Source organism: Thermobia domestica, chromosome 8 (genome assembly GCF_964235325.1).
Source record: "Thermobia domestica chromosome 8, izTheDome1.hap1.1, whole genome shotgun sequence".
Taxonomy (NCBI): Eukaryota; Metazoa; Arthropoda; class Insecta; order Zygentoma; family Lepismatidae; genus Thermobia; species Thermobia domestica.
In genome coordinates this window covers 276085450-276373807 of record NC_137461.1, presented here as the reverse complement: position 1 = coordinate 276373807, position 288358 = coordinate 276085450, and the positions used below count along the sequence as shown (strand labels likewise).

Sequence of the window (288358 nt, the reverse complement as noted above, 5' to 3'; positions counted from 1 at the left end):
TATAACATCTAATGACCAAGTAGAAACAGTATCATCAGTGGAAAAAGTAGAAAAACATGCTAATCAGTTGTCTGTTGAATCTATCTACTCGACAAAATAGTCTGGGTCCAGAATCAGTTCCATAGCATATTTCTACGTATTGTGCATCGATATGTTGATTGGCCTTGTACTTTCTTTCCCTCAGACATTTGTCTGCCTTTATCTTTTTTTCTGCAGTTGTAGTATTATTGTTTCCAACAGTAATATGCCTCTGCCTAATGCGCGGTCATTTTGTACACTCAATTTAAATGCTATATCAAACTTCTCTAATCAATGCTTACTGCAACAATTTGTAACGCAAATTGATGCCGATTTTCTTCTGTTTCAAGAAGTGGCATTCTCCTCATTTTCCTTTTTGCCGGCATATACTGCTATTATTAATCAAGGTGAACATCAACGGGGAACCGCTATTTTGTACAAGAAAGGTATACAAGTGGACGATGTAAGATGTTTACCTTCCGGGCGGGCAATTCGTTGCCGCTCAGAGGGGTTCACAATTATTAACATTTATTCACCATCGGGGACGCAAAACCGCTTACGCAGAGAACAGTTTTATAATGAAGACATAGTGCCGTTGTTACCAGTAGTACCAGACAAACTTATCATGGCAGGAGACTGGAATGCGGTGGAATCACCATTAGACACGTCAGGACATTATATACCATGTAAGGCTATGCAAACTCTTATCTCACAGCTTCACCTACGCGACGTTTGGTTATTATGTCATGCAGAACGACAAATGACGTACCGCTCCGCCCGAGTACAATCACGTTTAGATAGGATCTATATATCAGACGTATGCCGGCTACATATTACAGAAGCGGCGTGGCGCATCCCCTCTTTTTCTGATCATGTAGCCGTCTACATTACCTGCAAGTTCCAACAAGCTGTGAGTCGATCTGTTGGTCGCTCATATTGGAAATTGCCATCTCGACTTTTAAACCGAGCTGATATTAAAAACTTGTTCTTTCGTAAGTGGCAGTATTGGTGTAAACAACAGCGCTATTACCACAGCCTTAATCAGTGGTGGGTAGCTTACGCAAAACATAAAATTCGTTCGTTTTTTCAATGGCAAGCTCGCGAAACAAAGACCGATCTTCTCCATACCCAGGAATATTATTACAAAATTCTGCATGACATATGGTCACAACCGAGCACACCGGAAAATTTTACTCTCACGAACCACATTAAAGCCAAATTACGTCAAGTGGAACATCAACTTTTTTCTCAGTTGTACAGCCGCACACATCTTGGTGAACAACTGGAAAGTGAACAACTTCTATCATTATATGCGCAATGTGTACCGTAATACCTCCAAATATATAGATTGTCTTAATGTAGGTGGGGAACAAACCCTCTACAATTTTGATGATATTCAAAATGAGTTTGTTCGTTATTATCAGCAAATGTATGACACACCTCAGGATACGTTGATGGACATACAAGACTTTATAGATTTTCCTTTACCGCATGCCCCTCCCGACGCCTTGGATTCCATCATGAACCCTTTTTTTGATCGAGGAATTGATGAGTGTTTTGAAGAAATCTCATAATATCTCCAGCCCTGGGCCTGATGGACTCCCGTACCTATTCTATAAGCAATATTGGGATATTGTGGGTCAGACAGTACTTGAAATAATGAATGAATTATTGCACGCCTCTAATATTCCACAGAATGATGGTATCTTGATACTCCTTCCTAAAAAATCCGGACGATTTTCTCTTGACGACTTTTGTCCCATTACGCTTCTGAATACCGATCTTAAAATATTGACCAAAATGATTGCTAGCCGCTTAAAACCCATCTGTAGCCAGCTCATCAGCCCCTATCAAGCTGCACTCAATCCTACGTATAATATGCAAGCAGCACTATCCAAACTGCGAGATATTATTTCATATTACCAGTTTAAACGTCTCCCAGCCTGTGTAGTCTCACTTGACTTCCGGAAAGGGTTTGACAGTATGACCCATCAATATATCTACGCGGTACTTAAGGCATATGCATTTCCTCCATCCTTCATCAGCCTCATTACTACGTTATATAACAATGCATCCTGCAAAATTCATTTAAATGGTCATTTGTCACCTGCTATAGACCTTAAACGTGGTATCAGACAAGGCTGCGCACTTTCGGTATATTTATTCAGTCTCGGACTTGACCCTCTACTACAAAAAATTGCGAGGGACCAAGATCCACTATTACATGATTTTCACAAGCTTAATATCCAAGCATACGCAGATGATGTTACACTACTCTGTACTGAATTTTCTCATCTTCAGAAAGCAATGCAACATATTGAGCGGTATTCTTTGCTCAGTGGACAAATGCTCGATACACATAAATCGAAGCAATTATTGTTTCATAACTGGCAATGTCCGGATTCCACGCCGAACCCTTGGAACGTGCAGTCGGTCTCCGTTCTTAAAATTCTTGGTATTACATTCACTAATGATGCCAAAAATCAACAGCAGCATATATGGAACCCGATCATAACCCAAATGCGTATACAAAGTCAAGCAGATAAACCACGCGCACTTCCCTTGTATCAACGGGTATGGTATGCTAACGCCTACCTTTGCTCCAAACTTTGGTATGTGGCACAAATTTTTCCTTTAACAGAAATGTATGAAAAGAAAATAGACTCCCTCATTGGGTGGTTTCTATGGAAAGGATGCCTTTTCTGAGTACGACGGTCGGTTCTGTCCCTCCCGTATGCTCACGGTGGTCTCAATTTGATTAATATTCGACAGAAAGCTAAAGCACTACTGTTAAAAAACATACATGTACAGTCTTTAAATGCACATTCACATACTGCACAGTGGTTAACGTGCTGGACAGCCAGCCTTCATGGAAATAACCCTCCTCACTTACGCCATGATAATCTTTGTCCATCCTATCTACGTGACCTCATCTTAAACTGGGCATATCTACCCACCTTGTCCCCAGAACAGGCCGGTAATACACGCATTTTATACACCATACTTCAACAACAGCACGACAATTCTGAAACTGCTTCTATAATCATGCACCATCCACACCACAACTGGTCCGCGATTTGGCAGAATTTGAATCATCATCTCCTCACCAGTGAAGTGAAAAGTCTGTGGTACCAAGCAATTCATAATCTGATTCCCACCAATGAACGCTTGTACGCTATTCATCGCAGTCATACTGACTTATGCCTTATTTGTGAACACAGAGATACCTTACACCATCGCCTTTCGGAATGTTTAGATGCTAGACCAATTTGGAACCAACTTATTACTTGGCTGGCACTCATCTGCCGTAAACCTAAGCAGTATTTTACGGCAAACATTTTTCTTTTCCCTGATTATCACTGGTTTCCGCCAACTCGGAACACAACCGTTACCTGGCTCCTCGGTACTACTCTTTATTACTTGCTTCACAATAGACCTCACTGTACAGCAATTGAATATTTTGATTATTTGCAACGTTCCCGGTGGAAACTACGGCGTCGGGTGGAGGAAAACAAATATTTCGCCAATTTTTTACGTCATATTTGATTAGTCGATTTTTTTTTAATTTTTTTTCCTAGTAGTGTGAACTTACGAGTACAACGTCTTGACTCTTTGTATTTATATATATTTCTCATGTATAGATTCCAGTTTCATAATTATGTACTGTTTTAACACCCATGGTTCTTATGTAGTGTTGTAACCTGGACTTTGTATTTCAGAACATCATGAATAAAAAAAAAGTGGCTAGCACGTGTGCCTAAGGTCTATTGGGTCCCGGGTTCCATTCCCGGTGGGGGAGTTTGGAACTTTAATTCTCTTAGATGTTTTTGAATTCTTGTTCCTCTCGTTCAAGATTAACGGAAAGCTCTTTTTTCACTTACAAGAAGGCAGACTTTGGTAAGTGAACTTCGGGGCCATTTTTTTGCGAGTTGGTAGTGTACATTTAAAGAATTAATATTGCAAACTGGGAGGGAGAGCGCAATGACCAAAAATAATGTAGAAAAACAGTCTTAAAGTTGTCTACTCGCTTCATATATTTTTCGACGCACACGTTTACTAAGTGTCGGTGTGGCAAAGTAAGGAAAATCTTGACTCTGCCTCTTAACTAAAGGGTTCCGGGTTCGGTTCCTGTTCGAGTCATAAATTTTTTTGCTTCAACCATTAAAGTAGCCATTTGTAACTATAAATAAAATAATAATTCACTATGTGTTTATCTATCTATATATATAAAAGAGAACGTACAAAATCCTTTGTCCGCTCATCACGCTAATACGGCTGAACCAATTTCTTTCATTTTTGGGGGGTTATTAGGATTTGGACCCTAGATGGTTTTTATCATATCACTTTAATTTTTAATTACCAGTGTCTTGAGATAATTGACCATTCAAGTGTCCATAACGTACAAATCCTTTGTTATTAGTTCATCATAGGTAAAAATAAACGTATTTATATGCAACCCGCATGACCGTGTCACTCGGCGGGTTAACATAAATGACAGGCGATATACAGCGGAAAATAGCTTGAATCTTCTGTTTAAAATTTTTTAATTGATTTGCTTATTTTTACAGACACTTTTACAATATGCCAGCACCGGGATGACCGCAGCGAAGCGGGGCGGGTTAACATAAATGACAGGCGATATAATGTTAAGATTTACTGCAATCTTCTATGGTTTTTATCATATCACTTGAAAGCGAAAAAGTAAAAATTATCTAAGTAACAAAGTTTATTGCGTTCCGGGGTGACCGCAGCGAAGCGGGGTGAACGCTGCTAGTAATGAATAAAACAATAGAAATTTTGAAATCATTTGTAAAATCTTTCAATGTTCCATGTTAACTACGGTAGGAACAAAATTTAATCTATTCTGTAAATATTATTGTTACCGCAGACCTTGCGTAAAAAATGTTCTTGACGCTTGGTGTCTACATCTGTAGACAGTGTGCGAATTACAAGGGGAATGAGGGGGAAATCTCCTTTGGTTATAGGAATATCCTGTATTAGCAAAGGGGATTTCCCCCTCTAGTCCTTTGTAATTCGCAAACTGTCAACAGATGTAGACACGAAGTGTCAAGAACATTTATTATACAACGACTGTCGTAACCAGTGTAGTGATACGCAGTGGGAATATTCCCGGTGGGAAGGAATTTAACAAATGGGAATACTCCCGGGTATTTTCCCTGACCTATAAATTCCCGGAAAGGAATATATTTCCATTTCTTTACTTTATCTTCTAAATTATAGGAACCACATGTCTAATTACTTATGATTTACTTCTAGGTTTTAAAGAATTTGGAGGTTAAAAAATTTAAAATTGTTTGACGGTACTTTATATAACTAATAATATGATTTTTAAAGTTCCATTTCCATTTGCACTAAAAAATAAAGTAATGGTTTAGTATTGGGGGAGGGGCAAAACTAGCAAAAGTAAGACGATTTACGGAAGAAATGTTCAAGTAGTCAATAATGTATCGGACACAATTTGTTTAGGGCAGTAGGGGATTTATACAAAACGGAAAGGTAAGTGGAAGTGATTTATGTGAGAAAAGAAAGTGAATTGTTGGTAACGAAGATAGAAAACAACGTGACACGCGGGACTCTAACTCGCCTTCACTTGCTAACGCTCGCTCTCTAATGCTGTCTGAATTTAATGTTGGTAACGTAATTTAACGTATGAAATCATAAAACAACCGCATCGGAATAGAATATCGCAAAAAAGTAGGTGCAAAATCTGGCCCCCAATGCTAAAGAACAGCCAAAATTAGCAAAGTACTAATTTACAAATGATGAACAGGAACCAATTGTAAAGTAATTTAAAATGATGTAGAAATAGAGATGAAGTACTATTAATAAACCCTGAACCACCGTTGGTAATTGACGTCGGTCTGTCTCCTCTCTCTGACTCGAATTTCTGAAGATGTAATTGGACTTCTTTATATGTGAATTAAGGCATGAAATTTCGAGAGAGGGCAGAAAGAAAGGTCGTGTCTGGCAATGTTACATGCAAAATTATAAAGATAAGAAAATGTCTTGCAAATATTGAGAACTAGTGCTCTCAAACGGGTCCGGTCGGGTCAACTCGGGTCGGGTTGTCGGGTCGGGTCAGTCGGGTCAGTTCATTTTAGTGAACTGAGTTTAGGATGAGCTTAAACTCGGCTGGAGTCGAAAGCTGCTGTTTTTCACTAGCTGCCTAAGTAAAAATAGCAATTTTCAATTGATTTTATAGAAGCCATAAATCTATTTTGAACACTTGCAGCTATTGTTTTTATGGTAAATGCTTCTTTTTGTACGTATTTTTGTAAATGTAGAAAAATTGATTTTACCAATCGACTGTAATATTAATATCTACGTCAATATGGAGTCCGGATTTAGAACAAAACTAGAAGTTGTTTAAGCAAGGCCAAATGAAAGATTGGATATGGACACCAAGTCCAAGCAGGGCTGCGGTAGCTCAGTGGTAGAGAATTCATCTCTGGTGCATGGTGTCCATGGTTCGATCCCAGCTTGTGCTAAGTGGGCTTTGTGGTGGAGAAACGCCGTTTAGTGGGTTTTCTTGAGGTTCTCCTGTTTCCTTCCACTTTCTTCATTCCACCATTGCATTCATTTCTCATGGTCACCTTATCCCTTAGCCTCGGTGCAGAACCGAGGACCTTAAACTGAATATTTAATTTTATTTCACCAAGCCCAAGAACATCGATACAAGAATAAGATAAAGATTGGATATGCAAGACTAAGTGCATAGTAATCTTGCTCTTGGCCCTTTTTTGGTGATCACGAAGTAGCGATGAGCATATTTTCTTGCTTTCCGTATAGTATGAAAGACCATAATCAAAATCACACTTGGTCTTCATTTGTACCGTTGAGGCGAGCATTGTTGGCTCTTGTATAGCATGAAAGACCACTAAGATTACGAAATGCAGGACCAAGATTTGACTGTGCAAGACAAAGAATAAGACGCAGTATTGATGACCAAGACCCAGGGTGCGAATTGTTTTAATTTCATTTGTTGGGCTGAAAGTGATGAAATAAAAAATTAGTACTTTATAATTAATTATCATACTGTATTTTTAAATTTGAAATTACAAAATTCATATTATGTATCTTCTTACTTGCAACTATATATACTGTAACATACGTTTTAATTACCGAGAAAGAAAAATCAAAGTGGTGCGGGTCCCGGAATCATAAGAATTTATTTTGGAATGAAAGTTGTAGTGCTGGAAAAAACCCACAGGTGTTCTCCCATTTCCTCAACCCTTATCATTGTAGTTAAACGATTTTCTTTTATCTCCGCCAAGGGACTCTTGCTACTGCTTTCTGAGAAGACTCCCTGCCGTCCGAGCAGGTGAGAACACTGACCTTGAATAAAAATTTCGTCACATAGAATTAAAGCAAAATAACAATAAATTTCTCCCACGTCGGACACTGGTATCAGTTATAAAAAGAAATAACCAAATTTCAAAAGTGCCAAATATTTATTAAGGTGCATATACAAATCCCCCGCTTGATCTAGCTAGTAGTTAACGTGTAAGACTTTGGTACACGTAGTCCGGGTTTAATTCCTAATGGGAGTGAATTTTGGCGTTCACCCAGTGTGTTCACCATAGTTCTCTCAAACGGATCGAGTCGTGTCAACTCGGGTCGGGTTGTCGGGTCAGGCTATTCGGGTCGAGTTGCCGGGTCAGGTCAATCGGATCGGATCACGGGTCGGGTCACTCGGGTCGTGTCGGGTCGGTCTTCAACCGGCCGGACCCGACCCGTTGAGAGCACTATTGAGAACATACATATTTATGCGCAATTGTTGACAAAATTGTTTATAACATTTAAAAATTTAATATGTTTATAATATCAGTAGTAGAGTCAAGTTTAGAAAAGTCACTTACATGTAAATTTAAACTGTTTAGAGGTTTAAAAGTATGTAGAATTACTATACCATTTTTGAAATATATTTACTTTCATAGGACCCTATTGTAAATAAATATCCATTTATGCGTACTCTCTAAATATAATGGAATATTAATAAAATAACATAACATCGTTCAGAATATAGATTTTAAAGACTCCCCTGGGAACAACAGTAATAACATACTGTGATTTAAAAACGAATTTATCTTTGAAATCATAATATAATAGAATGCAGTTTTCTTTGTGATTGTACATAAATTCCCGGAAAATTCCCATTTTTGGGAATCTTACCGGAAATATTCCCGAAAAATATCTTCCCGGGAATTTACCAATCACTATCTCTGTCTCTAATTTCTGAGGAGGTACTCCGACTTCTCTTACATGTGAATTAACGTATGGTATTTCGAGAAATAGGTAGAATGAAAGGTCGTATATGGCAATGTTACGTGCTAAAATATAAAGATAAGTAAGTACCTTGCAAATTTTGTGAACATAAATATGTATGCGCAAATGTTGAAAAATTGGTGCGACTTGTATCTTTTAGCATTTACCCAATCTAATTGGTTTATAACATTTATGAATTTAATGTGTTTATAATATAAGTAGTAAAGCCAAGTTTAGCAAATCCACTTAGAGATAAATTTAAACTCTTTAGCGGTTTAAAAGCATTAGGACTTACTATATAATTTTTTCACACATATTTACTTTCATAGAATATATTGTAAATAATTATACATTAATGCGTACTCTCTAAATATAATAAAGAGTTAATAAAGTAACATAGTATCGTTTAGAATATACATTTTAAAGAATCCTCTGTGGACAACAGTAATATTATGCCGTGATATAAAAATTAATTCAATTTTGAAATCATAATATAGCAATAGAATGCAATTTTCTTTCTGATTGTACATAAATTCCCCGATAAATTCCCATTTTGGGAATCTTCCCTCCCGAAAAATATCTTCCCTGGAATTTAACCATTACTAAATCAGTGGTGTATTTAAGGGGGGCTCTTCCGGGGTTAAGCCCTTCGGAATGTTATTTACTATATTAAAGTAAATGAAATATCTTGGAGAATTTTCACATTTTTAGGATTAAAATATGATAAATAATACTCAAAAAGTGATCTACTTACGTTATGCGTGCAGTTTTGCTACACGAATCCATAGTAATAGTAGTAATAGTAGTAGTAGTAACAACGGGTCAGAAGCCACGCAGGACTCGTTTTGTTCCAGCTTGACTGTCATGTTAATTTAACCTCACCTGCTTCTTCAATTTTCTCCTTCTTTAATTCCAACAAACTGGCAATTTTCTTCTATTACTATAATACACAATACATCCACTAGAAGGTTTGGACAATCGCAAACTGCAACCAACCAGAAAAGTGTATTTAGTTCGTATGGTTAGGGTCGAGAGTGAAATAAAAATATACTGTTCACAAGATATTACCTACAATGCAGTAAGTAGATGGGTCGCTAGATAAGAGTGTGTCGGTGGATCGCAGTGGAACATGGTGGGACGCAGTGGGTCATGGTGGGTGGTGTGTTTCAGTGGGTCACATGCTATTGACCGTCGACACAGTGATCCACTCAAAAAGCTCGGCCCACTGACCCACCGACCGACTCCAACTCTGATCTGAGGGTGGGATACTTGGTTCGTTCCCAAGGCAAGTAAGCTTACAGTGGACAACATCGTGCTCGTGGGTTTTCTCGGGACACTCCACTTTCCTCCCATTTTCTCCTTCCACTGATTTGCCCATCATAATTCACTTGCTTTAATCATGGTCTCCCTTAACCTAACAGGCATAATCGTGGGACATTAAACGCAAAGGTCACGAAATATTAGAAGTGCTAATAACAGTATGTCAAAAGTGCCTAAAAGATTCGTGAGAAAGTTGGAACGAAACTTTGTACAGGGACAATACGCAAAAAATAAACGAATAAATGTTTTCTTATTTTCTGCGGAAAAAAATTGTTTTAGTGGACAAAAGCTTCCACCCAACATTTTGAAATTTGACGTCCGAAAATCAAAACGTGTACCGAAGCGAATGAAATTGTGCGCAGATATTTAGACCCGAAATGAGGGAATATGTGTTTCATATTTTCCTTAAAAAAGAAAAAAGCTGGGTGGGCACGGATTCCGGAAAGCCTTTGATCATGAAATATCAAAACTCTTAATAACCGTCTGTCAGAAGTGCCTAAAAGTCATGAAGAGTTGCAACGAAACTTTGTGTAGGGACAATACGCAAAAATTAAACGATTTTTTTTATTTCCTGCGGAAAAACTGTTTTAGTGTACAGAAACCCCTACCCAAAATTGTGAAAGTTGAAACCCTAAAGGCAAGAAGTAGTGCACTGAAGTGAACGTAATTGTGCACAGATATTATATGCATAAAATGAGACAATATGTGTTTCGTATTTACCTAAAAAAATCGAAACCATTGACTACGAATCATCTAAAGTGTTAATAAGTATACGTCAGAAATGCCTAAAGAAATGAAGGATTGCAACGAAACTTTTGTAGGGACAATACTCAAAAAAATAAACAAACACGTGTTTTTAACTTGTGCGGAGAAACAGTGTTGGGGCCAAGGCCTCTTCCAGAAAAAGTAAATATTATCCTAGAAGTACGGGAAGGAGTGGGTCGAAGCAATTGAAATTGTTGTAGATATGGTATATGTAAAATAAGGCAATTCGTGAATACCAATTGTCCCCATGTAATCTATTTCGTAAATGTATTGATATCACGAGTTATATTATAGTTACCACAGACGTTGTGTAAAAATGTTCTTGACGCATCGTGCCTGCTTCTATTGACAGTGTGAAAATTACAAGGAGGATGAGAAGGAAATCCTCTTTGGTAATACTGGATGTTACTATAACCAAAGGAGATTACCCCTTATTCCCCTTCTATTAAGCGGCGAAAATCTGTCTCCAATATTGGGTAAGACCATTTCCATATTTTTTTAAAGCGATGTTCAAAATATTTATGATGTTGAAAAACAATACTGCGGAGGATCAGGGGTGCAGAATTGTCTTCAACATCGTGAGGAGGGCAGATTTGAGGCTTATTCTGGGGGATATCAATTTCATCTCATTTTCCTTTGTGGCAATCGGACACAATTCATCACATTTCTCCCCCTTCCCCCTCAAAAATCGGATTATTGGGGGCACAATCTCTCAGTTCCAAGATTGGAATGGACATGTCCCTTTCATTCCCCCGTGCCATTTGTGCCAGTGATTGTAGTACACACAGTGTCAACAGATGTAGACACGAAGCATAAGAACATTTTTTACAAAACGACTGTGGCAACGATAATATAACTCGTGATATCAATATAATTACGAATATTTTGTTGCCAGTTACCATGAAATATTGAAAGATGTTACAACTAATTTGAATAATTCTATTGTTTTAATTCATTATAAACATAGGTAGAAAAACAGTTTACTTGTAGCTAGAAGTGCCTACATTATTGGTTGAAGCAAAAAATAGAAAGAAAAGTTGACACCAGCGGGAACCGCACCCGTAATCCTTGGAACATGAGTCACAAACGTTTCTGACTCTGCCACGCAGTCACTTAATAAACTTCCGCAACGTACGACATATAGATACGGCCAGTCGAAAACTTTAAGACGCTTTTTCTATGCTATATTAGAACATTGCGCTCTCCCGGTTTGTGATATGAACACTTTAAATGTTCACAATGACGTTGCAAAAACTGGCCTGCATGTTAATTTACCAAAGTCTGCTTTCTCCTTGTAAGTGAAAAAGGAACTTCAGGCATTTTTGGATATTGATATCTGAAATTGCAATAATAGCAAGATACCGAGATAAGTCAGATAATCAGAAAAGAAAGTGGTCTGAGGCACTATATGTATATTTTTGTTTTTTAATTTAAATTTGAAGTCTCTCGACTATAGTATTTTATCATGACAGAAATCAGTGTTTCGTCGTTAACGTAAACTTGTGCAATTTGCTTCATAAACAAGTGTTTTTTGACTCTCATTTAACAAAGAATTCTTAGTGTAGTGGCGTGAGCATTCGTTTCGAAATTCAGGGGTCCCGGGTTCGGTTCTCGCTGTGGTAAGTTATTTTTGTGAACTAGAATATTCTTACTTCTGATGTGTAATAAAATGAAAAATACTCAATTTCTTTCGGTCTTACAAGTTAGAGTGGAGACGTATGTTTATAGTTATTTTGAACTAATTAAACTTGTTTGTATACCCCTCATTTTAGTTAATTATAAGATTAACTAAGTCCCCCGACTGTTATCTTCTCATCAGTGCCTCTGTTATCCGTATATTTTCTCAAGTGGCTGTGCATAGTTTTACGACGACCGGCTCGGGAGAGTAATGCTCCCGGAAGTACGTTTTTTTTGCGCGCTACTCTAGCCAGCTGTTTTACGCGCTGTCCTAACCAGTTATTTTAAGTTGGTCACAAAATTTATATCATAGAGTACAACGGGAACAAAACGAGCCCTGCGGGGCTTCGAAACCGTTCCATTTACTACTACTACTATTTATCTGCACAAAAGTAAGTAAATCAATTTTTTTAGGTGTTTTAAAAAGGTGTTATAAAAATGTAAGAAAAAACTTTGCTCGGGCCGGGTTTGAACTCACGCCAAAAGAGATTTTCGTTACTAGCATATAGCGGAAGCCCACTTGCCCACGAAGACCGACAACAACAGTACTTTGATTTCTGCTATTTGAATGCAACGTGACAAGAAATGGATAACGCCAACCAATCAGAACTGTGTTTTTTGTTCCTACTTCCGGGAGCATTACTCTCCTGAGCTAGTCCTGTTTTACGTGTGTATCATACAAACAAGAAGTACTGTGAGTACAAGTATCTATAGACTTCCTTTTCTCGTTTCGTCAGCCAGCGTTTCGCTGCACTTCGGCACGAAGTCACGCTTTACGGTTTGTGCTTTTAACAGTTGAGGGCAATTTCACGCTGCTGTGCTAGCTATTACCAGGCGTAATAAATCTTGAAGCAGGCGTTAGTTGGTTTACCTATCTTGCGGACTTTGTACATCAAGAATTTCTAATGACCACTATACACAATATTGTCATCCAGTAAAAAAATATTATCTTATTTGTATCTTGGAATGATACTTAATCTATTGTAAAACTATCAGTATTTGGAGTGTCCACATTTCCATGACAGTTTGTCGATCGTCTATTTTGGAAATTGTTCAGAAAATTATTATTACAAAGCAAATTTGGTACTATTTCATAATTTGAAGAATGTGAAATTGATTGGAATATTATACTTTACATCTCAAAAATTTGACTGCAAAATACTATGTTTGTCAAAAGGTACAGGCGATAAACATATACCACCTATTCCTCTACTCGACTTTTCGTTGAGGTTGTTACCCAAGTGTATGTGGCCTATAATGTATAGGTACGTGCTCCTAAAGTTTTGGCCCTTAAATCTGGTTCCATACAGAGAACGGAACCGTGTCAGAGGATTCAAATCTGTGTGTACTATCTTTGGATAATGTAAATGATAATTATGTAAGTAAATTTGTCTTCAGCACAGAGAAAATTCACAGACGAAATTATGTATTTTAAAAAACTAACATACTACAATGTATTCTGAGACATAAAATTACATAATCTTTAGGGGGCGCGGTGGCTCAGTCGTAGAGCGTTCACCTCCGCTGTTTGGGGTCCCTGGTTCGATCCCAGCTCGCGCAGTGTGGACTTTCTGGTGGACAAACATCACGCTTGTGGGTTTTCCCGGAGTTCTCCAGTTTCCTCCCACTTTCTTTATTCCACCATTTCATTCATTTCTCATCATCACCGTCTCCTTTAGACTAACCTGCATAACCGTGGGACGTAAAACCCAAAGATTTCATTTCATTTTTACGTAATATTTTATGTTTGTTCAGTTTTCCTATTGATATACAACACTAGCCTAAAATTGAAAACGATAATAAGAGCAATAAAATTTATGCTTTATTCATCTGTATATTATGCTTTATTTTTACTTACATTATTCTTATTATGCTTTCTCCTAAATTATGCCTTAATACGCTCTTCCTTGGTTCTACTTCATTTTTACCCAATTCTGTTTTTATTACACTAGCATTAAAAGTGTGTATGAAACTATTAATTTTTCCCTCTAAAAATACATTAATACAACATACATAGCATAACAACATACATAAGAATTCAAACAAATTGCACATAAAATGTCGACATAAATAGAGATTACAAATATTTAGAAACAAAAGTTTTATTTTTCTTGTGTTCAACCCTCTTCATGTTCGATATCGCTGATGGTGTCAGTGTTTCTGTTACCTCCCATGTCAAAAGTAAGCCGCAAGTTAGCGTCAAAATTTTTTTCCGTAAACTAAGATCTGCGTCGGTTTAAAATCGAGTTTAGAGCGGAGAAGCTCCTTTGGACTGAAGCACTAGGAGAAGACACGGTTAATGTATTTATGGCCAAGGTATTCAATTTTGCCATTTTATCCAAGTATTTCCTCTAAAAAGAAAATGGGAAACGGAAGAAAGTTCGTCTTGAAGAATTACACGATACATGCACAATTCTTCCAAAGGTATATCCGCTTGAGAGGAACGCTTGAATTTTGCCGGTTGGCCTTCTGCAAACCTATTTGATTTTGCGCGGGAGGGATCCAGACACTGAACATGTTTCCAAAATTTGGTCGCAGCTTTTTGCACTGCAGGACAGAAGTTCCAAGAATTTCTTGTACTGTTGAAAGAATAAATCATACTTGACTTGCATTGACACTATGGGCTTCTATAACTTTTATCTGCTTAAAGACGGCATCTGTAATTTTACCTATAGTAAAATTAGAGCTATAAATTACAGTTTTAAATTACAGCTATAGGCTAATTACCAGGGCCGCATTTCCCAATAGGCCCGGGCCTATGGGCGCAAGCTCCAAGGGGGCGCACGGCCGAGAGAAAAAGAATAAAAAAATATATAGAAATAAAAATAAATAGCCATAACTTAACATATTTTTTGAATTGATTTTTAAAAATCAGGCTAATAGAGCATTCTGATCTTGAAGTTCATTGGAGCCAATAATTGTTGGTAAAGTTAAACTATTTTTCAACATTATGCATGTATTTCGTTACAACATTGATCTCAAACACGGAAGAACTGGCTGTAATTTTTTAATAAAGGTTTTTAGGAACATAAAAATTTAACCAGACTAGGAGGCGGAAAAAATTATTGGGCCTAGGGGCGCCAAAATGCTAAATCCGGTCCTGCTAATTACATTATTTCTTAAGCTCAACTTAAGATATTGCTCTTCATTTCTAATTAGTTCCTTGAAATTTGCCACAGCAGATCTTTCTTCTTCATCTTCCTCTTCTAATCACTTCCCCAAATAGCTGTAACAATCATTGTTAACTTTTCTTTCCTGGAGCCAAGTCCCCCAAATTTGGATATGTAAAGTGATCAAAAACATAGATATGGTACCAACCATCAGTGTTGTCAGATTCAGAACAACAGACTTCCCGCCCAAGGCATTGAAATTTCCCGATCGCTTGCAAAATTTCCCGTCAAAAAAGATTATCAATCATTAATTAAAAATAATCCATCATTAATGATTAATTAATTAATCATTATATTAATGATTTCAAATTAAAATCAACTATGAACAATCAATCACAAGTACATCTTTTCCTGAGGAGAAATCTATTATAGGGCCATCCTTCTATTTTCTACCCAGAGTTTATTTGGTATAGAGAGAAATATACATTTTGTGTGTGTGTGAGTGTGCTACTTCCAAACACCTTTCCCTCATAACTCCTCTCTTCTCCCTAACATTCTGTGAATGACTGCCCGTAACAAATATAGTAAGTAAAGGGCCAAAAATCTCCCCTCCCTTCTTTCTTCTCGCAGAAAGTGGATATTGGCCCGATCAACAATTATTTCCATTTGGTTCGGTTATAAACTTTTGTTGTTGTTCTGGTTTTCTTTAAAGACGCTTCCAATTCATGTATTATTCCATGTACCCGAGAGATGATGACAAGAAGTGAGAAAGAGAAGACATGAACTGGAAGAAGTTTGACAGAATTTCCCACCAACTGGCAACACTGGGTAACATAGATAATAAATTATAGTTTGCTTTTACTGGTATTTATTGCGTATGGTTGCTCAAATGACAACCTGCTGTATCTTTCAGCACCTTTGGGAATTACCAAAGTAACTGCCACCAAAGTGCTCCCAAAAATAAAGAAAATTTATTTAGCCATTTATATTGTCCATCAGTTGGATATCCTCGTGTAGGAATTTAAGATTAATATTAATGTGATATACATAAAGTTCTGTTATTTCGCTCAAGGTTGTTATATAAATCTGCATATTATACCTCAATTTGATTAATGACCTGCTGAAAACTATATTTTAAGTAAAAATCTGTTAAAATCGTGTTAATTTCTTTAGAGATATCAAGATATTGCAAATAGATTTCTTCATACACTGTACTGCCATCTAGTAGTTTTATGCTATACTAAGTGTGTTAAAACAGCATTTTTTATTGAGGTAAACCTGAATAAAACGCACTAAAAGTACTTTCTCATACTGTAAGATTTATTTCCAAATTATTATATTTCTCCTCCTCCTCTAGTTTAACCTCACTGTTTAGAAATGTTGGCGGGAGAAAGCACTGCATGCTTGAAAATGTTCCGAAGATATGTAGGTAGGACATTCAAATTAGACATCAGCAATTAATTTAATTCGCCATTGACTTTCTTATTTATGAACAAACAAAGAAGTCCTTATTCCACGCTGTCACAACCTATTTTCGTATATCGAACGCACTTCCATTACATCCTCTTGCTGGTAATTCCTGTACCCGTAATAAATTAATTATTAATTTATGGTTTGTTATAAGCTTTTCAATAGTTTACAGATACGCAGGGTGAATGTGCCACTAGTCAGCCCTCACCGGTAGTCAGCCACTTACGCATTTTCGAAACAAAAATAAGAAAACGTTACGTTTTCATCTTTATCAACATCAAGCTTAACTTTTAGACATTCATCCTGTACACAGCCGATCACATGTCATACCGAAATGTCACCTAGTGTCGCAGCAATAGGTGAACAAAGAACACACTATGTTGTAATGCGTGGATCTGCTACGTAAGAAATAACAGACGAGACTTTTTGTTACAAGTGTGTATTTGTTATCAAATGTAAAAATAATAAATATTCTTTTTATTTTTTAATTGTATATATAAAGGAAAGGAAAACAGAAAAAATATTTTTCTAGATTCTGAGCAATTCGTTTGTATAGGGGGGGGGGGGCGAGTACTGGAATTGAAATGTGAGTGATTTTCTAATAGTCAACCCCCGGGGCTGAGTACTGGAATTATCGCATGTGTGTGCAATTTCGTCCATCACATGCCCAGACCAAGTATTCACTTCTCTTCTGTTAATAATATACAACATGACTCATAAATCTTTATTTTCCCAGTAGTCAGCCCCGGTAGAAATGCCAAGGCCGAGTACTGGTGCCTCGAAAGCCAAAAGTCAGCCCTGTTGGTAATTTTACTGCAATTTTAAATATCAATATCCAAATTTGTTAAGACCAGGTTCCCACTTACTCATTTCATGTAAGTAAATATAAATGAATGAAAAAGAAGAAAAATGGAAGTTCAGAAATGAAAACGATGGTCAATTCACCAGTACTTAGAAGAGTCTCTCTACAATGCACTGAGGGCTGTAGAAAATGGAATGACTACACGTGAAGCTAGCAGAATATTCAATGTTTCTCGCAACACACTGCAAGATAGGATCCATGGTCGAGTACATGAAAAGAAAAGGAAAATAGGACCAGATCCAGTGTTAACACTACCAGAAGAAAATAAGCTAGTTCAGTGTATTACTGAAATAGCCAAAGTTCAATTTGGGCAAAATAAAATGGATATATTGAATACAGGGGCATCATTTAGAGGGGCAGGGAGGGCCATTTTCACTCCCCGCCCCTGAAGTTTGAGATTTGTATAGATTTTATCAACAGAATAATAGTAAGTCAGTTAAAATCGCGAAATTTTACTTATATCAAGGGGTCATTTGCTCCCCGAAGCTAAATCTGAAATAACGCTACTGATTAAATACAATATTGTAAAAAGTGAAAATAGAAAGAAACCTTTCAAAGAGAGCTAACTAGGAGATAAATGGTATAAGTTGTTCTAACTAGGAAACCCAGAATTAGTTTGTAGAGTTCCCGAAGGCAAGAACAAAGGAAGGTGTAGATGTTGAAACAGTGCTAAGTGATATCGAGGAGGAAGCTTTGATTCATAATAATTCTATTGAAAGAATGGGGAGTTTATCAACTGTTAGTAACATCAAAGGAAAGCAGCGCCGAATTTCAACTCTGCTCATCTGCGAGTTGATTTCCTCGCAGATTCCTTCTCTTTCCTTGTCAAGCAGATCGTACTGAAATATTGGTCCATAATGTAATGGAAGATGGTACGATGTTTTGAAAGATGGTATATTACTTCAAGTTCAAAGCGCCAACGTTAATATTGAGAACACAGTCATAGATAAAGCTCCCAAAAAGAGTTCAAATAACAGTAGACAAGTCTCACTAAATTTTGAAAATATTTTGGCCAGGACCAATTGCGAAGACTTCAAAGAGGAAACGAACCAAAATAATTTACCAAGTGCCATATCGTCAGATGAATGGAGAAATATAATGATAGCCAATATCTTAGAACGGAAGAAAGCAATTGAAGCCAAACAAAAAAAGAAAAGAAAGAAAGAACAAAGAAGAAAATTCCAACTTCGTGCAATTTTTGCGAAGACAACTAATACAATTTTATTATAATTATTATTATTATTATTATTATTATTATTATTATTATTATTATTATTATTATTTGTGAGAAGTAAATGTTTTATTTGCGTTTTGTAACTTAATAAAGGTGTTCAAACAATAATGGTGATAAACTGATGGCTGTGACATATTTCTACTCTAGTTCTATGTGAAATATTACTAACTTCGTAGAATTTTTATGAAGACATAATTCATTTTTATTATTTTAATTTAATTTATTTATTTATTTATTTATTTATTTATATTTTTTTTGCGTTTTCCAACTTTTAACTAGAGTGATCAAATGATATTGTGATATACTGGTCATAAAATTTGGCTATGATCTAACAACTTTAGTTCTATTTGAAATGTTTTAGTTTCATGGTTGCTTATATTTTTACGAAGGGTCCGCTCAATACAATTTTGTTCCTGTTTTTTCGAGAAATAAATAATGTGATTTTTTGTTAGATAATTATGATGTAATCTGTTATATTTGTAGTGTCTTGTAGCAAAATAAAAAAACGCTCCATGATATTACATCTGTTTTTATCATTAGTTCAAAATTTTGTTGGCTGACTTTCGGTTCGTTAATGGCTGAGTTCTAGAATGTAGTGGCTGAGTACTAAAATTTTTCGGCATTTTTAGAAAATTTATAAATATTGTTAAAATCCTAAAAATTACATTTAAAAAAAATATTGAATACATATATCATGAAGAAGTCTCATTCTAATCAAAATTAAAATAAAAAATGACATTCAAACTTAAAATTTGAGTTAGGAGGCTGAGTACTGGCACATTCACTCCATATCAACTTTTCTTTGTGCGGTATATACACTTCTGTTTGAATATGAAGTATCTTACCATTTTCACTTATGTTATTGCAGTTGCTTTTTAACCGATTCTTATTTTATTCAGTATTATCTGCTACAGTCGAATCGCCTAACTTGGGAGCTTTCCACTTTAAGAGCTAAAATAATGAACAAATATATCGAAAGGGGAAAGACAGTCACACATGTTACCATCGTCGAACAACCATTGCAGAAGTTACCAGAAGATAAAATCTTACTGTCCCATGTTAGGGGATCCGACAAAAGTACGGAATGAATAAATATACGACTATCAAAAGAAGAAATTCCAAGTTATGTTTAAACTACTAGATCCCAATTGAGGAAGCGAATTACCGGGGGAGATGAGTGGGATTCAACCCTCTCAATCACATTTTGTTCTCCCCCAAAGAAGGCAGCTGAAGTATCCCCACTGGGAATGTTAAATTTCCCCTCCAAACAATGCTAAATCTCACTGATTTTTGTAATTTCTTGTACGTTTAATATTCTAGCTGTATTTCGAAATGAACGATGTAAACTATTCAGTTTTGATCATTTCTACCACTATTTACCCACTATTTTCAACGTGATTTAGTTGAACTATATTATTATGACTACGGTTGTTCCCTGCAACCGTACCTTTGTACCCTTCAGTTCATCGTTGGTGAATTTGAGTGTACTAATTGCGTACAACAATGTCACATATGGATTTATAAAAATGATCTTAGCGGTTGACCAAGAAGTTGCAAAGAAATAGCTTCATCCACCATACTTGGCGAATTTCGGACATGTCATATTCATCCTCTACATTTGTATCGATTATCCTCTTATTTTAATTTTGGTTATATTTCATTTTCCAGTGTATTCTTTGTTAGCACATGATCCTCATTCCCGAGTAGTTTGTGTGTATGCAATTCAAAAGTTGCATTTAATTTGTTGTAATTAACATAGTAATCACTGCCTTTTACAGTTTACGGAAATGAACTTTTGAAACTCTACTCAAAATCTGAGATATAGATATTCTCTCGTGGTATTCTATATAGGTATTCTATATATGTAAACGTACACGCTGGGGATGCGCCCGTAGTGAGGAGACATGTTAGTGAAGGTGAATAAGCGCATAACTGAAGATTTGTTACAGCATTTGTCAATATGACTGGTTCTCTGTGTCATTGTCCGTGACTGTATAAGCACTTCAACTGGAGCGGGCTTTTTAAAATTAACCCTTCATTCTTCCATCTTTCCTTTCGCTCTCCACTTTGCTGTCCACGCCAATAATGTTCTCTGATAAACTTCAACGTAAAGTTTTACTTTATTTGAATAACGTAGCACATAGTGAATCAACTCATCTGTAACCTAATAGTATAGTAATTGTAAGTGTTAACTTCCTGAGCTCCACCACGGAATCGATATTTGGAGAAAAAAGCGTGTAGAGAGCAGCTTTAAACGGGAGTAAAAGCACAAGCTCGAAATTTGAATTGAGGGGTTTTAAACATTTGGCCTTCGATTTGACCTTGATGGCAGAAATCGCAACCAGCAACAATCCATTTCTCGTAGATAAGCTAATACCTAGACTTTTTTTTTTAAAGTAAGTCCGGTGTAACTGATAATTATAGTGGTTTTCATAACACTGAAGAAGATTTTTTTTTACAAGCTGTGCGTAATAACGCGAAGTGGAAGATTTCAATATGAGTGAAAAATTAACATAAGCTTGTGATCATGGCTATCGCTCGGGCTGAATTAGTAAGTAAATAAGCCTTAGAGAGCTACCGGGACAAGAGTGAGTACAACATTTAAACACGTTCAGAAAGGTTAGGTAGGAAGTGTGTATGTCAGACAATATATACGTACATAGTTATTGTCGGTATATTTATTGAATTAATACATCCCTTATCTATTACAGATGTCATTTATATATGTGTGGGGGGAGGGGGGAGGCACTAATGTATCATTTTGAATTATGGCACTTTAGACTTCACGTCCTGTTCGCCTAATTTTATCTTTCTCCCCCAAATATAGATTATCTAATTCGCACACTGTCTCAATTACACTTATCTTTTACACCTCCGTTCGAGACTCCTAGGTTGAGAACCACCAAATATCGTGCGCTGTTTGTTGCTTCTTAAGATATTTAATAATATTTAGAGTATTATCATTATCGTTTCGTTTCTACTCTCAGTTTACTTTCCCGATTGCGTATACATTCCATCATCACATCACGTTTACAACAGACCAGCGAGCGTGATAGACCGTTCTGTTTGTGTACGGAAGGGAAGCATTGGTAGCTGAGGGGAGGAAATGCAATCTCCTGACGTTCAAATCAAGATTTTTGCTCGAGCAGCATTGACTGTTATTGTTGACTAATTTTCAGTACTGTGGCGCTTTAAACAGAATTAAAGAATGGACTTCTGTATTTTAAAACAGAAGAATATAGTAGTGTATAACTCATTCAATCAATCAGTTAGCCTACCTACATTTCCTTTTATCTCAATTTCTTGTAATGAATATAAACTAATGGAATAAACAAAACTAGGCTTTACGAGGTCGTATCGAGGGGAATGGGAGGTATCGAACCCTTCTCTAGAGAATCTTAAGTTAACGCGGAACAACATTAAATTTCAATTGATTTTCAAGATTAATTTTTAAATACGTACGTATAATCTCTGATTTTTCTTTGGGCTACAGTTTTCCTGCCTAAATAAACTAAATGTTTGTAAGAAAAGCGAATAGCTTATCAAAACATACTCTACTTGGCAACATTGCTAGAGCTGTTAAATTTTACCTTCTGTATTGTGGAAACCTGAAGCAAGTTTCGGAACTGATTTTTCTACTTCAACATTCATCTTTAATACATGCAAAATAACAAAAGATGAGTATTTTTATTTGCAATAACGTAAGTTCAGCTGTAACATTTCTAAAGAAAAGAGGAAAGGTTTTCTCTTGAGAGGGGACGAGAAGAGATTTGCTTTATGCGTAGAAACATTAGTCTCTGTGTGTGTTTCAAAGTAGCAAAGATGAAAAACGTGTTGTGTGGTGGTATACTGTTTGATTTATAAACGTATTAGCTAGTATTTATTATTTATTTTTCATAATTTCCATCCGCTATCAACTGCTAGAACTTTTGGTATATATGCGCTCCACCATTTTCAAAACTATAGCTTATATCCAACCCCAATATCTCTATTATATCTCTCAAATAAGTAAATATATGCTGAACTATAAAAAATAGGTAGATATATACCATATATTCTTGTATACCCTTCTCGATAGGTGTGTAGTGTTAGGTTTTCCTAAAATGCTTTCTCAATACTAGTGAATCTAATTACTGTTCGATATTGCAGCATTTCTCGTCAGATTTCTTGAAAGAAATATCTTATCATTACCCTATTTTGTAGAGGATTCTGTTGAGCGATTGTAAACTACTGTATATCTTTTAGTGCATCGATGGATTGTAAAAGTTTAGAAAGAAATTAGAACATAATCGACCATAATTAACTATCATCTGGAGGTGAATAAACTGTACCGAAATTTCAAAGTTGATTTAAAACACTAAATGGCTGATAGATTATAAGATGGAAATATCATTGTTTTGCTTTTCTCGTGTCTTGTGAAGGGAATTAGTAAGGGATCTGAATTTTGTAACATTTTTGCGGCATCTGATTGAAAAAGTAAACAAGTATAAGGATTGTAAGAAATACATTATAATTATGTTCAATTTAACCAGTATGATCACCAGGGGAGCACCGCATGGAGAATCTACAGGGGTTCGGATCCTCCCTCAAAACTTCTTAACTCAACATACGTTTATACACTTTCATAATAAAACTATAATTGTTAAGTAGAGAAATGACTGATGTAGCCTAAAGATCTGATGCTACACTTCATCTGTACTCTTTCTCTACTTAAAAAATCTAATTCTATATTTTTTCTTAGAATATAGATGTCAGAACTTAACGGTTAGATATCGGCTGTAGAATTACATTGGATCAATCGTACATAGATGTAGTGTCTCATAGATTGGACCCCTTTCCTAAACTTTGGACTCATCCAACAAACTTTTCTCGGTGAGCGCCTGGTAATCACGGCAAATATTCTATCACGATTCGTTCACATGGTCATTTCCATTAAGACATAATAATCTTGTAGAAAAGGGAGCCACAATCGTTCACTTTTTATTGATTGCATTTAGGGATGTACGTACTTTTCATCTCTCGTCTCGTCTCGCAGCCTCAAATGTTTGTCTGGTCTCGCGTCTCGTCTCGTCTCGCAAATGTGAAGTCTCGTCTCGCGTCTCGCATAAAATTTTGAGTCTCATCTTGCGTCTCGCACGAGACTTTCTCGCATGGTCTCGCAGTCTCGCAGATATTCTGTGTCAAAATTTTGCAATGTGTTATTCTATGATTGTTAATGAGTGACGATGTGATATTCTGTCCGAAGGTAGGTATTTGACCTAAAAGTCCCTTGGCAAGGTGAATCCACGGTGGTTTGCCATTGCTTTCCATGGGATAAATGTTCATAACATCCTATGGAGACGGAACCTGGAGTTCAACATGGTATCCATACTTGTGTCCCCTCCGCTCCAAATTAAAAGAAAAGTTGTGCTGAAATTTGATTGCTGGACCATTAATTTTCGTCAAATTAATAGCATAATTTACATCAAAACCAACATAAATTGTTGCTGGATCCAAGATTTTTTTCCAGCTTAGAGGTCTCCAGCAATATTTGGCTCATCTAAAATATCGTCGCCACTATCAACATTTACAAGTTTTGGCCGTTTCCTTGAAGAATTATTAAAAAAAAAATGTACCGCAAAAAGCGCTTGTAAACAACAAAAGAACTCACAACACAATAGGACCCAATTCTTTTGGTTCTTTCGCTGTTGTAGCAATGTTGCATTATCGCATTTTATCAACTTTCGTTTTCAACTTATATAGTGTTGCCAGATCTAGAAAATGAAATTACTGACAGATATAGGGCCATTCCTACCATCTCCCACCAAACCTATACGGCCATCCTACCAAACTAGTGTTTCAATTAAACTTCCTAACTAGAGGGGGACGTTTTTGATAAATATATAGAAAGAAAATACTTATACTATGTAAAAATATCATGTTATTTCTGCGAGTCGCGCCGGGGATAAACTTTGACGAGAGGGGATTTCCCCGCCATCCCCCAACATTAATCGCTAGTAGTAATGTGAAAAATACAGAAACAACAGAAATATCACATTTCGCAGCAATAGGAAGTCCTATTCGCTTTTCAGACCAAAAACAGAAGTTCATGTATTCGTGCGCGCCCGCGTGTATGTGTTTCTGTCGCAAAATAAATTCCTAAATCGGTGCTGTAATAAATTCCCAATTTACAAAGCTTTTCTTTTTTAGAAACTAAAGAAGGCTTTAATTCTGAAAAATTAACCTTGAATATAATAAATCTCATAAAATTTCTATTGCCCAATCACTTTTTTGTTCCTGGAGGCATTAACTCTCAACTTAGAAAACTCAATAAATGTAAAATCACTAAATATACAATTAAATGTAATTCATAAATGTTGCGAGACTGCGAGAAGTCTCGCGAGACTTAACGAGTCTCGTCTAGCGTCTCGTCTCGCGTGGTTTAATCTCGTCTCGTGTCTCGCATAAAATTTTCACTTTCGTCCCGTGTTTCGTCTCGCAAATGCGAGACGAGACGAGACTTCTCGTGTCTCGTGTGCATCCCTAATTGCATTAGATTTTGGGGTTTTTGAATATGGTGTCCTGTGAGTTTCTTTAAAGAATCAGAAGATTCTAGTAGATCTGGTGTTTTCCGTGGTTTGGTTAACTTCATGAAATGTCCTGTCCTCCTTATTTGTATAGTGACTAGTGTATGCCTTTGGTGGACACTCGCCGGGTTCAATTCCAGGTGGGAGAGCATCAAAGAAATTACAATTATGTATTATTTAAACTGTAAATCTCGTCTTATATAGCCTACCTCTTACAAAGAACTTAAATACAAAATAAACAGTCATGAAGTGTCTTTAGATAATAATTCAAAAATACTTGGACAAAGCGTTCATAATTAAAGATGACTCTGCAACTATCATAATAATTTGGTACATTGCATGTTTCGTGCATACTGTTAACACACGAATCCTGCAATTCAAATATACAAGATAGCGGACGTTAGCAGTCTAAAGGAGGTTCCGTTTTGTATATTGTCTTGAAATTGCTGGTGAGTCTGTAGAAAGAGAATGGCATACAAATAAATTAATGAAAATCATAGTAAGTAATCTGATGTTGACCTCAGAAACTGAAAGTTGTTTTTATCATATTAAAAAAGCTATATCATATAAAAACATTTAAAGGAGTGCAATAGCTCAAAATAGTCTCAGTCTATTAGCTATAGTATGAATATAGAAAAATGTAGAAATTAAACTTCAGAAGAGTCATTAAGTTGATTACCTAGAAGAAAATCAGAAGTAATTTCACATACGAATGAAATGGAACATTTGTTCATGAATGGCACTTGTTATGTATATATATTGTCAACTTTATATCGTGTCGTGCCTTTATAGCTGAGATGTAGTAAACTATTGACACGATATAAGGTGCTTCTGTCTATTATCCAGAATAGACAGGAATGCAATAATGATCATATCTCCACCAACCTACAATGTAGGATTTTATGCTTACCATGCGAAGGCAATAAAGTAATTAATATCTGAGCATTTAAACTTTAATTAGACATTTATTATCTGTAATTTATAGAGATAGGTGTATTATGATTGTGATGTTTAGTTAAGTGAAATTGCTCGATGACATTCGTCAAACTGTTGGTGATTCAATCAGTTGAGAGTAACCAGAGATGCATTACAACATACCTTTGATGTTTTACTGGAGTCGAACCCCTGGACTCGAAGTTCGTAGTCGATGACAACCACAGTGGATGGGTTTCCACTGAAACTCGGTGTTGGTCTCCTACAGACTGGTTTCCCAGAACTGATCTCCATGTACGGATCCATCGAACTGATCCTTCGCAACTCCTCCGTATTTAGTCCGACATAACCTTTTTATGTCAATTTGCTTCATGATGAATTTGTCGTTTCTTTTTACCAAATTTCGTAGTTGATACATCTCTGTGCTGAAACTGTAGTTTCTGCATTTTCTCTCAGTGACCAAATCTCCAGACAGTTTACGTCTGCGATTTTCACAATTTTACCTAATTCTTAGAATGTGTTGTTGTGAACATACATTATACAAAGGTTAACATTTTCGTCTTCCTTCAGTGTTTGTTTATACTGTTATGACACGTGCAGACTCGTGTCTGTTACTTAATTAAAACAACAATCATAAGCACTATGTAACATTATGTGATAATATGTCTGTCTGCAAGATTACTAATTTCTGACTGCAAGCCAATTCATAAACAATACTTTAATTTTCATATTTTAGCCAAATTAATCAAATAAATGAATTTTGATATTGAATTTTATCTCTGAATTTGGCGTACCGTGACAATATATATATATATATATATATATATATATATATATATATATATATATATATATATATATATATATATATGTGTGTGTGTGTGTGTGTGTGTGTGTGTGGTTACCTTAATTGATTTTTACGTTATTTTTCTTATTCATAATACTGAACGAATTCTAGAATTCAAAGATTCTAACGGCTGTGAACTACCAAAAAATTATGCAACGAGACGCCACTGAAGAGGTGCTATTTCTTTTAAATAATTTTTCAAAAACGGCTAATTGTAAATAAGAAATGAACTGTACCTGTTTCAAAGAGCATAACATTTCCTATCAAACAGTTTTTAGATTTCAATCTCAACTCAGCGTTTTCTAAAAAGACATGCTCAGTTTCTGGAAAAAGAATAAATAAAAAATTACCTCAAGATTTTTGCATCTACTGAAATGATGAAATGAAGCATTCTGGGTAGTAAGGGCAAACAGGTGCACTCTTAACTGTCGGAATAATCGCCCATTTATTTTCAAACTCTCTTTGCTAAGGAAAAAAAAACTTCCACTATAAGAACGAGAATTGGTTGCCGGAAACCAATTTGATACTACACGAACATCTCAAATGGAATCAGTGCTCTAGTGAAGTCCTTAAAGTTTCGCATAGCGTATGCTGTTTTGTGAACATCTACGATTAGCATGAAAGACACATATGGAAATACTGTATTCGATTATTTTTAATACAAAATATAATTAAAAGCATATGAGTCTATTCCTTCATTTTTATTAATTCTATTATTAATTCCTTCAAGATATAAAAGCTCTAAACCTTTCTCGAATTTTTGACGGTATAGGCTGTAAAAATTATTGCGAGCTTTCGGCAAATATAGATACACCGATCAATCAAGAAAGACGAGGGATCAAACTGTGGATCCAATCTGTACTCGTCTGTACGAAAGTGGTCCGTATAGAAATTCTTGTTCACTTTCGAACAGACAGATAGAGTACTGAACAGTATTCAGTTTCTAAGCTTTCAAAGAAAAGTAAAATGTACAAATTAAAAGACATTATTTGGAAAACCTCAATGGTGTCTCTTATTATAATTATTATACTATTTTCAAACTTTCGTAGCTATTTGAACTTTTGATGTGGCTGTGAACAAGGGCATTAAATAAAAGTGTTTTATATGGATTTACACAAAATACTTAGAGTGGAGTTTGAGTTTAACGTTCCTGTTTAGCAGCGAGGCTATATGAGACGTGGACCTACTGATTAACGTGGAATCCGAACCACATGAGCTCTCGTCGGGAATCGAACCCGGGCCTCCCACCCCAAAGGTGCGTACGCTAACCGCTTAGCCACGGAGGAGCTCACAAAGATAATTAGAGTTCTCAAAGATAATTAGAGTTAGCTCCAACCACTAGCCTCTAAAAAAAAAACCTTATAACATCTTTGTTCTAACATAGAAATCATATTTTAACTTGAGATAGCAATTATCCATTAATTGTATTTTTTTATCCCACCTCTTTTCAGTGACGGATCTAGTACGGGACCGGGGGGGTCTAAGTCCGCCAGTTTTTTGAGTGACAAAAATAATTGAAGCCTTTATTTATATATTTTTTAAAGTTTATAGTAAACTCATGATACATCTATCATAGCGTGGGGTCTAGTTGCCCCCCCCCATTTTTACCTTCTAGATCCGCCACTGCCTCTCTTGTTTTACTTCATCTTATCACGGCATTGTGAAGACAGTTTCTTCTTTGAAGACAAGCTTCATACAAGTATAAAAACAATGTAATACTACTACTTAACAAGAGAAATAACATTGATTTGTTTGTCCCATTTCTTTACTTCTTCCACATAAGAACTTTCATTCCTCATGCATTTCTCTCCTATACAACATTTTTTGGGGGGGGGTTAGAAAGCGTCCCCCTATTCCCTTTGCCAGAAGCGCCCTTGGCATAGAATATGTAAGCAACGACATTCTTGCAAAAAACATTACACCTGCATAAACAATACTAATCTTAATCAAAATATAACTACCTTTACATAAGAAAAATCTCGGTATATGAGAAATATTATATTTTCCGTTGCTGCCTTACGAACATGATGCAGTGTATCCCTATTGATAACCTAGGTCAGTGGTTCTCAACGCTTTTTTGGCTCATGGTACAATTTACTAAAGGCTCATGATCGCATGGCAGACACATGTTTGAATTTTCTATTAACCCCTTCAACTACGATATATTTACTGAATTCTGATAGCTGAAGTATAAGTTATAAAAGTATATTATAGATGGTTTATCATTATATAACCTTCAAAACATCAATATAGTAACCCAACGTTATGCTACAATAATTTAAATTTTATCACGAGTATTGCTCGTCATTGTGCGATTTGGCACCGGGAGACCATGACGAGCGAGACTCGTCATTTCAGTGCAAGGGGTTAATAATAACATAAATTGTAATAGTGTAAGACCATACGTTTGTATAAAATAGTGATTCTTTATAGAACTCAGCATTGTTGCAACTCCTAAAAGTTGCACTGCTACACTCTGATTCAGAATTGATTTTAATAAATGCTTCCTGATTTTTCAATTCTAAAATTTCCTGACACATACTATGGGACTGTGAGACACCAGTTGGGAACTATTGACTTAGGCAGTCAACGTGTTAAATGTTTCGGTAGATAAAATTAGTCCAACATTAATAAAAAGTAAATAACAGACACTTACCCAAACAAGATGGAGCAGGACGCAGTCAAAAATACTCCTGCGTTGTACGCATTTTTTTAGGCGAGGGAATAAAGGTATAACATATATATCTTTATTCACGAATTTTGAGCATAAATTTTACGGGAGAGACTTGCACTCCCAGCCATTGGAGGGTTACGCCCTCTCTTAGATATAGACGGTAAGACAAATTACTTGAATTTGAAAGGATTATAGTTGGTCTAAGTGCAGTTAGAACTAGACAGAAAATACAAAATATGTATTAATTCTGATGAGAAGTATAATTAGGAAACAAATAAGTGGTATAGTACATTCAAGGTGCTAAGGTGCTAGATGTTTGAAACATACGTAATTAACTACGATATATTCTGAAATGGTATATAAATATGATATGGTTATGGATAAATGAAATGAAGTGCGTTCACACCACAATCACAATGGGTAAGTTAGTTTAAACACATGAATGTTATATCTTCTGTCTCGGGGCGACACGAAATTGATGTAGACCGGATGGAAGCCCAATGTTAATGATGAATGAAAAACAAGTGCTAAGATGGTAGAATGTGAGGTAAATGTTTGTGAATCATATAAATGGTTGTACGCATTTTTTTAAACAAGAGTTTCATTCCCATCCAATGAAACCTTCTCCGTGGCCAGAGTACGCAAATTTGGGCCTAATATGTTTAACCGTAATAAAAGCAAATCATATAATGAGACTTAATTTTGAAAAGTATACATTAAATTCTATGTACTATTTTATTTATTTTACTTTTATTTTATTTATATATTATTTTATTTATATTTAACATGCCCAAAGCATAGTATGGTTTAAGATTGATAAGGCTAATTACCATTGCTGAGACGTGGACCGACAGCTAAATGTGAGATCCAAATCATATGATCTTCCATCAAGAATCGAACCCGTGTCTGCCATGCCAAAGGCAGCGTGTATTAACCATATAGCAAAGAGGGAGTTTCTTACATCAATGCGGTCCATAAGTTCCCGGATTAGCTCCATGGGAAGGAAAATAAAAGGCTGGTATATTTTTTGTTTGTTTATTTAAAATAGTTTCCATTTGAGCAATACACTGCTGAGCACGTATTTCGAAACTTTTTTATTTCCTTGGAAAACTTCTGCGGGAATCCTGTTCAGCTGGTTTGTCATAACTTTTCGAATCTCCTTGGCGGTATAATTTTTTTTCACCCTGCAGTTGCAGTTTCATTTTGGAAACAGAAAATAATCGAATGGAAATAGATTTGAAGAGTAAGCGGCATGGTGCAAGGTTATGATTTGTTTTTGAGCACGAAACTGGTTAATAAATCTTGCACATACTTTTCGTATTCTCAAGTCCTCGGTTACAATCCGTAAAACCAAAAGTTTCTTTTTTTTCTACCTTTTATCAAAATATATTTTCTGAATCATTTTCAGTGTGTCTGTTCCAGACATAGCGACTTTACAGCAGAATTTAATCTTTGCATGCTGTTTGTCCTTCTAATCCACTTCAAACTTTAACACAGACTAACAACTGCGATGTGAAACACTTGTCTTGTTTTTCGAACTACTACAACTACACTAACGCCAATTCGTATTCTTGTTCAGTAGGCCTAGTATTCGAGTATATTATGTAATTGAATCGCTGCCACACAAATAGTGTTGGAAGGATAGCGATAAAAAGGTCAGACCTGGAACTTATGGACCATACTACCTATCTATCTATCTATCTATATCTATCTATATATATATATATATATATATATATATATATATATATATATATATATATATATATATATATATATATATATATATAAAGAGAAAGACGAAAATAGCAAGAGGAATTGAAACTTGATTTTTTTTACATTTTATTTTTATTTATATATTTATTTATTGAACAAATTCCCAGATACAGCATAATTGTGCCATTTTACACAGGGAAATGTCAACAAACGGGGGGAAAAAGAAAAAAAGAAATAACAAAATAAACAATAACAGTAACATCAATAGTATTAACAAAGAGTGCACAAGTAATATTATTTACCCAGCATGCGTTTTATTGCTCTTTCAAACACCGGGTACCTCGAAAAAATGTCCACCTCTCTAGTGAAAAAGAGACCTCTGTATAATTGTCAACCTAGGGCTTGCAAGATGGAATAGGTGGGTATTCCGTGTTTTGCGGGAAGGGACATGTAAGGATAGTTGTTAAATTAGGGTTTCTGCTCTTAGGTTCCCATTTACAATCTTATGAAGAAACTTCAAATCAGAGTTATTTCTGCGTACTTCCGGCGTCTGGATATTAAGATATCGCAAAATTTCCTTCTTAGGTAATATTCGAAGTGCGGGAACACGAAAACGTACTATTGCAATAAAGAAATTGAGAACAGACTCAAGTCTAGAGAGATGTGTAGGTGCGGCCATAGCCCATATGGGAGAGGAGTATTCGATCTTGGGTGCTATTAGAGTTTTATAGAATGTTGTTAATGATGCCACAGTACGTAGTTCAGTGAATCGGTAAAGAAGCCTCAGCATACGCACTGATTTCTTAACTATTGAGGAGATGTGGTCAGAGAACGAGAGTTTCGTATCAAAGATGACACCAAGATCATTATGATTGGCAGAATGTGTTATAGGGGAATCGTTAATATGGTATTTGCAGGGAACAGGAGACTTTTTCAGAGTAATTGTAATACCGTCAAATTTTTTTACTGTTAAGATTCAATTGCCACATTTCACACCAGTCTACAAGATAATTTATGTCTTCCTGTAGGGCAATTGTGTCATGGAAACATGATATTTCTCCATATAATTTGCAATCGTCAGCAAAAAGCAAAAGGCCACTAGGATTAACTGATAGGTGAGAGTAGAGATCGTCCATATACAGGACAAATAGCAGGGGCCCTAGTACGCTTCCCTGAGGCACCCCCGAGATCACAGGTTGGGGATTAGAAGTCGCCCCTGAAAGAACAACTTTCTGTTTACGGCCCTTTAAATAGCTGGTGATTAAAGAGAAAAATTTACCATGTACATTAAACCTATTGGAAAGCTTGTGGAGAAGAAGAATGTGACTGACAGAATCAAAGGCCTTTGAGAGATCAAAATAAATGACATCTAATTGAGCATTTTTACTTATACATTGAACTGCACAGGAAAGAAGAGTACTTAAGTTTGTGAGATTTGAGCTTTTCGGTAGAAAGCCATGCTGAGAAGTGTGAATGTAAGGCGACGTGAATTTGAGAAGCCTGTCTTTGATTATTTTTTAGCAGATAATATATATTACAGAAAGAAGAGATATTGGCCTATAGGAGGATACTTGATCTTTAAGTCCTGATTTAAGTATTGGGGTCACATTAGCTAGTTTCTAGCTGGCGGAATAATATCCTTCTCTGAAGCATCTATTGAATACGATGGATAAAGGAACTGAAATAGCTGAAGCAGTTTTGTTAAGATAGAGAGAGCCAATGTTGTCGGGCCCAAGAGATCTATATGGAGAAAGCGACTGCTAGAGAACCAAAACCTCACCCGGAATGGTAGAGGTCTGATAAGGTGTTAGTACAAATGGGGAGGAGAGGGGGAAGATGGGTTGTAGGGGGAAAGGCGGTAAATGTTTTACATAAGTAGTTATTAAAAAGGTCGGGTCTCTGACCATCACTAGCTTCAAAATTCTCGTCATGAACTGTTGGTGGTATGCCGGGAGATTTCGATCGAGATTTAATTACAGTACAAAATAGTTTAGGGTTGCTAAGAGTAAAATCACCAACTGAATCCATGTATTCAAAGTACTTACGTCGCTGTACCTTCTTCGTAAAGTTTCTACTTTTAGCGGATTGTTTGTATGTGTAGTCACTTGGATGTGACTTCAATAGATACCAGGCAACCTTTTTGTTTTTAAGAAGATCACGCAGCTCATTGTCGAACCAGACCGGACACTTCTTCGATTTTGATGTTTTTACAGGGACAAAATCCTTTATAGTTGAGTGGACAACAGATGTGAATAGGTCCACCTCCTCGTCGACAGATCCTGCCTCCAACAAACACCAAGGAAAGAGTTCAATAGCCCGACAGATGTCACCCCAGGGAGCTTTCTTCCAAAGAAGTTGTGGCCTACTTTTAAGAGGCGGTTTGTAGTACTGGAGGGAAGAAATTGAATGAAACATCCAAGGAATCGTGGTGAGGGAAAGAGATTTCTGCACCGAACAATACGACGAGGTTCTAAGTTAGAGAGAACATAATCCAGATTGCTATTTTTGTGGGTATTATGCATATTGTGCTGACCCAGGGAAATATTTGAATGTGAAATCTCTGGGGAGCGTCGAAAAAATCAGTTTCGAAATATTGGAAAAGACAAATATGGATTAAACCAATATTAAGATGAGGAAAATAAACTGAAGGAAATTACATACCTTTTCTGGGGGAAATATTTGAAGAGAGCTGGCTCCAATGTTGTATATGTTGTGGTTGGGCTCACGTGACATGTACTGATAGCGATACTGTGACTTATTTTGTATGTGAACACTGCAAACCATAGTTTAAGACGGTCTTTCTTAACTAACTGAACTTGGTAGGTTTATCCTACTTGCTGTTGTTACACTGAGAATTATGTGTCCGGTACTAGTAACAGTGTTTTTTTGTTATTATCACTAAAGTTACTTTTGAAAATTCGTAAATAACTCAGGAAATAAAACATTCTTGAACTTCATTTTAGAGTATCTTATTATCTATATTATAAAATTGAAAATCACTATGTTTGTGATTTAATAACTCTTGAACCACCTCACCGATCTCAATTAAATTACCAACATAGATGAGTTTTGGTCCAAGGATGTTTTTTTATCTGATCACTTTGACGGTGCAACTTATAGGAGGGGAGATATTTTTTAAAAAAAATGAAAATAACAGATGTTTGTGTCGAATCAGTTTTAGGGCCACTGAGAAGAACAGTGACACTTTCGATGCTGTTTAAACTCAAATTCAGCCTTGTAACTTGGAGAGGAAGAGGAGAAAATATATAAATTATTCGAATTGACCTATATTAGTGTCAAATACATAGTTCTCGGGATCGCTGTGACGAACAGTGACACTTCCGATGCCATTTAAATGCATGCCACTAGAAACAAAAATAGCATGTTTCACGGGTACCAAATGCATGAGATAAGGAGTTATACATTAAAAAATATTTTAAGCCAGCGAAGCAGGTAAGCGATGCTAATTTATCCTATCCTTTATGTTGGCTGTAAGTTATATCTTTATTTACTGAGAGAATTTTGATAAATAATGAAACCTGCTTAGGTATCAGGCATTGGGGCAATCTCCTACACATATGTTGGACTCTCTATTGTAATTAGTATCCAATTGACATAGATCGGACTGTTCCACTTAAGATGACGCAATCATCTTTGCATCAATATCAGCAGATGAAAGTCAGAAGCGTCATTACAAATTTTTGTTTTGAAGAAAAAGAATTTCCAACAATATTATAAACTGAGCTCTACACTTTTCCATTAGTATCAGTGGCATCAGTGGTGTAACTAACGTTCCTGCAATGAGACAGAGTCCAGAGCAAAAAAGGGCCATTTAAGTTTCGAAAAGTAACTTTATGTTACTATGCCAAATTATGTGACGTTACAAATGTACTCTTGCAAGTATATCTCATCTTTTATCTGTGACGAAGGCAACATTTGAGTACATATTAAGTAAATTAGAAGTCAATAAAATATTCACTGACCAGTCGATACATTATCATCACTCGCTACTTTTTGAACGAAATTATTTAGGTGACGAAAAATGCTTATACGTTGAGTGCGATACATCAGGCTTTGACAGACTGGCCAGAGGACTGAATATTTCAGAAACATCTCGACTTCTCGGGTGTTCGCGATTTGTCGTGCTTAATATCTTCCAAGGTCTTAAAAGGATGGTGAAATCATTACCAAACCAAACCACAAGAAGTGGGGCGGCCACATCTTATTAAGAAAGTCGGACGTGGTAGACTTTAGTGGTTGGTACAACAGGATATGATAAAATATATGGTATAATTAATAGCAAACTTCAACAGTATGTGGAAGTGGACAAAGTACAAATGTGTCTGATCATGCTGTTTACCGTACGTTGTTAGAAATGGGCCTCCGCACCTGACTCCCTACACGTGTACCATATTAATCGCACGGCATAATTAATAACCACTGGAATGATTATGTGTCAATTGTTATTGGACCACAGAACAGTGGCCAACTTTAGATGGTCCGATGAATCACGATACTGCCATCATTACATTGATGGTTGGGACATAATCCGTTGTCTCGCAGGGACAGCTGCTCGAGGCGTGTAGAGCAAAGTGATGACAGGTTGGTGGTGGCTCACTTATGATTTCAGAAACCTTCACATGATCTCTCATGAGCCCAGTGGTGCGTGTGAAGTAACCCATAACAGCTCCTAACCATCAGTAGGTCACTGCTAATCACGTACACCCATTTATTTCCACGTATTTCCAGCTGGGAATAGAATCTCTCAACAAGACAACATTCCTTCTCAAAAGGCCATCGTTTTACAGTGGTTCGAGGGCCCTTGAATATCGAAGTTCAGAAATAGTAATTTATACATAGTATTCTTTAAATACTTCTTAACCATAAATATTATTTTATACTCAATATTATAAATAACACTTGAAATAAAATATGAAAGTGAGCACAAATGATACCTGAGCAAAGGACCTTGTGATAAGTGAAGATTACTTTTGAAGGTTAATAAGACTAAATATATATAATTAAATGAGGATTTTTTATGCCGGAATAGTACCTTATAACTTCCTTTTCCATCTACACATTTTTATAAAAAAATGAAAATGAAATGAAGTCTTTAAGTTTTACGTCCCACGCTTATGCCGGTTAGGCTAAAGGAGATGGTGATGATGAGAGATGAGTGAAATGGTGGAATGAAGAAATTGGGAGGAAACGGGAGAACCCCGAGAAAACTCACTAGCACGGTGTTTGTCCAGCACGAAGTCCACACGGTTATAAAAATAATTTATTTGTAATCAATTATGACTCATGTCGGACGTAGTTATTTTTCGTAACCCTACATCTTACCTGCTAAATCCAAAGTGATTGAAAATCGGTACGTAACGGTTAATTCCGGTTATAGTACCGTAATTGCCCACCAGATGGCAGCACACTTCAGACACAGGCTAGTATGTAACAGATTATCTCACTCTCCCTGCAGAGTTTTAATCATTGTACTCTTACAATATATATTTATGTATACATGAAAATAAATACAAATATGTTTATTGGGACTATTACGTTACATGATATATCCTACCTCTCTCTCTCTCAATTTCTAACTTTTATCTTCAAAAGGAATAGTCCGCAATAAATGAAAAGAAGAATTTTTGACCCGGATTAAATTTCTCTACTTACAGTTTTCCAGAATTTTATAAATATACTTTAAACCAATTACTAAATATTGCCAATCCTGCTTTACAATATGTTGGGAGAATATGGCATACCTCTCTCTGCAAAGTAAAGAATAAATAAACCACATACAATTTCTATCAAATATTACAAGGAGAAAATAAAAATTAAGTTTCATTATTATTACCAATGTAAGTTTTTACATGGTTAACATGGCGTTTTATTACAACACTAGGTTGATCACATTTCTCTAACCTTAGGGTATTTAAGGTAGGTTTATTAATATTTTCAAATGGCCCATAAAATAAGGGGGATAACTTAGGTGTGTAATTTTTCATTAATGAAGCCTTTTGAAACTTTTTGACTAATACCTTTAACCTTCAAAATAATTACAAGGTTCTCTGCATTTATTATAACATTACTCTTTTTTACGCCATGCTTTATCAATATTGATGATAACTCTTCTCAACCTTTCTTCTTTATCCTGCGCTTTTGTTAACTCTTTGGAATCTATTTCCCACAATACATCAAGAGGTGTATAAAGTTTTCTTTCCAGAAACAATGTGGATGGCTCTGTGCCATCAATTATAGATAATGACTTACTCTGTTGTTCCAATGAACGAAAAATACTTTGTCCCAGCAGATTATCAAAATTACATTGAATCGCAGGACGTGCATATTGGTCTGCATTAAGTTCATCTGTGTTCAATCAAGGCGGAACTCTCATTTCATTATTAATGTCCTCTTTATATCGTGTTTCATTTCCACTCCTATAAGGAGCAGTTCGTTTATTTTTTATAAACTGACCCTGTCTACCTTGCTCATTGAGAGTGCTTTTATTTTTATGTTTTGAAAAATAAATGTTACGTTGATGTATTTCTTAACCTTGTCCAAGATTACATTGGCTTACAGACTAACATTCACACCACGTCGCATCGGAACCTTAGTCCAAGTTACTTTTGATTGGCCTACATAAGGTTCACCTGCGCTGCTAATATTTCCACAAAGCGAACATGGGTACGTAATTGTCTGTGAAAAATATTCACTGTTAAAGGGCTCTCTTGCAGCTTGTACATTTTGTTCAGAACGGAAATGTTCTCTTAATGCGTGTGTATTTAATTCAGCACAATATAAACCAATGGATCCTCGTACATTTTGTTCAACACGATGTGTGTCTATGAAACATTGTGCGTTCGAATAACCCATAATAACTTTATTTTCAGTTTCAACACTTTGATTAAGTTCATTTTAATTGCTTTCACTATTTTCAGTATTATCTACCTTTCCATTATCAGATTGAAATGAAATTAAATTATAATTCGTCATGTTCTAGTATTACAAAAATATTTAACGTGCTCACAACTTTTTTTTTCTTCCACGCTTACAGATATATCATCAAGAAGACAGCTGTATTTTTGTGCTTGCCATAATTGATGGACTTTGGATTTAGCAGCTTTATAAATAATGTAACGTGCAGGGCATCTAGAAAATTTTGTAAATTTGACTGAAGTCAACACAGGTCAAATAAGTATATATCATGTGAAGTATAATACGAAAGGAGGTGGGCTGATAAGGGCCATTTTTCGCCCATCAGGTCCGAGATGTGAAATGCATGGTTTCCAATAGTATACCTCATAAAAATAAGAAAACAAATATATTTTGATGGAAAGCGCTATAACTGAGAGGTAAAAAAAAATAAACACAGACGTAAGTCGTGAGTTAATGAGGAACGTAAACACTAATGTCATGAGTTGGCATCCGAGAAAGCAACAGTAAATAAACACTAACGGCAAGAATAAGAAGAATGAAGTCTACTACGACTATGAGATCAATATATTACATCGGAAATAATCAAGCATAGATAATAATCAGATAGCTGGAGACACTTGTAGCTAGTTTGCAGATTAGGCATCGTGCTTGCTGTCGTCATCCGAATCTCCACTGGACCATCCTGCAGCGGCATCTTGTAGTGTATGAGTATATTCTAGACTCGGTTTCTTAACTGCGGTGGAATTGTGGCGCCAGTAATCCAGAAACCATAGTACGGAAGCAACATGCCCACAACATCCGACGACCCGTGCGCCTACTTTACATTGACAGTACCACTGAACTCGGAGAACAGAAGCATCGTCATGATGTATGTACAGAGAGTACATACCTTTGTCACTTAAGTGCTCGTGAGTGTAAGGATCGGAGACATCAGGTAACGATTGTTGGTCGTTGTTTTTCATCTTTCCCTCAGTATTGCAATATAACGTATTAATGACTTCCCATCGGTACTTCATTGACGAGTGGTATGTATGATTCTTCGATATATATATCTATTGCAGAATTTCATGCCATTCTGCGATTGGTTTTCCTGCTCGCACTTTTACTCATACCACTTTCAGAAATGACACGCCTTCTCAATACTCCATAACGTGCTATCTCTATTTTTGCTGCCCTACACCCATATCCGCGCAAACAATACATTTTCTTTATATATCTTATTGACATGCTGAGCATGTATTTTCAGTAACAATCGGTAACTTACATCAGAGCTGGAGTATCCAGTTGAACTCGTACATTACAGCGTATAAACGGTATTCATCGCTCTATACTCTCGCGCAATACATTTTGTTCTCTAATAGGTAGAAGGACACACTGAACCAAAATCAGTTAGTACTCATATCAAAGGTTACACAGTGTTATATTATGATGAGTCAGATTTATTTTGGTTCATCGACTCCTTCTTCCTATAAGCCTCCATCAAAGACAGCAAACATTACCAAAATGTAGCAAAACGCTGAAACGGACTCCTTTTGGGCACTCATTTCTATGACTTACTATTTTCTTTATCACGTATCTATTATTTTTACATATGCAACATATCTTCTAGTATACAAATACATTGCAAACTTGTCGGAATCGGACACTTCATTTTTCCGTTGTCGGATGGGCGAAAAATGGCCCTTATCCGCCCACCTCCTTTGAAAAATCAACAAATGGTTATTAACAAGTAAAAGAATGATTTTTTTACACGTTGAAAAACAAATAACCTGTTCGTTCCTTTCAAGGACAGGTGATAGATAATAACGAAGTTCAGAAATAGTAATTTATATATCGTATTCTTTGAATACTTCTTAAGCATAAATACTGAAATCTTTTTTACTCAATATTATAAATAACACTTGAAATAGAATATGAAAGTCAGCACAAATGATACCTGAGCAAAGGGCCTCGTAATAAGTGAAGATTATTTCTGAAGGTTAATAACACTAAATATATATAATTAAATGAGACTTTTTTATGCCGGAATAGTACCTTATAACTTCCTTTTCCATCTACACATTTTTATAAAAAGAAATCACTTATAACATTATCAATTATGACCAGTGGTGGCTGATGTTAGTGTTGCAGCTTTGCGCAACGACCAAAGTATTTCAAGAAAAAAATATTATTAGCAACAGTAGTAAAGAACAGAAAAAATTCGTTCTAATACTCCCATATATGTTTTAAATATTTTTTTTTTACTTCTATAACAGTCCGTTCCGTTAATCCGTTTTAAAAAGCGAAAAATACTCCGTCACAGAGTCTCTAATTTATATTGCGTTGCAGCGATCATACAACGACCAGATTCCTTCAGCGCGGCAATTGGAGCAAGTCCCTTTCCCCTATCTCAGAAGTTAAAAACTGGTCGTTGCAGTGCTTCTGCAACAACGCGGCAGTAGTAGGGGTCCTCGTATATGCAGCCGAGTCAGCAAAAATTTCTCGATTCTGATTGGCTGAGAGGGGTAACGTGGCTTTAGGCACCGCCCAAGCGGAAAATTTAAATTTCCAGGTCACGTGGTATGACATCATGAGTCACCCTGCGGCAAAATCACTCATTCTCTTTTATGACCGGGATTTTTGAAATTCCTTCCCTTTTACGAGTAAGATGAGTGCTTTGATACCTGATTCTGATTGGTTGATAAATATCACGTGATCTTAGACCCCGGGATATTTGAAATTCGTTCCCTTTTATGGGTAAGATGAGTGCTTTGATACCTGATTCTAATTGGTTGACAGATGTTACGTAATCTTAGGCCCTGGGATATTTGAAATTCATTCCCTTTTATGGATAACATAAATGCTTTGGTACCACGATACTGATGGGTTGATAGATGTCATGTGATCTTACGCTCTGGAATTTTTAAAAAATTCGTTTCCTTTTACGGGTAAGATGAGTGCTTTGGTTCCTTGATTCTGATTGGCTGACAGAGGTCACGTGATCTTAGGTCCAGAGATATTTGAAATTCGTTCCCTTTTACGGGTAAGATGAATGCTTTCGTACCATGATGCTGCTTGGTTGATAGAGGTCACGTGATGTTAGGCTCTGGGATTGGTATTACGATACTGATTGTAGGATAGAAGTCACATGATTTTAGACCCATCACACGGTGAACAGATTACATGTTATAACGTGGGGAAATCCCTCACTCATTTGTTTCATTTTATGGATAAGATGAATGTTTTGGTACCTCAATTTTGATTGGAGGATAGAAGTCACATAATCTTACCCTCACCCCAATGCTAGAAATTATATTTTTTTTAAATTACGTGATATGACAGTGATCACCCTCGACCGGGATTTTAGAATTTTGTTCTCTTAATGGTTATCCTTTTTGGTACCTTAAAGTTCCCATGGAGGGTTCAACCCCATCCTGAAATAACCCTTTTATGGTATCATGATATTGTACTGAAGTTCACATTAAATATTATCGTTCTCTTTGACAGATAAGATGATTACCAGTTTTCTTACCTTGATGGAGATCTTGTCCTTAAATTAGTAGCCTATGACTCTGAAAGTATACATTTTTTAAACAATGTTAAAATAGGGGACCACCTTGTCGCTTGTAGATTTTTTATAACACATTGTTCTGAGTTTAAGCGATTTTTTTTCAACGCTCAGTAAGTGCTTCATTAATGGAAACAGTGTTGCCAGATTTTCTTACCTAAACTGTTCCGATTCTTTTCGAAACGGTTCCGCAGAGTGCAAGAAATTTTAAACTAAATTTTTTTCGATCTAAAAAAGGAAGCAAAAATTTTTCGAACTAAAAAAATTTGAAAACTAAAATTTTTTCGAACTAAAAATAATTGAAACAAAATATTTTCGAACCAAAAAAATTAAAACAAAAAAATTTCAAACAAAAAATATTCGAACTAAACAGTTTCAAAAAAATTCGAACTATAAAATTGAAACAAATTTTTTTCGATCTAAAAATATTTTAAACTAAAAACTTTCGAACTAAATTTTTAAATCAAAATTTTTTCGAAAAAAATTGAAAAAATTTTTCGAACCCCAAAAATATTTTTGAACTAAACCAATTTTTAAAAACAAGTTTCGAACTAAAGATGTAAACCACATTTAAAAATTTTTAAATCAAATCTTTTTTCGAACTAAAAATTAAAAACCAAATTTTGGACATTAAAAATTCTTTAATTAATTTTTCGAACAAAATAATTTCAAACTAATGATTTAAACCAAATCTTGATATATTTCCACCTTAAATTTTCAAGATTACCATTATTTGGAAACATGTGTTCAAGGTTTCAAGAAATAATAAAACACATTTTTTCAACTTGTTGTGTTTTAACGAAAGGTATGTGCTCTTCCTATACAAGCTTATTAGCATAATAAATACAGGACCTAGTTAATGAATATTTTGGATCTGTCATCATTTTCTAATCTTGTAGACGTATCCTGTAAAGAAAAAGAAGAAACAATGGATTACTTTATGAATTTCATTTTTTCTGAAACAATAAAAAGGAGTAAATATTTATAAGAGATAAATAAAACTTACTCGTAAATGATGGATCTGTTTAGGCTCATCTTCCTTCTCGGGTACGAGATGACACCATTTCTTCCACTGATCGTGTTGATGGTTTACGAACGCCTCTGGGTACTGCGTTTTTTCTTCTTAGTGTTACTGCTTTATGGTCAAGGAGGAAAAAAAGGAAAAGGAAAAAGACTATGTTACAAGGGCGGGCTCATTGGGTATTTACAGTTTTTTCTTCATCTTCTTTTTCCAGTTCCAACTTCCGTTTTTTAACGTACCCGTACGGAACCGTATCATAAGAATTGAGTTCTTTAAATCGACGTTTTGTGTACTGGATGCTGTACATTTTTTCTTCTTTGCGTGTGACGATGGTATGGTTTTTCGTCCTGCATATTTTATGGGGGATGGTAATGGTGACTTGTCCACGGCATTGATTTGTAATCATTTCTTTTAGCGTGTTGAAATTTAATTGCTCTCCTGCATTGTAATTTAATGTAAATCCTCTAATTTTACATATGTAACTGGTGACGTTGGTGTCTGGATTGTATATTTCTAAGCTGTAATTTTTCGGCCCATCACTGACAAATATCTTGATGTACGTTCGTTTGCCATAAGACTCCATCTCATCCGATAAGCATCCCAAGTACGTGGAAGGTTCAATGGTTGGCTCCCCGGGCTTTTCTGTAAGAATCACAGAATCCGTGTCGAAATATAAAACACGTTCCTGCAACATTTCGATTTACTTGTACAGTTCCAGACATGCCTGACATGTTGTAAATGCACCTAAAACGACATTGGTGTTTCGGTTTTGAACAGGTACATGTTCGTTGTACTCCCAGAACGCATACAACATCGTATCATTGATGGGTACAATTTGATGGAGTTTAATGTCGGGGGAAGTGAGCTTTTCATAAAATTCTTCCGGCCGATCAATAATTGTGGTCTGGCTAAAGTTTGTACGCTGAGAAAGCTTTCCCCATAGAGCGTTAACACAAAGCTTAGATTAAATTCTTCGTGCAGGATTATTTTCAATTTTGGTCGGATCCAATGCAATACCTTCACGCTCCAGGACGGTTTGTATGAATTTTGTTTTGTCTTCTTCGGTGACACAGGAACTTGGCCAACCAGAAGCTTCCATTCTCGATTTCAAAAACGTATTGATGTATTCCGTGAACAAGCCACCTGTTTTCGTGATGGGATCATATTGTTCAATGTCATAATCCCAAATTTCAAAAATTTTCACCGGTTGATATCCTAATTCTATTGCCTTCTGTATTTCATATGATACCCATGTTCCAGTGAGGCACCGCTCCTGATCGTTGTACGTACACGTTGCTGTAGGGTCTGGGTTCATTTCTTCGGCACAAGCAGCACACAGTGGAAACAGTAGTTTCTTGTTGCATCGGTAAGGCAGGAGACCATAATAAAGATGGCGACTTGGCAATATCGTCATTTTGATCAGACCGTTGACTTTATTTATTGGTGGTATATTTTCATCACCCTGTAGATAAATTCTAGGATGGCCTACAGGGTATTTAGCACACTTATTTATGTAAGGATAAAGCGAAACAATATCGAAATATGTTATTTTTTCTCCTGCTTTTTCATCGACTTGATGGTACAATTTCACACAATTGGTCCTTCATCCAAAAAAGGTATCTCTGGGATTTAATGGTCTACGGTTCATGTACAGGTGATTCTTGAGATACGTCGCCATTGTTGGATTTTGTTTCAAGAACTGTTTAAATTCGCATTCCCACATTTCATGTACAATGTACCCCAATTCACGCAGTCTTGCATTTTTTCGTTGCGTTCGTTCATAACGGAATTCCATAGTGTCTTCAGGATTGCCGTAGATGGGCTGATTACGGCCTGTAGTAATACACACTTTACAGCCGTGATAAAAACAGCCGGCATGCTCGTAGATGTGCTCCTCTAACGTCTCAGGATCTTGGTAGTAGCTATCAACATGGAATCCCGCAATAAACACTTCCTTTTGTCGGGCCGCATGTAGAATTCCAGTGGTATTGGGTTTGAGGAAATTCCGGCGGAATACTAAATTGGAAGCATTTGCAATCGTTATCGTCTCCAAGAAGGGATTCGCTTTGGTTTCTGCTTCAAATGACGTCATAAACGAAACGCATGCTTGTCGCAGTACATTGACATCTTGAATACAATAGTTGATAATTTCCTTCTGGAAATCAAACGTGTCATTACGATGATCGTTGTACCATTGCATGAACTTGTTCCTGTCTTCGACGACCATTTTATCTGTACCATAATACTTCGTTTCTGGAAGTGGTCCAATATACGATTGATTTTCTTTGGTGTTGAAGAAATGCGGGAAGTAGCCTTTGGTTGCGGGTAAATTGAACGCTTTTGACAATTTGCTTAATGCCATAGGCAGGAAGTTCAAAGAGTCAATGAACGTCAGATTATTCAAGGTTAAACTCAGTATCTTAGTCCCATTTAATATGACGTCAGGTCTCCATTGACATTGTTCTACCATGGTCTTTAGAATAAAATGTCCATCGTAGCCCTTCGAATTGTGAGCGAGACAGAAAATCCTATTTATATTGGGACGACGTTCCCGCAAGTACTGGAGAAAATTATAAACTGGATCCTCTCCTTGGAAAATATGCTGGCGCTGACCACACGTACTGTAAGACTGCTGGATATTATCGTTTTCAATACACACATAACATACTTGTTGTGCAACCAATAAATTCGGGATGTGTACATACATATTATTGCCAATACTCGTGTCCTGCATGGATTCTATATCATAGAAAATCAACAAGGCTTTCTCTGCGTGCATGAGTGAAGGAACACCAGGTTTTAAGCATTCTCGATCAGGAAGCATAAAACATTGATGCGATCCTGGAATACAAAGGATCTCATTACAGTCATGAATGCGTTGTCCACTTCGTACAAAAGAATATACTCTGTAACATCTAGTACATTGCTTCACCATTTTACAAACAGGTTTCCCTTGATGATATACAATATTACGATGATTGTTAAAACATTTTTCGCCGTAAAATTGACGATTGCAGTCGTTGCACAATATCGGCGTTTGATTCTTGTCGCATAGAGGTCTTTGTAAACATTTGGAACATGTTACAGGACAATTTTTCACATGTCTGTTACGTTCACTATACTTTTTATGGCACGCTTCACAGTAGAACTTGGTTGCAAAACAAGCCGTTAAAGATTGGATGATGTCAAGATGTCCAGCCAAACAAATCAAATTTATAGGAGTGCGATTTTCATCGTTGGGCCCCTTGTACCTGATGTCATGGCCTGAGAAACTAGTATACACTGTTATTTTATATTCTTTGAGGTATTACTGAAATTGTCGAATTTCATTTACACTGGCACCATGATCCAAACTCACTCCTGCATTTGCACATAACGCATTGACTTCTTGATCCACAACACGTTTCGATTGATGTTGATACTGTGTATGTCGTTTCACATCTACATTCTTGTATTTTTTCAGGCCAACAGCAATGACAAGGGCGTACGCCAGACACCTTGAATCTTGATTTTTTACGCGTACAATCCCTTTTTTGCTTCGTAACAATTGTTCGTTCTCTAGTATTCCTTGCCGCAAACCGCCATAGCCACGTGGAATATCCACACGATGAAAATTAACGGTGAATGGTTCGTGTAGGAGAAATGAATTGTTACTTTGTAAAACTCTTTCAAACGATGCCCACATCGTCTCCATTGTCAGCTTTCGTGCTTGGCGAAAACTCACCCAAAATGGTTTATTCGTGTTGCGTGGTGATATTACCGATAAACCAACCATCGCCTCATCGTCGACATTGGGTAATAAATGGTCCAGCATCTCTTGAAAACTATTATGAACGTATTGGATAATATCGGTTCCTACGGGTGGTGCGTTAAATTGTACTTCCAACATTCTGCCCTCAATATTAAATCGTCTATAATGACGAGTGATTTCGTTACGAACGATAAAACCCGATTCGGCCATGGTTAAAAATGGAGAAAACAAACAAACAGGTACAAGTACGATAAAATATGTAATGGGGAAAAAAGGAATTGAGCAGCGTGAATTTACTACAAAAAAGAGAGAGAAAGAAAAAATTTAATCACCTGATAAACAGGAAACCATAATGTTTATGTTAAATTCTTAACTAAGCAATTCATGTAAAGGTCCTGAGTTTGATACCCGACGGGCGCTCAGAGTCCCATTATTAAAACACACGTACTAGAAATTAAAGTTTTTTTAAAAAAAATAATAATTATGTTACTGAAATGAGTGTTTTATTGGTATCATATTAGAAATCAAACTCGAGACCATTACATCAGCATTTAACTGACCTACCATCCTGTAGTGATAAAAAGAATGCATGAAATGAATGAATGTTTGAACAGTGCTGAGATGTGGCAAAGTACGCGTAAGCATCTTTTCCACTCACAACGACCTTTAAATGATGCGTTTGCAAGTTGAAGAGATTCACCAAGCATTAACGTTACGCATACGTAATTGTCAAAACAAAATCTGTATAGCGTAAAACTTTTAACCAAATATTCATGCATTCTTTTTTATTTTCATCATGACTAAGCGGTTAGCGTACATGCTTCTAACGTGGAAGACCCTGGTTCAGTCCTCGGTGGGTTTTCTTTTCACATCGGATCGCTGTCAAGCCTTTTCTGAAATTTAATATTCTCACGCATTATCATACATTCTTTTCAAAACTAAGCTAAATGGTTGACGTACATCTCTGGCCCTGGTTCAATCCCGGGTGGTTGCTCGAATATCACGTTAATCTGAAGGGACGCTAAACTAAAACAATGCGTTTGCAAGTTTAAGAGATTCATCAAACATTAACGTTACGCATATGTAACTGTCAAAACAAAATCTGTATAGCGTAAAACTTCTAACCAAATATTCATGTACTCTTTTTTATCATCATGGTTAAGCGGTTATGCTTCTAAGTAGAAGGCCCTGGTTCAGTCCTCGGTGGGTTTTCTTTTCACATCGGATCGCTGTCAAGCCTTTTCTGAAATTTAATATTCTCACGCATTATCATACATTCTTTTCAAAACTAAGCTAAATGGTTGACGTACACCTCTGGCCCTGGTTCAATCCCGGGTGGTTGCTCGAATATCACGTTAATCTGAAGGGACGCTAAACTAAAACAATGCGTTTGCAAGTTTAAGAGATTCATCAAACATTAACGTTACGCATATGTAACTGTCAAAACAAAATCTGTATAGCGTAAAACTTCTAACCAAATATTCATGTACTCTTTTTTATCATCATGGTTAAGCGGTTATGCTTCTAAGTAGAAGGCCCTGGTTCAGTCCTCGGTGGGTTTTCTTTTCACATCGGATCGCTGTCAAGCCTTTTCTGAAATTTAATATTCTCACGCATTATCATACATTCTTTTCAAAACTAAGCTAAATGGTTGACGTACACCTCTGGCCCTGGTTCAATCCCGGGTGGTTGCTCGAATATCACGTTAAACTGAAGGAACGCTAAACTAAAACAGTGGTTTCAAAAGGTATGGAACAATATTATTCTCAGGCATAGTTTTCGAAATTTTGTAATGCATTCTTTTCAAAACTAACCACACACCTATTTAGCCATGGTTCAATTCTCGACGGGGCGCTCAGATTCAACATTAAGCTGAAGGGATGCTAAACCAAAATAAACAAACCATATTATCATTTCTCGTGCTTACTTCTAATGTGTGGGGGTTCCTGATTCGATCTCGTGAGTTTATTCGGGGTACTCCCACTTTCCCATTCCACTAATTCCACATAGCCTAAATATTTCGTTCTAAAAGTAACAGCGTATTAGTGATCCGCCCACAAGTACGAAATAAAATTGATTTTCGAATCTTGTGTGAAAAATAAAATCTCACTGAACTTACCTCAAATTCAATGAACGAAAAATCGGTGCAGTAAAGCTTAAGTGAAGACACTTCTAAAAAGCAGATCTTCTTCTCTTGACAGTTGAGAGCGGTGTAGGATTTGAAAAATTAAATTTATATTTTTATTTAGGTCGGTATGAAAACGACGTCACCGTCAGCCAATCAGAAACGAGGAAATTCATAAAATGACATCACAACGATCCAATCAAAACGCTGCTTTTGTCATGAATCACGAACTAAAACGACGTGTAACAATCGATCGTGACGTCATTCACATTTATCAATAGTTACAACATCTAGTATCGCAATTCCGATCATGACATCATCCCAATGCTTTCTGCCAGGATCATGTCAATACTTGTCGTAAATTGTGACAACATTTCATTTTTTCCTCATATTACGTAAGAAAATATCAATGTTTGCTTTTATTATGAATCATGCTGACACGTTCGTAGTAAAACAAAAGTAATACGATACAACATTCGCTGACGCTTGCATTTTCAATCATATGTGATTTTGTGTCAACACACAAAGAAGTCTATCAGCATTTTATTTTAATCCACGAACGGAAGTCTTACACTCCCAGATTTATTTTCTTAAAGTATAAGTGTATCGTTTTCAAGGACCATGGTTCGAAACTCACCAAGCATGATTAAAAACGAATTCATTCAAAGCTAAGCGGTTAAGATACACTTCTTTGGTTTAAGAGACCTGAGTTTGATTCCTGGAGAAACATTTCTTAGGATTTTTCTTTTAGTTTTCTAAAACTTGGTTTAAATTTCTAGTTCGAAAATTTTAAAAGTTTAGTTCGAAATTTTTTTTATTTCAAAATTTAGTTCGAAATATTTTTCTTTCAATTTTGTTCGTTTGAAAATTTTTGTTTATTTTTTTTAGTTCGAAAAATCTTTAGTTTCGAAATTTTTTAGTTTTGAAATTTTTAGCTCGAAAAACTTTGCTTCAATTTTTTGGTTCGAAAATTTTTGTTTCACTTTTTTAGTTCGAAAAAAAATTTAGTTTTGATTTTCTTTAGTTCGAAAACTTCTGTTTGAAAATTCTTGCACTCTGCGGAACCGTTTCGAAAAGAATCGGAACAGTTTAGGTAAGAAAAATCTGGCAACACTGTTTCCATTAATGAAGCACTTACTGAGCGTTTAAAAAAATAGCTTAAACTCACAACAATGTGTTATAAAAATCTACAAACAACAAGGATGGACCCCTCTTTCAACACTGTTAAAAAATTATCTTTTCAAAGACATAGGCTACTAATTCAAGGACAGGATGTCCATCAAGGTAAGAAAACTGGTAATCATTTTATCTGTCAAAGAGAACGATAATATTTAATGTGAAATTCAGTACAATATCATGATACCATAAAAGGGTTATTTCAGGATGGGGTTGAACCCTCCATGGGAACTTTAAGGTACCAAAAAGGATAACCATTAAAAGAGAACAACATTCTAAAATCCCGGTCGAGGGTGATCACTGTCATATCACGTAATCTAAAAAAATTGAATTTCTAGCATTGGGGTGAGGGTAAGATTATGTGACTTCTATCCTCCAATCAAAATTGAAGTACCAAAACATTCATCTTATCCATAAAATGAAACAAATGAGTGAGGGATTTCCCCACGTTATAACATGTAATCTGTTCACCGTGTGATGGGTCTAAAATCATGTGACTTCTATCCTACAATCAGTATCGTAATACCAATCCCAGAGCCTAACATCACGTGACCTCTATCAACCAAGCAGCATCATGGTACGAAAGCATTCATCTTACCCGTAAAAGGGAACGAATTTCAAATATCTCTGGACCTAAGATCACGTGACCTCTGTCAGCCAATCAGAATCAAGGAACCAAAGCACTTATCTTACCCGTAAAAGAAACGAATTTTTTAAAAATCCCAGAGCGTAAGATCACATGAACTCTATCAACCCATCAGCATCGTAGTACCAAAGCATTTATGTTATCCATAAAAGGGAACGAATTTCAAATATCCCAGGGTCTAAGATTACGTAACATCTGTCAACCAATCAGAATCAGGTATCAAAGCACTCATCTTACCCGTAAAAGGGAACGAATTTAAAATAAAATCCCAGAGCCTAAGCTCACGTGACCTCTATCAACCAATCATCATCGTGATACCAAAGCATTCATGTTACCCATAAAAGGGAACGAATTTCAAATATCCCGGGGTCTAAGATCACGTGACATTTGTCAACCAATCAGAATCAGGTATCAAAGCACTCATCTTTCCCGTAAAAGGGAATGAATTTCAAAAATCCCGGTCATAAAAGAGAATGAGGGATTTCCCCGCAGGGTACTCATGACATCATGCCACGTGACCTGGAAATTTAAATTTTCCGCTTGGGCGGAGGCCTAAAGTCACGTGACCTCTCTCAACCAATCAGAATCGAGAAATTTTTGCTGACTCGGCTGCAATTTGTGAACCAAATATTAGTAAGGCAATATATAGAATCCCCCCCTCTGTTGATAGTATTTTAGTATATGCATATTTCTTTTATAAAATACGTATATTTTATACTCGAGATAATTTCCATGTAAAACTGTATGATGGGGAACTCCACATTGAATTTGGGACTAGTTAGCAATATTCAGGGACGTAGCCACGAGGAGTGTCCACCGGCCGAACCTCCCGAAAATTTCGAAACTCGACTAACATTTGTAGACTTCCCTAACGAACTATACTTGTTTAACAGAGAAATGATTGATGTAGGCTAAATATTTTATTTTACGCCTCATCATGTACGACTTCTTTTCTTATAAAAATAATCTTTCTATCATTTTTTCTAAAAAATATAGGTGAAAATAATTAAGAATCACTTATCGTCTTTTCGGGTGCAGTATAAGATAGGCTCGATATTACGTAGACGTATTGGACCTCCGTCAAACACATTGGACCCCTCCCAGCCAATATTTCTGGGTGTAGAACTGGTAATGCTGTTTGTTTTGACGCTTTTTTTGGCTTTTTTTTTTTACATGCTGACCCTACATCGTGCGGGTTTCAAGCTTTGCTTTCCAGAACGCATGACATTGATAAGCGTTGTTTCGCCTCATGTAGAAGTATACTGTGTTCATCGTGTATTGCGTAATAACCAAGACTAATGATTTGGAATGTAGTTTTTTCTTTTACGCACATGTGTGTGTATTGATGTATGAATATGTGACATTCGCAATTAATATACCAGTACCTCTCTTGTATCAGCTGTTTTAGTTATTAGTTGTTAGATTTAATTTTATTGTATGTGCTTTTATTTCGTAAATAACCTACAAATTCTGAATGAATTATATACCATGACTTTCGTAAATAACTTACAAAAAATTTCCAGCTTTCAACTGAGGAAAAATTTGCAACTAAGGCTTAGATAAAACAAGCAAAGGGCATTTCAGCAGAGTGGTGGAAAAAAGGTCCGGTTTAAATTTACAGGACATCTTATGACAGTAATGTTGTTTGTATTAAAAATATTTCCACTATTTATTTTAAATTCTCCTAGATCAAGTGTGAATAAGGTGTGTTCAATATACCGTTTTTTTTTTTATAACACTGATCTCTGCTACAAACTCTCTTCAGTTCACGCTGAAGAGGAATTCGGATCACTGTCAGGGACTGAGTTTGCTAGAATGAATCCTTTCCAATAATCTAGAAAAATTATTTAGTGGATCTACAAAGCTTCTGAAATTAATATTAACTGTACCTATGGCGTCAGCAATAGAAGGAAAGTTTTTTCCACATCAAAAAGAATTTACATTTTCAAGGAATTGAATGTCCCAAGAAAGGCTATCATCATTATTATGTTTTCCAGAGAAAAAGTCCTAACAATAAGAATATCAGAGTTCAACCAGCATATATTAGGCAGATTTGCTCCAATCAAAGAGAGGAGAATGAACTTACTAATTAATTAAGGTGGATAAAATGTTCTGCACCCCTAAATATGTATATATAATTATCCAAAGCTGTGATTAAAATGAACAAAAATTTCAAAGTCTGAGTGTAAAAATGTCCGGACAATGTCACCCTAACATCAACATGGTAGGTGCATACTTTGTTCCCTTGATCTAATACATTTTTATATATCTTTGTAAACGTTAATCATTATTGCGTACCTCCCATTCGTTAGTTAATTTGAAGTGCACGTTCAGTTTTAGCACCGAGGCTACAGGGAATGCAGACTTCCAGAATGAAATGGTATTTGAACCACTTTAACGCGTTCAATGTTCTCCATGTGCGTAACTCGAAGGAAGTAAGCCCCCTAGATCATTGTGCCTCCCTTCTCGAGTTATATGCCCGCCTCTGTGGGAAGAATTTAGTCTCAATATCTTATGTAGAAGGAAATGATAGAAATGATCACCTCTATCGTTCCCCCTCCCTCACGATTTCGAATCCGGGTCTTACCTCGAAGTTCGTCTTTTCAAACGTACTATTGGATTTTTGTTTGCAGAATCAACACAAGTTACTGTAGGCCTATATACTACTATTACATACTATTAATACTAACAAGAAAGTACATAATGAAATCGTGTTTATAGAATTTCCTTTAATATTGCATTTATTTTATTTATTTATTTATTTATTTTTTACGTAAAACTTACCATATTTTAGGTTTGTTTTGTCCTAAGATCTGAAGCTAAAATCCTTATCTGGAGACATTCCCCCTCTTCTTGAGGAAATCTAAAACATTTTATATTAGTTAATTTAATTTTTCTGTAATAATTACTACAACCACACACTGCACAGTTAGGCGTTCTCGATATCATTTAACAGAACAAAGTAACAAAGAATTCACATTTGTCATTCAAAGCTGCGCCCTTTCCCGTTGTCCCTTGCAACCCAGATGACGTCACAGCCACGAGAGCGCTACAGGCGACATGCGCATGCTACCATGCCCTACGTCTTACCTGCTAAATCCAAAGTGATTGGAAATCGGTATAGTACGGTTATTTCCGGCTCTAGTACTGTAATTGCCTAGCAGATGGCAGCACACTTCAGACGCAGGCTAGTATGGAACACATTATCTCTCTCTGCAGAGTTTTAATCATTGCACTCTTACAATATATTTTCTTATACATAAAAATAAATACAAATACATTTATTGGGACTATTACGTTACAGGCTCCCGAACTCAACCGATCATAACCCAATTGAACATATTTGTGATATTCTTGAACGTACGATCAGAGCTCACAGACCCCCTCTGCGGAATTTACGGTAACTGACTGACATTTTGTGCATGCAGATATGGTGTGCCATTCCTGTAGCCCTTACTAAGGTCTCATTGTTTCCATGCCAAAAACGTATCATTGCTGTCCTGTGAGCCAAAGTATATATATCAGATATTTAGTTGGTAGTCATAATGCTCTGGCTACTATATATACAGGGTCAGATCCAGGATTTTCTGAGGGGAAGTGCACCGTAACTACCAAAATAACCAGTCTCATTGAAACTTCAAAGTTACATGTGAGAATATTCTTTATACCTGACAACGCTGATACATAGAACGGAGGAAGGGAAGAGGGAGTATTTTAAAGAGGGTTGCAAGTGATGTGCAGGAAAATTGTTCTTCTCTCCTTCTTGCTTCTATTTTCTTTCCTACCTGACAAATGTTATATTGCTTTACTTGGGAGAATCCTTTTCCTTCAACGCTGAAAAAAAAAAAAAAAAAAAAATTAAAGCCCCAAACGGAAACATGGAAACATGACGGCAGAAAGTTTTGGAAAGTGTTGCTATTTTCACTGCTAGCTTCTCATTTTAGATAGTGTATATTTACAACGAAGGGTGGGTGAGTGCAACGTGCACCAGTGCACCACCTAAACCCGGCCCTGCATATTATATATACATACCCTCCATTCCAAAAGAAACCGAACGTTTAAAAAAAACAAAAAAGCAATGTACATTTTGGAGCAAATAATTTTTATTAATCAATGTATTCCCCTTCTGCATCGATACACATATTTGCACGCTCCAACAAGTTGTCAAACGACTTCTCCATGTCCTTTATTGGAATGGTCTTTAGGACGGCGGTCGTGGCCTTCTCAATGGCATCAATCGATGCGTGCCACTTTCCTTTCATCGCCAAATGCAGTTTCGGGAACAGATAGAAATCGCACGAAGCGAGATCTGGTGAATAGGGCGGATGATGCAACCGAATAATGTGATTTTTGACCAAAAGTTCAGTTACAAGTCGCGAACGATGTGATGGTGCATTATCGTCCAAAAGAGTCCAACTGCCGATTTCGCGATATTCGGGCCGAATACGACGAATTCTTGCCAGCAAACGCTTCATGACGCCTAAGTAAAACTCTCCAGTGACTGTCTGGCCGGGCTGAACAAATTCTTTGTGGATAATTCCTTTTGAATCGTAAAAACAAATCAGCATCACCTTAACTTTTGACTTCACCAAGCGACTTTTTTTGGGTGTTCCTTCATCCGGCGCTCTCCATTCAGCACTTTGCCGCTTTGTTTCGGGCTCATATTCAAAACACCACGTCTCGTCACCAGTTACAATCGATTTCAAGAAGTTTCGATCCTGCCGAGCACTTTTAACGATGTCTTTGCAATGCGCAATTCGATCAACTTTTTGGTCTTCGGTGAGTTTGTCTGGTACAAACCGCGAATTAACCTTCTTACGGCCCAAAACTTCGGTCAAAATGCGGTATGCAGTTGTTTGAAGAATGTCTAATTCCATTTCAATAACTTTCACCGACGATTTTTTGTTATGTTTGATGAATTCACGCACTTTTTCGATGTTTTCTTCCGATAATCCGGTTCTGGGACGGCCTGATCTTTCGTCATCATCCAGCGCCTCTCTACCCGATTTGAATCGCCTGAACCACTCGTAAACTTGCGTACGGGATAGACACTCATCACCATATGCATTTTGTAGCATTTGGTGCGTTTCACTAAAAGTTTTACCCAGTTTAACACAAAACTCAATTGCAGCTCGTTGTTTGAAACTCATTTTCCGACCGATGTACGCAACACACTGACAGTTGACACGCAATAACTTTGTTGCCGTGCATCCAAATGTCATGACATTTATACCAGTTGTCAATGAGGGAATACACCATCTACCGATAAAATATTACAACAGATGGCACTAGTGGTACTTTTTGTTTTCAAAAGTTCGGTTTCTTTTGGAATGGAGGGTATATATATATATATATATATATATATATATATATATATATATATATATATATAGATAGATAGATAGATAGATAGATAGATATGGGGGAGTGGAATTCACAACGAATTCCTAATGAATTCCTCTTCTAAACAGTTCACCAGTTTTGGAAAGTTCGTTTGGAAAGCAGTATCAAGAAGTTTTGGTGAGATTCCATATGGTCTGTTAGTAGGAACTTATTTAGGAAGCAGATGATTCTCTTAAGGAACTTTTCTAGTTCCATGTAATTGATTCAAATAATTATAATAATAACAAGCACCTTCATTTTGCATAATATAAGCAAGTAGTGATTGCTAGATGGAATATCCAAGGTCGATAATAAGCTATGTTTTCTATAAATTTTACGTGCCACCATGAACGTGGGAAGAGGCTAGGACCATTTTGGCACTTTTGCAGGGAGGCCATGCATTCTTAGTTACGATACTTAGTGGTATACGCAAGAGGTGGTTTCCGAGGTGCTAACCTCCCGCTGAGATAGATAGAACTACTATACACAAATAAACATTTATTATATTAAGATATAGATGTATGGCCAGAGGCGGCGTTAGGTGTGCGCAGGGCGTAGTGCCAATAATGACCACACGAGACCAGAGTACTGGTAAAAAATCGCCGTACGTGGTAATTCAAAACTTACCTACCATATATATATATTTACAGGCGCGGATCCAAGGGGGATCCAAGGTGAGCTATAGGGGCTATAGTCCCCTCCCCTTGACGCTCAGGTATACACTAAAAAAGCGGCTATCTATGGTTTAGCCCTCCCTTGATGATATATATATATATATATATATATATATATATATATATATATATATATATGTGTGTGTGTGTGTGTGTGTGTGTGTGTGTGTTGTGTGATGGGGTTTTGTATCTACTTCTTGGACGAAAATGCTCAGAACGAGTGGCTAGAGTGGTTGCCCCATTAGCCACCGAGAAAAGTTTCTTCTATCCATAGTTATACAAAAATCACTCCTGTCCTGACAAGATGTGAGAAGGAATCTTAAACACTTATTGAAAACATTGTGCGTACGCAGTGGCGTCGGAAGTATTTTTCAACTGGGGGTCCAAACTGGTTTTGAACTACTGTCTTCAAAATAGACTCAGGAATGTGACATAGGTAAGATAATACGAATATATGTTCGTTATGTATTATGGTTGGACAATAATAATAATAATAATAATAATAATAATAATAATAATAATAATAATAATAATAATAATATAATGCAGCTATAAACAGTTTCATAAGGGTAAAGTTTCCATTTACGAGAAGCATCTTGGTTTACATCTTTAAGATGAGTAAATCCAGTGCCAGTTTTGTGCTGGATTTTGGTTTGGTGCAAACATTTTGAAGCTTTTAAATCACAGTTAAAAACATATAAAATAGTAAAAATTGTACTAGTTACAAAAAATGTCTGTTGGTAGCTAAAATTTTTACCACTTTATATACATATTTTTAACTGTGTTGGAAATGCCCATACGGACATTGTTCGGACAATGGAGTCCACTTTTCTAATATGCTACGAATTTCCTTGTGCCCTATTTCCAGTTCTTGAACCCTATGGCTAGAAAAGTGAATTTAGCTCTTTACATCAGCATTTTACCTGTCAAAGGATATGCCTTATACAATCAAAACACAAAACATAATTTCTGACTATCTTAATGTAACCAGGAAATGTATTAAACCATTCCCTGCGACAAGATCGTGAAAAATTGAAACCCTTAGTCGGCTGAGTTTTATTTTCTAAAACAGGAATTTCGATCTTCCTCCTTGATCGGTTACACAAGATATTTGCTCAAGTTTTTTAGGCAAGTACTGTGTGGGAGTGATGGGGGATATTGTCGCAATTTGCCTGACGCTTTGTTGAATTTGATGCTTGGAGGTGCTCGTGGAATCCGGTACTTTAAGCCAGACACATTGCAGAGAATTCTGAGATGTATTTTGTTGTGAACTTTCTGTACTAATGCTGACACTGGTTGTTGGTGACGTTTTTTTTTTTTTTTTTTTTTTCATAAACACCAGGAAAACTTGTATTTTTCGATACTTTCTTTGTTGATAATGTTAACCATGTGTCAAGAAGGGTTCCTTTTCGGTTAGACATAAAGTAAGGAATAAAGTAAGGAACACATGTGTAACATATGTGTTTCCTTGCGTCCCTATAAAAGCAGCAAACGATTTAGTAACGCAAAATTAACTCTTTTATTTCAATGTCAGACTGATTTACAGGTTTCAGCACTCTCTCCTACATAGCACAAGTGAACGTTATCTAATTAGCCCTCTCCGGATCCGGGTTTTTTGGGGGTATTTTTTAGACTTTCAGTCAAGCAACTACTGCATCGTCACTATTTATCCTAGGAACATGGTTCATACTTCATTCTCTTCAGAACGGAGCTGGCGTTCAAATGGCACCACTTGCATGCTCATACCATATACCAGGAGAGGTAAAAGTGATGTCAAAGGAAAATTTCGAAGGAATTTTTTTCACATTTTGGGCCCCTCTGGAACGGCCCTGTGTGAACGTAGAGATCTCAAAAAAAATCTGATAAATAGTACTTGGTATGGTGAAAGCGTGTGAAAAATTTCAAGTATCTATCTTGAATATTAAGTGCGGGAGAAATTTTATCAAGAATCCCCACAATGCCCCAAATTACCGTAAAACACCATGATCTCAGGTAAAAGATTTCCTGAGACATCTCTATTTACCCTTGCACTATAATCCGACAATCATTCGCTTCAGAATAGAACTGCCTTTCAGGCGGTACCATTCACGTGTCTCCATCATGTATCTAAGTGAGGAAAATCCCGAAAAAAGGGATTTTTTGGGTCCAAATATCCTTTTTTTTTCAAATTTTAGCCCCTCTGGACCCCCCTGTTTTAACTCAGAGATCTGAAAAAATCTGACAAGTACTACTAGGTGGGCTGAATGTTTATGCACAATTCCAATTTTCCAGGTGCAAAAGTAAGCCCGCCAAAAAAAATATATACCGACAATGTCCCATATTCCCGTATACAGAGGGATATTCTTAAACATTCCCTGAGGCATCCCTAATTACCCTAGGAGCATACTTTGCACATCATTCTCTTCAGAATAGAACTGCCTTTCAGGCGGTACCATTCACTTGTCTACACCATGTATCTAAGGCGGGAAAATCCCGTGAAAGGGATTTTTTGGTAAAAATTTCCCTTTTTCAACTTTTAGCCCTTCTGTACCCCCTGTTTTAACACAGAAATACGAAAGACAATCTGTTAAATAGTCCTCTGTGGACTGAATGTTTGTGCACAATCTCGATCTTCTAGGTGCAAAAATTAGCCCGCAAAAAATAATATCGGAAATGTCCAAAATTCCCCTATACAGAAGTTTATTTTGATAAAAATTCCCTGACACTTCCCTAATTACCCTAGGGTCTTGTTTCGCCCATCATTCTCTTCAGAATAGAACTGCCTTTCAGGCGGTACCATTCACATGTCACCACCATGTATATAAGGCGAGAAAATCTCGAAGAAAGGGATTTTTTGGTAAAAATATCCCTTTTTTCAACTTTTTGCCCCTCTGGATCCCCCCCTGTTTTAACACAGAAATCTGAAAAAAAAATCTGGTAAATACTACTCGGTGGACTGAATGTTTGTGCAAAATTTCAATCTTCTACGTGCAAAAATAAGCCCGCCAAAAAATAATGAACATAGACCCGCCAAAAAATAATAAAAGAAGATATATATTTTAGAATTATGACGTCATCACCTGCTATGTCTCGACGAAGGAAGGTGTGAAACCATACGTAAGGTCTTCCACAATGCCTCTGGACTTGAAAAACAAAAATAAACCCGGATGAAAAAGCTCAAATATTAGAGTTATAACGCAATGTACCATGAAACACCCGTATGGTACAAATTGTACCATGGGATTGCGAAAGGGTTAAGGTAGTTAGGGGATTCGAGCGATCGTTAATGCGTAAACTGTGTGTTCCATAAGTTTTAAATGTTACGATATAATTTTTAAACCATCTGTACTGTATATACGTACCGTATGCAATGGAAATTTCCGATTCCCACCCTCTTGTTTCCTTTAGGACAATATACAGAATAGTCAGGATTTCGGGTGAGGTCCGGACTCCCAGTACCGACCTCCGCACACATCGCTGTCGGAAGTGCCCTTGCTGACGTTTGTGAATGTGTATCCTCTTCAAGCTAGAACGTCTTAAATACTGTGTGATCCAAAATTTCAACACTGTAAATAATAATTGTAAGCTGAAAAATTGTTGCTAAGGTTCGCCAACTAGTAATTAGACCATCGACTTTGTAAGTGGGATAGGATTTGAATGTGGGCTCTTCAGCAAGTAAGCCCTTCACGTGATTAAGGGATGACGTCCCTCGGCTACCACACAACCCGCAAAAGGAACAAAGGAAGAAGTAATTAAAAGAGGAAGTCATGGTCCGTAAAGAACTATCATCCCAGCATTTGCCTGAATAAAACCGTGAAATAACCCTCACGATTGCTGGGCTCGAGGATCGAACTTCGGACCTCCCGAATGCGGAGCCGTAACGCTACTACTGCGGAACGGCTGCTCGTTATTGACTTTGTGGTGCTGATAAACTAAAAATAATAATGCTTATGCTTACATTGTTCTATAATTACATATCATTGGGTTCGCAGTAAACAGAAAACTATTTAGAGAAATACCTATATTTTGATTTTAAATCCAAGTAATTAAACATAAAGAAAACGTTTCTACTCGGTTTTAAAATTTAGAAGAGCTGTCGCATTTCTTTTTTTTTTTTTTTTTTAAATGTTGTTCATTTAGAGTATCTTTTCAGAGTAAAAAAGAGGGGGAACGCAAGGGGACGTTGTCTTCCCACCTTATGTACAGCGTCCACCCAGTTCCTAAAAAATTACAATGGGTAAAGATACGCAGAGGACGGCGTGACGTCATCCCCCTACCTACGTCCCCTACTTTCTCAGATCCAATTTTACCTCTGGGAAATAAATTGATTGTTAGATATAGGACACTGTGCTTCAAAACGTTATACCGTGTTTGCATAAAAAAAAAAAGAACAGAAACATGGAGAAACCTAAAAATCATGAAAGAGGAACACCAAAACAGTATTATTACACCAATGCTGTTGGTGCACTAACTCAACTACCAACAAGTATACTATACTGAATAATTCCTAAATGTTACGATATTCTTTTAAAACCATATGTACTGTATATACGTATAGAATGGAAATTTCCGATTCTCACCCTCTTGTTTCTTTTAGTTCAATATACAGAATAGTCGGGATTTCGGGGAGGTCCGGAGCCCCAGAACCCACACCCGCATACATCCCTGTCTGAAGTGTCCTTTCTGACGTTTGTGAACGTATCCCCTCTTCAAGCAAGAACGTCTTAAATACTGTCACTCGTTAGTACTTACAAGGCATTCAATTTCCACACTTTAAAACTTACTGCACTCTGCATATCGTTTGTAAGAATAATATTTATTTATAGAAAACATATTTAAACGTCCTGTTACGCATTTAAACTATTATCTTTTTTAAACTTTAAATCTCGCTCAACGATTCGTTTCATATTGCAGACTTACAATTACTTAAACAATTCTTAAAGAATTTACAGTGTTTTGAGAATGTACACCAATGGAAAGAAAGAGAATTTCCAATTCTTTTTCCTAAATCTTTCTGTCTAATGTGGGGTGAGAAAAAGCGTCCGTTCTCATGTTTCAAAAAGAAAGATGAATCTCGAATAGAGAATGTTTTCACATTACCATCAAGAAACAAAATTTAGTTCATATAATCACTTTTATCTAATATTTTTACAGTTTCAAGTGGAGGGGCAAAACAAGTATCTTGCCCTCCATGAAAATTTCAAGGGGGCAGCTGCCCCATTGCCCCCTGGTTCCGACGCCCCTGCGCGTACGACACTGATTAGTATTTTATACCATGCTGTTGATTATATTATTCGTAACTATGAAATGTCGATTGTTCCCTGTACTAGACGGCCCATCTATTTGAAGAGCAGGCGATTTCCGTAGCTGAACAAAAATGATGTCTTTCAGTTTTACGTGTCATAGTTATGCCAACTATTCCAAAGTAGTGATGGACAGTGGGAATATTCCCGTTGGGAAGGAATTTTAAAAATGGGAATATTCACGGCTTTTTTCCCTGCCATATAAATTCCCCGGAAGGAATTTATTTCCATTTCTTTATTTTATCTTCCAAATTATAAGAATCATATAACTAATTACTTTATTTTAATATATTACGCCTATGATTTACTTCTAGGTTTTAAATAATTTGGAGGTTAAAAAGTTTAAAATTCTTTTTTTACTGTATTTTATATAAGTAATAATATGTTTTTTAACTTCCATTTAAATTTGCACTAAAAGGTAGCAAATTACTAATTTGCAAATGATGAAAATGAACCATTTTGTAAAGTAACACAGAATTATGTAGAAATAGAGATGAAGTACTATTAATAAACCCTAAACCACCGTTAGTAATAGACGTCGGTCTGTCTCCTCTCTCTGACTCGAATTTCTGAAGAAGTGCTCGGACTTTTCTTACATGTGAATTAACGCATGAAATTTCGAGAAATGGGCAGGAAGAAAGATCGTGTGTGGCAATGTTACGTGCAAAATTATAAAGATAAGAAACTATCTTGCAAATATTGTGAACATAAATATTTATGCGCAAACGTTGGTAAAATGGTGAGACATGTGTCTTCTGGCAGTTACCGAAACTAGTTAGTTTATAACATTTAAAAATTTAATATGTTTATAATATCAGTCAGTAGTAGAGTCAAGTTTAGAAAATCTACTTACATATAAATCAAAACTGTTTAGCGGTTTAAATTATGTGGACTTACTATACCATTTTTGAGACACATTTACTTTCATAGAACATATTGTAAATAAATATCCATTTATGAGTACTCTCTAAATATAATAAAATGTTAATAAAAAAACATAATATCGTTCAGAATATACATTTTAAATACTCCTCTGGGGACAACAGTAATAATTCCAGGAAAAATTCCCGAAAAATGTCTTCCTGGGCATTTACCCATCACTATGCCAAATGAGACGGTGATAGAAGTGATGGAATGAATAGATTGGGACGAGTCGGTAGAGTCCCGAGAAAATCCACGCGCACCGTGTTTGTTCAGCACAAAGCTCACTTACCCATCCTATCAATAATAACGTCGTTCGTTCTAAATGGTAGATGCGGTTATTATCATACACATGTGCATACAGCGAAATTTTACCATCAGTACTGAGCACCTACAGTGGTTTCTGTATTGACCTAAACTGGAAGTGACATTATTGTCAATAGATGTCAGTACTACGCTCTACGAAATGATGATGCTTTATCTCAAGTAATTGTTACACATAAAAGGGCAGCTTTCACCACTGTTTATAGGTTATTTTGTTTCTTCTGGAAGAGCATATTAGGTATATCTTGTTACTTAAATTGCATTGTTTTATACATAATATGTAAAAGTATCCACAGTGAAAAGAGGACGTCTTGTTTCGATGTACCGGAGTCCGTACTAGAGCACTTGTGATAAAGGATTCTAAAACTTAATCTCGATCACGCACCCTCGTTTGTAAGTAATTTTTTTGTGGGCGAATGCTGTGCTGTAGCAAAGCCCTGTAGAGTTGATCATGAACAGAAAAGTTATAGATAAGCACGTCCCTCAGAAAAAGCCCGCGTCCTGATCTGACCATAGACGTCCAAACTCGCGAGCCCAACTAAGAGAAATAAGTGCGAGTGAGTGCCAGCTCAGTTGGGAGAAGTGAGCGTGAGCGAGCGATTTAAATTGAGTGCGAGCCCGCGCTCACTTAACACTCACGTGGACTCATTTGCTTTAGAGTAAAAGAAAAAAAATAGGAATCTCATTCCATGTGCAGAATTGTAAAGGAAGAATGAAACAACTTTACAAAAAGAAAAAGCACACTCTTGAGGTCCGAGCTGTCATTTTATTGTCCAGAGGACTTCAATACCTTTCGATAGAGAACCGACTTTTTTATGGTTATTATGAGAGGATGGTATTTGATTCAGGCAGGTATTTGTTCTTGTTGTTTTAGTAACAACTTCCATGACCCAAGCTGCTTCTTTTTTTTTTTTTTTTTGTGAGATCATAGAGTAAGGAAAATACTTGATTTTACGAAGTAGGAAATTTACAATGCACGACAATGAATGAGCCTTGAGGCTTGGCAATACAATAAAACTTGAAAGTGAAGGTCTGGTTTTAACTGGGATTTAATAATTTTCTTGTACTTACTAATTCATGCAGTTCCTGAGCACAAAATTATCATCGGCTAAGGTCGATTTCCGCTTCCGTGACTCGGGGTTGGAAAGTTGGTTTCTTAACAATGGGGATGGAACGGGGGGAGGGTTAACATTCTTCAGAGCACTAACACTTTCACTTTGAATGCCTTGGTGACAGGGGTCCATGTTTCATATAGAAAAATAATCAATTAATCACTCAACAGTATTTCAAATTTCAGCTGCATAAACAACCTACGACTAGTTCATTTTGTTAAAGCAGCTGTTTTAACGAAGTTTAGTATTAACGTGTCATATATTTCTATGAGATAAGGAAAAAGATTATTTTGTAACTTAATTATAGCTCTATCTACATAGATTCTGCAAACAGAAACAATGAAAATAGATATAAAAGTGACTCACATTATTTTAACAAGAATCGATTTAGATAATAGTTTGGGCTGCCGCAAAAAAAGGAAAAGTTAGAAAACTCCTATTAATTGTATCAACTCCATCAGGGGTTGAAATGGGATGGATCATACGCAATTAATCAGCCATTAAAGTGTACAAGCACGCGAGAATGGCTCTTGCGCTCAACTGGGCTAGGGCTCAATAATTGAGCCCGAGCCTCAATGAAACAAGTCAGTGCGAGCCCAACTCAGAGAAGTGAGCCCGAGTGCAATTGAGCTCGAGCCCCAATGAAATATGTAAGCCCGAGCCTAATTGAGGGAACTGAGCCCGAGCACGAATGAGCGTGAGCCCAATTGAGAGAAATGATCCAGTCGAGAAGGGAGCGTGAGCCCGAGTGAGTGCGAGCTCAGTTGGGAGAAGTGATCGCGAGCGCTACTGATCGCGATTCCAGTTGAGACAGGTGAGCGCGAGCCCGAGTGAGTGTGAGCCCAGTCGAGAGAGATGAGCGCGAGCCCAGGTAAGATTAGTGAGTGCGAGCGCGAGAGATCGCGAGCCCTGTTGGGAGAAGTGATCGCGAGCCCAGTCCAGAGAGATGAGCGCGAGCCCGAGTGAGTGCGAGCTCAGTTGAGACAGGTGAGCGCGAGCCCGAGCGAGCCCAGTGGAAAATGGCCATCCATGGTCCTGACAGTCAACCGTTTGTCTACATGCCTCTCTTCACATGCAATTAGTAAACTATAGCATCTGTCGGGGGGCAATATATGTCGCGGCTTCTATCTTAAACAGAGAATGTAAAGTTGTGTACATAAAAAGAAAGAAGGGTAAAAGAGATGAAAGCGCTTGAAGTGTTTATTTTGATTTGAAAGAGGGACAAAAACCCTAAATCGCTCATGCTGTATTCATAAGCAATTTACATGGCAAAACCTCTCTGTAAAGGGATGGCAAAAATCCATGTAAAATATCTGTTACTGTGTTTAAATAATTTATCTGCACTGAATTAATGTGTTAAGAATGTCTGTAAATGGGGAGTGTTTTGCTAGTAGGGGATTCTGTTATTTTTAAATCATGCACATGCAAATCTTGCCGTCTTCTTGGTCGGTTGCATGAGTCGTCATCTGTCTGCTGATTTTTTTTTATTCTGTTTTGACTCCTGGGAATCGTTGAAGGGAAGGAACATATAATGGTCCATCTATTGTTAGGATAGGGTTTATAGACCGCCGGAAACTTTTGGTTGTAGCTTCTTGTATTGCCTTGGTTAGTCGCTTCTGGTTGGCAGGTTCGGATGTTCGTGTTACTACTGAAGTTATCTATGTGATCATTTTGTTGTTGACTGTGAACATAGCTTCCCGGATCCAATCATGGAGGTTTCTGTTGGTGATTCGATCAGTTTCTCTTCTTCTTCTTTGCTGACTTCCGATTCTCTGCTTTCGGGTTGCTCTGGTCCTTACTAGGCCTATCGTTCATTTCTCCTTGTGGTGTAGCTTGTTTCTTGTTTTTGAGTAAGCTGCCTTTCTGTGATTATTTTCACGACTATGGATCTAGTGTGGTGTGGTCGTTTCGGGCAGCTGCCTTTTCCTCTTCTGTGGCCGTTTTTTCTGCAGGTCGCACAGAAATTATTATTAATTTGGTTGTTACACAAGTCTTCGTGTTCCTTCCCACAACGGTGACACACTCTTCTGATTTTTTGCATTGAGATCTCTGGTGGCCATATTGGTAGCATTTGTAACACGTCATTGGCTGTGGCGATGCTCTGGATGTTTCAACTCTATGGTGTGCTATCCATATGGTGATTCTGTGTGCTATCAATTTCTTTATTTGTGCAGGATCTTCTGAGAACAATCTGAGTAAGGATGCCGGTCATTTCTGGATTTGTATTCTCACTACGTTGGTGAAGTTGATCTTTATTGTCCTTAGCTCAGATTTGAAATTTTCAACATCTATGGAGATTGGTACGTTCTTAATAACACACGTGAAAATTGGCTGCTTTTGTTGGGTTCTCTTGAGAGCTTCTTTCTTCTTAGTTTGTGAGTCATCTTGCTGTGATGGTGGATCTTGCTTCTTCTTTTTGCTGTGTTTGCCTTTGACTTGAGGGAAACCTTCGTCTTCTGCCGGTTCGTTGACTTAATTATTTTCTACTGTTTGGGGTGATGTCTGGTCCTTGAAAGGGCCGGAAGGTTGAGATGTCTTTTCTTCTGATGTGGAAGCTTCTGCTGTTTCATGATCACAGGTTTGGTGGAGCGTAACTGCCTTATCGCCGAAGTCTCTGGCTTTGACGATGCGAAGAAACGCATCTTATGCTGTTGGAGTGGCAAAGTCAATCCTGAATCTGTTACTACCTCTGTATGTGACGCTTACTTCTGCAGTATCCATCTTTTCTGCTATGATAGTGAGGATGTCATCAGTTGTGTAACCGACTTCATATAGTTTCAATTTGGACACTGTCACTTGTTGAGCTATTGGAGTGTTTGTTTGGTGCTGTTCGTTTGTTCTTTCTTCTTTATCATCTCTGTTGCTGGGAGTTTCTAGTCTTCTCTCTTCTTCTACAGTGGGCTCTCTGGGTGCATCCTTCACATTCTGGGGGATCATCTGTTTTTTCTTGAGTCATCACTGCAATATCTTTGAGTTTGGGAAGGGTCCCTCGCCGGTCGTCTTGTGGGTGACTTCTTCTGGCGTGACATGCCGCTTGTGGACCTGATAAGGGATGGTCACTAATTAAGGGAAGGTCTCTCTGATTTCGTGTAGGTGCTTCAGTAATACTATCCGAGAGAGATAATAAAGCGTTCCCGTCAGACGACTGTCGGCAAACCCTGTTCGGCCTATATGGTCAGAACGAATCTTGGAGCACGATAGGGGTTCAAGCCGAGGGAAAGCAATGATTATTTCAACAGGAAGTAGCGACTGTTAGTGTATGTTGAAATAATTTCTTTATTTACAAAACAGTCTCTTCTCTGTAATGCAGAATTTTCTTATAAGATTATCCTGCTTATTCTCTTTAGTACTGCAGCATTACAAACTTCTGACTGAGTAGCGACTGCTTACTTGTCACCGTTAGGTATCCACAGTCGTTAGAAGTTCATCGACAGCTCCAACATTCTCCTCCAGATCAGATGAGATGATGCCATGAGATCCAATCTATATAGTTGATAACCCTGATGTACTACTATATTATTGTGTGCAACAATGTGTAGCGAAACAAAATATTTAATTGAATTTTAAAATGTGTACAAAACAGGCAATGTATGAAGTGGAGGCAGTTTGAATATTCTTTAGGATTCATAATTCAATGGAAAATTTAGAGTGCCTTGACTTCTACAATGCAAATGACCGGCTATGACTTCTAGAACTGGGAAGAATGAAGAAGAAAGAATGTGCAAGAATGTTGACATGACGGGAAAATCATATAAATACTACCGGATTCTCTTCCGGGTATGGGAAGTTCTATTTTGACGTCGAAACTCTGCGACTCAGATCATTCATAATTAGTTTTGTTACTCCGTCATTCTGTCCATGAGAGGTTCTGCTCGTCATTGTTACCAAAAGGAAGTGATTATGCATTGTCTTCTCTAGTCTTTAAGTCATACCAATCCATATCATGCTCGGTAATTATTCACTTATTCAAGATCAGTTCACTAAATTCTTATTCTAAATTATTTCTGTCTGTTTGAATTTTATCCTTGAAATTCTACTCATATGTTTCTAATTAATTCTGAGCTACTCTATTTACGCCCCCAAGACTTGCATTAATTTAAATTACTTCTTGGAGGAACTGGGTGGATATTAAGGCCATTCAGCAATTTCATGTATGAGAATTGTTTGGGGTTCGCGACAAAGACAAGAGGTCTTCGTTCGACATGCCTCCGGAAGTTTCTAACTGCCTTTTACGTCACAAAACCGGTCACGTTTAAGGTAGATAGCGAACGTATTTTTAAGGTTTTAGCATGGTGGAGTGCGCGGTCTTTTGGATAGTACTACTAGTTATTTTGCATGTTGAAATTGACTGTTCAAATTGATTTCGGTATCGTAATGTTTCTCCAAAAGCGGGAATGTGCAATCATATTTCAAAGTGTATTTTTACGCTTTAGAATTAAAATGCTAAGGTTATTTTTAAAAGGTGGTTTCGGAATTTGAGGTTATATTACATAGAGTATAGTGATATATTAGTTATTTAAGTTAAAAAGGTTCATTTTCTTGCCTTATTTTGCTCATGCCCATTGATGAGTTAACGGCATTGTTAGACGAAATACATTTACATGTAGTAAAATTAAACAAAAAGTCTGCGCAAACGCAAACAAGATTTCCACATAAATATAATACTAGGTTAAACAGAAAAATGAATCAAGGAACGAATACAGAAACTCCGGCAAACAATTCGGTTAAGGTTGAGATTGCTCGAGATTTGTTGCCTATTCCGAGGTTCGATGTCAAAAGTGGTGATGATATACGTTTATTTATGGAAGAATATGATGACGTATGTAGGATCAATGGTTGGGATGAAAGTAAGAAAAAGGAAATGTTACCTTTAGCATTTACAGGACAATTTAGAAAAAAGGTTACTTTATTTTTACAGAGACAAAGTGAAGAGCTACAATCTTATGATAATTTAAAAACACTTATTTTTAAGGAATTTGGTAGATCTACATTAGGTTTAGACATAAAAGATCAATTGCAAGAAAGAATACAAAAACCTGATGAACCAGTTACGAACTTTGTGTATGGCATGCTTTTGCTGATTCAGATCTTTGATGACAAGTTGTCAGAGGAAAGGGTGATTGCTCTTATAGCCTCCGCATTACAACCTTATTATTTAGAGCGTATTGGAGTATATGAATTTGCTACTGTAGAAGAAAGGTGTTTTAGTTAAGCTTGAGAAAAATAAAGCTCGTGTACAGAGAAGGGAAAAAGGCGAACGTAATACTTCCGTTACGAAACAATCTTGGAAGTCCACACTTCCAAAATTGAAAACTTCATTAACAGCAGATTCTTCCGAGGTCGAGTCTGATATTGAAGTAGATATGAAAGCGCTGAACAATCATGAAAAGAGGAAGAAAAAGAAAAAAAATTGTTAATCAGAGTGCTAGTGAACAGAAAGTGCAGAGTCAATCAAGTAATCAGGCACAAAGTCCAGTTAGCTCCGATCAATTACAGTCGATAAAGAAAAAGTTAGAGAAATTAACTTTACAGATTAGTCAGCAACAATCTGCTCAGAGTAAGAGTAATAGTAGTAATAAAAACAATGGTAATAAAAACAGAAAGAATTTTCAAGGAAAAGGGAATAACTTTTTCAGACCAAATAAAGGAAATCAGAATCATAACTTTAGTCAAAGAGGAAATTTTATAGGTCGATTCCGTGGTAACTATAGAAAGTTTAGAGGCCAGTCGAAAAATCAATTTTCTCCTAGAGGTAATTTTCATAATTACTAGTTCCAAACACCTATGTATGGTAGTAATTATCAATATTATCCGACTCAGGCACAAACACATCCCATTTGTTCTGTTTGTGGTCATGGATTTCACACAGAGGATACATGTTTATTGCGAAAACAGTCTTTAAACTCGTAATGTCTGTAAATGTGGAAGCTACACTTACAGATGACGCAGTAATCGGGAAAAAAGGTCATGTCGTAAAATCCTCGATTACCATTCAAAGCAATATGATTTTAATGCCAATACTGACAGAAGATAAGAATGCTTATGCTGTATTAGTTTCTGCTTCACAGATATCAATAATTAGAGAAAATTTAGTTTCACCAAAGGCTAAGATTTTGAATTTTGATACACGCATAAAAGGAATTACTCAAAATTCTGTTTTTGATAAATAAAATAGCAATTGTTCGTTTTAAGATTAATGGGAGAACATTTCATCATGCTTTTCGCGTGCTAAACCATTTTTCCCAAGACATGTTGTTAGGGAATGACTTTTTAGTATCCCAGAGAGCACAAATAGACTTGAATAGAAATTTTTCAGTGCTACGTAGATTTGAAAAATTTCCTAGGTTTGCTATATGTATTAACAGGGATATTTCAAAGGATTTATCACCACAGGCTATTAATTTAGTTTGTAATAGTATGAACTCTGAGTTTGTTTTGGTTAATGATGTTACTATTCCGCCTCGAACGAAACAACTTGCTGAAGTAAAATTAGCGAATTCAAAGACATTTTCACCAAATATATAACATATTTATACATATTAAACCAAATGAATATGAAAATAAACATTAACAGAAAAATACTTAATTACTAAATAATATTACATGTGTGTATCGATTTGGATAGTGTTGATTGACGACCGTGTGAACGATAATGTCGAAATTCCTAATATGTGTGTTTGGTGTAGTGTAATGTGTGTATGTATGCATCTTTTTACAACAAACTTAATCAATAATTAAACCTTCTTCAAAAATTTTTATAATATTCAACTACTAAACGTAAATACATGATATGTTATCAAAGGAAATAATCATATTAATAATATTCATATTCATTCACATAAAAACATTAATGGAACACAATAATATTCAAAACAAATATTTCGTAAAATGGTTATGGCATAAATCACATATTGATTATTTAAAATACTATATTTCAACTTATTAAATATCAAAATACTAAAAGAAAACATAATCATTTAAAGCCTTAGGTCTCAATAATCATATTGCTGAAACAACAAAACCAAAGATTCATTAAATTGTTTCAAATAAATTTAGAATCACATGTCTACTCTCTTTTTTTAAATTATCAGCATTACTCACAACAAATTTAAACTTCTATTTTATTTATTTATCAATTGCAACAGGTATGTAGGCATCATCATTAATGCACGGATTTTTTTAGAACATTAGCGAACGTGCGGTCATTGTCTGATACAATCATTAGTTAACTTCATTTTCAGCAAACATCTTATTGACAATGGCAAACCACAAGTCTACTAACACATTTACGGGCATTAATCTCAAACACATGTAACAAGAAGGATATACAATCCACCTGTAAACGCATTAAACATCTAAAATAAATACTTCCTACCCATCCAGCATTCTCAAGCTAGGCATTCGAGAAGTAACAAAGAGTAGCTGTCTCCGAACGTGAACCGCCCTCTAATGGCCTTAGGTCTCACGTTAAAATACGCGTAAATCGCAACAACGAATTTTAAGCAAGGGTGCCGCTGTACACCAACCTTTTGGCTTCCCAAAAATAGCCCTAAATGATTCATAATGCTAAATTGCCATTTTATCTAACTCAAACGTATACAGCCCAATAATACTTCACACACAATCGTTTTGTTCACTTGATAACCCTTATCAATATCAACGTGCCAAATAGGTTTATGCCTGATTCCCTTAACATACCATTAGCAATGAGTTCTATCAGTTACCAAATTGGACAACGAATCAATTTCTTTCCATTTTTTAAAATTCTCAAATTTAATTTAAATTTTATCACATATTATTACTATTGTGTGAGTTTATTGACAAGTTCTAATTTAAAACAATACTTTCTCTCCTTTTAAACCTACAAACATGAAAACAATCTGTTAAATAACAAAGTAATTCGTTAATTATGATCATTTTGTTCAAAGGAATCATGTGGCGAAAGCTTCAGTTAGTACTGTTTTCATATCGAAATGAATAAAAGCTTTAATAAAGTGAATTAAACGAAATTTTTCCACCTGTATGAATCATTTATCGCAGAACGAAACCAGAAATTGAATATTCTCTCCTTTGTGTAAGTCATTGAGCAATAGATAAAATTGTAAAAAATTATGAAAACGAAACTTTTTTAAAAATTTGCTTTCCACATTAAAATAGTTTCTTCATTTTAAATATACATCTTTCAAGAGATAATTAAACTATACGAACATAATATGTTAATGTAATGCAATGTATAAACAAAATTCAAATTTTAATTATATTTTGTTCACTAAATATTCAAAATGTATTCATGAAATTAGTAAAATTAAAAATTAAACAAAAATCTACATATATATACTATGTTAGCATTCCTACATATTATATCACTACACATAAATGATTAAAATATCTATCTATATAGTTGCATTACATAACCTAACTAATAAACTTTCAAACATTTGCAATACATACGATTAATTTAAACGGCGGTTAAGCCTTACGAAGCGCCATCCTGGGTGTCGTTGATTGACAGCACAGGTTATGTCATTAATAAAAAAATAGGTTAATGAGTTGGTCCCGAAGACCAGTGGGCGCGGAGTTATAATTTCCTGCGGCTGAAGTGTGCAGGGTCGCCAAACTCCCTGACGATTTAAATAAATCGCTTCTACACTAAAACCTTATCCCTCCCAGCTGATCGCTATATGCGTTCCAGCTATGTCACAATCGGGTAATTTTCAAACCCCAATTGGGCTGTCAACATTGAGGTCTTTAGGAGGTATTTTAAGAAAATAAAGTACAATGAAAAGGACAATAAAGAAGTTTATCCAGGGAGGAAATCTAATGCTACAGCAGTGTATTTTAAGTCTCATTAATCATTTAAGCATTAATATTATTTCGGGCTCGCTCATACCTACAAAATTAGTAGGTTTACAAATGCATCCCTTTCAAGTAGTGCTCTCAAACGGATCGGGTTGGGTTATTTGAGTCGGTTCAATCGGGTCAGCTCGGGTCGGGTCAATCGGGTCAGCTCGGATCAGGTTATTCGGGTCGGGTCGGGTCAATCGGGTCAACTCGGGTCGGGTCACTCGGGTCGGTTAGCGGATCAGCTCTGGTCGGGTTGTCGGGTCGGGTCAGTCGGGTCAGTTCACTGGTCAACTGAGTTTAGGTTGACTTTAAACTCGGCTGCAGTCGAAAGCTGCTGTTTTTCACTAGCTGCCTAATTAAAAATAGCAATTTTCAATTGACTTTATAGAAATCATAAATCTATTTTGAACACTTGTAGCTAGTGTTTTTATGGTAAATGCTTATTTTTGTACTTGTGTGTACTTTAATTTTTAAATGTGAAGATTGATTTTACCAATCGACTGTAATATTAATATATACGCCAATATGGAGTCCGGATTTAGAACAAAACTAGAATTTGTTTAAGCAACACCAAAAGAGATATTGAATATGTACGACCAAGCCCAAGCACAGCCGCGGTGGCTCAGTGGTAGAGAATTCATCTCTGGTGCATGGTTTCCAGTGCCGTAGCTAGATTTTTTCAGGGAGGGCAATGAAAGTCCCAAGAGGATTTTGCGGGGACCATCTCCAATACACACACACACACACACACACATATATATATATATATATATATATATATATATATATATATATATATATATATGTGTGTGTGTGTGTGTGTGTGTGTGTGTATTCAAGGTGAATGTTTCCATCTTCGTGGTTCATGATTTTACTCTTTGGAAAACAGTGAAAATAATATAAGAATTTAGTACCTCAAACAACTACGATTCATTAATGCAATTGATTTCTAATATAAGTAAATAGTTATTTAATCATGGCGTTTAAAATATGTGTAGCTGGTTGACTTAAGTGGTAGCAAACACACTTTTACAGGTAAAGAAAATAACTTATAGGTGCATGCCTCTACTTGAAGAGGATCTTTCTATTCGTGTGGGCAACAGCAAACATATCCACAACTTGTTAAAGATCTAACGATTTAGCAATTTTCTTCTCAATATAAAGTAACACTAAGTTTTTCAACCTGAGTCATTGAATTGCGTATACAACTCTTTAATCTTTTCAAAGAAGAGAATGACCTTTCAAATGTAGCACTAGAAACTGATATAATCACAGAGATGATACCTAGCTTGTAGGTTTCCAGGAATGCGTTTTTGTAGACACAAAGAAGCTCAACGAAATTCGTTAAGGAATCAGTTTTGGTTTTCTTCTCTTCTTCATACAACTTAATTGTTAGAGCAACCCCCATTATGCTTTACTTCTTGTTTAATTATGTTTTTTTTTTAAATTATGCTTTATTGTTAATTTCAATGATAATTTTACATTAATCGTCTATAATGTATAATATTTATTATACATTAATTACTCTAAATATCTTGATCTATTTATTGATATTTTTTGCAACTAGTTCTCTCATATTTAATGAACTTTCTATTTAATTCATTGTAAAGAGATGTGCTTTGCTCGAAAAAATTTTTTCTATCATTTGTGTGCGCCTTACAGGTACATATATACAGAAAAAGAAAGTAAAAGATGCCACCAAGAAGTACAGAAAGTGCTTAAGTTCAAAAAGTCAACATAACAATATAGTATGGAGTTTTTACATACTATTCATTGTTGGCGGAAAAATTTCTTCTTTTACTTCTTTTCTTTTCTGCACATGAAAGGATTACATGAAGAGGTCATCATAAGCCATACAAGCAATCCCCGTCTCCACCGACCGCTGGAAAGATATCGGGGAGAGAAGAGTGCTTGCCGTAAAGTTTAATAAATAAAGCAAAAATCTATAAACTGTTACAACGTCCTGTAAAGCTACAAGCGATTACAGCTTAGAATTAAACGTGAGATTAAAATTGTGAGTACTATATATTATGATTAAACAAACAATATACAATAAACAAACTACAAGCAAAATTATATATTTAACAACCTGAGCGTTCAAAATGATTACTTTACTTTTTATTTCCTTAAAATCATTTACTTTGATCAGGTGGCCTTTCCGATTTTTAAGAACGATTGTTTCTCAATTCTACTTACAGTTTGCGCTAGCGGCATGGAATGAGAGTAGGGGATAATTTATACACCATAACCCTCGTGTTTCATTATGCACACTGTACTGCACAAGGAGGGTGGGGATTAAGTCAGCCGCAGCCTCCTCTTCTGGGCTATCCTCTCAACAGAGATCTGGTTCTCAAATTCAATCCAGTAGTTCATGGGTCATACGAAAGAAACATCCAACAGCTAAGCTGCTCACAACAGGATTATTGTTTGGAAGTGCTCCTGCCAAGGTCCACTGACTGCATCGAATCACGTTTAAAACTAGCTTGCTAGCCCTTTTTCTTTTCGGCTACAGCAACTCATAAAATCACAAAATGCATTTAGATTCAAGGCTTGTTCTATAATTACACAACACCGACACTTGGTTCCTTTTACTTCAACTTCTTAGGAACAACAACGGGCACAAAGCTCTGGAAACTTAAAGTCAGTTCGACGGGCTGGGTGCTAGCCCGCGTAAAAGCCTACTCTACGTGCAGAACGCACGACAGGTGCAAAGGCACCCCTGCCTAGCCGAGTCTCTTCAATAGACCGACTTGCTTTTTTCGCCAACCTCTTGTGTTGCTTCTCCAAAAGGAAACTCCCGGCTTTGACTTGAAACGCAACCAACTGATGCAATGGCTAAACTTAGCGATGAGACTTCTTGCCGGAAGGTTCTGTGAAGCAATTCTTCTTTCGTTTTAGCCACAAAAGAACTGCTGGGCGATTTGATCGAAGTTAGTTGCATACACACACATTCAAACATATATGTATATGCTTGAGAAGAGAGAGAGTTCTTGGAAAATTTCCATACGAGGCCTGTTCATTAAGTTTGAAGTTCACACTGCATAGACTGTCTTCCTTTTCCTAATTAACACAATTAATGAGCGTCAAAAAATCCGTAACAAAAGTATAGCAGCCTTGGCCTGGACAATGAGGCGCGTAGTAGGTAAAAGGCAGTGTGTGCTGAAATCAAGGAAAGACGTGTAAAGAAGATTTCTAATTTAGAAATTTTGTCCTTTAATGTTGTTCGTCTTGCCTCATTAGATAGTGCTGCTCCCAGTAAGCTGGCGCTATGTGTCAAAATTCTTTGAATGCCAGGCGCGGCTTCGTCAAACAGATTGAAGTGGTTATTAGCTTGCTCATTGGAGACTCCGAGAAAGCTGACCTCACATTTGGATAAATTCATTTGCATTTCGATCTCCTTAGCCTATCTACGGATCATTTCTAATGTCTCTAGAACTGTATCCTCGTCCCCAGCTACAGTCTCGTCATCGAAATACCATATGTTCAGATCCCTATTGATACTGTTAACGATGGATTGTAAAGTTCGTATGAACAAACCAGGGCCAAGAGGGTTTCCTTGTTGTACGCCACGCTGAGAGATAATTATTTTGTCTCCTAAGTATAAGTTGCTCGGTTGCGAGTAACACTGATGGACGTATCGATAAATTGACGGGAAAGTGCTTCTTACCTGTATGAGCATAGAATCACGATTTAAGTCGTTAAATGCGTTTCTAAAGTCTATCTTCAGAAGTACTCTCTCCTGATGGTCTGAAAAAGAGTGGGGCATACGTCCAGCGCGGACTGATGCTTCTGCTCCATGTGGGACGCAAACTCCAAGTTGGTGTGGGGATAGAAAATATGTTAGAGGTTCTGTAATTCTATGGCAAAAGATTTTGGCTGACAATCTCCTCCAGACATTGCCTACTGAAATGGGACGAATGCAGCCACTTCTCTTGCTCAAAGCTATTAGTGATGTCCCAAAGAAGTAGGTCTAATTTCCATGGGCACATCACCTGAAATAATCAGGTGGAGAAAATCACAGATGGCGTTAGTCAGGTGGTCTTTAGGTTTGTAGTCTTGGGATAGTAGGAGGCCCTTTAATATTGAAGGACGGAGACTGCCTATTCCTCGTGATGACCCGGAGAGAAAGGATTTAAGTAAATTCCTCAGCTGATTTAGGTAAAGGCCTTCGCAAACTCGTCAGCTGATACTCTAGTCGCTACAATACTGGGCTCAATGAGATCGGGAGGTTCAAAAACGAGTCTGTGAGCCGGATGTTTCTCTTTTAATGCCTCTAGTACAGTTCCATTCGGGGACGCTATAGTATCTTCTGAGATGAGCAGCCCTATTGCGCTACGGACATCACCGTCTACTAATTTGTTCTCGACACTCTTGATGTAAAAAGTTGAATTTGCTGGTCGTCGAGCTTTGAAGGATTTTTTTTACTGTGGTTAGGAAGGGCTTCGCAGCGACAATCAGACCAACATTGCACTCTTTGCTTAACCCACGATGTTAAATTATTCACTTTGTCAGCTTTTGATGGAACGCACAGTGTAACGTAAGAAAAAAAGAAGAGATTCTTCCAAGCTTCTGAGTCGTTTGTATGTACTATCTGTTAGAATACCTCGCACAGAGAGTCTGCCACTGTAGCTCTAGCCCCTCGAGGTACCCTGCGTAACATTGGGGTAGAAGACATTAATCTTGCTAGAAGCTAATTGCATTTGGCTATCATCCTTTTTGGGTAATCGATATTATCAATGGATGATTGTGACTTCCGTGAAAGCGAGCATGGTTTGGTTTTATTGATGTCATAATAGCACCTACTATTGTGAATTGCTAGGCATTTTAAACTAACATACAATTTGTTACAAAGGTTACAGGTAGTCTCGTTAGGCCTGTTTGAAAATACAACTCTTGATTAAACCGGTATCAGTTTGAATTCGATTTTTGGCTGAATTTTGATCCTGATGCGTTGCTTACATGGGAGATATCAGCGTTTAGGGAACTGCAGTCTTCATTGATAGCATCAATAATAACAGGTAAAGTATTACTGATGTCGTTAGAAGAATCATTATCATCTTTCATAGTTATAATAAAATTTTAAATTTAAGTTTAAATTTAAATTTAAATTACACCCAACTACATTGTTGGAAATTAACGACTATCAATTAAAAATAGCGAATTTTCAGTCAATCATCTGAACTACTGAAGCGATTCGAAAACGGATTTCACCAAAAGTCCAATCAAAACTTTAACCACATTTCACCTCGGACCAAAGAGCACACAACGTCATTTCACCAACACTAAAGGAAGAGAATTGCACGTCTGCTTCTAATACAACAATATCTAAATTATATTATAATGTGGAAACGCTATTTTAGGACTTCGTCGCCAAGTCGGCACGGGTTAACGTTCTCGTAGAGCGGCTGTTTGACTTATGCGTGTTTAGGTTCACATGGAATATATTTTGGAGGGGAGTGAGCATCGCAACACGAAATTACCCAAATAAAGGGCACCTTAATATATATATATATATATATATATATATATATATATATATATATATATATATGTGTGTGTGTGTGTGTGTGTGTGTGTGGGTATGTGTGTATATATATATATATATAGGCTTATGTTTGTATATACGTATAAATGGAGGGAGACAACGTATATGAAGCTTCGCACTAATCTCATAAATTTCAGGGGTGTGTCTGGAGCCCAGACAGTGCCGTAACAATGGACGGTGCAAGCGGAGCAACGCACCGGGGCCCCGTTTAACCCGTTAATTACTAAATAGGCTACTGAATATTTATAGGCTATTTTATTATTAATTTCTTATGTGCGAGAGAAAATCATTGTCAATTTTAAAATTGTGAGCAATTTTAGAAATAATTTTTCTGTTTCTGGGGCCCCAAACAGCCTAGATGCCTCGCTGGAAACGTTTAGTACTTAGTACTGAATACTTATGTTATTCACTTCTTATGTATTGGTAAAGTCACTGGCAACGTTAAAATTGCCAGCAATTTTAGTGACATTTCTTGGGGGGAGCCTGCAAGCCTATAGGTTCATTTCTTATGAATGAGAAATAATCATTGTGGTGAAATTCTTTCGCAACAAGTTTTTTCGTTGTTGAATTTGCAGGCCTAGGGGCCTCGCTAAACTGGCTTATTACTCGGCACTGAACACATATATTCTGTTATTTGTTTCTTATGTGGAAGAAGTAATCATGAAGTTATTTTTGAAGATGTTCGAAAATCTATTTTTTTTTCCTCAATAATCATGGATGTAACATTGGACCTAACAAAAACTGATCAGGTTAGTGTCATTCTTCGCTACGTTGTTGTTGTTAACTACAAAGAAGCAACACTAGAAAACAAAGAAAGTTTCATAGAATTTTATGCAATGGTGATCGTTAAAGGTTAACCATGCGTTAAAGGTTAATGTTGCTTGGTTAGAGTGTAATAACTCACAGCGGTACGCTAACCGATCACGTAGTTACCACTACCAATCATAACCGGTAACTGGTAACTTAGTTAGCATGTTAGAACAACCGACTGCTCCGTTAACGAAACAGGATGCATCAATTTTCTAACCGCGTATTTTGATTAATATAACATATCTTTAAGTATTTAACATAATTTGCATTATTTTTTTCAAGCACATCTCTAACAATCTGATATCATCAAAACGAACAACATAAAAAAAAACAACTACCTAAGCTTGTGATTCAGTACTAGTTACATGACTTCGGACTTATCTGTTTTTTTTTCTTGCGAGAAGTTTCGGGCCAGAGCCCATGCCTTCCATTTGAGTTTTGTTTTGCCTGGCGTGGTTGTTTGGATCGTCTGTGTTGACAGGCCGCAATTGTCGCGCACCCTGGCACCCCTACACATATATACATATATATATATATATATATATATATATATATATATATATATATATATATAGTAGTGTATCAGGTTTAGAGATAAGTCGTTCGTGAATGATTCGATCCAAAAATATCAAATCTTTTAGATGAACGAAATGAATGAATAACAAAAAGGCACTGATTGATTTGGCTGAATCGTTCGGAGTTGAGTGTTGGGTTAGGTAAAGAATGAAAAGATCGAGCTTACACAAGCAATAGAATGGAATGAGAGCAACAGAAATTTTCGCGCATGTGTATAAAGCAGAAGAAAGCTTGGCAAATGCTACTCATTTCCTGTGTGTTTTTCTCCGTTAAACCTTTGTTCAGTGTCCTCTTGCAAACTCCGTCCGGACATTTTTTCAGCTAATGAGTGGGTCCAAACTCTAGTGGTAGCGCATAGCGCGAAGTGTCACTACACTGATGTATCATGCCCGATGAATGAAACATTGCGCATTGTTCTGTCTTTAACAGCTTTTGTTTCATTCACTTGTTCGAGAAATACTTAAGATACTAGTAAAATGATAGGTCCTAATGACCAGTATTGTCTTGTCGCTTTTACATAAAAATAAACAGTAAGTTTTAATTCTTCTCCTTATATATCTATATATCTATATATCTATCTATCTATATATATATATATATATATATATATATATATATATATATATATATATATATATATAAGAACTTACCAATTTACTGTATAAATTCAATAATAGGAGATCTTCTAAAATTCAACAACGAAATACACCACCATAAATGACCGATTATCACATGTTGGTCACAATCTAAATGGTCAAGAATAATGAAAGTTACGTCGAAATCCTCTTTCTTACTCAGACACACTTCACTATAGAAAGATATATATATATTAATTTTCATATAAGGATTTGCTCTATATAACAATTCTGGTAATAACTTCACGATTAATTATACTTGGAATTCTGAAACATTGTAAAGACATTTTCTCCGCCGATTTTTACTTCACTTATTAGGTGATGTTACACCTTACCCATTCCAAACTATTATATTTAGCCCAACCCCGAGCTTTCAAACGTAGAACGAATAGTTCTAAAAATGACCGTTGGCTGACAACCAAGCATACGGAGAACGATACCAAGCTTCCTCTCGACAGTAGCTGAAAGCGCTACAGGGTAGGAAACTAAACCAAATTATCCGGACTCTCGAGATACCTTTTTTTTGAACTACGGAATAGAAATTTAGATCCCTAACCGTTACACACATCCCTTCGTCCATTTAAAAAATGCAACATTTTTTATAATAATAATCTAGGTTTTAAAGTCTAATGTCATTAATGTATAACAACCTGTACGCTAAATGCTATTATGAAGGTATACTACTATAAACTAACCCAAATAAGAAAACGAAAGAAAATGAAATAGAATTAAATCCCAAACTTAAACAGAATAGAACTAAAGAAAATTCCCAAATAATAACTACATAAAATAATAATAATCTATTGTATGACAACAATACACATTCATAAATTATAAATATATAACCAAACTACATATCCAAAATTATACAAAATCTGCTCTATACACACACACACACACACACACATATATATATATATATATTGATCTATTTTACAATAAATAATAAGCTGAATAATATGTAATATAAATATATAGAATTTTATCATCATATATAACTTCAAATATAAGCATATACATTTGTCTTATTAACAGTTGACAAATCTAATTCTTTCCATTATTTCAAATCTACATATGTGTGAATATTAATAGTTATCTTGATGGTAGATTTCTTCAGATATTTCCAATTTCTCAATGACTAGATGATAAATTATGATCCTGATGAGCTCATTCATTCCATAACATCCACATAATGAGGACAAATACATAAATATGGAATAGTCGAACCAGCGACTTTACATCTTCCAATTTACATTAAGATCTTTGTTATTCCTGAAAATAAAAGTAGTTTAGTATATGTGCACACATTAAATAATTTTTTTTAGAAGTTAGAACATACAAATGATAACAATCATACTACAATACCTAATGACTGAGTTCCGGAACAATACAAATAAATAACATACATACAAGAATGATATCAATGATTTAACTATATACATATTGTGGCAGGACTCGTTTTTCGAGTTAATAATTATGTATATTTTCAATTTTATTTTTAATTAATGTTTATGTTACAAGGATTGTATATTAAGGTTAAGGTGATTGAATGTTATGAATGAGATATAATGCAAGCTGCAGAATGTTATTATTTAAGAGTCAGCATAATGTTGTAAATAGAATGTTAATAAAATGTCTTCGTTGAGAGTCTGGCAATGCAGGAAGGTAATGCAGACAATGCGTCAATTCGTGCATTGGCCAGATTCTGTGCATTGTAAAAAGAGAAACTGTAAGCTTTCACACATTTCACAAAATCACGCATATGCGGAAATTGCTTAGAATCGAGAAATCAGAGTGTGTCGAGAATTGCAGTTTTTGAGTCTTGACACATGGAAGGAATTTGTTTTCCATGTGAAAGGGGGTCGCACGGGCCGAGAAGCAGACGACAGAAGTTGGACCAAGCTCAACAAAACTGAAGGACGAGAGAGGTTCAAGATCAGTTCGAAGGATGAGTTCGGAGGATCAGTTGGAAGGAGTTTGAAGGATCAGTTTGAGAGATTAGTCTTCGAGAAGCTTTGAAATAGTTTTTAAAACAACGAGAATTAGTCCGTAGTGATCTCCATGATCAAGTCTTAGAGAATTTAATTAACGATCGACGGACAGTCAGATGACAGTCAAAGGAAAGTCATCATAAACTACATTATTCGATCCACGTAGAACGTCTAGTCCACTGAAGCATTTGGGAGAGTTCCATGCCTCAATGTTCGTCCGCACCGTCCAGTAATTAGGAGCATCATCGTTGAGGAACCACGTCCGACACCAGGTCATCTTTGGAGCAACACCAGAACCATCAGGTATGTGTTACACCTACTCAGGGCTCAAAGGCTCAATACTCGATCATAGCAATACTCGTCTGGCAAATTTTCCAATTATCCGTTCTTAACACATCACGAATACTTGCAGTTAAAACTTACTTATGAGAAATATAATTTTTATCAATTTAATGAAGTTACTGTTTTCTTATTTGTTTTTATCCCCATTTGGTAAACCTCTCGCATATGAATATTAGATCTGTCCCACTCATTCTAGATGGTGAGTGGAAGGCACTCAATTGCACTCTAACTTGCATCCCCAAACTAGGCACAGAGTGGCTGGGTTGTCAATATGTAAAAATGAACTATGAAATTAGAATGTATTTTTATAGAAATATCTACCGATACCATCAATTTTACATTAATTTATCTCACAATAACAATTACCAATTTATAAAAACATACCTCTAAGATCGTGATACTCTAAATTTCTTTGTTAAAGAGACGTGACATTTTTAAATATCATGCTCGTCCGAATCATTTTGTACCTGGACGGTATTTTTCGTTAACAACTTAATAACAGTGTATGGCCCTAGCCGCCGATGACATAAGCTTTTCGCAACCTTATCTGCAAGGGAAGATTGGAATTGGGACGTAATTAATAATTTATCTCCCACTCGATATGATGACACTACTCTGTTTTTATCGTATAACTTCTTTCTACGCAGCCATGCTCGTTCCATATTCCGCAAGGCCTTCAACCAGATATCTGGATCCCTGTGTCGAACATCAAGTGAATCAACATTCCATTTCACATCTAGTGGATCAAACACTGGATATGTATATACTAATTCCATCAGACTGTGTTTATGTTCTGAGTGGACAGATGTATTCAGGGAAAATTCAATTTCGTGAATGCCTTTGTCCCAATGATGTTGTTTCGTTGCAAAGTATGCTTTCAAAGAGTCCTTGATAACTCGTACGTAACGTTCACTTGCGTTACTTCCAGTGAGGTACGGTGCGATTCTAATATCCCTGATACCGTTTGCATACGAGAAATCCTGGAATCTTGCTGATACGAACACAGAGTGATTGCCATGGCATAAGGCGTGGATAAATCCATGACGACACATCAACTTGTATAGTTTATTTATGATAACTTGGCTAGATAAAGGTCTAAAAGATTCTAAGAAAAATCTTTTCGTAAAAGAATCTACAACAATTAAACAAAATCGGCCCGAAATGGACTGTACGAGTGGTCCAATGACGTCACAGGACCATCTTCCGTTTGGAAACGTCTCATAGGTTGATACCAACTGTCCCGTATGTTTAGTATTCTTACTTTTACACTTCTGGCACTCAATACAAGAAGTCACATAATCTCGAATTTCTGTTATCATTTCTGGCCACGTATATCTCGCACAGATCATAGAAGCACACTTGGAAAAACCCAAGTGCGCCCCAGGAAGAATATAAGAGAGGTAGAACTCAATGATGTTTCTTGATAAACTCCTGGGCAAACAATTCTTGTAAGGGTTCTTCAAAGCTTTAGTACGCTTGCATAGGATATCCTTCACAAGCTTATATCCCTGAACCTTCTCTCTATTTTTCAACCTAGCAATTATAGGCCTCAATTCGGGATCCTTTTCCTCATGATCCTTAATAGAAAGTTGTGCATATGGCATATTCCATATATTCACCATAAATAAGTTAATGACCTCTTCATCTAATGAGGTGTCTTCATTAAAATCTTCGAAATCTTCTATATTGTGTAAACGCGATAAGAAATCTGCAGGTACATTTAAGGACGAAGGTACACTCTTAACTGTAAAGTTAAATTCAAAAAGCCTATATAATAAACTACCATATCTCTTAACTCTTTTCAAGTTTCTAAGAGCATAAGCTAGACCCAAATTATCGATTCTCAACTCAAAGGATTGATGTAAAAATGTACAAAAACGTTCCATGGTTTCTGAAGCTGCAATGAGTTCAAGAACAAAGATTGGCTTGTTTACATCATACTTTTTAAGCTTCCGAGAATAAAAACTTACAGGAACTAATCTATTTTCAGCATCTAATTGTGAGATAGCGCCTCCAATTGAATGACTTGAGGCACCACTTGAGATAACGAAAGGCTTATTTAGATCCGGTAATTTCAATATTACATGACTTTCAAAACATTCTTTCAATCTCTTAAGAGCTACATCTTTTTCTTCTTTCCACTCAAAGGGAACCTTAGGAGAACGTAGACGACTAATTGGCTCTAAAATTTCTTGAAAATCTGGTATATACCTACTATAACATTGAGCAAAACTACACAAAGCAATCACAGCGCGCCTATTTTTAGGTTTTGGTAGTTTCCTTATTACTTCTAATCGAGCAGGATCTAAATACATTTTACCATTTTCTATTATTTGACCTAAATAAGAAATTCGTCGTTGAAAGAAACAACAGTTATCTACTGACAACGTTAATCCACTCTGAGCAAGTTTACTCAGGACTAAATCTAATGTTTTCATATGTGAAGGAATATCGGAACTGGCAATTACTACATCATCTGCATACCAACTTACTCCTGGATCTTTCAGAGGATACAAAATATCTGTTATCAATTTACTAAGTAGAAAAGATCCAGAGGCAATACCAAATGGAACATACTTAAACTCAAATAATCCTCTATGCGTGAGGAAAGCAGTATATTTATATGAGTCTGGAGCTAATCTTATAGTGTGATAAGCTTTCTTTATATCTATTCTAGATAGCACAACACCTTCTGATAATTCTGCTAAGACATCTTCAATACGTGGTGTATATTGAGTATTGACTATTAGTTCTTTATTCAGATCAGTATAGTTGACAACTAACCTTTTAGAACCATCCCTATTTCCCACTAAAAAGCATGGGAAAGCATACTCACTTGAACTAGTTTGAATAATATTTTGTTCCAATAGTGAATCTAATATTTTGCCTAACTCTCTTTGTGCAACCCTGGACATCGGATATGCCTTATGTCTAATTGGTTTATAATCTTTAAGTTGAATATTATATTGAAAATTAGGAACTTCTCCTACTCTATTACAAAATACACTAGGATACTTTATACTTAACTTTCTTATATATTCATCCAAACTAGGATCATGTTCTAGGAGAATTGGATACACCGTCATAGCTGGTGGTCGGTCATCGTCCTTCAGGATCTGGAACATTCGGGGTGAGCACTCAGAATCATCTGTACTGGCAGAAGTACCTAAGTTCAGCTTGGCTGGACTACGGGAACACTGCTTGGCTTAGCCTCCATCCATATTTCCTGACTTCCAAATAGCTGATTGGAATCTTGGACTGGACTGGCACCATCATTGAAAACCGCTTCACCATTTCCACCACTAGTCCTGCTATCATTTGTAGGATCGAGACATCTATTTTCATTGGACCTAAATTGGAATCTCGGATGATGAACATTTAAATTAAGTGGATCATTATTATTGTCAATACACGATACTGAGTTCGATAAAGACGCATGTTTGATAAGAGGTTGAAGTTCCAAATCATCGTTATCTAATAAAGAATTCTTCAGATATTTAGAGTTGGCAACACTACATTTCCGAGTAGCAGAAGGTTGATTAACGTCTATCAGATTTTTATTCCACAAGGAAGTTTTATGTTCCTCTCTTGAATCATTATCACTGGTGTTTTCTTACACGAAGATGGCAACACTGTTACTCTTTGAACATGATGGGAGAACATCATGTTCGGATATTAACTTATGTTCATTCACATCTCTGGATTGTTTAAGTTCCAAGTATAGACGTGGATTTTCATTGACACTAAGAAAAGGATTAAGTCTGGCAACACTGTGTACCGAACCTAAGGTATGGTCTAAGTCCCCAACCTTCGAAGAAGTTCGATGAATAAAAGAAGTCCGAAAATTGTTTGTACCATTCTCAACTAATGTTCTATTCACTATAGAACTGGCAACACTGCTGTCACTCTGGACTGTAACTCCAGATGTAGCATCTCTTCTCTCCCATAAAGCTATGCAGCCCATTGATTGATGATCACTATGTCCACTTGGAGAAGGTAACACCCAACTACTAGAAGATGTTCTCGGTTCATCTAATGAAGGATGCTGTCCTCTCATCTGTTGATGGTTGGATGCTGGATGGGCCACTGATGAAGTTAGATCACTATTGATGTGGAGATGTGATGGACCAGTGATCCCATTATGAGTACGCAAGATCTTCTTTATATGAGACACTCGTGATTCTCTATCTGATGTGGCAACCCTGTGCTCCATAGACCTATCAACGCGACCATAATAAAGATTAGAGGGATGAAGAATATCTTTATTAAAGGGATTTGAGGATTGAAGATCTCTGGATGCAAGATGTATCTGCTGTCCATTCGGCTCCAACTCCCTCGTAGGGGTGCACTCAGAGGAACCTACCTTAACGGTGCCCCTTACATCATCATCCTTCCGTAAACACACATATTTATCTTGAATATTCATTAACTCAGAATTCAAAAATATATTTGAAATGTTAACACTGTCACTGAATGTTACCTGTTCCGCATTTTGAGAAACACTATCAATGTCATGTGAATTGCGCGAAGACGAGTTTTCCTTACAGTCAAACCATAAAGGTATATTCACTTTTTCCATTCCAAGATATAACTGATTGTTTTCAATATCTACTCGCGCCTTTAACATTTTCAATTCGTTTATGCCTATCAAAAATATAGCTTAAAGTTCAGGTACTAAATAAAATTTGAGTCTATATACTTTCTGATATAATCTTACTTGTAACCATACCACACTGTCTAACTTGATTTTCGTATTTCCTACACCAACACCAATAATTTTTTCTGTCAAAACCTTAACCTTTCTTTTCAAAGATCTATTCCATTTTAAAAAGCTCTCTTTATTTACTAGCGAAGCGGAAGCACAACTATCGATGGCACCACAATTCTGCGCACCTAAAATGTAACCTGTTATAAAAGCCGCCACTAGTTTTCTTGAGTACGACGTCAGGACACAATTTGTATTATGTTTTTGGCTTATATTGTTCTCTGTACTAACTTCTGGCTCTATTCTCAAGGATTGAGATCGAACTGAGGTCCTGTCAGTTTTGAAGCTAGAACCTTGCCCAATCGCATATTTCTGTCTATCATTACTATTAGTCGTAGCTCTATTAACACTAAAGAATCTACGTCGTAGATCACACTGCGGACCTAAACATTCAAAACACCTCGGTGTTGTTTTCTTCCCTGGGTTCAAACCCCGCAACAATGTCTCTCAATTTCTCGTCCTGCATACCGCCGTAACAAATCGTAAAACTGTCTATCACTTTGTTTACGTATTCCAACCCACTTTCTGTAGTCTGTTGTAAACAGTAAATATATTTATCATAAATATGTCTCTGGCCTATGGGTGTGACCATATTTGTAAAAATAACATTTGCTATATATATCCAATCATGTGATAACCCTATTTCTCTTAACAATTCAGTATGAAAACCACCACGAGTTTTCCCAATAGATGCCATGAGTATTGCCTCTATCGGATACATGCCTTGCTTGACAATCCGATAAACAGATAACAAAAATTCAAAAATTAAAAGGTCGTTACTCCCGTCACATACTGGTATGGATCTACATATATCTGTGAAGTTGTTACTAGTTATATCTACTGTTAACTTGTCAATATTGGTAGAAAAAGGTACTCCAATATTTATAAGTCTACTATTTTCCAATACTGTTGGCTGATTATCGGTAAGAGAAATAAAAGGATTTGTGTTTTTATTTCCTTCTTTTTCTACCAACTTATGAAAACCTGGTTCCATCGGAACAGAAACTGGTTCTTGTCTTATCAATGAATTTTGTTCCATGACGAAAGGATTATGTGCACTTACACACGGTACGGCTGCTCGAGTCGTATCGTCATTGTTTACATTTTGCATCACGTTAGTTCCTGCTTGTCTGTCACCACGCGATGAAGAATAGCTACCTGACGTAACTAACCAAGTCTCCGCTATAGGTATGCAAGAAAGGATCGGGAGTTGAAAATTCACTCGAACTGTTACTTTCTGTTCTTGGTCTATGACTCCTAATAAAGAGGCCATGGTCACCATTGGAAAACCCGTTTAACCACAAGCCTTCAGGACGACTATTACTGGAAGAACTCCTGTACATTTTATTGAGTTTTTTTTTTTTTTTTAATATACTCCTGCTATCAGAAGGATTACAATTAATAAGGCACAGCTTTTGGATTCGATGCGTACTTAACAACAACAAAACTAAGATGTAGAATGCAACGTTTTGTATTTTTCACTAAATTATTAACTTGAAGTATACGTAATTTAAAGATATGTCTCTTGTATGTACATATACAAATAGAAACACCTCCTAACTGACCTTCTGACTGCTCTATCTTAACAAGGACACTAATTGCTAATATCATTTATCCTTACGACCATTCTCTTAAATACATTTGAGAAAACTACTCTTATAACACTTATACAAGGTCTATCCAAAACTTTAGTGCTTGCAAGGAAAGATAATAGTTCCGAATTTAAATGTGTAACGCACATTAGAAAATAAAAAAAAATCTAAACAAAAGTGCAACTGCACAGAATAGAATATTAGCTTCAGGTCCTTTAATTCAGGATAATTGTTCAGAATAAGAATCTAGCTCTGCTAAATCGGGGGGAATTATTTTTTGTGTTATTATTTCAAAAATGAAGTGAATTCTATATCATATCGAAAAAGTAAATAATTTCTCATCGAAAGTTAAAATGCCAAATACAAATGCGCTAACTAAGGTTTATATAGTAATTAATTATGTAATAAGAAAATAAGATAATTCTTACTGTATGATTTATATATGGTCTAATAGAGTTGAATACAAATTCTAAGCAAGTGAATTTTCGATACAACTGATAGATATTGAATTACAACAAACTTCAAAATAGATACAAAAATATTAACCTTAAATATATATATATATATAAAGAACTTACCAATTTACAGTATAAGTTGAATAATAGGAGATCTTCCAAAATTCAACAACGAAATACACCACCTTAAATGACCGATTATCACATGTTGATCACAATCAAAATGGTCAAGAATAATGAAACTTACGTCGAAATCCTTTTCCTTACTCAAACACACTTCACTTTAAGAAGATATATATATATATTAACTTTCATATAAGGATTTGCTCTATATAACAATTCTGGTAATAACTTCACGATAAATTATACCTGGAATTCTGAAACATTGTAAAGACATTTTCTCCACCGATTTTTACTTCACTTATTAGGTGATGTTGCACCTTGCCCATTCCGAACTATTATATTTAGCCCAACCCCGAGCTTTCAAACGTAGAACGAATAGTTCCAAAAATGACCGTTGGCGCTGACAACCAAGCATACGGAGAACGATACTAACAAGGGACATCACCCAATTGTCTGGCTCCGATTTCAATGAAATTTTTGTTGCTCATAGAGGACATGTATTCATTACTTGTGATGACAGAAATTTTTGACATGGTGCATGTTTTCTGTTTTTAAAATAATTTTTAAAGGTTGTGATGTGGTTAATAGAGATTACTGCAGAAGTCCCTTACTACCCTTTGTAGACGAAGTGTTAATGAAAGAACAACCATATAGATACTTATAAGGCCTAGCGGGAAGTAGTATGGTACGAATGACCGTGACGGCAGCCATCTTGAAACCCGCCATTTTGAATTAAGGTCAAGTTTTTTTTAACCTTTGCCTTGGGAGGCCCGGGTTCGATTCTCGGCGGGGGCTCATGTGGTTCGGATTGCACGTTAATCAGTAGGTCCACGTCTCATATAGCCTCGCTGCTGAACGGGTCGTTAAACTCAAAATCAACTCAACTCAACTCAAGTTTTTTAAATGGGAATAGGGTAATATGATACATAATTTCGGGCTAGAATTTAATGAGGAAGACAATGGTGAAGTTAGTTTTAAGATGTGCCCATTTGGTGAAAAGTTACAGGCATATTAATTTATACTTACTATGTGCGTAAATCCCTTACCTCCGCTTCTAACCCGCATATTAATGATAATAAATGGATAAAGATTTCAGTAATACATATTATGCCTAGTGGGAAGTGATACGATAAGGGTATCATTGACGGCAGCCTTCTTGAAATCCGCCAATTTGAATTAAAGTGAAGTTTTGAAAACTGAAAACCATAGCATGTGGCACCAAATTTTAATAGTAAATTCTCCCCAAAAGCCAATGGTATGCTTATTTTTTCTATGGTTAACCACTATGAATTTATGACTCTCTTAATGTGCACGAAACGTCCATTATTTGATCTTTCAAACTGGCAACACTCCTAATTTTCACCGCATGTTTTAAAATTCCAACTGGCACTTTGTAATTGTTTCCATGGCTCATGTTTTCTAAATTTATTACATTTTTTAAGAGTTGTGATTTGTCAGTTCATGAATAGTGTTGGAATAAGCATCCAGCAATCTTTCTGAATTTTGAAGACTTGCCATGTAATTATTAATTTCATAGGCAATGTAATTATTTAGTTCCTATACCTGCCCTTCAAAAACTCATTTACTGTCATGAATCATCGCAGAACGAAAGAACTCCAACTTTGCATTCAGGTAATACCGGAGACATAGCATGTAATGGATAGTAGATGAGACGAAAAATAAGTTGAAAATTCACTTCAAAAAAAGGAAACGAAATATGATTGTTGTGTAAATCAATGGCCTTTTGTTTTGTTTTATATTTATTTGTTTATTGTATATTTATTTATTTATTTATTTATTTATTTATTTTCTATGGCAATATTTTAGCTAGTCAGAAAAAACGTCATTCGTTTTCTAGCGATTGTTGTCGATGGTTCATGTTTGTAAGATTTATAATCAGTATTGATCGGGAACTCGATTAAGTTACATCTCTTTATACACAAGTTACCTGTTTTCATATTATGTTCATGGTACAAACAGCGTGTTGGAAATAGTCATATTATGCCTCTTTGATATTTTCTATCGTTGCTGCTGTTCCTTTAAAGTTGTAAAGTTGTATTTATTAAAAAAAAAACAAAAACTGTTTGTCGTTTGCGCAACATGTAGGCTACATTTAATCATAATTTTAAGTTCGTGTTACACCAATTTTTTATAATTTCATTTGTATTTCTTTACATCACATTGATCCATAGGTTCCTCATGTACTCTGGGTTAAAATAAATAATTACAGTGCCTAGGAAATTAATAATTACATGGCAAGTCTTCAAAATTCAGAAAGATTGCTGGATGCTTATCCCAACACTATTCATGAACTGACAAATCGCAGCTCCTAAAAAAAGGAATAAATTTAGAAAACATGAGCCATGGAAACAACTGCAAAGTGCCAGATAGAATCTTAAAACATGCGATGAAAATTAGGTGTGTTGCCAATTTGAAACATCGAATAATGGACGTCTCGTGCATATTAGAAGAGTCACTATAGAACAAAAATAAGCATACCATAGCTTTTGGGGGAAAATTTACTATTAAAATTTGGTGCCACATGCTATGGTTTTCAGTTTTCAAAACTTCACTTTAATTCAAAATGGCGGATTTTAAGAAGGCTGCCGTCAATGATACCCTTATCGTATCACTTCACACTAGGCATAATATGTATTACCGAAACCTTTATCAACTTATTATCATTAATACGCGGGTTAGAAGCGGAGGTAGGGGATTTACGCACATAGTAATTATAAACAATTAATACGCCTGTAACTTTTCACCAAATGGGCGCATCTTAAAACTAACTTCACCATTTTCTTCCTGATTAAATTCTAGCCCGAAATTATGTATCATATTACCCTATTCCCTTTTAAAAAACTTGACCTTAATTCAAAATGGCGTATTTTAAGATGGCTGCCGTCAAAGTCATTTGTACCACACGACTTCCCGATAGGCCCTATATTTATTTTCATCGTTGTTCTTTCATTACCACTCCGTTTACAAAGGGTGGAAAGGGACTTCTGCAAGTAATCTCTAATAACCACATCACAACCTTTAAAAAATATTAAAAAAATAGAAAATATGCACCATGTCAAAAATTTCTGTCATCACAAGTAATGAATACATGTCCTCTATAAGCAAAAAAAAAAAAAAAATTATTGAAATCGGAGCCGGACAATTGGGTGATGTCCCTTGTAAGCTTCCTCTTGACAGTAGCTGAAAGCACTACAGGGTAGGAAACTAAACCAAATTATCCGGACTCTCGAGAGACTTTTTTTTTTAACTACGGAATAGAGATTTACATCTTTAACCGTTACAAAACATAAAATTTCCATCTATCTACCCGGTACCCATCTTCTTTTCCTCTGCTTCTCTTGGCGGGCACGGACCCAAATAAAGAAAGTAACAACAACAAAAAATGAACATTGGAAACAAGGAACGAGTACAATAAAGTTTTTCAAGGTGAATGAACTATAAGAATGGGTTGTCATTCTTTTTTCTCTCACTTATAATACCAAGAGACAGTGGCAGAACTTCAGAATCAGCCCCCACGCAAAAATTCTTCTCGGTCCCCCGTGCGAAAATTCATCTCATCCAACTCTCGCAAAATTCTTGTCAGGGCCTATAAAGCAATTCAATCTTTTCATGTATTTTCCCAACACAGATATTCGAAATGAGGCAATGATTGTACTATGTAACACAAGTATCTAATTATCAGAAAACAATTTTTGCATGAGAAGTGTTACGTTGTTTAAAACTGTATTTACTACATATGAATGAACTGTTTATGATTATTGGGGGCCCTTATCTCTGATTCGAAGGGTCGCGGGTTCAATCCCCGCCAATGTAAGTTCGTGGTGAACGACATCGTTGCTCGTGGGTTTTTTCGGGGTTCTCCCGTTTCCTCCCACTTTCTCATTCCACCATTTCTTTCATCATCATTCACTTGCAATTTCATCCGTCTCCTTTAGCATTCCGTTTTCATAATCGTGGGACGTTAAACTACAGCTTTCCTCTCTTTTGTTTATGATTATTACACTGTTGTACTGCAACGAACATATGTGTATTTGTATACGACTGATTCAGTGTTGAATTCAGATTTTTGTACAAGGAGGAGCAATAGATATTCTAAATATATACTATATTCTAGATATGCACTATATATATATATATATATATATATATATATATATATATATATATATATATATATATATATTCAAGGGGGGCTTAGCCCCTTGAGCATGTTTGAATTCAACACTGGACTGATTCACAGTGAGAGTTCAGAGGAAGAAAAATTATTTACATTTTCAGTGACTTTTTGATTACATCATTAAAAGTTACATCATTACGCATGAAAACTAATTGTATTCAAATAAATTTTGTAATATATTAAATTTAACTCCGACTCAAAAGGCCGCAAGCATTCCGAAAGCAGACTTCCTAAACTTAATAAAAAAAAAAAAAAACAATATCCTTTGGCCCGGTCATAATTAAATCTGAAACGACAATATCAGGTCTTGTGACCTCCCAAAACCAACAATCTATAGGGTCAAATAGTACCTACTATATATTCTTACAGTTTTCAACAAGATTATCGAAAAATATTTTGATTGCGCTTTCGTGTTCAATTAATAGAAAACTTACTCAAATCTCCGTGTTGGAATAAAACTTAAAAGGATTGAATTGTTTTATAGACTTAACTTGCCCTTATAAGAAATTTTTGCGGAGCGGGGAGATTAGAAGAATTTTTGTGTGTGGGAGAGGCTCGAATATGAGGTTCCGCCACTGGTTAGTATTATTTTATGTTTTAATTTGTCATTTGCCTCAATTTCTTTGTTTCTTTCGCGGAGCTCAGCTCGCATTATACGATACTCATGTTTGTTTAAATATTTCTTTTCAATGGTCTTTTCTTTGTGTCCAGCTGGAGGCGGGAGTGGAAGGGAACTTCGTGGTAAATCGGAAGTATATATTCGCCACTCAAAAACAAGGTCAATATGATTCCCTTTCGTGAGTTCTTTCGTTCACTGCCAGTTTTGACTGCATTTTTTGATTCCTTCCTTCCACATCCACTTTTGACTCTATTTGTGAAGCCCCTCGTTCCTCGTTTTTTGTAGTAGTTTGTACGACAATGTTGCGAAAACGAAGGAAAGTTTGATTCCATGACTCCTCCGTTCACGCCACTCTTTGTTTTGTTTAGCAGTTGGCGGGGCGAGAGGAAGGAATGGTCGTCCTTTCGTTTATAGCTTTGTAGAAGGGAACTTCGTTAACTTTCGCAGCAAAACGGAAGTGTTCAACCAAAGATGTTCAGCCAGTGTCGTCTACGTCTAGTGTTTCTTCCATTTGCCAAACACATGCTACTTTGCAGTTCATACTCGTTCCTTTCAAAATGAGTTTGATTCCTTTCAAGGATTCGTTCTCAGAAAGGATTCGTTCCAAAGGAACGACTCGTTCGCGAACGACACATCTCTAAGGGAAAAGCTTTTGAAAACGTGTTCGAGTACGGGAAATCAGAATTGAGGTAAAGAAACACAAAAGGCAACTGAGTACAGGGATTCAGAGGGACACATGAGTCCTTGTAATCAAAGAACGAAAGTAGTCGTTACTTTTTATGATACCTTTAACTCAATGAGTCCAAAGGAATCAGAATACTCATCACTATTGTTTTACTCTTACAAATCACTCCTCTGCTTTAATACAACGAATTTAACGCCCTACTGTATATTAGCTTATACGGTTGACCATCTATATAAGGCTTAGCTACAACACAGCTTTCGCCCGGAAAAAAATTACTAAAATTCAGTTTGGTATTGGCAACTTCAAAATTCTATCAGATTGTTACATGACTTCAGACTTCAGACTTCAGACTTGTCTTGGCGTTGTTTTGCTTGTGTGGAGTTTCGGGCTTGGGCCCATGCCTTCCATTTCTGTTGTAAGCTTGACGTGGTTGTTGTTGTTGGCATCTGAGTTGCTAGGGTCGCAACTGTCGCGCTCCCTGGTTTTTCGTCATCTGGTTGGCAGGGTTGTTATTTCTTCAGGGGGGACGAGGCATCCTGTGGCAGTGTCGTTTTGGGTTGGAGTGCCCTAAACGTGCGATTTCGGGGTTGTTCGAGGTGGTCGTGTTCCTCCAGAAATTGATGGCTTGTCTTGTTCTCACCTCTTGAAGCAATGGAAGGGTGAGGTCTTCGTGCAGTTGCGTGATTCTGGTGTCTCTGGAGTGACCTGTGATTACTCTTGCTGCTTTGTTCTGGATCGTTTGCAATGGTCGGAGGTGCGTTTTTGCTGCATGCTGCCACGCGTTGTGCGCGTACAGCATGATGGGACGCAGGCAGGTGATGTATACATGTCTCTTCGTTTCCAGAGGTAGCGAAGGAGACAGGAGAAGTGGTAGTAGTGCCGTGAATCGCTGCAGTCCTTTCTTCGTTACTGCCTGGAGATGTTTGGCGAAGGTTAATCTTCTATCGAGTATGACTCCCAAGTATTTTGCGTCTTCCTTGAGAGTCAGCACTGTCCCGTCCATTGTGAGTCGGATGTTTTCTTTCCGTTTGGCCCTGGTGAAGTCCACGACGGCTGTCTTCGTGGCGTTGATTTTTATCCTCCAGTTCTTCGTCCAGTCGTGCAAGAGCTGGATGTGTCTTTGGAGATGGGTCGTGGCGTAGCGTATGTTGGAATGGCTGGCGAACACTGCGGTGTCATCTGCGAAGGTGGCCGTAGTTGTGTTTGGGGTAGTTGGGATGTCGGCTGTGTATATTGCATACAGGAGAGGTGAAATGCAGGAGCCTTGGGGGACCCCTGCGTTTGCTCGTCTGGGTGGTGTGACGTGGCCTGCGTGTGCGACTCGGAAGATCCTGTCTGCTAGGTAGGATTTGATGATTCTTATCTGATAGTGTGGAAAGGCTTGTTGTAGTAGCTTGTGGATAAGTCCCTCATGCCACACCTTGTCAAAAGCTTTCTCTATGTCGAGAAAGAGTCCCAAGGTGTGGCCTTCGTCATTAAATCTGGTGGTGATGATTTCAGCTGCTCTCACTAGCTGGTGTTCTGCGCAGTGTCCTGGGCGAAACCCAAACTGGTGGTCAGGGATGATGTGGTGTTCTTCTGTGTGGTGTTGCAATCTTCTTTGAAGTATCCTCTCAAACACCTTGCTAGTGTGGGAGAGCAGACTGATCGGTCGGTATCCGGTTGGGTTTTTGCGTGGGGCTCCTGGTTTCGGAATCATCACTATCCTAGCTTCTTTCCAGGCCGTTGGGTAGTGTCCTGTATGCAGTATAGCGTTGAATATCTTGGTTAGTAGGAATTAAATAACAGTGCAAAGTTGTATGGTTGTTACGCGTTCCTACAGGCAAAGTTGTAGAAGTCTTTTGTTATTTGTGCCGTAAAGCTACGTACAACGGGTTATGTTTTGTGTAGTCATCACGAAATTATTGTTACCAATGTGTGAATTCTTTGACGTCAGCTGCACTTTTAGCTGTGCTACCATCTAGCGTGTTTATTTGTACTAGAATCATCTTTCTCAGAATTATTTTAATTTAAATGTCAAAAAATGCAGAAACCTTCGTAACTAAACTTTCCTTCGCATTTCTCTATTAATTCATGTAGGATACATATTTTAATAACTGTTTTCATATACCTGCAGACGTATTCACAATTGTGAAAACTTCTCGTTCTTACAATTGCAAACCTTCTCACCCTTCAAAAACAAACCGCGTAACTCGATGTTGTATCACTGCGCGCACGACTATTTCTTGATTGGTGAAGAGGAAATTGTTTCGTCTGTTTCCAGCAATATTTCTCTTGCAGTGCGTGCATGTATTTCTGTCACTGTGATGTGAATTACTCGTCTCGCTCTCACACCATCGCTGTGATATGGGGCAAAATATCCAGTAGTATACAATCCACCTTTCCTTTAAGAGACACTGAACATTGTTATTTATCTCCAAATTGTAATTACAGATGAAAGTGGAATGCGTTAAGTTAAATTATCAAACGAACGATAAAGATCTGGTATGTAACAAGCATATTTATCATTATTGAGATTATTTCTTCTTCATCTCTTATATAAATCATCAGGGGTGTAGCCAGCAGGTTTATGTAGGGGGGGAGCGTCGTTTTTGAGGGGGGCAGCTACAAAGCCAAAAGAAATTATGTTGCAGCTAGTGTTTTTGAGGCCTGAAGAAGCCGGCAAATTTTTGTTTCCTTCGGGAAACTAAAAAAACACTGGTTTCTAGTTTATTATTATTATTATTATTATTATTATTATTATTACAGGGTGCGGCACGTGAAACCGGCCCGTCGTAATATTCTGGTATATTGTGTTTCTGGCAACACTTAAATAATCTACCTTCCTACCAAGAATTGGCGTGTCGAGGTCGGGTCGACTTACGTGCAGCCGCAGCCAGTGAAACTTGTCGAAACCAGTTGAGAAAAAGGCCTCGTTGTGTTAAGCCGAGTGAGTGTCAGTGTGTGATAATGCCGTATTCGATTCCCGAGCGTGTTGCCATTGTTGAAGGGTTCATTCTCACTGGATCTTTTGTGAAAACAAAGAATTTGTTTCGGGAGAAATTTCCAGGACGTTTCCTTCTCACAAACTTTGATACAAAATTCAAGAATTCAAAGCATATTTTTCAACAGCTTGTTAAATACGTACCAAGATTGGAAATAACAGAGATCCGTTTCACTAACAATGGTATCATTCTCAAGTCCAAGAACCCCGATTTTCATAGATACGTTCGTAACAAGGCTTCCTTTGAGATCTTTAGGAAGAATGCAAATATTAGTGTCTTACAACCGAAACGCCAGACGCAAGGTCCACCACCAAGGAAACCACCGCTGTTATCTGTCGTCATCAAGGGTGTCGATCCCGAAATAACTGACTCGGAAGTAGAAGAAGAACTTACTGCTGAAGGCGTGAACATTCAAAAATGTATCCGTATACGTGTACGGATATTACGTCCACATATTACGTAACGCTATTTTTGACCAATTTTTATCCTATCCTTCCTGCTTGTCACACTTCGTAACGCAAGGCCGAACCCCCTCCCCTCTGTTACGTAACAATTTTTTATCTTTGTTGTTTCATTCATTTGATTTTTTTAGGGTTTATTACAATAAAAAACTATTTTTAATGGTAGAATTTTTTATTACGAAATGCTTATATTTTGTATCGTTTTTCGCCAACAAATCAAAGTATTAGAAAATGGTAGACTCGTAATAATCTTTTATCCCCATAAGGTTGTTTAATTAACCAATTCTAATTCTTCAAAACAGCTGTCGTTTCCCCAAGGAGATCGCATCCATCATTTTAGGTCACTGGTGATTGGCAATGAGAAAGTCCTGCGGAAGATGCAGTTAAAATAGGATTTAAAGAAATAACTTCGACCTCTTCTTCCGAAATCCAGGATGCTTCGTGCATTTGAAGTTCGCCAGTGTTAACGATGCAGAGTTCTGTCCCTCGTCGACCACAGATTCGAAGTGGCTACACACGTGAAGAAACAGGGACATCTCGTTTGTAAACAAGCTTTTGATCATTTTCTTTGGACTTCGAACTTCAGTTTATCACTTTACAAATTATTTTTTTTTAAATCAGTGCGAGAATGCGAATAAACTCGATTTCTTCAAAAATATCCAAATCCAATAATAATAATAAAAAAGTAGTACGACATTAATATCCGACGAATTAGGTTTTTAATATCTTTAGGTCTGCAAATAGTGCATTGTTCCGTCGCGAAAAATATTTCAGAAAAAAAGTTTCTTCTGTTTCACATGCGAAACTTCTTCGAAGAAAAGATTGGGTAATGATTCGAATCAGTAGTTTTAAATAACATTCTCAGAAATAGCGATACAAGTGGGAACGCAAAGGAATTTTAAAGCGGTGGTTACGATCACTAACAACAAACTCAGGAAAAGCGTGTGACGTAAATGCAATGCTGCGATAGCCGCAAAACGGAGTTTTATTGTATTCTAATACACACAGGGTTGTTCACCAGTCATGCTGCTGTCTAGTGCGTCTTCGAATAACTTTCGTATGATTCAATTTATGTACCCTATAGTTCGCAACTTTCCGAAATAATATAATTATTTATTTATCTATCTATATATCTATATATACAGGGTGAACGGTAACTATGTGGACAGGGTGATAGTACATCTTAAAAAAGCAAAAAAGTCCTAGTGAACATGGGGGAAATTCCGCACTGTTTAGAAATGACAGTGTTGAAAGCGTGGGAACATGAACTTCAGAGGTTAACACCTTAAAAACAATAGTATACATCGTGGAGAGTGCGGCTGAGTTGGCGTGGGTCAATGAAACTTGACCCACGACCCACTGACCCACCACCCACCGTGACCCACGACCCACTGACTCACCACCCACCGTGACCCACGAACCACTGACCCACCACCCACCATGACCCACTCTGACCCACGACACACCCTGACCCACCACCCACCGTGACCCACTCTGACCTACCACCCACCGTGACCCATCACCCACTATGAACCACTCTTATCCACCTTGACCTACTCTGACTCACCAAAATCCATCGTCATCAACTCTGAACACGATCCACGGCCTCTTCTGAACTGACTAAAGAGTTTACACTTGTAATAAAACAAGACTGTGAAATTGTCACTCATCGGAGTTTGAATTTCTAGTCAATCGCTCAAGCACAATAACGGTGGATCTGACCTTTACGATATAAAATGGTAAAGCGTTTGTCAGTAAGGAAATTGAAACAGTTCGAGGTGGGAGGGAAATTAGTGTGTGACTAAAATATACTTGTACTAAGAGAGTATTCTTGCAAGTGTTAATTTCTGAGCGCATTCCACAAGAAACTTCTATTCGCAGGAAAATATCCCTGTACAATATGGAAAAGGTTATGGTTTCTCAGTTCACAATATTTTTCTCGCAAAAGACTTGATAAATCAGTTGTTCACAGGGTATAAAGGTGCTCGGTTACCCTCTCTAAGAGCATTTCCATAAAGCATGCACATAATTGTAATTTGTGTAATCACTAAAACACCACGTTAAATATAAGTTACAAATATGCATAATTTCAATTATTATGAATATTTATTCAAAGTAGTTTACCTAAAGCAAGAAGAGACTTACTAAAAATTAGGTACAAAGTTGAATAACACAAATAAGCCATTAGTAATACAAGTATACATTTTCCATAACTCGTAATTTTCCACCTTAAAACAAATCTGAAACCGGATTTATTTCCTGTTGGTAACTTTTTCGTGGTAAATCGTCCGCAGCGGAATGATGTCCATCCTTCAGCCAAGAAATAACTAGCTTGTCTATTTTGAGCTTGTCTAGCGGTGGGCCATTAACATTGATGAGCAACAAGTTAGACAATGTTTGAGCACAGTCTATTTCTAATATCAGTCATCTGTAAATTCATAAGGGGAAATCCATGTTCGCACTCTGTCGTGGAAATTGATAATACTTCTACACGATTTCTGCAACTTCTCATCGACAATCTACTTGTTAGACTTAAGTCTGATAACGATTTTTCTTGGTTAGGTTTGAAATACTCAGCAAGAAGTATCATCCCTCTATCACCAAAGAACATCTTTTCCATATCGACCATGTCAGTTGGCAATGTCGACCCATGTAGAACAGAAACTTCATCTACCACGCTTTTGATAGGGAATCTTGTGAATAAATTATCAATTAAAGCCTGATAAACTGATGATTTCTTATTTGTTTATAAATTTAATTTTTGTAGTTACACATGAAGGTTTGATACCATTACCAAGTTCCCTCCCCCGTCTAGAAAGCGAAAGGGAACGAGGTTTCTGGAAAGTATTCAGAGGTGAATGGGAATTTCCCTCCTTCTTCAACTTCAATTATCACACTGCTGTTTGCCATGTGCCAAATTACGATGAATTTCAATTAAATTATCATAGTATAATTATTTCCTTGTTGAATTATCAATACTTTTCAGTGGAAAAAAGGATGAAATTTCAAAGTTCCAAATCAAAGTAAGTAGACCAACGTAAAGGGGAAAAAAGGGTAAAATTTTCCATACAATTATGCGTACAATCTAAACTTCAAATTTTCGTGTAATTAAGCTCACAGTACAAATTTTATGCCTATTTTTCTCACAACTTTATGGGTTGATTCCCTGTGCTGTGAGCGCTCCATATAAAAAACATAAGCTTCAGCAATTATTATAGCAGAAAGCAATGGATATATGATGCCAAGCACTGTATTTTTTTGTTTCTGATTTTTTTTCTGAAATGACATCGATCGTTTTCGATCCTTTTTACAAACCAACTCACTACCAATTTTCCATATATAGAAAGTCCCTCCCCCCACACACATAAAGGAGAATTTTAAAAAAATTCTAGGACACATTCTGTTTATTTTCAATAAAGAGTTAATACACTGAATTTCAGCTCCGTAAGTTTAACGGCTTGCGAGATACTCATTTTTTTTCGCAAAAATTCGGATCCTTACTACCTCCTTAGGATATTATGCATTATAATAAAAGCAATATAACATCCCTATTTGGATTAAGGCCTAACTATATACCAAAAGTAATTTCATTTGACTTTGCAATTTGACCGTGATGATCAGGCACACATAGTTACATTCAATTTTTTATAAATAATTTATATATTACAGTAATTCAAAAATGTATTTTTTCCAGTAGCTCTAAAAACCCACAGGTCTCGAAAGCTAAGTTGTAGTGTAAGTCCTATTGTTATTATTACTATTAAAAATATTAATATCCAAAAGTGCCCGGTTTTCTTTTCACTTGGTTAGATATACTCACCTCAGGTAAGTAGACAGAAACAAGTGGAAAAGAAAGGGAAAGAAATGTCTTGAAAGTAAAACGGAGACAAATTTACCAGTCTTCAGAAGATACTGTCTACAATGCAGTGAGCAGAGAGGGTCGGTAGATCATAATGAGTCGGTGGGTCGCAGTGGGTCATGGTGGGTGGTGGGTCGCAGTGGGTCACGGTGGGTGGTGGGTCACAGTGGGTCATGGTGGGTGGTGGGTCGAAGTGGGTCACTTTGGGTGGTGGGCCACAGTGGGTCATGGTGGGTTGTGGGTCACGGTGGGTCACATGCTGTTGAGCCACGACCCACTGACCCACTCAGAAAACTTGACCCACTTGACCGACTGACCCACCGACCCACTGATCCAATCCAACTCTGATTTGTATAATATGGGCAGGTCGTGGAAACATAATTGTATGCCACATTTTTTGACTTTCGAGTAAGTATGAAAAGGAAGTTCATCATTCCTATGCAATTCGATACAATGATACATACCAAATAAGTTGCCCTTGTGGTTTAATACCAATCCAGTCCACCTAATAACTTAATTTTACCAGAAGTGACAATTATCATCATGTTCGCTAAATCCTCTCGTATCATGGTAAAAACGAAATGAAATCTTTAAGTTTATGTCCCACGGTTTTGCCGGTTAGGCTAAGGGAGACGGTGATGATGAGAGATGAGTGAAAAGGTGGAATGAAGAAAGTGTGAGGAAACGGGAGAATCCCGAGAAAACCCACGAGCACGGTGTTTGTCCACTACAAAGTCCACACGGCGCGAGCTTGGATCAAACCAGGGACCTCAAGTACCGGAGGTGAACGCTCTACTACTGTGCTACTCGCCCCCCACATATCATGGTAAATAAAGTGATGACTTCGCTTCTTCATGTTTTGTGTGGCCGGAAATTCTCTTTTATCTTATTCATTGGAGGCAAACGTTTTTACAGATTTAGACTGGACTGCAACTGAACACGTGTGGTTTATTGTTGAACAGCCCTGCAACTCTGCAAGTAAACAAGTTACCACCAAACGGAATCTGTAATCAGACGTCCCTCCCTACAGAGGTTCAGACTTTTCTTTACTGAATAGTTTTAAGCTCTTTCCTTTTTTATAGTAGGCTATAAAAATAGGAGAAGAACAATATTATTTTTCTGCAGCAGTGCGTCATTTATTTGAGCAAAGCTATGGTAGTCAAAATTTGCAGACACTCCTCAAATAACAGGAAGAATCCCACAGCTATTTACAAAGGCAATCGGAAAAACAAGTTTATTTCTCTGCTTTCACGAAATATTTACATCTGTGACATTTTGCTTGCTGAAATTAATAATAATAATAATAATAATAATAATTATTATTATTATTATTATTATTATTATTATTATTATTATTATTATAGTGAATATCTAAAATATATTATCATTATTCATACTTTATCTTATTTCTGACAGCAGTGTTACATACATAATTTTGTCTTCTTCAATCACAAGCCACTGTTGTGCTTATCCGATTCAAATCTCTCCTCCATATCGTTCTGCTTATTTACTTAGTAAAGTACTACTAGACTAATATTCATTCAAAACAATTCTTTGATCCAATTTTTTGTTGTATATACCCACATTCATGTCCAGTTCCATCTAAAGAAACTAGTGTAAAAAATATTTGTTCCCGAACGTTATAATAGTGTATGATTGAATTCCGGATACAGGAAGGCCCATAAATACGCAAATTACATATGGGCCGTTAAGATTAGTGCGATATGCATTGGGCCACAGACAATATCGCATTTGAATCAATTTTACACGAATACCGAGAGAACACTTCGCGAATGTAGCATAGATTGTGTCTTAAAGTTACTCATATACAGACCACGACAATAGTCTAGGAGACAAAGTTTGTGTTTGTCTCGTATCGAAAAGGTATCGTAAAAGTGGTGGTCTCTTAGGAACTGTATAGGCCTATGTACCTGGAAACGTATGACTTCATGCCCACCATCAGCCATCTTTTGCAGAATTAAGTGAACGAGAAATATATATTACTAAGGTACCAGATACAATCTCAGAGGCCATTTTACACTGGAGCACTCAAATCAACAATAATAACATTGGCAAATGAAGTGGAAGGATGGCGGCAAGCGTCTGTATTTTAAGGTACCATCTCAACATTGACCTGGTGTAACTGAGGAAAACCCTGGAAGACCTCAGTCAGGATACTGAACTCTGGATTCGAGCAGCATGCCAGGGAATATCTCCGTTCCTTTGGGACCTTCCGATTGCGAAGCAAAAATGCTGTAATAATAATAAATCTTTGAGTTTTACGTCCCAGTCTTATGTTAGCTAGCCTAAAGGAGATAGAGATAATGAGAAATGAATGAAATGGTGGAATGAAGAAAGTGGAAGGAAATGGGCGGGCCCCGAGAAAACCCATGCAGACGGTGTTCGTCCACCACAAGGCTCACTTGACGGGAGCAGAGATGGAACCCGGGACCCCATGCATCAGAGGTGAACACTCTACCAATGAGCCACGGCGGTCCTTATAATAATAATAATAATAATAATAATAATAATAATAATAATAATAATAATAAGAAGAAGAAGAAGAAGAAGAAGAAGAAGAAGAAGAAGAAGAAGTGTCATTGATAATAATTGTATTGTGTATGTATGATACTTGAAGAGAGTACTTGAACTACACACACAATTAGGCTCGCTTTGGCTCGACTCGACTCGAAACTCGAACCGAATTTGAGCCGAGTTTCGAGTCGAGTTGGAGGAAATTATTCGAGCCGAGTTCTCGAGTCGAGTTCAAACATGTTTGTTTCGAGTGTTCAAAGAAAACTCGCTCAAACTCGCTCGTGCCCATTCCTAATTTTTACAAACCAACTCACTACCAATTTTCCATATATAGAAAGTGCGCCTCCCCCACATAAAGGAGAATTTTAAAAAATGCTAGGACACATTCTGTTTATTTTCAATAAAGAGTTAATACACTGAATTTCAACTCCGTAAGTTTAACGGCTTGCAAGATACTCATTTTTTTTCCTCAAAAATTTGGATCCTCACTACCTCCTTAGGATATTATGCATAATAATAAAAGCAATATAACATCCCAATTTGGATTAAGGCCGAACTATATACCAAAAGTAATTTCATTTAACTTTGCAGTTTGACCGTGATGATCAGGCACACATAGTTACATTCAATTTTTTATAAATAATTTATATATTACAGTGACTCGAAAATGTATTTTTTCCAGTAGTTATCTCTAAAAACTCACAGGTCTCGAAAGCCAAGTTGTAGTGTAAGTCCTATTGCTATTATTACAATTAAAAATATCAATATCCAAAAGAGCCTGAAGTTCTTTTTTCACTTGGTTAGATATACTCACCTCAGGTAAGTAGACAAAAACAAGTGGAAAAGGAAGGGAAATGAAGGTCTTGAAAGTAAAACGGAGACAAATTTACCAGTCTTCAAAAGATACTCTCTACAATGCAGTGAGCAAAGAGGGTCGGTAGATCATACTGAGTCGGTGGGTCGCAGTGGGTCACGGTGGGTGGTGGGTCACAGTGGGTCATGGTGAGTGGTGGGTCGCAGTGGGTCACGGTGGTTGGTGGGTCACAGTGGGTCACATGCTGTTGACCCACGACCCACTGACCCACCCACCCACTGCCCACTCCATCTCTGGAGTGCGGTTAAAAACGTCCCTTGGAAAGTCATACCTACTCTATTGAAAAATGCATATTTAAAAACGCAGCTACGTGTGCGCACGGGATTAACAACGTGTGACACTTCTTTCTTTACAGCATGCCAGGGAATCCCTCCGTTCCTTTCGGGAATACCGTGCGCAGGCATAGCTGCGTTTCCAAACATGCATTTTTCAACAGAGTAGGTATGACTTTCTAAGTGACGTTTTTAACCGTACTCTCTATGATGTACTCTTTTTAAGCTGTTGGCCTCTTATGTTCATGTTCTCACGCTTTCGACACTCAGTCACTCCTAAACGGGACGGAATTTGTCCCATGTTCACTACGACTTTTTTTTTTTTTTTTTTTTTTTTGCTTCTTGTTAGATGTACTATCACCAGCCCAAATTTGCCAAATTTGGTCCAATATATATAATGAAATGACTACATTTGTAACAATTCTTAAGCCACCCGACTGATTTCGATTAAATTTTCAACGTAGATGAGGTTCGGGACTAGAATGGTTTTTATAGCTTCACTTTGAAGGTACACTTTCAAGAGAAGGGGAAGATATACAAAAATGATCGAAAAAGACCAATATTAATATCGAATCATAGTTTTTGGAATGGCTGATATGAACAGTGCCACTTCCGATGCCGTTTAAATCCAAATTCAGTCCCCATTAGTACTCCTAAGGGGGATGGTGACATGTAAAAGTAATTGAAAATTACCGATTAATTGAAATCCATACTAAAATAAAAACCTTGTTTTTCACCATATTTTTCATATGATATAAATATTTTTTTTAAATATTAGTTACAGCATATAAAACATGTGATGCAGGCCTACTTACAAATCAATTTAGTACCATTGTTTTATGGTAGTATTTACAGTACCTTGCTGAAACGTTTGTCTTCAAAGTGTCAAATATTAATCGCAATAAATTGTGTAACCTGCTGTAAAAAAAAAAAAATAAAATAAAAAAAAAAAATAAACCATAATGTTTTCCGATAGGTATAAAGAGCAGATTCCATACTATTTTTCGATTAGTATGGTAACATAGTATTTTTCCATACTATTTTACCGTAAATTATTAATTATATGTAAACGTTATTTTTAAGTGACTGAAACGAGGTAATCTTATAATGATCTTTTAAAAGCTGGTCATTTGGGGGTGGCCTGGCCCCGATGGCTCCCCCGTGGCTACACCCCTGTAAATCATTACGCATATCCATGAAAAGAGATGGTACTTTTCCCCCTTAAGTTCAATTTATTGATGTGCTTTCTTACATTGTATAGCATGCGAACACACAGATAGTAATTACAGTACTGCAAAGTAAATAAATAAATAACGTGTATATACTAATCTATGAGAACATGAAAATTAGCTACTTAAGGTCATAATTTTTTTCAAGTGAACTCAAGTGAACCTGCTGACTCCTTTGGCCAACATCTTTAAATTGTGGCGCGTACTACTTCGTGTGTTTTGTCATTTGTTGTAACAGTCTTCTCTTACAAATTCGATTTTCTTCAAGATTTTGATCCCATATAGATACGCACTTTAAGTTGGATACTAAAAGTTCTTACTATGCCTTAACAATACTTTAATTACTATAATATATTGTATTTGTTGTGTACTATTTGCTTATGAAAGAATCAACTGTTATTAGTCTTATTTTCAGTGTTGCTAATTCACAAAGAATCGTTGTCAAACGGTTGTCTTTTCATGAAAATGGGCTAAGAAAAAGAAAAAGAGAAATCAAGTGTACTTGCTGTTCTTATTGAATATATTAAATTCCTTATAGTATTTCAGATCATTGTTTGAACTTTCATAATAGATGAGAAAATAGACAATTAAAAAGAAAAGAAAAAGAGAGAGTGAGAGTGAAGGGAGAAAGAAGTTAAAGAGGATAAAACCTGTTTTACTGATTCATTTCGGAGTAATATGAGGTTCACTTTTTCAGTTATAATTCGTATATTGCCTTTTTAAAATGCGATCAGAATAAATGACCGTTCCAGAAATGACAGTATGTACAAAGGAATATTCAACATTTAAGAATTTTATAATATTGAATAGGAAGGTTCGTAACTTTGAATCTTATTTCTCTCTCTCTCTCTCACTCTCTCTCTCTGGCTGCAGCGACATTAAGTGGAGGTACTATATACATGATAAATCTTTATTTCTGTGTAGAATCTAAAAAGTTTCTTGGAATTTGATGAATAAGATGTCGATACAGTCTTCATACTTTCATGACATTATTGTTTAAGGCGTAACTTATCTGTTAGATATCAAACGAGAGGATAAGTCGCGAGGATTCAAAACATATTTTATAGGTATTTTATTACATATAACAAAGAAAATAAAATAATAAATTCTCTATTCAATAAATAAGTAAACTCAGTAGTTTTCAAGTTCTTGAAGAATGAACAATTACTTGTTCGAAACACTCGCGCGCCTGTAATGGAAACGTACGTACAAGGAGTTCAATTTTGAAATGAAATTAAATCTTTTGACTTTTACGTTCCACGTTTATGCCGGCTATGGTAAAGGAGACGGTGATGATGAAAAAATGAATGAAATGGTCGAATGAAGAAAGTGGGAGGAAACTGAAAAACCCCGAGGAAACCCACGCACACGGTATTTGTCCATCACAAGGTTCACCTGGGGCGAACTGAAATCGAATCAGAGACCCCATGCGCCAGAGGAGAACGATCTACCACTGAGCCACCACGGCCCCCAAGAGCTCACTTTTGAATAGAAGTGGTGAGTACAACTGCACATGTTTCTAGGTCCGATAATTACCTCCGAATTATATGATTCGCGTACTCGCGGGACTCAGGCGGGAGACTAGCGTTCGATTTTCGGAGGGAGTTCATGTAGTTCGGATCGCTCGTTAGGCTGTAGGTCTACATCTCATACAGCCTGGTTGTTGAAGGGGATGATAAACTTTAATCCTTTCATCCAATCATAGATCTGCTAGTAGAGCCCCTAAGTTTCCATGTAATAGTGGCACTGAATCCTAACATTTTAGATAGATTCTCACCTAGAGGAAACTTAAGAAAGGGGATAGTAAGTTTTAGTTGTAATTTACACTACTAGAAGGAATTTAACGTTTTGCCCTTATTCCTCCTGGTGCATGTCTGCGTTTATATAGTAGTTCAAAGATTCAGGAGAGCAGTATCCGCCACTGCAAACGAGAGAAAATGGTTCCTGATTCTCCTATCACAAGCCCATGCCAGTTCATTTTTAATCTCATTGTTTTTCTCCATTCAGTTTCTTCATTTCTTAGCACAAAATTACATATAACACTTTTTGTTTAATTAGTTGGCAACATTTCTGCACTGCAGTCTGCATTATATAAAGAGGGTGCAAAGCTTCGTGAAAATCAAAATAGTAGGGATGGTCACATTATTTCGAAAAATACTTTTTCCAAAAATGAATTTTTCGAAACGAAAATTGAAAAGATTTTCGAAAAACGAAAAATTTTTCGAAAAAACGAACAGGAAAAATTTTTTCGGAATACGAAAACCGAAAATTTTTTTGACAAACGGAAAACGAAAACCGCCGAGAAACGTAAAACGGATAATTTTTGTAAAACAAACTGAATTCGTTTCATTTGTTAGTACAGGGGGGCGCGGTGGCTCAGTGGTGGAGCGTTCACCTCCGGTGCTTGGGGTCGATGGTTCGATCCCAAGTCGCCCTGTGTAGACTTTGTGGTGGACAATCACCGTGCTCGTGGGTTTTCTCGGGGTTCTCCCGTTTCCACCCACTTTCTTCTTTCCACCATTTCACTCATTTCTCATTATAGCCGTCTTCATTAGCCTAACCGGTATAACTGTGGGACGTTAAACGTAAAGATTTCATTTTTTCTTATTTGTTAGTACTTCCAAACTATAATATACTATGCATACGTATAGGAAGTCTTATAGAACGACCTGTCTGTCTATCTATCCGTTCGTCTGCCGGCTGGCATCAGAGCCAGAGCGGTAAGAAATAGTGAGAAGCATACATAGTTTTGCAACACGAATAGATTCATCTAATCCATTTTACTTTTATTTAATTCAGAAGTGGTAGACATCTATCGCTTTCTGCTACATTGTTGATCACCACAACAACACAACCGGTAATATACAGAAAGACGCAGTTTTCCAGAACCAATTCAGTATCCCAAGAATATATTCAATGTTCGCCCTTATTACACTTGCAGCTTAAGCTATGCATAAGTGTCGGAAGTCTTTAGAATGGTTTTGTCCGTCTGTCTGTCGACAGGTGTCAGAGCGAAAACAGTAACAGATATTGAGAAGTCGTTTCTTGCGGTCGATTTAGAGCCCCTAAAATAGGTTCGATCTCCTCCATTAACCGTCCATTTAAACTGTAAGTGGTTCGAATACCCATTTTTTGTTTCAATTTTTATCTCTAGAGAACGAAGAGAGTAATAGATAGCGAGAAGCGTTTTATTGCAAACAATTTATCGTCTGGAGACAACATATAACTATCCACAACATTCAATCAAAACCAGAAATTGTTTATATTTACTATTATTTCCGGTTTCAATACTGAATTACGAGATATCGAGATGTAGATTTTTGCAATCGATTCAGCTACCAAGAAATAAGTCTATCTTTTCCATTAATCCTTTACTCAGATCGGGGTTGTTTAAAATAACCATTTTCGGTTTCAACATTGATCGCTATAGAACAAAGATAGTAATAGATAGCCACAAGTGTTATTTTTTTTTTCTTCAATCGAATCGATACAGCGTCTCAAGAGTATATAAGCTATATATTACCTCAACCGACAATACGATCGAAACAGAAAGTGGCTGAATTTACTAGTATATTGGTTTCAATACTGATTTTTATAAAGCAAAAACTTGGAGAAATCGTGATGCGGTTTTTCGAGATCTACTAAGCGTTCTAAGAATAGGCTCTACCTTCTCCCTTGATCTCTATTCACTCCACAAGTGGTTCAAATTAACGATTGCAAATTTCAACATTTATCGCCACAGAACAAAAATGGTAATAGATATCGACAAGTGGTTCACCTACAAACGATTCAGGGTGTCAAGAGGAAATACCTTACAAACCGCAACACTCCACAAGGGCAGAAATGGTTGAAGTTTATTACTATTTTTGATTTTATAGGTAATACTAATTTTCAAGGAGCAAAATCGGTGAGAGATATCAAGATGCATTTTCTTTAAGAAACTAAAAAACTATAAAAGATATCGAGAAGAGGTTTTTCTGAAATCAATTTAGCGTCCTAAGAATAGATTCCATCTCCTCCCTTAACCCTCAATTCAATTCGGAAGTGGTTCAAATTAACAAGTTCGGAAGTGCTTTAAATCTTTATCGACATAGGACAAAAACGATAAGTGATAGCTAATAATGGCTTTTTGATACGGATTCAGCATCCGAGGAATAGATTCTATCTTTGATCTTATTAATCTATTCCAACGAGGAGTTTTAATTGTGCTACTTGTTGTACTGAAGTTTGAGTATTCAATTGGCATAGATTGGAAGTATACCATAGTTTTACACTGTGAAACGAATCTCGCTTGTTTCTCTACAAAAACAGGTAGTAGGAAAAATGTATCACAACCAGGGGCGGATCCAGGGGGCGATCGGGACAATCACCCCCACAGAAGAAGACACTTTCTTATCTTATATATTAATAAAACCTATTCCAGAGTTTGGAGCTCTTAATAGTAGCTCTAAGTAGCAGTATTCCAACCCACCGCTACTACCACCCAGAAGTGCGTCCTGGATCAGCCCTTGATCACAACCTCCGGTAAGATATTATATTATATTATATTTTATATATATATATATATATATATATATATATATATATATATATATATATATATATATATATATACATGAATCCAGTATTCGAAGATTGTCATCTTGATCACTATCCTTCTATGTAAACCGGAAATAGTGCGAAACTACTATTTCCGGTTTCATAGTAAAGAAAAAACCTTAGCCGGAAGCAGTTTTTGATATCGATTTTGTGCCACCATAGTGGTTCCCATTTCTAAGTTTAATGCAACCGAAAGTGAGCTATATCACTGGCTACAATATTTTTTTTTCTCATAGAACGAGAGAGGTACTAGGAAGCGACAAACATTTCTTTCAAAAGTAGCAGTATGACAACCCACCGCCCCCCCCCCCCTTCCCAGAAGTCGGTCCTGGATCCGCCCCTGCGTGCTTCCAACGCATAACAACGTATTTCTAAAGATTCGACCCAAAAATCCAGATTAATGCAAAGAACAGAATTTAGTCCAAGGCTGGAAATCTGTTTGTGCAAGCTTTACACAATAAAAACTATTTTATTTGTAAATAAAGCTGCCTTCTGCACATAGACCAAATTCACAAACGAGATTTTATTTTAGAAAATTACCGTTTCTACAATATATCCTCAAATATTAAATTATGTAATCTTTTTCCTGTGTTCATCTTTCCGGTTCATAAATAACACTATTATGAATTTGAAAATTAAAGCACAAAAATTTTGCGTTGCCCGATTGCTGTAGTTTACAGCACGATTGGGAATTACCAAAGTAACTACTACCAATGTGCCTTCCAAAAAAACAATGAAACTGTTAAGTCATTTTCAATTCCAAGAAATATGCTAATGTTCCAATATGTAACTAACGTTAAACGTGTAAGCAGGCAGTGCTCGTATATCACACGAATTAGTTACATAAAACTTTGCAGTACACTTTAACATGATTAATAACCCGTTTAAAACTATATTCTACATGACAACCTACTCAAATTGAGTTATTACCTTAAAGATTCTTGTAGATATTGCAAATAGGCTTTATGATGTATTGTTGTGTTATCTAGTAGTTGTGTTATAATAGAGTTAAAGATGATTTTCTTAACCGAACTTCAAATGAATAAAACGCAGAAAGACGCTTTTCTGATACTGTACGATTTTTTTTTTTTTCAAATTGTTATATTTTTGCTTCGGCATCTACCTCACTGTTCAGAAGTGGAGTCAAAGGAAACAACTTCATGCTCGAAAATGTTCCGAAGTAATGTAGGACACTCAGATTAGATATCAATTGAGAACGTGATCACTAATTAATTTAGTTTGCCGTCGTGCTGTTCCAACTTTCTTATTCAAGCACATTTTCACTTCCTATTTTATATATCGACCGCACTTCTTTCACATTTTGTTGCTAGTAACCTCAATACCCGTAATTAATTTACGGTTTGTAATAAGCTTTTCAATTAAAGCTGTTTATCGCTTATCAGGGCCGTGCCGTGGGAGGGGGCCGACGAGTGGGGTAACGACCCCGGGCGCCGAAGTAATGGGGGCGAAAATTTCCGGAGAAAGAGGAAAAAGATAGGAAAAAGTGTTTGGAATATATTTATGGGGCGCCGTCGTATACTCTCGCTCCGGGCGATGATTTTCCACCGCACGGCCCTGTCGCTTATAGCCTATAAGTTATGTGCGCATATCAGCGTATTTTGTTTTCTGTTGTATTTGTAATTTTCTTGTATTTAAATATGAAATTTATCACCATTTTCAGTTCTCTTATTGCAGTTGCTTTTTAACCGATTCTTTATTTTGATCAATATTCTTTGCTACAGTCGAATCCCCTAACTTCGGAGCTTTCCACTTTAAGAGCTAAAATAACGAACAAATATATCGAAAGGAAAACGACAGGCACACATGTTAGCATTGTCTAACAACCATTACAGAAGTTGCTGAAAGGTAAAATCTCACTGTACCATGTTAGGGGATTCGATATACCGATGGAAGTGAATAATAATAATAATAATAAAAAAAAAATCCTTCTGCTTTCTTCAAATGTTACGCCGTCTCTTCGCTAATGAAATTTCTGATATCTTGTATTCTGACATATTGTGAATAGCCTATGAGAATCAGTGGCGTACGAATGGGGGTATTGATTTCCCCGTTTAAACCATTTGTATAACATAATAAAATAAACACTTACCATAATAAGGTGTATATATACAAAAATCCTAAAACGATATGAACTTGAGATCTTGAACCCCTTTTTGAAATTATTGTATGCTAGTGATGGTAAGTTTATATTAATTTGGTTGGAAGACAGAATTCATGAGCAGACAAAGAAAAAGCTAATAGTATTAACGTGTTCTTTTTAATAGACGGTAAACTTCTTTAATGTTAATTAAATGATCATACAAAAATAAAACCTATCATAGACAGTGATTTTTATTGGACACTTGCAAATGTTCTACCTGTTTTTGAGAGCTCATTGTTTAGCGGAATGCTGATCTTACACATGACGTTCTCTTGCGTGGATCGGTGGTTGTATAATCGAGAAAACTTTAGAGCAACAACAGGTAGAGAGTGTGGATGAGAAACTCTCAGTAGTGTGTAAGAGAAATGGTGACAGTTTACCTTATTACTTCTACTAAAGCAGTACTGCAAGTGTAGCTTGCTGCAATATTCGGCAAATGTATGGGTCAAGTGCAGTTGACAATAACTCATGTCATCGCTTGTCAAAAATTGAGGAGTAGGCAGTATGGTTGTCAAGCATTGGTTTCCGAAGAGTATATTGACTAAGATATAAGAAACAACTTAAAGCAAATAGTAGCGAAATTACTGGACTACTTCCAGGTACACAAGGCAATGCTGTATTAGGTCGAAAGTTGGTTCAAAGCACTAGACTCCACATCAGTTGCCACAAAGTTCGATCTTTGATTCCACACTACTTGAATGGGAATCCATAAGAGAGGGAAGAGTCGCGACATTTCTTCCCTTCATCTTCTGGTATAAGTCATATATATATATATATATATATATATATATATATATATATATATATATATATATACACCAGGACCACGCATTGTCGAAGGAACATGAAGCAATGAAGGAATTATGCTGCGTTTCTGAATCTCCACCGTCGGAGTCTAAAGCACAACTTTATTCCAAGAAGGTGTTGTAGTGTGTATGACAAGCAGCATTCAAAGAAAATAGTTGTGTATGGCAGGCAGGATTCAAAGAAAATAATTCACAATGAGTTCCTGGATCGTAATTAAACCATTAATGACATCTTGCACTGTAAATGGGTGGACGGAATATGAGCAGCATTGGGATTAAAGCGGTCAGGCCTCGTCAATCGTCAAGGAACCATCACATCATCAACCATGATAATCCAAGGCCCATGTTACTGCCATCACAAGTAAGCTAGTTTCTTGATTCCAAACCATAGAGCTTTTACCTGCGAGGGGTTCATATGCTACCAGGAAGAGAGCAAACTGTCATTAATTACAGTGACGATTATGTATTATCAAAGGTAAGCTACCATTTATGTTATCTGAACACCAAAGACAGGTAGAACTTTTGCACATACCCATATCGTAACAACAGGAACACTGACTAAAGCTTCAACACACACTGTATTTAAACTATAATATGTAACAATTTCGGATATCTAACATATCCTTCCTCAGACACTATAGAACACAAATGAAAATACAGTCATTATTATGAACAATTTCCTTTTAAAGTTCTTTTAACAGACATATACAATATATAATCATTGTTATGAAAAAGTTTAAATTCTATTGGCTGAAGCCGATCGTTATGACTATATATATATATATATATATATATATATATATATATATATATATATATATGTGTGTGTGTGTGTGTGTGTGTGTGTGTGTGTGTGTGTCTGTACTTTCATTCTATGTTCTATCGTGTCTGAGGAAGGATATGTTAGATATCCGAAACCGTTACATATTACAGTGTAAATACAGTGTGTGTTAAAGCTATGGTCAGTGTTCCTTTTGTTACAATATTCAATCCAAAGCCATGAAGTCTTGCTATACTCATATCATATCAACTATTTAAGTCATACGTCAAGATATACAATTTTAAAACTATATGAGGTTTGCAAATTTTAGTAAAGATATGAAATAAGTATCATAATGAAAAGAATAACTACTCTCATTGTAACGATACAATTTTTTCATGTTTTACCAACTAAGTTTCTGAAAATGTGAAATTTATGAATCTGTAACATGTAGTGATCTTCTGAACACATATTTACACTTACTAGTATGTACAAACGAAACATATATACACAAAATTGAATAACTTATTTACAAACAATATCACAATCTGAAGTGACTTTATTCCATGTTGCTGAGGTCCATGTTCATATTAATTTATCACTCACTCTTTTATTCCGATAATGATCTTATTTCATTGGTTCATATTGCAATCACTTTTTCTTCTTCAGAGATACCTGTAAGAGTTCCTTGCACCCAATTTTTAATAGTCTTTTCAGCAACAGAACTACTTCCGTGGTCGCAAGTATTATTTTCCAAAAGTGGTTGCTTTTCTTCAGCAGTTCCTGTAGGGCTATTCTTCACACAAATACACGATGTTGTGAAAATGAACTGGAAAAAATTAGAAGTAAATCAACTCAATTACTTGAAAAAAATTCCTTAACAATAACAAATTTCTCTAGTTTATAGTTAGGATAGTTCCAAATAGGTCAAAAAGTGTCTTTTTCTCTCTTTTTTTCAATTTTATTAATTAACTTTTGCATGAGCTGTAGGTAACCAAATGGTTAATAAGCCTGCTGGTACGAAATGATATTTTCTGTTCAGACGGACAATTTGCTGTATTGGTCAGGGCTGTTAGTAGTACCGGAACCGACAAATATAAACGGATTCTGTTCGATTTCGTTTTAGGAACGGAACTGAAGAAATTTCCCCTTAAAAAAAAAACGTTTTGCTAGTGGAGCTGAAAGACATTTATTGATAAAAAGTGGTTTCGGACTCATTAGCAAAACCAATTTTCCCAGAAAATCAGTTCTGTGCAAGGAACTGAAAGTGGTATTTTGAAAGCATGGGTTCTGGTTTCAAAGCTGATATTGAAATAGAAGCGAAATTACAAGGAAGAGAGTTCAAAAGATGAATCTGAAATTTTGCTTTATTCTACACTGCTCCAATTATTTAGAAATAGTTGATCGCCGAAGGTGGTTTCCTCGAGTTATAGTTACTCAGTTCCTCAACAAGATTTGCAGTTTGTGACACTCGAGTTATAGTTACTCAGTTCCTCAACATAGTTTGCAGCTTGTGACACTCGAGTTATAGTTACTCAGTTCCTCAATATAGTTTGCAGCTTGTGACACTCGAGTTATAGTTACTCAGTTCCTCAATATAGTTTGCAGCTTGTGACACTCGAGTTATAGTTACTCAGTTCCTCAACATAGTTTGCAGCTTGTGACACTCGAGTTATAGTTACTCAGTTCCTCAATATAGTTTGCAGCTTGTGACACTCCAGTTATAGTTACTCAGTTCCTCAACATAGTTTGCAGCTTGTGACACTCGAGTTATAGTTACTCAGTTCCTCAACATAGTTTGCAGCTTGTGCAATCTTTAGCTAAAGATGTTTGCAAATGATGATATTAAAATATATTTTGTAGTCCTGCATCATCAGTCAACTAGAATGCTACTTACATAAGTTAAGAAGAAATCAACTAAAGAAATAGATAAAAAGCTACAAATAACGGCATTACCAACCAAAACGCTAGACATGTATCTCAGGTGAATGTGTAGCATTTGACTCACTGTGACCCTTTGTGAGCACTAGCAACGAAGAGTTAAATTTTAATCCTCATAACGACTATAGTGAAATCAGATTTTTAATTCATAGCTTTAAATAGTTTAAAATAGCTTGACTTAAGTTGTACCACTACATTCGAAAAGCGTTAGGCATTGTTCTGAATAATGCTACGTATAATTACATCTTTACTGAGTAAATTTATCGAGATCCAAATTTTCCTTTTGGAAGCACTATAAATATTTCCCGAAGATTGTGAGTCAGTGGCGTATTTAGGGGGGGCTACCGAGCTTAAGGCTCCCCCCGAAATATTACTTACTATAGTCAAGTATATGAAATATCTTGCAGAATTTTTACATTTTCAGGCAAAGCCCCCCCCCCCCCGCGAAAGTTTGGAAAGCCCCTCCCGAAACAAAATCGTAAATACGCCACTGTTGTGAGTTCAGTATAATTAGCTAATATAAAGATTATTTTATCTGAGAAAAGCCTTTATTGCTTCCTCTTAGGCTATTAATGTTTCTCTAAAGCTAACGTCATATTAACGTGTCAAATTAGACACGAAAAGCTTATATTTATGGTCAATTTGTGTCGATTTCGCACCTTATATTCATATAGATAGATTGTTTGAAAATTATTATTGGCTTTCAAGACTAAGTCTGCTTGAGATGCAATCCCGACTGATGATTTGGATTCTATCAGAAACAAGGACCCTCCACTAAGTATCAAACCTAGTAATATGGGAAGCAGGTGTGTTAGGAGCTATTCTTCACACAAAGTAACATGTTACGTAATGAGGGATCAATAGGCAAAATACTTTACTCGGTGGATGGAACTTTCACTTGTCTACATTGTCACAAATAGTATTAGCAATTCTGTTCATAAATATTTTATTATATTTTCGTAATAAAACATCAAGAAAAGTTTTCAACTATAGTATGCCACTCAATATGTTAATATGTATCATGAAAGGTAACATACGAGTGTTCTTTAGGCTGCTAGCATCATTCTCTCATTGTAAACACACTCAAAATTTATTTCAAATTTGAGCTCAGAAACAGGATCAAAAATTTCTCCAAGAGATGTACGTTGGCTAGAACATTGTATTTAAAATAAAACAAGAGAATAATTCAAAGACAAGTGTGTCATTTTTAATAATAATAATAATAATAATAATAAAGATCCTTCTGTTTACTCGATTTTATTTTCCTTTAGGCATAATTAAATATAATTGAACACTAGATATAATTAATATTTACTTACTACCAGCACCTGAGTACCAATAACAAAGAGAGACGCTGTTTGAAATCCGACAGCATCAAAGAGAATCCCGGCAACTGTAGGTCCTATAAAAGCTCCTAAATTAAATGAACCAGCCCATACACCGGAAATTAATCCATATGTATGCATGTCGTTAGAAAATCCACGGTCTCTGAAATTAAATTGATAGTGTTACAACAATTTAAAATTATTGTACTATAATGTTTTAAATAAGCGTAATACTGTGGAAACAATTATATCATATCGTTATAAAGTTATTATACTATAATGTGTTAAATAAGCTTAATACTCTGAAAACAATTATATCATATCGTTGTTGCGAGAAAGAATTGCTTATTACATCTAAATTTGCCAAAACTATTCGTATGAACTTAGCAGGGCAGATCTTAATGCTAGATTGTCTTCAATTCTTGGAAGTTTTGTTGATGTTTTCCATCATCTTATAACTAATTACAATTAGGCCTAATTACGTTCAAGAATAATCTTCTGTTATAGAGAGTAGCATAGACTACATTTAACTAAGGGAAATATAACTGAAAATTAAAGTCATATATGGTAATTAGGAGATAATAATAATAATGATAATATTATTATTATTATTATTATTATTATTATTAATAATAATAATAATAATAATAATAATAATAATAATAAAGCCAATGGTAAGGGAAGTTAGCTTTCGAGCCTGAACATCTATTCATCAGAAGATATGAATCAAAAGAAGAGATTCTAGGTCAATTTTGAATATGCCCAACTGCGACAACTGAATGCATTTTTTTCTTTTTTCATTCTTTCTTACATTCTGTTGACTAAACGTTTAGTTTTGAGTTTGGTTTTCTTTCATTTTTTCCGTTTTCTGCCTTTTGTTCGTCCTTAATTACCATAAAGTGACTTTTATTATGATTTTCATATTCTCACACTGGGATTCTTTTGTTCCAACCAATATATTTGTATTCTGTATATGCATTGGGACATCTTTGTGCATATGAGTAATATAGTATGCTTTTTGGTAAAATGTCAGACATAAATATTTTAGATATATAATAAAAATACGTATTTGCAGTTTTCTCGCATGGTATTACTTGTATTTTTTTCTTTCCACATTTTCAAAGCTTGTTTTAGAAGGAAGAAAAATTCGGGTGATGTAAGTTTATTATCAGTTTTAACAACTCGTTAAACACCATGAAATAAGTAAAATATGCAGTTACAATAATGTAAAATATTTAGTTAAGAAATTGAGATCGAAGGGTGAAAATGTGATATAATATGATGTAAATGTAATGAAATAATATAAAAAATTATATCCTATATTATGATGTAAGTATGGTATTCTCTTTAACTTTTTTTTCTAGATTAAAAAATGTAATTTTTATCTTAAAAAGAAACACTTATTTCTCTTTTCTGATTTTTTTAAATGCATAAATGTTGAATTCAAGATATAATTCAGAATAAACGGCTCAAGAGAAGGGTATACTTTCCCCAGGACCTTAGCCAGCCCGATTTCTTAGGGGGGAGGGGCAGAAATGAATACTGAAGGGGCAATGTCAAAGACATCAAAGAACACAATAAATTTATATAATTATTTATTTAATATTTACAGAATCTGTAACAGCTATAGCTTATTTTATACATAATATCCTATATTTTCAATATTACAGTCCACAAATTCAAGATAAAGAACATTGATCATTAACATACAAAGATTAAAAAAAACACAATGATATACAATTGATGTGCTTGGGTCTAGGGATGCGCACGAGTCGAGTCGAGTCGAGATTTAAGGTTGAATCGACTCGTCTCGAGAAAACGCTGTCTCGACTCGAAAATATGTTGCTGTCTCGACTAGACTCGAATTCGAGACAAGACGTCTCGAAATTCGAGTCGAGACAAAATATACGCACACATCAGCCAGAATATTATGACTACCTACCTGATTGTCAGTATGTCCACCTTTGGCACGGATAACAACGGCGACGCGTCTTGGCATGGACGCAATGATCCTTGGTAGGTCGTTGGAGAGAGTTGGCATCACATGTGCACACACAGGTCACCTAATTCCCGTAAATTCCGGGGAGTGGGCAATGCGCTCTGGCGTCACATTCAATCACATCCCAGATGTGTTCGATTGGTTTCTGATCCGGCGAGTTGGGGGACCAACACATCACTTGGAACTCGCCTCTGTGTTCCTCGAACCACTCCATCACACTCCTGGCCTTGTGACATGGTGCATTATCTTGTCGAAAAATGCCACTACCGTTGGGAAACATGGTCGTCATGAAAAGGTGTACATAGTCTGCAACCAGTATGCGATACGCCTCGGCCGTCATGGTACCCTGCTCGAGCTCCACTAGACATATGGATGCTTACATGAATATTCCCCAGAGCATAATTAAGCCGCCGCCAGCTTGTCTCCGTCCCGCAGTACAGGTGTCAAAGAGCTGTTCGCTTGGAACACGTCCTTTTAAAAAATACCTATCTATAGAAGTGAAAGGTACCTAACTGTACTAGTTCGTAACATCCACGCAGTCCATTTATTGTAATATACTATGTAAATAGTCTCGTATCATAATATGTGATGTACAACAAATGTCACATTATACGATGGCGAGTCAAAAATTATCTACACTTTTGTCATAGCATTTCATACATTGCGCACTTTGTCTTCTGTCCTCGCATATTTTATTGTTATACTGTTGTGGTAATGCTGTGAAAGTGTGATATTAATTCCTCCATTTTTCTTCCTTATGTTGAAGGTATATCGTGGCTGCTCCATTAGAAGTTTACACCAAAGAGGAACAATAAGCAGTGATCCGATTCCTCTGGTCGGAGAGTGTCAAAGGGTCAGACATTCATCACAGACTATCATCGCAATATGGGAGAAGTGCACTATCACGTAAAACTGTGTTTTTGTGGCTCGAGAAGTTTAAAAGTGGTCGAGCAAGTGTAACGCATGAAGAGGGAACAGGACGGCCATCAACCTCCACTACAGATGACAACATTCAGCAAGCTCGAGAGATGGTTCTGGCGAATAGGCGAATCACTATCGATGAGGTAGCAGCTGCTTTGAACATCAGTCATGGTTCTGTCCATCAAATCATCTACGACGAGCTCGGTTTCCATAAAGTCTGTGCACGGTGGGTACCAAGAAAGCTTACTGCAGAACACAATCTCACGCGCGTTAGGATCTGTCAACGCTTACTCACTCGCTTCAACAACGAAGGTGATGCATTTTTAAGAAGAATAGTCACCGGCGATGAAACATGGGTTCATCATTATGAGCCGGAATCAAAGCGCCTGAGTATGCAGTGGAAACGCCCTGGATCTCCGACAAAGAAAAAAAATCAAGACTGAGTCATGATAGTGAAAGTAGTGTTGAAGACAAGTGTTTAGCATTTCCACTGGAAAAGTTAACATGTAAGTAATTTAATTGCTATATATACTTCTAGGATGCACAGTCAAAATTCTTGAGTTTGCTGGAATAGTATATTTACATTGTGAATAATGTTGCCAATGTATGTGTCATAATCTCAACTGGAGGAAGAGCAAGAAGGGAAAAGGGAGTCCGAAATCCGGCAACACCGCGCGGAATATCGTGCACCATTGGTCATTGCCCGTGATGCTTTACATCTGAAACACACAGTAGGCGTGCCCCGGTTCGATTTCATTCTTGGTCCTCAGTGTATTTTTGAACGCTTAACACTATTGCTGTATCTTATTTTTAATTTTTCAAGGGCGTAACTTAAACTTTTTCTTTTTTAAAAAAAAAGCGGCGGAAGGGCGTAACTGATTGAGTCCCATTTTTTCCCCGCCAAAGAGTAGAACGTTGTCAACCTCTAATACAATCCTCAGAAACGCTAACATCAAAGCTTTATTGGTACAAACTTTCGCAACAATGTGTTGAAAATGAAATGAATAATAAGGTATAACGTTATACCAACAATTTCAAATCGCTTTCCTGTAAAATTAACAATATTCAGATACGCCTGTATGTAAATTTACCGACGATATCTCCAAATTCTTTCTTAATCAGAATAATTTTGTGAACTTCCATATCCACTTACAACTCAAAATCTCGATATTCATACTATTGTACACCTTTATTAGCTATCTTAATTTTTACATGGTTCAATTAATTACTCCAATATAGAAAAGAAATCAAGTAACAAATATTCGAGCAATGGGAAGACAACTAATTGCGATTCTGTGATAAATAATATTATTGCGTTATGCTATACGAAGAATAACATCGTGTGACCATAGACAGTACGGAAAAGTGATAGAAAACAATTGGGATTTCGAATGTAATATGTATATTGGGGAAAGCAGCAATGGAAAGAACAAAGAATCACTGACAATGTGTTGGACAAAGTGATAGAGAGAGTAGGTTTAAATTTAGTGAAAAAGAAGAGAAGAATATAGTGGTCAGGATATTGAAAAATTCTGAACAATATAATACGTATGGCTGGAAAGAAAAGAGATATCTTGAAGAAATAAACTGAATTGTACTTTCACTTTAACGTTCGACGGTTATATCCTGTTGACTAAAAGTAATAGAGGACTAATGAAAGCAAGGATTGTGACAGTAACTGATGAAATCTTAATGTGGGAAGAGAAGGAAAAAACCCAAGAAAACCCACGGATACGATTTTATCCACCACAAATTGGCATTGTCTACGATCGATACCATTGCTCCCTTGTACAATACAAGGGGTGAACACTATGGCAATGAGCCACGTACACTTAATGAATTAAAAGTTTCATTTAATACTATTGTATAAGAAAAAAGTCAAGAAATTAAAATCTTTGTTATATTTATTTATTTCTGTTTAACGTTCCTCGATTACGTTCCAACTCCCAAGGAAATAGTAATAATAATAAAGAATGAAATAGTGGGGAGAAGAAAGTAGTAGAAAATCTAACCACTGCGAGAGAACCCATGGATATAGTGTTTGATTATCACAAACCCCAGTTGGTGAGAGCTGGAATCGACCCAAAGACAGGAACTCCAGCAGCAAAAGAAGAAATTTTAAAAACAAAAACGATAATAAGTGAAAATAAGTGGTGATAAAGATTAAGAGAAGAAGAGAATGGGAATGAAGACATGTCAATAAAGTCGCATGTCTTCGGATAAAACCAGCAACTCCTTGCAATGGAAGATAAAATCTTTACCGTTGAGTGTCATTGTTAAGATGAAGAGGCTAGTGGAAAATTATAGCACCTGAGAACTTAGTTTGGGGCACACGATTTGCGAATGATTATATATATATAGGATGTTCATTTATTATGTAGTCAAAATCCACTGGTGAAATCCTCACATCTAAACAATAAAAATACACTTTGTTTCAAAGTTGCGAGATGCCGAAATGTAGACAATTGTAAGTTTGAGGCTACCTAGCTTGAAAACTATGAGAGATATCAAAGGCGCTTAAAAAAATATTACAGGAACTAGTACACTGTTTATCTAAATAACCATGCTTCAGCGTTGGGTTATACCGGCACAGATAGCATGTCCAGCACTACTAATATGAAAACGGTAGAAGATAATAATGGATGAACAGAATAAAACTCCTATGGGAAATCACTGAGGGTATTTATCATTCCATGGTTCGAAAATGTTGGAACAGAGGAAGAAATAATTAAAGTAAGAGTGTCATAATGCAAAGGAGGAAGTCTAATTACTAGAAAAATCATCCTTCCAACGTCCTCCGTAAGTGGGTGAAACGGGACGGGAAGGAACGGTGAAACTGGAAATGAGAACCTTAGTTTTTGCAAATTGTATCTACCTAACAAAATTATCTGAAATGTGTTTTTATAAGGAATAGATGTCTGTAATGGAAAAAAAGTAGGTAAAATTCTTGTTAAATGGTACCTTCCATTTTGATTGTAGGCAATGATTTGTGCAAAAAAGAATCAAGTGAAATGCAAAACCAATTTGTCGAACAATGCAATTTTAGAACAATGTGTACAAACGTTGGTTTTGCTCAATAGGCGTCTGCACAATATTGGTTCATTACAGTACCAATCACTTGTACGCCCAAGTGTTTCAGACAAACTATACTTATTGCAAGTAAAAGTGGGGTTCTCATTTGAGATTTTACCATTCATTACCGCTTCACCCAGTTACGGAAGGAGATCGGAAAGATAATTTTCCAAGAACTAGATTTTCTCTTTAGCATTATGTCACTTATACTTTAATAATCTTTTTCTCCGTTGGATTATTCTTGAGGCGTGGAATGATAAATACCCTCTGTGATTTCCTATAGGAGTGTTATCTTGTTCATTTATGTTCAACCATTTTCATATTAGTGGTACTGGACGTTTATCTGATACAGGTAACATATATTGGCGTCCATTTAGAATACGATGACCGATATGAAAAATCTTTTGCCACATCGCTTTTTAGTTTTTAAAGGTCTATCGAACGAGGTGTCACTCTTTCCATTTAAAATTTTAAAGTTGGTCCCCGGGCCCCCTTTAAAAGCGGCCCTGCGGGCACCGCGATATCACCATTCGATTTTCCTCATAACATTTCCTATTTGAGATCTTGTTCAGTTCATTTATGTTCAACCGTTTTCGAGATATTTCCATGGAAAGATTAAAATAGGCCACCCTTATATATAAATGTAATTGCAATAACTAGAGTTATCTTACATGCTTTTAACGGTGCAACTTCACATCACTAATCTGAACCTTTGCACTCTATTAGTACTAAAACAAATCAATATGTACCAAGGTTATTATTTTACTTATTTAATCTGTATAAGATATAAAACCCACTTACAAGCACGAGCGTAAGGCCTCAACAAAGGATGCCACGTGTACGAAAGCTAGTCCTGTTCCAGTTAGGAATAAACCAACTATACTCATCCACAGTATTCTGCAAAATAGAAGAACAAAATTAGATTCTTAGCTTTTAAAGAATATCCTGAAAGAGAAGAAATGTATCAGTTTTCAAAGTAACTTAAAAGTTATTTGTACACAGTGTCTGGCGTATACATATATGTGTACCTTCACTGTTATTTATTTATTTATTTATTTATTTATTTATTTATTATCTCAGTTGTCTCTGGTTCCTTTATCAGTAACCAGCGTCAAAATAAAGACAGGTACCAGATTTAAATTTCAGATTTCACAACAACACATGGCCCCTTCAAATGAAAAATTCTGCCTTAAGTAAATTTGAAATTGTTGGCTAGCTATACTTGTACACGGAAAACTTTAATAACAGGTTTCTATTTATATATGTTCATATGTAGAACTATATAATAAAATTAGTGTAAACCAGCGTGACTTAAGATAGCGTAGAAAACATATTACCAATTTTCAACCAAGCACAATTACTTATTCTGAATGGCATTCCATTTTAGCACTATTTGCTTATTTATGCAGCATATGTTTATGATGTGAATATCTTAGTAACAGATGACAACATAGTAGAATTAACAATAGATCTAAAATACATTGTTAAACATTAAAAAAAATGGGCATCCCAGAATCAATTGATGATGGAGATAAAAAAAAAAACTAAAGCACTCAAATGAACAACTCGTATAAACCTCAAATACTACGTTCTATTGCTTGTGTTAAATTCAATTTCGCAGGTTTCTTTCATTCTATCAAATTCTTAAGAGTTATAATATATAACACATTTACTTGGGATGAACGTAATGTTGATCTAAATAAAATAAATGAATAGAACTAAATACTGTTTATTTTTTATCTATAAGCTGCATGGTTTTGTTTCAAAAGAAATACTACTTTCTTCATACTTGTATTATGCTAAATAAACTCCATCTTTTATTAAGTTTCGAAATAATTCTCTGGAAGTTCATATCTTGGTAGAGGCGTTCCTCACTTTCAGAAGAAGGCGGTAAGACCCATTTTTCATTTATCGGTAGTAAAAGCCTCCTGGAGAAATGTTTCCCAGGCAAACAAAATCTTAAATTTCTTTGTTTGTAAATTTCTTTGTTTGCAGAACATAATTATCTATATCAAAAGTAATGAAGTATTTTTGCTCACGTTAATTAATTACTTTCATATAATACAAAATAGAAAGAACAATTTACACTAATTATATAGAAACTCTACTTTCACTAAAATAATTCATGAAATGTACGGAAAGCTATTCAATAAGTTGCTCACATGCTTAAAAGATGTTCAAACCATAAAGACTTCGACAAAAAGCTCAAGTTTTTGTGTAAGAAAAGGAATTATGACTTCAAAGATTATTTATGCAATGTTAATAAAAATTAATATAACACGAGTAGTATCGTACATAAATGTCAGCTTTATATGATAATTCCTACGTACTGTTCTCTGAATGATTGATTATGTGTTAAAATAAGTAAGTGAGTACTGTTTTTTTTCATCACTAGAAGTTAGAATAAATCTTTTTCATGTTTCTTAAGTCTGTAGCAAGTGGCAAACTACTGAATGCATTTAGAAAACTTAGTGCCAATGGGCATTACTATGCGGTAGCTGAACTGAGATTTGTCCAGAAACTCACGAGATGAAGGGGTCTATCTGTGACTTGATAGAACTTCTATTATTTTATTTCTTTCAAGAAAATGTTTTCACCATTAAAGACATTAAACTTATGGTATTCATTTTTATGATTATATCAAAGAATTTTATTCTTAAGTTATTACCGTAACAACACGTAAATTTAAGTATTCGATCGGCACTTAGTAATTAATGAGATCTCGAAAATGACAACACTCAGTGAACTAGCTTTCGTTCGCATAGTGAAAAACCATTTCCTTCCATTCAGTTTGCGGGAATTGTCTATAACTTTTATGTTACATCTGACAATTCATATCACAACTGCTAGTGCGGAGCGTTCATTTAAAATATTTAAAAAATAAATAAAAAGAAAAGAAAAGAAAGATCAAGAAAGATTGAACGGATTAGAGCATCGAGCAGTCCCTGCCTAGGAAGTTGGATTTCGAAGAAATAATCTAATAAACATTTTTTCTGAAGGCGATACACAAGAGGAAAGGAATTTCTAGCTATCAAAAATATTACAGAACACTACAATACATTAATAAAACACAATAGCTCAGAAATATATTCTATACTTTCTGCATATAAATTATATTTAGAGGTACTTATTCTAACGCACGCCATATAAGAATATGGTAACTCAACTATTGTAAATTTGTAAGAATGTCAATTGTCAGTTATATAGACCAGAAGAGGGGACCATAAAGGTTTGCCACGGTCCCGCATACCTCTAGTTTAGGCTTCTTGTTAATGAATACTTTTCCTACTCTATTTCTAACTTATGTGGGGAAAGAGTAAAACTACGTTCTTTAATGTTTTCTTACGATAGTCAAATAAGTCGAAAGCAACATGTTCGCCGTAACTGTGACACAAAATGGTAAGGTTAATATTGTAGAAAGAAACAATTATCAGTTATTGTCTTCTCTATTCTTCTGTGATTTTCTGTCATAGTTTCCAGCTACCTTTTAACATTGTAGCAGTTACGGTTCAGCGGGAGATATGGGACCAGGGGCGGACTTCTGGGGGGCGGTGGGTTGGAATACTGCTACTTAGAACTAACTTTAAGAGGTCCAGAGTTTGGGATGGGTTTTATTTATATATATAAAATTAAGAAGATTTGGGGGGGCATCGCCTCGATCGACCCCCTGCATCCGCCACTGTATGGGACTGCAGAGAGACTGGTCAATTTTTGAAGAAATATATATCAAATGGATTATGTTATGGTCCAGTACAAATATCGAAATAACTTAATTAACTGCGAAAACTTTATTCGAGGCTGATGTTTCGTTTTATCACAATGTGGTGTTGGATAACATTAATGCCAAACTAACTCGTAACTCTAAGGAAAATAGAGAAGACAAGATTGGGTAATGTACACTTGACAAACACATAAAAAATCGGTTCATACGAAAGCATAATGTTTAAACGTGGAAAGAAGGAATCCAAGAACTAGTGGTCGAGGATAATATATTAACAACAAAACTTTGAACTCCTCGGGTTGAAGAAATAATGAGGTACCGCAATCCGTAAGCACTATAAGAAATCGTGAGTTAAAGAAGTAAAAAGAAAAATATGGAAAGGAAGATTTTGAAAGAAAATAACACAAGGAAGGCACATATTATATATACAGACTGTCCCATAATTCGTGTGTAAACTTTAATTTCATAGTACTCAGAACTGGTAAAAGCTAGAACTATGAAATTTGCAGGCAATTTAGAGGAAGGTCAGAAGATTTGTTTGATAGCAAAATGAGATCGCGGGTGTTATTGTTTGCGGAGTTACAGGGTCAAAGGTCAAAATTCGATTTTTTCCTTATGGGATTTCAATGTTAAATAGTAGTCTCAGATGCCACTTTTTTGAATATCCATCTCCGGTAGCAAAAAATGGTATATCGACATAAATTCTGATCCGAAACAATGTGATGACGAGAAATTTGGGCAATCGTGACCCGGTGACCTCTAGCAGGTCATCTGTGACCCTTGAAGAAAAAGCTCCCTTTTCAACAGCTTATTGTACACAACTAATTCAGTTGAAGATAATGTTAAAAACACATATGCACAAAGGATCTACTGAACATCCTTTTTTAGCAAAACGAAGAGGTCAGCAATATCATCAGAGGTCAAAGGTCACGTAGTTAAAATGTCATATTTGATGTGTTAACAAATAAGAAACTGTGACATTGGAAATAATGCTTTGAAGTGCCATAGAACACATGCATAATGATCCTTCCAACGAGTATGTATGGGCATAGGGAAAATGTCATCATAAGAGGTCAAAGGTCACGCAGTTAAAATTTCATGTTTGATGTGTTAGTAACTATGAAACTGTGACGTTTGAAAAGTGATTTGAGCTACCATGGGACACATGCATAAAAGGTCCTTCGAATTGGTGTATATGGGCAGAGGAGAAAGGTCAACAATGTTATAAAGGTCAAAGGTCACGCAGTTAAAATTTCATGTTTGATGTGTTAGAAAATATGGAACGGCGACGTTTGAAAAATGATTTGACGTGCCATAGAATACATACAGAAAGGTCCTTCCAACGGATGTGTATGGACACAGGAAAAAGATCAAGAACGTTCTTAAAGGTCAAAGGTCACGCAGTTAAAATTTCATGTTTGATATATCAGCAAGTATGAAACTGTGATGTTGGAAATAAGGGAGCCATAGCTGCCATAGAAAATATGCATAAACGTCGTTCCAATTGGTGTGTATGGGCATAGAAAAAAGCTCAACAATGTCATAAAAGGTCAAAGGTCACGCAGTTAAAATGTCATGTTTGATATGTTAACAAGTATGAAACTGTGACGTTAGAAAGAATAATTGGAGCTCGCATAGAACACATGGATAAAAGTCCTTCCAAGGGGAGTCCATGGTCTTAGAAAATGTTAACAATGTCATAAAAGGTCAAAGGTCACGCAGTTAAAACATGATAATTTGTGTTAGCAAATATGAAAGTTTTACGTTTGAAAAGTGATTTGACCTGCCATAGAATACATGCAAAAAGGCGCCCATGGAATACATGCATAATTAATGGTCAACAGTGTCATAAAAGGTCAAAGGTCACGAAATAAGAAGTTTATAGTTCGTATATTGGCAAGTATGAGACAGCAATGTTTGAGACACCGGCGGAAAGAATTGAACGCTGTGCAGATCAAAGTGGTATTATCGTGTGGATGGGAATAACAGCAACTGTTGTAATAGGGCCATTTTTCTTCGAAGGAAACGTTGATCAACTTACATACCAAAATATGTTGCGAAAATTTCTTTTCCATGAACTTGATCCCTTAAATCTTGATCCACACAATGATATGTGGTTTCAACAGGATGGTGCTCCACCACATCGTACTAAGGCAACATTGCAAATTTTAAGAGGAAGGTTTGGAAACCGTTTAATAAGTATAGTTTCTGATGTTGAGTGGCCAGCTGGAAGCCCTGATCTAGCCCCATGAGACTTCTTTCTATGGGGCTTTCTTAAGCAACAAGTTTATAAAACTCCTTCAGTAACACTTGAAGAACTTCGACGATCGATACAGCGTGCCGTTGAACAGATAACTCCAGACACCCTTGAAAAAATCTTCACAAAGACACTTATACCCAGAGTGAACTTAAGTTTAGCACATCATTGTTTTAAACATCACAGAAACATACCTACCATTGCCTGCAGCATTTCAATTACAAAATTAGGCTTCTCCACCTTATGGCAATATTGACCTTTTCATTATGGTCGTGTGCACCCCTTGGAAGGATCTTTCTGCATGTGTTCTATGGAAGCTCAAATCCATATTTAAAACGCCACAGTTTTATACTTGCTAACACATCAAACATGAAATTTTACCTGCGTGACCTTTGACCTTTTACGATATTGTTGACCTCACACACACACACGAATTGGAAGTTTTTTTCTGCATGTGTCCAGTGGCAGCTCAAATCCTTATTTCCAACATCGCAGTTTCATACTTCTTAGCACTTCAGACATGAAATTTTAACTGCGTGACCTTTGACCTTTTATGATATTGTTGACCTTTTTCCTATGCCCATATACACCAATTCGAAGGACCTTTTATGCATATGTTCCATGGTAGCTCAAATCATTTTTCAAACGTCACAGTTTCATAGTTACTAACACATCAAACATGAAATTTTAACTGCGTGACCTTTGACCTTTTATGACATTGTTGACCTTTTTCCTATGCCCATATACACCAATTCGAAGGGCCTTTTATGCATGTGTCCCATGATAGCTCAAATCACTTTTCAAACGTCACAGTTTCATAGTTACTAACACATCAGACATGAAATTTTAACTGCGTGACCTTTGACCTCTTATGATGACATTTTCCCTATGCCCATACACACTCGTTGAAAGGATCATTATGCATGTGTTCTATGGCACTTAAAAGCATTATTTCCAATGTCACAGTTTCTTATTTGTTAACACATCAAATATGACATTTTAACTACGTGACCTTTGACCTCTGATGATATTGCTGACCTCTTCGTTTTGCTAAAAAAGGATGTTCAGTAGATCCTTTGTGCATATGTGTTTTTAACATTATCTTCAACTGAATTAGTTGTGTACAATAAGCTGTTGAAAAGGGAGCTTTTTCTTCAAGGGTCACAGATGACCTGCTAGAGGTCACCGGGTCACGATTGCCCAAATTTCTCGTCATCACATTGTTTCGGATCAGAATTTATGTCGATATACCATTTTTTGCTACCGGAGATGGATATTCAAAAAAATGGCATGAGAGACTACTATTTAACATTGAAATCCCATAAGGAAAAAATCGAATTTTGACCTTTGACCCTGTAACTCCGCAAACAATAATACCCGCGATCTCATTTTGCTATCAAACAAATCTCCTGACCTTCCTCTAAATTGCCTGCAAATTTCATAGTTCTAGCTTTTACCAGTTCTGAGTACTATGAAATTAAAGTTTACACACGAATTATGGGACAGTCTGTATATATATATGTGCCCAAAAAATACCCTGACATAGGGTAACTCTGTTATTATCAGAGTTACAACAAAATGTAAGAGGTAAAACCATCTCCAAATATGTTTCCAATCTGAAGTAAAGGAATTTATTAATTCGAACAAGCCGTTTGGGCTGTACACTCTTTATGCGCCCAATGTTAAATCAAAAAGCAACGTTGCCATTTACCTGAACCCAGGACGTAGCTAAAGGGGGCACGGAGGGCACCGGCCTCCTCAAATCTTTACTTGGCCCCTCAAATATGTGTTTAAAATTATATGTTACAAGTTGCTCTTATCCGACAATAAATTAAAATTTATCCACAGTAAACTGAAATTATTCATACTTCTAAGAAAAGATTATTTTTAAAATCCATTTATAGGTTATTCCTTCAACGCTAAATGAACAGTAATAAGAGTTTAAGATCAGTAACATTTGGGGCCGGTCGTCATCTTCGTTAACATTGCGAAGTTCTTCCTATCCTTAGAGTGATTCCAGCCTTATAGTCGCCTTGAGGTACCAAGATCTAAAAAATCTATGTGAATGCATTTTTTGTAACCGACTCATACAAAACTGAAAATTCGATTCAAATCAGAGGCTAGGAGGATTTTAATTGTTTTACGAGAAAGTATTGAATGTAGATTTACTTTCTTAATTTTATGATGTTCAACAATTCTGGCAAACCAGTGAATAGAATATATCAACTATTTAGACCTTTATCAGTGCTGGTAACACTGCGACTGAGCGGGAAAGAGTCCGCAATATATATATATGGGTTATTCTATTGGCAAATATGGCCCCCGCAAACTCAGAACTCTGGCTACACCCGTGCCTCACTTATGTTGTGGGTCCAGGTAAATGGCAACGTTCCTGTTTCATTTAACATTGGGCGAATAAAGAGTTCACAGCGCAAACGGCTCGTCCGATTTAAAAAATTCCTTCCACTTTAGATTGAAAACATCATATTTGGAGACGGTTTTCCTTCTTATATTTTGTTAATCTACTCCAGGTACCAAATCCACGTAACCTAACGATGCAAACTTACAAAAATTAGATTGGAAGTAGAAATGTTACTTACGTTGGTAGCGGGATATATGGAGCTGGGCCAATAATAGAAAATCCAATTATGATAACGACACTACCAATAGCTGCTGATATCCTTGGATTAAGACACAAGTCACATAACCGGCCTACAACTGGTGCCATGATACCATACATTCCTCCAGATATAATAAACACTGCACCCATGGCAATGGGAGAAAGATCAAACTAAAAAATAATAAAATATAAAGGAAACATTGTTATATAGGTTTATTATTTTTATTATTGTGTATTAATATAAATTGAGAGCTAGCTTAAAGAAATTAAGGGCCGACTCCTAGAGCCTTATCTTCATCATTCTTCTTAGATTCGTTGAATAAATGTGTTCAGTCAAATGGTAAAACATAGTAACAGTATTTAATTATTACATGCACTGCATGCAGGCCATAGATTGATTTTTGTGTTGTATAAAATTTTCATCGTTGGACAATCAACTTAAAAATCGTTCCTCGTTCCATTAGGATATTTTACGCTATTACAAACTAATTATCTTCCACCATATAACTAACGCTTAATGACACCCAGATATACAAAAGTGTTATCAATGCAAAGAGAAACTTAAATAATTCTAATTCACAACACAAAAATTGTTTTCTACTTCAGAAGTGTTCAACCTGAACTCCTTTTGTCACTCAACATACATCGAGTTTACAGTCTAATTTTTGTCATACATGATTGTAGCATATTACGATTGGTTGATGCAAGGCTTCTGTGATGCTTGCTACTATTGCTGGTGCTAAGGGTAGCTAGTAGACTCTAGACTCTAACACACGCACCGAGGAAAAAAATAATAGGTTGTAATGTCCGGGTAACTTGGAGGTCAATAAAGAAGTTCATTATCGGCATAACAAAAACGCCTAATTCATAAATTAGGTAGCCCATTATTGAGATCATTTTTACTTTTTTGTGAAAATGTAAGGGGAAGGGAAATATCAAAACAACATATATGTTCCCTAAACCATAAAATTCCTCCCTACAGTAAAATTCTATTTTTTTAAAAGAGTGAAACTACCTCTATCCTAATTCGAGGTGGAATTTTGAGAATTTCTGCTAAACACTAAAACATTCTGTGTAGCAGTAAGTCCTTATATACTACATTTTATGTCTGAACATGTATAAGCTCATAAGGATCACGTAAATATAGTAAATTTTATACGTGGAGTGTGCGTTTGGAAATTGGGAGATCATAAAGATTGTAGTAAATGAAGAGCTCGTATCTAAAAAGATAAATTTCAGTCTACAAAATGCTTTAATTTTACTGATGATACCAATTACGAAATTAAAATTTCATTTTTTATATACAATATTTTTATGTTGTTATTTCCTCTTTCGAAGTCAGATTATAATAACAAGCTTTTATTTGATATAGACCATTCCTAAAAAGTGTTTTCATGACACAAGAGGATAATCGCGATCCGCCGCCAACAATGACAAACGAAGATGCTAGAAACATTAGACACAAGGTGGTCTTGATATGTTATCGTGGAGTGATTTAAAAGAAACACGTGAAAACTGTAAAAATATACCTCTTTATAGGTACGTTTTCTAGTTGGAATTCACAAAAGTTCGACATCGTAACAGCTATTGTGTGTGACAATGGCGGAACATCATCCCAAAATCTATATCGACCAACAAAATGGTTGTTACGTGGCAATATGTTATTCAAAAATTTGATAACTGAGACAGGTAGAGAACTAGTGTGGAGGTAATGGCCAAAACTCTGAGTATACATGATGGTATTCTGCACACCCACCAACTGCACTGGGTTTTAGGGGCCGCGGTGGCTCAGTGGTAGAGCGTTCATCTCTGGTGCTTGGGGTCTCGGGTTCGATCCCAGTCCCCGCCAAGTGAACTTTGTGGTGGACAAATACCGTGTGCGCGGGTTTTCTCGGGGTTCTCCCGTTTCCTCCCACTTTCTTCATTCCACCACCATTTTACTCATCATCACCGTCTCCTTTAGCCTTACCGGCATAACCGTGGGACGTAAAACTCAAAGATTTCATTTTTCATTTTATTTTGCACTGGGTTCTAGTTTTCAATCGTAGTTCAGATGCCACGTTAATAGTGGGTTCCTCAGTGTTGCATTAGAACGTATAACAGAATATTTACATTAAAACAATAATAATAATAATAATAATAATAATAATAATAATAATAATAATAATAATAATAATAATAATAATAATAAGACGTCTAAAAATTTATATTGTTAAAGTTTTAGCAACAAACAACAAGATGCAAATTGTAAAATGGAAGCTCAGCATCTTTGATACACTACCTATTTAGAACTGTGAGATTTGACCGTCTGGCTATAATAACGTCATATATTTTGTTTTTGTTCACCTCAATTATAGGTTGGTGGGCAACATGTAAATTTTAAAACTTTTCTCTCGCTTGGGAGAGCTGTTTTATACTTTCATAAGGCCTTTTCTTCGTAATTGCATCTAGATATTCTATCCTTGCTCTTCCTCTTCCTGGTTTTCCTTCTGCCTTTCCCTCTATCAGCACGGTGATCCAATCGGAGTGCCCAGTAAGATGGCCAAGCATGCTGTTTCTTCTTTTTCCTATTATCTTCATAAAGATAACGTCATATATAGAGTAGTTATATTAGACGATGTTAAAAAAGAAGACTCAAACACATGAACCACTCTAATCCATATTGCTCTTAAAGTAGTATACCATGGGGAAAAAATAAATTTTAGTATTTCTATATATATATTTCTATTTCGTATTTTGACAATTGCGAAGAAAGGTGCTAATGCTTGGAAACTAAATATGCATTTCAAACATGAAAAGTCTTGTTTACCTGTCTAATATGTGGCTCCAATACTGCTACGTAGAAGCCAACAGTTATGGCTGTGGCCACGGTACAGTAAATAGACAACAGAACACTGGGAATTCTTAGAACGCTCAAAAGTCCTGTAGAAACAAAAATAAAAATAATTAATTACATAAAACATTTATTAGCAGAAAAAAATCACAAGAATTAAATATATAAACTGTAGATTAGAATTAACACATAGGCGTTAGATCTTACCATTGAGTGAGTATAACCCTGAAAACGTTTATAGGAAAAAAATAGCTTTACGAAAAATATTTTAAACTGCTTTATCTGGTTGCCTTCAGCAAGTCTGTAATGTGATATAAGTATTTTTTTTTAGAAAAATCTAGAAGGAATAGAAGATTTTTAAATTATATTATTATTATTATTATTATTATTATTATTCTAGACGGTTTTCTCAAGGACGACAAAGTCCAATTTGTTCAAATTTCATTAATAATACATACATACAGTACATACATACATACATACATACCTACACATACACGCACACACACAAACACACACACACACAGAGAGAGAGAGAGAGAGAGAGAGAGAGAGAGACAGAGAGAGAGAGAGAGAGAGAGAGAGAGAGAGAGAGAGAGAGAGAGAGAGAGAGAGAGAGAGAGAGAAAGAAAGAAAGAAAGAAAGAGAAATGTAAGTTTTGTGCAGTGGATCCCAGGATATGGATTCCATGTACTTTCTTATACAAAATCCAAATTTTGAAACCCTAGAACGACTGACCATGTCAGTTCTGTTTTAGGGCGAAAAACACATATCCTCCCTATCCAAAATCGCTTAAGTTTTTCGCCCATAACAAAAAATTGACACGATCGATCTTCCTGGGGTTTCGAAATCTAGATTCTGTAGAACAAAATACATCAAATCCATTATCCTGGGGTCCGCTGACAGAAATTTTGTTTATTGTATGGCTATCTTAGTGCATTCTTGCTATCCAAAATCGCTTAAGTTTTTCACCCATAAAAATGAATTAAGACGGTCAATCATCTTGGGGTTTTGAAATTTGGATTCTGTGGAACAAAATACATCAAATCCATTATCCTGGGGTCCGCTGAACAGAACTTAATAAAAATATAGAGAAACGATACGACTACTGTATAAAATATATATGCAGTATATATTGTACAATCAAATTAGAGTGATAAAATGCTCTATAATACATCTTAAATATATCAAAGCTAATCACAGAACACGATGAACGTAGAAGGTGACTGCATTATTTTTACATTTTCATTGTGTCATTTTGTCTGATTCAAATGAACCCCTTAATGCGCCAATTTTTGCAATCAGACTGACTTTAAAAAAAAAAAAAAAAAAAAAAATTAGTGTGGTTTCGATGTAGGGAGCACGAGATTTTTTTTAAATAATGCAAATATTATGGGTCTATGGGATATTTTATCGTGTTTGCATATAGGGTCTATGGAGAGTTGCGCGTTGACATCTGCGAAGTCCACTAAAAATAATAGATAAAATCAATAGAACTCAACGAATTGTCAGCGTACTTGCACTTTTGCACTTATTACACTTCTGTTTAACACTGAAAAACTGAACAGCTCAAAAATTGTATCCACCTAAACGAGGAAAGACAGCTCAAAAACGACAAGATGACAACTCCGCGTGCAGCAAGTAATACAAAGAGACCAACGCTGGCTTACTAGGACATCTAGCGGGAAATTCAGAACTTCATTAGTGAAAGGGCATCTTAGCTGATACGCAAAGCTGTTTTTGTATGTCCGAACTAGAAACTACATACTGCAATATCATTTCAAAATACACTTTGTATATATGCAAAGCTGCGCACTAAAGGGTTGATTAAGATATTTATATTCTAATATTCTAGAATATTATTTGTGTGTAAGGAAAGAAAAATATCCAAAAAATAATATATATGCCAATAGAAACTTCGCCTCACTTTATGGGTTTTATAGTTTTAGTCTCGGTTATTGTCGTGTTATTACTGTGTATGTTAATTGTAATCATTCAGTGCGACTACAAGAAATAGGAAATCAATAGAAAAGTTTAAAAATTAAAAAAAAATAATGTGTCCACACTTTGTCTTTCGTTTTTACTGTTATTATTAATCTTTAATTTCACTTTATTTTCAGGTGGTGGTAGAGGAAACAGCTTCAAAGACTACCATCAAGGCCAGCCTGAGGCATGTGCCACATTTACAATCGCACACGAGAGCATTTTGGAAAAGGGCGGCAGAAACGGGGAGAAAAAACTCAAAATAAAATAAAATAACGAAATTATTTGTTTTGTATAATTTTGAAGGCAAACCCACGTATAAATGTTAATATCAAATGGTTAAAATTTTATAAATAATTGTTAAAAACTTTGTGTAAATTATATTTCTTTTAAAATGTTTCTTGAAGGCACAGTTAAGTACTGTGATGGTTTATGCGACCAGTCTTCCACGACCGCTGTTTAATGCAACTAGAAATCTGGGTGAATATATCTACATCATCTCACATCCGCAGCAGCTCTATCTGTATCCGCACTTGCATTCACAGATAAATGAGATAAAAACACAACTTGTATATTCTACTAGTGTGGGAGACCCGGATTCGATTCCCGGCGAAAACTCATGTGGTTCAGATTTCATGTTAAGCTATAGGTCCACGTCTCACGTAGTCGCGTTGCTCAAAGGGACACTAAACTCAAATGACATCTACGGAATTGTAAATATCTACTTTATACGAGGGCTGGAGAAAAGTAATGGCAACGTTGTTATAATATCGTACCTGCCATCATGTACAGAAGAATACTTGTTAGTGTACATTCCTTCAATATTAATCGCCTTCCATCTCTATAATCTTCTGCTACACAGGTGGAAGTTATCGTATACTGTCAACGTGTCTATGCCCCGCAGGAACCGTCATATGCCATAGATGACGGCTTCTCTTGTGTTGTAGTGCTACCCGTGAGTGATATCGTCATTTTGGCGAAAAAGCCCTTACGGAGTCCCTGAAAACATTATTGTACACTGCATTCATGTTGCACTTCAATTTTGATCGTCGCAAGTGTTCGTCTTTCCGAAACATATTGCAATGGCGCTTCTACTTTCCTCTTCTATTTTACGACACTGTTGCCTTTGATTGAATAACACAAAGTCATTAGCACTTGCCACTTCATCACCGGACATTCCCTTATCAGCTATGGTACTCTTGTATTGCTAAAACAAAACACTCGACGTGAGAATAGTGTTTCCACTACTTTGTGTTCAACCTATGTATTTTTGTGATCGACGGTGTCAAGGTAAAACGTCGTAAGCCTCACTTCCATCTTTTTTAGGAGAGCAAGAAAACAACCTCTAACTTCCGTTTACACCCTTGCAAGACACAAGTATGAAAAGTGGTTATTTGCTTTAATAATACACACAAGCTTACAATATATATATGGCTTGACCTATAGTGAACTGAATAAAATAGAAATTCATATTTTCAATTTTTTTAGGGTTACGACCTTTGTGGGGGTTACGGTATACCTTAACACCGTCGAATGATCTTAATAAAATTCAAACTAAATTTTATCCTTCCCCTAACCTAAAAATTTTATCCTAAAAAGAGCATCCTAGTTAAGGATGGTTTTAAGGGAAGTATAATACTTAGATAGTTAGTGTATTAATCGAGGCCATGAAAGATATAGGTTGTTATTATCAGGAGACATTTATAAATTTACTTAAAAATGAAGTAGGTTAAGATATTTTATTGGACGATAATCTGAGTTTTGTATTTATAGTGCCTGGCTAATGAGTAACCCGCCAAAACAGAACATACTATACGTGGCGAGTATTATATTATCAGGTTTCCAAACCACAATCCTTGCGCCCACTTTGTGTAAAATCTTTATTTCCCAATTTTGCCACCCAAATGCCGATACTGCTTCTTGAAATAACCGTCATTATAACGGACCATGCAGTCATAGCCACAAAGCCTTCCCAATTACTAATACCAAGAACAAAAATAGTAATAAAGGAAAGAAGAACATGACTACAGTAAAAAATTAATATATTTTGAAAGTTTTCCTACATTAGCATCAAGGGATAAAAGTTTAGTTTTTGACTTCCCTCAGGAGCCGTCACTGGATAATAATCAATATGGTGATAAATCAACCAAAACCTATCTTTTCCAAATTGAAATGCCATGGATTAAGCTACTACATTTTATTCCTTAGTGTCAATTATGTGTTTACTAATAACATACCTTGGTGTTTAGTTTCCACTACCACTTGCCTTTGTTTGGGCATTACAACGAGCGTTAGTACTCCTACGATAAACAGGAACAATCCCATTACTGTGAAAGGCAGTGCGAATCCTCCAACCTACAAAATGGTGGGTTTATTATTCACTCGAAATTACAATGAAAATTCTTCTAAACATACTAAAGTAAATACAGTGGACCACGGACCACGAACTTAAATCATTCCGTAACTCTGTTAGCGAAGGGAAATCATTTTTCCATATAAAATTCATGTAATTAATCTGTTCCAGCCATAGAAACAAGGTACTTATATACAGGTTGTCCATAAAGTCAGTTGCCACCTCGTATATCGTCGAAACGACTGCAAATATGAGAAAACGCAAAAATACGCCCATCATTATTTTAAGGGGCGTGAGTTTTGAGCTATAAAAGGCCCACTCCAGAGACCCCATATAGGGGTACGTGGGGTCAACTTGAAAATTTTAAATGGTCAGATATTCGTAGCGCAAAATGGAAGAAATCTACAAATTTGAGAAGGACAAATTGTGAGTGCAAGGTTAGTTGAAGCAAGTAGACAGTAACAACGTTTTGTTATTATTATTATTATTATTTTGCGTCGCGTTTGCGGCACTTAACAGAAGAAGAACACAAGTGAAAAATCAAATGTAATCTTTCACTTTTACTTCCCATGGTTATGCTGGCTAGGCTAATGGAGACGGTGATGATGAGAAACGAATGCAATGGTGGAATGAAGAAAGTGGAGGAAATGGGACAACCCCGAGAAAACCCACACGCACGGTGTTTGTCTACGACAAAGACTATTTGGAGCGAGCTGGGATCGAACCAGGAACCCCACGCACTGGAGGTGAACGGTCTTCTACTGAGCCACCGCAGCCCCTAGAAGAACAACAGAAGTAAGTGTACCCGTGATTGCCTGCGTGTTAGGTGTATGAGGAGGAATCGTGTCCAATATGATGACGCCATACAGAATTCATGGTAAGTAATAATCAAAGAAGATAAATAATAGACAGATACCTATTTTAGATGAGATGATCATACAGCATTGAACGGATAATCACAAACAAAACTGACTGAAGTTAATCTGTGACTGGAACGAGATCTTACTAAATCAAAATATGATGAGAACTACGTACTTTCAACTTCTGCTATCGGGTTACGTTTACGAAATCTCTGATCACCGCTACTGAAACGTTTATACGAATAGATTAGGTACCACGACTCTTGCCGAAAACATAAAACATGGATCGTTATGATATGCTTTAATGAATTGTCTGCCTCCTTATTCCCAGCATCAATAGCTATGGCGAATGTCCCAAAAGACATATGATCTGGGCTACCTACTTTCAACGTTAAACATGGTAGCGGCCCGGTACATGTGTCGGTCAAATTATTATACTCGACAGAACTTCGAGAAATTTTGTTATTTACGTGACGTCATTTTAACCGTTAACAAGAAAAGAACCAGCACATGATTTCTTTTTCGAAGCCTCCATTCCGAAACTAACTGAGTGGACTACAGCCAAACTGTGCGGTATCAAGAAGGTTCATATATATATATATATATATATATATATATATATATATATATATATATATATATATATATATATATATATATATATATATATAACATCATAAAATGAACTTACCGGAAATGTCAGAGCATTAGTTTCCATACGTATTTAAGAAAATAAAGAAAATAATTATTACGCTTTTCATTTTAAAATTAATTTTCATTTTACAATTTGTTTCATGCATTGGTTTTTCCTTTACATATAAAATAATAATTACAAATAGCATACATTTTCAGGAAATAGCAAACCACAGTTATGCATAACATACCTGATACAAAGCACCACCAATTGTAGGACCTCCTATCAGCCCCAAACCGAAAAAGGTTTGGACAATGGACTGTAAATAAGAAAAAAATTACTGTACACCTTCGTAGCATATACGTATATTATGATGAATATGCAATAATACATGTCATTACAATCTCATAGGAATATTTTTTAAATTCAAGTTGTACTTAATTCAACTTTTGTTGTGGCTGTATCTAGAGTTGCATTCATTTTACTTGCATCTAGAGAACTCAACGCTTGCTATAAAAAAAAAATCAGAAACTAGAGTCTCAATTCCTTTTAAGCAAACAGGAACTGAATACTTGCCATACACAAACATGAGCACGCAGACTTGGTTAATTTTAAAGCTCAACCCGTAATATGCATATTAATACATAATACGTAATCACTGGTCTCACAGACCTGTTGACGTTTCGTGGGTTATAAGTAGAGACCGGATGCTAGGCAAAACGTTTATTCTTTATTATTAAAGATATGATCAAAACATTTAAAGTCTATATGGAGGGTTATACTTTCGATTTAAGCCAATTTTATTTTGCCTATTTCGTCGCTTAATGCCTAAATAATTGCTTTAGTACTTAATGTAGCCTATTCTAAACATTTTCTTAAAAATAAGCCTTCATGGGAAAAATATATAAGTTTTATAATATAAATAACGCACATATGGATACGATAGATGTTTATAAACAGAAGCACGTGGTACATTACTATATATAGGCCTATATATGGCCGGATTTATGGCGTGCATCGGGGCACACGCACTCCCCTTTGTTGTAAATATACACTTTCTGAAATGAGAAGCTAGCAGTGAAAATACAGTATCCATAACTTTCTGCCGTCATGTTTTCGTTTGGAGCTTAAAAGAAATCAAGAGTTTTGCAAAAGCAATAATTTAAGTCGATTTTCTGAAGATTCAAGGAAAACGATTCCCCAAGCAAGGTATTAATCCTCATTCATTTTATAATATAGAGCAGGATTCAGGATTTTTTTTTTTTTAGTGTTATGCACCAGTAACTACCACTACATTTGAATTAAATTTGAAATTTTTAATGCCTTTAGGCATTTTGGTGTGAATGAAGATTATTACCTTGCTTGGGGAATCGTTTACCTTGAACCTTCAGAAAATCGACTGAAACTATTGCTTTTGCAAAACTCTGGTTTATATATATTAAGCTTGGTTTTTAAATATACAGTAAAACAAAATATCTGCAGAGAAGTATGCTTTTATATTCTTTGAACATTATCTATGACTTGAATCTATTTTTTAATGGTATTGAGTATTTATCACCATTATTTCGAGTTACATTTTAGTGCCTATTTTACTGCCTATTTTAAACATCTTTAGTGCCTATTTGCCTCCTATTTTCCAGGTTTTTAATGCCTAAATATGCGGTTTCTAGTTATAAGTAATCACCAGTATAATTAACTTGTCACGGCATAAAATGCCGTCCAAAAACGGAATAAAGAAAGTTTTTAGATGTAGCTATCAGAATTTGGTATAACTACTATTCGGTTAAAAACGAAATACCCTGACCCCGTATTTTTCAACACTTTTGGGTTTAAAATGTAGATTTGAATGTGCTTTGTCCAATGGCACTACTTTTGATTTCTGGAATCGACCGCTTCGAGGTCAAATTAGCGGTCAAAAATAAAAAAAGTGGGAACGTTTAGGCAATGCGGATCAATGACCGACTAGGACGAAATGGGGGTCATTCCATTCGTATTCACACGTACATGGATAATTCTTATAGCATTTTTCAAAAAATTCTACTCTGACCCCGAAAATCCTGGATTTTCATTAATTTTCGGAGTCAACGTATAATTTTTGTGAAAATGGCATATCAATTCTTCATATACGTGTAGGTACGAATCGAATGACAACCATTTCGTTCCAGTTGATCCGTGGTCCACATTGCTCAAAATCCCGGATTTTTGTAAATTTTCGGGGTCGAAATAGAATTTAAGAAAATGGCACATCAATTATTTCTGTACGTGTGAATACGAATCAAACGATACCTATTTCGTCCAAGCAGTCATTGGTCCGCATTGCCAAAATGGTCCCACTTTTTACTTTTGCCCCTAATTTGATCTTGAAGCGGCAGGTTCCAGAAATCAAAAGTGGTCACAGCTCATAGAAATCTACATTTTAAATCACAAAAGGTTGAAAAATACTGGGCCACGTTAACTCTCTTTCAATCCTGCTCTTCATTGTATTTTCGTTATTATAACATTTGTAACAGTTGAGTGTAAAGTGGAAATAGATGAAAATGGATAAACGATAATCTAATATTTAAAAGCTGAAACTGACACTAACACTGTAAATACGTATGTAGAAACTACAATTATATTTTTGTTGCTGTTTTTTATTTTATACGATATACACATTGTATTTTATTATTAGATCATATTATTAAACATTTGGAGATTAATAAAGGGAATTCACTTTTAAGCTTTTTGTTGAGTTTTGAAAAGGAAACTGCTAAATTGTTTGCATAGAAAATGCTAAATTGTGATTTGATAAAGGAACGTGGAGAAAGTGGCTTCATATCAGAAGAGCCTGGACAAAAAGACGAGGACAGGAAGGTCAGAGTCAAAATGGCCCCGAGACAAAAGGGCTCAAGAAAAAAGGCCTGTGCCAAAAGGTGAGTTGATTTTAGTTTAGCGTCCCTTTCAGCAGCGAGGCTATATGAGACGTGGACCTACTGATTAACGTGGAATCCGAACCACATGAGCTCCCGCCGGGAATCGAACCCGGGACTCCCACGCCAAAGGCGCGTACGCTAACCGCTTAGCCACGAGGGAGCTCCCTGTGCCAAAAAGGCCCCACGACAAAATTGCTCGAGTCAAAAGGGCCCGGGTAGAAATGGTCCCACAGTCAGAAAGGCTGAAATCAAAACAAGAGTGGAAATCAAAGATGCATTAAGGGATAGTGTCTCCTTAGTAATTAGAAGTGTTTGTCCAACAGAAGGAAGAATATCAGTGCTTATTGGAAACAAAAAGGAAACTTCAATGGTGATCTTAATTTTGTTTGGTTACTGTTTGTTCTGCAACAATCGCTATCGCTTAAGTCGGTTCTCGACGAAAGTTTTGCGTTCACCCGCGTCTCTCTGAGTTTATATTCTCAGAACATAGTCCAATCTGATTTTATCTATTAATGACTGTTCCCTTAGTTTTAAAATTCCATTTCTGCCCCTGGATCAAAGTATAAAAACATATTATATGAATAAATAATATTCTCTTGAAAACTTTCCTTAATTTTGCTGTGAGAACATACATGTGGATCTTCATACAAGGTTAGTCAAAAGTATTGGGACAGAACAATAATAACGACACGCGTGGATGGAGGAAAATAAAATGTTGCAATTGGTATTATTGCAAAAACGGCACTAATTTGGAGTGTGGTCACCGTGTAAGCAATCTTGAATTCCGCTATATTTCAGATCGTACATTTTTAAGTGGAAAAGGCTATAATATTACACTTCAATCTAGGCTTTATATTCCCACAAATGAGAATGTAGAGTGTGTTTGACATAGGTATCTAATAGAAAAAAGTATCATGACAGGGCAGTAACAATGAGACACGTGAACAAAGGAAAAGCAAATGTTACAGGTTGGTACTGGTGTTAAAACTGGTTAAATTATCATGGCAGCCAACTTTTTGTATCACATAAATTTAGTCTAGAATCTTTCTAGCAAAAGTGTGTGCTACTTTTGATACTTGTTTCTAGTAGAGGAAAGTATTCGAACAGGCAAGTAATAGAATGAATCCGGCTTCATTGTGCTCTTAACGTTTCTGTTTGTTTGCTTGCGATTCTAAAATATTGTGAAGTTACCACATATGTTAATAGTAAGTATAAAATATTTTAATAGTAAGTATAATTGTGATTAATTGTTACTGTACGATTATAAAGCAATATAATGCTCTTAATGTGCAGTTTCGAATATTCGGTAGAGCTGAACGACTTCGTTCAAATAGTAGTGGGTGGTAACAATGTTTTGTCTGGTCAGTGTATTGTATCATATGGAGTTAATACGGGAGGAATATAATGGTATAATTGCTAGGAGGAAACAATATATTATCCAAGTCAAGAAATATAAAATATACTTAAATTTTCTAGAGCTTTCGAAGATAAACCTCAAAATTGGTGATAATGTGTTGTTTATCGACGAATTTAAGTTAAACCTGCATGGATATAATGGTAGAATAATAGTTTTTCGTCAAGTAAATACAGAGATATATGTCAAGAACTTCCAGCCTACTGTAAAATACGGAGTAAGAAGTGTAATGGTTTGGGTTATATATATATTCAACAGACGTTGGAGAGTTAGTGTGTATTGATGAGATTCTGATAAAAGAAATATATCTTAATGTTCTTAGGACACAACTTCACCAAAGTACAAAAAATTGAGAATGAGGAGGACTTCTAATTTTATCAAGATATTGATCCCAAACAAAGTATATGTTGTAAGGAAATGATTGTTTTAATAGTGCCCAAAAGTGCGCAAGACCCCATCCCATAGTAGCGGCTTTAACCCCATTGGGAATCTTTGGAACGAATTGCAACGTATGGTCAATATGTACGTGTTACGGTGAAAGAAGATTTGAGAAAGCATTACGTCAGCGTGGAACAATATTTCCCAACACTATACCAGGAAAATTGTAACAACGATACCGAAATGCTTAAAGGAAGTTATAAATCGGTAGCTTGGAAGGATAAAATAACTTTTGAGAACATTTTATAGTAGTTTGTTTAATATCTGAATATTTATGTGATCAACAATGTCCACATCCCCATTCAATAACACACACTTGCAACCAAACTCTTTCCCGGTCTGTCATATCGGAGTAAAGTAAACAAGGACCTATACCTTGACATACATAAAGGCAAAGGTCAACGACTAGGGTTGTTTTTAGTTCGAGTAGGGTTCTTTTCGCAAGAACTCTGAAAGTAGACTTTCGTACCAGACTTTCTGTATTTAAGCCTATGTGTCCACTGAAATTAGTGTTTGAGATGAATGTTTCAAAAAGAAGATGAAATCTATTGAAATATGTTTTACTGATGTTGTTATCCTGCAAAAAAATCCAGTTGCGGGTTCTCCTCCTTTTTGAATAAATATCCCTAGCCCAGTGCAATTACGACAAAAATCTATCAAACTTAAATATTTTTAAAAAAATTAAACCTGTTAGAATATGTTATATGTATTGACATTATACCAAAAGAGTCCCAAAACTCGTTTCTTTGCTCCCGCCATTTTAAATAAGCAGTACGCCATCTTGAAATTTTCCCTAGCACTTAGTTTTTGCCTTATGGCTCCTAAAGCCTATAAAAGTAAATGTATCATTCTTTCTTCATTATACTTCCAATATCATAGGTTGTATAATAAGTGATCACTTTTTCCGCGTTGGCGTTACCAAAAGTTCAATGTACTTTGAAGTTTTATCTATTAGTGCTTGAAAATAAAAATTTAGGAAAAAATAAAAATGGTGATTTAAACAAGGGATTAATTATTAAAAATGAAGGAAAATAAAGTTACCGGGATTATTTAAGGTGCGTTTTGTATACTATTTACAGCAAATACAATATCCTGTTTCATGATTGTCACTATTTTACTATATGTACTAGCTTTGATAATTGTGCTTAGATTCTTCTGCGCATCTATTAAACTACTAAATTTAAAAGTATTGTAGTTATAAAAAGGAAGACAATATACATTCATCACTAGTTGAATTATATACACCTACCTGATAGCGTGTAACACCACCTTTTTCTTTAATAAGGGAGGCTACCCACCGGGGCACTTCACGTGGCGCCTGAAGTGTTGTTGTGGAATCTCAATCCATATCAGCTGCAAAGTCTCCGACAGAGCTTGCAGGTTAGTTGAAAGTGGGTCCAGAGTTGAAGGCGTCGTTCCATGGCGTCCCAGATGTTAGATCGGATTGAGGTCCGATGACCGTGTTGCCAGATCAGAGGATTGCTCATCAAACCTGCAATCCTAGAGCGGTGAGCCGGCGTATTGTCCTACTGCAAGATGAGTTCACCACCGGGAAGTAGCACCTGAACAAATGACATGACATTTTCGTCCACAATATCGCGATAGCGTTTACCTGTGACGGACTATGTTACACGTGTTAGGAAACCCATTTCACTCCACGTAAACATGCCTCAGATGAGAATACAACCACCACCGGCCTGCACAGTTCCCTGCTGTCACGATGGATCAATTTCCTCTTTCGGTTGGCGACACATCATTACCGGTTCTTCGGTATGTACCAATGTGAAACTGTCCAGACAATCTTTTCTCACATTTCCATGGTCCAGAGGCAGTGTTCCTTTGCCCATGCTAGACGTTGTTTCCTGTGTTGCACTGTTAGAAGGGATATTCGTGTGGGTCGATGGCTTTTGTATCCCATGGCGAGCAGTTCTTTGCTAATTGTGTGGCTGCTGACACGGCGTTGTTGTCTTGCATTGAACCTCTGCGCGATTTGACGCACTGTGGCTCGTCTATCGACTGTTACGATGCGGGCCACTCAGCGTCTACCCCTGTCACACGCCCCTGACCGCAGTTTGCCCGTGTGTTCGGTTTTATCGGAAGCCAGGTACTCACAATACACCCTTGACCCAGTTGCCTTTGAATATCCGAGTGCCGCAGCCACTTCCGAAATCGAGACACCCAGTCGGGTGACCCCTACGATTTGACCACGGTCAAGTGCACTCAGGTCCTTCGTCTTGCCTATCACACACTGCATTAATACGGACACCGAGAGAGGAAGTACACGGCAGCAGTACCCTCGCGATGCATTTTATTCATATGCACTGGTGGAGCATCTGCAGGGCGGTTTCTGCAACTTTCCTGCTGTCTCTAATTCAACTTCTGATGAATGTATATGGCAAAGTAAAAAGCCTTGCGACAATAACGGAAATTAAACGAAAGTTCTAAATATACTAGTGTATTTTGAGAGTTACTTTCCTCGATGGCGTTTTGCAGTTGAATGTGCACAGTTTTCATTAACTTCCTCATCAAAGAAGTTTGTTTTGGAGACAGCTTCAACATCACTTCCTTCATCTGTATCTTCAATTAAAGTAGTACTATTACCACATCTGTGTCCATTACTCTACCCACAAAATCATATATAATCTAGCTCTCTTCTTTTGCAAACACAATTGTTTCCTCAGTTCGCCTAGCAATTGGATGCTATAAAATTTAACAATTCTCTGGAACAGGTTGTTCAAATGTTGTTAGAGAAAGAAGGCATCACCACAAAATCTCTAGTCCTATTTAATTGAAGTCATCTTTTGATTTTTCCTCTGCTGAACTTGATAGAACACATGGAGACTATGGTAATTTGCAGTTCTTGTTGGAGATAGTACTGCTAAGTTGAAAGTGTCATTAATGCGTTGTTTGGGTACAATCTTTCTGTACATGCAGAATCTTGTGCAATCCAGATTTTCTTTCTCCTCACATCTATAAGAACATTTTTCTCCAACAGCTGCCACATCATCAGCAGATGATGTTGAGTTGTTGAAAACATGCATTTCTCGACGCAGTTAATTTTTTCCCAGTATTTTGTACCCAACTTTCTTCCCTTTACTGTGTGGAGCAGAAGTTGTATCACAACCAGTGAAGGCATGCAGAAATAAAATGCAGTCCACCATATCGCCCAATGCTCCCTGAAGTTTGGTACTGCTGTATACCTTATGTGGTTGCTTCGAGCCAGGAATAAACATGTAAGTCTTGGCTGTTCCAAGTGCTACCATCAGAACCAAAATATCTTAATCTTCTCCCACTACTACTGACGAGCCAGATTTTGCAAGATTTGTTGCGATTAACACAACTAATGTTTGTGCATCTCCAGGTGATTGATGTACGGTACAACCAGATTTCTCGGGATATTTCGTCAGAAGTGATATCAATTCGGATTTGTTCTTTGTGTTAGAAAGAAATTCATGTTGAGATAAACGAACAACGTGATGTCATCCTCAATGATACGCGCATTCATGGTTTCTTTGTTCATGTCTACTGTTTTATATCCTTCTCGCTAGGTCGACCATCATAACCATCAAATACAATAATTTATTTACCATAGTGTTTTGTGATAAACCTCACATATTGCTCATATAATTGGCCGCAAAGATATGGAAAACTAGCAACTAGAATTTTGGAACTCCTTTTGTTATAATTGTGTCCCGAACTTCGCATTCGGGAGGTCGTGGGTTCGATTCCCGCCGCCGACCATCCTGACTGAGGTTTTCCAGGGTTTCCCTCAGTCCTACCAGGCAAATGCCGGGATGGTACCTTCTAAACAGGCCCTGGCCGATACCTTCCCAAATCCTTTCCATTGTTGTTGTTGGATATCCAGTGTAAAATGGCCTCTGAGCTGTATCTGGTAATTGTAAAATAAATAAATAAAATAATACATATAACATATTTGAACGGGTTTAATCTTTTTTTAAAAAAAAAATATTAAGTTTGATCGATTTTTGTCGTAATTGCACTGGACTAGGGATATTTATTCAAAAATATGAAACACCCGCAACTGGATGTTTTGCAGGATAACAACATCAGTAAAACATATTTCAATAAATTTCATCTTCGTTTTAAAACGTTTATCTCAAACACTAATTTCAATGAACACATAGGTTTTCATACAGAAAGTCTAGTGCGAAAGTCTACTTTCAGAGTTCTTGCGCACCCCCTTGCCAACGCCACTGTTTACGAACTATTTATTAAACTAGCCAGACTTCCAAACCTGCTGATACTTGCCGGAAATTGGAATGAAAATCCGTTTCAAATCACTAAATTGTCTCTCCTTTCCTTCGTGTTAAATGATTCAATCATATGTTTCTACAGAAATTGTGCGCAGTCCGATGACGTTTGAAGCTTCATTGCGCATCTCTGACATTGTATATAGTGTCAATATATACATCATTTTAAAGCTGATGAAATTGCCATCAACTTTTATTCGATCACTTTTTTCATATTTTTAATTTGTTAAGTTGTATGAGGCAATGAAAAGAATATGTCCCCTAATACAGATCCACATTTTTCACTTTATCCCAAAGTTATGCAAAACTGTTTACTCGGAGAAAAGTGATAACAACTTGTTGCATTGCCTATAATTTTAGAAGTATAATAAAGAAAGAATGAACTTTCTGCGTTAATTAGTTTAGAAGTTATGTTGCATAAACTAAGTGCATGTGAGAAAACCAAATGGCAGATTATTTATTCAAAATGGCGGAAAAGCCGCAACTGGATTTTTTGGTATCTTCTGGAGGGTAATGAGGAAGAGGTCGTGAACAAATTCCAAAAGTTCCCTCTTTTTATTCTAAAAGTCTAGGTTTATCCCGTTTTTGATGTAATTTGACTGGACTATAGTGCATCAGGGCGTGGTTACGTTAAGATATGGGTACGTCAAGCAATCTCCTCCCCGCATGCTTTAATCCCAGGCTCAACTGTACATTTTTGTTGTTCAAGCTGCATGCTATCTCATACTATGGAAGGTCTAAGTTGTTTTCGTAATTCCGAAACCGAACAAGTACATACAGCGATGGCTTTATCGGCACATTCAGCCAACATCTACACTGGAGGAAAATCTTTGGAACAAGTATACGAGTTAGCCTTCTTCATTGTTTTGTTATATACGCAATTCCTTCTATCATTATGGCGTGGGAGACCCGGGTTCGATTCCCGGCGGGAGCTCATGTGGTTCGGATTCCACGTTAATCAGTAGGTGCACGTCTCATATAGCCTCGCTGCTGAACGGGACGTAAAACTCAAAATCAATCAATCAATCCTTCTATCATTACATGAAACAGGGTATCAATCTCAATAAAGAAATCCTTCGTCAGTATTTGTCATAATGGATTAATCCTGAACAATATGGTTACTTCAGCTTTTGTCATTCATGTGTGTGTGTAGTGGGGAACTGTACCGACATAAGAGTTTCATGCTTTTATTACTATAAATTTATTTAAAAGGATGCGTTTTTTTCTAACTTATGGAGAGGGAAGATTGTCTACCAACATAAGAATTTTACATTTTTTATTAGTATATAAAAAATATGCGTTTTTCAATCTCATGAAGGGGGAAGATTGTCTACCAACACAAGAGTTTCATGTCTTTTTTTTTTTTTTTTTTTTTGTTAGTACATTAGTGTACAACTTATTAAAAACCATCTGTTTTAAAACTCAGATCAATGCTGCTTTTCAAAATGATGCCCCTTAGCGTAAACAGTAATTTCTCATATTACCAGTGCCAATAGTTGCCTCAAATAACAGTTTCTTTATAATAGAGTAGGGCCTATCTTGTGTATCTGTTAATGACTACTTCAAGTTAAACTTTATGCACATCCACCCACACACACATATATCAGGGAGTTTAACAAACAGATATTTAAACAGATTTAGAACATGAATCAATAAAATCAAACAATGAAAACAGGGGCGTCATTTCAGACTTCCCTTAAGGGGGGCAAGAGCACCACGGACATAAGATTTTTACGTTTTGTACTAGTACATTAGTAGACAATCAATTAAAGTCAGTGGCTTATTTAGGGGGGTGGCTTCCGGGCTTAAGCCCCCCCCGAAATCTTACTTAGTATAGTAAAGTAAATGAAATATCTTGCAGAATTTTCACATTTCCAGGCAAAGCCCCTCCCGAAACAAAATCGTAAATACGCCACTGATTAAAGTATATGTATTCCTCAAACTCTTGGGGGGGGAAATTGCCCCCTCCAGCCCTCCCTAAATGACGTCCCTGAATAAAAATCCTCGATTACTTCAAATCAATGGAGGATGTATTCAACATCAGTAAATAAGTGAATGGAAAACTTACGAAAGTTGTGGCCACAGCGTCAGGAAATTCTGCTGCAATAATAGAGAATGATGCAGTGACTGAAGAAGCTGTTCCTAATGCTTCGACGATTCGAATAGCAAAGGATAAACCTATAAATGGATTATGCTCGTTTATTTTATCCAGCATCCTGAAAAATAAAAAGGAACATATTAGTTGTTATATACAGGGCTGTTTCAAGCTAACGACCAACCAAGCAATGGCTGGGGACACCATTGTCTTATTATTTTTATATAACCCTTAATTACTAACCATTTGTATAATCACACTAATACTAACCCCGGGTGAAAAATAACCCTTTCCTTGGTATTGCTGCCCGAGCGTCACGCCAGCTCTGAACATAACCTAACTTAACCTAACCTAACCCAACCTAACTTAACAATATTGTAAGGTATATCACAAGTTTTGCCATCTTTTATCCTCAATATAACTTATTTTGGGAGGAAAGATATTCTAAATCTTCATCCTCTGGTAAGAAATTCAAGATTTGATCCTCTGGAACTACCTCTAAACAAGCGTTCCTTCACATTCTGTAGCAAGTATATGCCGTGCACAATAAAGAAACTACGCACGATTTTTCACAAACTAAAATTGAAAAATATATTCAATAAAAAGTTACGTTATTACTATCCCAGGGATTATTCTCACCCAATGTTCAATACAGTAGTCAAACTACAGATCTCCGTACACTTCCACTGCCACTAGCACACTGAGTGCTAAGAAAAAAATAAAATACCCTGAAAGACAGATTTGTAGGTGCTAACCTCTTTTGGCGGTAAACGAAAATAATTATCTCAGGTGCTTTTTCACCCTGGGTTAGTAGTTAAGGGTTAATAGAGAACTCAAACAAACTTTCAGCGCATATTTATGGAAAAGTTTCGCATGATCATAAAAGGGCAAAAGACAGAAAAGTTCCATATGATTATAAAAGGGCAAAAGGTAGACTTACGGAAATTTTCCGTTAGACATTCCTCCATCCCGTTGCCCCCCTGCTCCCCCGCCATACACACTGTCACAAAATTAGTACGTATGTTCAGTGGTTTAATATTATGTACTTTCAATGTTTATTAGCAGATGGCGTAACTACAAAAATTTCCTATTAGTCCTACTATAAAATATAATATGCAGTGTGTCAATTTTTCTGAAAAATAACTTAACAACAAAGCCTGAATGCATTGTAAATTCCAAAACACCAATAGGTTAACACATTACATAACCCTTACAAAATAATTATTTAATGAAAATACTATGCTGAAAGAATTACGCTTTAGAAACTTACCAATTTAGTTTGGTCGATTGTTATTCTGTCTTTGATTCGATCCCAGCTCGTACCACGTGGACTTTGTGATGGATAAACACCGCGTGTGTTGGTTTTCTCTGACTTTCTCCGTTTCCTCCCACTTTCTTCATTCCGCCATTTCATTCATTTCTTATCATCACTGTCCTCTTTAGCCTACACAATATAATCGTGGGACGTAAAACTGAAAGATTTCATTTCGATTGTCATTCTTAAACTTCTCTTACAAAAAATCTGGTTAAATAAGACTCGTTCTATTTCGTTGTGCAATTGTGACTTGTTCACTTTTATGGAATTAACACTATCCTGCTTTGCCTAGAGATATTTAGGCATTGTCAACAATGTCTGATTTCTTACTTTGAAAGCAACATACAACCACTATCAAAATTTACTTTCAGTTCCTAATATGGAAATCACTGTAAGTTTTTTCTTTCAGTAACAGTTACTAACGCTTCCCTGTGGAGGAGGGACGTTGATTTTTACAAAATGAAATTACTAAAACATGAATTAACCCTTTGACTACCAGCGGAAATTCTAAAAACTACACGCTGTTGTCACATTGGTTCAGATGTGACCAGAAGACTGTGTGTGGACGTCAGGAATTTCGCACATCAAAAGAGCCATACATGTGTATACTATATATATATAACAGTCATCATATCGACAAAAAAAAAAAAAAAAAATGAAGTGTAAAGGTTAAGAAACAAAATGGCTTAATCAGGATTAAACCACTTAAGTTTGATAGGCACTGATCTTGATATACTACAAAATATTAATTTTGATGACCTAATATATGATTTTGTCAGATCAAAATATACAAAAACTTGTAGTTTAGCTATGGAGAAGTGGAACGCGTGTGCGTGTTATTTATTATTATTATTATTATTATTATTATTATTATTATTATTATTATTATTATTATTATTATTATTCACACCAACCAGTAGAACTACCTGGGAGTTTAAAATCGGTGAGTATATTATCATCATCATTATTGAATATGAGGGACGTAAACAGGAATTTATTTTGGATGGGGGGGGGGAAGCTTTTCAGGAAGATTCAAATTCAATATGATATTAAAATATATTAAAACTTGTAAAATTACCCATAAAATTAAACTAAATTTGCAGAAAAGTCAGAATTTGGGGGGTTCAGGCCTCTAAGACCCACCCCCTATGTACGTTCCTGTTGAAAATTACGAAGTACGATTGGGAGCTTTACTCTTTTTTTTTCTTCACGTGCGGCCCTAAGATGTTGCTTTGTCCTTGCTGATATAATTCAATTTCAGAATATAATCTGATTTACACTGATCTTACTTATGCATAATGCATACTTTAAAATGTTTCTTGCCTTTAATTCAAACTGAGGCATTCTACTTTAGTGAAACCATAACAAAATCCCAAATAAAGAATGCATCCATTTAAAGTGATACACATTCAACTATTTGCTAGATTAGTAATAGAGATAGCGCGCTAGTGTGAAACAGCTACAAGTAATGAGAAGAGACTGGATGTTCAGACACTAAAAACATCGAAGATATGATAGGGAAATCGGAAAATAAATTCCTCCTTTTCTTTCTCTACAAATTGTAAAGCAATGAGGAAAAGATGACGTCAGTGTAATATGAGAACCGTCCATACGTCATTTGGTGATGTACGACCAAAACTCTCCACATGGCGCTATCATAGTGCTACCAGGAAGTTTGGATGAGGGGCCCAACAAGTACGGAAGTTGGAACAGCTAAGAGGTCAGACCAACAAGATTAAAACGGGTTAATCCTAGAAAGCGGCCTAACCTTCCTTCTGATATCTTGGTTCTCATTTTGCACAACAATGCGAGACCACACTCGTCGGCCACAACACACAACCCTCGGTTGGGAAAAGCCCTGTCTATCCGCGCTACTATTCCGACTTGCGCCGACTGACTTCTATGTTTTTCCGACATTGAAGAAGGCTCTCAGCGGAAAGTAGTTTAGAACCAATGACAAAGTGAAGACCGCAGTGAAGTAGTTTTTTACTGTACGCAAGACACACATTTTTTCCAAGAAGAGTTAAAAATCTTTTAAAGTCATATTAAAAATGCATTAACGTCTTTGGTTCCTATGTAGAAAAATAAAATAATCCTTATTGTTTATTTTCAAAGTATATTATCTGTCTTGCATAATCATCTTTGTCTGTAGCCGTCAGGCAAAATCGCATTTTTCGATTTATGTGTAGTTAGGTAAATAGCCATTTATAACTTATAAAATAGGCAGTACTACATGTGGTAAAGTCTAACTCAAAATGAAGACAAACATAATAAAACTGAAGTCAAATCGTACATAAAGCTGAAATTAACTAGAAACTTACCTGATAATTGCAGAGAACATCTTGCAAATAGCCATGACAGTCTTACCTAGTGTTTCTAACAAATAGTTTATCTACAGCATATTATCGCTTCATATAGTAACCCAAAGTTTTACAGCACTTCAATAGTCCGAAAAAAAAACGCTCGAATGGAAAGATAAAATATTAAATACATTTGGCAGTCTACCACAAGAAAATATTAATTCAGATCTCTCATAATATATTTCTTCAACTTGTTAACGTAATTTATAAATTATGCACATTTTCAGATCTTTATACATTTTCTCTCCTACATAACATCCTTTTTTTTCGGATAGGAAGGACGCGTCCCCCTGACTTCCTTGTGAGAAACGCCCATGCTCTTGCCACATAATATGTAAGCAACAACATTTTTGCTGAGGGTATCATACCTACATAAACAATTCCAAGCTTAAACAAAATAGAATTTTTTTTTTACATAAGAGAGCTCATATTTTTGCTGCCATTACGAACATGATGCAGTGTATCCCTCTTCGTGCAGTTTTACTATACGGATCCATAGTATAAGTAGTAGTAGGAGTAGGTGTAGTAGTAGTAGTAGGAACGGGTTAGAAGCCCCGTAGGGGGTTCTTCGGTTCTGTTCTCGACATAAAATGGGCAAATTAAAGATTTCCCCAAAATTTTCCGTACATTTTACAACCTGTGGATCCGTATTGACAACCTCCTCAGTTCGAGTCTTTAAAACGGGGATTAAAAATGTTGAACTGAGAAGATAACCTTCCACTCACCATCTAGAATGAGTGGGAACGTTTATAATTACTATGCGAGAGGTTAATGATTCAACCATGTGTTTACAGGAAATTACCAAGAAATGACAACTCAGATATCGATTTAATGTTTGATGGTTATATTTCTCATAACTTGTGTTGCAGTGTAATTATGTGATGTTCAAATTCGGGTATCTAGAATATTTGCCAGAAGAGCAACGCATACCAAGCATTGAGCGATTGATCACTGTTAATAAGGTTACACATACCTTGGGTTTTAACTTCAGTTGGCGGTCCTCGGTGGTCCTCTCCTGGGCTGGTCTCTGTGTAGTAGATATCGCCAAGTTGATATCTTTTCGGGATTGTGTCTCGCTGGTTAAGACACTGCAGTCATTGGTGACGATGGACTGGTTCAGCTCTGCGTCCAATGTACTCGATAACTAACACCAACGTTAGTTCGCTAACTTAAACGATTTGAGACCCCAGTCTCAACTTCTCCAACTTCTCAGTCTGGCTATCTGAGTCTCCTTGCTGCGTCTTCTTCCCGAGTTTCGCCTTCTGAGACTTCTCCGTCGTTCTCACTCTCGAGACCTCTCGTCCTCTGTTTTTGTTCAAATCTTGTCCCAAGGAATTTGACTGTGTCAACTGACGTCAGGCACGTGTGCCCTTCTTTCTTCGGAAAACAAGGTCGCTTCATTGTGTCGCGAACAACAACTGCAATACCTGGAATGCTCTTATCTCATGATTCTAGACAATTTCTACATACCCGTGAATGTGTTTTCTTATTCACAATAATTGTACAATTGCAACTTAGTAAATTCTGTAGATTGCCTCACTAACACATTTTCTGAATTCAGTTCTGAATTCCCAGACAGCGAACAATGTGCTTTAATGATTTTAAAAGCTGACAATACAATCGTACAAATTTCGTGAGAATTGCATTAGTAAGAATATTTAGATTGACATAAATTATTTCATTGTTTTTCTGCTTCACCAAACAAAAATTAAAATCTTTAATAAAGCTGATATTTCAAAATATACATAAAATTAATCATTGAATTACGGGCTCTGCTACATGAAAATATAGGCTCTGCCACAGTATAGTAAAACTGCACCTCCCTCTTGATAATCTAGATAGTCAACATTATAAAACTTTTGGTTGGTAAAATTAGTCCAACATTATGTTAGGTTACTTAAGATTAGTTTTTGTGTCTAAAAAAGCAAGATAGTACTACAATCAACTAACTACTAGTTCTAGTTCTACAATCAACTAAAGTTAACCAATGATTGTCGACTATTTTTCCAGTCAACCTATATTTGACTTATACCACAAACACAAGATACTATAATGATATAGAAAACCTCCTGTATTCCACAAAGTATTCCAATAACATAAGCCATTTTGGCATTACATTAAATCTAATATATCAATTGCCACTCTTGGCTCATCTACCTAATTAAATATATCTTCAGCCACTTATGGCTCCAATCAAATACATAAACAACTACAGCCACATGGCTTATATTCCACATGCAAATAATTTCTGCCTCTTATGGCTCCATTCTAGTTCTAGTTATCTCCATTTCGTTAGATTTATAAAGTCCCGGCCTTATAAATCTGCATCACTAATTTTGTTTTAATTGCTTTTGAAAACGTAGATTTGTATAAAATGGCGCGTTCCAACATGGACGAATTCGCCTTCTAAGTAAATTTGTTTTCACATTATTTTCAAAATTACTTGAGGGTTAGAGGTTCAGGACATATAAAAAAGAAGATTTAATATATATAGAAATTGTAAAGAAACTAAATTTTGGCAAAATTTAAAATTATGTACAAATTCACAATTGCACAATTGTAAGAGCATGACACTCCAGGTGTAAAGATGTCCGTCGCCATCTTGTTCCCCTGGCTCCATTCCTACATAAACACAAATAAATATTATTTATATTCATAATAACGCCTTTCTTTTGTTACTACAATTTCCTAACACCTTGTTCGATTGTTCACAATCAATACCTTCTCCGATACCCCAACACATTAATATACACTGAAGAACAGATACTTACCCAAACAAGATGGAACAGGACGCAGTCAAAAATATTCCTGCGTTGTACGCAAATTTTGGCCCTATTATGTTTAACTGTAATAAAAGCAAATCATACAATAAGTCTTAATTCAAAAAATATATTTTAAATTGTATATAATATGCATATTAATTATCTTATTTTATATTTAACATCCCCAAAGTGTAATCTGGTGAAGATTGTTGAGGCTAAATCATAGCTGGAGAAATTAATGAAAATAGATTACAATTTTAAATTAAAGCTATGACAAATGTAATAGAGTAAATGAAAAAATAATGTCAGAAAAAATGTAACGATTAATATTAAAATGAACGTCAAAATTAATTAACTAAAATTAAAATAACAATTTTAACTACTCTGCAATAGGAATGAATGGTCTTGATTTCTGGAAGTTAATGTATTTTAAAGGACAAAATTAAGGACGTTGGAAAAAAATAATCAATTATTATGGAAAGTTACTGTTTTCATACAAAATAGACAATTGGATTTATTTCATGTCAGTCTTCGGAAAATTCTCCGTACATCAATGGAACTTAAACAATACGAAAAAAAAAGTCATTATAACTGCGATGCCGACTGTCGCAAACTAGAGCATAAATTTTGCAATGCGTTGACGCAAAACATATCCTAATTTGGAAACAGATTCCCTCCCCCTATGGTGATGAATTTCACGCATGTCGTTCCGTTCAGCACGGAGACTATATGAGACGTGTACCGACAACTAAATGTAGAATTTAAACCACATTTTATTCGGCACTGGGAATCGAACCCATGTCGCCTGCGCCAAACACAGGTACACAAACCATAGAAATAAAAAGGATGCTATTGTTTTAGTTTGTTTATTTAAAATAGGCTCCATTTAAAGCAATACACTGCTGAGCACGTATTTCCAACTTCTTCATGGCCTTGGAAAACCCTTCTGCGAGAATCGTGTTCAGTTGGGCAACCACAGCTTTTCGACATTCCTTGATGCTATCGAAATTTTAACCATTTTAACCAACTTCACCTTGCGAAACAAAAACTAATCGGCTGGAAATAGCTCTGGAAAGTAAGGAAGACGGTAAAAGGTTACTATTTGTTTTTGAGCAAGAAACTGCGGAACAAATCTTGCGTATAGTGATGGGTAAATTCCCGGGAAGATATTTTTCGGGAATATTCCCTGGGAAGATTCCCAAAATGGGAATTTATCCGGGAATTTATGTACAATCAGAAAGAAAATTGCATTCTATTACTATATTATGATTTCAAAGTTGAATTAATTTGTATATCACAGCATATTATTACTGTTGTCCATAGAGGATTTTTTTAAATGCATATTCTGAACGGTACTATGTTACTTTATTAACACTTTATTATATTTAGAAAGTACGCATAAATGTATATTTATTTACAATATGTTCTATCAATTAAATATGTGTGAAAAAATTATATAGTAACAGTTTAAATTTATATGTAAGTGGATTTGCTCAACTTGACTCTATTACTGATATTATAAACACATTAAATTTATAAATGTTATAAACCAATTAGATTATATAAATGCTAGAAGATACATGTCTCACCAAGTTATCAACATTTGCGCATACATATTTATGCTCACAAAATTTGCAAGATACTTACTTATCTTTATATTTTAGCACGTAACATTGCCATACACGACCTTTCATTCTACCTATTTCTCGAAATTCCATACGTTAATTCATATGTAAAAGAAGTCCGAGTACCTCTTCAGAAATTCGAGTCAGAGAGAGGAGACAGACCAACGTCTATTATTAATGTTGGTTCAGGGTTTATTAATAGTACTTCATCTCTATTTCTACATAATTCTAAATTACTTTACAAAATAGTTCCTTTTCATCATTTGTAAATTAGTACTTTGCTAATTTTGGTTGTTCTTTAGCATTGTTTGCCAGCTTTTGCACCTACTTTTTGCGATATTCTAATCCGATGCGGTTGTTTTATGGTTTCATACGTTAAATTACGTTACCAACATTAAATTCAGACAGCATTGCAGAGCGAGTGTTAGCGAATGAAGGCGGGTTAGAGCCCCGCATGGCACGTTGTTTTCTATATTCGTTACCAACAATTCACTTTCTTTTCACACACACAAATCACTTCCACTTACCTTTCCGTTTTGTATAAATCCCGTACAGCCTTAAAAAATATGTTCGATACTTTCTTGACTACTTGAACATCACTATCAACTCATTTCTTCTGTAAATCATCCTACTTTTTGCTAGTTTTGGCCTCCAATACTAAACAATTACCCTACTTTTCAGTGCAAATGGAAATGGAACTTAAAAAATCATATTATTAGTTATATAAAGTACCGTCAAATAATTTTAATATTTTCAACTTCCAAATTCATTAAAACCTAGAAGTAAATCATAATATATTAAAATAAAGCAATTAGTCATATGGTTCTTATAATTTGGAAGATAAAGTAAAGAAATGGAAATAAATTCCTTCCCGGGAATTTATAGGCCAGGGAAAAAACTGGGAATATTCCCATTTTTTAAATTCCTTCCCACCGGGAATATTCCCACTGCCCATCACTACTTGCGTATACTTTTCGTTTTCTCAAGTCTTCGGTTACAATTCGTAAAACCAAAACTTTTCGGTGTGCTGAGTATGTCTGCAATTAACCGAGATGTCGATTTTTGATTTTCTTTGATTGTGACGGTGGCAATATTGACATTGGTTCGGATTGTTGTGGGCCAACCACTGTGCTTGTTATTCAAGGACTTCTTTCCTTCAAGTTTGGCTTATTGTTCCATCACGATAAACTTTGTGAATTATTTTTAGTGTGTCTGTTGCAGGCAGAGACTCTACAGCAGAATTTAATCAACGCACATTGTTCGTCCTTCTAATCCATTTCAGTGGACAAACACCGTGTGCGTGGGTTTTCTCGGGGTTCTCCCGTTTCCTCCCACTTTCTTCATTCCACCATTTCATTCATTACTCATCATCACCGTCTCCTTTAGCCTAACCGGGATAACCGCGGGACGTAAAACTCACAGGTTTCATTTCATTTCTAATCCATTTCACACTTTGACACAGACTAGCAACAGCGATTTGAGTCACACGTCTTGTCTTCTGAACTACTGCATCTACACTAAAGACAATTCGTGTTCTTGTTAAGTAAGCCTAGTACTATGTAATTCAGTCGCTACCATACATATAGCGTTGGAGGGAAAGCGATAAAAAAAATCAGGCATGGAACTTATGGGCCATACTTTATATTATATTATATATATATATATATATATATATATATATATATATAACAGAGACAGACGTCAATAACAATAACAAAAGCAATTGAAACTTGAAAAGTTTTGGCATCATTTTATTTAAATGAAACTCTGGGGAAAATCAGTTTCGAAATATTGGAAAAGACAAAGATGACGAAAACCAATATGAATATGAAGAAAACAAATCCAAAGAGACTACATGTCTTATTTGTGGGGAGACATTTGAAGAGGGCTGGACACAATGTTTTGTCTGTTGTGGTTGGGTTCACACTGCATGTGCTGATTGCGATGCTGTGGCTAATATTGTATGTGAACACTGCAAGCCATGACTGAGGCTGTATTCCTTAACTATCTGAACTTGGTAAGTTTATCCTACTTAGTGCTGTTACACGTACACTGAGAATTGTGTGTCTGGTACTGGGAACAGTGTTTTTGTTGTTATCATTACAGTCATTTTTGAAAATTAATAAGTAACTCAGGAAATAAAACATTTTTGAACTTCATTTTAGAGTATTTGATTATCTACATTATAAAATTGAACCCACTGAATTTTATCAGAACTTGTCAACTGTTTTAATAATAGATCTGTTTTCCTACAAAGTGTTTTCGGTACTGATTGTAAAGTGCCTGATACAAAAGGTAAAATAGAATTATTGTTATCCTGTCTGAAAGTCGATAATGAGTATTTTTCTTCTTCTTCTTCTTCTTCTTCTTGAATGAGGGTAATGTAATAGGTTTGTGTGAAGATGAAGTATAATGTAAATAACTTTGCAAAGCTTGTTGATATAATTTCCACTTTTGTTGTACACTAAGATCCCGACGTTTTGAAATGCTATTCATTTCTTCATCTAAACGTGAGTGATGTGAATCTATGGATTTAAGATTGGATTGAATTTCATGTACAGCATTTTCAGGAAGTAAAATAATTTTTCGTAATTCTGACATACTTAACGGCAAGTATGCTGCAAGTATCCTATGCTTCGTACCCTTCGTCCTCGAAAAAGCTTTGACAAATTCTGGTACACTCGACTAATTCACAATCTTCACAAATTATTCCTACTCTACAACTATATGCGACTCAAACACTCCTTACTAACCGACAGAATAGCATACGCCACCGTTAATGAATCCTTCTCACAACCTATTTTTTCCATTGTGGAGTTCCGCAAGGTTCTGCACTATCACTTCTCGTTTACACACTGTATGCTGCCGATCTGCCGGAATTCCCAAATAAACCTTTCCCAATTTGCAGACGACACAGCCTTCATCAAACAGACAATTCCATGCAACAAATAAACAAAACACTACTGACCAGCATCGATACATTTGTTTCGTGGTGCTCCACTTGGCCCCTAAAGATAAATTCTACCAAAACCTAAAACATAGTATTCCTACCCCTCCTAAGAGAAGTAGCAAAATCCGGAGAAATCCCCGACTCCTAGATATCACTGTCGACGATACACTAATTCCTTCAACGAATACACTTACTTACCAGGATCACTCTAACTGACCAAAGCAGTAGCTGTTTGAGTAAAAGCATAAAATTTACCTCAAAAAGTTTAATTCCTAAAAGGGTTAACCAAGGGGAATTTCCATATCCAGAATCGTCTAATAACAGTGCATTAGCGGTATGAGTCATTACTCTATAAATATCGAGTTTTTCCATATGCGAGAGTCGTGCACAGAGCCAGGCGTAGTGGCATCTACGTTAGTAAATCTTTCTCTTGCATCACAGATGACCTGCACATTAATACTTGCAACCCCTTCCCCCCCGGAGGAGGAAACTTTCTTATTTTAAATATATAAATAAAACCCATCCCAAATTTTGGAGCACTTAAAAGTAGCAGTATGACAACCCACCGCCCCCCCAGAAGTCGGTCCTGGATCCGCCCCTGCTTCGCAATTAATACTCTTTACGTCTTCTTTCGGGAATCATCACAAAGTCGGCCAGTTTGCTTTTAACAACTTTTGTTAAGTGAGTTGAGCAGAGTAGTGAGGAAACTCAAAAAATGTTAAGCACTTGCTCCAAAAATGGGCATTTGCTCGGTTTTATTTTTATTAAATCTAAAGCAGTTGCTCACCAGCCAAAGACAATGAGCATTTGCTCACCAATAGCTTGAGTAGAATTATTTTTATTCATACGAAACTGAACATTTGCTCCAAATTTTTGAGTTCTAAGCACTTGCCAAGAAAACATTTACCAATATACATATTTTTAACAATTTTAAAAGTTAACGGGTGGGCCAATGTTCTCATTCCAATATTTAAGAGGATTGCATTAATGTAACTTCGTCCTATGAAGAAGAGAATTGACCCAACCATACGACCATACGAATTGAATTGTACTTAAACCTATGACCATATGTTGTAGTAAATTATCACGTAAGAAGTAAAACATTAGGCCAACAACCGCCCACGTAGTGAACACATGCCGATACAATATTTTGGCAAGTGATATACCTGTAGAAGGTACCGTAACAAACAGGACCACCAAAATTGACCGCTCCCAAAAGATTTATATGGGTATATCAATTTACCCATTTTTTACAAAAAGAACAGGCTTTATGCTCAACTTTATAAGAGTATAACCTGATAAATCCTCATCTAGGGTATAAATTAGGTCCAGAACTTCCAAATGCTTAATTTTTAGTAATTTTATACCCATAAAATAGAACAAGATGAACCACTTTAATTTATATATTACAGTCTTAGCGAACATTACCAATTTTTATTTTTGATAATTACCAAATTTAAGTGAAAATCCTATGTACCCCTATCAACATTTAAGAGAGTAGAATAAATGTACTGGTTTCTTATGTAAAGAAATGAAATCTTTAACTTTAACATCCCACGTCTATGCCGGTTAGGCTAAAGGAGACGGTGATGATGAGAAAGAATGAAATGGTAGAATGAAGAAGGTGGGAGAAAACAGAAGTACCCCAAGAAAAGCCACGCAACACGGTGTTTGTCCACCACAAAGTCCACTTGGCACGAGCTGGGATCGAACCAGGGACCCCGCGCAAAAGAGGTGAACGCTCTACCACTGAGCCACCGCAGTCCCCGTCTTATGAAAGTGAATGAAACCTTATACTAACCCAGGTAACCATACAAGGTAATAAATTCTAATTAAAGAAGTTAAAATAGATCGAAACTTACGAAACTTCTGACAATTTTTTACGCATGATGAAAAATCCAAAGTTACGAAAGTATAGACACCGGTCCCGCACTATCAAAACAAATTAATAATTATGACAATTCCCAAAATTTAATGAGGCTGGTCCGTAGTATGTATTCTCCAGAAGTTTAGTTGATGAGCCAAGGTACCTCCGCCAAAAGGTAGAAAAAATGAAATGAAATCTTTGAGTTTTACATCCAACATTTATGCCGTCTAGACTAAAGAAGGCGGTGATGGTGGGAAATGTATGAAATTGTGGAATGAAGAAAGTGGGAGGAAACGGAAGAACTTGAACAAAAACCCACGCACGCGTCGTTTGTCCACCACAAAGTCCACTTGGCGCAAACTGGAATCGAACTAGGGACCCCGCGCATAAGAGGTGAACGCTCTACCACTGAGCCGCCGCGGCCCCCGCCAAACTTAGAGAGAGTGGTACTATACACTCCTCCATCGTGACATCTGGGCCAGAGACACAAAAGTTCAGCCAACTGCCGCCATTACTACTATATTAACGGAATTCTTATATGACGTACTCTCAAGCAAGATATTTGATAATTAATATAAATCACTGCATTAGAAAAGTAAAGGAAATTCTGAAATCAAAAGAAATAATTTTGATTCGAACTGGGACAATTGAGAAGCAAAAGTCTAGCCTCCTAGGAAGATATGTGAAGGTGATGATGTGAAAGCCTTCGTTTATATTTTGAAATATATGACAACATATTTATTTATTTATTGAACAAATTCCCAGATACAGCATAACTTTGCCATTTTACACAGGGACATGCTAACAAAAGAAAAAAAAAACAACAACAGCCAGATTGAGCTTACATTCATTAATTTGAGGACACCGACATCTTTTCAGGTACATGATGAAAAGGATATCACAAAATCCCTCTAGAAATTCCCTCATACAGAAAATGGTGACACGGTGTATACATCATCGGGATTAATTGTTTTATTTCAAATCCAATGAGGTATAAACCGTGCTTATATTGTAATTTTCGTGGAAGTTATATGTGATTTTATCTGCACTAATAAATATGGTAAAATGAACAGTACACACAGCATATTTTTACATAAATATGTTTATTTCTCTAGAAAGAATAAGGCGATTCTTATGAAACTTAGAGGCCGTACTAAGTATAAATCAAGCTAACATAAATATAATTTGTGTGTTGATATACCTAAGGGTACCCAAGCTACAGATATGAAAATTGTAAAAAAAAAAAAAAAAAAAAAAAATGGAAATTTGAGGGGAAATTTCCCGAAAATCCATCTGTCACGGGAAAACTGAGGGTGATGGAGAAAAACTGATTACAGATTCGAATTCTACATGAAGAGTTCTATTAGAGTAAGGTATTTTCCTCCGTATGCCAGAGAAAAAATAATTTTTATCGACTAGTGTAATTGTATTACAAGTTTCCAAAAAATGTTCATGCATTTTAGAGAAAGTTTATAAGCCAGCCAGAATTGCTCTTAGGTGTGAGAGTGCTGGCCTCCGTATGTAAACAATCTAATTCGTACATTGATAATTATAATTGATATCAAGTTTACATAGTTCGTACTGATCTATTTGAGGTGAACCTAATAGCCTTTGTGCATCAGTGTGAACAGATTGAAATCAGAAGCATCATTACAAATTTTTGTGTGGAGTAAGATTCTCCATTGATACTATAAATTGAGCTCATCATTTTTCACTAGAATCACTTGCGTAGTAACTATTAAGGGGTGGTTTCCGAGGTGTCAACCCCCCTCTGAGCTAGATACTATATATAAACAAATATTTACTAATTTATATTAAGATGTAGATCACGTTTGTCCTAACAGCATGAGACACAATGCTTTAAGCTCCGTCAATAAAATTGTGCGTACGCCAATGATTAGCATATTACCATGTTGTTGCTTAAATTATATGTAGGCCTACTCTATCCGAACAAAATTTTCTAGGGGATCTATCTCCATGGTTGGTTGTATTACATCTGGTGACGACGACTTTCCAAAATTTATGTGGGTGCATATCAATGGCGGGACATTTTCAGGGAAGTCTCGATAATTTTTGATTGATTTCCTTTTAGTTAAAATCTTTTATAAACACTGTCATAAAGGGCTGTGCTCGATTCTATTCACAATATAGTATCACTTTTTATTGTGGGGCCTGCCTGTGGCTAGTTAAGGCCGGCAAGGAAGAGGCGAGTGTGCTGCTTAGTTGCCCCTCCACAAACACATTTGAAACAATTATGTTTTAGAAGTTAGAAATTTTAATTACCATTTCAATGTTTTAATTGCTTATTATTTTCTTGATAGTGGCAAGTAAGAAATATTTACTTTTTTTACAAACTAAAAATCTTATGCGTGCGGCGTACCCACAACATTATTTGTGTGGGTGCTGAAGCCCCGAATCACCCACGTAGTCAGCGAGCATGTTACGTACACATTTTCGTGAGCTAGGGGGCCGATGCCACTTAGGGCACCCATGACTGTATCTCAAACTATGAAGTATCGGTTGTTCCCTGTTCTTCTAGATGACACGTCGGATTGAAGAACTGGGGTTTTTCGTCGCTGACCAAAAATTATATCTTTCAATTTTACATCCCACGATTATGCCAACTAGCCTAAAAGAGACGGTGATAATGAGAGTGAATTAAATTGTGGAATGAATAGAGTGGGAGAGAAAGGGAGAGTCCCGACAAAACATACGCACATGGTGTTTTCCATCACAAAGCCCAATTAGCATGAGCTAGCTGAACTCTAGAACACATCATTTTAATGATAACGTCATTGGATCTAATGATAAGTGAAGTAAGTCTAATATACAAGACCATACCGTCAGAGCCGTAGCTAGAGGGGAGCCAGCGAGACGCTTGCCCCGGGCGCTGATAGCAAGAGGGCGCCGAATGAGCAAGAAGAAAGGAAACGTGTTGAACACGAATAAACGACGCGGCGCCCCGTAAAAGTTCTGGCGCCCTTTAAATCAATGTTGTCGGTGAGCAAAGAAATGGATTTGTTAAAAAAAATTCTTGCCCGCTCCGCTCGTAACTCAAACGTTTCAATAACAGTCACATGTTTTTCACTTATTAAAGAAAGTTATTATATATGATTTATTAATGACGATGTGATATCAAGATGCCGAGTAATGTCTTACAGATTACGAAGGAATATTTTCAAAGTCAAACGGCCAAAGTATGAAATGTGTTTTGATGGTGATGAATTCGCTTAGTTAATCACGCCTTTCTACCCACTCGGGTTTATCACGATGGTGAGAATGAAGGTATGAAAAGTAGAGGAGTGAAGAGAACATGCAAGCTGCTGTTTGCGCGAAAATATTAAAAATGAAAGTAAACAAGAATAATAACATTTTCGAACTTGAAGAAGTTGTAAAATAAAGGCTTAAGAGGTCAGAAGTTAACCAACGATTTTGTCTTTTCCAAAGACTGACGACTATCAGTGATTTTTTAAAATTCAATTGACATACGAATTGCTTCCAATTTCAATGGTTTTATTGGAATCATTTCTCCATGGATATTTTGCTGCATATGTATCTAGTTGTATGATATTTTTACCTATCTACGTACATACAAAATATACTCACATTATATATCCGTACGTATTCCATTACATTTTACAAAAATATTTTTTACAGTGAAAGATTCGAAATTAAAATACCATTGAAATAGAGAATAAAATTACGAAACTTTACAATTCTTACTCGAAATCATTGCTGTCACACATTTTGAACATTTTAAAAGAACATAGTTTCTAATGTATTGAAATTTCATTTCGTATGGATAGTTTGAAACGTTGTAAGTAGTTGTAAAGAGCCTGGAGAAAATTCCATTAAAATCCTCCTACAATAGGGAATCCGTATTAGACATGGAGTTAGTTAATGCAGATGGTGGTGTTGGAAAAGTCTGGGTCTACCTGAGCACAGTGGTAATATCACAAACCGGTCCCTAGCCATGAGGCTCCACAAAAATCGGGCCCCGGTGGCACAGGTTCTTTTTATACGCCTATTAAATATGAAATTGTACTTGGGTGGTGAAGTTGGGAAGGTTCGGGTCGTCTGAGCACAGTGGTAATGTCATAAATTGGGTCCTTGTCTCAAAGGACCAAAAATGCCGTCCCGAAATTTTGAGCTCGGCTTCATTCTAATTTTCTTTTAAGCATGGAGTAATTGGATACAGATTGTGGTGTTGGAAACCTCTGGGACCTGAGGCCCCACATATGAGGTCCCAAAAGTTTGGGTTCGGGTCTCTTTTATTTGGCTATTTGACATGGTGTTTTACTAGGGTGTTGGCGTTTGAAAGGTCGGGGTCGATTAATGAAAGCGGTAATGTCAGAAATTGGGCCCTGGCCTCGAAGCCTCAGAAATGAGGTTCCGAAATGTTGTGCTCGAGTCCACTCTATTTATCGTTTAAGCATGGAGTTGTTGCGTACAGATGGTGACGTTGGAAAGATCCGGTTCCCCTCAGCACAATGGTGGTCAAGAACCGGGCCCCCACCATGAGGTGTCAGAAATGGGGTCCCGATGTTTTGGGCATGAGCTCCTTCTATGCGCCTATTAAACATGAATTGTTATACGAGGGTAGTGGCGTTGGAAAGGTTCGGGTCGTCTGTCAGAGGTAATGTCAGAAATCTGGCCCTGGATTCAAGGTCCCGGAAATGAGGCCCCGAAATAATGTTTTTGTGTCTCTTACATTCGGCTATTAAACAATGTGTTTTTGCACGCAGGTAGTGGCGTTGGAAAAGTTTTGGTCCCTTGAGCAGTGCGGTGAAGTTAGAAATCAGGTCCGGGTCCCGAACTTTGGGTTGTGCTGTAAACCTTTGCAATGGCTAAAACTCAATACTTGATTGAGAGAGATAAAACCATCAATTTAGCTATTAATATGGTTTTATCTTGCACAATCACGTATTGAGATCAAAGTAGTTGATTTTTGAGTTGATTTTAGTTTAGCGTTCCATTCAGCAGCGAAGCTATATGAGACGTGGACCTACTGATTAACGTGGAATCCGAACCACATGAGCTCCCGCCGGGAATCGAACCCGGGTCTCTCAAAGAGATCAAAGTAGACAAGAGGTTTACAACATAAACAAAAAATGGGGCCCAGAACCAATTTCTCATTGACGTTGTGTTCACGGGACAAAGACTTCCAACGCCACTACTTTCCTCCTACAACTCCATGTTTAATAGGCAAATAAAAGGAACCCGAGTCAAATACTTCAGGTTCGGAGTCCGGATTAGATTTCTGATATCACCACTACGCTCAAGGGACCAAGACCTTTCCAATGCTACTAACTCTGTCCAACAACTTCATGTTTAATAGGTGAATAGAAGAGACCCAAGGCAAAAGCTTCAGGACCCCATTTCTGGGCTTGGAGTTTCGGATTCCATTTCTGACATAACCGATTTGCGAAGGGCACAAAGATCTTTCCAACGCCATCACCCGCGTCCAAGAACTCCATGTTTAATAGTCGAATAGAAGAAACTCGAGCCGAAAACCTGGCTATTTATGGACCCTCCGAGCCTCTGCTCGATTTCTGACATTACTGCTATGCCAGTAGCGTAGCCAGGATGTGTGTTTGGGGGGGGGGGGCAAGTGCTGTTATAGGTACACATAGAAAAATTACAAACAAAAAAAATATATAAACATAAAAATATATAAAATATTACAAACATCAAAGTACCAAAGTACATTGTCGGACCTCTTTGGGACGGGGCCCGGCCCCTCTGCCCCCCCTTCCCTACGCCACTGTGCTATGCTCAAGGAAACCGTATACTTCGAACGCCGCCACCCGCGTCCACCAACTAAATGTCTAACATGGTTTCCCTGGACTAGGAGAATTGGCTCCATGGTCTTTCTGTAACTGTTCTCTAAATAGATTTGTATGCAACAAAAAGTAGTTTTGTCAAGTTAAACAGAAAGCACAAAATAAGCATCTTGAAAGCAGCTCTTATTTGTAAAAGGATTCATGATGATCGCTTTTGGTTGTTGCAATGGTCTGTCAAGGAGCTTGATAAAAAATTAGCATAACAACAAAAGTTGCTTCTCTCACATGTATTAAAAAAAATGTTAAGGTGAGTTTAGAGGGGCGCCGAACTCTAGTTCGCCCCGGGCGCCGAAATCTCTAGCTACGGTTCTGCGTACAGCGAAAATCGACCAGCAGTTCTAAGCACACACAGCAATTGCTGTATCTTCAATAATATAAAAGTAACTTTATTTTCCATAGATGTCAGCATAGTACACTATAGAAAAATAGTGAAAAATCTCTAACAAATGCCAAGTACAAAAAGACACCTTCCACAGAATTATAACACTTTTTCATTGTCTTTCGACATATTAGTTATATTGTAAAATTTGAAGTTCAGTTTTCTACATACGACAAAATGTGAATGTACTCACTAGAAATAATAGTATTTTAGGCTTAAAATAAAGGGCACGAAATTTCAAGAAACGTACGCGCATTTTCTTGTTATAGAATTTTTGGTGGGTGAATGCTGCATTATAGCTAAGCCTTACGTGTCCTTCTCACAGTAGTAATAGCCAGTGCGATAATCTATAGCTAATTGCCTTCAATCAACTCTCCAGTGCTGTCAGATTCATAATAACAGACTTCCCACTCAAAGCCCTGAAATTTCCCGATCGGTTGCAAAATTTCCCGCCAAGAAAGAATATCGATCAATAATTAATGATTATATTAATAACTTTTAATTAAAATCAACTAACTACGAACAATCAATCAGCAGTACATCACTTCCTGCAGGAGAAATTAATTATAGGACAGTCCTATTTTATATCTGTAGTTTATTTGGTATAAGACAAGAAGTCAGAAAGAGCCGACATTGAAAGGAATAAAAGTTGGCAGAATTTCCCATTTTCAACCAGAATTTCCCGCATTCCTGTCAATGCTAACAATTTCCCGTTTTGTGGGAAATTTCCCGCCATCTGACGACACTGCTCTATACTGGTCCAGAATCAAATTCTAGGCAGCTAAAATTCATTTCTAATAGCTGGTGGCTAAAAATTGCCACAGAGGGGTTTTTGAGGGTTGCTGATTTCAAATCTAATAAAGTTTTGTTTAAAAAAATCAAGATGGCGGACAATTTAAACATTTCTTTCTATCGTTCAAGAGTGAGTGTCGGGGGGTTTTCGGGGTCGCTGACTTCATCTGATAACAGTTTTTTGTTTAAAATTCAAAATAGGGGATCCAAGATGGCGGACATATTCATAAAATTAACTATATGGTTCCTTGAATATGAGTTAAGGTTATTGAAAATAAATGTTACTGGAAACTGCGACAATATGTTTCAGAAAGTAAACAAACAATTTGAAGTAAGATAATTTATTCTGAAATGAGATAATAAAGATCACTAAAGAATTTTAACTAAGAAAAAATATATCACATAAATCATCGTCTATTCAGCTGTTCAAAATATTTTTTTCGTTCTCGGATTATTCATAGTTCTTCACCCTCACTGCTATCTCCTGTTTTCGTGTCGGACTCTTTCGAGAGCAATAGCAGACTTTTTACCTCCTCCCGTAGGGTTGTACGTTTATTTCTTGTTGCTCTCCCAAGGGTGGTTATTACTGGATCCGAATCCACGAGTAACCGATGAACTAAATCTGTCGTGGTATGTATGCATGAATCTTTTTGAGTATGATGCATACGAAACTGTATTTTTTATTGCAAGACTCCTGAGCTTCTTCTGATAACATACCTATCGGAAAGATGGCGCTTTTAAGAACTTCTGCTTCGTGCATTAAAATCTTGTGAACACAAACAGGCATTCTGTACCACCCGTATAGACTGACAAATCTCCTTTCCGTTTCCTCTTGTATTTAGCGAAGGCTTCTCCATTCATTACCTTTCCACTTGAAATGGCAATCATTATGTTTCGAAATCTTCGAATCAAGTCTTCATCAAATCCAGTTATATCAGATGACTGTTAAGCGTTATGAGAAAACTGTCGGGCAACGTTGCCGGTATTGGAAGTCCCGACTTTTCCTGCTAGCACTTATCTATGCGTAGGCCTGTTCATTCCAGAATCGAGTCTAAATTTTTTTTTTTTGTTTTTTATTATTAACATCATTTCCTGTCGCTGAGCTTCAGTAGCTCCTCTTATTGTCGGAGCTTTTAAATTTTTTTTTTTTATACGAAACTTTTAACATTAAATCTAAAAATTTAATCCAACTGTGAAGAGGAGATAATCCATACCCTAAGGTTTCAGGAATAATATTAAACTTTTTAAAATTTTGTAAATCATTCATCTCTTTTGGTGTGCATTTACAAGTATAACATGTTTGACTCCCAGTGTTTGTCAATGCATTTATAATTTTTCCGTCTATCATAGTAAATAGGACCTTATATTTAACTAAAATAGGATTATTTCGGAATTCTGCTTACACTTGAAAAGGAACCAAATTATTTACTTCTGCTTTCATTTGATTCACTTGGTTTTTAATCACTTCGGCAGTTTCTTTAACATATATAAATTTTGTAGGACGGCACAACTTTGTTGACGATGGCTTATCATTAATCCAGATTACCTGCTTTTCTTCATTACTTAAAGTACCCCCAAGTTTTAAAGGGACCACAGAAAATAAAAATAGATTTCCACTTTGCAGACTTGAAGTTTTAGAGTCACCTTCTTCATGTTCATCGTCGATATCCAGTGCTTCATCCTGGTCTTGCGCTGCATCCGGAGTTTCTTCTGGTGCATGTGGTCGTTTTCTCTCCCTTATCCTTTCTCCTTTTGACCCATCGTGTCGGCTGCCAGAGGTTTGCCTTTATCGTCTGGCGGGAATTCATTGGAATGTATAGGCCGCATCTCAGGAGGTTGCAAGTCTACGGATTTCGATCTTCGCGACCCTTCCAGCTGAGTTTCTCCACCCACTCCCGGCTGTGAAGATTTTTTTCAGGGTGGCCAGTCTTATATATACAAACACACGACTAACTCTATTTCTTGAAATGGAAGGGTCTTGGAGAAAACGAAGCAAAGGAAGGGCAGATAGTGTTAGGTGTGTGCATTGTTCATTCTCAACATGGCACTTGACACAATCTGTTTCACATTTATCATATGGCTACTGGTTCACATTTGTAAAGAATACTCTCATTTTACGATAATTTAGAACTCGTCCTCCCAGTGAACTTTTTTAAGTGTGTATCCATTCGTGCTTCAAGATAAAGGATTATCTTCTCACTTATTGACAATTCATTCATAGAAAGTATCCTACAATATAGAAAAAACTAAGAATACTAACTGCAACTTTTTCGTTTCATTTGACCGAGATCCCGCCTCTATGTTGGATACCAAATGCCCAAACTCTTCCTGTTTTCCTTTTTCATATCAGACAAATACTGGGACCGACACTTAGAAAAGCTTGAACCACTTTCTTCCTCATTTTATGTCATAAAATGTAAGCAGGTATATGGACTTGAGATAAAAGTATACGTGCAAGATGCCAACAAAGGAAACAATGTGAAGTTTAGTCTAGTGGCATTTTGATGTCCAACAATCGCAAGTTTTCTCACCTTTCTACACATGAACTTATACATAAGAATATTAATTAATAATAATGTCTCAGCTAAATCTATTATCCATAAAAGCATTATGACGCAATTGAAATAGATAAATGCAAAACATTTTCTGACACCCCCCTTCAAAAAAAAAAAAAAAAGTATGTCTTGATCCCGGTCGTGTGGTAAGAAAGTTCTTTAGAGAACTCTTTTTATTGCACTTATTAGACATAGCTGTCCGTCAGATCGTTGCACGGGTTTTGCTCTATCGTAAGTTCCTTTTATTTATTTTATACTTATCCAAGGGGGTCTAGGAGGGCCGAACCCCTAAAATGTTCACGGTAGGTTTGCAAATGAACTATAATATGTAGATGAACTATAATATGGTTGGATCGAGCCTCCGTAATTTCTACCGCCCACCCCCTAAATTTTTGGTCTGGCTACCGACCTGGCCTTTCCCTTTAGTTATGATTTAGTTTAGAGTTGAAGAAGTCTTTGGTTTTATGTGAGCCGCAAACTAAAACAACATAACCTAAAAAGATGAACTCGAAACAGTTTTCTAATTACTTTTCGTTAATCATCAACAAAGCACCACTCCATAATCGAAAAAAGTAGTGTATATTATATTTAAGATAAAGAAGCATATATTTAAGATATGATGGCTGAAATTAAAGAAAGATTTTTTTATTGCTGCGGGTGGGGTGGTTATAATGTATGTAATTGCTTGCATTGTATTCCATTTTTAATCCTTCTCTGTTCATGCTTTAAAAAGTGAGCATTTTTAAAAAGTACTCTTAATTTGTAATTTATTTCTTATATCAGAATGTTAGTAAACATATAGTTTGTACGTTAAAGGGCTTATATTTAGATATGAACAGAAATATCATTTGATTGTTACCTTTCTGTTTCTGCTCGAGTTTTTAAATTACTGTTTTTCACTAATCTTTAAGAATGTCTCATTCCGTTTATTACTAAATTCTACTGCTTGTTTGTATGCCTGATAAGTATTTCTATTAATATGTATATAATTTTAATCAGTGTGAAATTTGTTCAGATTCCGAGTCAAATCTGATCAAGTGCCCCTAAATTTACCCTTATTAGCCAAGCATAACTGCAACTGAAATTGATAATTTTGGATCAAATCGCTCACGTTGGTAAGTTGTTGGATAGTTGTTTCATAACCGTAATTACAAGTATCTCGATACGATATTAAAAAAGAAATGAAGTTATATTTTGAGTAACAATTGACAATTAGTTATTGAAATTTTGTTAACAAAACTAAAACTATTTTTTAAAAAAAAATGTTTGGAAAAACTTCCTTTAAAAACTGTAGGCAGCTGTTACACCGACAAGATAAACATTTGTTGACAATTTCCTGTTTTGACCAATCAAAAGTAGACATTTGCATTCATGTTTCAACTACATACTATATGTATCCCAGTAACTACCCTTCATTTTTGTATAAATTATCCCGATTTGCATTTCCATCATTAATGTTCGTAAGTGCTGTAAGAAAGTTTTGGGAACTGTAAGAATAACAGCTAATTCCTTTAGGTAATAAACCATGATGATATTCTTCTTCAAGAAGAAAACTACGAAATTAAAAAACGGGTAATCACCAAGAAGGACAGTAATCACAGATCCTGTCAAATTTTTAAGTTTAAAACTACTTTAAACTAAAATATGAGATAATAATAATAATAATAATAATAATAATAATAATAATAATAATAATAATAATAATAATGTTGTTCGAGTCGATAATGAATGCTAGCTGCAAGAAGTATAAATTCAATGGTGATGCGAGGTAAACTGATTTATAATTTTATTTTCTGACTATGGAAGTATCGAGAATGAAAAAAGTGTCAAATAATTTGTATTTATTTTTTCAAACAATCTCTCCAGACTCTCCCTGTACTCTAATAAATTAAACTAGCGAAATGAGTAGCATATTTAATCTCAAATACAATATATTCATTGATGTTTTTCAAACGCTTTTTTTTTTTTTCATTTTAAAGACTAACAGGAAGACGGAATTTCTCTGCTCTTTAACTGCTGGCTAGCCATGTGTCAGGTGTCACTGAAGCTTGATTTACAGCATCTCCTCCCTCCAAATGATCAGAAGGGAACATTTCTTTGGATTTCTACACAAACATGACATTCACCATATACCTGGCAACTCTGAAAAAAAGTTTGCTTTTGGAGAATAATAAACTATCGTAGAACTTTTCAGAGGGCAACAACTATACCCTCTGCTCCCCGCTTCCTCACCCCGCACTTGTATTCTCCTCTGAAGGGGACAGTACATTTTTTGGAGGTACATACATATATTGGCTGTGTCCTGAGCTACCGTCGCAGCAATATTTTACAGTTAAAACCACTTTCTTTCATTCTAAATGTGGGAGCTCTTCCACTGTTGTCCAGTCTGCTATTTTGATGAGCCTTACGAAAGTGTGATCTAATAACTTTTGAAGAGGAATCCTGGCCCCTTCTAGACTCACTTCAATCCCTTCCGGATAGCAGCGATTTTTTGCTTCCACCATTTTGTTGTACGGAGGGTAAAAGTTTTTTTCAAATTATGTTCTCTGGCCCCTTTTCGTAATGTGATGTAGCTATACTTTGACAACTTACCATCCATCACCAATGGCAGGGCTTGGTCATCTGTGTATTGAGTCACTTCGGTTGACCTATCCATGCTTTGTTTGTATGCTCTTCTGATTTTTATAGGTATCGTAGGCGAACATTGCAACACATCTTTTAACAAATCAGTGGCTGCTTGCTTTCCCTCGTCTCATGGATAAGACATTGACAAGGTAATCGCCTCTTCCACTGACACATCACCTTTCAATTTTAGTATTTTTCGCCTTTTCGAGCGCTCACTACTTTCCTCGAAACTCTTTAAAGGTCTTCCAGGACACGCTGCAAAGTTCGGTTTTATCTCGAATTTTGTTTCCAGCCACTCCGAATGTTTTACTAAAAATTTGTTTCTGCTGTGATCTGCTGCTGTCCAATGTTGCACAAAAATTAGCTACTTTTGAAGTTAAAAGTTCTTCGTCGATTACACCTGTGTTCAAATTTTGTATATAGGCGACAAGATAATCCCTTGTGGCTCTTGTAGCAGGCCCCTGTGGGTTAGTTTGGTTTCTCCACTGCTCAAAAAGAGTCTTAAAAGCAATAACTTCTTTCATGATCAAATAAAAACAAATATGTCACACAATTTTAAACAATAACCATACAAAAGTCGATTACATATCATTTTCCTCAACGGTTTTCACCTATAGGCTGCATTATGTCCATTTATCTGACACCGGCGGCGCACGGCGGCAACGAAACCCACTTCACTGCACTTAATATTGACAAAACAATATGAAAAGGTCGACTACCACCCTTTAAAGCAACTGGACAAAAAAGTAAACTGATTACACAAATTATAAGCTTTAGGAATTTATTAATTAAAGAAACTAGCAAAAGGTTTACATTCGACTCGTAAACGACAAGCTACAGTCACAACAATAATGACTAAGCTAACGCGTCATCCGTTGCTCTTTCTTTCAGCGACAGTGGTGCCGTCCGCCGAAGATAAGACAACTTTAAAATGTACAGAACTTTTCAGGTGTATAATAAAGAAATTTCTAGCACAAATTGCGCCTAAGAATTGCATTACTATTTTTTCGTTTTTGGCCACCTAGAATTTGATTCTGGACCAGTGTGCACTCCAAACAAGAATTCGTTCGTTGCTCCGAATCGAATCCTTTGGTTCCGCCAAGTTATCTTATAGTGGGGCGACATAGCTGAAGAATCGTCCAATTTTTGATTTAAAAAAAATGACACTTGGCATAATGAAAGCGACTGAAATTTGTCTAACATGGAAATCCAAGGATTTCAAAATTATTTATTTATAATCGTATTTGACTGACTTTCAGTTTTTACATTCCTCTTCTGATGTTAAGAGAAGTTTTAACTTAATTTAGCATATTAAATTTAGCATTATTAATGATTTAGACTTTACCGTTCCTTTCAGCATCAAGGCTACGAGACATCAACTTACAGCTTCACGTGGGATCTGAACCATATGAGCTTCTACCAGGAATCGACCCTAGACTCTAGCACCGAAGGAGAGCATGCTTACCACATAGCCACAAGAGAACTCACAATGCTTAAGTAGAGAAGCTTAGACAGATGGCGAAACATGTTGTGGAAGGGGACTGCGTCGAGAAATAGTACAAGTAACTTCTAGTCATGCTTCATATGGTCTACATCAGGGGCGCCAAAATAATGAAGCTTCTGAGCGACTGTACTCTTTATAATCCTACTGTGAGCTTTCAACTAAAACAACTACAAACTTTTTTTTTAAAAAAAATACATTTGCTTATTGCCTATACAACTAAACTACTACTAACATAGCCAATCGAAGTGTTAACGCGATCCAGCGAAAATGTCTGTGTGAGCTACTAGTAACTCATGATCGACGGTTTGGCGATCACTGGTCTAGACAGTAATATATGAGAATGCTTACTGGGCACTTTTTGTACCGACGCAGGAAGGTGTGAAACCATTCGTAAGGTCTTCTACAATGCCTCTGGACTTGAAAAAAGGAAGAAAAAGCTCAAATAGGAGAGTTATAACGCAATGTACAATGACACACCCGTATGGTACAAATTGTACCATAAGATACCATATGATTCCCATCGTATGGTACCTTAGATCCCCAAAGGGATATGTAGATTCCAGACCACCAATAAAGAGGCATCTCATTATGGATAAAGCCAAGTGGTAGTCATTGCTGTTAAGCATCCTTATAGAATTCCTACATCAATCTCTTCTGAATCTAAAACTCCTTTTACTGAACGTTTAACAGGCAATTAAACAGTCTATACAAATTATTTACTGTTCTTTAAAGTCTGGAAGACCCACTAATAATTGTATAACAGGTTTCCAAAAACTGTTCTTGAATTTTAGAGTTAAAGTTTATAAAAACCAGCCAGAATTGCTCTTACTTGTGAGAGTGTTGGCCATCGTATGTAAACAATCTAATTCGTACATTGATAATTATAATTGATGTCAAGTTTACATAGTTCGCACTGATCTATTTGAGGTGAACCTAATCGGCTTTGTGCATCAGTGTGAACAGACTGAAATCAGAAGCATCATTACAAATTTTTGTGTGGAGTAAGATTCTCCATTGATACTATAAATTGAGGTCCTCGATTTTCACTAGAATCACTTGCGTAGTAACTATTAAGGGGTGGTTTCCGAGGTGCCAACCTCCCTCTGAGTTAGATACTATTGATAAACAAATATTTACTAATTTATATTAAGATATAGGACTATACAAAGATCACGCTTAAACTAACAGCATGAGACACAATGCTTTAAGCTCCGTCAATAAAATTGTGCGTACGCATATTACCATGTTGTTGCTTAAATTATATGTAGGCCTACTCTATATGAACAAAATTTTCTATGGGATCTATCTCCATGGTTGCTATATTTCGTCTGGTGACGCCGAATTTCCAAAATTTATGTGGGTGCATATCAATGGCGGGACATTTTCAGGGAAGTCTCGATAATTTTTGATTGATTTCCTTTTAGTTAAAATCTTTTATAAACACTGTCATAAAGGGCTGTGCTCGATTCTATTCACAATATAGTATCACTTTTTATTATGGGGCCTGCCTGTGGCTAGTTAAGGCCGGCAAGGAAGAGGCGAGTGTGCTGCTTAGTTGCCTCTTCACAAACACATTTGAAACAATTATGTTTTAGAAGTTATAAATTTTAATTACCATTTCAATGTTTTAATTGCTTATTATTTTCTTGATAGTGGCAAGTGAGAAATATTTACATTTTTTCTATCAAACTAAAAATCTTATGGGTGCGGCGTACCCACAACATTATTTGTGTGGGTGCTGAAGCCCCGGATCACCCACGTAGTCAGCGAGCATGTTACGTACACATTTTCGTGAGCTAGGGGGCCGGTCACCCTTAGGGCGCCCATGACTGTATCTCAAACTATGAAGTATTGATTGTTCCCTGTTCTTCCAGATGACACCTCGGATTGAAGAACTGGGTTTTTTCGTCGCTGACCAAAAATTATATCTCAATTTTACGTCCCACGAGTATGCCAACTAGCCTAAAAGAGACGGTGATGATGAGAATGAATTAAATTGTGGAATGAATAGAGCGGGAGGAAAAGGGAGAGTCTCGACAAAACATACGCACATGGTGTTTTCCATCACAAAGCCCACTTAGCATGAGCTAGCTGAACTCTAGAACACATCATTTTAATGATAGTGTCATTGGATCTAATGATAAGTGAAGTAAGTCTGATATACAAGACCATACCGCCAGAGCCGTAGCTAGAGGGGAGCCAGCAGGACGCTTGGCCCGGGCGCTGAAAGCAAGGGGGCGCCGAATGAGCAAGAAGAAAGGAAACGTGTTGAAAACGAATAAACGACGCGGCGCCCCGTAAAAGTTCTGGCGCCCTTTAAGTGAATGTTGTCGGTGAGCAAAGAAATGGATTTGTTAAAAAAAATTCTTGCCCGCTCCGCTCGTAACTCAAACGTTTCAATAACAGTCACAAGTTTTTCACTTATTAAAGAAAGTTATTATATGTGATTTATTAATGACGATGTGATTTCGAGGTGCCGAGTAATGTCTTATAGATTACGCAGGAATATTTTCAAAGTCAAACGGTCAAAGTATGAAATGTGTTTTGATGGTGATGAATTCGCTTAGTTAATCACGCCTTTCTACCCAATCGGGTTAATCATGATGGTGAGAATGAAGGTATGAAAAGTAGAAGAGTGAAGAGAACATGCAAGCTGCTGTTTGCGCGGAAATATTAAAAATGAAAGTAAACAAGAATAATAACATTTTCGAACTTGAAGAAGTTGTAAAATAGGGCCTTAAGAGGTCAGAAGTTAACCAACGATTTTGTCTTTTTCAAGGACTGAATATATCAGTGATTTTTTAAAATTCAATTGACATACGAACTGCTTCCAATTTCAATGTTTTTATTGGAATCATTTCTCCATCGATATTTTTGTGCATATGTATCTCATCATCATCATCATAGGTATTCTGCCTTTATTGGCAGGTCACTTGCCGCAGCTGAGAAGCTTCCATGCTCCACGATCCTCCGCTAACCTTTTCGTCTTCGCGTATGATCTTTCTGTTTTAATATCATCTATTAATTGTAGTCTCTTTCGCCCCCTCCCTCTCTTTCCCGCCACCATACCTTCTAGGACGTCCCTCATGATACAATCTCTTCTTAGGCAATGTCCCAACCAGTTTCTCTTCCTCTTCCTAATAATATCTAAAAGTGTTCTTTTCTCACCCACCATTTCTAACACTCTCTCATTCGTTTTCCGCTCGACCCAACTAACTCTTTCCATTCTTCTCCACACCCACATTTCGAAGGCTTCCAGTCGATTTTCGTCACCCTTACGCAATGTCCACGTTTCCGCCCCATACAGCACAACACTCCACACGAAGCATTTTATGAGTGTTTTTCTCAACTCTTTGTTCAAGGTCCCACAAAACAAACTTTTCTTTCTTTTAAAGGCTTCTTTCGCCATTCCTATCCTTGCTTTTATTTCACGTTCGCATTTCATGTCATTACTAAGAACACTACCCAGGTATCGAAAACTATTCACTTGTTCTATTTTCTCCCCTCCTACTTTTATATTTGACACAGACCCCTTCGTTCCAATCACCATGGCTTTTGTCTTTTAACATTTATTTTCATCCCGTATTCTTCAAAGCCCCTTCTCATTTTTTCTAAAATTTTATTGATTTTCTTTTCAGATTCTGCAACAAGGGCCATATCGTCTGCAAATCTTATGCATCTAATCATTCTACCTCCTACCGAAATGCCATCATCTTCATGTAGGCTCTTTTTTACTATCTCTTCTAGATAGACATTAAATAGTGTTGGCGAGAGGCAGCATCCTTGTCGAACTCCCCTTCCAATTGTACTCTCTTCCGTCAGTTCTTCCCCTATTCTAACACTTACTTGTTGGTTCATGTATAAGTTTCTTATGAGTCTTCTATCTTTCCATTCCAACCCTATCTTTGTTAGAACTCCCAACAACAATTCAGAATTCACGCGGTCAAAAGCCTTTTCTAGATCAATAAATACAACATACACCTCTTTCCCTTTTTCTATAAATCTTTCACCGATCACCCTTAATAATCAAATAGCATCTCTTGTGCCCTTGCCTCTTCTGAACCCGAACTGCTCTTCCTCAACATCTTTATTTGTTCTTCCATATAACCTTCTGTTCAGTATTCGGAGCAGAATTTTAGCTGCATGAGATATGAGACTAATAGTTCTATAATCCTCACATCTCTTTGGGTTCGATTTCTTAGCCATCGGTATCATGATCGTTTTCAGAAAGTCTCTTGGCCATTCTCCTGTTTCATATATTTCATTGCATAGTCGCCACAATTCTTTCTTTCCCTTGTCTCCTATATTTTTTATGAATTCAATTGGTATGTTATCTATTCCTGTTGCCTTTCCATTCCTAATCTCAGATATAGCCTTTTCAAACTCATCCCGAAGAATACTAAATCCTTTATCATCCTCGCCTACTTCATTTTCCACTTCAACATTTAGGCTACACGGTCTATCCCTACTCTCATATAAGTCTTCAACGTATTCTTTCCACCTTCCTATGACCTCATTTCTCTCGCTGACTACCTTCCCATTCTTATTTTCTACTGCCATCATGATACTCCCTTGTTTCCTCCGAAATTCCATAGATTTCACCTCCTTGTACATTTCCTCATATTTCCCAACTCTTTCTAATTCTTCTATGTCCTCGCATTTTCTTTTGTAAAACTCTTCCCTCGCTTTGTCTGTTTCTCTTCGTAATTGATTATTTAACTATCTGTACATCTTTCTGCCCTCTTCTGTATCAACCTGTTTCCACATCTTCCTCTCCCTCATTTTCTGCAACATCTGCTCTGTAACCCATGGTTTCTTAGCAGTTTTGTGTTCGCGGTAACCTACTGCTTCTTCTGCAGCCTGCTGTAAGCAACGTTTAATATGTTCCCACCGTGCGTTACTACCTGCGCCTATCCTTTCCTCGTTTGAACATTTTTCTTCGAATTTTTCAGCGAAAAGATTTCTAATTTTCTCGTTTTTCAACTTTTCAGTATTCAACACTTTGTTACCTACTTTTCTTCTGCCTACATTTTTCAGTTGAATATCTACTTCGGCCAGCACAAGATTATGATCAGAGAAAATATCAGCCCCAGGAAGGGTCTTCGCGTTCTTTAAGCTATTCCGATACCTGTCCTGAATCATAACGTAGTCTATCTGATATCTTCCGCCGCCTGTTGGCGACTTCCATGTAAATCTTCTTCTCTTGTGCTGATTGAACCAAGTGTTCCCAATTACTAGTGAATTCTGTCTACAGAAATTCACCAGTCCCTCTCCCCTTTCATTTCTTTCGCCTAAACCATATTTGCCTACGATACTACCTTCCTGTTTTTCTCCCACAACTGCATTGAAATCTCCCATTAGAATTATGCATGCACCCTTCTTCTCCCTATCTATAATTTCTTCTATTTTCTCATAATTTTCCTCTACTTCTTCATTTGCTTGCGATACAACTAGATTCATATGTATCTAGTTGTATGATATTTTTTTACCTATCTACGTACATACAAAATACCCACACATTATACAGTATATCCGTATGTATTCCGTTACATTTCACAAAAATATTTTTATCGTAAAAAATTCGAAATTAAAATACTATTGAAATAGAGAATAAAATTACGAAAGTTTACAATTCTTACTGGAAATCAATGCTGACATCCATTTTGAACATTTTAAAAGAACATAGTTTTTAGTGTATTGAAATTTCATTTCTTATGGATAGTTTGAAACGTTGTAAATAGTTGTAAAGAGCCTGGAGAAAATTCCATTAAAATCCTCCTACAATAGGGAATCCATGTTAGACATGGAGTTAGTGAATGCAGATGGTGACGTTGGAAAGGCCTGGGTCTACTGACCACAGTGGTAATATCACAAACAGGGCCCGAGCCATGAGGCTCGAAAAATGGGGTCCCGGTGGCACGGGTTCTTTTTATACGCCTATTAAACATGGAATTGTACGTGGGTGGTGAAGTTGGAAAGGTTCGGGTCGTCTGATGTGAGCACAGTGGTAATGTCAGAAATTGGGCCCTTGTCTCAAAGGACCAAAAATGGTGTCCCGAAATTTTGAGCTCGGCTTCATTCTAATTTTCTTTTAAGCATGGAGTTATTGGATACAGATTGTGGTGTTGGAAAGTTCTGGGACCTGAGGCCCCACATATGAGGTCCCAAAAGTTTGGGTTCGGGTCTCTTTTATTTGGCTATTTAACATGGTGTTTTACTAGGGTGTTGGCGTTTGAAAGGTCGGGGTCGATTAATGAAAGCGGTAATGTCAGAAATTGGGCCCTAGCCTCGAAGCCTCAGAAATGAGGTTCCGAAATGTTGGGCTCGAGTCCACTCTATTTATCGTTTAAGCATGGAGTTGTTGCATACAGATGGTGACGTTGGAAAGATCCGGTTCCCCTCAGCACAATGGTGGTCAAGAACCGGGCCCCCACCATGAGGTGTCAGAAATGGGGTCCCGATGTTTTGGACATGAGCTCCTTCTATGCGCCTATTAAACATGAATTGTTATACGAGGGTAGTGGCGTTGGAAAGGTTCGGGTCGTCTGTCAGAGGTAATATCAGAAATCTGGCCCTGGATTCAAGGTCCCGGAAATGAGGCCCCGAAATAATGTTTTTGTGTCTCTTACATTCGGCTATTAAACAATGTGTTTTTGCACGCAGGTAGTGGCATTGGAAAAGTTTTGGTCCCTTGAGCAGTGCGGTGATGTTAGAAATCAGGTCCGGGTCCCGAACTTTGGGTTGTGCTGTAAACCTTTGCAATGGCTCAAACTCAATACTTGATTGAGAGAGATAAAACCATCAATTTAGCTATTAATATGGTTTTATCTTGCACAATCACGTATTGAGATCAAAGTAGTTGATTTTTGAGTTGATTTTAGTTTAGCGTTCCGTTCAGCAGCGAGGCTATATGAGACGTGGACCTACTGATTAACGTGAAATCCGAACCACATGAGCTCCCGCCGGGAATCGAACCCGGGTCTCCCAAAGAGATCAAAGTAGACTAGAGGTTTACAACATAAACAAAAATGGGGCCCTGAACCAATTTCTCATTGACGTTGTGTTCAAGGGACAAAGACTTCCAACGCCACTACTTTCCTCCTACAACTCCATGTTTAATAGGCAAATAAAAGGAACCCGAGTCAAATACTTCAGGTTCGGAGTCCGGATTAGATTTCTGATATCACCACTACGCTCAAGGGACCAAGACCTTTCCAATGCTACTAACTCTGTCCAACAACTTCATGTTTAATAGGTGAATAGAAGGGACCCAAGGCAAAAGCTTCAGGACCCCATTTCTGGGCCTTGAGTGTCGGATTCCATTTCTGACATAACCGATTTGCGAAGGGCACAAAGATCTTTCCAACGCCATTACCCGCGTCCAAGAACTCCATGTTTAATAGTCGAATAGAAGAAACTCGAGCCGAAAACCTGGCCATTTCTGGACCCTCCGAGCCTCGGCTCGTTTTCTGACATTACTGCTATGCTCAGGGAAACCGGATACTTCGAACGCCACCACCCGCGTCCACCAACTAAATATCTAACACTGTTTTTCTGGCGTAGGAGAATTGGCTCCATTCTCTTTCTGTAACTGTTCTGCAAATAGATTTGTATGCAACAAAAAGTAGTTTTGTCAAGTTAAACAGAAAGCACAAAATAAGCATCTTGAAAGCAGCTCTTATTTGTAAAAGGATTCATAATGATACCTTTTGGTTGTTGCAATTTTCTGTCAAAAAGCTTGATAAAAATTTAGCATAACAACAAAAGTTGCTTGTCTCACATGTATATAAAAAAAAATGTTAAGGTGAGTTTAGAGGGGCGCCGAACTCTAGTTCGCCCCGGGCGCCGAAATCTCTAGCTACGGTTCTGCGTACAGCGAAAATCGACCATCAGTTCTAAGCACACACAGCAATTGCTGTATCTTCAATAATATAAAAGTAACTTTATTGTCCATAGATGTCAGCATAGTACACTATAGAAAAATAGTGAAAAATCTCTAACAAATGCCAAGTACAAAAAGACACCTTCCACAGAATTATAACACTTTTTCATTGTCTTTCGACATATTAGTTATATTGTAAAATTTGAAGTTCAGTTTTCTACATACGACAAAATGTGAATGTACTCACTAGAAATAATAGTATTTTAGGCTTAAAATAAAGGGCACGAAATTTCAAGAAACGTACGCACATTTTCTTGTTGTTATAGAATTTTTGGTGGGTGAATGCTGCATTATAGCTAAGCCTTACGTGTCCTCACAGTAGTAATAGCCAGTGCGATAATCTATAGCTAATTGCCCTCAATCAACTCTCCAGTGTTGTCAGATTCATAATAACAGACTTCCCACTCAAAGACCTGAAATTTCCCGATCGGTTGCAAAATTCCCCGCCAAGAAAGAATATCGATCAATAATTAATCATTATATTAATAATTTTTAATTAAAATCAACTAACTACGAACAATCAATCAGCAGTACATCACTTCCTGCAGGAGAAATTAATTATAGGACAGTCCTATTTTATATCTGTAGTTTATTTGGTATAAGACAAGAAGTCAGAAAGAGCCGACATTGAAAGGAATAAAAGTGGGCAGAATTTCCCATTTTCAACCAGAATTTCCCGCATTCCTGTCAATGCTAACAATTTCCCGTTTTGTGGGAAATTTCCCGCCATCTGACGACACTGCTCTATACTGGTCCAGAATCAAATTCTAGGCAGCTAAAATTCATTTCTAATAGCTGGTGGCTAAAAATTGCCACAGAGGGGTTTTTGAGGGTTGCTGATTTCAAATCTGATAAAGTTTTGTTTAAAAAAATCAAGATGGCGGACAATTTAAACATTTCTTTCTATCGTTCAAGAGTGAGTGTCGGGGGGTTTTCGGGGTCGCTGACTTCATCTGATAACAGTTTTTTGTTTAAAATTCAAAATAGGGGATCCAAGATGGCGGACATATTCATAAAATTAACTATATGGTTCCTTGAATATGAGTTAAGGTTATTGAAAATAAATGTTACTGGAAACTGCGACAATATGTTTCAGAAAGTAAACAAACAATTTGAAGTAAGATAATTTATTCTGAAATGAGATAATAAAGATCACTAAAGAATTTTAACTAAGAAAAAATATATCACATAAATCATCGTCTATTCAGCTGTTCAAAATATTTTTTTCGTTCTCGGATTATTCATAGTTCTTCACCCTCACTGCTATCTCCTGTTTTCGTGTCGGACTCTTTCGAGAGCAATAGCAGACTTTTTACCTCCTCCCGTAGGGTTGTACGTTTATTTCTTGTTGCTCTCCCAAGGGTGGTTATTACTGGATCCGAATCCACGAGTAACCGATGAACTAAATCTGTCGTGGTATGTATGCATGAATCTTTTTGAGTATGATGCATACGAAACTGTATTTTTTATTGCAAGACTCCTGAGCTTCTTCTGATAACATACCTATCGGAAAGATGGCGCTTTTAAGAACTTCTGCTTCGTGCATTAAAATCTTGTGAACACAAACAGGCATTCTGTACCACCCGTATAGACTGACAAATCTCCTTTCCGTTTCCTCTTGTATTTAGCGAAGGCTTCTCCATTCATTACCTTTCCACTTGAAATGGCAATCATTATGTTTCGAAATCTTCGAATCAAGTCTTCATCAAATCCAGTTATATCAGATGACTGTTAAGCGTTATGAGAAAACTGTCGGGCAACGTTGCCGGTATTGGAAGTCCCGACTTTTCCTGCTAGCACCTTATCTATGCGTAGGCCTGTTTCATTCCAGAATCGAGTCTAAATTTTTTTTATTATTATTATTATCATTTCCTGTCGCTGACCTTCAGTAGCTCCTCTTATTACCGGAGCTTTTAAATTTTTTTTTATACGAAACTTTTAACACTAAATCTAAAAATTTAATCCAACTGTGAAGAGGAGATAATCCATACCCTAAGGTTTCAGGAATAATATTAAACTTTTTAAAATTTTGTAAATCATTCATCTCTTTTGGTGTGCATTTACAAGTATAACATATTTGACTCCCAGTGTTTGTCAAGGCATTTATAATTTTTCCGTCTATCATAGTGAAAAGGAGCTTATATTCAACTAAAATAGGATTATTTTGGAATTCTGCATACACTTGAAAAGGAACCAAATTATTTACTTCTGCTTTCATTTGATTCAGTTGGTTTTTAATCACTTCGGCAGTTTCTTTAACATAAATAAATTTTGTAGGACGGCACAACTTTGTTGACGATGGCCTATCATTAATCCAGATTACCTGCTTTTCTTCATTACTTAAAGTACCCTCAAGTTTTAAAGGGACCATAGAAAATAAAAATAGATTTCCACTTTGCAGACTTGAAGTTTTAGAGTCACCTTCTTCATTGTTCATCGTCGATATCCAGTGTTTCATCCTGGTCTTGCGCTGCATCCGGAGTTTCTTCTGGTGCATGTGGTCGTTTTCTCCCCCCTTTTCCTTTCTCCTTTTGACCCATCGTGTCGGCTGCCAGAGGTTTGCCTTTATCGTCTGGCGGGAATTCATTAGAATGTACATTTTTTGGAGGTACATACATATATTGGCTGTGTCCTGAGCTACCGTCGCAGCAATATTTTACAGTTAAAACCACTTTCTTTCATTCTAAATGTGGGAGCTCTTCCACTGTTGTCCAGTCTGCTATTTTTATGAGCCTTACGACAGTGTGATCTAATAACTTTTGAAGAGGAATCCTGGCCCCTTCTAGACTCACTTCAATCCCTTCCGGATAGCAGCGATTTTTTGCTTCCACCATTTTGTTGTACGGAGGGTAAAAGTTTTTTCAAATTATGTTCTCTGGCCCCTTTTTGTAATGTGATGTAGCTATACTTTGACAACTTACCATCCATCACCAATGGCAGGGCTTGGTCATCTGTGTATTGAGTCACTTCGGTTGACCTATCCATGCTTTGTTTGTATGCTCTTCTGATTTTTATAGGTATCGTAGGCGAACATTGCAACACATCTTTTAACAAATCAGTGGCTGATTGCTTTCCCTCGTCTCATGGATAAGACATTGACCAGGTAATCGCCTCTTCCACTGACACATCACCTTTCAATTTTTGTATTTTTCGCCTTTTCGAGCGCTCACTATTTTCCTCGAAACTCTTTGAAGGTCTTTCAGGACACGCTGCAACGTTGGGTTTTATCCAGAATTTTGTTTCCAGCCACACCGAATGTTTCACTAAAAATTTGTTTCTGCTCTGATCTGCTGCTTTCCAATATCTGTGTAGTTTTGCACAAAAGTTAGCTACCTTTGAAGTTAAAAAAGTTCTTTGTCGATTACACCTGTGTTCAAATTTTGTATATAGGCGACAAGATAATCCCTTCTGGCTCTTGTAGCAGGACCCTGTGGGTTAGTTTGGTTTCTCCACTGCTCAAAAAGAGTCTTAAAAGTAATAAGTTCTTCTATGATCAAATAAAAAAAAAAAATATGTCACACAATTTTAAACAATAACCATACAAAAGTCGATTACATATCATTTTCCTCAACGGTTTTCACCTATAGGCTGCATTATGTCCATTTATCTGACACCGGCGGCGCACGGCGGCAACGAAATCCACTTCACTGCACTTAATATTGACAAAACAATATGAAAATGTCGACTACCACCCTTTAAAGCAACTGGACAAAAAAGTAAACTGATTACACAAATTATAAGCTTTAGGAATTTATTAATTAAAGAAACTAGCAAAAGGTTTACATTCGACTCGTAAACGACAAGCTACAGTCACAACAATAATGACTAAGCTAACGCGTCATCCGTTGCTCTTTCTTTCAGCGACAGTGGTGCCGTCCGCCGAAGATAAGACAACTTTAAAATGTACAGAACTTTTCAGGTGTATAATAAAGAAATTTCTAGCACAAATTGCGCCTAAGAATTGCATTACTATTTTTTTGTTTTTGGCCACCTAGAATTTGATTCTGGACCAGTGTGCACTCCAAACAAGAATTCGTTCGTTGCTCCGAATCGAATCCTTTGGTTCCGCCAAGTTATCTTATAGTGGGGCGACATAGCTGAAGAATCGTCCAATTTTTGATTTAAAAAAAATGACACTTGGCATAATGAAAGCGACTGAAATTTGTCTAACAACATGGAAATCCAAGGTGGCGACGAAAATTTCAAAATTATTTATTTATAATCGTATTTGACTGATTTTCAGGTTTTACATCCCTCTTCTGATGTTAAGAGAAGTTTTAACTTAATTTAGCATATTAAATAATTTTAAAATAGAGAAGGATCAAAACCCAAGATGGCGGCCATCATCTATATAGCATTATATATCTATATAGCATTAGGTAACTATCAGACTTCAATTTACTTTTACTTATTGCATTTATTTTGTTTCCGGTCCACTATTGTAATTACAAAAATAGTCATCTTAAATTAGTGAAACAGTAAATCGTATTCATAATGACATAAAATGTTACGAACTCATTGATCCTCTAGATACACCAGCAACGTCAGCCCAGAAGGAAACGCAAACAAATTAGAATTTGTGTGTAATATGTCAAGAAAATATCAAGGAAACATTAACCTGTCCAAAAAATTCCAAAAGAAAATATATATGTGCTTATGCATCATTGGTTGATAATATACGTTTAGTTCCAAGAGCTTGGAGAACTGTCAAGTAAGATATTATCAACACTAGGTGAAGGACAAGGTATTGAAGCAGCTATGGTAGCCAGTAACGCAAAGTACCATTAATCGTGCAAACTGAAGTATAATAAAACCAAGTAAAGTTAATAAGAACACAGAAAAGATCGCTAAAAGCAATTTCACCGATGAAGCGAACAAGGTTCAATGAATGTTATCAACTTAAAGAGTAGCACTGTGTTTCATTTGTGAGCAGGAAGGTAGCAAAGAAGGGTTACATGAAACCAGTACTTTTCAGATTGATAATCGGATACGAACTTGTGCACTTCTGTTAAAGGATACAAAACTGCTTGCAAGACTTAGCTCAGGAGATATGGTTGCCTATGTGGCAAAGTATCATACAAGATGTTTGTAATTTCTGTACAATCGCGCAAGAAAATGTATAATGGAGGATACTGCAGGCTTAGAAGATGACAGAATATTATCAGGAAGAGTTTCTGCAGAGATCGTCATGTTCATCAAAGAAGCTCGATTAGATGAAACCACTGCACCTATTATCAAATTGGCAGACCTTGCACGTCTATGCAATTCTAAGTTAGAAGAACTCGGAGGTAATCGAGATCCGAAAGTTAACACAACCTGATTAAAGGAACGACTTTGGGTTCAATTTCCAGACATGCGTCCTCAAAAAAGGGAAGAGACATCTTCCTGGCATTTGACGAAGACATTGGCGCAACTTTGACCCAAGTATATGAGTCATACATCGAGACTGATGCTCTTCAACTAGTGTGTGCAGCACAAATCGTTCGCTGGCAAATATTTAATGAACATAATTCGTTGATTGAGGATTTCTCAGTTGAATCACAGAGGTACTCTGTACCTCTATTATTGCTCCAATTAATCAGCACGATTCTGGAGGGCCCTGACACTCACAATATAAAAAATGATTCTATGTCCCTAGCAGCTCTAAGTTTAACAGCATTAAGCATACAAGATCAAATAATACTCCACATGTTAAACACAACAGAACCCAAGCGACTCCGGTTCCTTTTTACATTGGTCTAATGGTACATGTTCAAACACGTAAAAGGGAAATTGTTGACAGACTTTCTCAACTGGAAGTGAGCAGAGTTCTTCGTCTTTCAGAAGAAATGGTGGATAACGTCTATCAGGAATATCATAAAGAGCAATTAGTTTGTCCAACGACAATGAGAAAAATGTATTTACAACAGCAGCAGTAGACAATGTAGACTACAACCCCAGTTCAACAACTTCGAAAGAGTCTTTTCATGTACATCTATCTCACTGTTCCAACACCCCAATGTCAACGGTGATGGAGATGATCGTAACATTGTTTAACTTAAGGATTAAACCAACATCCTCAAAGATGTTTGGATCTCCTCCAAAGTACTACACACACGTGTCACCAGTCAATTGTAATGTTCCGAAATCATCAGTTACATCTGCTATGTAACATCTCTGAACAAACAAGGCTACAGAATACGAAAAAACGGTATACAAGTGCCTAGAAAATACACGAGAAGTCATCAACTATAATATCGATACATTACAAAGTGTGTCTTGGGCTGCATATCAAGCTGCTCAACTAAGCCCAGAAGAGGGCCGTTTAATATGTCTTTCAGTTTTACTTCCCCTTTTTCTTGAAAGTGCTCACACAGTAGCAATGATTAAGGACTGCATGGATGTAGTGAGCAAAGTTGTCAAGCATCTGAGTACAGGCCAAACGCAAGTGATCACATTTGATCAGCGCTTGTGCACTTTGGCAAAGCAAAATCAGTGGAAGTGGCCAACTGTGCGAAGTGAAGATAATATTGTGGTAATGATGGGTGGTTTTACACATTGAGATGACTGTTTCAAAGACAGGAGGAGATTGGCTTAAAGGTAGTGGTGGATTGAGACACTAGTTCAAGCAGGCATTGCGTCACCTGGAGTATGCGACTCGTTTTTGAACGCAGCACACATTACACGTACTAAGAGAGCCCATGAAGTGACAACTTGTGCACCGTATATTCTTTAGCATCGTGCACACCAGCATTAGCAGAAGATACAGCAGCATGAAAGCAAGAGGTCAGTGGAATTTGCAGTCTGGCGAGACCAACGAATTAGATCCTTTCCTTAGTTTCAACATTGGGATATCGTAATGAAACTCGAAATACGTTTATTTGTTCCTTGAGATCCTCCGACTTTTCTTTGTATCTAGCAGCTTTGACACAACTTACTCCCTGGTTCTTCGCATTGAACCACGCTCATTATGAACGTTGGACACCAGAGCATCTCTGATATATGATTGAACAAAAACGAAACATCCTGAAATTGAGAGAGAATTTAATGCTGGCAAGTTCGCAATCAAGAAAACAAATAGACTTTTCTCCGATATACCTGTTAGTCAAGCTCATGAACAAAACAACGCCTGCATTAAATTGGATAAAGAAGCTGTTGGAATTACAGGAAATCCCAGTGCCCTCAGACGTTGGATGTTGGCAGGACCAAAAGTTGCGAGGACTACTGACGAATTTCAAGATGACTATTAAAAAATTGGATGTCGGAATTCTTTGCTCCACCATGAACAATGCAAAATTGTGCAGACCGCTTTCCTCAAGGATGTGAATTCACTGGTTGAAACCATGAAAGATTTAGGAAATCCGTTCTTAGAGAGAAGCAAAGATTTAATCGTTTTGGATGCAAAGGAAATTGTAGATCCTGAAGTAATAGAAAAAATAAATAGAGCTGCAAATGTACTAAAGATTGGTCAAGGACAGTTTAAGTAATTTGTAAACTCATTGATAGAAACAAGCCTCTTTATCATCCTATCGAACGCAACAAATTGTCACTGTTCGGCACACCAAAATTAAAACCTTGCAGCAAAGGAAAGCAACAGAAAAATAATATTGAGTTTTTCTCACGCCTATACATAGGTTGCCAAACAAGATGTGGCGACAAGATATGGCGTATTCTTTGACCATAGAAACCATTCATTTCCTCTGTCACTTTCTGGTGGAGGCAAAATCCGTTTCGGTAGTAAATGCGATCTTCATACTTGCTTGGAAGGTTTCTGTGAATCGGATTCCACTGCTCTGGACGTAATTAAAGATTGAGCCGCCTCAACCAAAAACCTTCAGCGACTATGCCAATGATGTATTCACTCCATACATAGCTTCAAAACTTAGAAGAGAAAGGCGTTTAAATCTCTATGGGATACATATTGACAGAAGTCACTGAAAGGAACAGCAAGGCTGAAGCGTGGGAAAGGAGTGAGAAGAGGTGTGGTACCAGAAGCAACTATCGCTGGGAACTGGCAAAAGTTCCTCTAAGTGAATGAAAATAAAAGGGAGCTTTTTACATTTCTCACCGAGTCTCTCATGTGCGAATCATTTGGTGAGGTGAATAAACAGATTGTTGCTACAGATGGGAAGACAGTTCTTAGTAATCCCCTCTAAAAGACATTGAATCGATCGCTTCATATACACATGAAGAGGCTGATACACGTATGCTACTACATGTTGCTCATGCATCTCTGGACGGTCATCAGAAAATACTGATTCGTACTGTTGACAGACACAGACGGTGTTAGCTGTTTCCGTATTACAGAAACTGTCTAAATCAAATGAACTTTGGGTAGCGTTTGTACAAACAAAAACAGCTTGGCAATCCACAAAATACCTCAAACCTTTTACCATCAAAGGCACGTGCTCTTTCGATGTTTCATGCCCTAACGGTATCCACTTTTTCTGGTCATGGAAAGAAGAAAGCGTGGGGAACATGGGATGTCCTGCTAGAATTGACTAATGCTCTGCTCACTATATCTTTTGCACCTAAAGATATACAAGAAAATGTTTTGAACACTATTGAGAGATTTATTATTGTGTTACATGATAGAACTAGTCCATGTCATAATATTAGCAAGAAAAATGATCTTCATCAGAAATTATAATGTACAAAGTATTCCATCAACAAAGACATCTCCTCTGTAGGACGTGAAAAGAGCCGTATACCAAGAAGGTCATGTGTGGGGCTAGACTGTGATTTCAAATCCTGAACTACCTTCACCAACGGACTGAGAATGGAGCTAAACAGATGAAGGACTTTATGAACCATACTGGACACATCTACCAGATGCGTTTTCCGTATGTTTTGAACTTATATATGCAAGTGTACCAAAAATTATGTGGAACGTAAATGCAAATGTAAGAGAGCAAATCTTACATGCACATGACTATGTCGCTGTGAAGGAGATTGTTAAACTTGCTTCGAAACTGTAGAAAACGTTTGGTTTTATCCTCCGTCTATATTTTTCTTATTGTATTTTTATTAGTCATAATTGAATCTGCATATTGTTACTTAGACAGCTGTTTCTTAATTATACAGCCCGACTTCTTTACTTGGCGCGAGCTCAAAGGAATTTTGGACCCCACCAATAGCAATGGTGTCAGTTCTCATTATTGTCATCATTACTTTTAAAGAAGAAGAGGTCGTATAGGCCTACCAAAAAGAGAACCATTCAAATGACTGAGAATTATTGTTCTAGTTTAATTGTAAGACACAAGTTGTATGAATAGGTATAATGACACGAAATAGGATCTGATTTATGTGTCTCAACATTGTTAATCGTAGCATGGATAACGGACTGATTTAGACAGATTTTTAATGGTCGGAAGGCGACAAATAGACTTCTACCATGCAGAAGTAGGGTAATTTACAGTTTAGCGTCCTTTTCAGCATCACGGCTATATGATACATGACCTTACGGTTTTACGTAGGACCTGAACCATACCGGGAATCAAACCCGAGACTCCAGCACCAAAGAAGTATATGCTAACTATAGAGTCATGAGAGAGCTCATAATGCCGAACTAAAGAAGCTCATAAACATATGGCTTAACATGTTGTGGAAGGGGACTGCGTCGAGAAATAGTAAAAGTAACTTCAACTCATGTTTGGTATAGTCGAGACCAGTGGTCGCCAAACTTACAAAGCTTCAGATTTAACGTACCGTCTTTAAAACCTATTTTGAACTACCAACCAAAAGAACTACAAACTTTTATTTAAAAAAAAAACTTACATTTGTTTATTGCCTATAAACTTAAACTACAGTGCCACCAAGCGCCGGCTCTCTTTTCCTGAGGCCGCTATTATCACTTGTCATGTCTTGTCTTGTCGTAGACTATTACCAGTCAAAGAGGTAGATGCACCAGCTCGCCAGTCGTGTGTGCTACGAGTGCAAAATGGTCAAATGTGTACCTCACACGGAGGATTTACGATTCAGAAACAAAATTAAATAAAATACAGGACACAATTGGGAAGAAACGACACAATCGGGAAAAAGGTCAAAGTCAGGAGAAGGTAAAAATCGGGGAAAAATTTTAGACAGTAGGAGAGGGTTAAGTTGAACAGGGCAAAATGTTAGAGGAAAGTGGGAAGTGTAAAATGAAAAAAGAACAAAGAGTAGAAAAAAGAAGGGGATGGATGTATGTGTAAATGTAAAAGAAAATATAAGTGTAACGTAGGTGTATAGGAATTCCCACTTAACTCTCTTCCTCACTGAGTATACCACACACGAGGCACTCGCCGTGACGGCAACTGTCAAACTTCGGTATCATTTGTTTATATGGTAGCAGACGATGTTTTTGCAGAGTTGCCAACGGCTTAAAGCATTAGGGAATTAAACGTGCTAGAGACAAAACCAGAAAGTAATCGAGAGAGAGAGGCAGTATCGATAGCAGATAATACATGTTGTTAGTGCTCGATATCTTATTTTTAAAGATCGGCAGACGAACAACAGAAAGAATGATTATTTCAGGAATAATAAAAACTTGCGCTTTCTTCTAATATTAAACAAGACGGCATGATCATTTGAAAATAATTTATTATTAATACTAGGAATGCAATGGATATACCCGATTGCAATGAAATGAGCTGAGCGAGCTTAAACTACGTAATCAGGAAGCGTTTTTCGGTGATTATTCCTCGATGGTACATCGGATTTTTGATTTCGACCTATGTTGTCACTCAGCACGACATACTCTATCAGCGTGCTAAGTTTGGTTGAGATCGGCCAAACGGTCTAGGAGGAGTTCGCGGACAACCAAACGGCTAACCCGAGTATAAGAGCTTCGCTTCGCTCAGCTCAATTAAGATTATAATTTAATAGTTATAATGCATTTGTTGTATCAGTGGCGTCGCAGGCGGTGGGCGATCATCAAGAGTCTCACAAAACCCAACGAGTTTAAATACAATTTGACACTGAACTTTATAAAGACCTATCGACTCAATTATTAATAATCTACATACAAACAATTATGCAATATTTGTTTACATTATATAATGGTGGCTTAAACAGACTTTGGCCCTATAATCTATTCGTGTAATATTAGGTCACTAACATAGGAGACAGGCCGTGAGCCTACTTTAACATTGCAATAATGAAAGCAAACAATTTTTTTTATATTGTTTAGCACTAATAACATCGTTGAGATTAATAATTTCGAACATTTATTATTATTATTACTATTATTATTATTATTATTATTATTATTATTATTATTATTATTATTATTATTATAGGCTACTTTAAAAAAGAAACTGAGGCGTTACAAACTTTTATTGTCCATGGATCAGCGAACATTTCTCTGCAAAATCATCGTAAGAATTTTACTACGCCGCTATTGTGCTGCCAAAATGTCTCGAGCCGTGGCAAAAATGCCAACTAAAGCTCACACCCTCACACACCCACGCGTTGAGCCAATAAGGGTTCACCTGTTGCTAAGCGAGAGAAAGTGAGTGGAATTCCTTCAGCCGATAGCAGCGTTTGCAACGGAAGACTAGGGATCAAGTCAATGTAGCATATCTATAGCTGCATATTGCCATAATAAATTGGAAATTATTTCTTTATAATAAGCAGTGTGCGAAAAATGCTTCTGTTCAGCGCAAGTATAATCTTATGCTGCAGTGTATCATTTTTGTAAACTTCTCAGATTTTACTATGATTTTCTACATTGAAGGGAATGAGATTGCCGACTGAGTTTGTTTTTCTTTCTGATTTCTTTGCCGGAGAAAAACGAGATATCTGTGGTAGATAAGACGTGAAGCAGAGGTTAAAAGGAATGTTTAGATAGTGAGGTCAATGCATGCACCCAGCCGATTTCGCTGAACTAGAGACACCTGACAACTCCTTGTCATACTTTTCATAATGTTATAATGTCTTATCATGCCATAATGTTACAGGTGAATAATCCAGTTGTCCATCAATTACCAGTCATGTGACTAAATTTATCAAATTCCTCTAAACACAGTGTTAAATAATATTAACTAACTAACTAACTAACTCTATGGCCTATGGAACCCGGAGGTTCAGTGCCGCGTTCACAAAAACTCTCCACTGACTTCTATCCTTAGCTAACTGCATCCAGTTTCTACTTTGTATTCCAACCGCTGTGAGATCCATCTTAATATTGTCCTCCCATCTGCGCCTAGGTCTTCCTAATGGTCGTTTTCCGATTGGTCTTCCAGTCAAGACTTTGAAAGCGTCTCTACTTTCTTCCATTCTAGCTACATGACCCGCCCATCTAAACCTCCTAGACTTGACGACCCTAACAATGTTGGGTAAACCATATAAATTATGTAGTTCCTCGTTATGAAGTTTCCGCCATTCCCCATTCCCGTTCCTCTTGGGTCCCAATATTCGTCTCAGGATCTTGTTCCCAAATACTTTAAGTCTATATTCTTCCCTCAGAGTAAGTGACCATGTTCCGCAGCCATACAGAACTAAAGGCATGATTATCGTTTTATATATTTTAAGTTTTAGATTTCTCGACAGAATTCGCGACGACAAGAGATTTTGAACCGAATAGTTACACGAATTCCCTGCTTTTAGTCGACATTTAATTTCTCCGTGAATATGATTTTCCTCTGTTAATATTGATCCTAGATATTTGAAAGTATCCACTTTATCAAAAGTATTATTTAGTATTTTAACGCGTCCATAATTTGCTGTGTTCCGGTCCCGACGCACTTCCATGTATTTAGTTTTCTCTGCATTTACTTCTAAACCCATGTCCCTGCAAGCGTTTAATAAGATCTCTGCATTTCTTTCTATTGTTCTCCAATCATCTCCTATTAAATTTACATCATCAGCATATGCCATAACCTGGTGAATACCGTTCAAATGTAAGCCCTGGTTGCTATCTTTGATTTTCCTTATAGTGTATTCCAAAACGAAATTAAATAATAATGGCGACAACGCATCTCCTTGTTTCAGGCCATTTTCGACGTGAAAGCTCGTGGACAAAAATTTTCCTACCCGGACTTTACTTTGGGATTCATTTAAACACATCTTAATTAATCTAATTAGCTTTCTCGGTAATCCAAGTTCTGCAAGAACGTTGTATAATGTTTCTCTCCTAACCGAGTCGTACGCCTTTCTAAAATCAATAAATAGTTGATGTACCGGGGTATTGTATTCCCACTTTTTTTCGAGTGTTTGGCGAATGGTAAATATTTGGTCGATAGTTGATCGATTTCGTCTAAATCCGCACTGATAATCTCCAATAATTTCATCTGCGTATGGGGTCAGTCTTGCTAACAGAATATTTGAAAGGATTTTATAGGATGTTGACAGAAGAGAAATGCCTCGATAATTATTACAGTCAGTTTTGTCGCCTTTCTTGTGGATTGGAACAATGATTGATTCTTCCCACTCTTGTGGCAATTCTTCCTTGTTCCAGATAAGGAGAATGAGTTTGTGTATCTTGTTCCACAATTTTTCGCCTCCAGCTAAAATTAACTCAGCCGGAATTTCATCTACACCCGGAGATTTGTGTTTCTTTAATTTCTTTATAGCGGTTTCTACTACTATTCGGTTGGGTTCTGGAATATACGGTTCTGCGGTGTGTATCTCCTTTTCTCCACGAACACTAGTTTTTGGTTGCGTGTTAAGCAAATCGTCAAAGAAATCTTTCCATCTATTTAAGATGCTATCCGTGTCAGTGAGAACTGTACCGTCAGATTTCTTTAATATATAAGCACGAGGTTGATAGCCTTTCTTAAATTCGTTGATTCCCTTATACATGTCCCGGATGTTTTTATTTTTGCTATTATCTTCAAGTTCCCTAATTTTAGCTTTCAGAAAATCGCGTTTCTTTGTTATAAAAGTTTTGGAAGTTTCCCGCCTGATATCTGCGAAATTTTGTGTAGTCATTTCATTCGGATTTTGTAGCCAGCGTAATTTTGCCTGTTTTCTCTTCTCTGCTAGTTTTATGCATTCCTGGTTGAACCATGGTTTGTCCCTACGTATAAGCGCGTGTCCCGATTTTTCTTTGGCTGAAATTTTAATGCTATCTCTAATTTCAAACCAGGTATCCTCAACACTAGTGCACTCCGAATCTTCTAAAGCCGAAAATCTATTCGAAACTTCAATCTGGTATTCCTCTCTTACCTGGCTCTCTTCTAATTTCTTTAAATTGAATCTTTCCGTTTTCGGACAATGAATATTACCTTTACTCAACGATAACCTCTCTCGTATTATCGCTGCTACCAGGTAGTGGTCAGTATCACAATCAGCCCCTCTAAACGACCGGACATCAATTATGCTAGATTGCCTTCTTCTATCTACTAAAACGTGATCAATTTGATTATGTGTTTTCCCGTCTGGTGATGTCCAAGTGTATTTATGAACGTCGCGATGTGGGAATTTTGTACTCTTCACGTTTAGGTTTTTGGATGTTGCAAACTTCACGAGTCTAACACCGTTGTCATTACTTTCCTTATGCAGACTTTCGTTCCCTATAATCGGTTTGAAAATATCCTCTCGTCCTACCTTCGCATTGAAATCCCCTAATAGAATTTTCATATGGTATCGCGGGAGTTGGTCAAATATCCGTTCCACTTCTTCGTAAAAACTGTCTTTTATATCGTCATCCTTATCTTCCGTTGGGGCATGTATATTTAAAACAATAATATCATACCACCGTCCCTTAAGAGTAATAAAAGAAAGTCTGTCAGTAACAAATTCAACCCGTTTAATTGCTGGTAATATACGTTTATGAACGAAAAACCCTGTTCCTAACTGGTGATTTTTATTTCCTTCCCCGTAAAAGAACGTAAAATTTCCGGAATTCTCAGATCCATTTCCTTCCCACCTAACTTCCTGAACTCCTACTACTTCCATCCTGTATTTCTCTAACTCCCTCGTTACGGATTTTAACGCGCCTGCCCTGTAAAGACTCCTAATGTTCCATGTTTCAAATCTCATGTCCATTTTCTTTTGCTGAGGTCGTGCCAAGTTATCAGTCCTTGTCCGAGGCTTTTGTGAATATTTCTGAACAAGTGCTTTTTTTACAGGATGAGGTTGTTAGCCCTACCCAAACCCCCAAGCTGGAGGACCACTCCTAGTCGGCTGTCCGCGACAGCTTATTCAGTATATTCGCAGCTAACCTCTATATCTAGAGGCCTTCTCGTCGATCCGCAACCTGTGGACGCGCCATGTCGTGGTGACAGGAACCCACGTTACCCATGGTTAAATAATATTGCACAACATACTAAATAAATAATGTACTGAATATTTCAAAATTCTCGTACATTTGACACAACATTCGATAAAGCAAAATTGCGTGGATGGTACTTTACTTGGGACGCAGATTATTTTAACACATTCTGTAGTTGGTAACCCTCAAGGAAAAGGATGATTTGGTCTTAGTTTCACATGGAGCCATGACACGCTCACCGCTTTGTCGACCTATGCTTACATAGCTAACCAGGGCGTTACCGCAATCTAGGAAAAATATTCCTGCGAGCTAGTAGTAGCTCGCGAGCGACAGTTTGGTGATCACTGGTCTAGACATTAATATGTGAAGATGCTTACTAGGTGCATTTTGCACAAGTGTATCTCCCGTTACGATGTATAGCATTTAGGAACCATTTTAAGATCAATTCTACAAAACTTACGTATTAAACAATAGTGAACAATTTGAATAGGTTGTTTCATTGAGTCAACTATTTCTTAACCTGTTAAACATTCAGTGAAAAGGGTTTTAGATTCGGAAGAAATTGATGTAAGAATTCAGTAAGGATTCTTAACAATCACTATCCACTTGGTTGTGTTGCTTCTTGATTGGTAGTCTGGAATCTGCATATAGTCTGGAAGACCCGCTAATAATTATATAAAAGGTTTCCTAGAAATGTTCATGCATTTAAAGTATGCAAGAAAGCAAGAATTTATCGTGTGTGTGAGAGAGTGTTGGCCTCCGTGTGTAAACAATCTAATTCGTACATTGATAATTATAATTGAAATTAAGTTTACATAATTCTATTTGAGGTTAACCTAATCGTCTTTGCACCAACGTCAACAGATTGAAGTCAGAAACATCATTACAAATTGTTTTGGAAGTAAGATTCTCTAACGATATTATAAATTGAGCTTCTCATTTTTCATTAGAACAGTGGCGTAGACACGAGATGGCTTCGGAGTTGTCAACCTCCCTCTTATCTAGGTACTGTAGATAAATAGACATATAGGCTTCATATAGGCCTATAGCTATACGAAAATCACGCTTGTCCTAACAGGATGTGAGACACAGGGCTGGCTTTAAGGTCCCAATCGGGCCCCGCGCCAGTGCCGTCTACTCTACTGGTACAGTCTAATCTACTCTCCTGTGCTGTTTTAGCAGCATATTAGGCCCCAGGACTAACAAGTGTGTTGTGGTGCCTATTCAGTAGTGTATGCAGAAATTTATTTCGGGAGGGATCCAAAATTTAATATGAGGGTATTTTATATTAAATTTCCTAAAATAGTCCAAATTTAAACAAACGTCGAAATTTTTGGTAGGGGTCCGGACCACCAGGACCCATCTCCTGCGTACGTCTCTGTGCCTATTACTAAATTTTGCTCCTAATACATGTAATTAATACATGCCATTCTGCTCGCGGGGCCCCCAGCGAAGTGGCTTTGGTACCGTTAGGGTGGCTCTGCTACTCTCGGTTGTCAACAAGGGCGCCCATCATGGGGGGCAAGGTGGGGCGCTTGCCCCCCTAAGAGGAAATTGTACTTAGGAATATTGAAAACTCTTTAGAATTTTTACATTAGTTACAGCAAAATTTGAAACTATATTTGAAACGTCGCTTATACTGGCTCCCCCTTGGAAAATACAACATGGGCGCCATTGGTTGTCAAGTACACACAACAACATATTGCAATACAGTTACAGCCATGGTTTCCACAAATACACCCTATGGCCTCTCCCTAATAAGTAAATGAATAGTTTGTATTAATTTTCCGGTCATACAAAAAAATCTAAATTTAATGCTACAGTATTTTCTTTATTTCATTTTTTAAATTTTTATTAACGTTTACAACTTCTGTTGTAAAAATAGATAGCCTACTATGTCCAGGGAGTATTCTCCACACCCCGAACACCCCTATCATTCCACCAATTTCATTACACACGCTCCTGGTCGTGAAAATATTGTTTTCTTTGAGTTTATGCAAAAATGTATATTGTTATTCTGGGTGCTCACCCTCTTTATTTTTGAGCAGCCCTCTAAGTAAAAGATGTTGGCGTTCTTACTGGTTATGCCATCTGATACTACCGTGAATATCGAAATGGTGTCAAACTTTGCTTTCTCCTGTCTGTGTGTACAGTATATATATATATATATATATATATATATATATATATATATATATATATATATATATATAATTAAGTCAGAAAAATCGAATGTATACTAGTGCCTGGTGAATGGGTAGCTGGCTGCCTGCAGTGCCTATGAAGGTTTGTCTTCTAACTCGAATAATCCAATGGAAAATATGTTATCCATCTTCCATAAGTTCCTTAAGGTTTGTGATCGTCTCATCACCATTTCATTTTGTCTGCAGTCGATAACGATTTCAAGCTGATTTATACCTTTCATTAGTAGCTACCTACGATGTTCTCACTAGCGTACATTAGGTTTTCCTGACTTGAATTCATTTCTAGAGCTGTTAAGAAATCTTTGAACCATCAAATTCATATCAATGTTAATTTCATTATGTCTTAAAAATATTAACTTATGGAAACATAGACTTCACCATTGTATTTCCCGTAAAATCCTACCTCGATTTGGTACATTACATGACCTCCTTCCTTTTTTTTTTTTTTTTTTTTTTAAGCCGAGCGAGATGCAAGATGGCCGACTTCAAGGTTGCAGCCATGATAAGAACACTCTCAAATAGACGTCTACTTCCTCCTGGTGTCGGATAATGTGTTTGTTTTTTCATCCCTTTACCTGTTTTACAAATAAAATTAAATGTTCAAATTTGGAATACATTGTTATTTCTTATTCTGATCAATCACGTTTTTGGCCACTGCGGCCGTCTATATGGACAGAAGCACTTTAAATTTTGCTTATGTTCTTTCTTGATATTCCACTTGTCTGTCAAGTTTGGTCAAGAAACTAGATTTCGCCATTGATATGTCTAGTTGTAAGAGAAGAAAAGTATAAAATACTGGTACAGAACCTTTTAGAAATATTACAATTCACAAGGGTGAAATATGTATTTTAAAATTCATTTACTGTCTGCATTTCCATTTGAGTTTTTTCTCTGAAAAATTAACCGCTTATAAGCACGTAGTGTGTTTTCACCAGAAAATCTTGAAGATGGAAAAACGTCATAAAGGAAAATAGGTATAACCACTAGACCGCAATATATATATATATATATATATATATATATATATATATATATATATATATATATATATATATATATATTGGTTCTACAGATCTTGGTGCAAGTTAGTTGTAAACCTGGGGCCCCGCAAAATGTTTCCAATCGGGCCCCGCACCACCTAATGCCGGCCCTGGTGAGACAGAATGCTTTAAGCTCCATCAATAAAATTATGCGTAGGCCTACGTCACTGATTAGTATATTGCCATTCTGTTGATTAAATTGTAATTACGTACTATATCTCAAACTATGAAGTATCGACTTTCCATGTTCTTCTAAATGAAACCTCTGATTAAAGACCTGGTGTTAAACCAAGGCCGTGCCGCGGGTGGGGCGAGCGGGGCGACGGCCCCGGGAGCCGAAGGCAAAGGGGCGAAAAAATTTGTGAGAAAAAAGGAAAAAAGATACGAAAAATTGTTTGGAATATATGTATGGAGGCACTGTCGTATACTTTCGCCCCGGATGCTGATTTTCTACGGCACGGCCCTGTGTTAAACAAAAATCGATATGTTTCAGTTTTACGTCCCACGTTATGCCAACTAGGCTAGAGAGGATGGTGATGATGAGAATGAATTAAATGGTGGAATGAATGAAGTGGGAGGAAACGGTAGAGTCCCGACGAAACATACGCACACGGTGTTTGTCCATCATAAACCCCACTTAGGATGAGCGTAGCTGAACTCTATTTTTTGTACAGAGTACATCCTTTTAACGATAACGTCATTGGATCTAATGATAGCAGCGGAAGTCTGATTTACAAAACTTACAGTCAATAGCGTAGCCAGGATATGTGTTTGGGGGGGCAAGTGCTGTTAGGGGCACATATAGAAAAATTACAAACAAAAAAAATATAAAAAATTACAAACATCAAAGTACTAAAGTACATTCTCGGACCTCTTTGCCCGGCCCCTCCGCCCCCCCCCCTTCCCTTCGCCACTGCTTACAGTGAAAATCGCCCATCAATGGTAAGCACCTACAGGAATTTCTATCTTCACTTGAGAAGTAACTATTCTCTATAGATGGCAGCACTATCCCTCCGGAAAAAATAATGGGACTATCTACGAAATACTACGTATGAAGGTGCAGCTTCCACAGATTACTAGCTCTGTTCTTTGTTCTTTTGGTATATTAGTTATATTTTATTAGTTGGGTTACAATTTTTCTATACATGACAAAATGTAAAAGTACTCAAAGGACATATGGAAACCTCAGATTTCAAACTTGGGGTACCATTCCACGAGAAGCATGTAGTCTATTTCGATGCTGTGTATTTGGAATTTTTGATGGGCGAATGCTGTATTATAGCATAGCCTTATAATTATCAGGGATACAAATAAGTAACAAAATTTTAACCTTCGCTAAATTAAATACTGTACTCGCCTGCACCGATGAACCACTCACCCAAGGCCACTGGTTATTTGCATCCCTACCTTATGTATTTTATTCTCGAGAGTCGTAACTGGCACTTCGGTTCTTCTTCTGGGATCTATATATATACGTACCTAATTGCTTTCAATCCACTCCATACAAGAATTTGTTCGTTGGCCAAGTTGTTTTATTCCTAGTTTCTTAGTGTTCCAATCTGACTCCCCTAAATAAGGATTCGATCCTTCCTCTGAATCGAATCCTTTGGCTCCGATGAATTGAATAAATCAGAAAAAAATAAAATCTTTCTAAGTTTTACTTCCCAGGGTTATGCCGGTTAGGCTAAAGGAGACGGTGATGATGAGAGATGAGTGAAATGGTGGAATGAAGAAAGTGGGAGGAAACGGGAAAAACCCACGAGCACGGTTTGTCCACCACAAAGTCCATACAGCGCGAACTGGGATCGAACCTGGGATCCCAAGCACCGGAGGTGAACGCTCTACCACTGAGCCACCACGCCCCCAAGTTGAATAAATCAGAGTTGAGTTGATTTTGAGTTGAACGTCCCTTTTCAGCAGCGAGGCTATATGAGACGTGGACCTACTGATTAACGTGGACTCCGAACCACATGACTGCCGTGTCGTGACAAAACGCTGTAACTTTGGCGAAGAAGTTTTGCGAAAATGAGCCTTAAAGTTTTCATCCGAAAATGTGATCTGTATCGTGTAGAACCAGTGTAACTAGGCAATAATGGTCAACCAATCAATTTTCACCAAATTTAATCACAAAACATGCATTTACGTAACATTACATGTAACCACGTGTTTCCAAAGTCAAGATACACTATTTCTACACGATACAGATCACATTTTCGGATGAAAACTTGAAGGCTCATTTTCGCAAAACTTCTTCGCCAAAGTTACAGCGTTTTGTCACGACACGGCAGATGAGCTCCCGCCGGGAATCGAACCCGGGTCTCCCGCGCCAAAGGCGCGTACGCTAACCGCTTAGCCACGGAGGAGCTCTGAATAAATCAGAGTTCTCATGCTCTTGTCCAATGTAACTCCTCTTTGCAGCCCAAGTTGTCAAATATTTTTTATAAAAATAGAATCTTCCAGTTTAATGTCCCATGTTTTATGTCCTTTAGGCCAAGGGAGATGATGATTAAAGCAAGTGAATGTTGATGGAAAAATTGGTGGAATGGAAAAGTGGGAGGAAAGTGAATAACCAGAGAAAACCTACGGACACGATGTCGTCTGCCAGGGATCGAACCAGAGACTCCATGTACCAAAGGCGACCACCCTACCACTGAGCCTCTGTGCCCCCGAAACAACTTTTATTAACTGATAAGTGGTTGCAAAGTTATATATGAGTGGACGGGTGGAAAGTGTGCAGAAAGGGATTGCTTTCTCCACATACACAAAGTTTCGTTTCTTCCTGAATTGTAGCAAGCTCTTGTTTGCTCAGTGTTGGATGACTGGCAACACTGGCATCTTTGTACCAGCGTTGCCAGTCATGCAGCCTTCAACGTAGAAATACGATAATTTGCTCTTCTACGATGTACAGCTCACAGATGACGAGAAGAACCCTAGCAGAAATAGTGTGACGTAGGTATGGGCTTGCCCACTTTTCGCACGGGGGTTTCAAATGACACCACGGAATAGCACACAGATAACTACCCGGAGTAGCAGACGACATCTAAGTATAGACCACACCTCAAGAACCGAAAATGTACTTGACCGTATCGTTGACCTTTCCCCGCTTCCCTTGTTTTAGGGTTCTTCTACTCGTCTGTGAGCTGTACGCTCCAATTGATTGGCCGTATCCATGACGTACGGTACTACTAAAATTTTTGTATCAAAATGTAATTTTTTAATCAAAAGGTGTCATCTTCTGTCATGTTTACTCTCTCTCCCAATGATTAGTACACTCGTTGTCTCAACGAGGTATAGTAGTATTTTTGGACTCCCCTTGTTTCAGTAAAATAAATGTAATCAAATCAGTGGATTGCAGAAGTGGCTCGGGAGGAATATTCCTTTCCCCCGGAACATGTGTCTAATTACGATACCAATATTTTTGCAGTACTACTGATACCCTCCATGTATTCAAAAACTCCCGGGGTAGACTTATCATAATTTGTGGTGAACACCAATCCTCGACGCTTTTTAAAAATGGGATGGGCTTGAAACAGGCTAACTTTAATTCTAAAATTCTTCTACTAATTTTCTTTACTTAAAATAATGTTTTCAAAATTGCCTTAATTATTTTTCTAAGTTATTATTTTCCGATTAATTTTTGTTTTTTCAAAGAACACCCTACACTTTTGATTTTTTCAGAGAAGTCCACAGAAAGCAACTTTGCAAGACAACCTCTTAACAAAACAGACCGAAATTTCTCATTGACTAACTCGAAAATTCCGGATATTAACTCAATCAGTCATTGCGGAAAGGCCATATGTCCATCCCCACCACATTTTCATTTTAATGCAAAGATGGGACGTACGCGAACAAACGCGCATTCTCTGTGAAAAGTCCAATTGTCTGGTCACATTATGTTACATATTCTACACTATTGCCTCAATAGCATCGATGTCATTGTATACGTCGAGTTTGCAATCCCAAGTTTTTTCTTTCTCCTCAACAATTTACTTTCTGCTCAACAACAAAGACCGAAATAACCTTATTACTTCGACAGTGAATAAACGGTGTATATTCTAAACAGTCGGAGGTTTGTACAGTACATTATAATGGATGCACATGCTATCGGATGGGGAGAACTCGTTTCGAGAGGATGGATCGCCTGTTGTATGAACAAGTACCGGTATGTTTAAAATGTTACGAGACGAATTTTGGGGCCGTATGCCTTGAATACACTTCCCTGTCCGTAATTGTAACCAGAGATCAAACACACGTATGTGGTTTCATCTCTTGGAGACCGTTAAACAATTTTCTACCCACTCCTTGCACACTTTCTTTATACAGGAACGGGCGCATCTGACAAGTATTACTGTCTGGGTATCCACAATCATGTCATATTAAAATGCGGATAAATCCTGCCCACCTCCCATTATAACAGTGTGCTATCTGCCAATATGTAGCCTCGAGTGTGTTCTTTCTCTGCAATACTACCAGTCAGGCTGGTCATAATTATAATCATCTTGGTTGCTGGCCACACTTACTTGTGTGGAGGGAGCAATTCAGCACTCAGTGTACATTGTAAACATATACGGAAGAAATGTCACTGTAGTTTTTGACTGTTATCGTGAAGATGGGACAAGTAAAAGGAAAGCTTTGATACTACTACCAAACTGTAAGACTTTAGCACCTGGTGATCGTCTCGTTTTTTGCAGCTGTAAACAATCTTGCTCTTTGTGTAAGAAATATAGGATTAGATTGTTCCGTCATATGTGAACATAGTAATGGACTTTCCTGCGTTAACTCTCCTGCCTATGACGTTGTTATTGACTTCGCTGATGACCAGTGTGAACAGTGTAGCATTTTGTTTTAACTAGATTGGACTGAAAGCTGAATTGAATTTTATCAGTCATCAAGTAAACACCGATTGTACAAAATGTGTAGCAGTATTGTAGAAATTAGAATATTTGGTTTTACTTTCTACATTGCATGTGATTTGGGTGGTCCGTGATGTTATTAAAGTATAAAGTACATTATTTTGCATTGTTAAGCAGCTACCGATTGTTGCCAGTTGAGGTGATAGATAATGGAACGGCCCTAATCTAAGTTAGGAACAATTCCCTGAACCAAAGTTGGCCATATTAATTAACAATAATACAAATAAAAAAACAGTAACCATAAATTTGTTTATAACAGTTACAAATAAAATACTTACTTACGTGCACAGACTATTAATATTGTATACGGTATACTATATTTATACTATATTGTATACGGTATATATTTTAAATCTAAGAGTTATATTTCGTTCCGTTTGTCATATATTTGTGGTATATTAGAAGGGTAAGAGTGCCATTATTGGATTTGATTCTCTGAAATTTTTCTCACTTGCATTAAAAAACAGGATTAAGAAATATTTTTTCTCCTCCTAATTCTTCTAGATATTGCAACGAAACTTATCACATACATTATGTATAGACAGTAGTATTTTTCAAGGTAGATTATATTCAGGCATCTGTGCCCGGTACTGCTTCAGATGTCCCCAAATTTCAAAAAAAGGGATTTTTGAAGGGAAATTTTCATATCTATCCCAAAACATTTTTCTTCTGTACACTATAAACATATGTGAATGGTATCATTTAAAGTCTTGTTTCATTCTGAAAAAGAATGACGTATTAACCATGAGGCTTGGATCTATAGTACTGTGTTTGGAAACTTGAGGGATATAGGATTTAGATTTCTGGGCTTTCGGCATCTAAGGCCATTTAGTCCTTCACGTTTTGAGGGATGACGTCCCTCGGCGAGCAAACAATCCGGGGAAAGGGAAGGAAGAAAGGATGGGGTAAGGAAGGAAGTGGCCTGGGCCCTATAAGTTAGGTACCACCCCGGCATTTGCCTGGTGTGAATGAAGAAAACCTCATTCAGGGTGTCTGGCCTGAAAAAGCGTTTTTACACTTTTTTCGACCGAATGCCCCCACCGGGAATCGGGCCCGGGACCGCTCGCACCGAAGGCGAGAGCGTTATGTTTGGAAATTTTATATATATATATATATATATATATATATATATATATATATATATATATATATATATATATATATGTGTGTGTGTGTGTGTGTGTGTGTGTGTGTGTCCCACTTTTCCTTATATATATATGAAATTTGGTATTGTCAAGTAGGATGAGAAATATTTTTCCGTCTTAACTATTCTAGATATTGCAATAAAACTTGGAACACACTTTGCATATAGACCATAATATTTTGCAAGGTAGATTATATTCATATATCTGTAGCCAGGGTTGCTCCAAAGAGCACATTTTTAAAAAATACGGAGGGAAATGCTCTATTTTACTTCGAATTTCCCTTCCCTTGTACATCATGCAAACATGCGCATGATACCATTTGAAAGCATGTTTTATTCTGAAAAGAATGACGTATAATCCATGATACTCGGACGAATAGTACTGAAGTAATAGCTACTTAACTGAAAGTCAATATTTTCTTCAAAAATGCAAGAGTCTAAAAGGGTTAAGGGGTGTAGAGAGGAAAGCAAGAGGGGGAGGGACTTTTCAGAAAATACTCCTTATACTGTGGGCTAACGTTCCTGAAAAATTCAGCTTGTTACTAATTACCATGTTTCTGAGTATACAAACTTTGGTTCGCCGCCAGCAGACACTTTCATCATCATTGCTAATCAAACTTCTTGTGCTCGTCGTCGTTGTCGAACAGAAGAAAATTCCGCGCGTGTTACTCCAAGGAATTGCATTAGTCTTCGCACGATGTGTACGACACCGTAGACAATATAGGGTATGAAATTCGCGAAATTTCAATAAAAAAAACAATAGGGCGGATAAAAAACAACCATGTTCTACAACTTAGAAATAATGAGGCCGAAATCACATATCACCCTCCGGCTAAGAAAGGGAATTCTGTAATAATATTTGGCCAAAATATGGATATTTCAATTTAAGTATTTTGTTGAGGGACTTATTTTTTGTTAGGATTGCCACTTGGCTATTTTACGGCTCCAGCAGCATTTGAAAGCAATGTTATAAAATGCAATGTATTAGAAATATCGATCATCCGGGCAAAATATAACATTGTCTGTAATTTCAGGCAGTGTTCTGTAGGATTGGTCTAAAATAGTTCTTTAGTGGACAGCCACAACTTGATCGAAAAGTAGGAAGCTAACTAAAATTGTAATTTCTAACATCAATTCAGCATAATATTTGATTCTTGTTGGGTTTCTTGAAAACTCGAGAGTTTAACGATCATTTTAAATTTTCTGTAACTTTTCATTGATTTTAGTGGGAGATTGTCTTAAAATAAGCTGAAGGGTAGGTATTCAATTACGAAAGCCCTACCGCCATCATTGGAAGCAGGAAGAAAAGTAAGGGAACGCCGAAGTACGGCGTTCCACTACTTCCATAAATATCTATGGTGCCCCAGCTTCCTAGAAAAATACGATGTGCAAAGATACTAACAGGGGATGTCGTGATGTGATCCGTTCCCTACCTTTTCTGATTGGAGGCTTCTTTAAACTTTATCATTTTCCGGGAAATTTTAAACAATTTTCAAATTTACTTAAATTTTTCCGGGAAAATTGCTATAATTTTGAAATTTATATCAATTTCTGCAATTTTGGTAAACAGGTTTTTACTCCTGGTGGGGAGTCATCCCTTGAAAATTGCACTGAATTGTGATCTACGGACCTCAATTCGCAGTAATTCTCAAAGATATTGGATTTTCTTTGACATATAAAGTAACCTAAAACAGTTCTAATATTTTTTGCAATTTTCTCGATGTACGCAATTTTTTACCCGAGTTATATATGGACAACTCCAAAAGTGCATTACCACCTGCAATTCTCCCTTTCCTACAATAGTAGGCACCCCAAAATCAGAGTCGTTGGGGTGGCTGAGAATTAGAAAGTCGTTGGACCAAACCTGAATTTCGTTACAAATAAATCAGTGGCAAACTGCAAATAAGACAACAAAATAAATTGTTAAGAATGACGGTTTTCTTATCGTGAGTTCAATGGATGACATAGAAAGTTACTAAATGATGATCGTACTTAAGCAGTTCAATCAAGATAAGTGGTAAGAAATAGATATCAGAGGAAAGTAGATTCTCACATTCTTCAAAGAAAATCTTGTAAAAAAAAAAAAAAAAAAAAAAAAAAAAAAAAGCAGGTTACGTAATGTAAAGGTTTAATATAAAACCCTAACAGCACAGAAGCAAACATCAAAACGAAGCGGAATGAGAAAAACAGAGTTCGGGACACTAGTGGCGTAGCAGACTTGCGAGCCTCCCATGCAAAATAAACAGATGGGACACTGGTTGTAAACTCAATTGTTGTTATTATTATTATTATTATTATTATTATTATTATTATTATTATTATTATTATTATTATTATTAAGAACTCATTTCCCTTTCAAAATCTCTGACTCTGCCTAACAGCACGTCTGCATATGATTGTCATGTGTGCACTTTTTGTAAATGAGCGGTCCCAGAGGCCGAAAGAGATGGAAATCTCAGAGACAGTGGAGCAAAATCTTCTGTAAGATAAATTCTACGTCAGAGTTCAAAGCACTTTTTTCGACAGGTGCTTTTTGTTTATTTTTTCGGAAACAAAAGTATTTACGGTTAAGAAATGACAGTATATAATATTGCGAATTTGCAAGCGTATTTATTTACATTGCAACTTGTGGTAATAAAGAGATTGTCATTAGAAGACATTATTGTAAAAGTTTTATTTTTTCATCCATCGCAAGTCTTATCCCTCGAATATCGATATCGAAAATTTAGGATGTTGATATATCGATGTCGGTATATTTGCGATATCGAATGTTGATGCCGAAAGCCCAGAAATCCAAATTGCATGTTGATATATGTCAATATCAATATCAACGATATTAATATATCGACATATTGTATAGGCCTAGATCCGAGAAATAATGCTTGGAATATACTGGAATCAACAATGAAAATCTAAATATGTTCTTCCATTTGTGTACCCAAGGTTGAGAGGTAAGGAGGTAAACCCGAACAAAAAAGTTTAAGCCCAAAAAAATTGATAAAATTAAAGTAATTATACTTTCCATTTAACAGAAAATTAATACTGTAATGTACCTTTTATTTCTGTTTCTGACTGTCATCACATATCAACGACAATACACATATTTTACATAGTAGAGCAATATACTCTATAATTTTTCACAATTAAGCAAACTTGAGATGAAATTCCAGTAATATTAAAGAAGAATGTAATACAAAATAATCATAATTCATTGTCCTCATTTCTATCAGTACTTTTGCCACAGATTGAGAGCTACAAGACTAATAGAGCTATAAATGAGAGGTTCAGACTAAAAGAAATGTACATTTTGCTGTGATTGTCAGCTCTTTTTAAATATAAGACCCCCTATTCCGGGTTAACAGGCTACCGGAGTTTTGAGGTAATCGGTACCCGAAAGTGTAAATTTATCGACACTCAAATTTCGACAGTTTGTTAAAAGAGATTTAACATTTCATGTTGTTATCTCTTCGTTACGAAAACACTTCTGGTTGGTTTTATTCATGTTGAATTACTGAACTTACACACTCCGCATTAAAAGATTCCGACAGCTAAGTCGTGCAGCTACACCACTCAATATACACCTTCTTATACCATAATCGTGTCTCTCTCCTCCTTTCCTCTCTCCCATACTAAAATCAGCAACAACATGAGCACAATTCTAATTTCAAAATATATATGTGCATCATATAACATATACATCAATAAAGCGAAATAATAAAAATGAGACGAAACAAGATTCAGAAGTTGATGTAGGGAGAAACTTAAATACATTTCAATGAAAAATTGAAACCAATATATATCTGTTAGATGTACAGAAGTGAGACAGAGACAAAGGGGACAAAAGAAGAAACAAAATGGAGCACAGATAAATATATTTAATTCAAATGTAGTAAGAAAACAACCTAACATTTAAAGTTTCGTTTCCAGAAATCTAACAGTAATATAGAAATAACGTTTGTTTTCTTATATTTTTCGGAACTATTCGAATATATAGAGTTTGCTTGAAAAATTCATTAAGTCGCTTTTCAAGTGAATACCAAACATCGTAGTCAAATTAAATACTCAATTTTCAGTGAAACTGAAAAGTTGTGAGACACATTTAGAATAATGCCAAAAGTTTAACACATCCTATCTTTCTGCGTGGTTCGGTTGCAAATTCGGTAGTGTTCATTACACGTACTGATCTGAAATACATTATAATAAACCTAGTAGGTAGCGTAGGTCATACCTTCCATTCCACACTACTAATGCGAACTGAACAAAAAAGAAAAGAAAAATGAATGAGTATTATTTTACTGCCAAAGAAAAAAAAGAGATTTTTACTCAATTCCTTGACATATCTGTGTTTGTGTGTGTGTCAGAGAGAGAGAGACAGAGAGAGAGAGAGAGAAGAAAAACGTGAAAGATGTGATAAGGAAACGTCAAGAAATACGGATAGAGAGACGAATATAAATATGGAAACTAATTATAATTAAAATATATGATGAAGAATACTGATACTGTTTAATCTGATTAACCTTGTTGTAACTTCTCTAACCGTGGATGAACTCTGTTGATAGCGAATATTTTATGGGAAAAAATGATATTACCTGATGGGGATTCGAACCGATATTTTCCGTTTAGAAGTCTGGCAAGATACTAATACATCAACGCTTACGCTACCCGAAACATTTTTAACAAGTGGTATAATGGTTCTTTCTAAGAACAATAACATGAAAAGTGCATACTACAGATGAATTAAGTGTTTCGAAATGCCCTAGTAGCCCCATAGTTATGATTTGCCCTCTCCCACCTAACTTTCGTAAATCATCTCCATCGTGCTACAGGTGTTTGCTTCCACATTCTTACAGATTGCTCGTTTAGTATGAGAAGTCACTCTTCGATTCTTCACGATCACTGTGAAAAATATAAGTTCTGATTTGAACAGAATTTGAACCTATGTTCTAAACCTATACTACTCGTAAGTCTAATACATTACCCATACACTATCCTGCCAGCTAAAACAAAAACCCAAATATTACTCAGTTCTGATCTTTGCAACAAAGAAAGTCTTCTACAGTCTTCTTCCTGTAAGGTTATTTACACCAAAGTGCAAGGCAAAATTCATTTATTCGACGACTTGGAGACAAATTAGTACCTGAGGGCCGCGGTGGCTCAATGGTAGAGCGTTCACCTCTGGTGCATGGGGTCCCGGGTTCAAACCCTGCTCCCACCAAGTGAACTTTGTGGTGGACAAACACCGTGTGCGTGGGTTTTCTCGGGGTTCTCCCGTTTCCTCCCACTTTCTTCATTCCACCATTTCACTCATTTCTCATAATCACCGTCTCATTTAGCCTAAACGGCATAAGCGTGGGACGTAAAACTCAACGATTTCATTTCATTTTTTTACAAATTAGTACTGACTAATAAACGAAATTACATATAATTCAGGGAAAATTACAGAAATAATAACATACTATGCAGTCATTTCGCCATGAAAGTTCAAAAGTACACTTATAATAATAATAATAATAATAATAATAATAATAATAGTAATAATAATAATAATAATAATAATAATAATAATAATAATAATAATAATAATAATAATAATAATAATGTTTAACTTTACTGTGTTGCCACTTCAACGAATAATAATATCAATATCCTTCTATACTTGCGATACCACGTACAGATACGTTTACGGAGACAATGTAGCGACCATTCTTTCAAGATTAGGCAGTTGCCTAATTTTGTCTTCCGTTTCCAGAAAATCCACGCACGTGGTGTTTATCCATCAAAAGTCTATGTGGCAAGAGAATCTATCTTATGTATACATAAAAATCTGGAGCAGTAGTACACACATCATGAAGAAGCTAATGCCAATTTGCAAAAGCAAAATTCCAATGGGTTGTGAATTTCGATTATGTGCTGCGATCATATTTTTTTCACGCCCTACCCTAGAAACTGTTCGATGCAGAAGGAAGAAGGTGTTGCATCGAAGTTACACCACCCAAGTGTAACGTATTATCATTGGGGGTCAAAGTGAAACAAAACGAACCCTGCAGGGCTTATAACTCCTTCGCTCGCTGATACTCGTTCAGCTGTTTCGTAACGAAAGTGAATAACTTTAACAATAAAGTTGTGTGTGCAGTATTTCCCCTCCTGGTGCCTCTGGCACTTCCCCCTCTTTATCTCACAGCTACCCCCTACAACTTCTTGCTTCGTGAGGGCCCCCTTCTTACTCTCCTGTTGGTTTATAACGTCAATGTTTATAAGAGCTATCAGATATCTCTAGGTGTGTGTTAGAAAAAGCATAATTTATGCATTATTAATGGCGTACTTAGTGGGCTGGCTATCGGGCTTAAGCCCCGCCACGAAATAAATTTGTTATACGCTCAACTGCATTAAAATTTGTCAGCACTCAAAAAGTAAAATATAAGTGCTTACTCATGTGTTGCGCATAGCCCCTCCCCCGAAACAAAATGCTAAATACGCCACTGTGCATTATATATTACGTACAATGCAAAACGAGTATTATTTTCATATTATTTTAATGAAAAAAAGTATTATTAGACTCCTATGATTTTTTTAAAATAAAAAACTTTTATTTATTTATTTATTTATTATTTCTATTTATTTATTTATTTATTGTGTGGATGCGTAATTCAACTTATTATTTTTATAAAGTGATTGTTAGTATTTCAAAAGTTATGAATTTCAAAGTAATAGGAACAAAAGGTAAAGCAAAAATCCCATATTTAGATCTTGCCTTAGCTTTTATTAGGCAACTGATTTCTTTTAAGATTCATAACTTTCAAACTAATGACAAGGAACACTGGGCAGGATATATCGCAAAACCTATATTTGGTTAAACTCTGTGTATACGTAGTACATCTGAGAACAAATGTCACACTCGTAATTTTAGCTGGAACTGAAAACTGTGAAAGACACGACAATTCATTACACGACTTTTGATCGCGCTCGAAAATTTTTAGTTAGAAAAAATTAATTTGTATTAGATATACTCACGTAACGGCCAATGAGAGGGCTGCTAACAAATCCAGTCAGTTCATAAATACCAAATACTAATCCATACTCAGTTGCTGATGCGCCTTTGTTCTCCGCCTGTAAAGAAAATTCAAAATATGTTTTAAAATAATGACAAATAATATGCCAGTTACTGTTCGGGGTATTCCGTCACCATCAAATATATTCTCGACACTTTTCGCGATGTATGTGTACCGTTAAAAAAAACAATAGAATCATTTGGCTAATGAGCATTGTATTTTATAACAGACATACACACCACAATATACACCTACATACAGGGGGTATTTTTAAAAACTCATGAATTTCATTTGGATCTAGAATTTCTAACTAAAGATCGATTTTCATGCGGTTTCCGGCAAATGATCAAGGAATGATGGGAGATTTATGGAACTATGTTCACTGGTTTAAATTCATCGGGGATAATATCTATCACGCCTCAATAAAAACTGCAAATTTTCGCCAATGTGCCTTACAATTGGAATGAGGTGCGGTGCGGTGTAGAGATTTGAGTTTTCTTCGTCAGATGGCAACTTCACCAAGGTCAACATAAAACAGGAAACTTTGCTACCGTATTGAGAATTGTGTTGTACTTTCTGTGTTACTGTATGAGTATGATCAGGACACAGTGAGAATAGTATACTCTTAGGAACAAAATGAGTTTGTTAAAAGTTTTAGAGAGCGGAAACTGTTGTTACTATGCAAAGGGCATTCAGTAACAAATTTCCTCACCTTCTGCACAAGACAAGAACAGAATGTAGTCGGTAGTGAATAAACTGTAAGAAACAGGATCGCTTCTGAGTGAGACAGGGAAGGATTGGACTCCGCAGTTGGGTGTTGTGGAATATATTAGTTATCGATTCCTTAGGTCACCCAAGAAATTTCTCTGTCGCTTGTGGCAAGAAACCAGCTATAGCTATCCACATGTGATTTATTGGTGTTACTACTAACACTTAATTTGTATTCTGCAATTTCGCTTCAAAAATCCAAAACCTCATTCCAATTGTAAGGTACACTGGCGAAAATTTACTGCTTTTCTTCAGGTGTGATCGATAGCACCCAGGATGAATTTAAACCAGTACACATAGTCCGATAAATTTCCCATCTTCCCTCGATCATTTGCCATAAACCGCATGAAAATCGGACTCCACTTAGAAATTCTACACCAAATGAAATCCGTGAGGTTTAAAAAAATTACTATATATATATATATATACTACTGCTCAAAAGTTTTCGATCACTCCTGATTTTTGTAAGCATTTACTGTGATCCTATTATATTAGCACAAAAACTTTACCTCCTTGCATCAGATGTACTCTTGTTTAAAGCATAGAACTTAGCGACAGTTGAATTGAGGTCTGAGAGGTACTGTAGATGATGTCAATTTATATTTCATAAAATTGAAAACAATATATATATATATATATATATATATATATATATATATATATATATATATATATATATATATATATATATCGTAGTATAAAGAAAAGTCTGAAAGGTAATTCAATATATTAGTTTTGTTTGGAAAGTGTAGACTTAGAGGGTCAATGTAGTGACAAACATTTGGAAGCGAAAGTACTTTTCCCAATTATCTGTACGCTATAGGTATGCTGGTTTTAAAAAGCTAAAAACGTTATTGTTTGAAAAATGTTTATTGCGGGCAATATACATCCTTGTCTGTTCAATTGTCGCACAGTGGAAGCGTTTCGTAATGCTAACAAGATTGACACTATTTTACTTTTTGTAATCAAAAACGTTTTGTATTTAACAAATTTTGTAATAAATTGGTGAAGGGGATAAATCTCGGTCGATTATTGACTCTACCGAAATCATTACTATATATATATATATATATATATATATATATATATATATATATATATAGGGTGTTTCAAAACAACACCGACAACGTTTGGGTCGTGATTACTGACACCAACATAAGACAAAGTATAGACCATCTTGGGTGCACAAATGCTTCCTTTTGGAGTTATAGGCTGCCGAAAACATGAAAAAATTAAATTTAAAGGTCCATAGCTCCAAAACTATGAGACCTACCGTAGTGGGGTCAAGACTACACTTAGGAACTAGTATATGCGCTATTCAAATATCCAAGTTTCAGAATCCTGTAGTACTTCCGCAACATTTTTTATGGAGATAGTTGGACAGTACATTAAATTATGTACCCGCAGCCAAACTCCCACTATAAAAATTGCTTTTTGAGTACTTTAGGATTCTGAAACATGTACTTTTGGATAGTGCACATATTAGTTCCTCAGTAATGTCTTGACCCGAGTATGGTATATCCCATAGTTCTGGAGCTATGGACATTTAAAGTTTATTTTTTCATGTTTTCGGCAGTCTATGACTCCGAAAGGAAGTATTTATGCGCCCGAAATAGTCTATTCTTTTTGTCTTATCTTGGTGTCAGGAATAACCTCCCAAACGTTGTCGGTGTTGTTTTGAAACACCCTGTATATATATATATATATATATATATATATATATATATATATATATATATATATATATATATATATATATAATTTATTGGATATTAAATTTATTTCCAATGACAGTTCAAATTGTGCGTAAAGTCTTTGGCGCACCCAGTATATATAAAAACTCTACGCACACTTGGACTGTCATTGGCAATAAATTTAATATCCAACCTTCAAGGTTAAATTTCTGAAAAAAAAGAGGAATATTTTTTTAACAGGTGGCATCAGAATCGTCGGTCTAGCTATGCAACCCACAGTGGCGTATTTTATGAGCAACCGAGGCTACCGGCAGTAGCCCTGCAACATTAATAAAGATAGTTAATATAACACGTATAAATTAATTAAAAAGAATACTTTACAGTTTATTATATTCTTTTCATGGTACTCGTAGATTCTCTAAATTTTCACAAACATGAATACGTACTAAGGCAGCCGTTAACGCTTAGAACACAATCTCTCTCGCTTTCGTAAACACTAATGATTTGACAACTCCTGGGAAACTGCAGTCGTCTGAAAGCAAAGAGAAACGTGTAACTGCTTTCGCACCCACGTAGGTTTCCCCGTAACAACATATTAGCGAGCAGTGTTGAATTCAGACATTTCCACCGGGGGGGGAGATGTGAACTCGTCGGGGGGGAAGGGTTGTTTTTCTGTATTTTTTGCAAGAAAGCAGCATATTTAACAATTCCATTCACATGCACATCTTACCTAATATTGAGACTAATTGCTGATAAATATTCAATGTGAGATTATAATTTAAAAAAAAAAAACAATCGTTTAATTTTATCTAAAACATTAAATAAAGACTGGCAAAAATATTTTAGACTAAAACTGCTATTTACAGTAGCTATTTTTGTTATTATTTCCTATATTCAGTAGTTACTGTTTGTTACTAATGTAGAAGCTTTCAAAAAGATTTAAACTAACGCAAATATTTTTTTGTCCTAAAACAAACATACATAGGAATATCTTAACAAAAAGTTATCTTTCTTTCTCACACTTCTGATTCTAAATCAAGCATATTAGCCTTGGTTTCTTCATTGCATACACATCAATAGTTTAGTTTACGAAATCTTCAGTAGGATTTTCCACGACTTTGTGCCGTGTCGTGGAAAATCAGTGCTTGGGGCGAGAGTATACGACGGTAGCCCCGTACGTGTGAGTGAGGTCGACAGACCAGCCGCGAAAGGGGAGAAAATTTTAAAAAATAAACCCTGCCTTTCCTTGATTTTGAGCACTTTTTATTACTTTTTTCCTTTCATTTTATATATGTGCACATGCCCACATGTGCATGTGTTTCATTCCTCCCTTTTTCTTCCTTCTTTTTTCTTTTCTTTTTCCCTCACGAATTTTGCGCCCCTTACTTCGGCGCCCGGGGCCGTTGCTCCTCGCCCATTGCACGGCACTGAGCAGGATCTTCGCCACCTTCAATAGCAATCTTTCACTTATATACTACTACTAGCAGCGTTCACCCCGCTTCGCTGCGGTCACCCCGGAACGCAATAAACTTTGTTACTTAGATATTTTTTACTTTTTCGCTTTCAAGTGATATGATAAAAACCATAGAAGATTGCAGTAAATGTTAACATTATATCGCCTATCATTTATGTTAACCCGCCCCGCTTCGCTGCGGTCACCCCCGAACGCAATAAACTTTGTTACTTAGATAATTTTTACTTTTTCGCTTTCAAGTGATATGATAAAAACCATTATAACGCCTGTCATTTATGTTAACCCGCCGAGTGACACGGTCATGCGGGTTGCATATAAATACGTTTATTTTTATACCTATGATGAACTAACAAAGGATTTGTACGTAATGGACACCTGAATGGTCAATTATCTCAAGACACTGGTAATTGAAAATTAAAGTGATATGATAAAAACCATCTAGGGTCCAAATCCTAATAACCCCCCAAAAATAAAAGAAATTGGTTCAGCCGTATTAGCGTGATGAGCGGACAAAGGATTTGTACGTTCTCTTTTATATATATAGATTATATTGATAAATTCTATATAAATCTCTAACCCAGGAGGGATAACTGTTCCTCCCTAATCCCTCTGAATCTCACCCTTTAACTCACTTATTTTTAGTTAAAGAAAGGTGTGTTTACTTTAACAATCGTAAAACATATTTACGTCTGTTACTTCCGATGCGAGAAATGGAATTTAGGCGCTCTATTTCAAATAATGCAAGAACTATACATTTTCAAGAACTGAATGAAGTCTGCTGACATCAGAGATCATATGGAATGATCAAAGCCCTATCTTTCCTTTCCTATCTCAATCTCTGCTAGTGCTACCTACAGTACTAATATATAATATAGGGCGAGAGTATAGTACCTACTAAAATACAAACCTTTCTTCAACAGTTGACAATTTCATGTTCTACCAAACTCGGTCATAGCGTCAAGAAATACAGGTTTTATTGACTATTTTGGTATTCTATCTTAGATGTTAATTGTTTAATATTTATATAGAATGGGTCTGCGTCATTTATATGTATATTGAGAGATCGAATTTCGTCTGCACGTGCACGGAAAGAAAAGCAAATAATTGGGTGAAGTAATTTCTACATTTTGTGACTGAAATTTTGGAAGTTTCTCCGGGAGGGAATGAATTTTCTTTGGGGGGGGAGATTCCCCCCCGGGCTACCCACTGAATTCATCCCTGTTAGCGAGGCACGGGATGGCAACGAAGCAGGTAATCTCTCTGTGGATCGGTTTCTGTAGGCGGAGCGAGTAAATTGGAGTTAGGAACAATGACATAGCAGCCATTTTGGGGCTATCTGAGAATTTCGGGACATCATTTCGTAGCGCTTTGCGTTAACGCAATGCAAAATGTGTGTTTTACCTTGCGATTCTTGTTGTTGTAATTATAATTACTTATTGCGTTATTTGCATTTGCTGATTTTGCGCCAACCATTACGAAATGAGACCCACAGACAATATTGTAGATTGGAGAAGGTGTTAAGTTCTATTACTCTGGTGAGCATTGTGAGTAATATCTAGCGGAAAAATGAAATGATACGAAGAAAAGTATCAATTTTTATCTTTGTTACAAAGTAAATTGATTATAGAACGTTTTTTTGTAAGGCTAAAATCAATACACTAATGGATGTAAGACAAATAGCAAACTCTATATTTCGTGATGCAAATTGATGAACGAAAAATATTGTGTGATAAGCAGGATTATTCCGTAACTGTTTGCGTAAACACAACGCAAAATTTGTGATTTAGGTAACGATAATGGACATACCAATTATAAAAACTGCATTTTTGCGTTACGTTGCTATACTCAAAATTTTTGCGATCATTGGTATGGAATGACAACCAACGTCAGTAACAGAGGCGACTCCTGAAGGAAGTAGCATTGGTTAAAAAAATTAACATTTTACGAATACAATCCACGAGAATTTAACTGCGCAAATATATGGTAGGATTCCATTTATGGTGGAAAACATTAATGGTCTCAAAGCAAAAGTTCAAATAAAACACACCAACCACTTTTTGTTCATTATTATGCATTTTAATCAATAATAATAATAATGATAATATAACATACAAGGTCAGTGGTATCCTATGCCTTGAAACCAGTATACACTACTGGCAACCCAATTAGTGGGAAGCAGTGGTCGAAATAAATTAGAATTATAGGTACATTTTTGTACTTCAATATTCAACTATACCGATCAAATTGGCGAATTTTAGTATGAAAGTAGACAACTCCAATTTATGTTTTCCGTATAATAATGTAGTAGAAAATTTTCTTCTCATTCGGAAAGGCCAGTGATAGAATCTCAATCTGACGATCTTGACTGGGATTTTGTTTTATTGTTATTATTATTTACCCTCTGCCACACCAAGTAGATACCGGAAATTTATCTTGAAAATAGGCCTTGGACTATTACTTTCTCACATGGCTTACCCGGGTTCGATTCCCGGCGGGAGCTCATGTGGTTCGGATTCCACATTAATCAGTAGGTCCACGTCTCATATAGCCTCGCTGCTGAAAAGAGACGTTAAACTGAAATTCAACTCAATTTCTCACATGGCTTGTAATTTTCATGTACTCATCTGTGGTATCGCAGACTTCTAGAAACAGTTTATTAGCTGTTCTTTTCCTCTTTCACTACTCGACCGAAAGTATTTTTTAAAAAAGCAACATAAAAATAAAGAATTTTACTTGAAAACTAGGGATGCGCACAAGACAAGATTTGTGACTGTCTCGTCTCGAAAATGTGCTGTAAAAGTGATGTTTCGACTAGAAAAATTTATATTTCTCTATTGGAAGGGGCGTGTTTAGACTCGAAATTTGTCAGGAAAATCCTATCTTGACTCGTCTCGTGCGCATCCCTATTGAAAACAGAAATGAAAGTTAATTCGTTTATTATTTTACTTATTTTTGGGCTCTGTGATCGTAGCAAAATTAAATTCCCGTTAACTAACAATCAGCGCAAAGGAAGAAAAATTTATGTAATATAGTCATAACTGTGTTTGTAACGACAAATAAATTTGGAATTTATCCTTTTTATTCCTGTTTTCCTTACACTCAATGAAAACGGTAATGGTTGTTGGATCTTTGAATATTAAATCCATATGACGAAACTAGTATAGCGGTGTAGAATGTTTGCTTCTAGAAGTGTAGGGATGAAAATTGAATAAAGAAGTGGTAGGACTACAGGCGATAATTGACAAAATAGTTGACACTGCGAAACTATATGGAATGGAAATTCCGGAAGTATTTTGACGAAAGACGCGTACTGCACAAGAGATCTGGACGAAAATTGCCATAGCCAAAGAACCATTCAATAAGAAAAGGTCACTCATTAACTAGTAGCCTTAATATCGAACTAAGGAAGAAATTGGTCAAATGTTATATATGGTTCAGAGACTTGGACATTACGGAAGTTAGAGAAGAAATATTTAGAGAGCTTCGAAATGTGGTGTTGAAGGAAGATGGAGAAGATAAAATGGACAGAAAGAATAACAAATAAAGATACTATAAAACGGATAGGAGAGAACAGGACGATTTTAGTACCATCCTTCGTAGAAAGGTCAATTGGATTGGATACATCCTGTAAAGAAATTGTCTGTTTCATAGCGCCATAGACGGAAGACGCGGAATAGGAAGAAGAAGAACACAAGTTATCGATTATTTGAAAAATAGAAGAAAATATTTGGCGTTAAAAGAGGAAGCTGAGAATCGAGAAACATGGAAGAAACATATCCAGGCCCAAACTGAAAATTAAGAAGGAGGAAAGAAAAAAAAACTCATTAGTCCCAGGACCAGCCTGCCAATTACCGACCCATTTCGAGCACTAGTGGCAAGAGAGTAGCCGGTGCAGAGACAATGGAGATATGAGTATAGGACTGATCCACCTTCATGGGTAACAATTACAAGTCTAGGAGACAAATTCAAGTTTCATGGAACAGTGTATGATGTGCAGAAAAGCCGATAACCGGTACCTCGCACGGTTGTAAGTGCTGAATGGTACGGGAACTATTCCAGATTTCACCATAAAAGTTTCAAGGTGAGAGTCGCGTGAGAGCGATGTAAGACAGGGCCGGATTAATCCATGTGGAGGCCCAGGGCTAGAAAAACATTGTGACCTTTGCTTGTTAGTAGCTTACTACTAGAATCTTTTAATCGTAAAAGGTCACTTTGTTCCATCTAACTTACTTCTACCGTAAGCTACACAAAAAATAACTAATTCATATATCTTCTTTGGTCTATTTATTCTTAATCTGTGCCTTACGCTATCTTCACATACATCTCATTAGTATTAGAAATCCTCTTGAATCGTAGTTCTCATTCTTATCATAATTATTCTCTTAGTCCTGAAATCTTAAATCGTCTCTCTTCTAATTCGCATTAATCTTTTCTTTCACTTTCACTTTCTCCCTTACGGGAGATTTATAGTCCCAGCCATAAAGCCATATGGACTGTTCACTGTGTTGGGTTTGAAATAAAAGTTATTTGAATTAAATATTTGTACCAAAATGGCCAAAGTTGCATGTTTTAAATAGACTTGTTGATCACACTTTCAATGTAACTAGGAGGGATAAGCGGCGCATGTAGATATGAAAATTGAAAGACATTGTATTAAAATTGTATTAAATAGCAAAATTGTCAATAGTGATAAAATGTAAATAGTAAAAAATTGAAGAAAAACTGAGAGCGAATGCTCCCCAATACGTAAGTTTACAGCGCCATCTCTTATACTTTAATCTATATCTTATTTCTTGCTATGTGCCCATTCTCCTTAGAAACAGTTAGTGTGATATTTTTAAGCACTTTCTACCTATGTACTCTTATATTCCAACATTGCTGACTCCGCCTAATACTTACTTTTGAAAGTACAGTAGGAAAGTGAAAGGAAAATGTTTCATATTTTAGGTCATATTTTATTTTATGATGATGATTGTATCTTTATTCTTTTTAGATAGCCAGTTGAGATTTTGATCTGAGTAGAAGCCTCCTGTCCATCTGGAGGTGCGGGGCTACAGTTGTGGGTCCAGGTTTCAGGAAGTGTGTGAATGGGTCCAGGAAATGGTTCCACGTGAACTAGGATTTATAGATAGTAGTATTTGATCGGATGAAGCACAATTTAAACTTAATAGCACTACCAATAGGTATAATTGTGTGTATTGGAGTGAAGATAATTCCCACATTACCATTGAAGCGGATATGAATTTTCTTTGTGTAAACTTGATGTGGTATGTTTCCTAAGGGACTCATTGCACCTCCCCGTATTGACAGTATTGTAATGGGAACAAAATACCTAACAATGCTTGCTGATTTCATTTTCCCTGTTATTCTTGCAAGTACGGTAATGGCGGGTTTTATTACCAACAAGATGCCGCCTTGTTGCACTATCATAGGAACGTGCGAGCATACGTAGATCAAAATGTAACAGGCCACTGGATAGGACTTAATCAAGTTTTCTGCATTTGATAAGTATTATTTTGCTCGTAATATTGCATTAAGTAATGGAATAGGAACTGAATATTTCAAACAGCAAAGAACAAAGAGTGTTGGGAAGGCTTCACACTACTCTGTTTTTCTTAAGACTTAGATTCCTATTACTTGGAGTGGATTCTTGCCAAAATCACAATCTTGTTACAAAAATTCAGGCGCGCAACTGTATTTTAGAAATATGTATGCATAAAGGACACAAGTAGAAGCACACAAAATTTCGTGATCGTAATGCAACTGTTAAAATCGTTATACCAGATTATGCAAAACTTTTCTGAATGCTGTTTGTAGTTTCGGCCGAAGCAGTCTCCTACTTCAAGGCAGTAGCAACGTCGCTGCAACCAGGTTGGCTGACGTGAGAGCAGAGTCATATCCCAGGTCGCTTTCAGGTCTCGTGTTTTCATTTAACTTACATAGATTTACGAGATTTGCAAAATAGCCGAATATAATACTCGAGACAAGAGCTTGACTGTTGTCATAATTAAATATTCTATTCTAAAGTAACGATTGCGGATCGTGATTCATTGTACAGATATGCACATCCCGATATAATTCCAAGAACATCGAGTTTTGCAGTTATTATGATAAGATTATAAGAATATGTAAAGCATGCTACTCTTAGATTATTTTGCAATCAAATGCTAATTCGTTTGGTGTTTTACATTGTACTAAAAATTAAATTATGTACTGCAATTTTGAAATCAAGCTTTACCACTTGAAGAAAAGCCGGAAGAGGAGAATTGCTGTGTGATGCCAATATCAGGTGTAGTCGAAACGTTTTGCTTTGGTTGGTCAGGGAAGAAGGCGCTCAGGCGAGTTCTTGCCCCGGGCAACAACTAGCCTATTATGCTGCCAAAATGTCTTGAGCCGTGGCAAAAATGCGAACTAAAGCTCATACCCTCGCACACACCCTCGCGTTGAGCCAATAAGGGCTCAGCTGATGCTAAGCGAGAGAAAGTGAGTGGAATTCCTTCAGCCGATAGCAGCGCTTGCAACGGAAGACTAGGGATCAAGTCAATGTGGTATAATAATAGTTGCGTCGCTGCATAGTTATAATTTGAGACTATACCTCATCAATGATACTTTATACTGTTAGGTTCCATGCGTCACAATGAAAAACTTGATGGAAATATACGTTCACGTGTATCTTTGAGAGGTGGTGTAGTTACCGTGTAACCAAAACTTTTAGATTTACAAAAATAAATAAATCTCTATCCTCTCGAAAATTACACATATGGAATTAGACTGATCCATTTAATTTTGTTCAGCTGGATGAGATGTATCAATGGGTATATCTATCACTTTTAGACAATTTCTTCCCCGTTAAATACTAATACTAATATTATTATAATACTAATATTCAGTACTATTATTATCTGTTGAATTTGTGTAAGTGAAGCGATCAGCTTTGCCACTTCGAAACCAAATAGTAGGGCTACCGAGTTCAAAATCCTTGGTTGGCCATCTTAACAGAGGTTTTTTTTCTTTAAAATTGGCAAACGGCTGCTACGGTGATACTTGGTAAGTGTTACCTGTTACTCCTCCTGTCTTTCTTATGGGGCCCATAGACGATCCACGGTTTGTGCAAACGCTCGACCATACATGGTTCATAATAATTTCCACTGAAGCACTTTGTTTAGCGATTGTAATTGCTTGTGCTTTGGAAGTGGAAAGACATGCAAAACCAAAAAGGAAGAAGAATGAAGGAGTGGTTCAAGAAACGGTCTAAGTTTAGTCATCAAAATTTAACAGCCGAGCTTGAGATAAGTTCGACTGTGGACTTTAAAAATTATTTACGAAATGGATTCAACTACATGAGGTGAAATACTGGAAAATTGATTTTATTCCTCACTGACTATCCGCTTTATGATCTATTTCCTTCACTTTATCCAGCAATTTTTCGTATGCTGCATTTTTCGGATTTCTTTTTTTATATATATAATCTTCTCTCTTTACCTTCCACAGTTCAGGTAAATTTCGATAAAGTTCAATAAATTCTTCCAGAATTCTTGATTCCTATTCATTGACACCATAACGTAAGAAATAAGCGTCTGTACACTTGGCCTCCTACACAGTAATAAATGGTTTTGTTAATTCAACTCAAATTTGATATAGGGTAATGGTTCCAGCGTGACTACCACTATCCGGTGTTAATTCAACACAGACCCCGTGGTGTTAGCGTTTAACACAGGCGGTGTGTTACGTTTTTAACCCACAACTGGTGTTGAGTGGTGTTAAATTCGAATCAGTGTTGGTATTTTCGGTGTTGATTCGACACCATGTCAGGGTCGGTAGTGTGGGAAAAAGTGTTGAGTGTTACTTGTGGTGATGTTGCACCAACGCGAAGAAAGTAACACAGTGTGTAGTGTGTTAATTATTTTGTGTTAATATTATGCCCTGCCAAGTATTAATGTAACACAGTCTCTGTGATATTTTAACATCATTTTCTTATTATTTCAACACACAATCTGTGTCATAATTCAAGGTCAACGCCGTATAAGTATCACCGTTTTGGTGTTATTCAATACTCCCTGTTAAAATTCAAGGTCAGACCATTAGGTTAACACCGTTTTTGGTATTAGTACGACTCCAGTTCTGTGTTACTACGACACCTATTTCGGTGTTGAAATAACTCCCTGTGCGGTGTTGATGGAACCATTTTTCTGTGTTAGAAAAGCTTGTGGTGTGCATGCTTACGATTACCGAAGATTCTACTTTCAAAGTAAGAATAGTAAACTACAGAACACTTCATCTAGAACACCTTCATAAACTTTTTTTGCCGTTCTACCCAACACGTACTGTGAAGTATTTCTTGATGGTTCGAAACAAAACCTTCACCAACAACTTGTTCAAGAATAATAGGAAACTCTTACCTATATCCTTATAGTATGTTTGCCTCTTAATTATGTTTCTACTGTTTTCCGCCATTTTTGAAAACACTGTCCCGGATGTTGACTGGTGAGCTCTAGTGCAGTGTAGAAGTGACACAGTAATACGGTGTTGTTTCTTGCTGTTGACATATTTCTTCAGAAACATGTAAAACAATTAAGAACACATCACGCGGTTTGCACATTGAAATTTTGCGAATGCCTGGATTTGTTTAAGTATTTCTCTCTACTGTGTTTGGCTGTAGCTTCAGTGCATAAGTATCACCATTAGATGGCCAACACATTTGGCAATCATGCACAAAACAAGACCGAAAATTCTACACTTGTGTTAATTTAACACACAGGTTATGTGTCATTTCAACTACCGGCATTTAACCCACAACTCCAAATAGAGAGTGAGTTGTTTTAACCAGCTGTGTGTGTTATATTTTAACATGATTGTGTTAACACATAGGCATGTCCTTGAAATAACACAACTATTTTTTACAGTGTACTCGGAAATTTACCTCGTGTTTGCACAAACATGCCCATATACGGTCCACGTGATTGTGCAAACATCATGTTCGTGTAAACAATTTTCGAACGATTTCGATGTGAAAAAGGTTTGCATAAACAGTTCATACAGCACCATACAGGTCAAACTGTTGGCACAAACAGCCTTGTTTGCACAAACCGTGGACCGTGTATGGGCTCTTTTAGGGAAAAAAGAAAAGAAAACAAAAGCAACTATATCTCTCATTCTTATTGCTTCCAGCACAGATGGAAATGGTATTGATTAGTTTGTAACACAAATATATAATTAAATATTTCAGTCCCAATTCGATTAAAATTACTTTAATAATGACCAAAAGTTATCACAATAATTATTTCAATAAATTAAACTGTTTCTGTTACTTTTAAGCTATGTATTTCCTTAATACTTATTATTCATTTTGCAGAAATTAAAAAATACACTTCTATCAACTATGGCTTCGTCGCTTATTGTACCTTTTAACATCGTAAGTAAAACAAGTTTAGACAACTCTGGCTACAACATTTGTTATCATAAGGTACCGGACTATTGTCCTTATTGCCTATAACCAAATATACATAAACATTATCGTTGCAAGTTATTAGCAACCTAAGCTTGTCTTATATAAATAATATTTACTCTCAAATGAAGTAGGCCTAATATTACTTAGTTTTGTAAAATAGAATTTTACAATTATTTACTAGAGAAAGCAAATTACCAATAAAAAAGACATTAGTGCTCTCAACGGGTCGGGTCGGATCGGGTTGGTTTTCAACCCGACCCGACCCGTGACCCGAACCCACCCAAGTGACCCGACCCGAGCTGACCCGACTGACCCGACCCGAGTTGACCCGACCTGACCCGTTTGAGAGCACTATGGTCACGACACTGGGTGAACGCCAAAATGCACTCCCATTGGGAATTAAACCCGGACCACGTGTACCGTGTACCGGTCTTACACGTTAACCACTAGCTAGATCAAGCGGGGGATTTGTATATGCATCTTAATGAGTATTTGGCACTTTTGAGGTTTGGTTATTTCTTTTTATAACTGATACCAATGTCCGACGTAGGAGTTTTTTTTTTTTTTTTTTTTTTTTTGCTTTAGTTCTATGTGACGAAATTTTTATTCAAGGTCAGTGTTCTCACCTGCTCGGACGGCAGGGGGTCTTCTCGGAAGGCAGTAGCAAGAGTCTCTTGGCGGAGACAAAAGCAAATCGTTTAACTACAATGATAAGGATTGAGGAAACGGGAGAACACCTGCGATTTTTTCCAACCCTTCAACTTTCATTCCAAAATAGGTTTTTATGATTCCGGAACCTGCATCAATTTGATTTTTCTTTCTCGGTAATTGAAACGTATTTTACAGTATATATAGTTGCAACTAAGAAGATACATAATATGAATTTTGTAATTAGAAATTTAAAAATACAGTATGATAATTAAATATAAAGTACTAATTTTATTTAATCACTTTCAGCCCAACAAATGGAATTCAAACAATTCGCACCCTGAGTCTTGGTCATCAATACTGCGTCTTATTCTTTGTCTTGCACAGTCAAGTCTTGGTTCTGCATTTCGTAGTCTTGCTGGTCTTTCATGCTATACAAGAGCTAAGAATGCTCACCTTATCGGTACAAATGAAGACCAAGTGTGATTTTGATTATGGTCTTTCATACCATACGGAAAGCAAGAAAATATGCTCATCGCTACTTGGTGATCACCAAAACAAGGCCAAGAGCAAGATTACTATGCACTTCATCTTGTATATCCAATCTTTATCTTGTTCTTGTATCGATGTACTTGGGCTTGGTGAAATAAAATGAAATATTCAGTTTAAGGTCCCTCGATTCTGCACCGAGGCTAAAGGATATGGTGACCATGAGAAATGAATGAAATGGTGGAATGAAGAAAGTGGGAGGAAACAGGAGAACCCTGAGAAAATCCACTACACGGCGTTTCTCCACCACAAAGCCTACTTAGCACAAGCTGGGATCGAACAATGAGCACCATGCACCAGAGATAAATTCTCTACCATTGAGCCACCGCGGTCCCGCTTGGGTTTGGTCGTCCATATCCAATGTTTCTTTTGGCCTTGCTTAAACAACTCCTAGTTTTGTTCTAAATCCAGACTCCATATTGGCGTAGATATTAATATTACAGTCGATTGGTAAAAATCAATCTTCCACATTTAAAAATTAAAGTACATACAAGTACAAAAATATGCATTTACCATGAAAACACTAGCTGCAAGTGTTCAAAATAGATTTATGGTTTCTATAAAATCAATTGAAAATTGCTATTTTTAATTAGCCAGCTAGTGAAAAACAGCAGCTTTCGACTCCAGCCGAGTTTAAGCTGAACCTAAACTCAGTTGACCAAAGTGAACTGACCCAACCCGACCTGAGTGACCCGACCCAATAACCCGACCCGATAATCCGACCCGACAACCCGACCCGAGCTGACCCGTTCGACCCAACCCGACAACCCGACCGTAGCTGACCCGACCCAACAACCCGACCCGAGCTGACCCGACAACCCGACCGTAGCTGACCCGACTGACCCGAGCTGACCCAACCCGACTCGGGTCGGGTTGGGTCAACGCGACCCGTTTAAGAGCACTAGGAGACATGCTGACTCAGTGGAAAAATACCTACCTCTGGTGCGTGGTGTCCCTGGTTCGGCCAAGGAAATTTATGAGGGATAACATAAGTTATCTCGTGGTATTCCAGTTTCCTCCTACTTCCTCATTCCACCAATTCTTCCATCATCATTCATTTAGTTCCCTTAATCATCCGTCTCCCTTAGCTTAAAGGACACAATCGTGTATCGTTAAACTGAAAGGTTTTATTTCAATTATTAATGGCCATACACTGAGAAAAATCGTATGTGGCGTACATAAAAAAGTAGGTTACATGTGTAAATCCTGTAGGTTTTGGACAACGTACAGCAAACGTATAACTGAAAAAATATTTGGTTTAGGAATTAATTCGTGCGGTTTTTAATAAAAATTGAAGCTTTATTTCAAAAACAAAGTAAATGAATACGTTAACAAAAATATTGTCCATCGCTAGCCACTACTTTCTCCCATCTTTCAGGCAATTTACGGATTCCGTGTCGAAAGAATTCCTCATCTTTTGACGCAATCTAATCAAAGATCCATTTTTCGATATTTTCTGAAGAAGTGAACCGCTGTCCAATCAAATCGTTATTCATGCAATCGATCAAGTAGTAGTCAGACGGAGCAGTGTCTGGTGAATATCGCGGGTGGAGTAACACTTTCCATCCGACATTTTCCAAATAGGTTTTGACCGGTTTTGCGACATGTGGTCGAGCGTTATCATCTTGATAAATAAGTTTATTATGCCTGTTATTCCATTCTGGTCGTTTTCAGGCCAGAGCTTGCTTCAAACGCATTAATTGTTGTCGATAGCGGTGTCCATTAATAGTTTCACCAAGTTTCAGAAGTTCATAGTACACCACACGTTTCAAATCCCACCATATATACAGCATAACCTTTGCACAATGAATATCTCGTTTCGGTTGTGAAGGACCTGGTTCACCTTGCTTCACCCAGGCCTTTTTTCGTTTAGGATTCTCGTAATGAATCCACTTCTCATCACCAGTTACAATTCGATGCAAAAATCCCTTATTTTTCTGTCTTTGAAGCAGCAATTCGCAAACGGTTTTTCTTCTTTCAACGTCTTTCTTTTCAATTCATGTGAAACCCAATAAGACATCTTTTGAATCATTCCTATGGCTTTGAGACGTTTGGAAACTGTTGTTTGCTCAACTCCAAATGATTCTGCAAGTTCGTCCTGCGTTTGACACGAATCCTGATCAAGCAATGCTCTCAATTCTTCATCTTCAAATTCTTTTGGCTGTCCAAATTGCTTTTGGTCTTCCAAGCTCAAATCACCACCTTTAAACCGTGCAAACCACTTCTGACACGTTCGCTCAGCTAGAGCATGGTCACCAAACACTTCCACTAAAATATGATGACTTGCGGTAGCACTTTTCTTCATGTTAAAGCAATGAAGAATAACTCCCCGCAAAAACACTTTATCAGGCACAAAATGCGCCCTTTTCAGTTGAAGAAAAAATGTTGTTGTTTCCGCTTCAAGCAACTGACATATACTAAACAAGATGCTCAATGACAGTAGTTTTCAACGCATGTTTGTATCAACGAAACTATGGGACAATAAGCTAGTTACGCCATCTTTTGTAAAACCGCACGAATTAATTCCTAGACCAAATATATTTTATAGTACTTTCCGTATACTTAAGTCTTCCGAATAAATGTACTTTCCGTACGAACGAAAAAACTGTATATAGGCAGTCAGGATCTCACATACAGATGCACGTAGGTAACATATAGCTGACGCATATAATCTATGTATATGTATGTAATATCCGGAAGACTGTTAGATGTCAGATATCCTGCAACGGCATGAAGTAACATCTAGGGGCAGTACATACGTAGGCTATGGATAACGTATGCTCCATACTAATTTCTGTACTAAACATAAGGACACCGTATATTTGTACAATGTACCGCTGTCCGGATAACCGATTTTTTTCAGTGTATTCACAACCAAATGCACTGAAATGAGTAATTCGAAATGAATGTGATGTAATCAAATTTAATGAAGTAATTTTGATGGAAGATGACTGACTTAAAATGAGCAATTGTCAAATAATGCTTCCGAATCCTATGTTGTAATCTTTTTCTTCGCAATTAGACCATCATACAAATATTTCTAGCGTTTATTATTGACAAGAATATAGCGTTACTTCAATAGATTTACACACTTTTTAAATACTTTAATAAATACGTTAATACTTTTTTTTGTGCAAGTATTGGTGCGACTTATTCAGACTTAACGAAATAATAATTTGTAATATATTACAATTATTAACTTATTGACAAAATGCTGCCAATTACAACCAATTTCGTATGTGAAACATCAATAGAATGTCAAAGGTTGGACTTCTACTGACCCGCGGCAATTTTTCATTGCAATTAAAATTAAAATGTATGTCAATAAACTATTTAATCATTTTATACAAAGTATTTTTCTTGAAATAACTAATTATCTTAAAAAAATAACGCTAAAAATTAATGTAAGAAATTAGACAATCTATCTTCATTCAACCTTACAATTTTCTTGCCTGTTCTATATTTCGACATCATTTTATCACGAAAATATTTTTTTCGCATATCATTGCATATTATGTTAACGGTGACAACAAAATTAACCTTATGCTAATTGCTATTTTTTTATGAATAGCGCAATGTTACGTAATTATAGTTTTGACCAAGATTTTACGTCAGTCGTTGGATAACTGACGTAACATGGTTGCTCTGATTTCATGCATAGATTAAGTGTTAGAAAACAGATGTAAGTAGTCAATAAACAAAGAATAAAGAAGTTTCGAAATAGACCGCTCTACGTTCATGTTTGAAATTAGGATTGATTTTGATTTACAATGTGGAATTAGGATACGCTTCTCCAAGCTATGGATATGTAGGGGCGGAACCAGGACGGACTTCTGGGTGGGGCGGTGGGTTGTAATACTGCTATTTAGAACTACTTTTAAGAGCTCCAAACTCTGCAAACTCTGGGATGGGCTTTATTTATATATAAAATAAGAAAGTTTCCTCTTCTGGAAGGGGGGAGGCAATAACTCCCCTAGATCCGCCCCGGTGGCTATGTCACCAAAAATGAGATCAGTATCGAGTAAAATTGGAGACGAACTTACGATTTGGAATGCTGAATACACGCGAAAAGGCCACTTCTCTTATCTCCTACCGTTTTTGCCCTGACATTTGATTTTTTTTAGTTTAACGTCTCACGTTTACGCCCTTTAGGATAAAGGAGACGGATGATTACGGCAAGTATATAATTGTAGAAGAATTGGTGGAATGATGATGTAGAAGGAAACGAGAGTTGCTCGAGAAAGCCGATAGACACGATGTTGTTTATCACAAACTTACTTGTCCGGGGAACCACGTACCCCACACGCTAGACTAAGCACTCTATCAGTGAACCACATGCCTCAGCGCTGATACTTCAGGGGATAGACAATGTGTTTAATAAGACATCTCATAGTCATGCATAGCATAACTTCCAAGTGTAAATTTAAAAATACATTTTTTCAAAATGAGAATAACAAACAATCCTTTTAAATATTAAAATACCATTGCTTATAATAGACACGCAGGAATTATTAATGAACTGCAACAACAAACTGTAAGACATGATTGTTTACGTGAAAATAAGAATAAAAGTTAATATGAACTTGTAGGAAAAAGTGCATGATTTCGGAGCTAGAATCGTGCAAAAACCTACATCGTATTTCCAACACAAGGAATCGTAGAACTGGATGTCCGCCGGAATGAACGGCGACGCATCCCAAGGTTGCTGCTCTCAAGGTTTGTTGTTTGTTCTTTGTCTACTGAGGACCCACTTTTAGATCCACGCAATTCCTTATACCTTGTGGGAAATCCATTGCACGTTATATGCGTTTTTTGGATAGCATAACTTTACGCTGTAAAAGATAGTCACCACGGTTCGCATATGGCCATGTATTTTTCGGTTCACATCACAGTTCGCATACAAAATAACGCATATGGTGATGTATTTTCCATGCTTCCGGACGGTGCTAGCTCCGAAACTTCGTACTTTTCCTCACAGGATCATTCGAGTTTTTCTTTTTCTTTTTTTTTTCTTAAGTTTGGATACGAGAAATCACATCTTACAGTGTGTCGGTAGTTCATATAATATATATTAAAATGTGTATATTTGGAATTCAAGTAGCAGAGAGATAAGATTCAAGTAGCAGAGGGATAAAATTCAAGTAGCAGAGGGATAAGATTCAAGTAGCAGAGTTCTAAGATTCAAGTAGCAGAGGGATAAGATTCAAGTAGCAGAGGGATAAGATTCAAGTAGCAGAGAGATAAGATTCAAGTAGCAGAGAGATAAGATTCAAGTAGCAGAGAGATAAGATTCAAGTAGCAGAGAGATAAGATTCAAGTAGCAGAGGGATAAGATTCAAGTAGCAGAGAGATGAGATTCAAGTAGCAGAGGGATAAGATTCAAGTAGCAGAGAGATGAGATTCAAGTAGCAGAGGGATAAGATTCAAGTAGCAGAGAGATAAGATTCAAGTAGCAGAGGGATAAAATTCAAGTAGCAGAGAGATAAGATTCAAGTAGCAGAGGGATAAAATTCAAGTAGCAGAGGGATAAGATTCAAGTAGCAGAGTTCTAAGATTCAAGTAGCAGAGGGATAAGATTCAAGTAGCAGAGGGATAAGATTCAAGTAGCAGAGAGATAAAATTCAAGTAGCAGAGGGATAAGATTCAAGTAGCAGAGTTCTAAGATTCAAGTAGCAGAGTTCTAAGTTTCAAGTAGCAGAGTTCTAAGATTCAAGTAGCAGAGGGATAAGATTCAAGTAGCAGAGGGATAAGATTCAAGTAGCAGAGGGATAAGATTCAAGTAGCAGAGAGATAAGATTCAAGTAGCAGGGATAAGATTCAAGTAGCAGAGAGATAAGATTCAAGTAGCAGAGGGATAAGATTAAAGTAGCAGAGAGATGAGATTCAAGTAGCAGAGGGATAAGATTCAAGTAGCAGAGAGATGAGATTCAAGTAGCAGAGGGATAAGATTCAAGTAGCAGAGGGATAAGATTCAAGTAGCAGAGGGATAAGATTCAAGTAGCAGAGGGATAAGATTCAAGTAGCAGAGAGATAAGATTAAAGTAGCAGAGAGATGAGATTCAAGTAGCAGAGGGATAAGATTCAAGTAGCAGAGAGATAAGATTCAAGTAGCAGAGGGATAAGAGGGCACCCAAAATGTATAAACAGAAGGACGTTTAGTGTTTGTCCTTCGAGTCTGTTATACGTTTAGGGACATTTAGCATGCTCATACTGAAGTGTTAAATTCCAGTTAATGTAGTAGGACGCTGGAGACACAATATAAAATAGTGAAGTTGTGCCGGGTATACGAAACTAGTTATTATGAGGGACACAATGCTATTATATTATGTAAAATCACACAAAGTGGCTGTGCAGTGGTATAGATTTACGAAGTATGATCCACAAAAAAGAAAAAGAAATACTGTATCAATGGTCTACTGAATTGCGTATTTCGGCAGACTTAGATGGTAGAAGTTTATGTTAACCAACTCTCTGAGTATAAAGAATATGCATTATGGAGAATTACGATTACGGATAATAATGAAAGCAAAACACTAGTCTAGAGGCTTTTGGTTCATATCAGACTCATGGTGTTGGAAAACAACATGCAAAACGGCCTACAAAATTGAGTCCTGCTATTTCTAAAGTATTTATATTTTGCTGTTATTCAACATTGGACATTGAAATTGTAACATCAAATGAAGTTAGTTGTTTATCTGACCTCAATGACTCAGTATGTCTTGATGCCAATTAAAAAAAAAAAAAAAAAAAAAAAAAAAAGGTCACGTATTCCTTCAAATAGACTACTTTTCTCTTGAGTTTCTTAAGAGTGCTTCCTTGTTTACTTGGTAGGATTAGAATAGTGGGCCTTGTAAAATTGTAATGTTATTAGGATCACTGAAGTGGGCTTTATAAGACTGTAGTATTATTAGGATCACTAGTGTGCTTTATAAGATTGTAATATTACTAGGATTATGATAGTGCGCCTTATAAGTTTATAATGTTATTAGAATCACGCTGGTGGACCTTATAAGATTGTAATGCCATTAGGATCTCACAATTGGGCCTTGTAAGATTGTAATGTTATTAGGAATACGCTAGTGGATCTTATAAGACTAATGCTATTAGGATTGCGCTAGTGGGCCTTATAAGACCGTAATGTTATTAGGAATACGTTAGTGGACTATACAAGACTAATGCTATTAGGATTGCGCTAGTGGGCCTTATAAGATTGTAATGTTATTAGGATTGCGCTAGTGGGCCTTATAAGACTAATGCTATTAGGATTGCGCTAGTGGGCCTTATAAGACCGTAATGTTATTAGGAATACGTTAGTAAACTATACAAGACTAATGCTATTAGGATTGCGCTAGTGGGCCTTATAAGACTATAATGTTATTAGGAATACGCTAGTGGACCTTATAAGACTAATGCAATTAGGATTGCGCTAGTGGGCCTTATAAGATTGTAATGTTATTAGGATTGCGCTAGTGGGCCTTATAAGACTATAATGTTATTAGGAATACGCTAGTAGACCTTATAAGAATAATGCTATTAGGATTTCGCTAATGGGCCTTATAAGACTAATGTTATTAGAATCACGCTAGTGAACCTTATAAGATTGTAATGTTATTAGAATCACGCTAGTGGACCTCATATGATTGTAATGTTATTAGAATCATGCTAGTGGACCTTATAAGATTGTAATGTTATTAGAATCACGCTAGTGGACCTTATAAGATTTGCACTAGTGGGCCTTATAAGACTGGAATGTTATTAGGAATACGCTAGTAGACCTTATAAGACTAATGCTATTAGGATTTCGCTAGTGGGCCTTATAAGACTAATGTTATTAGAATCACGCTAGTGGACCTTATAAGATTGTATTGTTATTAGAATCACGCTAGTGAACCTCATATGATTGTAATGTTATTAGGATTAGACGCTAGTGGGCCTTATAAGACCGTAATGTTATTAGGATTACGCTAGAGGCCCCTATAAGACTGTAACGTATTAGGATGACACTAGGGGGCCTTATATGATGGTAATGTTAGTACGTTCGTTCGTTACTCCACACGATAACTCTTGGTGGAAAGCAAATTTTTAAATTATGTTTTTCTGCAATACACAGTTAGTGTGATTATCTTACCGAAATTATTAATGGAGTCAATCCTTTAACATATTCATCGGTAACTGCGACTTTAACGGTGAGTATTCACATCCATATACTTTGTGTTTTAATCTTTACTACCTTAAACAGAGTTAATTTTTAATTTAGCGCCCCTTTCAGCAGGAAGGCTATATGAGACATGGACGTACTGGTTAACGTGGAATCCAAACTACCAGGAATTGTACCTGGGTCTCCCACGCGAAAGGCCTATCTTCAACAGAGTTTATTTCTATATACAAACGAAAAATCTAATTTATATATTACATTGAAGAATTGAATTGCTTGCTGATCTTTGTGTGTTTGTGCTTCTCTTGAAGGTCAGGTTTTAGCCCAATTATCCACAGGACGTAAATAAAACATACCTCTAAGTCAAGAGTAGAATGGTGATTTTCTTTTCCGTTGTGGTTCGGAAGACTATACGCCAAAGAAACAGTGAGTTATAGTGAAAAAGAACAATAATTAGATCTGAATTAGTTTTTGCAAACTATTTGAATTCTTCCACCCTCAGGATACTCATGGGAAATTAATTTAGACAAACGCCATCAGCAGTGTCACTATTCGTCTCAGCGACCCCGAAATCTATAGATTGGTCACTAATATCGATCTATTCGATTATTATTTTAAGATGTCAACTCTTTCCCGCCGTAAATCACCAACTTCCTTTCCTATGAAGAAAGAAATTGGACTGACAAGGCATCAAGAGAGTCACTACTCATATCAGTGATTCCTAAAATCTATGGCCTCAGTACAAATATGGGTCGCTTTCGATTATTTTTACATGTCACTCCCTCACTCCTTTCCCCACACTTGCCGAAAATATGCTGGAAAACTAAGATAGGTAAGAGGGTCCATTCATGTATCAAAAATAATTAAAATCGGTGTAGAAGCTCTTAGCCATGAAACATCGTTATATTCTTGAAGTATTTGACTGGAAATGTTTGAGAATAGAATCCTCAGAAGCATATTGTCACCCAAGAGGAACGGGAATGGGGGATGGCGGAAACTTCATAACTAGGAACTACGGTTTACCAAACATTGTTAGGGTCATCAAGTCTAGGAGGCTCAGGTGGGCAGGTCATGTAGCCAGAATGGAAGAAAGTAGGAAGGCTTTCAAAATCTTAAATGGAAGAACAACCGGAAAATGACCATTAGGAAGACCTAGGCCCTGATTGGAGGACAGTATTAAGATGAATCTGGCAGAAATAGGAATAAAAGTAGAAACTGGATCCAGTTGGCTAAGGATAGAAGTCAAAGGAGAGCTTTTGTGAACGCGGCATTCAGCCCTGAGTTCCATAGAGCAGACTTAATTATTTAGTTATATTCTTTTTCATTTATATATATCTAAGACATCGGTTTCATATACAGTAAAGAGTTAGATTGCCATGGGCGGCGATGTGGTTCTTTAATTAATACTCTTGAAGTGAAGATAATGTGGAGTAGGGAGAAGCCTATAATGTGAAGGAAGATCTTTCATGATGCTCTGTTCACAATCAATCTGCATCAAATTCAAGCCCCCAGTCGTGGTTGGGAGCCCACGTTAATAGCAGGACTACTCCTTCATAACCTTTGTATTACAGGGGGACGTAAAACACAAAAACTGAAACTGAAAAATTAGATCCTTCATACGGCTAACATTGAGTAAAATCTGATAAACACTACTCTTAATTAACATCGGAGTCACTCCAGACATCTATATGCAGATAGAACTTAAGAATTTAATGGAAATACGTCAGGAATTAGAAACACGTCAGATGTTTGACAATGGTCAAATGGTGATGGGTTAGGGGAAACTTTGTACTACGTGTGAGGCTATAGAACATCAATTTGTCGTTAACTGAGCAGACTTTGATAGTATAATATGATGGATTTGTTTAATTTCCAAAGAGGGTAAATTGTTGGAGCGTGACAAAAGATGCATATGTTGGGTTTGTTACGAAGGAGGCCTAAAAAATTATGGGCAAAAACCACATTAGGGAAGAGGAATAGTGGTCAGAAAGAAACCCTCAGTGTCAGGTCCCATCGAGCATTAAAGTGGATTGTCACTCAGAACTGTCTTGCGACTGCTGTGCAAGTGACTCAAGCAGCAAACATCTCTGACAATCTGAGTCGACAAACTCAGTCCTCACTGAGTAACGTAACATGGACATACGAGGTCGGATGCATAGGCAAAAACGTTTATAAGTGACCAATAACCTTTAGCACAATAACAATGGTGGTACGAACAGATACGATAGACCGCTGATGACTGGAAACGTGTTATATGGATGTATCAGTCATCACTCACCTTACTTCAAACTGTGGGGGGACAAAACTGAGAGGTCTTATTTGAATTTTCTACTCCCAGGCAGTGGGCTTCTATGACATCGGAATATAAAAGTTGATCCCATGATTCCACGATATCACCTTACTTCAAAGCACGGACCATGTTTAGGTCTCGTGGACACCCAAACAAGCATATATGATCCGCAGTGTCTTTCCCCGACCGTGAAACATTGTGGCGGCTCTGTGATGCTGTGCGTTAATGTTCTAGTTTTCAAGAGGTCCTATGCTAAAACTCACCGATCGTACTGCCCGTGCTTATGCCACCATAAGGTTACCACTGGTCCAGATGATGTTTCCGGACAATGACGCAGTATCCCAGGGTGACAATGTGCTCTTTCACATAGTTGGAGTTATTGCGGCATAGTTTGAGGAACATTAAGAATTTAAATTCCAAACATTGACCAGAAAATGCTGGGCTGGTATTTGATACTAAACCGAAATTATAACTGAACTCACATAAGCCGAAATTTAAGAGTTAACAGGGAAATTTCACTTATACGCGAGTAAATCACTTCGTGAGTTTTGCAAGTACCTTTAAGAAAATACAATCCCTCACATGCTAAATCCTCTCAGTCATATTTTAGGCTCAATTGCAATATCTTCCAGCGAATGTATGAGGTGCCTTCAGAAAGTAAGTTTCTGCAGGTTGGTAAGCACAAACAAAGCACATTAACCTTCAAACATTTATTGCCACAGATACAGCACAAGCAGTGGCGTATTTAGGGGGGGCTGCTTCCATGCTTAAGCCCCTTCTCCGAAATCTTATTTACTATAGTAAAGTATATGAAATATATTGCAGAATTTTCACATTTTCAGGCAAAGTTCCCCCCCAAAAGTTAGCAAAGCCCCCCGAAACAAAATCGTAAATACGCCACTGAGCACAGGTGACACTAATCTTTTTCTTAACGTACTGACCACTAGAATTCAGACATTTGTCATATCGTGGAATCATGGGATCAACTTTTATATTCCGATGTCATAGAAGCCCACTGCCTGGGAGTAGAAAATTCAAATAAGACCTCTCAGTTTTGTCCCCCCACAGTTATGCTATATAGGGTAAAGGAGACGGTGCTGATGAGAATTAATAACAATGGTGGAATGAAGAAAGTAGAAGAGAAGGAGGAAAACCCCGAGAAAATCCACAAAAACGGTGCTTGACCACCAAAGCCTACTTGGCAAGTGCTGGGATCGAATTAGGGACTCCACGCACTAGATGTGACCGTTCTACCATTGAACTCCTGTCAAGAAGTGGAATCAGTGTCAGTTGCTTTGGCACCCACCTGGCACACACTTTCTTGTAAACAAGATATGCCGTAACAATTTAGTAGAACAGGGGTCAGGAAACTGTTGGAGCCGACTGCTCAGTTGCGAAATGGGTGGCCATCTCTCGTGATAGAGAATCTTGTGAATATAGTGCTGCACCGCATTCTATAATAATAATAATAATAATAATAATAATAATAATAATAATAAATAAAATAAACGTTGTTTCACGATCACTAAACTCAGCAGTCAGCACTAACACACAGATTTTCCGATCCCTGTTGCACGAAATTGTCACAACACATCTTGTTTCCAAAATTATTATGTGTCAGGTGGGCAACTGATTATACATTCTCAGGCAGCTGACTTTTACGGCATCGAAATACAAATGTTGATCCCACAGTATAGTAAGTGTTTGAATTCTGATTTGGTTAAGTTAGGCTAGGCTGAAAAGTAATGGCTGTATCTATGGCTATAAATGTTTCAAGATATGTGTGTCTCCTTTCCGTTTGCCGTCCTAAGGAAACTTACTTTTAGAACGAACCTCGTAAAAAAGGGTTCTGTCTAACAGTGCCTTGACCTAAGCCATCATCATCCTCGCTTCTACAGACAACCTTTGCACCGTTGTTCATCAGGATAGTACATGGATGACGAACCGAGATTCATGGCTGTTTTAAGATCATCATTCTTCGGTTGATTCCGGAAGAAACAAGCGATATAGAGATCAGAAGGCATACCGAAGAAATCATTAAAAGCATGGAAGATCCTATATAAAAAAAATCATGCTACATATTCTGGTACTTGTGTGCCAATGACAACAAAATAAAGTTTTGTTTCCAATTGCTTTCGTATTTTGGAAATGTAAATTTTTTTTCTTTCTTTCTTTTGGACCTTCCTACAGAAATTGACCTCTGCTGAATAAAAAGAAAGACTGACACTGTTGGTCGAGTAATTTTCTGTCATGAGATGAAGCATCGAAACTTGATTAGATAAAATGTCACGTGACCAAATTACAACGATTTTAACCTTTTTACGTAAAGTTCAACAGATTTTTCTTAAAGATTATTGAGCTAAAGAACGTAAGAATCATCAACAGGACAACTTTTTTTTTGTTTATTTGTTTCTTAATATGCTATTATCTTTGTTTACAACTTAATCCCACAAACGAAGATAATATTTTTGAGAAATTACATGAAAGAAGTGTAGTATTATCTGCATTTTGCTTTGGTTTAAAAAATCGTATGGCTGATAAAACAAGACATTTATAAAAATGAAAATGTACAAGATTGCTAACATGAGCGCAATTTGCTCTTATATAACTTCAAGTTAGATCGCGTACATACATAGTGGCGCAGGGTAACGAGAGATTGTGATTTTTCTGTTTGATATCACGTAGCTAGTTTAAAAAGTACTAAGCATTGGGAGGTCAAAATTAAGAATGTATTTATTCTGATTCTGGGCCGTTTTTAACTACCCCGGCGCCCCAGGCACTTCAAATTGTTACGCCACGTTCCACTATTTCCAAACCACCTCTCCTTCAGTTATTCCCTTCCCAGTCTCTATTTTTAATGAACAAAAGTAAAATTATACGTATCGCATTTACATTAGCCGCCGAGATCTAGTTTGTTTGCAACCACGTAGCTCAACTGGAACGAAAATGACGTTTTCTGCACCAGCATATTTTTTTCTCTCTCTTTTTTCGCCCTCCAACTTTTTGTGCCCCCAAATCTTTTCCGCCCTGGGCTTTCGCGCCCAGCGTGCCTAAGAAAAAAAAAAGAAGACCTGTTCTGATTTCAAATTAACATTTTAAAAGCACATGTACTCCATTTGCTTCGATGACCTTCTGCTCGAGACCTGCACGGGTCGAATTTTTCGGCCCGAGCCCAATCCAGCCCGAACGTACCTAGGCCCGGCCCAGCCCGGGCCCGAATAGTTTTGGAGATTTTCGGCCCGGCCCGACAAATTATAAAAGTTTTTCGCCCGACCCCGGCCCGATAATTTTTTTAAAAATTAGCTCGAGCCCGAATCTTTCTCAAAATTTAGTACTAAATTTGATCTAACCCTCAGAAACATTTTCTAAACTCTGGTTCACAACCTGACGCTTGCCTCCCGAATGGTACTATTGCCTCCTAGAACTTTGCCTGTCATCGAGAGAACAAAAACTCCATTCCCTGTAACAAAAATCTAACTTAATTGATTTTTAGCATAAAGCGAAGATGGCAATATTGTTTAGCGATAGGCAAAACATTCCCACCCCTTCTTTTTATATTTTGAGTTCAGTGAAGGTCAAGGTCAGAGCTCAATTTACCGCATAATGCCTGGAATCCTCTATAGTGAAAGTGGAGCTCTAAGCAACACAAACTGTAAATAGCTATTGCATTCTTTGTAACATTTTTTACGGACACACTTCTTCAACGTTTGGCTTTATTCCAATTATCGTTTAACGAAAGTCAATAATTATTAAAGAATTGCAATTGATCGGCCCCAGCTCGGCCCGACCTGAAGAGAAATCAGTATCGGCCAGCCCGGCCCGGCCCAAAGAAACAACAGTGTCGGCCCGCCGAAGCCCGGCCCGGCCCAAAGAAATAACAGAGTCGGCCCGTGGGCCGGGCCGGGTCCGGCCCGTGCAGGTGTCTACCTTCTGCCATCTTTCCGGCAACACCATCATCCCGTAGCTACACAATTTCTGTGGCTTCTCGTCAAAAATTTGAGACAGCTGGTTTTCAGAGGCCTTTTTTGAAACTTACTTCAACACTAGTCAAGGAGTTCTGCAGAGACGGAAACAAGTCAAAGTCTCTCGGTGCCAGGTCCAGGTTATAGAGTGGATTCATTAAAACCTCCTGGCCAACTTTTGACAAATCGTTAAACATGTATGTGGTCTGGCGTTGTCAGCGTAGTATACGACACTGTTTCTATTGACCATTTCCATCTGTTTCTTTTGAATTTCTAAGTGTACTCGTTCTACTTGTCGACAGTACAGGTCCAAATCTATGGTTCTGCAGCTTGTGATGCACGATGACCTTCCAATCACATTGAACTCACAGTATCACCTCCTTGGGCGTCAGAATATGCTTTATTAAAGACGGTGGAGCTTCTCGCTTCGACAAGAATCTTTTTCGCTATTGTTGTCTTAGGTTAACCACTTTTCATCACTCGTGATCAACCGCTTCAGAAATGTCTCGAGTTCGTTACGTTTCAGTAGAGATTCGCAAGTAGAAATCCAATCGAGTAAATGTTTGTGAGTCAGATTATGTGGCACCGAAACGTTGAGCTGCTTTTTGTAGCCAGTTTTCTATAAATGATTCATGTCTGTTTGGTCATTTGAGATGTCATGACGGCTTACATGCCGGTCATTCTCAACATATATTCAAATATCATCCACTGTTGCTGGGATTGGTCGCTCACTCTGAAAAGTATCTTGGACATCAAACGACTTTTTTTTTTTACTGTTTCTTTAAATAATGTATCTTGGCCATAAAAAGTACAAATTTCTTCACGGACTCGCGCAGCATTTGCGCCTCTATTCACATAAAATTACAAAATGTAGCGCAGTTTTCCGCAAAGTACACTCATTTTCATGGCGCAACATACTAGTCGGAATGTAAGAACTCCAACAGTTTTCGAATATCAACTACTTTCAAACTGTCAGCTGTCAAGTAACAGTAAACCTTATCCACTTGATATAGACTATATAACCTAAGAAGTATTCCGCCTTTTGAGCCTTGCCGAAATCTCAGGTTATATGAGTCACAGTGGGTCAGAATTAACGTCATTTTACAGCTGACAGTTGAAGCTAGAAGAATGTGCACAAAAGTGTTTGGAATATAATTATATAACATTGGTAACATTGTAAGGTTCCTATATTTCTTCCTACAATAATGCCATTTAAATAGACACTGGTGAATGGAAAGGTAAACAACATACATTTTTCTTTATTTATACTCTCATTTAAATTAAGCTGTGCTTCTCTTGAGAACCACAGATTTCCTGAAACGGTTTAATTTTATTTGATTTTAACTAACAAATGTTGTGCAAAAAGTATCTGCTATTCAAACCACAAGCTTTCAGTTCTTGAACCATGTGATTTTATGGAAATCTTGAAACAATCTTCTTCCCAAAGTGTGGCGTGGTAATTTCAATGAAATAGTATGTAGCCCTCAAGGGTATATCAACGGAGGAGGTACACCGGTTCGAATCCCATCCAAAACTTCGTAACATTAAAAAAAAATATATATTTCTGTTTTGTTTGAATCAAGTTGGGATGTAAAACAGTTTGAAGGTTATTGTTAATTTTGACATAATCTAGTTTCATTTCGTTGCCACAATATCTGCATCGCGGTTGATTAGTACAGCTGTTTAAATGAGAAATATAGGAGTGATGTCTCTCGATCCTAAGAGGCGCCGGCCCAGGAGTTTTAGAAGGCTTGACTCTATGGATTTTCTTATAAATAGGTGCACCGTCTGCCAGAAGATTATCCATATCCTGTTGGTTTTGTGACGAAACACGAACCATATATATATAGGTCCATTATTGTTTTTTATGCGTATGCATTTTTCAATGTTGATGCCCTCTTGAAGCTCCTCGCGCACTTCGTCGTCCGTGAATCCTAGAAGAAGACCACGAATAACGACAGATAACATTGCTGATTTTTGGAAGGCGGTGGTTGTTTAGGCCCAGAATCAGACTTTTTTTGTTGTTAATTTTGCATTTTCCCCAAAGATTTCGTACAATGCTTTATACCGCAAATAGGTTCTAAAAATTAGGATCTTTTGATTTGATAGTGTATTCATTTGTAGTCAGGAATATTTGTTCAACATCGGCACGTGAAATGTACTTAATGATCTGGAAAAGGATCATCTTGATGTATACATTTCGTGTCAAAATCAGTGAGGACAAAACTGTAAGCCTTGTCTGGAGTTATGATGAGAATTGCGAATGGTGATTGTGAAGGAGCGATCCACTGTCCATGTTGTTGTCGACATGACTTGGTTGAACGTTAGCAGACTGGGTGAGATACATCGCGGAAATCTGTTTGCAGACTGGGTTGAATAAGTGGAAGGACGTCATTTTCTAGACATACTACCGGCATGAAAAGTGTCTGATGCAACGTAAGTTTGCTACTCCCATTCTTATCCGCTACCAGGAGTTGGGAGACAGAAGAACTGACTTGTTGAGGCAGAATTTGTCACAAGAACCAATGCAATTGAGAAACACCAAAGCCTAGGCTTTTCCTAAAATAAGGTTACCTTCAAGGTAAAGATGACCCGTTTGGATGGCCGTCTGAGTGCTTATGTAGTCAATCCAGAGCTATATTTACAATAACACCGTTGTCCTAGATGAGGTCAGCTGGTATAGCAAACAGTCCTTCTTGTGCACATAAAATGAGAGGAAATGCCTGAATAAAGTAGGTGGGACAAGGTGTGTAACACACCTAAAATCGTAGCTTTTAACCCTGGAATACGTAGATGGTTTCAGTGCCTTTAAATATACAGATGGAATGTTGGTGAATCCGGGTAGACTCTAGAGTATCTGGCCTAATATGGCGGAAGGACAGGCCGGATAACAAAAAAGCCGGATAGGCCGGCGTCCTATGAACTCCTTAAGCATACCCTAAGAACAATTTATGAATACTGTATAGTACTATACGTACTATACACTTATAATCAGGAACAGCGGCAAACGTATTATATTGAGGTCCGTTACACAATGACGAAACAATGAACAAGGAGTAAAACGCTGCTCTTTTCCTGTCACAACTTGTATTTTGCACACGACACGTAGGAGGATCGTAGCAGATGCCCACTTCCAACGCCTTGGCAATGTTGCCAATGCAACGTTTTACCTTCCTCATTTAATTACGATAAAAGAAACCTAGGCCGGATAGTCGCAAGCCGGATACTCGTGGGTCTACTGCAGGAATGCAAATAACCACTCGCCTACTAGCCCGAAGCGAGTGGTTCATCGGTGCGGGCGAGTATTTAATATCATACCGAAGGTAAGTAAATGATTTATATTGTGGAGTGTGGGCTAGTAGCTTTTTTCTTGGGCTAGTAAACAGTTGTTGCTTATTTACATCCCTGGTCTACTGTACTCATTTTATATTTTTAAGGCTAAATTTAGCAGGAATGTGTCTATTTCAATTCTAAGATGATGTTTGGACATCATTGAGATTATTAGTAAAGCACAAACAGAATATTGTCTTTATTTTGAACTAAATTTCTATGGACTGAATTTGGATGTTATTTGTAATTTCGTTTAAGCCTTAGAACTGTCACGATCACTTAATTCGTTAATAATATTTCATATATCATTTCCAAAGTCACCAACATTAGGTTCAACCAATTCTTAGCGGCATTATTTTTAAAAATAAACATTTATGAAAGAACTTCAATTGAAAAACAATATACTCAGCCATATACAGATAGTCCCAAAGTAAACGCAACTGTAAAAAAAAAAAAAAAAAAAAAATTCAACAAGCGCGTCAATACGATAGTAGATTACCAGTTCAACAAGAATATAAAATGGCGTAACACACCAGAAAGTGCATTGTTACTTCTAGGTAAACAAACAACTGGCGGGGTGCCATATTATCTGTTTGAACTCCAGGATTAAGATGTGTTCCTTCTGGAGGAGGAGGAGTAGCAAATGATACTACTTCACTTGATAGTAAATAATGCTATTGCACAGTGCGGCAATGCCTTCTAGTTTCTGAGTCATCTAGGATAGTTTACAACATGGGCATCGATCTTGAGACTCTGAGGGGTGGTCCATTCACCATAGTTCGCTTGCTCTTAGAATCTGGATATTTTTGCTAGGATATCTGACAACGAATCCAAGGGGCTCAAAGATATTCTGAAATGGGTGCCGATACTTTACAGTAACATAATTTCATTGTGAACAACTACACAGCTGGAACAAGGAATACTGACTGCATCTAGCAATGAAACATATCGGGGGTATGTTTAGGGGATAAAACAAGTAGGTTTGTTGTCTACGCATTAAATAGCATAAGTCGCCAGTTGTGTAATATCGTTGTCACTTCACCTAAAAAAAAGAAAAATGTTATTTCAGAATGCATTATAATAATGAACTTAGAAGAAGAAAATGCAATAAAAGTTGACGTTTTGATGTTGATTGTTGCTTCTATATGCTACATTGCTTCATGCTCATTGCCAATATAAAGTATTTTAGCGCAGCATGAGGGAAGAAAAGAAAAACTTTTTAAATTAGAAAATGGAAGAATAGTTGGAAAACCGTAATCAAACCAACACCACCACCACCATTCACATATACTTACATATCAGAAGAAGAATAAGCTCAAAATAATAATAATAATAATAATAATAATAATAATAATAATAATAATAATAATAATACTTCCAGTGCAATTACAGTGAATCCTATCTATGTTGCTCACCATTGGTTCCATTGAAAAGTGGCCAACTTACAGAAAATAAGTGAGATTGGTGTGTTGTGTTAGAGTAGGATTTATAGTATTACTTGATTGTAGAATGTTAATAAGCAATGACACGGCAGGTACTTTTAAATAATGTATATAGTGTAATTATAGCAATATATAGTATAGTACTAGAAAAAAATGGGTATTTTATGGTGGTTCACTCTAGACGTTTTTATTATTATTATTATTATTCTTTTGGCACATATGCACATTCTAATTCTGTAGTTTTCAAAACCTCTGCTACCTTTCGACAAGCTATCAGGTCCCAACAGTTGACAAATCGATATAACTAATGAGTTTACCAAAACAGACAGGGTAAACAAATACGTACACCAATTTCTTGAATTTCTGTAGTGCCTTTTCTTATTCATATCTTCCTTCACCACCCCTTTATCAGGGTAGTGTTCTGGCCATTGACCTCCAAGAACAAATCATGGGAACCCATGCTTCCTTGTCTCCAGTCACAAATACAGAACATCTGCCTCTCATATGGGAATACGAAAGAGTTAAGAAAAAATAACTAGGAATGCAATGTATATACCCGATTGCAATGAAATGAGCTGAGCGAGCTTAAACTACGTAATCAGGAAGCATTTTTCGGTGATTATTCCTCGATGGTACATCGGATTTTTTATTTAGACCTATGTTGTCACTCAGCACGACATACTCTATCAGCGTGCTAAGTTTGGTTGAGATCGGCCAAACGGTCTAGGAGGAGTTCGCGGACAACCAAACGGCTAACCCAAGTACAAGAGCTTCGCTTCGCTCAGCTCAACAAAACCGTATTTTGCGTAGCCAAGATACGCTGGTAAATTTATCATTATCTCATAGGGTAAACAGTGCTTCAATGCGGCCATCTTCCAAGATAGAGAGGTAGCCAACATACAGAGTAACAAGTAACGAATGTCTTATGGGAAAATGCAAGTTCAAGAAGGACCAGGCCAAGATGACCAGCTGGCCAACTTAGAGAGGTGGCCAAGTTGACGGGTTTTACTGTACCATTCCTCCGATGAAAAGGAATCGTGGCTGTACTGAGAATACAGTACAACCCCTCAAATCCGAACTAATTGGGGCTGAAGCCTGTTCGGATTTCGGGGGGTTCGGATTACCCGGGAAATAATCGTCACTGAATTGGCGGTAAAACAACGACTGAGGTTACACAGGGTGACCCAGTGGTCGAAAGGGCAGTGACCTTGACTGGCGGGTGTACACTCATGTCCACAGTGATTGTCGCATATCTATAACTGTCTTCTTGTAATAATATAATTAGATAATGATTTTGAATAAGCATTAAGTCTAAAAATGTTAAAACCTTAAAAAAAAAAAAAAAACTAAATTTGTGAGATTAAATCTTTTTTTTTTTTTTTCATTTTCCAGCTGTAGTTATTTTTTCTCCTGAGAACGTGTTCGGATTTGCCGGGTTTTCGGATTTCCGGGGTTCGGATTTGAGGGGTTGTACTGTAACACTTCCCAGTGGACAAATAAGGCGTACCTAGCCTCGTTTAGCGAGAAGAAAACTTCCAAACTGCACACGAAAGGCTTAAAATAATACATTATCTGGAAAATAACATTTTTGATTGTCAGTGTACAGGACAATCGTCATTAATTTTATGCTTAATCCCGGTGCTACTAAAGTCTACTAACCTTTTTACAGGAGATGCATTTTTTAATTGATTTTCTACTGAAACATCAGTCAGTTGGGAAGTTACAGACTACTACGATCTTTTAATGCAATATCAACATTAAGAACTGACCCTTAGCATAAAAGGAGTCACTTCATAAGAAGATAATTAAAAGAAATTGTGCAACACGGAAAACACTGACATCTTAACTTGGGTTTAATCCTTTTTCCTCTTAAGATTAGAAGTACTTTCTCTATACCAAGAAGTGACTGAACTTCTTATGAATCTACCAATCGGTTGCGTCGAAAAGATTTATAAGGAACAGAAATGTCATCTCTTGAGATAAATAATAATAAATTAAATAAACAAACAATTGAATAGTCTTTAGTTACAGCCAATGGTTTGATGCTTTTTGTTTAAGCGTTATTTTTTTTAGAACCAAGATTGTATGAAATGGGTATACACAATTTAGAACGGAACCCAAATTCCCGTAAATGGAATTGAATCCCAGGAATTCAATTCCTACTCTCAATAGGAATTGAATCCCAGGATCGAGTACCCACGCTGCTTTATATATATAAAAACTGAACTACCGTTTCACATACTTTAGTTTCGGATTTTACTTTTGTCTTACTTTTACTAACTCTTTCTGACGCTATCGATTATATCTGACTCGACAGTGACGGGAAGAGAGAAACATCGAGGACAGAAACTTCCATATTCTTCAGTGGGACTCGAACCCAGGATGGCTTTTGTCTTAGGATAAGGTTATACCGAAATTTGATTACAGTAAAAACCTGTCAATTCGGTCATCTCTCTTTAAGTTGGCCAACTGTTTATCTTGGCCTGGTTCGTCTTGAACCTGCATTTTCCCATAAGATATTCGTTGATTACTATTCTGTAAGTTGGCCACCTGTCTATCTTGGAAGTTTGACCGCATTGAAGCAATGGTTACCCTATGATGATAATGATAAATTTACCTTCGTATCTTGGCCACGCAATATATCGTTTTGTTATTTTTGTTAACTCTTTCGTAATCCCGTAAAAGAGGCAGATGTTACGTATTTGTGACCAAAGACAAAGAAGCATGGATTCCCACGATTTGTTCTTGGAGGTCAATGGCCAGAACAAGGATGTTATGAAATAGAGGATATGCCCATACAACAAAATCGCGAAGCCATGCGTCACAGCTTCGCCACACCTACTCTGTCCACTCCGTGCCACTAAGATCGCAATGTTTCGAGCCAACAGTCATGGCGGAAACGAGACTAGCCAATTAAACGTGCCGGATCAGACGATGCTCGGTTGTTGTTTGGCTTCATTGAGTTCATATGTTGAAGATACGTATGGGTAGATTCTCTATTTTATAACGTCCTTGGGCCAGAACACTACCCATATACATGGGAGGTGAATTAAGATTTGAATAAGATAAAACACGTACAGAAATTAAGGAAATGGTTTTACGTATTTGTTTACCCTATGGGCTTCTTTCATTAGTAGTTGCGGCAAATTCTCAAAATTCAAGCTAACCATCTCAATTGTGAACTATTGGCACCTGATGGCTTGTCGAGAAGTAGTGAAGGTTTTCAGATATGAATTCCTTTAAGATTTTCTCAAAACATCTTTTGCTCCAAGGGAAACACTTGTAGCTCATTAACAAGAGGTAGTTAGAGCCCTTCTATTTGATCTGTGCTCCTTCTGGTGCTGCAGTCGATGTGTGCTTTCTCGTACCTCCCTCAAAAGAGGAGAGAGAAGTTGTTGGGGCCGAGATCTTTCAATTGTTAGATGCGGAAGCGTTGCCAAAATGAATTATTTCATGGACTTCGCGCTGTCCTCTATCTTGTTATCCATTCTAAGTAGCCTACGATCTTCACTTGTCAAGACCAAACGATTGAATGACAAATTGGCAACACAGCTGAGGTCATTCACTTCTTTTCCATAAGCAAAGGGAGAATTTCCTCCGTCAGAGGGCGGCTTCTCTGTGCTCTGTCTTATTAGCCACTCTAAGTAGCCTACGATCTTCACTCGTCAAGACCAAACGATTGAATGACAAATTGGCAACACAGCTGAGGTCATTCACTTCTTTTCCCTAAACAAAGGGAGGGTTTCCTCCGTCAGAGGTCGGCTTCGCTGTGCTCTGTCTTATTAGCCACTCTAAGTAGCCTATGATCTTCACTCGTCAAGATCAAACGACTGAATGACAAATTGGCAACACAGCTGAGGTCATTCACTTCTTTTCCCTAAGCAAAGGGAGGGTTTCCTCCGTCAGAGGTCGGCTTCTCTGTGCTCTGTCTTATTAGCCACTCTAAGTAGCCTATGATCTTCACTCGTCAAGATCAAACGACTGAATGACAAATTGGCAACACAGCTGAGGTCATTCACTTCTTTTCCCTAAGCAAAGGGAGGGTTTCCTCCGTCAGAGGGCGGCTTCTCTGTGCTCTGTCTTATTAGCCACTCTAAGTAGCCTATGATCTTCACTCGTCAAGATCAAACGACTGAATGACAAATTGGCAACACAGCTGAGGTCATTCACTTCTTTTCCCTAAGCAAAGGGAGGGTTTCCTCCGTCAGAGGTCGGCTTCTCTGTGCTCTGTCTTATTAGCCACTCTAAGTAGCCTATGATCTTCACTCGTCAAGATCAAACGACTGAATGACAAATTGGCAACACAGCTGAGGTCATTCACTTCTTTTCCCTAAGCAAAGGGAGGGTTTCCTCCGTCAGAGGTCGGCTTCTCTGTGCTCTGTCTTATTAGCCACTCTAAGTAGCCTATGATCTTCACTCGTCAAGATCAAACGACTGAATGACAAATTGGCAACACAGCTGAGGTCATTCACTTCTTTTCCCTAAGCAAAGGGAGGGTTTCCTCCGTCAGAGGGCGGCGGGAGTGGGGCCGAAGTATAGTTCGCATACTTTCCGAGGGCATAGATGAAATAGAGAGGCTCTAACTACAAAAATAGAATGTGCATATGTGTCAAAAAGAAATAAAATAAATGTCTAAAATGAACCACCATGAATAAATTTGTTAATAACTGATTCTCTATTTTCCGGGAAAAAATCTCATGAACAGGGTATAAATTGTTGAATTTATAATTTTGCTTTTCCTGTTTTCAATCTGAATAACTCAATGTGCTACAATATCAATTTCAATAAACTATATGCGTACATGTTTCTATTTTATGATTGTGTTGTTGTGTTTTCAATCCGAATAATTCAGTGTACCAGAATAGTTTTATGGAAGAGAAAGCAACAAATACTACATTAAACATGATGTAGTATTTTTTTCTAGTACTGTATATTGTTGATTACTTATTTAAAAGTAGGTGTCGTGCCACTACTTATTAAAATTTTATAATCAAGTAATATTAGAAATCCTATTCTAAAATACACCAATCACACTTATTTTCTGTAAGTTGGCCACCTCTCTAAAAGTTGGTTACTTTTCAATGGAATCGATGGTGGCCAACATAGACAGGTTCCATTGTTAATTCCCATCCTTCGCTTTTCAAATTTCCTATCTCGAATCACCTTTAATCCTTCATACGTGTTTGTGAAGAATTTCGAAAAAATGAAATGAAATGAAATTTTTGAGTTTTACGTCCCACGGTTATGCCGGTTAGGCTGATAATGAGTAATGCATGAAATGGTGGAATGAAAAAAGTGGGAGGAAACGGAAGAACCCCGAGAAAACCCACGCACACGGTGTTTGTCCACTACAAAAGTGAAGAATTTCGAGATCGATTTTCTTCACTCAGAAGGACATCAGGGATGACAGTAAGAACGTTCAAAGATTTCTGTGCGGCTCATGCTAAGAACATCTGCAACCCGGTCTTAAACGTCATTGGGCAGACATAACTACTAAGTGTGTGAGCGAGTATCCAATCAGCGCACTATCCACTTGATCGTCTGTTAAAAACAGTAGATATGAAGCTTGATTCAGCATCGAATATCGCCATTTTCCATTTAAAGCAATGTTTTGCTTTTCCTGTTCCGTTGAAGGAGGAAAAGGGAAAGAAGAGACAAGTCAATTTCGGTATAAACGTACTCTTACGATTGTCAGCCTACCGTTCCAGACCTCTCAACTACACAACAGCAGTCAATAGACCAGTGTCAGAGGTTACAGCCAATAGTGAAGGAATAGTAGAGGAGAGATGTCTAATCTCTCCTCTATAGCTTTAAGGGGACAAACTAATTAAAGTGATAATACAAAAGATAACCATTTTTTCTTTTGCCCGTTTTTCCTAAGTAAAGAGAGGTAATGAGATGTAACTTATCACAATAATAGATTATGTTATTGTACACCCGATAATATGAATAGAAAGAAATTCCAATGTTGTTATCCATATAAATTACAGTGTGGCCAGAATATGAATTACCCAAAAATCTGGGTTAGGGCACTGAGTAGAAAAATGAACTCAACGGTAATTGATGACGTAAATTGTAATTTTAATAACTTTCTGTTTATTACAAAATAAATACAAATATTATTTAAAAAGCAGTTAACAAGGAGCCAAGACAACATGATAAGTCAATAATTACCATTGAGTTCATTTTTCTAGTCCTAGATTTTTGGGTAATTCATATTCTCTGGTCACACCGTAATTTCTATGGATGGCAACATTGAAAATTCTCCCGATTCGTATTTTCGGATGTAGAATAACATTATCTATTATTATGGTAACTTACATCTCATTACCTCTTTTTACTTACGTAAAACGGGCAAAAGAAAAATGGTTAGCTTTTGTATCATTTTTAGTAAGTCTGCCCGTTAAGTTGGAGGCATGAAACTCGAAACTTGTAACTAAAAATGACTAAATATATTGTATATTGAAGCGTTTCCGAGAATTCCGCTTCTAAAAGGGAAAAATGGAACAATTTTTACAATATTCAATTTCTCAGTTTTATACCCATTACACTTATTCTTCGCGTGTGAAGAATAAACACTTGTATCTGTTCTTTCGAAAGCATTCGTCATTTGGTGTATTGAACAAGTTTAAATAAATACCTAACATTTGAACTCCACTTTCGCGGGGGGGGGGGGGGGGGAAGGAAGTCGCTTAGGGAGCAGCCACCATTTTCCTTGTGTGAAATAGAGTTTTTTTTATGTGCGACAACACTGATTAGGGATGCGCACGAGACGAGTCGAGACAGGACTTTCCTGACTAAATTCGAGTCGAGACACGGCTCTTCCAAGAGAGAAATATATATTTTAAGAGTAAATACATCACTTTTACAGTACATTTTCGAGACATCCACAAATGTTCTCTCGTTCGCATCCCTAACACTGATAATGATTTCGATATTAATAGCCCCACTAAATAATTGCCGCGACTTCATTTTTGGTAGTCTCATATGGCGAGTGTGTGTGTAGAGTGCGTCAAATCAGAAGTTAGTGTTTTAAAGAAATCGCATTTGAAAGTTCAGATATAAGTCCAAAAATCCGGTTTTCGGTTTTAGACATAAATAAAAAATATAAAAAATAGTCTTATTAACATGAAGACCTACACAAGCTAATCGTTTTCCCAAATTCGGATTTTGGATTTAGTTTTGAACTTTCAAATGCGATTTCTCTAAAACTAATTTATGACTTAACGCAGGCACGTAGTCAAGAGGGGTGTCCTGACCCCCCTTTGAAACCAGAAATGAAAAAAAGGATGAAATAAAAAAGAAGCTAGAAATAGAAGAATCAGCGTTAAAAATATAGAGGTACAGCAAGGGTTTGGTTACTCTTTGGTTATGAGGAGCTTTATGCGGAGGAAACAGGGAGTCAAGTTGAAAAGGGATATTATTGTAACGGAGCATTCCGAAGTCCATCTAGCTCCATGCTAATCCTATGGACTACAAATGACGATCGATAAACGGGACTATTAGATAGACTCTCAGCTAGAACTCAAGAAATGCCCATGATCACCAATAATATGAGCCTGTCAATGTAGATTTCAGTTACACTTGTTAAAGAAAATTTACAATTTCGCGGCAACACTAATCCATTTTGTAGGATGTCTTTACTGCCGAAAAAGATTTCATTGCTATCCTTGATGACATTAAACGAAGATAAGGAAAAGAAGAAGAAAGAAGGCAATTAGAACCGTGTTCTAATGACCTCGAAAGACTATATCTTTTTTATTTCTTTTTTTATATTCTTTTACTCGAGATTTCTTCATGGTTTGTTATTTAAGTACATACTAACATAGCATCATTTTATTGTCCTAACAAACCAATAACAAGCACGTAGCCAGTAAAATAGATGATCCGGTATTATGTTTTCTTCTTCAGTTTCTTTTAAAACATTTACCTAAACATTCACATTCTTCCAGAATATTGCGTTTCTTTTTCGGAATTTTTCATTCCTCATAACACCCGATAATTTTACGTAAATTATTACGACTTCAAAATATTTTAACCTATTAATTGTCAGTTTCTCTCTCTCTCTCTCTCTAATATTTGGTCTAGGAATTAATTCGTGCGGTTGGTACACACACATTGAAGCTGTAGTACAAACACAAAATACATAAATACCTTAAGAAAAATATTGTCCATCGCTAGCCACCACTTTCGCCCATCTGTCAGGCAATGTACGGATTCCGTGGCGAAAGAAGTCCTCATCCTTGGAAGCGATCCAGTCAGAGACCCATGTTTCGATATCTTCTGAAGAAGTAAACCGCTGTCCAATCAAATCGTTGTTCATGCAATCGAACAAGTAGTAGTCCGAAGGAGCAACGTCTGGTGAATACGGCGGGTGGGGTAAAACTTCCCATCCGACATTTTCTAAATAGGTTTTGACCGGTTTTGCGACATGTGGGCGAGCGTTATCATGTTGAACAATAAGTTTATCATGTCTGTTCTCCCATTCTGGTCGTGTTCTGGCCAGAGCTTGCTTCAAACGCATTAATTGTCGTCGATAACGTTCTCCATTCATAGTTTCACCCGGTTGCAGCAGCTCATAGTACACCACACCTTTCATATCCCACCATATGCACAGTATAATCTTTGCACAGTGAATATCTTGTTTTGGTTGTGATGGACCTGGTTCACCTGGTTTCACCCAGGCCTTTTTTCGTTTAGGGTTCTCGTAATGGATTCACTTCTCATCACCCGTAATAATTCGATGCAGAAACCCCTTTCTGCTCTGTCGTTGGAGCAGCAATTCGCAAATGGTTTTTCGTCTTTCAACGTCTCTGTCTTTCAATTCATGTGGAACCCAATGTGACATCTTTTGAATCATTCCCATGGCTTTCAAGCGTTTGGAGACTGTTTGATCAACGCCTAATGCTGCTGCAAGTTGCGTTTGACACGAATCCTGCTCGAGCAATGCTGTCAATTCTTCGTCTTGAAATTTTTTTGGCTGTCCAGCTCGCTCTTGGTCTGCCAAGCCGAAATCACCACTTCTAAACCGTGCAAACCACTTCTGACACGTTCGCTCAGCTAGAGCATGGACACCATACACTTCCACCAAAATACGATGACTTTCAGTCGCACTTTTCTGCATGTTAAAGTAATGCAGCAGGACACCCTGCAAAAACACTTTATCAGGCACAAATTGCGCCATGTTCACTTAACTACAAACTGGTGTTGTTGACGCTTTAATCCACTGCCCTATACTACGAACGATACGCGATGACAGGGGTTTGCAACACATGTGTGGATACACGGAACTGTGGGACGCTCCGTTCGTTGCGCCATCTCTTGTCCACCCCCACGAATTAATTCCTAGACCAAATATATATATATATATATATATATATATATATATATATATATATATATATATATACACTCAAACTCAAACTCCATTAAGTAGCTATCAATGTACTATGTCAATTCGTTGATAAATTAACAGTTATGTTTTGTTTCTATCTATCTGATTGGTAGTAGATTGTAGATTGGTTATATTTTTTCCATTTTTAATATTTATTTAGGTTAATATGTCTATAAATGAAATTCCAATCAATATATTTATTTGATCATAAATCATTACTTGACTAAAGAATTAAACACAATTATGGCAGACGTTTTTAACATGAACATTGATTAAGTAAGTAAGTGCACTTAATTTGTTTGCTGTCTCAAAATACATTAATCTCAATATTTGAACAAGCATATTAATTTGACTATTAAAACAATTTTATGAGAATACAAAGATCGGAATATTCTGATCATTAGTAGGCCTGTTAGGAGACCTCCATGAAAATATGTAAAAATACGTGGGCTAGTCAAGAAAGACTTGGACTGATTTTTTTTCTAGGCAATTTATTATTACTCAGCAACAGGCACATGATCCTTTTCAAAGTAGTCCCCGCCCATTTGAATGCACTTTTTCATTCGAGTCTTCCAGTCCTCAAACACGTGTCGCAGGCCATTCTTTGAGAGGTCCTTCAAAACTGCCTCCGATGCCTTCAGAACCTCGGAATTATCGGAGAAGCGGCGTCCACGCAGTCTGGATTTTAGGGCAAGGAATAGAAAAAAGTCGCACGGTGCGGTAGGCGTCTCCACCATCCTCAAACCTTTGCAACAGCTCCCTGCAAGTCTCCACTCGAACGGCCTTCTGCTCTGGTGTCAGGAGTCGCGGAATCCATCGCGCACACACTCGGCTCATGTGGAGGTGGTCATGCAAAATTTTGAAGGCACTGCCATGAGATATGCGTAGTGCGGCTGCCAGATCGTCGATACTGATGCGGCGATCTTCTCTAACAATGACTGCTGCCGTGTTAATGTTCACCTCAGTAACAGCTGACGCTGATACACCTGGTCCACCAGCTTTCGTGATTGTCATTCGGCCCTCTTTAAACTCTTTGAACCACCAGAACACGGTACTTCGTGGCAGAGCGTCATCTTTGTAGGCTGCTCTCAAGATTCCTAGAGTTTCTGTTGCACTTTTCCCCAGGCGATAGCAGAACCGTATAGCTGCAAATTTTTCATCTCGTAATGACTCCATTTCTTCTACAGGCGACTTCTAGAGGCGGCGCAGAACATCACCTGCAATAAAAAGTCGTGGTTACCAAACATGCAATGATTCCTTAACAACATTTTATATATATGCACAGCAAGACCCACCCTACTTGTATGCCAAACTATGAAGCTCCAGCGTTAACAAAACTGCCGGGTAAAAAAATCAGTCCAAGTCTTTCTTGACTTGCCCTCGTACATTCTCAAAATAAGACAAATTCATTTATAGAAAAATGGTTAACTTACACACAAAGTTCCGAGCTGAGTAAATTCTCATTTCTCGTGAATATTGAAAACTGACTTTAGCAAGTAGTCCTTCCCTTTCTTCTTTCTTGTTCCTGTCTGATAATTTTGGGGAGTATTTATACAGGGTGTTTCAAAACAACACCGACAACATTTGGGAGGTGATTCCTCACACCAAGATAAGACAAAAAGTATAGACCAACCTGGGTGCACAAATGCTTCCTTTCGGAGTCATAGGCTGTCGAAAACATGAAAAAATGAACTTTAAAAGTCCATAGCTCCAAAACTATGGGACCTACCGTAGTCGGATCAAGACCACACTTAGGAACTAGTATGTGCCCTATCCAAATATCCATGTTTCAGAATCCTGCGATATTTCCACAACAATTTTTATAGACTTAGTTGGTGAATACTTCAAGTCATATGCCCATAGAAAAACTTCCTCTTTAAAAATTGTCGTGTGAGTACCTCAGGATTCTGAAACATGTGTTCTTAAATAGTACACATATTAGTTCCTAAGTGAAGTCTTCACCCGACTACCGTAGGTCCCATAGTATTGGAGCTATGGACGTTTAAAGTTCATTTTTTCATGATTTCGACAGCCTATAACTCCGAAAGGAAGCATTTGTACACCCAGGTTGGTCTATACTTTTTCTCTTATTTTGGTGTCACAAATCACCTCCCAACCGTTGTCAGTGTTGTTTTGAAACACCCTGTATATATTTCTACAATACTTTCACTGGCTTGAAATACACAAACAACTCGGACGTCACACATCCTTATGGACTATTTTGAAGTTGTTTATGTATTTGAAACTTTCGTTATTTTTAAAATAGTTCCTGTACACTCATGTACAAAAGTTTGTAATACTTAAAAGATACATAAAAAATAATATTTCATAGATATAGGGGGCCTTATGCAGAGTCGTTTTGAAGCATTATTAGTGACATACTAAAGAGTTCGACTAACATGTGTTTCCTGCAGTAGTTAGGCCTTTAGTATGACGCTAATCATACGTCAAAACGACTCTGCATAAGGCCCCGTGTTTTTAACGTTAGTTAACACAGCACCACTAAACAACGAATGGGAGAGGAGTGTTCAAAGCTAGCTATTAGGGGAAGGTAAGGATGAATATTACGAATTCAGTTCCTGTATCTCTACGCTTTTTTTTAATTTTAATTATTTGTTTATGAATTATGTTAGTGATATGGCAAAGCAAACTCACGTGCAAAGAAAGATGGTAATGCTTAGCCTACTATAGCATTCAAGATCACAAACTGATAATGAAATGCAATCTTTAAGTTTTACGTTCCACGATTATACCGGTCAGGCTCAAGGAGACGATGATGATTAGAAATGAGTGAAATGAAGACAGTGGGAGGAAACGGGAGAACCCCGAGAAAACCCATGCACACGGTGTTTGTCGCATTCAAGATCAAATTGGATTCAATGAAAGACATTTGTTTTTCTTACTTTTTTCTTTCGACACTGAAAGAGAACTTGTTTCCAACCTTAACGACAACGAACTTGCTCATCATAAAGACAAGGCTACTTTTCATATCAAAATGTGATATATAATTAAAAGTAACAGGTGTTCGTTACAGTCCGACAATTAAGAACTTGTTTATATCACAGACTTGAAAAGAATAAAGCAATTTATGTCGGGAATTCTTTGCTCAGTTGCTGTAGAATTTCCCATATGACCTTAATGTAATATAATGTAAACACAATTTATGAATATAATATACACATAGAAGGAAAGGCAAGAAAATTTAAATAACATTACCATGAAGTCACATTCATATTAGTAATGATGTAAAATGTAACGGTGAAATAAAAGTAAGGATAGGAATGGCAAAAGAAGCCTTTAGGAGGAAGAAAATACTATTTTTGTGGGACCTTAAGTACAAAGTTGAGAAAAAAGACTCATAAAATGCTTCATGTGGAGTATTGTGCTATATGGGTCAGAAACATGGACATTACGCAAAAATGATAAGAAAGGACTGGAAGCTTTCAAAATGTGGGTGTTCAGAAGAAAAAATAAAAATGAAATGAAATCTTTAAGTTTTACGTCCCACGATTATGCCGGTTAGGCTAAAGGAGATGGTGATGATGAGAAAAGAATGAAATGGTGGAATGAAGAAAGTGAAGGAAACGGAAGAACCCCGGGAAAACCCACGATCACGGCGTTTGTCAAACACAAATTCCACATGGCACGAGCTGGGATCGAACCGAGGACCCCAAGCACCGGAGGTAAACGCTCTACCACTTTGGTGTTCAGAAGAGTTGAGTTTGAGCTTAACGCCGCTATCAGCAGCGAGGTTATATGACACGGGAACTACTGATTAATGTGAAATCCGAACCACATGAGCTCCCGCAGGGAATTGAACCCGGGTCTACCACGACAAAGGCGCGTACACTAACCACTTAGCCACGAAAGAACTCGTGGGTGTGGAGAAGAATGAAGAGAATGAGCTGAGTCCGACGGAAAAACGACGGAAACGCTTTTTCAGGCCAGCCAACCTGAATGAGGTTTTCCTGGGTTTTCCTCATTTATACCAGGCAAATACCGGGCTGGGGGATACGGACAAAATCTCGCGGCCAAAACATCGCCGCCCAAAATCTTGCCGGGCCAAAACCTCGCCGCCCGAAACCTCGCGGGACAAAATCTCGCCGGGCCAAAACCTCGCGTGGCCAAAACCTCGCCGCCCAAAACCTCACGTGGCCCAAACCTCGCGGGACAAAATCTCGCCGCGAATGAAACTTTTCTTTAAAATTTACCCAATGTGTTTCTTAATATGCAATTCCACATTACAAATAATAATAATAAATAATAATAATAATAATAATAAGAAGAAGAAGAAGAAGAAGAAGAAGATACAAAACATCGTGTGTGTGAGCTATCTCGGGTTATTCCCGTTTCCTCCCACTTTCTTTATTCGATAATTTCCTTCATCCTGGTCATCTACGTCTCCTTTAACCTATAGGACATAATCAAGGGACGTCGTAAAAACTCATATATTATTTCATACTTTCATCAATATTATTAGATTTTTGTTAAAATTTTTAATTTTTTGGATGTTCCAAAGTTCTCGAAACTAACCTCGTTAGTTGTCATTACTTTCCTTATGCAGACTTTCTTTCCCTATAACCACTTTAAAAACATCCTGTCGCCCTACCTTCACATTGAAATCCTCTACTACAGAAATAGAATTTTCATATGGTATCGCGGGACTTGGTCAAATACCCGTAATACTTCTTCTGAAACAGCGTCTTTTATACCGTCATCCTTATCATCTGTTGGAACATTTACATTTTGGTCAGGCGAGATTTTGGCCCGCGACGTTTCGGGCGGCGAGGTTTTGTCCCGCGAGGTTTTGGGCGGCGAGGTTTCGGCCTGGCGAGATTTTGGGCCGCGAGGTTTTGGGAGGCGAGGTTTTGGTCCGCGAGGTTGTCGCCGCGAGGTTCTGGCCGCGAGGTTTTGTACCCAAACCCCGGGGTGGTACCTAGCTTATAGGTCCCAGGCCGCTTCCTTCCTTCCCTTTCCACGGATTGTGTGCTCGCTAAGGGACGTCATCCCTCAAATCGTGAAGGGCTAAATAGTCTATACTTTATGTCTTATCTTGGTGTCAGGAATCATCTCCCAAACGTTGAAGGTATTGTTTCGAAACACCCTGTGTATTTCTTCAGGCTTTAAATTGTGTTAAATACCGTATCCTCAATTTTACTATGAAACATGGGATGGAGACCCATACCATTTCCGAAGGAACTGAAAATAATTTAAGGTGCTGGTACTGCCTTATTATTAAAAAAAAAAAAAAAACCGAGTCCTATTTCAGTGAAAGACTCCTAGAAGTATTGAAAATGTTTATTAAGTTTTAAATTCTAGGGGGCATAAAATTGATTTTTTCTAGGAGGCTCAGCTTCACACTACTTTTCGTTCAGAATTCACCTGTGGTGCATGGGGTTCTTGGTCTGATCCCAGTTCACGCCAAGTGAACTTTGTAGTGGATCAACACGGTGTACGTGAGTTTTCTCGAGGTTCTTCCTTTTCTCCCACTTTCTTCCATCCACCATTTCCTTCCTTTCTCATAATCACAGTCTCCTTTAGCCTAGCCGGCATAATCGTGGGACGTAAAACTTAAATATTTTTACATACTACTTTCCTAGGGGACTAAATAATGATAACATTCGAGTTCTCTAAGAAAAATTTCAAGTTATAGCGCTGCCCGATGTGGTGAGATGGAACTTGCGACGGTACAGAAAATGACAGTAGTACAGCGAAAAAAAGAAATCTTTAAGTTTTACGTCGCACGGTTATGCCGGCTAGGCTAAAGGAGACGGTGATTATGAGAAATGAATGAACTGGTGGAGTGAAGAAAGTGGGAGGAAACGAGAGAACCCCGAGAAAACCCATGCGCACTATGTTTGTCCACCACAAAGTTCACTTGCCGGGAGCTGGGATCGAACCCGGGACCCAACGTACCAGAGATGAACGCTCTACCACTCAAGGGCGCCGATCTGGGGGCCGAGGGCCCCCAAAGCTTATGTGGATCTCCGCATTTTATTTATGAACATACAATATTTAGCATAATTTGAACGCAATTTGTCTTAAAATCCTCATATACAGTATATGCCTTCTGCATCTGAATGGGCCCCCCAAATTTACAGAAAAATCGGCTCCCTTGCTACCACTGAGCCACCGCGGCCCCCTGACAGTGGTACTGCGAATATACATTTAACACGATCGGAGAAATGCCTCCGGAGGAATATCATTGTTCCGGGGGAAGACGAAAATACACGCATGGACCACACCACCTTAAAATCATTACTGCTACAAATCCTTGCTAGCTGAGTATCACACTTTTATTTTCTTATTTAAATACTCCTGGCATAAATCCCCGAACGGTTTGAAAGACAACTAGTTTTCAATTTGAAGTTGGAGAATATGAGGTCAGCACATCGCGGTTACGTTATCTCTGACGTTGTTATAACTGTTCAAAACACTATTTAGCAGCAGATAAAACACAAACAAGAGCGCTTACAAAAGGCTGTCCAAGAACTCGGCGCCATATTACAACCAAAAACAAATTATAATAAATAGCTATAAAGAAAGAAAGGGAAGAAATCACTTCGCCTACCTCATGTGGGTAGAATGGTGCTTGCAGCGAAATACAAATAGCTGTAGCAAAATTCGCTACCACAAACACAAACACTGTTAACCATTGCCGTTTACTAAGTCTTGCCATCACAAATGTTCATTCACTTCTGTCCACGGCTAGAAAATAAAACACACTGACAGCTAGTGCCATCTAAAGTTCATAACTCAGAAATAAAGAACATGATTAACAAGAAACGCAATCTTTTTTTTTTTTTTTTTTTTTTTTGTCCTTCAGAGCGAACTAAAGCCATTGGCCTTTTTTTCTTGCAGTTAATTAAAGATTGAGTTTAGGGTCTATTCATTCATTTTGGTTAGCGAATCTTACTCAAACCTTTCTTACACAATATTAGCTAACTACATTTAGAAGACGATGCATCCCAGGAATGAAGACTGTGGCGGCTCGTTACCTAGCCAGACAGGCGTGCAACGGTCATTAATGTACAGCGGGGGACACTTCTAAATGGTACACCTTAGCCGTAAATCTCCATATGGCTGTACCATTTAGAAGTGTCCCCCGCTCTTTCCCGTTTGCATACAAATTTACATATTGCAACCGCTAGCTTAAAGGGCACACGAGATTTGACAGACTTAATTATTTGAGCAAGCACCATGGCCATAGTTAGGGGGTGGCTAAGGGGGCTAAGTCCCCTGACACTTATAAAGGTAGTCAAGGAAATTCTGCCGCTATTTATGGAGGTCTGTGTTCAATTAGCCATCACACCATGAGTTGAATGCGAATGTAGATAAGTAGGTGGTGTAGGTATATCCAACATACTATCTAGTTGTGGCAGTTCAGTTACACCGTTAACTCGAGTAATTACAGAGAGAACATGGGACCTCCACAGAGCGTCATAAGGGCATGTAAGCTGTACGAGTTTAAACTGGGATCAAACGCCTCTGCAGCGGGGCTAAAGATATACCAGACTTTTGGTGAGGGTGTCGTGCTTAAGCGGACAGTAATGCGGTGCTTTAACAATTTTAAGGGCAGTGACGAAACACTGGAAGACGCACTACGTGCCGGAAGGTACAATTGAACGAACAATTCATTTTGTACAACACATGTACAAAATGAAAATCATCAGGTAGCAATTGAGTCGAACAGTGCCAGGTACGTAAGGAACTGGGACTACAATTCAGTGCAAGTGGAGAATCCATTCGGCAGCACCTCCATCAACTTGGGAAGCACTACAAGTTGGGCCTATGGATACCACATGATTTCACTCCAGGCCAGAAGTTAACGCGGCCCGGACACCTGTGTTTCTTTGCTGTCTCGTCTGATGGAGGAGCCATTTCTGAACAGGGTGTTGACATATGAGAAGCGGGTCCAGTACGATTCTTCACGGCCCTGTCATCGTTGGTTAGCGTTTCAGGAACCGATTCCAAAACTGCCGAAACCTACACTGCACCAGAAGAAGGCCATCCTGTAAATTTGGTGGACTGCTCGCGGCACCGTGCATCGGAAACTGCTACCAGCTGGTCAGAGCATCAATGTAACTGTGTACTGTCAGCAGTTGAGCTGTGTTTAAGAAAACCTCAAAACTGTGGAGCCAGCACTTCCGAATCTCAAAAAGGTCCCCCTGTTGCAGGACAACGCTAAGCCTCACGTGGGCAGGATGATCCGGGACACCATTCTACGCCTTGGATGGGAAACACTATTATATCCGCCAAACTCCCCGGACATTGCACTATCCGATTATCACCTGATCCATTCTTTGGACAATCACCTTAGAGAACGCCAGTTGAAATCCCTAGTATAGGTGCAAAATGCACTTGAAACATTCTTCGCTTCACGGTCCACCAAGTTCTACCGCGATGGAATTCATGGCCTTCCAGAACATTGGCAGAAGATGGTCGATGCTCATGGGGATTACTTTTGATTTTCCAGGTACGTCTTAGGTGGCATATCGATGTTCGAAGGTGGTGGGTGAAAAAGCGATAGAACTTTCTTGGTTACCTTTATATATTATTTACTTCATGTTTTAATGTTCTGGTTACGGATCTGGAAAACATGAGTGTGCTTTTCGTAATCTGTTCATTTTGCTCCTGAATATTTCGTCTAAAAGTACCGTCAAATTCTTGTACGATATTATGTCTTGCCAAGATAATTACGTCTAACTTGAGTTGGTGTAAATTTTTGAATTTTCGTGGTTCGCCATTTTTTTGCTTCAAATGAATTAAGCTACCAAAGCCCATCTTTCTGACGTTAGAAAGAAGTTGCCGCTGTGGCTCAGTGATAGACTGATCATTTCTGGTAAATAGGGCCCTGAGTTCGATCCCAGCTCGAGTCAAGTGAACTTTTTGGTGACGAGCACCGTGTGCGTGGGTTTCCTCGGGGTTCTCCCGTTTCCTCCCACTTTCTTCATTCCACCATTCTTTCATTTCTCATCATCACCCTCTCCTTTAGCCTCACCGGCATAACGTAAAACTGAAAGATTTCATTTCCTTTTAATTTTCTCTCAGAAAAGAGCAACAAATACGAAAAGGCGAACAAATGATTTGTTGTTTCATATCCACAAACCCAATCATAATTATAATACACATAAATATTAAATTTTCTTGTAATATCCGTGTTTCTATATTTGTCTGAAATCAGTCTCATTAGGGATGCGCACGAGACGAGTCGAGACTGGATTTTCCTGACAAAATTCGAGTCGAGACACAGCTCTTCCAATAGAGAAATATGCATTTTTCGAGTCGAGACATCACTTTTACAGCACATTTTCGAGACGAGACAGCCAGAAATCTTGTCTCGTGCGCATCCCTATCTATGAGTGGATTTGGGGTACCATTTGCATTAATTTTCTTTCTCTTCGAGAGTTAAATGTAACAAATTTACGATTTTTCAGGTTTCTGAAAACGATTCACAACGCCTTTTGGTACAAACTTCAATATGAACGAGAAAAATAATCTAAAAGTAACCACGCAAGCTATCAAGTAAACATAGAACAGAAATTGTTCTCACAAAAATAATTTTAAATAATCAAGACGTAAGTGTCAGACGTGAACGCACTCTAGAATTCCTTCGTGGCTATGTGGTTAACGTACACGTCTTCGGCGCGATTGACTTAGGTTCAGTTCCCGGCAGGAGCTCATGTGGTTCGGATTCCGCGATAAGCTGTTGATCCATGTCTCATATAATCTCGGCTAATATAAAGAGACGCTAAACTCTAATACAATGCAAACGCACTCTAAATATATTGCTTCAGATTTTACACCAATAAAAAATTTCCAATTGATGACAACTTACCATTTACAGTTGGCAATCCTGACTGCAGAAAGTCTGCGGGTGAACCTTGACACCTATTTAACGTAATGCAACCGCTCATGTGCGAGAGTTCGCTCGAGTCGGTGAATGCGAATAGCTTACATTGAAATGTATTGGTTCTTCTCTTCCCTCTACTCATGCTTAAATCTGTGAAAGTGCGACTTCCACTATATAGAAGAACGAAAAGGATTCGTAATCCTTGGCTGCAAGCCGAAAACAACAACCTGATTTATTCAAAGAAAAACCATACTTTATTGAAGATTATTTTAAATTAAATGCTACATTCTGTAAGTAATAAATAAATTAATGTGGGTGTGCACATGCAAATTTGCAAATACTCTCAAGCCGCGTCTGACAGGAGAGATTCCCAAGATTTTTGTCAATGATTTATGAATATTCTCCATACCAGTATTTTCGTATTTTTAATTATTTAGAGGTGTGTTGTATACATTATATTTCCCAAAAGTATTCGGCCACGTGTATTCGAAAGACATGCCCAAACATGAGCACCTCATGAACCACAAGCTGCGAGCAGACATATTGTAAACTTAACATGCCTTGCCAAAGGACTACGGTGGGAATTAGTAATTATTTTCAGCGGGTTTACCTGGGGGTATTCCCTTTAGAGGTACGAAATATTGCTTGAAATTTATGTTGCCTTTCAGACGAGACGAGACGAGGAATAAGATTTTTTCCTTCTGCCCCCCCCCTTAATTTCTCCTCATCTCGTCTCGATTCCCAGAAACTTCTCGCCTTATCTCGATTTTTTTTGTCTCGTTTCATAAATTCATGTACAAAATTTATGACCTGATTTCTTGCTTACTTTCATGTAGTTTTTATTAGAATCACTCCGCGTGCCAAAAGATCCAGGGAGAGTGTGATATAACATTTAACCAATATTTATTATGAAAGTATATTGTGTATTTTTAAACGTTAATGTTGTTTGTTCATACAATTAGTTTTTCAATATATAGTTTACATAATATGAATCATGTCTAATAATAATCTGAGATCTAATACTTGCTGAACTAACGTTGTTCATACGACTCGAGAAGCCTCTTCTCTGGTCTCGATATCATGTAGGAAAAGGGACAAGGTTTAAGAGTCTTCATCCCGGCGAAATTAAAATACCGCTAATTTTACAGTAATTATGTGATATCTTCAAATAGATAAAAGATAATTGAAATATGGAACAAGAGCGCTCTAGACAATATTATTTTGCGTGAGGTACCGTTATCACAAGTCACCTACTGGCTTTCCGTTTTCAACTGTTTAGAAACGCGAAAATAAATGCCGATTTTCAAAATGGCTCGAAATCGAAAGCAGATAAGTGAGTCGTGATAACGGTTTCTCATGTAAAATAATATTGTCTAGGGCGCTCTTGTTCCACATTTCGATTATCTTTTATCTATTTGAAGATATCACATAATTACTGTAAAATTAGCGGTATTTTAATTTCGCCGGGATGAAGACTCTTAAGGCAAGAAATACCTTTTAAAATTCAAGACGAGACGAGATACATGAGAATTTTCGTATCGTATTCGAGACAACAAATTTGAACACCCTTTGAACAACACTTCCTGAGATATGTACCCACGCAATAGTTTGTTCCGGGTTCGATTCCCAGTTGGACCACTCGATCGAGAAAGCGTATAACGCTTTTTCAGGCCAGACACCCTGAATGAGGTTTTCCTGAGTTTTCCTCATTCACACCAGGCAAATGCCGTGGTGGTACTTACTTTATAGGTCCCAGGCCGCTTCCTTCTTTCCAAAACTCTTTCTTCTTTTCCTTTCCCCGGATAGCGCGCTCGGGAAGGGACGTCATCCCTCAAAACGTGACGGGTTAAATGGCCTTAGATGGCGAAAGCCCAGGAATCTAAAATCCTAATTCTAATCCTTTCGCAATAGTACTTTAATTCTTTGTGTATTCAAAGTCTCCATTATATCTTCTGAAATCATTACTGGCTGCAGTATTGATTGCATCAAAGGCGTATATCAGCTATCCCGACGGAAGCTCATGTTTGAATTCCACGTTAAACTATAGGTCGACGTTTCATATAGCCTCGAAGCTCAAATGAGCGCTAAATTCTATTGCACCGCTACGTATGCAAGCTAATTGCGCTGTAACTGTTGGACTTACGACACCTGCAGCGACGATTTCTGTATAACGTTTGTTTCCCGATCAGGCATCGGGGTGTTTTTGTTTCATGTCAATTAAATATTTCCCCTCTTATAATTCATTACAGTATGAACCTATGAAACTTAGTTCGTTAGAAATATGTCCTATGTTTTTATTTTTGCAACTGATGCTGGGGGCAGGTGTTGGCTTCAGATTTCCATAGGTCTCAGAGGAAAAATGGTAAGATATATGGAGTAGCATTTTCCTGGAATCAATGCAGCGAACCAAAAATATAATCCATCTCCTTTATCTATACTCGATTCAAATCGGAAGTGCCAGAAGTTAAGGATTTCCAGCTTTCAACCTTGATTGCCATAGAACAAAAACAGACAGTAAAGCGTTTACAATTTGATGAAGTATTTCAAGGAAAGATACTCTCTTCACACGTACATCTATTAAAACCGGAAGCGATTGGCCTGCAACAGTGGTACCAATTATATCAGAGTAGCGAACACTCTTTCTTTTTTTTAATTTTAAAGAAAAGACATGGAGCCCTCATCTTTAAATTTTGGTGTCAGCATAGTAGTAGTATTTTATGTAAGATCTCCGGTACTTATGCATAGCATAATTTCGAAGTCTGAAAGCATAGCATCTACCTCTGACATCATCTGCAAAAATGAAAACATAGGACGCATTTCGTACAGAACAAACCTTAAAGAATGATGCTATAGCGAATTATAAAATGGGAAAAATTTGAAAGAGACTGAAACACACATACCTGAACGGGTTTCCAAAAGTTATACAGAAATCGGCGTAGCTGGCGTCACGGATCCAGCAATCACAACGCAATTAGCCGACATACGTGGCGGTGGGACTAAAATTTAGCATTTCTTTCAACACCAAGGCCTTATGAGACGTGGACCTATAGCTTAACGTGGAATTTGAACATGTGAGCTAAAATACGTTTATGATGCAGTGATTTTCGTCTAGGAAACGAGATGAGAAATACTCGATGGCGTCACAGAGCACTTCCTTCATGGGTGCTGCAGAAGTACTACAGGAAGAATTGAAGGGCAACTTGACTCACTAATACACTGAACATTTAGATAATGGGAATATTGGAGATATTTTTATTCTTTGTGCATGTATTGGTGTCCTAGCACGAATAAGACTGTAATATGTAGACCGTATGACTATTTGGTATTTTCTAAGCTATAGAGTTTTATTGAAATGTGCTTTTCATAAGTGTTTTAAAAAATCAAGAGTATTATCCTAAAGTACGGGGCCCTTCAGTGCATGAGATTTAGGGTCCTTTCTTGCAGGCACGTAGCCAAGGGGTGGGTCCGGGGGGTCCGGACCCCCCCCCCCTTCGAGACCAGAAATAAAAAATTAAGGAAGGACGAAACAAAAAGAAACAAGAAATAGGAAGAATCAGCGTTAAAAATAAAGATAAAATATAAAGATAAAAATATAAAGATAAAAATAAAAAATAATTTTTTATCATCGCTTCTCTGTAGTATCAAGCATATTATTTCAGAAACGGTTTTCTACTGGTCCTTTAACTTGTCATTTGGAACAGACAGTAGTTGACGGAATAATAAAACAAAAAAAGTTATGTGGAAGGCAAGACCTGTTAACATTTGATTCAACAGAGAAAGGAACGCAGATATAAAATATTTTACAAGACATTATTGGATACGTACTTTTTTCTAATAGTTGAGGTCATAATGAAAGGAAAATTGTTATATTTGGATGAACAAAAGAAAGAACGTAGACATTGTAATTTTTTAAAAAAATATTTTTATAAATATTCTTTCATTCGAGATTTCTTCATAGTTTATTACTAAAATACTTACTAACATGCATGGGCGCCGATCCTGGGGGGCCGAGGGCGCCCTGCTCCCCCAAGGTCATGTGGGCCCCCTTGTTGTATTTATGAATATACAATATATTGGCATAATTTGAATGCAATTTGTCTTAAAATCCTCATATATATGCCTTCTGCATCTGAATTTACCCCCCCCCCACCAAATTTACAGAGAAATCGGCGCCCTTGCTAACATGTCCTAATTTTAAAGTCTTAACAAACCAATATATGTTACCAGTAAAATAGTTTTGACTAATAGAACTTTGGTGTGATAACCACAGTATTTCATGTCTCGGACCCCCCCTATTACGAAATCCTGGCTACGTGCCTGTTTCTTGGCTCTCCTACGCAAAGGGACGTCATCGTAAATATTTAACACAGTACAGATTGACGAGTTGTTGGGAATAACACAACATCAATATACATTTTCTCTCTTAATGCGGAATATCATCTCCCATTTTAGTGCAAGCCAAATCTTTCTTCTGTTCAAATTTTCACATTTCTTACGCTCACCAGTGCGTACATATAGATTATATAATAGGGTTAACCAGTGGCGTATTTACGATTTTTTTCAGGGGGCTTTGCTAACTTTAGACATGGAGATATAAAAATTCTGCAGGATATTTCATTTACTTTAATATAGTGAATAAAATTTCGGGAGGCTTAAGCCCGGAAGCCTCCCTTAAATACGCCATTGAGGTTAACCATGGTAGCTTACAAGGCACTGTTCGCTTTTAAAATGTTCTAAAGAATGAATTGCCCATATACAAGACTACTTTAGAAAACTCATTCAGTTTCTTACAAGGGAAGCTATCCAACTCCTCGACGAGTTCCAACGTTGAAACTTGCACAAGTCGAAGGATGCGTTGAAAGATGGAAATACCGTATGCTTACTCCTACGATTCGCAACGTCGTCGAACAGGAAGTAGAATGATCGTTTCCTCATAGCTCCTGAAAGTTGTGTACTCTCGTCATGCATGTCTTACACGTGTTAGAGGGAATATGAATATGATACACTGGAACTTGTTTTCTAGCGAAGATAAATGTTGCATACTGAAGATAATAACAATCAGTGTTGATTGGGATCTCCAGTACGTCATTGATGCGAATCGATGTCAAATGGAACACCATACGCGATCATAAATTCCAAACAAACTCGTTTACCCGGTGGAGAAAAGGGACACGCTGAAACTACAACGCAAAATGGCTTTCTATTATTATTATTATTATTATTATTATTATTATTAATATTATTATTATTATTATTATTATTATTATTATTATTATTATTATTATTATTATTATTATTATTATTATTGAGCGCACAACGAGCAGCTAATAATGAAATTGGGTTCACAGGAAGGAGCGTTGCAGATGTCACACACAACAAAATTTATGCCCAACATATTTTAGAACGGAAGAGGCGTATCCTCTGCCACGTATCCTGATGCTTTCCACGCATAGCATAGCATAGACTGATATTGTGATTTACATAATTAATTATAGATAAAAGAATGGAGCCTCAAAATGAAAAGTCTGTCGGGTAGTTTAGGGTTCAAACCGAAACGTATATACCCTTCCAGGCGACGCGCAAAAGTTTATGTTGGCCCAAAAAATATACATCTAGAGACTGGCGGTACTTCGTGCTGTTAGGTGATATGATCATTGTATTCAAAGTAATGTCTGTGTTGCAGAAGGCTTTGTATGCAAACTCTTGTCGGTTTGACCAGATCAGGAATCCAATAACAGACCAGGGAAGCTCCTTGTATTTCCGGTTTCAATACCATACGCATCCAGGTTAATACGAGGGCTGTTAACATTTTACAACTGACACTGCACTCAAATTCAATATTGTGCGGTTTTTACTACGCTCGTTTTTAATAGTGAATTCTCAGAAACGTTGAAAGAAAATGAGAAAACTTGTTTTTTTTTAAAAAAAAAAAAAAAAGAATAAACGTTCCTGTTATTTCCTAAAATTTTATGTAAAATGAGTAACTAACAAATTAAGTTTGCATTAAAAGTAAACAAGTAAAAAGTAAATTAGCATTTCACTAATCTCACATTCTAGATGAATACAATACATCATCCAAATGAGAAAATAAATAATAGTAATCATCAGTAATTATTATTGATAGCTTTAGAAACTTAATATCGTTTTTAATAACAATATATAACAAATCCTTTTGGCAGATCCTAAGAACAGTAACTAAGATTTAATGGCAAATATAAGGATCATTTATAAAAAAAATAAAATGACAGCAGGTTTGAAACATGTAAACAAATACTAGTTTGTAATTGGCCAAAACTGAAAATTGTAAACAAATCCTCATCTGTGATTCTGCGAATGTCTGTCCACCGTATTTGATGGGGATGTCTAAGAATACTTACATATTTTTTTTTTTTTTTTTTTATTTATAAAATTTTATTTCCTTAACAGTTTTTCAATAAGTATTTGCTAGTGATTACTTAGAATTGAGCTTTCTAAAAGTACTGGAGAGGTTTGAGAAAAGCCTTCGGGTATCCTCCTCCTAAACGCCTCCTAAACGAAGGGAAAATTCCAACCTACATCTCCTCGCGGGTGAAAACGGGCAAACGTCTTTGGCAGCTAACGTAGGTGGGGACCGACCGACTCACGGGATAACGAGTCAGCTTCTACCAAGTGCCAACGGCCTTCTCGGAGGGCGGATGAGCGGGTAGAGGTCAGGGCACCTTCTTGTCCTTAGGAGAGGAAACTGTTCTAAAAGGCGGACGAAGCACTAGATGGTCAACGGCATGGAGATGTGGAAAGGAAATGGGAATACTACCACATTATCTTTTTTCCCAGAAGGGACGAAGGAGGAGAATAAATAAATATGATGGTTCTTCCTGAGGTGAAATATTCCGGAGGAAAAATAGCCCCCTGTTTGGATCTCCGTGTGGGGACTACAACGGGAAGAATCATCAGAGGAGAAAATAATAACTTTCATTTCAGCATGGGAACCTGGAACGTACGAACTCTACGACGTGAAAGAAAACTTGAAAATTTAAAAGTGGAAATGGACAAATGTAAAGTGGACATAGTGAGCTTGAGTGAAGTGAGATGGCCAGTGAAAGATGAGATAGTATCGGGAAATTACAGAATATACTATTCGGGTGGCGATAAGGTCGAGAATGGTCGCGATAGCAATGAAGAACGAAGTAGCAAGAACCGTAACCAATTCTGCAGTGACAACTTGATGATTCTAAAACTACATGCAAAACCAGTGGATACTGTGATAACGCAAGTGTATAGGCTATGCCAACAACCGACCATGATGATAATGTAAGCCTGTCATATATTTTCGTGAAAATACGGGACACTTTTGATCTCCCTTTTCCAAACTTTCCAACACAATCCAATGAACAGTAGCTCTAGTTATGATAGGCGAAAGTTCCCAAGGCTGTAGCCAGCGACGCAACTAGACTAGATATCGCCTGGAACAAGAACTCACCTTATCGCCCCCGATGACCAACCAAACCAAAACGCTCCCGGAATACACCTGATATTGGCATCACACAGTAATTCTCTTATTCCATTTTTTCAAGTGGTAAAAAAGCTTGATTTCTAAACTGCAATACATAATTAAATTTTTGTACAAAATGAAACACCAAACTAATTAGTATTTGATTGTCAAATGATCTGAGAGTAGCGTGCTTCACATATTCTTATAGTCTTATTATGATAACAGGAAATCACAATGTTTTTGGAATTATATCGGGATGTGCATTGTGTAGAATCAACCAACAGTCCGTTGCTTTAGAATAGAATATTTAATTGTGATAATCAGTCAAGCTGTTGTCTCGAATATTATACTCTGACATTTTGGAAATCTCTTAAATGGATGTTAGTTAAATGAGAACACACACACACACACACACACAAAAAAAAAACTTGAACTAAAATTTAATTTTGTGGGCTCTTTTGGCTGCAAAGGCTTTTACAATATCCTCAAAAGATAGTTTCGAAGCTAACTTATCCTCTATGGATATGATCCTAAGGTTGGTGAGACGATGTTGTCCTGTTGAGTTTCTGAGTTAATATTTTTATGATCTTTAGTCTGCTACAATTCTTTTCTTTGCCTTAATGCCTTATAGTGAAAATAAATATTTGCCCAATTTTGCGCCCCCTCAATACTGCACGCGAGACGCAAGCCCCGTTCCCCCCACTTAGTTACGTCAGTGGCTGCAGTTAGTTTTCTCTCTTCGTTCCCTGCAATTAATTGTACGAAGATATTTAATTAATTTATTTAAAATATTTAAATTCCAACTACAAGAGAATCGCCTTAAAAATTCAAGATGACGTCTTACAAAAATGCTCTACGAGAAAAATATATAAAAATGATCTCTTTTTATTTAAATCAGTGATACAATACACCATTAATATTCTTTGCGCGTTTAGCAATATTTTTTATATGGTTGTATTTGGCATAATTACGTTTGTTAGTTTATTCTTATAAACACTTAGCTATACTTTTCTTCTTGCGTCGTGCGTAATTGTCAGGACCAGATTTACTTATTTCTAAGCCCTAGATCAAAGCACAATTCTGTGTCCCAGCCTCTCAAAATGATTATTTATAATTCTTGTTAACTCATATAATGGCTGGAGAAGAAGTCACTCATCTTCCCTGTGCTTCTAGAAGTAGAAGCTATCATATGTTTGCTTGTGTGTGTGTATGTGTTGAAAAGTGTCCGAGTTTCCACTAAGTGCCAAAGAAAAGTAGCATCGCAAATTTTCCAGTCAGCTTCATAGTTCAACTTCGTTGCTTTCAGAAACAGATACTTCTTCAAACTGCAACAATACGTGCGATTCAGTTTAGCGATTCTTGTAGATAAAAAAATTTAAACACTACAGTTGTAATGCATTATCAACGACAGCTCAACTTATGCACTTTATCAAATATTTCATGTCCTCTTGACTGTTAATGGACAATTGCAACTTTAAGCTGCGAGCCTATTTGTTTGCTCTCTATCAAATCGGAGAGCGTAATGTGATATCTTGCTCGAAGCTGTTACATGTTACAGTTTATTGCTCATTCCCTAACTACAGGATTCCCAGCCAATGTCAGAATTTTTGATTCTTCACTTTTCGAATAACTTGATATTGATAGCTTAGATGGAACGGAGTTAAATACAGGACATTCGCCTGTCCCGAATAAATTTACGGGGACGCGGGACACTCGGGTCCAAAATCGGGATTGTCCCGTGTTTTACGGGACGTATGTTAGGAAGGAAGAGGTAAGGTCATCGCCATAGTAATGGGAGACTTCAACAGCCCAGTAGGAGAAGGAGCTACGAATAAGGTAGTGGGACTATTTGGACTAAGCAGAAGAACGATTTCAAATGCTTATCGATTTCTGTAGCCAACATGATCTGGTGGTGGTGAACACGTGGTATAAGAAAAGAAAAAACAAACTGTACACGTGCAAAATTCAAGGAGATAAGAAACGGTACCAAATCGATTACATTTTTGTGAAGCAACGTTTCAGGAATAGTCTATGAGGCGTAAAGACACTGCCAGGAGCGGACATTGATTCGGATCACAATATCCTAGTGGCAGGAATTCAAACCTGGTTAAAGTCGTTCAAGAAAAATGGGAAGAGAAATCGAAAATGGAGCTTAGAGCGACTAAGAACTATTCTCAAAGAAATGGAGATAATGTGAAAGAAGAGACTGAACAAAAATTCTGTACAATGGGAGATATGGTTGACAATATAGAGAATAGTTGTGGAAAAGTTAAACAGATTCTAATGACACACTCCACAATAACATTGGTAGCATAGAAAGAACACTCAGAAAACCATGGATAACTGAAGCAATGTTTAAGAAGATGGAGGAACGCAGAAAGGCAAAAAAACACTGACATGAATGAACACAGAAGGCTGAATAATGAATTGAGAAGAGAAACGGACAAAGCCAAAGATGTGTACATGGAGTAGATATGTGAAGAAATAATGGAACTTCAACGGCTAAGGGAGATGGGTGATTTAACTAACAAAATGAATGATAATGGAGGAATCGGTGAAATGAGAATGTGGAAGGAAACAGGAGCACCCCTTATAAAACCCATGGATACGATGTCCGGGGATCGTACCAGGGACCCATGCACTAGAAGTAAATGCTCTACCAGTGAGCCACAGCGCCTCCAGGATAAAATAGAAGGCATTGCGAGATAACAATTTATTTTCATTAATAATCTGCCTCTTCTTTAGCCCACATATCATAATTGTAAGACTTATAACATCAAAAGAAATCCTTGAACACAGTGTGTCCTTCACAAAGTTCATATGAACTGGGAAAATAAATCGCATCAGAAATGAGTACTACAGACCAGAGATGGAGTGGGTTACTGGGTCAAAGGGGTCAAGTTTTCTGAGTGGGTCGTGCGTCAACAGCATGTGACCCACTGTGACCCACCACCCACCTGGACCCACTGTGACCCACCACCCACCGTGACCCACTGCGACCCACCACCCACCATGACCCACCGACTCACAACCCACTTTGCTCACTGCATTGTAGACAATATCTTCTGAAGACTGGTAAATTTGTGTTCTTTTTACTTTCAAGACCTTCGTTTCCCTTCCTTTTCCATTTGTTTCTGTCTGCTTACCTGAGGTGAGTATATCTAATCAAGTGAAAAAAAAAAAAAAGAACTTCAGGCACTTTTGGATATTGATATTTTTAATTGTAATAATAGCAAGAGGACTTATACTGCTACTTGGCTTTCGAGATCTGTGAGTTTTCAGAGGAGCTAACTGCTGGAAAGAATAGATTTTTGAATCACTGTAATATATTAATTATTATATATATATATATATATATATATATATATATATATATATATATATATATATATATATATATATATATATATATATATATATAAAATGAAGGTAACTATGTGTGCCTGATTATCACGATCAAATTGCAAAGTCAAATGAAATTATTTTTGGTATATAGTTAGGCCTTAACCCAAACTGGGATGTTATATTGCTTTCATTATAATGCATAATATCCTAAGGAGGTAGGGAAGATCCGAATTTTTGCGAAAAAAAAAGTAGTATCTCGCACGCCGTTAAACTTACGGAGCTGAAATTCAGTGTATTAACTCTTTATTAAAAATAAACAGAATGTGTCCTGCCATATTTTTAAATTCTTCTTCATGGGAGGGAGGGGCACTTTCTATATTGGAAAATTGGTAGTGAGTTGGTTTGTAAAAATGATCGAAAATGATCGATGTTATTTAAGATAAAAGATCAGGAACAAAAAATACAGTGCTTGGCTTCATATATCCATTGCTTGGCTTCATATATCCATTGCTTTCTCCTACAATAATTACCGAAGCTTACCGTATGTTTATTATATGGAGCGCTTGCAGCACAGGGCAATCAACCCATAAAGTTGCGAGAAAAATAGGTATAAAATTTGTACTGTAAGCTTAATTACACGGAAATTTGAAGTTTGGATTGTACGCAGAATTATATGGAAAATTTTACACTTTTTTCCCTTTACGTTGGTCTATTTACCTTGATTTGGAACTTTCAAATTTCATCCTGTTTTCCACTGAAAAGTATCGATAATTCAACAAGGAAATAATTACACAATGATAATTTAATTAAAATTCCTCGTAATTTGGCACATGGCAAACATCAGTGTGATTATTGAAGGGGAAGAAGGAGGGAAATTCCCATTCACCTCTGAACACTTTCCAGGAAGCTCGTTCTCTTTCGCTGTCTAGACGGGGAAGGGAACTTAGTAACCTTCACGTGTAATTACAAAAATTAAATTTATAAACAAATAAGAAATCATCAGTTTATCAGGCTTTAATTGATAATTTATTCACAAGATTCCCTATCGAAGGCGTGGTAGATGAAGTTTCCGTTCTGCATGAGTCGACATTGCCAACTGACATGGTCGATATGGAAAAGATGTTGTATGGTGATAGAGAGATGATACTTCTTGCTGAGTATTTCAAAACTGTCCAAAAAAAAATATCAGACTTAAGTCTAACAAGCAGATTATCGATGAGGAGTTGCAGAAATCGGGTAGAAGTATTATCAATTTCCACGACAGAGTGCGAACGGGGATTTCCCTTATGAATTTACAGATGACTGATATTAGAAATAGACTAAGTGCTCAAACATTTTCTAACTTGTTGTTCATCAATGTTAATGGCCCACTGCTAGACAAGCTCAAAGTAGACGAGCTAGTTATTTCTTGGCTGAAGGATGAACATCATTCCGCTGCGGATGATTTACCACGAAAAAGTTACCAACAATAAATAAACCCGATTTCAGATTTGTTTTAAGGTGGAAAATTACAAGTTATGAAAAATGTATATTGTATTACTAATGGTTTATTTGTGTTATTCAACTTTGTACCTAATTTTTAGTAACTCTCTTCTTTGCTTTAGGTAAACTACTTTGAATAAATATTCATAATAATTGCAATTATGCATATTATGTAACTTAAATTTAACGTGGTGTTTTAGTGATTACACAAATTACAATTATGAGCATACTTTATAGAGATACTCTCACATAGGGTAGCCAGCACCTTTAAACACTATAAAAAACTGATTTTTCAAGTCTTTTGTGAGAAAAATGCTGTGAACTGAGAGACCATAACCTTTTCCAAATTGTACACTCATGTCCAAAATTATTGTCGCATATCTATAACTGTCTTCTTGTAAGAATATAATTTGATAATGATTTTGCAGGGTACTTTTAATACTTATAGTATGGATATAATCGGAAAATGTATATTTGTGGTAAATTTCGTAGGAAAAGAATTGTAAACACGATAATTATAACGAGTAAAATAAAATGCTGCTAAATGGGCAAGAAAGTTTTATTTTCGTTTTATTGTTCTTATTTACTGTTCTTTTGACATGAAATTTGCCTCATACATGTCTTTGCCGATTATACAATACTAACATTATAAGAAATACTGAACGAATTCTTTATCAAATTAAATTCCTACAATAACATATTTATAGACATGCCACAATAATTTTGGACATGAATGTATAGGGGTATTTTCCTGCGACTAGAAGTTTCTTTTGGAATACGTTCAGAAATTAACACTTGCAAGCATACTCTCTTAGTACAAGTATATTTTAGGCACACACTAATTTTCCCCCCACCTCGGAAAGTTTCAATTTCCTCACTGACAAACACTTTACCATATTATATCGTAAAGGTCAGATCCACCGTTATTGTAACAGAGTGATGCTTGAGCGATTGACTAGAAATTCAAACTCCGATTAGTGATAATTTCACAGTCTTGTTTTATTGCAAGTGTAAACTCTTTAGTCAGGACAGAAGAGGCCGTGGATCATGTTCAGAGTTGATGACGATGGGTTTTGGTGAGTCCGAGTAGGCCACAGTGGATGAGAGTGGTTCATGGTGGGTGGTGAGTCACGGTGGGTGGTGGGTCATGGGTTAAGATTTCATTGACCCACTCCAACTCTGCTACAGACCCAACATAAGCTTCATTGCTTCCTATATTTAAAACCAAAAACATGAATGTAACTTATACATTAAGCTTAGAGTTCTATATCTTTATCCATACTGATATGTAGTAAAATAAGAAACTGGAAATAAACAGTTATAACTGCTTTTATACCGTAAAAACCTGACAATATATTTTAAGTAAGTATTCCCTGGAAAACTGAGGTTGGCCAAAAAAAAAAAAAAAAAAAAAAAGGGCGGGGGGCTTGCAGCAGTTTTAGTTCTTTGCTATAGCTGTAGCATGAAAGCAGCAGGAGCAGATCCAGGGGGCAATCGGCCGTCCTCCAAAAAGAGGAAACTTTCTTATTTTATATATAAATAAAACCTATCCCAGAGTTTGGGGCTCTCGCCCCCCCCCCCCCAGAAGTCCGTCCAGGATCCGCCCCTGGAAAGCAAGATGCAAAAGTAACAATGATGGGGGTAGAGCAACTAGATATCGAAATTTCATAATCACAGTGACGCTTACAACAAGTTCCCGAACCATTCAGTCGCCCCAATGCAATACTGTCCATCTCACAGGACGAAAATGATACACGAGATTGATTTCGTCACAAGGAATTCATTGAATTGCCTAGAAAAGAAGTGCAGTAGCTCAAGCGATTCGTATCATCGAATAACTCATCTGCGTAAACCCAATTCAAAGCACTCTCAATAAATCCAATTGCGCTGGTCTAAAACAATTTATATTAAAGAATCATGCTAGTGAATCAGATAAATGAATCGTTTCCTCGAAATGAATTGGTTTGACCATCACTATAATATCCGAAATACGACATAGAACAAGGTATAAACACTCTTAGTATTACGACCGCAAATACACCTACTTTTAACTAGATTTTTACGATACGATAATAAGAGCAAAGGCATATATTACCTATAATTTGCTCCTTTAAAAAATTGCAAAGCATTTTGTCCCTTACAGTGCATAATTTGTAGAATTGGTTCACATACTACTGTGACAAAAATTTATAGTCATAATACTATTGAAAGGTTACCAAGAATTGAGGTTTTGCTTAAGGCATGGAGCATTAAAGTCTTGATTAGTAAAATTATTACAACTTTGTAAAACGTCATAAATGTTTCTATTAATTCGTACAAGAAACAAGAATGTTCTCACGAAACCTTTCAAATATTTATTTACATTTTATTTCCCATTTATGCTGCCATCTAGTGACAGTTATTACACTTGTAGGAGATAGAAGTTCCCACGGATCTCGTCCATCATCGAATGAAATGTTCCCCTACTGAAGGGAGATATGATTTTTTTGTTTGTTTGTTTGTTTTGTTTTTGTTTAATCATTATTGCTACTCTATCCAAGTGAAGGGTCAATTGTATATTTTGGTTGCCTCTTTTTGTACTTTCTTTTGGAATGGAAGTCAGTCTGTAACCTGTGTTGAATTCAAGCATATTCAAGAAGAGGCTAAGCCCCCCTAGAATATATATATATATATGTACCCCCTTAGAATAGTTAGACACATGCATTGAAATATTTGCTTTCTTCTGTTTATTTTTTTCGGAAATAAAAAAAACTTAAAAGCAAGGATATTTTAAAAAAGAAAATTAGTTTCTTCTTTTGCCTAACCTAATCGTTCTAATTAACAATGGCGGCATAAGGCAAATTGGGGCCCAGGGCCAGTGAAGTAGATCGGGGCCCTTTTTCGAACAATCGTGATTTATACACTTCTATTTTTTTTACATTCATTTACATAATCATATTTTTTCTGTTTACTCCTCCCCATTTCCCGTTGGTGTGTGTGTTTAGATCATTTTAATCTGATAACAATATTAAACAAATGGTGTGACATTCAGCATCCCTGTCTATTTTTTTAATACTTCAGGCTGGTATTTAAAAATAAAACTGGACCAGGACTATCATTGCATATTGTTTTTTTTTTATTTATTTTTAAACAAAGGACAATATAGAGAAAGGATTAGGGATACAAGTGTAACGAAACTACAACCCACGACTGAAATAACATAATCTTAAGAGTCTTCATCCCGGCGAAATTAAAATACCGCTAATTTTACAGCAATTATGTGATA

At 36.8% G+C, this 288358-nt stretch overlaps 1 protein-coding gene across 1 annotated transcript; it reads right to left on the bottom strand.

Moving 5' to 3' along the window:
* Nucleotides 1-114630: 114630 nt before the first annotated feature.
* LOC145693643 (MFS-type transporter SLC18B1-like) lies at nucleotides 114631-269701 on the bottom strand. Its single transcript, XM_081769832.1, has 11 exons — nucleotides 269514-269701; nucleotides 219751-219846; nucleotides 160191-160264; nucleotides 153718-153865; nucleotides 142865-142933; nucleotides 141005-141122; nucleotides 136761-136873; nucleotides 133932-134122; nucleotides 126155-126250; nucleotides 119356-119524; nucleotides 114631-116924 (listed from the first exon to the last, which is right to left on the bottom strand). Exons 1-11 carry the CDS (start codon nucleotides 269619-269621, stop codon nucleotides 116736-116738), a joined length of 1371 nt encoding a protein of 456 aa, XP_081625958.1. The 5' UTR covers nucleotides 269622-269701; the 3' UTR covers nucleotides 114631-116735.
* Nucleotides 269702-288358: the final 18657 nt, after the last annotated feature.

Coding starts and splice junctions, on each gene's coding strand:
- LOC145693643 (XM_081769832.1), bottom strand. CDS start 269,621: ATGGCAAGACTTAGTAAACGGCAATGGTTAACAGTGTTTGTGTTTGTG. Junction 160,265..219,750: donor GCCCTCTCATTGGCCGTTAC/GTGAGTATATCT, acceptor CTTTTATTACAG/TTAAACATAATAGGGCCAAA. Junction 126,251..133,931: donor CCATATATCCCGCTACCAAC/GTAAGTAACATT, acceptor TCTATTTTGCAG/AATACTGTGGATGAGTATAG.